The following is a 288,358-nucleotide window of genomic DNA, read 5'->3' as shown; positions in this document are numbered from 1 at the left end:
GCCACTAATATCATCCTAAGTAGTAGGGTTTTCCATCTGAAATGTTAAATTGCCATTTAAAAGAAAAATATTCAAAGGAATACTTAATACAAACAGTTTGCCTTTATATTATAAACCTGATCCACAGAAAAAAAGAGTAAAATGGTCTTAAATATAAAATGTTATGGAAACCAGTCTGTTATTAAAGGTGGCTTAAAAGGAGGAAAAAGCAAGTGAAATGCATTCACTAAGTTACTTCTGAAATGTTTGTCTAACCTTAATTGTCATCCTTTTTACTGCAGGTAGAATCATGCAGATACCTGTTTAGAGCTCTTTAAAGACCCTTTTGGGACTTTTCTGTGATGAAGTGGCAGGTAGGGAGATATATGACTAGGGACTCAGAGTTATATATTTACATATTGGCCTTAACAATCACTGTTCCCAAATGCTTTATCCCAAGTAGTGTTAGTTATAAGCTAATAATCAGTTATTTTAAGTAATTTAAACTATAAAAATATCATGAGTTATTTCGCTAAATATATTAAAACATAAGTCTAACGTTACCCACTAGAGGGATTTTTTGGTCTTACAGGGTATGCCTAGAAATGTTGAAATGTAGAAAGAAAACAAAAAAAGGAACAGAATCATCTATATGTAACAATTTAAAATGCTGAGGCAGCTTTGGGAAAAACATGGAACTCCAAAGAGCATCACAGTCATAAAAAAGAAAACCAATAAAACCCCAAGCAGATGGTCTTTTTCGTCTTCCTTTGGAAATAAACATTTGTTTGGTCTTGACAATTTTTTTTTCTGTGTGTATGCATGCTCAGAGATTCGCACAAGTTCATGAGCCAAAATCTGTACAAGCCAATGGAAAAACCCCATTCATATGACTGACTTTGAGACTGCACTGAGATGCATATTCATAACTGTTGTCTGGACACTGTTCCTATACCAATATCTCTAATTATTTCTCTTTTTCAGCCGTCTTCCCCTGTGTAGCTGCAGCTAATGTCAGTACAATCTTGCTTTATACCAGCATCACTTATTCCCCTTTCCACTACAGAATACATTCCCTTCCCTACTTGAGTATTCTCTCTATTAAAGGACCTGTAGAACAGGAGGTCTCTTTTTCATGAGCAAATAAGCATCAGAACAACTACTGAACATTGCAGACACAAGCCCTGTACAGTCATGTAAGATTGGGAAGAACTCTTTTAGTTTCAGAGAATGCTGAGCACGAGCTGAATGGTGACAGAGGAAGAGAATTGCTGAAACTTCGGGATGCCAGCCATGCAATCCAAGAAGTTGTCAAGCACCTGCTGAATAGAGAATACAGAAGGTGGATGGGAGACTGGTCTGGAATCTACTCTAAGACCTAAACACAAAGGTAAAAAAGCAGTTGTTACAGTAAGTGGTGGCTTATTTCTACACTGATGTTAGTAGAATTTTGAACTCCACTGTTTGTTTCAAGCAAGAGATAGCAACAAGATACTTCTGAAATTAAAGTTCTCACAGTTTTTCCTCTATTTTTAATCTTTCCTTATTTGATGCAGCTTTCCTTTCAGTTAATATCTTCAGAGTTAAAAAAGTTCTGGTGGCACAAATTGCACATATTTCTGAAATACATTCAGAAAGAGCATTTACAGGAAAAAAAATTATTTTCCTTCAATACACTGTTGTTCAGCAAGATCTGACTAGAAAAGGCTTTTTTTTTTTCCTCCAAATCTCAACTTTATCAGCTTTAGCAAATAACTCTCTGAAAACGGGGAAAAAACCACAACCTACTTTGTGCAATTTACTGACAGCTGAGTTTGTGGTCAACAGAAGCACTTCTGAAAGTTTCAGCAGCATAATGTGCATTTTTAGGTTGTAGTGAAGACCTGAAGTCCTATATTTCTTCCTGCCTTTAGGATAAATCATAAGAGTTTGAGGCTCTGCCAGACATCTTCCAGCATATCTACTTCATGTGGTTTAACACTATCACCCTCCATTGTCTCTCCCATCCCTCTGCAAAAAGTTACTGACCCTGGAGAGATTTCCCATGCAATAAATTACTTCCCAACCATAAGCCAGGTAGTCACCTTGGCCACTTTCAAAGATGGTACAATGTGGCTGTCTTTACTAAAAAAAAATATGGACTACTTTAAGTTGAGGATGAAAAATTTAGTCAAAAGCTAAGTGTTTTTAGTAATGCAAAAATTGACACAGCTTCAGTCTTTCTAAGTAACTCCACTTGGACAACAGTAAAAACCACAGGCAGCATGAGAGGTCAGGTAGACTGCCAAGATGAGTATCCAGGACTCTGGCTTGTTTTGCCAGCTGTAACTGTGATTTTCAACTGACCTCAAGCACTGCCATTGCTAATTAATACAGTTGGGGGGCAGGAATGCTTGAGTGATCCTGGTGCCTTTAGAGAAAGTAGAGAGGAGGAAAAAAAATAATCAACAAATCCCACAGAACACCCACAAGCCATGTCCAAACAAACACCCAGCTGAATGGAATAAAAACCTATAAATCCCCATGAACAAAACAAGGTATAAAGTTTCATGTTCTTTCCCAATGTTGCATCAAACCAATCAAATCTAAATTTCATTGTTAAGTAAAAAGTAGACAAGCATACTTTTTACTGGAGTGGAATTTGAGCACAAGGACACAAAGAAACTCTATGGACTTATTTCTTCATGAAGGGAGCTGATGCTTCTTAATTTGCTCAGCACCTAAACTTTAAATCACTCCCCGCTTACCACTATTTGATGCCAGTGCACAGTAACACTTGGTAACAACACCAACAGCTAGAAAGGAGCATTTCCAATACAAGCACTGCATTGACATTGCAGGTTTCACTTATTACCTTCAAGTTACAAATATGCAAAAGGGGAAGGGAAGATTATTGCATAGAAAATTAAAAAAGAATCAACACAACAAAACAATACCTCTGGAGCATGCTGGTTTTGGCTGCAGTAGACTTAACTGTCTTCACAGTGGCTAGTAAACCTTTTTACATGTACCAAAAGGGAGACAGCTAACAGGGATTTGGAATTTTCTTCTATTTTTTTTTGAAACACTTTACTCTAGAAGCAATGTCCACGTGCCTGTTAGTTTTAGATGTACTAGGTTTTATTGCAAGGCTAGATGGACAAGCTCCACAAGCTGCATGTTCCTGGTTCTACGACATCTGTAGGAATTGGTGTTGCTCAACTAGACTAAAAATGATACTGTTGGTATTTCAAATGAGGTGGGCAATACACTTGTCTATGCCATAATTTTTAGTCTGTCTGTCATCCATCCTTTGGTTTTTTTTAACCCCTACATTAACTCTGTTGCCAGGCACTTTGGAGATTACAGCAAATACTGAAATTGGAAAATCCACTCATTCTTTGCTGGTTGGCACGCAAGCTACACAAGAACATAAATAGTTTCTCTAAAATCACTACAGCACCACAGATACTCAAGTTGTAAATATTTCTGTTTGATACCAATGGCTTGAGGCTCAAGTGGATCCAAGTGGTTAGACAGTTAACAGAATTTAGCACCAAAATATATCAATAAGAAAGATTAAGGGGGTAAGACTTCTTTAGGTTTCTTTTTGTCAGTCCTTCCTGCACACAAATATAAACACAATCCATTTATAGATATGCTTCTCCATAAGTATAATCCATAAATCATTGTATATATACATTTGAAATGAAATATTGACACTGACTTGTTTACTTTTTAAATTTCATCTGCTCTGAGCTTGAAGATATAACAGGAGTCAGTCACATTCAGAACTTTAGCATAAAAGAACCCCAGAAGAATAATTTAAGTCTGTCTTGAGTGAGATCATTTAATGAATCTTTTAGATGTTAAGAGGTTTTATACGCTTTAAAAAAGAAATCATTTCCCAAATGCAATGCCATGATATTGCCTCTGAGAGCTAAGAGATAAAGTGATACACATATGCTCAACACATGGATATGAACGAAGTGGTTACCTTGGCAACAACAACCGTGTAAAAGCTTCCTTCTACTAAATTAGAATAGTGACTAGTGGAGAAAAAATTTTTTCCCAGTCAGATCTTCAAAATAAGTTATTATATTTAATGTGTAGATTTTTCAGATCCTTAGACTTTCTGCAGTTAAGCTACACTTACTTTATCCTATGTACCTGGAGGTTCTAATATATAGAAATTTTGTCATAGTTGGTTCATATTGATTTCCAAATTCAATATATCTTATTCAAATAAAGCTACAGATATATTCGAAGAAACTGAGTTTGCCACCATAGTCTGCAACTGCAGATATTTGACATACTGCAAACGTATATAAACCAAACAATACTTCAGACTAGTTTAACAAATAGCTGTCTAACATAAAGCTACATGCAAGAGCCTGTTATTGAGAAAATTACATTTCCAGCTATTACAAAAAGCATTTTTGAAGAGCTCCTAGTGAATCAAGAAGCACAGCTTCAACTGAAGGATTTCCATGTTCCCAAAACACTTTTCCATCTGCAAAAATCCTGTGTCACAGATAACTAAAGAATGTATAACTATGAGCTTTTCCCCAGGACACTCTTCACCCCTAGAAAATGTGCCATTTTTTCTTAGAAGAGACCAAAGAACCCTCTTACTCCACGTGCTACAAGCCACACAAAGTATTTCCAAAAAACTAAGAAATTGATGATTGGTAACAAAAGACCAAAAGTCACAGCTCAGCATGTGAGAGGAGGGGAGCAAGAAACCTCAAAGAAATAGTGGATACTTGACCAGTCATCACCAAAGAATACAGTACTCCCAGTTTTTGCACCATGCATACAGGCAAAGACAACAAATTCCTATTCACAGAGCTACATCTTCCCGGGATCATGCAGGTTTCCCAGTGCCTAGAGCAGATTGAGAGTTTACAATTCATCTCCCAGATGCAAAGTACACATACCAATTTATATTATATTCTGTCCTATAATGATGTAAGTTATTTATGATGATACTTTTATTCAGTGTGGCCAGAGACTAGAATAATCTCACATTATTTAGTTACTCATTCATAAATACATTAAAACAGTATATTAGTACATCCATTAAGGCTAGCCCAACTACTTCTTGGACAAAGAGATAGGAGGGTTACACAATTTACTTTGGCAAATTTACATTTTTACCTTTTTTATTGTATTATAATTTGTGTTCATCACATTCTAAAGCTTTCCATGTGCCTCAGGAAAGAAATACTTTCTGAATACTAGTCTAATATGCTAATTACTATCAACTATTAATCACTTTGGTTAAAATTATGGTTACAAAGTCATGAACCAGGCAATTCTCAGGTATGTGAATGTGCTGTAACTACAGAAGTTTATGTCCAGCATGTCCAATTACAACTTAACCTCAGAGTCACATTAGACAAATTAGTCTACTGAAGAAAATTGGCAATTACAATTAAAAATCTCTACCTGTCCCACCTTCAGTTCCATACACAGCTGCAAGTCAGGAGCAGCAGTAGACAGTACTAGAAATCTTCCTTGACTTCACAGAGGTACATGGCAATTGTTCAGACAAAAAAGTATGGCATCCATGTATACCCACACAAGCAAAATGCTCCAGTTGTGCTCCATTCCCTTCCACGAGAGAAAATCTCACTGTGGGCTGCACCAATGTATAGAGGGCATATACGTAGATAGATACATATATGATCATGATACATAGAGAGCCAACACTGCCTATAATATACTTTATTATTCTAATAACAAGAGGCACTGGGGATCTGGGTGAGAAATGTTCCTTCCGGAAAAAACCATCATAGGAACAGTACTAACAGTTTAATGTCAGTCTGAGCAGTGTCACCCTTTGCTGCCTGTGATTGGACAAACTCACTTCAAGGACACAGCAAAAAGTCCTCTCTTCTGTAAATGCTTTCAGCCTACGTACTTGGAGCAGACCCTGAATTCAGCTTGTGCCTGCTGTGCCCCTTCCCAATAAGCTTGAAACTTGCCTCCTCTAAATCGAGCCACACCCTCTGCTCACTAATGAAGCCTCCCTGGCAGCACAGGACACAGTCAGATCGTTGCTAAGAGAATGTACATTCTAATGCATTACTTGTTTACATGCTTTTCCTGGTAATTTGGAAACTACTTCTAAATCTTGTTATGCTGGAATCATTTATTTGAGCAGAAATGCCATTATGACATCATTTAGCATTAACACCTCTCCCACAGAGTTAACTGTTTGTGACCACACTTGTCAATTACTATAATTCCTTTCCAGCAGCGATCTGCTGCTTATAGATACACAGACCCAAGGAAAGGTACACCAAACAGGATACAAAGACCATATGCTAATGAATGAAAGATGGACTAGGTATCCAAACTGGGAAGAGACGACTCAAATTAGATTTTGATTGCCTACATAGTTTAAAAAAAAGTTCTTCATGGTGTTACAAATATTTCTTAAAATAATCAACCAGATTAGAACAGTTTTACATCACAGTACCATAATTAGCTTGTACCCTCCTGGTACAATTATATAAGCAACAGCTGTTGAACTATCCCCTGAGCCTTTCCAGGAAGTTCTTTACTTCTAGCTGCCTAGAAAGTGGATGTCTTAAAGCTTTTTGGTCTTTAATACACTGCAAAACTTACGTTTTGACAACTATAAGCATTCCAGTCTCATCACACAACATTCATATGGCTGTTGGCTTATATCTATTTTACTTTGATAGGAAAATCACACAAGAATGGAGCGAAGTAAAGAGATATAATGCATCTATATTTTGATCCAGAGTCAACTGAGAAAATGTTCAGTCACTGGATTCCAGTCTCTAAATGCTATTATCACTGCTAATTACTGGACTAATGTCTACTCCCTTCCATATGACTTTAAAGTAAAAGCAAGGCAAATGCACATCCGTGATCACTTGGATGATAAATTAGGGATTAAGAAAAAAGAAGTGTAAGCTTAAACTCAAAACTGTGCAGTTCAGCAATTAGCATTTATTTCATGTATTTGTGTATTTTGCTCCCCAGATGGTCCACTTCAACACAATTTTATAGCAAGATGCTTTTTGTGCTGTGTTTCACCAAATCTGGGTAGAGATATCACTCAACATGTAAAACTTTGACTAAATTTTCTGGTATAAATGAGTTCCAATAAAATTTGGTGGAAGAGTTTTCTACTAGAAAATTCAATCTAAGTTACAGTTTCTCTATAATATATCACATCTAGTAAGACTTTGATTCCTAACACTTCTAATTACATGAACTTGTAATTATATTTGTTCATACGTTGTTTCAACAGTACATATGTGATGCGTTGCTTTTCACAGGTAGTCACATATAGAGTCATACACTAAATGATTTTACATTGCTGAAATGAAGTGATACAATCTGATGAAATACAGCATTTCCAATGCTGCTACAGATCTAAGACTACTGGAAGAGCAAAGCATGCAATACTTCCTAGCACTACTACAGCTGTCCATTTAAGAAATCTTGATGGTATGTATTTCTGGGGCGTGATTTTTGAGCAGAAAGGTCATGCTCACAAGTCATCAGGTAGCAGGACCTACAACCTACATCTGTTAGCATGAGATTATGAGAACTGCCATACTAGATTGAAATAAAGCTCTGCCTTATCCAGTACAGCTGGAGTAGCACATGTTGTAAAAAAACAAAAACAAACAAAAAAAACAAAACCAAAACAAAACAAACAAAACAAAAAAAAACAAACAAACACAAACCAAAAAACAAACAAAAAAAAAAAACAAACAAAAAAAAACAAACAAAACACTCCCTAGGAAACAGGGCAAATACAGGATAAGATTTTGGATACAGCCACCAATCTTCAAGCAAAGCAGCAGTTAAGAGATTGAGGAGGGTAAACGCTGCAAATTAGTAATTTGATCATAGCAACCTCACCATGCCGATGATGTAGTTCAGGATGTAACTATAACACACAAATTCAAGATTTCATCCTAGTAGACAGTAATTCTTATTTAGAGTTAAAAAAATCAAGTAACTTTATATTTAACATGTAGATTCAAATCCATAAAAACCCCACAATCTTTTAGTAGGAATCTGAATTCTCCATTGCTACAGAGGCAGTTTATGCCCAACAAGATCCAGAGACCTGTAGTGAACATGTCAGTGATGCTAGTTTTCCCTTCTTATTCTAACCCTGGTCCAAAGTCTAAACTGACCAGCTAGGCCACAATGAGAGAGGAAACAAAGGTGCAGAGAGGTGAACTGATTTGGTCTCTGTTACTTCCCAAATGCATGTCAGAACCTGTGGACAAAATTAAGACCCTCTGAAATTCAAATCAGACTGCTTGGCTTGGATTTATACCACACATCTTAGCTTGAAACATATCTCTGTGAAACCATACAGGGCATTTGCAGATTAACAGGCCTACAGGGTTGATACTTTCACATAGATGACCTACTGAACAAAGAAACATATAAAGAAACTTAGTTCAGGAAACAACCTGGATGTTGCATTTTATACCAAACAAAATAGATGTTGAAATTAATATCCTGCAGGAAACAGAAAAAGAAAGAAGAGGTATGAGATAAAGTGATTTATATCACACTTCAACAACTGCATGTAGCTCCTTGCTACCACAGATCTACTTTCCAACAGCAAATAATAAAATTATACTTTTTGTACTGTTAATTATATGCGAATTAAAATCGGGTGCAAATTAATGCAAAGAGTTGAATATCCATTTAATCAGATCCTCCCTGCAGGGTCCAATGATAAAAATGACAGAAGACTTGCATTACTAATTCTGAACTTCTCACATCTTGCACCTACTTACCTCGTAAAGGAACAGCTACTGTAACACCTGCCTGCTGGGCTGAAGGTTTGTGCTGATTAGGTCTATAGGAACTAGTGGTAATCCTTCTGAAACGAAAGTGCAGTTCCCTGAGCTAGGAAATCTAAAGAGCAAATCCCTGTAGTAACTGCAATCATTTGGCTGCTGAAATCAACAAGCCACTAATACTCAAGATAATTTGATAAGCAGTTAGACTGCAGTCTGTTCTAACATGACTCCATGGTGAGGCCACCGATCTACTGTGTACATCTTGCTTCCCTGTCTTAAATCAGCAGGGAAGAGAAGTGTCTCTCAACTATCTGATAACATGTATAATCTCCACTGAGTTTTCTTTCATGAAAAGGAGCTGCTGAATATCTATCCTTTCCTCAATGTCCAATGTTTTTTAAAAGCTTTCATCTTCACTTCTAATTCTAGCATTGAGAGAAACTTTCCAAGGAGTAGAAGGGCAAAAGCCTCCTTGATGTAGATTCTCTGTATTAATAAAATCGACAAGAGGACCCTTAACCCTGTTTAATAGCTAAAAAGACAAGTGACAGGGGAAGAAAACAGAAATTTATATGAAAAGGACCATATTCTGTTATGCTGCTTCACATGGTGACAGAATAGACTCATGAATTTTCATCTGACTTGACAGTCAAGATCATTTCCAGGGTCTTACTGCAGAGAATGCAGATTTGCCTTTCTCCCCAACTCAGAGGACTGTTCAAACCAGCACCAATTGGTCTGGCTTCTCATGAAGTCATCCTTCCAGGGAAGAAGGATGAAAATACTTCCCCCTCCCCAGTACACTGCTACAGGGAAAAGATATAATTCCTTTGGGGACAGTAATCCCATCGAGCTGAAGAAAGGTTCCCCTTACTATCAAGCTGCACAGCTTTGCTCAAAAAACCCAGGCAGTCCTGTTGAGGAGCAATAAGTGATAAAACTGGGTTAGGGAGAGGCCATTTGAATGGTGTAGCAGGAGTGATACTTTCAGCATTAGATATGTGATGGATCCACTTCCTTTCAGCCCAAGACTGCAGAGAAACATAAGATGAAAGATGCAGACATTATGGATGACAGCAGTGAGTGGTGATGCAAACCCTTCCTCCTGGATACTGGTAGGAAGAACTTGGAGTGAATTACTGCAGGAAAAAATAGACAACTACGGTAAACTCAGTGAGCCCTCTCCAGGATCTAGTGCATCTCCATGTCTAGAAGGAACTCATTTACTGTTCTGTTATCAAGACAAACTCAATGATAAATTATTTCTTCTGTTGCCATCTAGAAAGCTTAAAAGAAAGCATTTCATCACAAACACACAGTTCAGTCTACAACCTAATACAGCCTGTAACACAGATTCTCCCATTACTTTTCTTCAAAGAAGTGAGCTTCAGCAAAAATTGAGTTTAGAATCTAATTCATTTCCTTGCTTTAGTGGTTGCTAATCTAACCTTGACAAATAAGCACAGAATATTTTCTTTAAAACTTTCTACAGTACGTTATACACATTTTGAAATTTCTTTAATTACACATGAGATAGATGCATAAATACAGACTTCAGAGTGAGTGTATTCTTTGCTCATTAAACGACAATCACAGTATTTTCTGCCAAGCATATATTTATTTATTTAAACCAGTCTGTCCATTACAACTTTTTAGGTGCCACTGTGTCACTTGCAAACAGGATTCTATTTCATAGATTTTTTATCTAACGTGGTTCCTTAGAAGCTTTTTTATTATGTCCATTTAGCCACTGCCATGAGAAATGTAGCTGTAGAAGAGGGAACCTTTATTTTTCTTTACTTTATCCTTCCAAAAACTTGTGGTTTTTCTTGGTGTTCCTGATTTTATTTTTCTCTTATAAGCAGGGTTAAATCATTTCAACCTTCTTTATCTGTCATTTCTGAGCTGCACTTTTACTCAAACTAATATTTATCCTTAACATTTCAATCTAATAAAAATGGCAATAATATTTTCTTCACTGGGTTAAACTCATTATTCAGTAGGGCAATTGTAAGTTGAAAAGGGAGAGATGGTGTTCTCTTCCCACTGTGAATAAAAAAAGATGCAGAAGACTATAAGAACTGCAACTTCTAAAATTCTGAAATGTATGGGGGAAGACATTGAATATTGTTTAGGTATCTGAAGATAGACTGACGGAACTTCTTAGATATCTAAACACTTTTGAAAATTTAGTCTGTGCTGAGAATAGATATTCACTACAGCTAATACTTCTGTTCTGTGACTATGGAAAATAAATGTCAAACTTCTTTAGAATGTACTTTTAAAATCATGTATCCATCTCATTACAGGTTTTTCCTTAAGTAACTTAATGAATCATTTAATTTACATCTCACAAAGCAAGGCATGCTTCTTGAAAAAACCCTAGGTGACAAAGTATCCTTGAAGCAGACAACAAACAATTCATCATTCTCTAATACCAGAAAATGCAAAAATTATAATGTGAATATATGTATATTAAGTAATATAATGATATGTGTCTTTTTAATATACCCTATTTATTAGCAAAAATATTACTAATTATTACCATAAGATTACATCTGTTTATAAATCAGTATGTTTTAATTGTTTATACCTATCAACAGGACTGAAATTTCTTTAGGAAAATAATTAAGAATAGATTAAAATTAATTATTTAAATAGAGGTTTCCTGGTTGCTGACTTAAATCATGATTAAAATTGGTGATTTAAATCAAGCCACCCTACTGTGACGTACCAAAAAAAGTTTTGTGAATTGTAATCAAATAATATGCAGTATTCAGTATTAATTGGAGTGTTTTATGTTAGCCCTGGTTTCTGGAATGACACATGCAAGTGCTTCCATAGGGCTGAATTCTTAATTCCTCATTTCCCCTTTCATTACAGATGTCAGTTACAGAGTTTTATTGCATAATATGTACAGTCTTATTTGCACAGAAAATTGTGTGAGATGGCAGGGCATTAAACTGCATTGCAAGAGACAGCATTTCTGAAATAACTGAAATATATCAAATGAGTAACAGGTATATCTATATCATCAAAATACCTAAAATAGTGTCCTATAAAAACTCATTGGTCTAATTATTAATCATTGGATAATCTATGACCTATTATTCCAACTCAGATTCCATTAATTTCTAATTACTAAGAAAATAAGCCTCCTGACAATACCTCTGCACATCTCATGTCCAACGTACGTAGTTCCTCTAAATATTTCTGTATGTACCAACCAAACAAGCACACTGTACACATACAGTTTCTTGGAGCTGTAAATATATGTTCTCCCATATTGTCTTTATATAATCGACATTAAGAAGGATAATTAAATCCAATGCTGTTCACTAGCAACTCTGCTTTGGATCTCAGAAAAACAAGCCTTTCTCACAGTCTGTTCATATTTAACTTCCAATCTAATTGTGTTTAAATGAGCTTACATTTGGGTATTTATCATTTGCATACAGAAATTAAAGACAGGAAAGGGGGTTCTCAGGAAAAATAAAATGGAACCATATCATCGCAAAACAGCATACTGAAATAGTCTGTACCAAGAAAATGTCTCCCTTCTCTAAAAATCCCCTGCTATCTTTATCAAAATTTCAGGAAATTTCACATCCCACAGATTACCACAACTATTTAATTATTAAATTTATCTATTACCAGAGCCAGATGATATCTTTAGGTCTCTTATTACAAAAATGAGGTAGGTAAACTATTACAGCAAGAAATACAATTGTATCACATAGCTGACATTAAGAGGATGAAGTCTATAAAAATGATTTTATGTGACTGGTGATTTACAGTTCTATCATCGTAACAAGAGATACATTGCGTTGACCTTTGGATCTTTACCACCACACTGAAAACAGGGGCACAGTTGTTTGTTAGATGTCAATCAAGTTTTAGTTTAACAAAAAAAAAAAAAATCCAGATCTCATGCTATTTCAAACCCCCGAAGTCCTGGGAAAGGGATTTGGTTACAATTCTGCTAAGTCTCCACATTCTTCTGGATTCTTCTTCAGGCAGTAAAGTAGCAAAAAACAGACAAAACATACTTTTGCATCCTATATCTCTCTCCATTTAAAGTTGTAGCAGATACTATTAACTAGCATATGAACGTATACCTGAATGACATTGTTGAACCTTCATATTTAATTATTTTGCCATTGCTCTGGAAAAAAAAAATAAAAGAAAATATAGCTACAGTAAAGCTACTCAATTCCATTCACAATTGCAGTGTCTGCTGGAGGCCAACTGACAAGCTAACGTGATAGTCAGTGGTGTGTCTCTTTGAAGTTAATCAAGCCAATACCTACATCCCAGAAATCATGGGCTGGACTTCAAAAGATTGCAGGGGAAAAAAAAAAATATCAAGAGATCCTGAGGGGAAAAGTATGATGGATGACAAAGTGTTGCCCATTTAGATAATTATGTAAATGGTCACAAAACTATGGCTGTGAAACTCCAAGACACTAAAGGGAAAAGCATTCATAGGAATGAATTAACTTGATTTGAAATGCAGCAAATCATAAAATTTGCACAGAGATCATGTCTTTCATAATTTAATCAAAAGCTTCCTTGCTCAACATAAAAATTTTTAAAACTTAGAAGGATCATCCAAGTTAGAGTTACCATTAGTTCCTACTATTTCACCTCTGCTTGCATACTACATTAATACAGGTAGTTTTAACACAGTCAAAATTTCACTCTCAAAATGGCATTGGGCATATACAATAAAGCTCACTAGACAAAAAGTGTAACAATTCCCTCAAAGCAAAAGAAAAAAAAAAAGAGTGACAAAAGAGTAAGAAAGCTAATCTGTAGTGTGCGTGATTTCCTCCCTTGATTTTCCAGAGTAAGAAAAATCCCACAATCCTCCAGGGATAAGTTTCCAAGGTCCCTGAATACCCTGAACAATTTAGGACACAGATCCATATGTATTTGATCTGGTTTATTGCCAAGGCAGATTTGATGTCAGAAGACACATGATGTTCAGTCCTCATCTCTACTTTCCTTGAGAGATAGCAATGCAACTGTTGCTTAAGATTTCATTTTGCAGCTTCCAGGGTCTTGAGGCTCTATTTCTGTTTTTATTACTTGATACACTTCAGGCAACAAGCTTCATTAACCCCTGCTTTTACACTAGCCATTACCACCTCTGTTTCATGTTGCATTTTTCTTCTAGATCTTGCACTCACCTACTATGGCCTTAATGTATAATCAGACGCTGGAGCTACTATTCTATTAGATGCATACAGTGCCTAGCAGAAAACAGCTTTTGTACTTGAATAAAAGTTCTAAGGTGTTACAAGGCAAATAAAAAACAATGTTGATATTAATCTTCTTGGGACTGAATGCTTCCAAATGCATAGCTCACTCTGCAGCATGAAATCACATGAGAGAACTGCTTGAGTTACAAGAATGGGATGCTACACCTTGCTAACAGCCTTCTCAAAAAGCTTCACACACAAAATAAAAGCTTTGAAACTAAGCCAAGTTGCCAGAGCAGGATCAGTCAGAGGAGCCATCACAACTCAGTGACTTATCTGTCCCCATTCTGTGAGCTGTAAATCAGGAAGAAAGATGAGGTGGTTCTTGAGTTGGTCATGGCACAAAGTGTAAATCTCAGTTTTTCACCAGTTAATAGAAAAGAAAATATTAGAACACATATATGTCATATTAATAAAATATTACTTTAGGTGCTTAACCTTCTTTATAGTTAATATTAATGAAATAATTTTAAAAATTCATGTTAGTCTACAAGTTTTCCTTTCACAAATAAAGAAACCAACCATAGCAATTGAGGCTTCAGACACGGCCTCTATTCACTGCTGTCCAGTTTGGAAAATTTTAATGGCTGTTGAAGCTAAGAAAATTAGATAGAGAAGGTGCAGGGCAGTAGCCTGTCATCAGCCCAGCCCAACATTGCTCTTGAAGGTCTCTTCCTGTTTGCCGTCCTCTTCCCTTACTGCTCAAAGAACAGGAGCACAGACTGCCTTACACCCTGACCTTATGAGGGGATCTTCCTTCCCTCTGACATTGTCGCACTGTAACTTCAGTGTCTGAGAGAAGACAGCTGCTGAACACACAAATCACTCGGAAGCAGCTACTCACAACCATGTGGGCTTCTACCGGTTTCCTTTTCAACTCAGGCAAGACTAATGCATAGGGTTTGGTAGCTGGGTAATCTTTTGAATCTTGTGGTTTAGAAAGCAAACAGAAAGCAGTTGTATTTCAGACAGATACAAAGAACTCGGTTAGAAGAAATTTTTTCACCATTTTGCCTTGTCCTGGTGATAAACACAGACCATTACCCTTGGTGAGATGGTGAGCACAGTTGTTGTACTAAGGCTTCCACATACCACACACCAAAAGTTGAAGTTTTAGTCAGACCATGAAGAATAGCATAACCTGCTTCCACAGACCCACAGAAATTAGGTATGGGGCCTACCATTACCCTTCTACAGCACATGAAATGTACTTGAAACTGTGCTGATTCACCAAATTAAAATCAATTGCCACCACTGCCAGTCAAGCCAGAACATAAAACAAGACATCTCTAATCAGGTAATCAGCTTGCTACAACAGACACTATATTCCAGACAAAAAAAAAAAAAAAAATACCTTTGGAAAGCTATGTCAGGGAGCAAAGTGACAGCATGCAAATTTACCTTAGTAAGATATTCAGAGATGCATTAAAGGAAAACTTGAATAAAAAATCACCACCAATAAGAAAGGACTGTAAAGTCTTACTGAAACTCAGTGGGAAATGGTTATTAAAGTTCCATAGGCTCCCTATAAAAATTTCAGCCACATTATAATTATTATCTGGTGTGGATGTAGGGATCAGTGTGACACCATAACGTTTCTGAGTGAAGCATCCATTCTATAGGCAGCCTTCAAGTATCACTGCTTGCTTTCCAACTTACTCTACTGTGGGTACCTGGAGCTTGAACTCATTAGGATCTTACAGCTTCATTTCATTATTTTGATGAGGTGATAAATTAAAAGTCAGTGTAACAATACAAATGATATTGAACTTGAGTTTCTCCTATTTATTTTGTTAGAAAAAAGTCATATGTTTTCATGTTTGTCTTGTTCCTAAATACTTTCACTTCAGCATTATGGACACCTTTCAACATTATTAAGGATCACTTTCATTGATAAAAGGTCACATTTAAACAATAGGAATAAGAATAATATGCCTCTGAATTCATACTTCAGTAAATTTTGAATGTAATCCATATTCAAACTGTGGAGACATTCATAGGCATTAAAATGTAGATAGATAGTTAGTGAGTTTTAAAAGCACACGAAGACATGGAATTCTGAAAATCCCTCATGGGATCTATTTCTACTTCAGTTGTCAAATATCTCTAAAAGTCTGGCTTGAATTGATTTTGATGAAAAACAGAGCAGGTTTACATATAACTAAGATTTTGACCTGATTTTTAAAACTGCTAAAAAGCCCATTGCTCTCAATTAACAAGGACTGTAGATTTATTCAGAAAATAAAATAGTGCCTTAGCAGTCTACAGCAAGATTGTTACTTTTGAAGTACTGACTAGATTTTGGAAGGAGCACAGGGGAACTAAATGACTTCACTGTCCTCTATAATGCTGGACCACCTTGCTGTATGTATCAAAACAGCTCCCATTTTGGATTATCTAGTCTGGCTAAGATGACATTTATAATGCTAGTTAAGTTAAAGGGTGCTGGATGAACAAAGAAAATAATGAGAGGAGCCATCGCTGACCTCTAAATGGAAAACAAACAGTCAGAAAAAGTGAGCATGGCCTTGAGTTTAGTCCCCCAAGCTACCACATAAAACTGTGTATACCCACAAAGACAGAAAACTTAACTAAGTTAGGAAGGAAGGATTCAGTTCAGTGAACATTTTATATTGTCTCCCTGGCTGATTTTTTCAGCACACTTAATTCCTTTCTCAGATACTTTGCTTACACTTGGCATGCAAAGCAACACAGTTATGGCTAGCAAAGTGGTGAGAGTTTCTCTGAAGATTTGAGTAAATGCTCTGACATACAGAACCATGCTGATTTCCAGACAACAATTTGACATCTGCTCTATCACGTAAAAATGAGACTTTACAAAGCCTAACTTCAATTCATTTTAAAGCCTTGTTTGAAGATCCCATTTTAGACCTTCTTGCTGTAGATTTCACATCCCTGGCTGCTTAACATGCACATCGGACCCTCCAACACTGAGCCATATAGATTTGTCTTTGTCTTTTGTGTTAATTATTAGCTGCTGCAGAGCTGTCTCTGTGGGTGAACGCACACAGAAACAAAGGCAGCAAGGTTGTAAAACCTTTTATCTCTATCAGGGCACATTATTTGATAAGGTGCTAAGCTAATAGCAACACATGTCAAATTGTGTTTAGACAGATCAGTGTGCTGGGAATTGGAGGTTATATTTGTCTCTGCAAACCAGCACCTACAGAAGCAAAGAGAAAGTCATACCAATATTCACAATGCTATGTAAACCATAAAGCATCTCAAAGTGGTTATTTTACAAATGGCTGTAAGATAACAAACCTCTGTCATTTTATTCTTTTGAACTTTAATCATTCAAAAGCAGCAAAAGTAGGAAACAGAATAATGGGCAGCAAGCAATGCAGTATTGTGTCAACATTACATAGCTTATCTTTTAAAAGCATCTCTGAGAACCCAAATGGAGAAACTAACTTTGCAGAAAGAGCTAAACATCTTTCCCAGAGAAACAGGCAACAGTGTGCATCAAGGCAACCGAAGATGACAAAATTAAACACTTCAAAAAAAAAAAAAACCAAAAAAAACCCCCCAACATTCTGCATATTAAAAGAAGTAGTATGGTGTGAATTTAAATTTAAAAAATAATTTTTAACTTCCAAGGTTCGGGGTTTTTCTTTTGTTTGACCTTTATTTCCCCACCTCCCTCACAGATATTTCTATTCTGGTTTTCACTGTCTAACAGCACTAAATGCAAGGCAGCAGCTGGACAAGACCACTTAATGGAAAGGCAACAAAAACATCACTTCCCCCTGAATGTGAACAGCTGATAATGGTGCCTGGACAGCCTGGAAAACACAATGTAGCCCTTCCTCCAGAGACCCTTACCTTTTCAGATAGCTTTGTCAACCTGCACATTTGAAACCCAAGTCTTGCTAATCAAGAGCTATATGTTCATTGTCACAGTCTCTTTGAATACCCAAAAGACACTGCTATGTGAAGATCTCAAGATATCACAAGGAATTAGTCCAAATGCTAGGTGCCCAACTTGTATGAAGGTTACAACTTTGATTATTTCAAAGTCACTGGGACCAATAAACACATTTAGATCATCAGGATTTCAGATACTCAATGATGGTTTCAGTATACTTAATAGATGGGTGCTTTGTAAACAAAGTTTGAAATAATTAAGGTTCAGATAATCTGAATTATTCTACACACAAAATTGAAATTATTTCTCCTTCTTTACAGACCCTGCCATAATCCTGAAATTAAAATCTTATGCTTTCAACACTTCTGCACTAAAAATTGCACTTACAGAGCTACAATAAATTCAGTTTATATGATTGTGTGAGAGTTTATACGTAATAGGATACTTCTGCATTTTAGTTCTTGCACTGGTTAATAGGCAAATTTGGCTCCAAAATGCCACACAGACTCAAAAGCCAATAAAATAGATGATTTTTTTCTTCAGTTGTTGTTAAGGTGAACAACTATTTATGAAACATCTTTAGTGTGATTAGCAGTAATTACACTTCATTCTTATCCTTAGTTCCAAAAATGAGGCTTCCAGAAAAACAAAATTAAATAAAAAAGCTTCTAATGTTGTCTACTATTATTATTAATTCAATATTCTCTACTGGGGAACCTTATGGACTGGTTCTCTAACACTGTTGTCTACCCCAGCACTGCTACCAGCCTGTTTGCTTATGGTGCAACCAATGAAGAACCAAACATGCACAAAACCAGGGTATGCTTTTATCTTAGCTAACTCCAGTGAGATGATGCCTCATAGGACATGTGGCAATGGTTTATAGAGATGTAGCATGTGTTACTTCTTGTATGTATACATGACTCTGTGTATGCCTATATATGTGTCATTCGGGGTTTTTCAAATACTGTTATGATAAATCATCTCTAGTTCTGATCAAGGAAAGCAAAGCTCACTGTGACTTTACTGTTTGTGAACTCTCTCAAGGAAAAAATGGAATTGGTTTTTGATAAAAAAAAAAGTAGAGACCTTCTCTATATTCTCCAGTTTTCTGACCACCAGTAAATACGTAGTCCTCTGAGAAATTACTTTATTCCACCTAAGATTAAGTTAGCCAATCAATCAACATCATCCAGGCTCTTGCTTTTGGACACATTGAAGAGAAGATGAAAAAAAATTCAGGGTGTAACATGGGTCCTTCCATTTGAATAACTAGGCCAGCAAACAGGCAGATGGCAGAAGCAAAACATGTGAGAATTAATAAACCATTACACAATGCTTTTCATCCAAACATGTACAAGTGGTTAAACAAAAAGTTCATAATCACTATTCTTATTTTAAAGGTTAAGGCATGCAACTCATAGAGAAATGAAAAGGCTTATCCCAAGAGGCCAGCTGCAGAACTGAGAATAAAAGAAGCAAGAAAATAAAAATCTCCAGTCCCCCTTTCCCTGCTCTGTTCCAAAATATTCTGTTCATCCTTAGAAATAAACATGAAGTACTTGCTTGTTACTGGCTCCTGCTAAACATAAAATTATTTTAAGACCATGTTAAATGTATCCTTCTCAGTCCAACTCTGCTATTAGTGTAAGGTTGATAAACAGAAAGTATAAATATTGAGTCAAAACATGAGGAATTATTTCTTCCCAGAATTGATTGTAACAACATCACTAGTTTGTGTGTTATATCATTTAAATATATTTTCCAGTCATATAGATATACTTGCATAAGGTTTCTAAGCCACAAAACACACACATAATTCATAAGAGCATGACACTCAGCAAGAGGATGCAAATGAGAGCAAACAGAGCAACCCAGATAGAGAAACCTCATCCACCCACAAAGATGGGTTATGCATGTCGCATTTTCCAGCCTATTTCTCTTAAACATGTTTTTCACTTTCTAGTGCTAAAAATAACTCTGTTACACTAGAAAAAGAGCAGTGGCAGAAACCAGTGCTTGCTGGCAAACTGCTTTCTCTCCCCCCTACATGCAATATTTCATTTTTGAGAGAAACATTTAATCTGCAGCACCTCAGACACATTTAACACAGCTGTTAAATGGCCATACTTCATATGAGACAAACTGAAAATTGTATTTATTTTTCCTTGTGTAGGTCTAATCAGCTCAATTCTGCTTTTACTGACACCCATGTTAGTTAAGTGGCTCAAAGACATCTCACAGCTGCAAAACTACTGAGAGTAGACCTACTATAAAAAAATGGTATGTATGTGCATACACCTAGACACATTTTGTTCATCTGAGTGCTTAACGGAACATACATTTATTGTGTAAATTACCACACTGGGAAAGCAATGCAACAACAAAACTCCCCTCCACCATAAACAGACGTATCATTTAAGCAACACCAGGTTTTGCTCTGCCTTTCATGACATGATGACAAAATTTAAAAAGGACAGGAAAATAAAGCTATATGTTAAGAAAAGGATCCTTTTTTTTTTCTGTGGAGAAAACTAAGCACTTTAAAAATATTAACCCTTGCTACATAGACGTTAAACAGTATTACGCCTCCAGAATGCTTCACAGAAGAAATCATACCTAGCCCAACCATCAGTCCAAAAATTAGTGATATAGGTCTTGTTGATTATTACTAATACAACGCAGAACAGTCTTCAACAGACACATTTGAGTTATTACTATTCCCTAGGAGAAAGGACATATGTACCAACTTCTTGAGACTGTTTGCATTAAAATCCAATAGAAAAATTATCATGTATCAACATACTTATGTGCGCTTTTATTTGTAAATAAAAGTGTTAAGCAAAAGTCACCAAATAGTGCCACCTGCTGTAACCTGCCCAACAGTGCCAGCCAACAGCCCTGTTCATCACCTGAAATGCACAGAACCCAGTATTACACAGTCAAACCCCTTCATTCAAATGAGACTAAAGAGCTATAGGAAGAAAAAAGGAACAAAGAAACAAACAAACATCATTTAAGAGAGCTCTGCAGGAAACAGAGGGATATAAACAGTCTGTTGTTCCAGTGCCTATCCCCTTTTTGTAGTACCACCCAGGCTGGTGAACTGGCAGCAATCTGCATAGGAAAATCCTCATACAAACACTGAAACACTGATACATATGCTCACAAGCAAATGCTTTTAGGAGTGTAATTTATGAACAGGATGATATGTTACCACTGAGATTCTAACAAGAGCTTCCTACAGGTTCCAGATTAAAGGTTTTGTAGTTGAAAAAACAGAACAAATTGTACTGCCATGACCCATGTATCACAGAAATCAAGAGTGAAACTCCCAGGATACTTCTATAGTACTTAAAAACAATTAAGATAAAACCCCACTGTACACTCTAAAACAGTCAGGATAGTAAGGAACCTTAGCTTAGACATTTGCATTTTGTGGAGATGAGAATAAGACAAATAATTAGCTGAAACATTTTTAAATATCTGCAAAGATATCTACAGTGTGTCCAAAAGACAATATGTTAATTTCTAAAGTAGCCACAGCTCAGATGAGAGACAACAGGATATTTTTAAGGTAGTGATCTTAGTATTTTCACATTCCTGAGAAACAGGCATAACTATCCACTCACTAAAACGTGAACCAACATAGTTGAATTCACACACAGAGTAAAAACAAAGTTAGGTTTCCTCAGGCCCACGCTGATACAATCCACCATGACATATCTCAAGTGAACTAAATATATTGAAACTACATATTTATCCCACATCTGGATAGACCCAGCTGTCTACCCTTTCATAAATGTCTTTAAGTTGACCAAATGGACCATGCTGACACACCATCTAATCACAACAGAATAGCCCCTCAGCACTTTGTTTCACCATTTGGATCCTTTACCTGGGGCCAAAAGTTTCACCTCCAACAAACTTTGCAATTAGTGCATACTGTTTGATCACCACCTGTACCTCAGAGGTGACTCGAGTTCCTCAATACAAGCATGTCAACTTAGCAGTTAACAAAATGCATTGTGAATTGTGTGAAAATGCATGAGAAATGCTACATAAATGTAAATTGTCAGTAACAGAAACAAGGGTATTTCTGTGCTACTTCCATCACTAATTTTTCAATCACATTTCTACATGACTTTTCATTTTGTAAAAATAGATTGAGTGCAGACTGATTTGTATTTTCTAAATCATGATGAAACTACAGTTTAAAGTGTCATGTCACAGGTAAAACTGTTAAAAGCCACAACAGTAATGACAGTAATAAAAAAGTATCCATATTAATTTCTTGTACATTTATCAAGTAATTTTTCCTTCACCCCCTTTTTTCTTTTTTTTTTTTTTTTTTAAAAGACACTGTTTTTCTATATTGTGAACTGACTTCGCTAAAAAAGATACATCAGCTGAAATTACTGGAGGGCCAGAATCTCATATATCCCTAAGGAGCCCTTCCTGTTGCCTAGCTGTGCAGAAGAACTCTAAATCAGGTAGACACTGAACTGAAGGCTGTTACAATATCCCCTGCACAGTTTATTCGCATTCTGAATAACTAAGCTCTAAGCTCTTGTATCTTTTCACTAGGTGAGATCTAAGCCTTCAGGCTTTCCATGTGTTTGCACTCTTTCAAGCCCTACTCCTGTAACTTCATGCTGTTATGATACAAAAGTTAGCATTTGTGAGAAATTAGCCTTTTCAGTAACATTAAAAAATCTCAACATGCTGCAATTCCAGGTGAACTATTTCCTTAGGAACTCACGTGATGAAAAGTGTGCATGGTTCCTACTTGCAGTTCAAACAGCTTCAGAAAACTTGTGCTTATTAACACTTGGCATTAATTAGCTGCTTGCATTTAAGGTTATGAAAATATTTTGTAGACATTAAATGGATTAAAAGTGAAAACATCTTGTGAAATCGGAAAGTTTTAATATCTTATTACAGAGGGATGAACTGAGGCATTGAAACATTAATGGCAGCATCCTTAGCCTTACATGGGTAAGGCAAAGAGTACAAATCTTGATTCATGCATTTGAGAAAATAGCTGCCTCTAAAGAGCAACTGAGCACGTGGCCTTACAGTTTAAAAAGCGATGAAAGATTCTAAATCTAGAGCTATCAGGAATCCCCAAATAAAAAACAACGGTTGAACATCTTATCTGGTGTCAATGAAATGAAAGTTATAAGAAATAGTCAAAGAATACAGTTCCAAAATTCTATTTTTTCAGGCTGTCTTGAAAACGTAAACGTCAACTTTGGGGGGTTTTTTTGACTGCACTAGTGATCCAGGAATCACTACACTAGTGATCCAGGAATCTTTGTAGCCAAAGAGAACTCACTTGGCAATCATACAGCCTACCACACTCTGAGGAGTGCTGAAAGGTAACCTAATACAATTAATAAAATTGCCCAAGACAGACCTCTAGCTGCACATGAACATATATTATTGCATAGGCCTACACAAACGTGTGTGTGTGCAAACTCTGAAGAAAACCCTACTCTGTATTCCTCCTGGTGAGTGTGCATGGCAACAGCATTGAAACAGATATGGATAACCTAAATCCTTCCTTAGCCCTAACTTCATAGAACAGATACAGAATTGTGCTTCTTACAACATTTCTCACCCTCTGGATAAAAGTTTATCAGTACCTTCAATGTCACACTGGAGTCACCTCCACCCACCCACCTGGAAGACAAGAGTAGCAAAAAACTGAAGAGCATTTACAGAAAAGGCTGCTTTCTACAGTATGTACAAGGGAGTGAAACTGTATGTGTGTGTGTTGAAAAGAGTGTTAGTTAGATGGAAAAGCTAGATAAATAAAATCTGCAAGTTGAATTGAAAATGTATGAATTCCTACTATGCCAGGCAACCGGATTTAGGGAACCAGTTCCAAATTACAATAAATTTTACTAGCTCCATTCAAACAAAAATATTATTGGCAAAAGTAAATCAGCAGACATCTCTCATGACTGTTACTTCCCCTCAAAGCAGAAAGAAAACTTGAAAGACTGACCCCATTCTATAAACATTTGCCAGATAGAGCTAAGACTGAAAACAAAAATCTCTGCTAAAATTTCTGAATATTTTCATTAAACTACCATCCATTGTAGCATAAACCACACTCCTAAGTCCTTTATCTGCACAGAGAACAGAGACCTACAAGCTTTACAGTTGCACATAATCCATATTGCTACCACCTCTGCACCACTTCCAAGAAGATCCATTCATGAACAACAATTAAATACAACAGACTCTCAGATTCTACTAGGGATCAATCCTAAAATCTTTCTTATCTCATATATTCATTTGCATCTAAGAATAAAGTTAGCTCTGAGATATGCAGGTTGATGCTCTGACTTTGGGATCCATCCACTGAGTGCTATTTTACACATCTTCAGTAAGATGTCACTTAAAATACTACGTATGGTTTGCATCACATTTATGCAAGAACAAAAAATTTAAATTGGAAGAAATTCAAAGGGGACCTATTAGAGTTATTAGAAAAAAGGAGTGTCAGCAAAGAGATATTAAGAGAGAACAGCTTTATTTTGCTAGAAAAATAAATACTGAGAAAGAACATCTGATTTCATAGTATAAATATAAAGGAGGGATAAAACCCACTTAAGACAGATTAAGGATCAAATGGCTATACTTTAGTCATGAACATTATTCCCACTAATCCTGCAAGAGTATACCTTTAGAGTAGCTAGTACAAGAAATCTAACACTGTTTTTAAGTTGAAGACAGTAACTTCATCTTGATATTTGAATCCACACGTATCTGATGAGGCCTCCTATGGAGAGCACCTAAAACACAGCTAGATCACTATTTCTTTTTATTATAATTGCACCTATGAATCCTCTACATCTCGATGGTAATGGCTACCTACAGAAACCTGGAGAGGATACACTTTTTTCCCAGTCAGCACATAGTTTCAATTCTGTGTAAAAGAAAAAAAAAAAAGACAAAGAAAACCACTTCCTCTGAAGAAATGGAGGGTATATGCAACTCAAAAAAGAATTTGGATGCTTTTAATGACAGCAGCACACTGCAGATGCATATTCCTCTTACAGTTACAGTTTAACTTATCTAGACCATTCAGTCTATAACATTCTTTGTGAAGAACAGAATTGCACAGACTGCTGCAAAGCTCGTTTGCACCTTGGGGTTTTGGTGTTGGGGATTTTGGTGGGTTTTCTTGGTTACGTGGTAGGTTTTTTGCTTGTACTTTGTCTTTTTTTTTTGCTTGTTCTTACTTTTGCAGTGCTACAATCCAGAGAATCATCCGGTAAATTAATTAAGAAACCCATTGTCACTAGAGGTTCATGTATACTTGTTGGCCTTCTATATTTTATATGCGCAGATACGTCTTTAAAGTCTTGATAAAATATTTATTACTACTGTGTCACATGGAAACTGTATTTTATATACATATATTTAGGTGTATGTATCTGTGTATCTATGCATGCAGATGTTCCACAGATTCCTTTCAACTACCTGTTCACTATAAAAATCACTTTAAATTACTTAGCATCTACTTGGTGAGAATCAGAAAATCCTTTCAAAAAGTCTGTTTATTCAATAGCCAGCTTGCAAGAAGAGGGTTGTTACAGAACATACTCCTTTTTGAACACTCAATTCTACAAGATGTCCGTAGTCAAGTGGGGAAATCACCTTGCAGGTAACATCAAAGGCAACTAGCAGGCTGAAATAATTCAGGCCTTCAACTGGTGAACCACCTCCAGATATCTCACAGCAAAAAATATGCAGTCTTTGTCCAAGATCTGCCTATTTGATTTGTTTGTGGTTGAGCTTCCTTCTCTCAGTGCTAAGGCTCTATGTGAAAAATAAATTTGAAATCCTGTAAATTTACAGTTCAGTAATTGGCAGCAAAGGGGCACCAAAAACTGCAGTAAATTAAATATTTAAGACATGAATCACATTTATGATTTGCACTGTAATTGTTAAATATGTTCATCCTGACTGTAAATAGCAATTCAAAGAAATCAACTTAATAACAGATCCAAATACATACTTTCAGATACAAATATAGTGTTAGAATAGTTGATTTTAATTTCCAACTCATATTCAGTTGCTACATCTCAGGGTGTGGTCTTAAAAACCACCAATAAACTGTTAATTTTTACTTTTCTGTTACAACAGTGACAGAACACTCATGAATACTTCTGTGCATGTCAAAAGGAGCTAGTTTGATTACTGACTCTTTACAAAGTAGCTTGAGAACACATACTCAAGGAGCTGCTTTCCTGAAAAGCAGGAATAAAAACAAGAGGAATGAAGCAGGAAATTAATTTTAAAAACAAACAAACAAAACAAAAGCAAACAACAACAAAAAACCCAAAACAAACCAAAACAAAACCAAATTAAGACTGCAAAGATTTGTGTTTAGCTAGAATGGCTCTATGCTTTTCCAAACTACACTTGGAAAACAACTTACAGGATTGTGAACAAAAACAACAACACTCCAAAGTGAAGTCTAAAAAGCATGTTCAGTCTGCTTAATATGTTTTAAGACTACCAGTATGCAAATTTTAAGAAGTTACATATGGGGCAATCAGTGTCTGCACCAGAGAAGTGTAAGGCTCAATGGCCATCACCACACTGCTGCCCTGCTCTCTGTCCAGGGCTGAGAATAGAAGTGCTGGGCCAGACATGGTATTTTGTTCTTTTAGCTATTCACTCTGGTATACATTTTTCTTTGTCCCTTTGATACTCTTATCTCATTTTTTCTCTCTTCTTCCTCTTCCCATTCCAGTTTATTTTCTCACTCTTCACCTCTCCCTATACCAAGCTTTCTCATTTAACACCTTTATCTCAACTTGTACTCCAGTTCTCCTCCTTCCAACCACACCAAGTCCTTTTTCTTCATGCAACAAGGTTTGGGAATCCTCTGAAAGTAGCAATCCACGTAAAGATCACAGTCCTCTGTTCAGCAGAGTGACCCAGAAAATACAGAGGGATATCGTAAGACTCAAATGTTCAAACAGGGAGAGCTCCTCATCATTTTATTATCTATGGACACAGACACAAAAACCCCACATCCACTCCTTGAAAAACAATGTTAGCACATCCTCAAGCTGGAAGTGTGCAGGTACACATATTAGAAGTGACAACTGAAACGCTATAATGCATCTACATCAGCTATGAATTACTAACCACAGTGTTTGGTACTCTGCCTCCACCCTGTAGTTAGCAACAAGGAAAATTATGTTAACTTTGTGTACAATACAGAATAGGAAGTGAAAATTAGCATTACATTATGTTTGGATAAGTGGTTTACTCCATCAAATCCATAAACCAAGGGACTCACTGTTTTTGCAGTAGTAAGTAGTTTGAGTAAACTACCAGAAGTGGAAACTCAGCTATCAGTAGCTAGTATTAGAGACAGCCAGAGAGGTGATAAATATAAATTTCCTGCTAGAGTAAAGCTAATGGCAACATTTACAATTTCCACTGCTGAAAATACTGACAGCTGGCAATTGACACCATATGACTATGTCTAAATTAGCAAAAAAGATGTGGGTGGTGGGGGGCTAGGGGAGGGTGTTTGGTTGGCTTTTAGTTTGGAGAAGGGGGAGGGTTATTTTTAAACTGCAGTGGTATCTGAAGTCACTCCCAAAGACCTTTTAAAGCACACGCATTCCAACAAATTCAGGGGGTTGGTGGTGTATATTTTAATTTGAAAAGGGCATAGTTTTTTAGCAAGCACACATACAACTTTTGATGCCATGAAAGTTCAAGGCAGTCATAAAAGATGCAGGCAGTGGATTCAGGGTATTGCAAATTTAGCTACCATTTCCCAGCTTTTACTGTCTCTGCCTATTTTGTGAGAGCCAGCCAACTGGATAATGCTGATGGAAGATAAACTGTACAGAGATAGGAGTGGCTTCAGATATTTGCTGTTCTTTAAAAGAAAGTTCAGTATGTGGTAAAAGAATTATATTTTGTATAAGGTATATTTTAAAAACACAAATGTCATGGGACTCACACTAGAAATTGCCAGACATGACAACATGGGCACATCCACTCTTTTTCAGCCTGAGAGCGCAGGAATTCTGAGGCCTTTAGTGAGAATATTGCACCTGCTACATCTCTAGTGCACTAAGGAGTCTCTGGCACCAGTGGCAACATGCCACCTTCAGAAGACAAGTCATCCATCAGCTAGACTGCTTCAGACCCACTTACAGCTCATGTTAATGTGAACATGAAATGAAATCCAATTAGACTACAGTGTCCAAATTCACAGCCAAACTTGCTATGAAGTTTAACTCCTTGCTTGCAAGCGAAAATCATCTGCAACCTTGGGATGAATAATTCTTTTGTGATAAAGCCACATCTTGGTTTAGAAATCTTTACTTCCCATTTCATGATTTCCAGGAGAACATGCTCACCAGACTCAAAGTGTAATGGGGGGGAGGGGATGGATGTAACAGTCAAAAATCGAAACCGATTTTTGATAAAATGGTAGAGTTTTATCTCTTAGATAAGCAGTTCAGATTCCACATTTTCCCACAGCATTTTGCCTTACAGAAATGAAAATCAAAAACATCTAAGCTTATTCTCTCCCCAGAGGGCAATTTTTTAACTGATGCTTTACATATTACAGGACTCTTCTCATTCCAAAAGGATATTCAAAGTGCTAGGTCTCATCTATAAAGCTTAGACATATTTTAGCCCAAGCTTCATTTTAACATTCTTCAGGGTCCCTTTTATTACAATAATCCTAATTACTGTCAGTTTGAGGCATAGGAGGTTGACTAGAGAAGCGGCACCTTTTGGCGAGAGTGTTACACACTGTAAATATTATAAGTATATCTTCATTCATCTTATATTTTCTTTGGTTTATAACATCTAAGAATAAATGGAATGTATCATCCTACAGCAAAAGATTGCATCCTCCCTCAAACTACTAACATTTTTTTAAAATTTGTTCCATAAAATGTTGCGGTTTAATCTAGCAGGCCACTAAACACCACCCGCTCCCCCTCACAGTGGAATGGGGAGAAAAATCAGAAGAGTAGAAGTGAGACAACTTGTGAGTTGAGATAAAGACAGTTTAACAAAAGGTAAAGCAAAAGCCACATGTGCAAGCAAAGCAAAACCAGGAATTTATTCACCACTTCCCATGGGCAGGCAGATATTCAGCCATCCCCAGGAGAGCAGGGCTCCATCACACATAACAGGGACTTGGGAAGACAAACTCCGGCACTCTGAATGTCCTCCTTTTCCTCCTCCTCCTCACAGCTTTATATGCTGAGCATAACACCATACGATACAGAATATTCCTTTAGTCAATAGGGCTCAGCTGTCCTGGCTATGTCACCTCCTAACTCCTTGTGCACCCCTGGCCTCCTCTCTGGTGGGGTGAGAAGCAGAAAAAGCCTTGACTCTGTCTAAGTGCTGCTCCAGTAACAAAAACATTCCCATACTCCAACACTGTTTCCTACACAAATCCAAAACACAGCCCATACCAGTTATTGTAAAGAAAATTAATTCTATCCTGGCCAAAACCAGCACAAATATTAATACAGGTAAAAACAAGAATCTAGAAAAATAAAATCCCCTTTATTTTCAGAGTTGCACGTTCATATAAACCAGCATGTAAGCAAATCATGGGAAGACCACATAGTACAGGTAGATTGTTCCTGTGTAATTGGACACTAGATATTGGCAATTGTGGAATACATGACCCCTTTTTCCATAAGTGTTTGGCATATTGTGCCCATTTTTATGATATTTATATGGTTCTCATAAGAACATCTGAAACACATGGTACATTTCATTTGCTTAACTTCACTGTAGCCACATGAGTGAGGCATTGCTATCTGTAAGCAGAGAAACAGAGACATTAATAGCCTGTGGTCCAGTGGTTCCAAAGACGTGCTTAATAGCTTTGCTATAGAAAAGATGTGACAGGACAAGGATTTGCATCTAGGTATTATATGTGCTAGATTAACAGTCCAAGAAACTGAATTCCCTGCATGCCAGAATACCAGCACAAAAGGCTTCCTGTCTTAAGGCCAAGCAACTGGAAGCAGACACACCTGGTAGAACCAGGTCACAGGACAGTGGTGGCAGAATGCTGCCAGCAAACATGTCCTGCAATGAGATCCTTTTCATTTTTAGTGTTCTCTGGAAAGCTCTACCTTAGCAGGCCTATAACAATCTTGTACTTGAACCCAGCCAGCATCCTACAGGTCCCACTGGAACTCCATGAGATACTGGTGCCACACAGCAAAGAGGGACCACCTGAATATTTTACTTGAAAAATGAGGTTGATGGGTCTAGTTGTCGATTTCCTCAGCTGTGGCACCAATTCTCTTCTAATATAGGTTTGTCCAGAGCCTAGCAAAGTGCCAGTCCAGCTGCATATCTACTAGCATGCAAATAATAATACAAGTTTTCCTGGGATAAACCCAATCTGAACATAAATGGATAAGAGAAGCCTTAAAACAAAATCTCCACAAACAGAAAATATACTTCTAAAACCCACTAACCTTAACTAAGTACTAGTCTCTCTGTTGTCCTCTCACAACTAACATGTCTAACAAAATAAGCCTTGTACATATTGCCACTTCATTTGAGGACAAATTCTACCTATACAAACAGGTTATAAAGGTGATGGAGTAGTCTGCTTTGTCTCTACCACTTTTTACCCAGTTTAGGGTTCCCATAAATATGTGCTCTGTAGAATGTAGTACTGAGAAAATCAGGATTTTTAGAATATATTGTATTACAATTGCTGTAAACAATTAGACTCTATTCAGTTTATACTTACATAAACACAAATTAGTGAGCACTACCAGAGAGGACTACTTACCACAGCCCTAGTACAGCCATTGGCAACTTGCATATGCATAGCTACCCTAAAGTCCCTCTGAAATTCAAATTTACAAGCTCAGGCACATGTAATGATGTTAGCTTTATGGGGAAAGCATAGAACATCCTGTAGCAAAAATGGGATGACTCGACCAGCATGTCTGCATATTCAAATTGCACTACAGGCTTGATCTAAAATCCCTTTAAGCTGGAGCAAAATATTGTGATTGTAACTTGATATGTTGGGATTTTTTCCAAGAAATAATTTCCCAATTCTCTCTCAGTTCTGCTAAAAAAGGTTTATTCAGTTATGTAGTTTCAAAAGATTAGAAAGAGATGACTGATTCTGGCTGCAGATAGAATTTTTCCTTCCCTATGAAAGAACGGATCCATTTTTTCTAGTTCTCTAGCTTGGAGCAGGAGAGTCAAAGTATTTATCCGAGTAATAGGAAAGGATTACACATGTAGATGGATTTACAAAACGTCAATCCCAGCAGGCTTCTGAAATTAAAAGAGCCTAATGCATGGGGAGTGATATATTTTACAATAAGGAAAATGTCAAGCTGTGGAAAAACTATTCCAGAAGGTAGCTGCGAGTTAAGTAGAGAGTTCACTTCTCTTGTCACTTGATCCTCTCCTTAGAATTAAGAACTGAACTTACCATTTTGAAACATGTAGAGCAGCAGCTATAAAAATCCACCACTAGAGCATTTATATTTGGAGATTTTTATGCCTTTACACAAGTTTAAGGAACTGTCAGAGGTCAGAGAATTGAACATCCCCGCTGAGTCACTTCTATGAAAGACACGCTGTGGAATGATATAGGTGTACTTACTCTTCACAGCTATTGAGACAGGACAGAAAAAAAAAAAAAAGGAGCATGGCAGCAAAAAAAGTAAGACTTGCTCAATATGGACTTGCTCAATAATAGGGACCAATATACATTTTTAACACAGAAGCAGGGATTTTTCTACTCAAGAAACAAGCCTCATTGAAAGATCTTTGCAGCAACCACGACCACAGTTAATTATGACCCTTAGGACAAAGTAGTTGTGGTAGATGGTTGTTGTTAGGTTAAACTTTTTGTTAGGTTAACCTTGTTTTAAAGAAGATTTTTTTCTCTCTCTTTTTGCAAAACTGAGAAAAGAGATACTTGCAGATCTCCAAATAGCTTTTAATGAAAAACAGAACCACTTCTTGGCACAGAATGACACATACAGCAACTGCCCCTTCCCAGCTATCTGTTATTGCTTCTCTGTCTCCATAGATGACAGGTGCCTTCCCCAGGCAGCAGCCAATATGCTGCGATTTCATGGCGAAGAGCAACCTGATGAAGCAGAATAGGACCACAGCTCCCATTTAGATGCAAGATTGGACTGCATACCTTTCCAAGCTACTGGAAACACAATGGTTTTGTTTAGGAGATTATCAGAACTTAATCTAGACCAGCTTTTAAGTTCTAGCTGTTAATGCATGAAAAATTATCTTACATTTGAACACACTGAAGACCTATCAGCATAACGTCATCAAAATCCTAGTGTAAAACAATATTTTAATGAATCTGTCTTCTAAAAAGTATGTAACCTTCCCCCTCCTTGCAGCACATTTTGTCAGAGGGTGGTGCTAGAAGTAAAAGAACTACTGAATTACATTTCAATACACTTCCTTACTGCAGAGTCTCCTACTCTAAAAGACAGCTGCCTCCTGAGCCTTCCTTAACAGAAAAGTTTATATGCCACCCTTAAAACTCGTTCATTGTGACATACCATTCCCTTTGGACGTTTAGAAAGTAAAAGTGTATGAATAAGTTCACTCTGTTCAGGAAACAGGTTAAGCACACAAGTACATTTTCTCTGAATTATCTAATTGTCACAGCTCCTCTCCACAGTAGGTACAGTTACCTGTCAGTTGGCCATGAATTTTCAGCTATTATTTTAATTTTCAGTATTTATCAGTCATAAAAGTCTGGTCTGTATGTCTCACACTTTTAAGCAGAGTTCACAATTAACTCTAATCACCGCTGTACATAAGACTTAACTGCAATGAGTCTGCTTCAGCAGGGCTGCATGAAAACTCACGCAATGTTTTTCTGAAGATACTCTTAGACCAAAAAAGCTCCTCTAAGTGCTAATTAAAAGCCTAATCAGAAGTAAAACAGGTAAATAATAAATACGTTTCCACAGCACTCCATGATTACCTGCAAAAAATTAACTCACTGTTTCTTCATAGCATTATCATGGAGGAGAAAAATCAAGGAAGTTCAACAGATAATTGCATTTTCCTGAGTGTAAGCAAAGGGGCTCACAAAGGACCAGATTTAAGTTCAGGCAGACTCCAGGCTATCCCAACTCCTAATATCCTTAAATTGGAGTCTGGTAGGGAAACAAGATGCACAAAGGTCTACCCAAAACCAAAGTTAGTATAAAAGATTTTAAAGTATCCAAATCAAAACAGTGTAGGGTAGGATACTATCAGCAATATTTAATGTCCTGGTAGGCTCCAACAATTACTGTTCTCAGACAGCAGCGATCCTAATTGTCTTTAATAGCAAATTATATTTTAATGTTTTTAAAAAATAGCATAATAATAATAATCTGTAAAGCCTAGGGGAACCCATTAAGAAAATTAATCTGTAGAAAACCACATTTCCAATATAAACTAAGAACCAATGTCTATGCCTTCAGGAGCAAATCAGCCTATGAGAGTATATGCTGATGTTGTGTTGCTTCTCTGACTGCTGGAGCATGCCATTTCTCTGCTCTTAGTGTAGAGGTCTGGGGTTAGAGTTCACTCTGAGGTTACAGGTTTTTTCAGCCTGGCTAGAGATAGGTAATTACATGGGCTGTGAGCTCATGCCTGCTATGACCATAGGTTACAATTCGTTTTTCTATTACTGTCCTACGCACTCATTGTATGGGCAGAATTCAGACTCCACACTAAAGAAATGCAAGTACACAGGACAGAATATTTTTAAAAAAATAACTTTTTTTTAACCCAAAATTACTACAAAGGTAGATTACAAATTACTGAAAAAATTCACGTGGTTTCTCGTGTCAGTGATTCCACATTAGCAACACAATCTGCATCCAGATTACTGTCCATTTAAAGCCAGAGCTATAATTGAATAACTGCTGCCCGGTGAGTCCATAGGTTAAAAAGAAAAAAAATCCAGACCCAAGATCCACACTAGAGTTGAAGTGCTTCTAGTGATTCTACCTCTGAGTAAGCTTTCAAAATTAAAATTAAATGAGTTTACAACATGTCATTATTCCTAGACCTTATGGAGTGCATACTTTACTGCCTACGGAGACAGCTTCAATCATACTCAGCATTAAGTTGAATTAGTGTCCCAAAGTGCCTACTCCCCTCCTCCTTTTAGCAGGTCTCTGTTTAGGCACAAGGTCAAAAATGAAGATGAGCTACATGCTGCCTGCAAGTCCCTCATCTGCCTATTAAGGGGGAATCTTGAGTTTTATGACTGCAACTCTTGTGTCAGCCAGCCATTATTAACCTAATTTATTAGAGCAAACAGTGAATGACATGTTTGAAATAACGTATAGTCAAGCTACTCTAACAATGCCCTATCTACTTATGATACACAAACCTGTTCTAGTCCTTACCTCTGTACTGTAAGTCAATCTCTCCCTCTGGGATTACTTAAGGTGTGGTTACCTTTTATATTTATCATCCCTGTGATCCGAACTTACCATTGTTTTCTCCTAGCAAATCTCCCTCGGCACTCTATTCCAAGGTAGCTCCCCTCAACCCTTCCTTGTCCTTTCCTCTGCATACTTGGGGGAATGTTTCCAGTCTTCAGAAGCTTGATTCATTTGCTCACATGAGATCCAGGAGAAAATTAAGAACTTCAAAAGGAGAAAGAACATAACTCCTGACACAACACATGGAAGTAGAGTTTGTGTCCCTTCCAACACTGGGGACAGCTGCTTTTCTGTGCAGATCTCACATCTGATTCTAGGATTTGTTCCCAGTAAACTCAACTTTCAGGACCAGGAATAAAAATACTCAAGAAATCTATGAATACATATAAACCATTCTCACTGTCACTTAAATATGCTATATTTCAACACTTCACTACAACACACCAAGTTCAGGCTGTTTTTCAGTCGTCATACTCTGCTATTTCAAACAGTTCAGCATTTTGGACACTCTGTTTAGAGGGGCCTGGAATGAGATTGCCCTGCCATTACTTTCTGTTATAGATCCTGCTTTGACATCTGAAATCATTTATCAGCACTCTAAAACTAGTCCCAAGAACAGTTTTTCAACAGAATGATAAGCCCTCTGCAAGGATACCACCAATATACTCATTATTTTAGCTATTCTCCAGAGCACAGGTGTCATCACACCAGAAATACAGTTGTCAAGTTAGTCCTTAGTCATTTCAGACAACCTCAACATGGCTTTATTAGTATAATGGATATTTAAAATAGCCTATGTCTGTATACTATATTAGGATTGGCTAATTTAACATTTCATAAACAAAGTTCAATAATTTTGGCTAAATTTCCACCATTCTAATAAGAACCTGACTAACAGAAGTACATTTTCTGAAATTAAAAGTATTACATTTAGGCATTTAAAGCAAAGGAATAATAAAACATCAAGAATTATTCAGTTTGCACAACCTTTTGAAAATCTTCAAACTGTTTGAAAGTGCGTGAATGACAGACAAGATATTTTGATTTTCTCCAGGTGTTTAGCTCTGAGAAGTATTACAAGTTTCTTCTATATTAATTATATTAAATATACTGACAACAGCAAATTCTCTGTGGGCAGAACTTACAAAAAGTATCCCTTACTGAAGCCCACATGAAACCACACATGCTCAGTCTCTGACATTTTGTAGAAAAGATTCCTGACACTGCCTCATTGCTGCAGCTGCAGAGTTCATTAAGCAGTGTGCATTAGCTAAGACGATTCCAGTGCCACACTGAAGCTTGGAGATAAATCTAAAACATGCCATAATTAATGTGCCAACAGCTCACACATTGAATTCTCCCACTGATCCCAGCATCAGCAGAGCTAGTGCAACACTGACAGATTATCTAAAAGTTTTCAACATGATCCAGACTGCAAGCTATGAACGGTAATAATATATAATGGGGTATAAAAGGAACCACATATTCAGAGTGTATTCAACCAGGCACTACCAAAGCAGTTGTATCCCTTCAACTGTTGACTCATATTTTGGTAAAACTCAAAACCTCCATCTCTTGTGTTAATCAAATCAGAAAGTATTCAACAGAATATACAGAGCAATCTGCTATGTTTGTACATTTCTGAATTGCTAGAACACTAGTGCTTAGATAACATGAACAACTGAATTCCTAAAAACAACCTAAAAGCACTGAAGGGTTAAACACTCAGTAAATATTCTTTAGTTATGAGAAGACTTCGATGTCATTTCTATCCATTTGCCATTAAAGAATACTCTCAACTCCATCTTAAGTTTCTATTCTTGGAAAGAGACTGCAGGACAAACATTTTAATAGTAATTTAATTTTTAAACTACATTCCACTTTTCAATCTAGAGAGCCTCATTGTGAAATAAGACGAGAGGTAAAAGACCTTTTTTTCTCCCATTATTAGTTTGTCAAGACTGTCATCAAAAGGTTTGATTTAATCACCTCCACGAAACATGCCGTGTTCACCCTCTTGTCATTCTCTCCCAAGGGCTGGGAAACAAGAATGTCAGTCAATGACTACAGATGTGGTTACATCAGCCAGACGTAACCCAGACTCAATCTCTCCCAGGTATCCTTTGCCAGTTGGGCTCCTGGGACTCATTTTGAAGCAGCAACAGTGCTATTACTGAATTTGAGTGAATGGGATATTCATATTCGAATACAACCTGTTAAATAAGTTTTCATGTCAAAACTGACAAGCCAGTAGATTTCCCGATTGTTCAGTAGGAATTGGGTTTAAAATATATAGGAAAATGAACAAACATTAATAGTTATATATTTCACATAGTTTATTAAGAAAATAGAATATTGGGAATCAGCAGTAACACAGTAATCTTATTTTAGGAACTGAATTTCTGCATTAACAACTTTTGACACCAAATTACCCAGGTTGAGCCTTCAGTGAGCAATGAACTGCTGTAAATCAAATAAAAAAAAAAAATCCCTCAGACAAATTAGTGACAAAGAATGATCAATCTCATTTTGATTCCACAAATGTAAAGCACAGGTGTGAAGGTTTGGCTTTGGCTGCAGGACAGTAGAGGCACAACATCAGGGTCTGGCTGCCACCCTTTTTGGAGTATATTCTGCAGACAAAGAATTTTATATGTCTGCTTCATTTCTCAGCTTCTCAGGACTCCTGACATGAGTCAAATTCAATGCCAAGGAAAAAAAAACTAGTGTTTTAAAGTTAATGTCTCGTCTATACTGAAGACCTGGCCTGGTTTAAGTCACCTCAATATTTAGAATAGCCAGGCATCAGAATGAACTTGGAGCACAGGAGTCAACTCCACTGGTGCAAAGCATGACAGGCAGTAGCTTTGCCAGCTTTTGCTTAGAAACATTATAGCTGTGCAAATTTACAGGCAGACTAAAACCCCAGTGTAGACAACGCTTGAGGAATTTCTGTTGATTTTTTTTCCCCTTATTTGGATTTTTGCCCAAGTTGCTCTTTCATGTCTAGCAAATCCTTGAGCCCTTCTCTGTTATTTCGTAATACTTATTACCAAATGATCAAAACACATAAAAAGAGAGGCATCGGCAAAAGTAGTAGGATATGGCACACATATTAAGTCAAACAGGGGAGGGGAGAAGCAGTTTTATTGGCAAATTGTTTTGGACATTTATTTGGAGAATTAATACAAGTCATTCAGACTAAAGACTAACATTTTCACAGGTGCCTTAAAATATATGCATTATGAACCACTCTAGCTTTACCCCCTTAGTAATATTAGCTTAAAAAGCAAACATGCTTTTTAAAACCACTTCTTTTATGGTGTGCCATGACAGCTGATTAATAACTGCAGTTGCAGAAGCTGAAAGCCTAGCAACCAAAGTTAGAAATTTCAATATCCTTTCTATACAGGGGAAAGGGGGAACTGAGTAACAGAACTATTAATAAAACGCAGTAAAATAGTTTTCTTTTTCTTGACATTACAAGATTCTTTTCATATTCTAATTCTTCCATGGTCAATCTACTAAAAAATTATATTCAAATATAAAGATATTTTATAAGATAACTGTGTTTTCCAGCTGGTAGTGACAGAAAGTTTTAAGGTACTCCTTGTCAATTAACAGTTAAAACCAATAGAGCTCAAAAGTGAACAGAGATATGGTGCTTCTCCAAGGTTCAAAGTGTAATAGAAGTCTGTAAGACAAAGGCAACTTACACATTTATTTCACCACTTTTAATCCTCTTAAAATACTTTATTGAAAGGAAAGCATATTTGGAAGAAAATAGTATTTCCTTATAAAGACAAATTGGAAAAAAGACATTCAGAAGAGCCAAAAACTAGATTATAATAAGATAACTATGTAACTTGTACCAAGGAACATTAATGCCTTTGTTTGCTAAAATGCATAAATAGTTAAAAGCTTTGATAGGTGGCATGCTGACCTTATGGATTTGCCACCCAGCAACCCTTTCTTCACAGAACAGTAAATAATTCAAATACCTTGACTCTGTGTTATGATTGACCTCTTGCATATTGGGTGAAAACACCTGTTTTGGGACAAGTCGTCCAAGTGGGAGTTTATGAACAGAAGCACTTGAGGAAGCTCCTACCCCGTACAAAAAAAAGGAAGTAGACATATAATACTGAGGGTTCCCCACATAACCTCACCTCTGTAGCTAAGTGAGCAGACATCTGGACAGTTGCAGCCACACATCAGTTGACCACAGCACAGAAGTCAGTACTCTGCACAATCTAAACATACACAAATCACTTTTACTTTACACATTTGAACAGCTTGAAAGGCTATTACCCTGTTCAAGATAGCTTTGATATTGTATATATTCAACTCAGTTGGGATCAAATTAAAGGGACAAGAAACAGCAGTGTAAATAAATTCCTATCTAATATGTTGGCATTTTTTCTCCAAGTCAGATTCCACAACTCAATCCACCTTCAGTTTTCAAGAGGCTCTCCCACATGCAGTGCCATGTCATGCTGAGCACAAGCTTCTGAAAAACACTTACAGGTCACGAATAGAATAGCCTGTATCAGGTATAAATTGCAGTTTATGTTAAACAGTAACAAATTAAATAAGGAAATCCAAGTGAAGACTGTTTTGTCCAGGACAGTCTTGTAGGAAAATTCAGCAAAAAGCTGAGGAAGGGAAGCAAAAGCTAAAACTCACCATGAAGAGTGAGGCACATGAATAAAGGCTTCTAACAGTTTAGTTTTACTTCACTTAAATTAGCACAAGTCAGGAATAATTTAACTATAATGAGTACAAATATAACCAAATGAAGTCTAGGTCTAAGTACAAGTATTTATGTAAACAACTGCCACAAAGTCAGCTTGTACACTGCCAAGTGGGTGCTGGAAAGCAAAAGCAAACTTCAGTAGTCATTTTACACATGCACTTCTCTGCCCACCATTCTTTAAATAGATCCCACTCTACCTGTCATCTAGAAAAAGCTTTTTTTAAACAAGGTCTCTGCTATACTGATAAACCATCTATCTTCTAAATGCCATCTGGAAACAGATTGTCCCCTCTTTCCTTAGAAGTCTTAATTTCTCTCTCCTTGCTACCATTTAACTTTATATCTGTATTATCTAACCACACAAAGACTTTGAGATATCATTTCCACAAAAGATGCTATAAAAATAAAGTGGTAAAACACTGTATCATACTATATCACTGTCAAGGCTCTTATCTGAAGTCCATTCTGTTCTGCAATGAGTTATTTGTTCCCCAAGATAAACAATAAAACAGCTCTGAAGTACTCTTTATTTCCAGTTCAGTCTGGTGTGCACTGTTCAAGAAAGCCCAGCTTATTGCTCCACTGTTTTATCTACAGCATACAAGATGAATTTTTGTGATCTTGGGGTAAAGGTTCTGGACTGACACACAACAAAAGCAGTATTTACTTTCATCCTCCATTTCCTCTAGGGTTATTTACTTCTGCTTCAAGGTAAGCCTACCGTCTACTGTAAAGGTGCCCAAGCCTCAGAAAAAAAAAATAAAAATCTATCCATCACAAAAACATTCCTTTTGAAAATAAAAACACTAAAAATCACCTCTATTTGACTCAGGGAAACTTCACTAAGGTTTGTTGGGAAGATATTTGGTGGCAGCTTCTTGGAATGTATTCACACAGTTTAAGCAATTCTTCTTAATATAACCTTAAACTATTTCTAAGTTATACCCTCTTGATTTCCTTAACATTTTCTACGATTTTCTCCCACTTCGTTGGCTACCTATTTTCATACATTCACAACACCCCATCTACTATAATGGGTTTAGCTCATATCTGCTGAAGACACTTCTACTTGCCATGAAATGCTTCTGTCCAAGCTAACAATCTACTGTTTAATTTAAAAAATAAAAAGTTGACGGCATCAAGTCTTAAATCAGAAAGATTCAAGGGTTTCAGTATCATATTAGTTCACTGTCTGAAACTAAATCCAGTGATCCAAGGATTTCAAAGGAGGGGACCACAAACATTTTTTGTTAACTGGCCAGTTACAAGACAGAATTATATCTAGATGTCCTGTTTTAAGGTGTCACACCATGTGGTGTGTTTTGAGCATCTACTTTCACACCACGAAACCTCAATTATAATGTAAGGCACATTGTTCAAGAGCCTGGTTCACAAGCACCAGTGGGCCTTGAAAGGCCGTGTAACAATATAGTGTGTAGCAAGCTGGGCCTAGAGCACAGTAATGGAAGTAAAAAAGAAATTATATTTTGAGTAGTAATTCATATCCTGAATAACCTAGCTTAATATATTGGTATATTGAAGGCAATATTTTAAATTCATTATTTTATTGTTCTTATTGATCTCAAGTATTCATTAGAGACAGTCTTACCCTCTGGGATTCCTACTAAACACTCATTTGCAAAAGTTAAACTCCTAGCCCAGAGACAGCTGTAGAAAACTTTAAGATTTATATTCAATGAATTTGAGCTCAGTAGTCAGAGTTTAATGTTCTGAGACACAGCAACCACCTGCTGTTCTCTGAAAAAAACATTTGTAGAGATTAATCACTTACAAATATAGGAAATATGAGAGACTATCCAACTTTAGCTCTCACTCAGGATGGCAGATTTTGCCCAACAGGTTTTAGAACAGAGAAAGAAAAAGACAGTAAATCAACAGCACCCCACACACCAGAAGAACACAGCACCACCGAAGCACAAGTGCAAAACAAGAAACAGAAAAGAAAGAAAAGGCAATGGTTTACTTAGTTTCTGGTAAGCATATGAAACAAATTGTTCAAAGAACCTGTTCATTCATGCAACTTGGCTAAAGAACCTAGTGCTGGCTGCATTAGAGTTCGTTGTCAGACAAAATGGAATTAAAATGCAGAATTCAAGGAAAAGCCAGCAGCTGCAGCTAAAGCATCCAGAACCACAGCACACCAAAAGGAAAATAGCATCCAAAAGAAATTGTTCTGCACTGACTTTCTAGATATACCACACAAATAACCATGCTATTACCATGTAGAGTTAAAAAGAGCAATTTCAAGGTACAGTCATCCCAAAATAAGAACACTGAGTTTTGTCAGCACTGCTAGAATGTTTATGCAAGAAAACTGGGTCACAAAAGACCCGAAAATACCAAAATAGATTATTTAGATACTGCTTGACTGAATTACTCTGGTTGTTTCAAACATCTTAGCTTGTATTGATAAAAGGTTAAGCACTTGAAAAAAAAAAATCTAAGCCACAGATAAGTATTTCAATTGGCCCAACAACATTTTTTCTGCCTAAAAGAAATTAAGACCACCTAAAATCTAGTACAGCCAAATTTAACAGCCTTATTTCTTTATAAAACAGAACGTGTATCTGTCACAGAAGTTTGTTGTCAAGACCAACAACATCTAGAAGTCCAAAGCAAGTACGAATGCTACATATGCATGCAAAACCAGAATGCTTTCCCAAAAATTTCCTAACTGCTGCAGAAATAAGGCCTGCACAATTCAAGGGACAATACAAAACTACATTCTGGAGTAGTCTGTCTTCGGTACTCACTAAAAGCAAGTGACATGAACCAAAGACTTAAACAACTATTTTCGCAGAAATTTGAAACTGTTTTTTCCAACAAAACACTAATGTTCTCATCTCCAACTCCCAGCCAAAGAAACAGCAAAGCAGCAAACCACCAAACAATCCTTGTTCATTGTTATGTTAGGAACACTGGGAAGACCCTGCAGAAATGTCTACAACTTAGCAAAGCTACAGCTGTCTAAAGAGGATTTGGTGTGTGACATTGACAGAAATCTGTCATAATCTCTATAAGGAGCCACTTCTACTGGTCTTTGCTTGCTGTGCTGCAACTTTGCTTGCCCTCCAAAGAGCATCCCAACTAACACACAGATTAGAAGAGGAGAACTGAGGAGGCAGCTTTTCTACTCTTTGCTTTCCAAATACAAACAGACTACATAATTTTAGTTGTAATTCTTTAAGCATACAACGTGATTATTCCTGCTCCTAATTCAAAAGTTAAAGTTTTTAGCAGGCACAAACCAAACTACACCATCGACTTCATTTGCTTCCTGTTTCACCCTTGGTCTCTTCTTTGTACATGCACTTCATTTCCATTGCACAAGATTTGGTTTTGTTTTGCAACTTTCTCATGTCAGCCAGTATTAGGAACACAAAGATCCTTTTGTATATTGTGCTTGCTAGCTTTCCTCCCTCCCTCCTGTTTCTAGCAGACAAAATGTACCTCATTAAAAATTACTTTACAGCTGAAAATGTTTCCATTACTTGGTGAATTCTTGCTCTTTGCATGTCAGTTGAATTAGTGACGTACAGAAAGGTACTTGTTATCATGCTACCTAAATAAATAGGAATTTATTTAGTCATAATAATCAGTATCTATTTTTTTTTTTAAACATAATAAGGTAATGTATAACTATATGCAGTTAAAAACTGTGCATATAACACTGGCATTGTAACATTAGGTGTATCATGCTTAAAAGTGTATTTAAAACTGACGAAGCACAGCACCAAATTCCTGAAATATCAGAGCTTTACTCTTACTGCAGATAGAAATTCCCTTTGCATGGAAGTGTAGAACAAATGGTGTTAAGTTTACATACATTGACAAAAGAAATCAATTGCACCTGGTTTCTCATCAGCTGTCAGCATGATGACTGATAATTCATCTACGGGATATTGCAGCAATACCAAGGTGCTCAGGAAGGATTTTCTTCTTCCCATAACCAGAAGAAAATTAATATGGCCTTATAATTCATAGTGAATACATTTTGAGGCCTATCAGAAATATCTGATGAGACTTGAGAAGCAAATTCATTTCTCATGAATTAGTTGTGAATGTCAAAACGCAGTTTTTTCATTAATGGCTGAAATATTAGAGATGATAAGAGACAATTACAGTCTCCTACAGTAACCTCCACTTCCTGTGATTTCAAGTAAATCCTGCCTAATATATGTCAAAACATGTCTCTTTTACCAAGGTGTACTGTTTTGATATATATATACTTACTCCAAGTTACATTAAGTTTAGCATGCCTTGGACACCTATTTATTTTATATATATATTTTTATATATGTTTAAAATTTATGCCTACTCCATGGTTTGAACCTCATGGTCTTCCTGTGCCATGCTCCCCACCAGCTGTATTTTTCCTGCAGGTTCAGCATCCCATCTTTTCTTGCTATTACAAGTTACAGAAGGTAAGATGTCACTAAACCATCCTTCTACTAAGCTGTTGAGAAGTCCTGTCATTTCTCACTATTACAAGAGTTCTACATACCTCAAGTTATGTCTATCTCCCCTCTAACACATCTGTTTTTTTCAACATTCCTTTTCTAGATCAATGGGTGTTAATATAGTTGTACTACCATTGTACTTAATTGGGAATTAATTTTCAACTTGGTGAGGCTCGTTTGTTACTCTCATAGGTGAATAAAAGCAAAGACAGTCTTGGATGCTTTAATGTAATTTAGTTGTCTTTACTGTTGAATTACAGTGACTTAAATTGTCTTTCTTAGCCCTTGATTACCAGTTTAATTTAGATACAATGTTTAGCCTATCCCTATGCTTAGGACCATCTATTTTGAAAACTTCACTGGGCCTGGTTGGATTTTCATCCGATTTCAAGACAGGTATTTATTTATTAATGTATTTCTAAACACTGCCTCATCAGCATGAACAGAAGTATTGAGAGTCAGCACAAATAATTTAATAAGTAAAAACTGAGAAAGAAAGAGCAAGCACCATGAAGTTTTGAGTGTCTGAATGCCCAAGCCTACTTTTGAACAAGACATTCTGCTGAAACACTATTTTCACAAACTAGATAATTTTTTACAGATAGAGTAAAGTTTGGTCCAACATAAAGAAATTAACCACATTCAGATTAAAGAAGCTTTTTCTCCTTCATATCCCCATCATTCCTCTTTCTTTTGCTGAAATGTAAACTCACATTTTATCATAAAAGCTTCACTTGGTTTTATCCTGCGCTTTATTACTATGAATGTGACAGCAGAAGCCCTGGAGTTTGTAGTGCCTCATCTAAAGGGGGATGCTGAAATAAAGACATAAATAATTCAGTAAAGGATCAGAAAGCACCTAACAAAGGAGAGTTCACAGAACAGATGATACTTGGAGCTCACTGCAGTACATATACTTTTACAAGTGGAAGAAGTATACTAGTTCTGTACCTCTTCAAAGGAACATAACTTCAGATATTTCACCAACTACTCAAAACACAACACAAACAATAATCGAAGGAGTTAAAGAACATAGTCATCATAGTCTTACAGAACTTGCATTCAAAGATAGATCTGAAAATTAACACCTCCAAAAGTAAGTGAGGTGTTGTTCAGACTCAAATCCACAGTAGGATTTTTTCTGGAAAAAAATTCTACAAGTCTTAGAGAAAAGCCTCCTCCCTAATACCTATTATTATGCTCACTTCTGCTCCAACTCTTTAAGTTAAAAGTCCAGTTTTATCAGGGGAAAAAAACCAAAACATGCATACTATCAAAGGGAGCTGCAAACTTCATATTGCAGGCCAAACCAGCCATTTAAATATCATGACAGATGGTTTTGATCTCACTAAAATGCCAGAAACAACTTTACATGACTACTTTCTCCTTTTTCTGCTGTGACACAGGCCAAACACTGTCGTGTTAATCAAGTGGCAACTATGAAGTCTTCATAAAAATTATAGAATCGAAAACACTTGAGGGCAAATGAGTCAGAGAAGTAAAGTCTTGCTTAGAAAAAGAGTAAGAAATTTCCTGTAAGCCCAACAAGGAACACTAGTAGTATGACTGCTATAACAACTTCCTAGTCCCATTCCAATGTTTTCACCCCAATATAAGGGCTATACCTGAATTTTGCTCATTACTGCATATCATACTCAACACTTATTGTCTTAGACAGCTGCCTACCTCCTTCTAAAGCTCATGATCCATGTCATTTGTTGTATATTCTCATGAGTAATTCTGTTTCTCCTTGTCATCTTCAGACTAGGAGGTGAGACACTGCTCTTGAGTACATGGGCCCAGACAACACTTAAACACAACATAAATTTTCATTTAAAAAGGTAAAAAGAATGAAAACTTGTTACCAAGTATTATTCTGCTTTGCTCAAACAGTAGTACAAACTGTCTTAGACCATAGAATTACAAACGATACATTATAATAATTTTGCACCAGTCTAAGACAGTAAAACAAAACACACAGAAGTTTATTTCCTTCTACCAGATGGTTGTTCCACATTCTGAATCTCTAATATAATTTCTTAGATCAGCTTATACAACAAATACAAGGAGGTCTTGCAATGCAAATCTAGCAGTTCAGAGAAATGTTTGAAGTGGTTTGCACCTACAAGGGTTTTTTGATTGTCCTCCCTGTACTCAGTGAGTTATTTTTTATTTAAATAGGTGTTTGAGAGACCAATTTAGAAGTCAGAAATATCCTTCAGTGACTGGCTCCCCAGGGCCAACAGAGTGTGTGTAGCACTCCATTATAGTGCCTATTTCTGCACTTCTGAGGCATTCCTCTGCTGTGGTGGAAAGCAGAGGAAAGCTCCTCCTGCTCTTTTGCAGATGTTTTTCTTTAGTTACCAAGTTACCTTCATTTCCAGAAGGAATATCAAGGGGAAAACCTTATGTCAGGATTTTTATTCTACTAACCCCTCATAATTGTTCAAAAAACATTTGTTTTGGTAATCACATTGTTTGGAAAGGCATTTTTTCTGAATACCACACTGTACAATCTGCAACCCGTATGGGTTAGGAATTACTCCACTGAAAACAGTAAGACAACAGAGATTTGGGATCAATAAACAGAAAATAAAGACCCTATGGCTGAACCATCTATCACAGCATGTAACAAGTCAGAAGCATTGTCACAAGAATTTATTTATGCAGTTACATTAACAGGAAATGTTAAAAGTTCTGAAAAGAAAAATCATGAAATAACATGTTGGAATTCAACATTTGGATTATTTTAGCCTAGGAATCTCAGATGCATCTCAAATTTAAATTAATTCCCAGACAGAAGAGAACTTCTGCAATTTCCCAAGTGAAGCTCTGTACCTCCTTGTTTCTGCACAGCCTAAACATGTTTGTTGAAACATCTTCTGGATGAGCTGGCAGTACATTAGAGTACAAAATCCTGGCAATGATCAGAATTCCACAAAACAGTTTTTTGTGCCCTTATAAAACTTTCCTGCAGCACTGAGTGAGCTTCTGTCCTCATCACAGATTGCTATCACACAGCAGCAGCAGCAGCACCACTACTCACATTGCTATGCTGCTCACATCCAACCCTCCATCCATCCAGAGACTGCAATCAGGTATCTGATAATAATGCAAGTCACATCAGCTGGACTGCTGCCGCAGTCAACTGATCCATGCCGGTGCCTTGATGCAAATAACAAGGACACCAGGGCCACAAGATGTAGAATGCTGTCTTTGTAATACAAATGTTGTTTTCCAGAAGGAGCATTCCAGGCCTCCTGCTTATCTTGTAGGTATGCAGTCCACCTACATTCCCTGTCGCAGCCTCTAGCTGGGCAATGGCATTGTGCAAAATATTAAATAAAGGAGTGCTGTCAATCAGGGGTTGGAGGAACAAATAATGTAATCACTATGTTGCTACTGTTTTTTCAGTACTGTGGCACTATTTTGTACTGCAAGTGATGCGCTTTCTCATCATCTTTGCCACCATGTGAAAACTTGCCTAACAGCCTTGAAACACTGCATCTGCAGAAAAGGTTTGTCAGATACACTTAAACTGATAACTGATCAAATAAGTTACATTAAGCAGACATTTCTGGGGTTTTTTCTTAGTTATCTCACTACATAGTTTTATAAAGATTGTGTGTATAAGTATGTATTCAACTTGCAATTAACAGAATAAACAGTTAATCCATGAAAATATTAATTCCTAAATCCCATAGTTTTGGGGGTTTTTTATTTATTGTCCCAGCGCCCCAACAAAAGTTTTAGTGCCAGATCATTCCACAGAACAACGTTCACATGACATACATCTTCAATATACTCAGTAGAACAAACAGATAGAAGCAGTAGCAATCTGAGGTATTTTCAAGCTGCACTTAATTACAAGTACTGGAAGGGAAATACAAGTACAGAAGAAGGCAAAGTTTTAATTTCCCCCATCACAAAAACAGGACCAAAACTGCATTCAAGTTTTCTACCATCCATCCCTTCTCAGTAAAGTAATTCTTTTTCAGCCCTCAGCCAAAGGCATTTCTGTATATTGAAAGATTATTGTCTTTATATATGAAGCATGAAAAAAAAAAAAACAAACTTAGGGAGAAAAAAAAATCTGTAGCAACTTAGAATACTATCCAGGTTCTGATACTATCAAACATGCCTAGCTCAATATACACTGCACAGCGATTAGAGCATGGGAGTAGGGTGTGAGAAGTCAGGAATTCCTTCCTGAAGGATTCAGTGAGATAAGACCACTCCAAACATGACTGAGTTCAGAAACCTCAAATTACTCTGGGAAGCATGAAGTGCTGAACTATAAAACAGTGAACAGGTAACATTTTTAATTCAAATTTCATTAAAAGTTGAAGTTCATCCAGTTACAAGTCAACAGGAGTTAAGTTCCTAAATTATTGCTTAAAAATAAGAGACAAACCTCTAGGTCACATCAGACTTGAAACAGATATGTTCTCTGGCTCAGCTTGTCCAAGTGTCAGGTGAGCCTAATAATTTTGGATTCCTATGCCACAAAGCTTTAAGGTATTTAACAAAGTAGTCATAGATTATGCAGAGATGTCTTAAAACACAGGTGGCAATATGCTGGGGAGGTGGTTTGCCTTTTTTTTTTTTAAATTCACTCACACAGACTCACCAGTATGTTATATGCAGACTAGTAATGCTGCCAAGTCAAAATAAAAAAAAAAAAAAAAAGCTTTTTTTTTGTGTACCACATTGCTCAGAAGTTGTCCTGATTCAGATTTCCAGAAACAAGCCTTTTTCTTGGAACCTGTGACACAAAGAATGACCTCAGCTGCCTAGTTACACCTCCTGGAATCAGCTCCCTTCTTTACTGTACTCAAGAGAAGCACTTCTCCAACCAAAGGCAGATTACAGACTGTTTCACACTTTATAAATCAAACAAGCTATCAAAAAAAGCTCTGGGATATCACAGTCTTTGGGTCAAGGTTCTTCAACTTGTATGAGCACACTTTCTACTATTTTTTCTACTCTATCAGCACTGTTACACCAAGACTCTTCATTTTTATACTCCCAAGATTCCTAGAGCTTGTGTTGACAACGAATGACCAGCTGGAGTAACCTTAATATAGGAAAACTCATTGATCCAAGTTCTTTCCACCTGAACTGACATTGACTGCAACAGTAACTTCTGCCTCAGCCCTCCATTTGGGTCTCCAGTCACGAGTACAGCCCCTTCACTGCAATGCTGGCTCCTGTAACCAGCAAGAACATATGGAGGAGGCCCTGCTCCAGGGAACCTCAGGGACTGCCACTGTGCGCAGGAGCAACAACTCCAAACAAGAAAATCTGCTCTCTGATTTCCCATACTGTTTCGTATAGTTGGTTTGAAGATTATTCTCTGCCAGCAAACAGGACAATCCAATAACATCCAAGTTGGTGGCATGACTGTGCTGTGGCCAGGAGAGTTATTAAAGACTCAGGACCCTCAGGCAAGACTAAATTCAGCCTTCTGAAATACACAGGGTGTTCCCCCTCTGCCCAAAGGATGCTTTGGAATATTTACTAGTTACCACAACATATTGTCAAAGTCAGAAGATTTACCCCCTCTCCTGCTGTCTCTGGCAGCAGCTACAAGTTACCAAATATCACCAGGTGTTTTGATTAAAACATTATTTCAGAAATAAAAATTAAAGTAATTTAGACATACTTTGAATGGCCTCATATGTGAAGGGGCAATGATGAAGGGGATGCAAGTTACAGAATAAATACAGCAGGGAAAACGTGATAGAAATGTACTACTGAGGTTCTTTGGGGTTGAGTGTGAAAATAATGCTCTTAGTAGTCAACACTAATATGGTGGCAAACAAACTCAGGGCAGGCAGATCCATTTTTACTTCCTCTGAACACCTTCAGATCCAGAGTGCCACTGCACTTGTTTTGGGATTGAGAAACTTAAAAGTACTGAGAGCTTTAGCTCCCATGGATTCTCTCAGAACTGTTTCCTAGATACGTCATGCTAATTCTGCCATCAGATGCAGACACTATTGGCCCAAGGAGCAGTAGTAGTTCCAAAAGGCATTTTCCAATAAGGACTGAAGTTAAAGAGTAGCCTTTTCCATTATCACTGTGTCTTCAATGGATAGCGTTGCAGGGAAAGAAAGATCACAGTCTTAAGCTTAATGAAGATCATTATATTTAACCGCCAACAATTTATATATACTATGGTCAAAAGCACAGGGGGAAAAAAAGAATTAAGTCTTCATCAAAATCAACTCCTGGAAGAGTTTGCATTCTTCTAATTTCTTTTGTTGGTTTGATACAATTTTCCCCATACAGAAAAAGAGAAGTTTCTATACCGCGTGTCAAATAAAACCACACTAAAGTGTTTTTGCAAACAATTCAAACCAAAAGAAAATAAATTACTCACTATCAGCTGCAACTTTAAGTATTTGGTGTCATCTAAAGCATTCTTAAACTGCAGCAGCACAATAGGCCACAACTACATACTGAAATTATGAGTGTTCCATGAAAAAATGAGTCACTAGAATATTTTTAGCCTGCATAGTAGCTTTTAGTGCAACGCATGATGAACAAACAATGCAACTATGATTTGCTTCCCCAGTTCAGGTAGCATCTTCAAGAGGAAAAATACTATACACTCTTTTGCTTACACAGAACACCAAATCTTTCATTCAATTCTACACATCAGAAAGCTCCTAACGCTAAGCTGATATTAAATTTAGCAACCAAATTGTCTCCTGGAAAATCTATGATCTTGTGTTTTCTCACAAATCACCATCTGTACATTGCCTTTGCAATTTGTTCGGAGCTTTCCTGTACACAAATAGGACTTGCAAACAGGTACATGTACAGACCATGAATGAGTCTCATTGTTCCAAGTCTGTACCACTAGTACATTTTTCCCAAAGCTTTTTAAATGTTTCCCATGCTCCAGTGGGAAGAGTTGCATTGTGCAGTTTTCCACCTCATCAGATGTTCCCTACAGTATGGTTATGTGGCACATATCTCCAAAGTAGCATTAGAGGCTGGCTAATGCAGCAAACCTGGGACTGATGCACTGCTTCCTTCCAAGTGAACCTTCATAAAATTATATACCTCCCCTCAGTAAAAATTAGTAAAGTTGCAAAAACAAATGAACAAACAAAAACAATCCAACCAAACCAACCAAACAACAATTAAAAAAACCCCAAACCAACCAAACAAAACAAAAACAAAACAAACCAAAAAAAAAAAAAGACAAAAAAACCAACCAACCAAACAAACAAAAGAAAACAGAACACTTGAAACTTAGGCTCAACACATAGCTTAGATACACCACCACCTTAATATAGCCCTGAAATTCTTTCATTGCACGAAATCAAGGTACTGGGTACGTAAATTAGCAAGAACCAAGACACCGAGAAGCCAAAGGCCACTGACTGTGTTACTGCATCCACCAGTTACTGCAAAAAGCCTCTGATAGACTGTTTTTCATGACACTTCAGTCACATCTCATTCTGTCCTACAATATGCTGAATGCTCAACATTCCATATATATATATATAAATATATTTGTGATAGGATAAAGATGACACATTACTGTGGGTTTGCCCCAGAACTTTTACAAAACTTGACACTTTGAATACATCATGTGAGGAGTTGCTGCTAATGTGTTATCAGAAAACCAAGGTAGTGAAAAAACTGTCATACCAACGCAAGTATGAGTTGCTTCATGTACCTCCACAAGTGCTGGTACTGTTGATTGTCCAATAGGTACCTAGTTGGCACTTGTAATAAATAAAAGACATTCACATGGACAAATGTAGGTCAAAGCTTCACACACCAGTTGCCATGATGCATGTGGCATCCCACCAAACCTTCATAGAAACAATCAGAAATTAGTTAAAAATACTACACTCTGTACAATACTGTTAAGACTTAGTCCTGTTTTTCTGTCAAAGACTAGCTTTATATCTGCCATGGTTGAAACCTCATCTACAAACCATGAATGTGCTAACAAGGTCAGGGAAACAATGACATGTTTCCATTACACATGCAGGAATGACTTCAGCATGCAGCCTTCCCACTCATTATTTGCCTTTCTGGGCACCCACTGGTCTAGTCTGTCCCGATCAGCCTCTCCAGCCCCTGGTCTTGCTCCAGGCCTTCAACCACTCAAGTGCTGTATGGAGGAGGACATCTCACCCATCCTCCATTGCTCCTGCCTGGGAGAGACCCCTCACCTGTCCTCCATCCCTCATCTCTGCCCCTTTTGCACCTGACAGGTGGCACAGCCCTGGCATGCACAGCCTGGCCCACCCTGCCCAGGTGAGGTGCAGCACTCAGTGGGACACCAGACTGCAGTGGCTGCTGCCCTCCAGCTCAGAGTAGGACACAGGGGCTGCCTAGTCTGGGTTTTATATGGGTCTGTGCAGCACCAGCACTGAACAAAGTCCAATTCATGGACTCGACCACAAAGATGATCTGAGTGGAGCATGTCTCCAACTTAAGATAGGCTGCAAGAGCTCAGGTTATTCAGTCTGGAAAAGAGAAGGCTCAAGGAGACCTTTAAAGCATCTTCCAATACCTAAAGGACCCTACAGAAAAGCTGGAGAAGGACCTTTGATGAGGGCATGTAGGGATAGGACAAGAGGGAATGACTTCACACTGAAAGAGGGTAAGTTTATATTAGATATTAGTAAGAAATTCTGCACTATGAAGGTGGTGAGGCACTGGAAGAGGCTGCCCAAAGAAGCTGTGGATGGCCCTTCCCTGAGAGTATTTAAAGCCAGGTTGGATGGGGCAACCTGGTCCTGTAAAAGGTGTCCCTGCACACAGTAGCAGGGATTGGAACTAAGTGATCTTTGAGGTCCCTTCCAAGCCAAACAATTCTATGACTCTGAAGTCACTTCTGCCCAAGAGACACTTCTGTTGAGCCAGGCAGTAGTTCTGTTGTGCTAGGGATTTTGTTTGTTTGGGGATTTTGGGTTTATTTCATTTCATTTGCTTGTTTGGTTGGGGCATTTTTTGTTTATTTTGGAAACATAGCCATGCACTGACTTAGACGTGAAATAGCTGAAGTTGCGCTCCTCTGGGTTTGTGTCCTCTGCTGCCTCACTGCACTTCAGATAAGTTCCAGTGTTTCTAGCGTAGATCAAGGTTTTCAAATTTTTGTTTTCCTTGTTTGTTTGGGGGCTTTTACTGTTGTGGGGTGTTTTTGGTTGGTTAGCTGTTTTGGTTGGGGGTTTTTTTGGTTGTTGCTTTTTGGTTTGCCTTTTTTACACCCTCGAAGCTTAGTGCAATATGCCAAAAATACTCAACAAGTTACAAAATATCACTGACATGCAATATGGGTACAATAAATTTATTATTTGCCTAAGAGAACACTACATGCCCATAGTTGGACCTATTGCCATTTTATTTAGAATGAAGGAAATGGATCCTTTGCTGTCACCTTTCAATAATGCAGCTTACAGTAAGGCAGACAACTTATGTTTGAAACTGAGTAATTCAGAAGTTCAGAGACAAATAAGACAATATTTTAAATTGAATACTTCATAATTTCAACTAGAAGTCTACTAACAAAATGAAATTAAAACTAAATCCAGTATAAAGCCTACATGTAACTAAGCCCAGAGCTGAGAAAGGATCTTCAGGTACATATTTTCAAGCTCAAATGCCCATATTAAAGTTACTTCAATCAGGCAGGAGGGGCCATGAAATTTGGCACCACAAAAGGTTGTGCAACATTTTCTTTTCTTTTAAAGGAACACTTTTTTCACTTCCACTGCTGATCTTCAGAATAGGGACTATTTCTGAAGAGGTAACAGAAAAGCTGCTGAAAGCAGCAGTAGCGAGGAATACATCAGCAGATGCAGTTTACTCATTGGATGCTTCTATAAAGTCAGAGTCAATAAAAACCACTAAGGCCAGCAGGGTGACACATTTTACAAAACTCTGCACAAAGCTGAGAACTTAAGGAAGGATTCTTTAATAATGAGCAAATGTTATCTAGGAGTTGGATGATGAAAGCATGCAAGAGGCTCCCAGCATTCCAGCAAGACAGCAGGAAGAGAGTTCCCCAGCATGAGAGAAGTTTTGCCAGGGCCAATTTTCTTCATAAAAGAATACTTGGGCTGCCAGGTTCCCAGCTGCCAGATAATTGTCTGTATTGCTGTGGATTTCAGATTATTTTTATGTTACAAGATGGATAGGAAAACACAGAGGAAATTTAACTTATTCACAAGAATACAGAGAAAAGACTGAGTGCCTGACAGGTTCCTGGCTTATTTTATAAACATCCCTTGAGAATATTCTGCTCACAGATCTGTTTCAAAAGAACAGCAGTAGGTGGTAAACAAACACCATACACATCTTTCTCCAAGGAGCTTCAGTCCTCTCTTCCTGATCTTAAGATATCAGATACACAACAACCCACTGCTACAATACTTCTTGAAATGTATTTTCAGAATAAAGTAAACAGTATGCAGGCACACACCAGACACTTGGACATGAGTTTTTCATGAAATAGGACTGTCTTTGCATACAGAAATTGTTTTTCTTCAGCAACAAAAAGCTAAAAAAAAAAAAAAGCCACAAAACCAGGTTTTATTCTCTAGATCAAATTCTAATGAATTGCAATTTTTCAGTGACAGAGAAAAATGTTCTGTTCTTTTTTCCACCAGCTGATCAGACATTAAACCCAAAGAATGCCATTACAGAGTAATATAATTTCCTGCTTGAGATCACACTTAAAATGTTAACCAATTGCCTGTGTTTAAGCCAGAAACTTGTTTGATCAAATTATACTTTCTAGTCTTTACCTGAGGGAATTAAGGCAAACAGACTACATAATTCTCTTGACACTGTGATCCAACAGCTAATCAACTTCGCGCAGCAAAAGTTTCCCATTTCGTTTAAATTTTTCTGGGTTCAACTTTCAGACATCTGTGCTTTTTTAGATGAAATAGGTGTTTTCCTAGAATAATTTCCTCCAAGAGAAGGTACCACATAGACATACACACCAAGGTACTGCTTAATTCATTCTGACTGCCCAAACACATCCTTGAATCAATCACTGAAGAAGAGACATGTCATGGTTCTTTTTCTCTTTCCTCCCCTCAGTATCCTGTTGCTAATTTGCATCGAGCACAAAACATTCCAGTACTGGCCTGGAGTTTTGTACCAACCACACAAAGACATAGGGTCATCCCTAATTGATGTTCTCCCATCTTCACCTGTTTGAGATCCACACAGAACACTTTGCCACTGCAGCACACTTGGAGCTTATTCCAAGTCACTAATCCATTAATGGACCACAGAAGCACTGCTGTAAAGGATACAGCCCCCAATTCAGGAACCATGGATTAGTTAACCCTAGATTTCTGACCTTGCCAGCAGTGAAAAAAAAAAACCCAAACAATTTTTTCAACTGACATGGGACACCACATGATGCCAACTGCTCTAGAGTGCTGTTCTTTCTTCTTGACTGTTCATCATGACCCTTGGCCCTCATGGATGTAAACACTTAAGCATGTGCTTAAAGATTAGTCCAAAATGCCCAATGCCCTAGAATGGGAAAACACACGAGCTCATGTTTAAGAAGCTGTGTTTCAGTTCAGTAACAAACAAGGTTGCTTTCAGCAGGTCACACAATGCTCTGTGCTTCTGTGCCTCAATTGCTTCTAATACCTGAGCTGTCTCATTCAAAGCTAGCAGGTTACCTCTGCTCTCCTCTGCATCCAGCAGCAATTGAACATAATGACACAAAGTGCTTTCCTGCATGAGGGCCACCATTCTGATCCTGGTTCTAACAAGTCCAGCTGGGAATCACAGCTGAACAAAATAACCCTCTTCCCCAGTCCCAGCCTTTTTCCATCTACCTCTGAGGAAATCCTGTTTACTTTTCCCCATGCTACAGTACTTCTTTAGTTCTTAGAGACATATCACATGCTGCCTCAACTCTCTTTTATTTGTTGCCATATACTTCCCTCTGAGTTCTGTAATAGTATGGGGAGACATAGCAATGCCTACTGTAAAATTCTTCCCATTATCAAAAACGTTCATCAGAAAAACAAACCACTTGCACAATCAAAGAGCAACTCTGCAAGCCAGGGATCCACCTGAACAGATGGCTGAATGCCACCCCAGATAACTCAATTTTATCTCCTTACTTGTTTGTTAAAGTAAGTCAGAGAGAGACATCCTCAAAATTGGATGTATGGAACCAGCTAGAAAAGTAGGAATATAAAAAAATGTTGAGAGAAATCTGGGCACTGATAGAATTAATCCAGCAAAGTAATTGTGGAAGCCTATACACTAATACATAAAACACTGCCGTTAGCAGAAAACGAACATGTAATAGCCTATCACTGTTGACAAAGAAAATAATAGGGAGGAAAGAACACTGTTCCCATGTTAGCAAGTGCTGAAGCCTCAACACATGACCATAACTTGAATAACTTTTGGTAAAACCTCAGAATTACTGCAAGACAATACTACCTCGGGGCTATCAGGGAAGCAGCCCAAGGTTTCTGTGACCAGTCTCCTTCCACCACTTTCAACTATCATTTGCATTCACTGTGCAAAAGAGCAATACACTAACATTATCTAAGGAAACAGCCTGTGTTTTACAAGAAGGAAATGAACATACACCTTGCAAAAGCCCTCTGTGAGGTACAAGATGGTACAACAAGGGTCCCATGATTTGCTACAGTTAAGGAGTCTATGTCCAATGCAGGCAAAGAAGTCAGGTCATGACCTTTAACACAAACCCTGCTTTCTTCCTTGATACCAAAGGATCTCAGTAAGCTTTCTTTTTGAAGAGAAAACTGTATTTCCAGTAGATGTTCAGCATCTGGAAGAAGCATCTGATAGATCTTAACAGTTCTTCCATGAGGAAGTTTTCAATTGTAGGAGCTACTGTGCTTTTTGCAAAGTTTAAACTGTAAAGTGTGCTTCAAAAGATAATTTTGCTTTCAGACATCTGGGTTCTCAAATGGATTGGCCCAAATTTACTGCAAAACCTGAAGATTACAGAAGGAGTTGGGAGGTGGAATTTTGAGCTAATGGCAATACACAATACTAAGAAAAACTCCTGGAGAGAGACAATTATTTACATTCAAAAAAACTTCTCCTTACAAGAATGCATGGTCTGAGTTACATGCATTAACAAGTACTTCTGAGCGAGATGTTGATGTGACAGCACATTTTCACTTTCCTTCTCAGCTATAAACTAGCCTAGCTCCAAGATGTATCAGAGTCTACAACAGATGAGCACGGAGTAACTTTGATCTCCTATAAATCTGTTCCCTGCGCCCAAGCACACCTTATCCCATTCCTATGAGCCAGCCGTGATGAGGACAGCTGTAGAATTAGTGTGCCAAATAATAAATCCCTTTACAAAGGATATGAAGTGAAATGTACAGTATAAGGGACTGAATTATTCAGTAATGCACTTGGCACTGGAGATGTGGAACTGACGTTTTTCATTAGCATCATCAACCTTCTCTGCAGACATAGTTTCTATATTCATGCATTTCTTACCATGCAGCACAGAGGCAGTAGTCACTTGAACCAGCTGGGTCACATATGTCATCTTTATTTCCTTCTTGTTGGTAACTCCTGTCTTTTTGGGTCATCTCAGAAATCTGAACCACCCAAAAAACTCTAGTCCAGGAGCACCTAGCTGTATTAAATCCAATCCCAGCCTAGATAACTCTGGCCACTCCGACTCTGTCACTGGGCCAAAACACCCTAAAAATCCAACAAGACTTCAAAGTAACCTGCTCAGACTTATGCATCTTGGCAGTAACTGCAAGGTTTTACAAGACTTCTCATCCCTAGACCTGGGTCTGAGAAACCATTCGAAGTTCGATTTCTTAAATGTCTATTAGAATCACAGAACAAGTCACTCGTGCATCCCAAACTGGAAAAGAAGGTGTGAATACTACGGACTTGCTCACTGGCCCACTACCACTCAAGATCTGTTCAATTTGCACAGTACCTTAAAAAAAGGAGTACAGAACCACCGGGCAGGTTTTTAGTCAGAGGGAATATATGCACATACACAGTAGATAATTACACTACTAGCATTTTGCAGGCAAAGCTGCGGGTTTACCTACTACTGTTTTTCTTTATCTTTTGGCACTGACAATTTATTCTTTCCTGTTTTCTAAAGCCCAAAAATTCAATAAAGGTCCATTTTTTTGTAAGCAAACATGACCATGTGGATACAGGTGTTTTGGCATTATTGTTTAAAAGAGGAAAAAAGCTGTAATTGATTTAGTCACAATATGGCAGACTGAGGTGAAAAACAGGTAAAAGAACTCTAAGTTAGAAGAGAAACTGTGCCTCTTTATTACCATTGTCTATTTCAAAACACGCTTCCTCAAGCATATCAGATGATTCAGAGAATTTTCAAGAAAGTATTTCTTGTAATCTAAACAAATACAACTACACCAGACATCATAGAAACCAGGCAGACAAAGCAGCTTTGTCCATGTCAGATATTTCTGTTCGTATTTCAGCTTTATAGAGCAGCACATCTTATGATCCTGTAATGACAAATTTTCTTACTGTCTGCAAGTAAATCTTCTGCATCTACATAATGCTCTTCAAGAACTGCTCTTAAATGGGTGGGGAAGAGAGCAAAAACAACTAGATTTGATTCCAGATTCTGAGAAGTAAAAGGGTTTAAAATTTGCCTTTCTTGAGGGAGAGGATGGGTAGGTTCTGAACAGTTAGGGATTTGGCAGAGCTACTACAGTTAGTGCCTTTGACCAACTTTGGTACCATCACAACCAACTCAGCAGCACCGACCAAATTAGTCTGTTTAACCCACCTCGACAGCTCAGCTAGAGCAGAGAAGGGCAGAAGGGAAACTTGTACCATCTGCAGTCCACCCCATTAAGGTGAGTCATTGGCAGTGTGCAGCACAGCCTCTCTCAGGACTCTCAGCTACTAATGGAGCACATAGAACAAACACAGGCAATACAATTAGACAAAACTGCATTTTAGAGTAAGAACTGCAGTCCAGAGATGACAAAGCAATTAATTCACAGACACCAGTGTTCATAAGCAAGGAGAAAACTTCACAGTATTTATTACCACTGGCATACGAATGAAATACCTTTAAAAAAAGGTTCTATTACTATAGAACAAAACAGGCAGGTGTAGCATAGATTGGGCAGCCTTACCAAGCCAGAAACCCCACCATTACTCTTCCAGACCCCAATCTCTCCTACTCCTCCCCTGCTGTTACATAACCCCAATTGCCAGTGAACCTCATTAGCCTTCCTGCATCAACCACCTGCTATCTACCCATCCTTGTTAGCACACAAGAAAGCATCTGGTGTTCTAGAGAGGAGAACTTTAAGCCTTTAACTCTATTCCTGCCAGACCCTTTCACCACCATGCATTCATGTCATAAACATTATAAATTGAACTTCTCAGAATATACTGTGTCAAATAGCATCCCATAAAAACATATCAAAGAATACTGTTCACTGGTACTTGGATCAAGAGCAGTCTATTACCAACAAATAGACACATTTCTAGGTCCTCAAAACCTAGAAATTACAGGGCTGGAAAATGAAAATGCAGGGGGACCAAAGGCTTTTCCTACTCCTGAACACTTGCTTTGCCTGATTCGAGTTCTGTGAACAGATCAACTTGTTTACGTTTTCTGTAGCCTAATCACATGCTTTATGTTCCTCTACCCTGTTAGCTGCAGCATTTTGAGAAAGCAGGGAGAATCAAACATTTCTTCAGTTTATCAAAAGAGCTCAACAAAACACAATCAACTCCTTGTGACACCGTTGTGACAATTACATTTGTATTTCATTTTTTTCCTCTAAACTGTGGTATACAAAAGCTGGAGAGGAAGAGAATAGCAACATATTTTTTAAACAATCTATAAAAATTTTATTTTCATAAAATACATATATTTCATATATTCATATATTTTATTAAAAATTAGAAGGGTAAACAAATAAATTGTTTTATATAGGATCTGATGCAGTTCAGGGGTGAGGGAGAAGGTTAGTTTTCCCGTGAGCTGGGCTTGCTTTGTCAATAACAAAGTCAGAAAAATGACCTTGGTATGGTGCAGTCTCATCCACCCAACTGATGGCAGTAATTCAAATACTCCTGAAAGACTGACGAGGTAGACATGCAGGCAGCTACAGGCAAACCTGAGCACAAGCAAACCTGTCTTCTATGGCTCATTAAGTTGTTCCCAGCTCTTCTGAGTGCACACCTGTCTTGGTTCATCCACTGTGTATAAGTTTCTTCTCATACTTAAATACATTAAGAGGATCTGCTTCAGGACTACTGTAAGTAAATATACATAGCTGCTAGCTCAGATATTTGTGTTATAATGCACTTACAGTGTAAGCTTTGACCTGGTCTTATCTTTTGGACCCTATAAAAGAACAATCTAGAGGCAGAAGGTACTAAGCCTTTCTAAGGGGAAAAAATCCCTGCTTTTCACTGCTGTCACCTGATACTTTATAGCATAGCCTAAACACAACAACATGAGAATTCATCTTAAAATAACTGTATCTACAGATAATTTTTGTCTAAGAGTTACTTCAGAGCCTTCAATATACCTGAAAAAAGCCCATAGTTTGAATCAACCAAATTCCTCTCAACTTATTAACTACTGGTTATGGCCAGCTGGTTAAATTCACCAAAACTAGTTCAGTCACATCTTAGAGAGTAACTTCCTTTGGGAAAAGATACTGTATCTACCACACAGTACCTTCCAGGGTGTTCTGGGATAACTCCAGTTCCTGTGTTTAATACAAGTGTTACCAGTTACACAAGAAGCTCGTCTCCAGGTATCTGAATTCTAAACCATACCCATGTTCTTGTCTAATGTGGAGTGAAGGGAAATCAGGCTGTTAAAAAGAAAAAAGCTTAAAACCCTTGCTTTCCCATGGTGGGTTTATTTTTTAGTGTGTTCATATTTGGATCAAATGAGTGCTGACACTCAAAATTAGTTGAATTTGTCTGGGATTGAGGATGTCAGGTTTTTTTTTTTCCCCTCAAGATAAGAGTTTGGGAAATTTCAAAGTAGCCATTTAAAAATCAAACCAGCATTTTTCCAGTAAATTCCTTCAGAAATATTAAACATTTAAAGAGCTCTCTCAAAATAGGTTTGTTTTTTTTGTTGTTGTGGTTTTTTTGGTTTTTTTTAGCCAAGCACCACAGATTCCAGTGGTTTAGAATAAAAATGTTTAATTTTGGATAAATATTTGACTTGTAATGGTGCATGCAATAAGGACTGAGTTGAAATCTCTGCTCAATACATACAACACTCAGTAGCCCCTCACTGATACAACAAAGCATCAGTCTGACTATTAATTGGGTTTTTACATTTGGCTATCATTATGTGTGAGCCAGAAGCAGGGTTTAGAGCAGGATTACTGAGAAAATCCTAAGTATATCAGCATTGTTATGAGGAGCTATAATTTCATCACTGGGCAAACAAGCCTCCAGCTATGTTATTTTGTGTTGTCATCTAATTTGTCTGTTTATAGAGTTCAAAAAGCTTGACTAACATAGCAAAACATGTTTTACTAGTTGGCCATGCTTCTTCATATCTAAAATTAAAGCCCAAAGACTTTTGCTGATAGTTCACCTTGGCCTTCATCACAATTACCACCACAGAACCAGGAGCTCTTTCTCCATCTGACATTAAAAGGTCTACTGAGTTCAAAATTACAGTAATAACTTTCATTTACCAAACATCTATACACAGAGTACACATCTCATAGCTTTACAGTATGACTTGATTACACAGTTCATCTGGCAAAATTCACTTAAGAATCAACCAGCCATACTAAAGAATCTGAGCCAATTTACATACATTTTCAGTTATGCTTGAATAGCCTCTGCATTAACATGAGATTCACTCCTAAATTCAAGCAAGCCAACCACTACCCAGTTGTCAATTCAGCTATCTCCTCTTCTGCCATGAAGGAAGCAACTGGGGTGGCTAGTTGAGGACATTGGCCATTCCAGAGAAGAAAAAACATCATACTAAAACTCTGCAATACACTATAGTTTGAACTCACTCATACAACTGTCTCCAAATGATTCCTGGAAAGAGTTGACAGGTGATAGGAGTCAGGATCCACAGACTAACAGGCTACAGACCCTGATTACTATTATTTGGTAACAACAAATTGAAGTTTTTAATACGTTTTATTTAGTATTTGGTAGGTTTTATGGTTTTATTACCAACCACTGCTCAGTATTCTTTAGACATGAAATTAGCCCAGAAGAACCACTGCCTTGGCACACACCAGCTCAGGATGAAACATGCACTATATGTGACTCACAGATCCACCTGAGTATGGATACCAAACCTGTAGTGCTGGCACAGTGTGCACAAACTGACCAAACAGACATATGATACTTGAGTCTCAAACAGAATCCTGCTGGAACCAAACAATAGACAATAGATCTGTGGTTGACTTCTCACAATTCTTCCTGTGATAGAGTACACTTTGCAGTTTGTGAGTAGGAACACATTCCACACTGACTGCACACCTACATATAAACTCTAAAAAAATTGTTATTAGAACAATCTGTAAAAGAAAAAATACTGTTTCCAGAAGGAAAGGAACATGCTGTGGCACAGATTTCATGGAACATTTTCCAGACCAGATATTTTCACTATAGTTGAGGCAGACAAACAGATCTTCATAAAAAACTTGTTTGAGACCTGACAGAAAGCAAATCAAGGTGTCTCCTCATGTTGTAACAAAGTGCTTCATGACATGCTCAGAAAATAAGCAGACTAATACTGTAAATGAGATTAAAAATCACTGGTTTAAAGCTGTAGTTACAATTAGGTATAAAATGAAAAACACTTGTAGCGGAGTGTAAATTTAATGCATCTGTGCCCTATGGATGCCTCTCGTTTCCCTAGACAAAGAAAAACAGCAAGTTAAGGCTGAGACCAGCAATAAAAATAAAGTGTCATAGGAACATGTTGCATGCTCTCCATAGCTGCCAACAAAGACTGGGGAGATCAGTCTTCAACTACTTTTATTTTCTGCTTTCATATCCCATTGCATCCATGCATCCAGTTCTCCAGGAGTGTCTGCCTGACTCTGATTTTCTGCTAATAAGTCTAAGTAAACACCTGCTCAGTGCCTGGAAAACCCATTACCCTGCTCCTGCCTTTAAAGTATGAAGCATTCCTAGCTGTAATTCACCTACCAGAGGATTAGTTGTATGCAAACCTGCCTGTATCAGGGAAGCCATGCATGCTTCACATATTTCAGCAATCCTATCCCACAGCACATTATGATGGAGAGAAAAAATGTCCTTATGAAAATTATAACAGGAGGAAAAAAGTTCAATGAACTAGGAATCAGGAAATTATCAACATCAACTTTTCAACTCAAAAGACTCGTCTTATGTTCTTTTAGCTTTCTTTCACCCAAACAACTTATTTCATATAAAATATCTTTAATACAGTAGGTTTATGTACTCTTTAAATCTGTAGACAGCATAATAAAAAATTAAGTCCAAGTATTACAATTTTCATGTGCCATATTTTCATCTAGGTTTCCTGACTTTATATGCTGCAGCTACATCCAGAAAAGCCTAAGAAAAGGGCGAAGCCAAACCTATGGTGTCCCTGAGTACAGTCACAAAGAATCATCAACTTCACCAGCAGTCTGGAACAACTCACAAATGTCCATGTCCTACTGGACAAATTGTTGCTTCACTGGTTTTATAGCAAATGTGAAGACTGTATCATCACAGCAGGAAAAGAAAAGAAGTAAATAGCACTGCATAATTTTTTGTACACCTGAAAGAGAAGGAAACAGTTTCAAACAACTTAAAGAATCAAACACACCCAACAAGGATAAATAAACCATCAAGGGTGTTTTGTGTTCTAAACTAAGTTCTTCCTAATGCAGCCTGGACCAACATTTCACCTGAATTATGTAAGCCAGGTAGAGCAGGTAGATAACTCTAATAATCAAATACTGCTAGAATTACCAGCTTATATCATGCCCCTGTAGTTGTTGCCAGACACAAGCTCCAGGAAAAGGAACAAAACCTTTGGAAGCCAAATTTCATGTTACAGAAGAAACAGTACTTTTCTGAACCACGAAGACCATATCCATAAAACACAAATATAATAAACAAAAATCAACCCAAATTTTTTTAAAGCCTGCTTACAAAACAGAAGCCCAAAGGTCAAAGAAGCACAACGGCTTTTTGGTGCTGTTGTTCATCTCCTGGAACAACCTATGGAAAGGATTTGACTGCCAGCACAGGAAATATCTTTCCATGTGCTCTAACAAGAGCTACAGACCATCCTGGTATGTGGAAGCTTTCTTAATTCAAGAAATAGAAATTTTTAATTACAGTGGTAACTCTTCTATGACATGAAAAGAAATGGAAAATATCTAAGAGAACATTGAGTAGAGAAAGAAGAGTGGATGTGGTGTGAGCACAGGAAATACCAATAGCTTTGTTTCTTTGCAATGACAATTCTTCAGAGATACATTCAATAGCAACCACTTTCAGTTTCATAAGAAGAATACCATGAGACTTTGTTAACTAGAAGAAATAATATTGAAAAAATTAGGACAAAAAGGTTAAAGTTCACGTTCCTTGGCCATATGCACATTTGAGGTACATGATGGAAGAGTTTAATGCCAAGAACTTTCCTGTAAAGATAAAGCCAGTTAGTTTAATGAAAAATATTATCTAAGTTTAACCTTAAAGACACAAACACAAGAGATCTCAAAATCTAATTATTTTATTATGGTTTATTTATCTTGACCTGAAACAGACATTTATTTTGCCTATACAGTATTTAGTTTGTTGAAGAAAAAAAATGTGATCAGTATTTTTCCAAAATGAACCATGTTTATTTGGGTTGGCAGGAGGGAAAGCTTTTTTCTGAGTCACATCTATGCCCTGCCACCTGTGGCAAGAAGCTTGTTTTGCAACGGAACAGTGCTAAATTGTGGATGAGTGCTGGAAAATTTAATTAAAACTCACTTCAAAACCAACACATTCTGTAAGCATCTCAGGAAATCTATAAGTTCATCATTAAATTCATTAGCAAGTTTATAAAATCCAAAAACAAAAAATCTGTTCAAATATGCATGAACACACACAGAGAAAGCAACCACCCCCAGTAATGCAAATTCTCTTGGACCTTGTGCATTGTGGCGAGGCCCCCGGAGTAAGGCAAACACGAACGACCATCTGTTATTTTTGTCTGCAAAGCAGCGACTTCCCCCCTGATGAATCTTTGATAGCAGCCAAGCAATGGCAGCGACTGCTGTGGCAGGAACTGACAGCCAGCAGCCCCAGCCTCCATTTCTCTTTTCACTCAACCTGCATGTTAAATGGCTGCTTCAAACCCAGGAGTAGCTCTTTACATATTAAAACCAAATATGCCTTTTCTGTGCTTTCATTTAAATTACAGCAAATGAAGGGAAGTGTCAGGGAGCAAACGAAGGGAAAAAAGAAAGAGAAAGAATTGGAGAATGAAGAAACCCTCGGGGAGATTTCATGGTGCCAAAGAGATACTCATTTTCAAGCACCATCTGTCAAGAGCTACTTGGAGCATTTTCTTTCTTTATCTTAATACTCTCCCCCAGGTTTTACCATCTCACTTGCTATACCAAATGGCAAAAACCTCTACATTTCACAGAAAAACTGATTGGCTTTCCACTATTTCAGGGGGAAAAATGGTTCTTCAGGACAGACTGAACTGTGGTGAAAGTCAACACTAAACTCTACTTTGGTGTGTCTTGGATTCAGGAGACACTTTTTCTGCAGCTGACTTGTAGGAGGTTTCAGCACTATTAGAGTATCAGCTTCAAGACAGCAAACAAATGCAAGATTTGCCCTGAAAGTGTAGATTAGTCTGGCAGCTCAACTACAGCCCCCATCCCATCCAGGTACTGGGCAGCAGCACTGAACCAACCTCTGTGGCAGCACAGTTGCAAAATAGAGGAAATGAAGTTAACTTGTTCTGCACCATTGTAACATTTTGACACCTTTCCCCATTTTATTTAAATCTATACATTATCTGAGTTCTCACTCACAGAAATTTAGCAGCAGAGACAGGAAGATGATTCTTATAGGTAAGCAGTATGAGCTTTACAGCTTCACAGTAGAAGTTTGTATAGAACATTTACAGAGGAATGCAAAACCCAATGAAGAATGTAATGATCATAAGAGATTGCTAGTTGCTGGCCCTCGGGAACAAGGTATTTATCAGCAGTGATGGGAACAGCAAGGCCATCATGCTTCTAAACCAGGAGATCCAGTATTGCCAGAAGGGCTAGCTGTGAAAACAGTGTGTTTTGCCAAAAATCCTAGGCCTTTTTCACTTGATTTCTTCAGTCTTTGATCAACTCCAGGACCTTTTGAAGTGCTTATACGAACAGAAATGGGGACAGACAGAACCATCTATGGATAAAGAGCAGACCAGCAACTAGAGTTTTCCATCAAGATGTAGTATCTACACCAATTCTGGAGTTGAATTCATGCTCTCCCCATATGCCAGACAATATCTGAGTCACTAGACTACAGTCTTTCAGCTTTTGTTTGACAAAGATTATAAATTATTGCACATTTTGGGATTGACAAAAAAAATCCTTCCTCAGGCTTCCCATAATTTGAGTCAAAGACAGAGCAGAGCTTGGACCTCCAGGCAGAGTAGTGGCCTGAGAAAATATGGATATGGAGAAAGGGATGAGAGGGACCATTCTCAGTTACTTTCTCATTCCAATTCTACTGAGAAACATCGCCAACATCAAAAAACAGCACAATTCACTGAAAAGGGTCTTATTTGATAAGTGAGTCAAAGGTGTATAAAAAGTTTTCCCTGTCAGGTTTGATTGGAAAGTCCCACATTTCAAAACCATCAATCCAGATCAAGATCAAGGATTCCCAAGAATAATTTTAATGACATTGAACACATGGTTCAATTTGTGAGCTTACGTTTCAGATTTAAGATGCACTTTTTTTGTACTTTTATTTTGAAATGTCAGAATCAGAAAGCTTATGTTTACCTGAAAAGTTCAAACTTACAATCTTTTTTATCAAGTCTGAAAAAAAGTTTCTAAGCATAGATTTGATCATAAAATAAAGTCACAACACCTGGTAGCAGTACGCATCAAACCTGACCTTTCAGAAGCAAGAATGAACTTGAACTACCAACTATTTTTGTCATTTCTTATTTAACTAATTCATTTACTGAGGTATTAGACTTCTGGCCCTTTACAACATGGCTATTCTTTTCATACAGGATTTATTCCTCCTGTAGCATTGTTCTATACAGTGACAACTCCAAGATATGAAACAACTATCCACTTAGCCCTGCTATTCACCTTAAAATTGTCTTTGGTCAGTGAACCAGAACAAACTATGGGAATGCATCTGGATGTCAGGTCAGCAAGATGCTTGAACAAGATACTCAAATACCTACAGAGTTCTAAGCATCAGAGTTGTCTTGCCAGCTTCTATGAGATCATTCAAGTCCATGGACATGTGCATTCTCTGTATGCTGGGGCCCACACAATTCCCAAATACATGAACTAAATGTACTAAATACATGAACAACTTTTCTCCAGACTCAATCATGAGAAGCAGAGACCATTATTTCCAAAGCAAGTGTTTCTAAGCAATTCTGAAGGTAAAAACAGGAACTTCTTAACACCTAGTGGGAAACAGGAAAAAAAAATCTTAGGATATTTTTACCAGAAATCTAATTACCTAGTCAGAACTTGATGAATTGTGATAAAATTGTCAAAATAGGTAATACTAATGTCTAAGTTTAGCAAAGAGAACAATGTAAAAAGCTATGTTGAAAATTCGACAACACTGATTATTTCTATTCTTCTTTTATCATCCTTTCCCACGTCATCTATCCCTCTTGTAAATCAAGCAATTTGAATTTAATAAAGAAAATAAATCCATAAATTATTAGACTTTATTCGCGTATTCCCACTCTTCTGAAATAGATTTCCTTATTTATGTTTAATCTTCCAGAATTTTTTCTGCCTCAGCAGTTTTCTTATCATTTTATTGGTAAATTTTCCCTATAATTCCTACATTCACCTTTGAGTTCTCTCCTGTTTTTTGGTCATGATGGTTCTCACTCCATTCCATTTTCCAATTTTAACGTGCTAGCTTTGCCTCACTATATCAAACCTGACCCAACCTTCATTTCAGCTTGCTTTAGCTTGGCAGTGGATTCATTCCCTACAAGGCTTGTGGCTAAACATACAGCATTGTCAGTCTCTCAACTGCTTCTTACAACAAAAACACACACACAGTGCTACCTAGCAGAGAAGGAAAAGAAACAACTCAGAGCAGTGGGATTATCATTCGAGTAGAAACAGCTGAGCAACACACACTAGCAATCCAGTTATTCTTCCACTCAAGCACTGTTTTCACTCAAGGGTGTTTTTTTGAAAGCCTTCAGAATTGCTCCTGATTCGCTGTAGTTCAAAAGGTACCATCTACTTTAACATCTAAATCTAAGGATTAGAATCTAAATTACAGTTCATGTTCAACAAGAGAGAAAATCCAGAAAGGCTATATAATATGGAAATTCAAAGAAAGATTTAAATCTTCATGAATGCTCCACTTCCAATATTTCTCAATCCTGACACCACTGCAAAACTTACCAATTACATAGACTGGCTTTAATTTAATTAAAAATGTATTTAATAACAGCTCAAACTAATTCATATAAATATATTCAGACATCATGTGTGCCTATGTATATTTGAATACATAATATACATTATATACAGAAACATTTTTCACATAGAACAGCAAGCTAGACAATAAAAACACCGTTCGATCACATACTCTTACTACCTCTAAAATACTTGGAGTCACTGCATCTTAGAGTATGCTAGTGATTTTTCTTTTCCTTACATTATGTATTTCCTAGGTACACAACTAAGTTTCTCTTTCCTCCTTTAAGAACATGGATAGGGCAAAGATGTCATCAGTACCACAACAAGATATAGGACCCTCAGATTTTGGAATTCGGTAAAGACTGTACACAATCTGTGTCTGCTTCTGAATCTGCAGAAGAAAAACAAGCTTGAAAGAGGATTTGGAAACTATTAGTCTAAGAACTGAGTTGCAGATGAGAAACAAACTGATACTATCTCTAATCACTAAAACAGGGTCTTTTTCTGCAATATATTTATTTTGCCCCTGAGCACAAAGAGTCCTAATTTTTAGGAGATATTAGTTTTGTTTTTATTGTGGCATAATAACATACATCTTACACAAGTGTTGTTTACAATAAGTGAGCAAGTTCAATTTAGCTTCCTGGACATTTCCTCTCAGTGCTGGGATCTGAAATTAGAGGCAAGAAATGCTGTGTGTCTGCACCTTCTTGGCTGTTGCATCTGCTTCCTACTGTCTTGTCTCATCTTAAGAAGTTCACTGTTGTTTTTGTAGAGCCAGTAGCTCAAATGTCCTATAGCTCATGGGAAACCAGGTACTACCCATTAGCAGAAAAATGGTTACCAGAAGCTTAGTTGGTAGCAAATCTCTCAAGTACTAAAAATAATAAGAATAAAGCAATCATAAATAATCATAATCATAGAATCATAGAATCAGCCTGGTTGGAAACAGCCTCTGAGATCATCAAGTCCAATCTTTGACCCAACAGTATGATGACTAAACCATGGCACCAAGTGCCACATCCAGTCTTATCTTAAAAACCTCCAGGGGGGGGAGAATCCACCACTTCCCTGAGCAGCCCATTCCAATGCCTGATTACCCTCTCTGTAAAGAATTTCTTCCTAATATCTAATCTAAACCTCCCCTGGCAGAGCTTAAGACCAGTAATACAATTACCTAGCTTAGTAACTGGTCAAATCCTTGCAAGAAGTTCCAAAATCACCTGTAAAATCCCCATACTGGTAGGATTGCTTTATTTCATTCATTCATCAGGTGACAGGACAAGACGAAATGGCTCGAGGTGCATCAGGGGAGGTTTGGATTGGATATTACAGAACATTTCTTCACCAAAAGGGTTATCAAGCATTGGAACAGGCTATCCAGGCAAGTGGCTCAATCAGCATCCCTGGAGGTGTTCAGAAAACACGTAGATGTGGCACTTAGGGGCATGGTTTAGTGGTGTTAACTGGCATTAACAGTAGGGTTTAATCTTAAGTGTCTTCTCCAATCTAAGTGATTCTATGATTTGAAAGACATTATTTACAACAGCCAATAATTCAGGGGAATTATGGACACATTTTTATCCACGTATCAGGTTTCACAAGTGTTCTTAGATCAAAAGGATCTCAACCAGTTCGTGTTGCTTATTCTCATAACATCCCACAAGAACCAGGAAGCATTGCAGCTGGTGTGATTTTGCAAATGCAAATGTTTGTACTGCAAACTCTACAAATGTCAGTGTGTGCTAAAAACAGGAGCACAGTTTGGTGTGGTTTACCTCCACTCCTTATATTCAATCATTTTTCTTTCCTCCAAAGGTACACATTTTGTGGAATAAAGAGCAAACTGTTGACAGATGGCATTAAAACAACACAGTCCCATAATTGAAGCTTTATACATCCCTACCAGTCTGGAATCTAATTGCCAATAAAACAATACCATGATATTGCCATATCCAATACTATCGTATTTTCCTGAAGTGACACTTGAGCCCACTAGTAAATTTCTCTTCTACAAAGAAAAACATTTTATCCATTCAATTCTCACAGAGGATTATAAATCCATGTACAGTAGTTCAGTTTTGACTGAGAACATAGCTCTCAGCCCCAAAGTTCACAGAGTTACTGCCAGTGCCAGTATGAAAATGCTTGAGACTCTGCTATTCGGTTGCAGCACTTGTGTGCTTTAGCCATCTCTTGTTGAAATGCAAAGTGGTACAATGGACACAACTAAGCGCGGTTTTTAAAAAAGACCAAGTGAACCAGGAGTAAAACATGCCAGATAAACTGAAGCATTATTAAGTGTTTATATAGGACTAGGTTCCATGTGAGTGTGTCCAAGTGTACATATATTTATGTGTATTATCTAAATGTGTATATGTAGTCTGACATTCAGACATACAAATTTACCGCAAATATTCAGTTTGTATGCATACAACCCTTTTTTTACCCTCACTCAGACATAGTCACCTCACAGCAGCAGTTATTTTAAGGCAGACAGAATACCCTGACTTAAAAATATTTGGGTCAGAGAACAGAATAAAAACATAAAATTGCTGGGGAAACATTACAGACTTCTGTAGAAATAGTTGAGTAATCGTGGCTAGTTTTTCTATGAATTTACATATATTTTGGTTTGCCCTTCTCTTCAGAGGTCTGCTCATAAAAAGAATTTGCTGAATAGTTTAGGCCTGCATCAATGAGCTTGATCATCACAGCTTTTCTGGAATAGATAAACTACAATTGCCTGAGTATTACTTTAGGCTCTCAAGTACGCTGTGTGAAAAGGACAGTGCTTTCCCTGGCTATGTCATAGTGAATGCACTAAGTTTCAGTTGGTGACTGAGAGATGGGTATAAATAGGTCTGATAAAGTTATAAATCATGAAACTGGTTCCAATTTGACATATTATTTCAGAAGATTAAAACAAGAACAAACACATATGGACAAACACATAGAACTAGATAAGCAACAAGTAAATCTGCATAACTAGATAAGCTGCAATCACATCCCCAAGTGATGGCACTACCTCAGGGCCCAAAAGCTCAACTTTTGAAAAGGCAGATTCACTCATCCCTCACACCCTGGGCTTGCAATGTGGCAGCCATAACATCAGTTTGCCCCCAAAAGCCCACACATCAGGACCTAACCCGATGCGTTGCTGTGCTCTCAGATCCAAAGCTGAGCAGAGCATGTTCATGGGGAGTTGTGCAGGGTGGTCACTGATGGGCAGAGCACACCAGGCTAACAGCCCTTCTGAGGCTAAAGCAACCCAGGACATACAAAACCTGGTTACTGGTTCTCCAACTGAGTCCAATCCCAGCAGTGATAACTAGAAAAATCACAGAAAAGAGGAAAAATAACCCAAGATGACCAAAGGCCTTGTACTTGAATGATACTGAAGGCAATGACAGATATGCCTTGAAAAACTGACATATTCACTCAGAAGACATATTGCTGGATTCACTTAATTCCCGAAGGGAAGGTCAGAGAGAAATTACAGGAAAGACTAATGACAGTTTGAAGGAGGGAGGAAGCTTCAGGATGTCAAACAGAAGGTAACAAAGCAGAAGGCCAACTGACAGTGGCATCGAAGACTGGTAGACAAAATGGCTTAGTCAAGTCCAGAAAAACTGAAGAATAGAACACCTGATTACCAGTCAGTATCTGAAATTCTTCTACTCCCTTTTGATGCATAACAAAATGCGTATGTAGGAAGCATGCATAAAATCAGATGAGGAAGGTGGTATTGTAAACATGGGGGGAAAAAAAAAAAATCAGTATGTTAAAGTTTAATTTTAAAAACTAGAAGATGACATTGTTCTGCTCAATAGAGTGTTTTCACATCCCTCCCATATCAAACCAAACATTCTAAGTATGTTTAACTTGCATTGCAACAGGATGTCATGTTCTCAGGTTTCATGTAATAGTGAACCATGACCTTGCTAGTAAGATTCTGCTCGTTCACCCTTGCACCAGAGCTGCCAAGTCTTATTAATTTCATGAAGCTAATAAGGCAATAAGAAGCGTCTCTGACAACCAAAGCACTGGCACGGAGAGAGAATTCTGGATACCTAGTCTAAGGCTTGTGTTTTCTGACAATACTAGACAAATCAAAGGTTAATCACAGGACAAGATATTTCTAAATAGCACCTAATGGATGGAGTTTCAGTTTTGAACTCTTTACAAAGAATGGCTTCATTAAATGGCCCTTCCCTGATCTTATTTGGGATAATTGCAGTTTGTTCTATTTAAGTGGAAAAAATAAGCAATCTCATCTATTTTCACTGTCAAGACACTTGTTTTAACACTAGTATATATGAGAGAGCATAGTTAACTTAGGTGGCTCAGCATAGTTACTTCCCTAAGCAAGAGAACTGCTCAGACTTTACCAGCACACCACAAAACCTGAACAGTGACAAGACAGGAGCACCTTATTTTACATTATTTCTGTAGGCAGCACTTGGGTTCCTCCACGAAAAAAAATTAAAGACATTTGAATTCATAGAAATTAGTTGAAAAACTTGGCTCTTGTCACCTGCACAGGTACTAACCCATCAACCCCAATCACTGTAGAAAGAGCTTTGACCAGCTGCTTCCTGTAGAGCCTTTGACAGTGCAGTCCATGCACTGACTGAAGGCAAGTTCCATGCAGCTTCCTACTGCAAGCATATCAGCAACCAGTTCCCCAGCAGAAGCTAAGAGCTACAAACATCTTTGAACTCCATGCATGTGGACCACCCATAGCTTGGAATCAGAACAACCGAGCACTAATTTGCTGTTTCATTTCAATACAGATTTGTGTAAAACAAAAGCCTCATAATATAAACCACAATATTTGTCTTCTTCAAATTTGTGTTTACCCAGCTTAGGTGACGCATAGCATTCTTGATTCTAAACGTATTTTAACGACTTCTCCATCCTAATAAAATACAAAAGAATCTCTGAAAACCCAGCAAGTTATTCTGATGATAGTACATTAGTACATTAACACACTAGTCCTAAATGCTTGCCATCCTATCCTGTCCTTCCCTTCCTACTAACACAAATGTTTTATTAGCAAGACCTCTAAGTGGACTACACCAAATACTGTCTCTGTTAACATGAAACTGACTCAGTTAAGCAAAGACATCACTTTAAATAGATCCAGCTATAATAGTCTTAAATCACATCTCTTCCTGATACCAGCTCTGTCATCTTCCCTCAGAGAGAGGGGTTAAGACATTCTTAGTAATAAATGTTATCCTCTGTCTCACAATTTCTTTTCAGGCCTGAAGTAATGTATTTTTTAAAATTAATAAAATGCCATTAGTTTTTTTCAGTGTTGTAAGGATAGGAAAATAGATACTCTGCTTGAGTATTTCATTTTCATTTTTAATTTCCATGGCTCAGCTAAGGTGATGTAAAAGGTGGAACCACTGAACTTGGAAAATAAAAAAAAAATAGAATTGAATAAATGTTCTGAAAGAAAAGATTTGCTGAAACAGATATTGTTTTGATCAATATTCGTCCAGACTGGTACACACTGAAATCCAATACGGACAGGTGCCCCATTTAACAGGTACTATCCTGCTTCAGCACAGCTAAGCATCATAGATCAAGGTATTTCTCTTTCGATTCTAAGTTCCTTCACAACCCTACCATCCAGAAAAATATTTCCCAATCTCATATCACTCTTCTTTTAATACAAGATAGTCTATAAACTTTGTGGTAATCTTAATAACAAATTAAAGTGTTTCAAGACCCAAAAAAATTATTAGAATACAACTTGCTAACATCAAATAAACTACTTGCCCTTTGTTACAGAAATCACATATCTATCATTTACAGTTGCAGAAGTCACTTCTATTGTGACTTGCCTCAAGATTAGACAGTCTTTGGGCAAAGCTAGAAACTATTGTATAACAGCTGATTTGCCCACCCCTCATCTTCCAGTTTGTTTAAAAATGCATCTGGTTGCATTTCTGCCATCTTGACATAAAGCAACCTGAAAGAATAATTTCTCATGAAAATTATGGCTTCTCTGTGGAAGGATGCTGTTCTCCTTAGCAGCATTCTTACTTGAATATTCCAAACCAGTGGATTAAGTGAAACAGAGTCTTGAACAAGTACATCATTGCACACTTCTAATATCACGTTATTTCATCCAAACACAGTCACAGAACAGAAAATCCCGTTCAGCAATAAAAATGTAAAACTCAAAGTGGATACTGAGATGAAGTCCTAGATGCTAGCACATGTGTAACAAATGACCTCAAACAAGAAAGACATGCCAATGAATTCTGCACTGTTTTCCCATTTACAGAAATGAAGTTTTGGAACCCTCCTCAAGTCCTCTTGCATATTTTTTGCTTTCTTGAAAACTTGTTCATTAGAGAAGAGAAAAAGAAAGTTTCTAGATGTAAGTAACTTGAAATAACAGAGTCCAGGTGAAGGAAATTCTAATCCTATTTCTCCTTGTTAAATCAGTGGTAAAATTTCTACTGACTTCAGTGAAGTGGAAGTAGAAATCACCTCTTCTGAATTTGCTTGGAATGGATTTGACCATGGTCCTGTCTTTGACTGCAAGAAGCTTCAATAAATCTGTACATAATTTAGTGTGTCGCTTATTCTGAACTTGACTTTATAATTTGACTTACATTGCTACAATGCAGTTTGGATATCACAACCAGAAGTGTCTAGACATTGATATTAAACACTTACATACATGGGAAAAATTAGAATTTCAACGTCAAGTGGGTTCATTCCTGTTAGGGGAACAGTAGCAACAACAGCCAGGACACTATCCGTGGGCATCACTGAAGGCTGTGGGAGCAAGAAATTAATGCAAATGAAGGGAGATGAGCAAAAATTAAGAAAATAAGGTATTCCTGCAACCACCACATAAGCTCCTACAGCTCTATCTCAGTATTAATTGTCATTCAATTCCCCATGGTATTCTAAAACCTAGATGATCAGATAATAAGAGGTTGAGTGGTATGCATAACATCAGGCTGATTAAATTTGTTTACTGATAATTCTTTCAGGTTCCTATGAATATCATGTAATTTTCAAGGTTTATTTCAAACAAATTTTATGTAATGCATTATTGACAACATCTTCATGGACCATTTCTACAATGTCATTCAGGATAATTATTTCACAACAGATTTTCAGAGTCTCTGATTCCTGTTGGGATTCGCTTTTGCATAAATTACAGAGCAGCGTATTTAATCAGTGTCTCTATTAGAGCCCTGTGGCTTATTCTTAGGAATCAGGAATGAGAGAACGGAAAAATTTCCGAAGAGGCAAGGAGAAGAAAAGGAATATTTCTATGATTGCAGCACAAATAATTTCCTCAGTAATATTTTCTCAAGTACAGCAAAGCTAGAGGCTGTCCTGCAGCATCTTTGCCTTTTTTTTAGAAATAAACACTGGCATTAATCTTTTGACTCCATTAAATTAAATATTAATGTTAACAAATCGTGTAATTGGGAGTTAAAAATTATTAACATTTAAATCCCAGTCTCCTTAAGGTTGTCCCAAAAAATGAGTTAGCCCCTCTTCAATAATGCCGAAACAGTAATAAATCCAAGAATTATGACTATGGGAATTTAATACTATGTTTTAGTATATATATACACAGATAAAGACTGGACAGTCACTTGGCACACAAACATGACATCCTTATGACTGTAAAATATTTATATTTTTCCTTATGTAATATGCTCTAAAGATTGAGCAGCAGAACAGCATACCATACTTACTGGTAATAAAGGTGAATTAAGCAAGCAGACAAATACAGTCTGTGATTTGCCAATATATCAAGAATCAAAAATAAAATAATTCATTTTTCTAACAGACTGCAAGTCCCCTACTTATGTCTGCTCACAACAGAGGGTTTAAAAAACCAAAAACCTAAATCTTTCTGACTGGTATCAAGCTGTGTTTCCCTGAATAAGGGCAAACCAAAGTGTTTAACATAATCTAAATGTGAGTATACACTTATTTTGTCAGAGTGAGGTAGAGCTTCAGGCCATCAGAACATACTGAACAGTGAGGGGAAAGAGCGATGTCGCCGTTGCCTGGTACAAACCGGTATCGCCAGTCTTATGTTTTAAGTCTCTGTCACAGAGGCAAAGTCTGTTCCTGCTGCAAGAGGAGGGGCCCAAGTATAGCATGAACCTAAAAATAAACAAACATCTTGAAGACAGATGGGTTTGTGATTCTATCCACAGTAAATGTAGCAGAGAAATCATGACTAGCACTTGAACACACAACACGCAGCACAGGAAAGGCTGTATCTCACCTCTCGAGTTCAAATTGCACCTGAGGTTGACCAGGAAACTACCACAAATGGGAAACTGCAATTTTGATGATTAGAGCTTCAGCTGTCAGTGTTTAAAGAAAGAGTCTGAGATTTGAATGCCAGGTTATCTCTGGGACCTTTTCTCAGCTGAGAGTTCATTTGCAAGGACTCGCAGCAGTACAGTACTCCCGTGTTGCATGTGTGACTCCCTGAATGTCTCATGTTATAACCAATGAACAAAATAGTTTTATACACTACTCAAATATATTGCAGTTTTGGAGACTATGTCAAGAGCATAGCATTGAGTTGTGTCAAACTCTGCATCCTTCGTGCCTTTCCCTACCAGTATAGCTCATACATATTCGTAATACCTCGTCAAGTGCAATGACGTTAATTTATATACATAAATAGTTACTCAAATATAGAAGCTACTGACTGATAATGCTTAAATGCTGCTGAATGCTACCAGCTCAAACTGTTCTGAGACTTCACTATGTTTGTGGTCTCTCTAAAGGGCACACACACACACATTCTTCTTCCCCAAGATACGATTTCTCCTGAGCCAACTGGATCACAGAGCTGGCATGGCTAAGACTTGCTGGAGCATGCAACTACAGCATGAAGGAAAAACTTGCCAGCAGCCCAATGGCAAACTGGACTTGCTAGTTGGTAGCAATTAGGGTCATCAGGAGCTGGCCTTCACAATGAACCTGGAAGGGCCTACATCCATGTCTTGTTTTTCATGGAAAAATGTTTTCACCATTTTGCCATTGGGCCTTCTCCAGTATCTTATTAAAAAAGTTAAAAGCAAATAAATTCTTTCTTTTACCCTTACATATACATGTACCAAATCAAATACATTTATAAACTGTTGCAATTACAAGACATTTGAGCCTGAGGTTACTAGTTGCCTTAGGCTCAAATGTTGTGAATTCTGCATGTACCCAGGTGCTAGATCCTGGATGCACCCCTTTCCTGACTAGACAGATATAAGCTGACAGTGGCTATACACACAAGTGCCCACAGAAGACAAAGTACCTTACCATTCTACAGTAGCCATATTTTAGTTTTACTTTACACATAGTACAAGAATTGAACCAAAAACTGGTGCATCCTGCCACCATCTAACTCAAGGAAACAATTTTTGAAAGGTCTTATAGAGATCCTTGTGTTAGAAGTTATAGTACACTCATTGGTGTATACCATTTGTTTTTTTAAACCAGAAATTACAAAGCAATCCCACAGCAATATATTCACTTCTCCACTGTATGAAGACTCAAAGAAGCAAATCCAAGTCATTTATTCACATTAAATATGCAGGTCAATTATCACTCATCAAGAGCAAAAGCTCCATGAGTTCATTCTTGCTGGCACTACTTTTTTTCTTTTTCCCAAACCAGCTTTAGGTTGGGGTTTGTTTTGTTGGGGTTTTTCCGTTCTAATTGTTTGTTTGGGTTTTGTTGTGGTTTTTCCGTTCTAATTGTTTGTTTGGGTTTTGTTGTGGTTTTGTTTGGGGTTTTTTGTTTGTTTTTGCTAGATCTCTACAACACAAGAAATTCTGATCTGGGGAATACCACCAATAACAGCAGCTATGGGTCTATTTAGCACAGGAGTCCATGACATAGACTAAAAGAAGCCCATCTTTAAACTCTCTGGCTGATATAAATAGAAGCAACTCTAGCTTGAGAAAGAAGTGCTAAAAGCAAAGCTGGCCTTTACTCCCCTTCACTACAAGTTTGGTACCAAAGCATATTGTTATGTGAACTTCATTTGCAAAAGATGAAGAACATTGGACTTGACTACTTGGAAATAGTTACAAAAATCTCATTGAAAAGCCTTTAAAAAGACATTTTTATTAAGATGATTTCATGGTGTCCTACACAGGATGGCAGAAGATCCAAACTGCAGGAACACAGAAGCACAAGTCTGACAGCACTGTGAGTGGTTTCTCTCCCAAGCCTCACAGCAAACCTGCAGCAGCTGAGCGAGGCAGAACCAGGGGACTGCAGAGGAGCCCAAACAGCTGCTTAATGCAGCATCTTAGCCTTCCCAGGGCAACAGAGGACACAGCAACAAAAGCACCACAATAAAAATTTACTACCACAGCTTCAGGCACTGGTGTGTTCTGCTTCTGCTATTCCAATACCATCCTGCAGCTGGGGGGCTGGCAGGCACAAGCCAGCTGGAATAGGGCCTGGGGCAAGGCAAAGAAGCCCCCCCTCCAATCTATAACATCTCTCTCATAAAAAAGGAAAACATATATGAAATTTCTAATTTATGACCTTTCCTCTATAACCCAACCAGGGCTGTAGAAGAAGGCCTGGGATCAGCTTCCACAGACCAATGGCTATAGACAAACCCCAGCATCTCATGTTCTTCCACGTGTTGAGTACATGGCTCATACTGTGGGCACTAACTCTGTCAATTCCCTCAACACACAGTCACACAAACACCCAGAGACCAACACCTGCAACAAATGCCTCCTTACGCAAATTTAAGTACAGATTTGGTGCTGATGCACAAACACGAATTACAACCTCAAAAAAAAGGAAGAAATACCGCCTGACAAGCCAGTTCCTTGACATGCAAGAGACTATACAAAGGTCTGCTAACATGCAATGAAGCTCATGAGGAACAAAGGTCAAAACCAAAATAAATGGGAAGGAAACCTCGGTGGACAAAAAGCAGTGATCAATCTTCATCAGTTACTTCCAAAGAGGTAAGGCTTGATAAATCCGGCTCTTCCAACAAGAAAGGCTGACTGGCCTGAATCTTTCTTTTGTAATATTAAAAAGGATTAAAGCCCATTATTCCATGTGTTCCCCTTCCCGGCAACTAGAGGGATGTTTGTCAAGAGAAATACCAGCCAGCTCATCCTGTGTATTAATTCACAGAGAATAACTTTAAGGCCTGCCAAGGCTTTCAGGATGGTGCTCCCTTATCCTGCTACACCTGAGTGAAAATCTAAGCCAAATAAAAATCAAGTTACTTTAGCAATGAAGAATCCAACCAATTGCTCATTCTCAACATGACAAGTGCAAGAAGCTTCATTTCATAGTTTATCTCATAGTTCTGTTTACACAGAGTGAAAGTCTTGGAAAACTCTTGACAAGAGAATATTTCAGATCAGGTAATCAAGAAAAAAATATGACTCATTCAAATACAAAGTGACTACAGTAACTGCAAGAGTAAATTAAGCCCACAATACTCACTATTACACTTGTGTAGTTGCAATTTTGTTCCATTTTTATTTCCAGCAGGTGAGGATCCTTTTTTGATACTCAATATAAAAAAATATAAAAGTGACTAATTTGAGAAACAACAACAACAAAAAAGAAGAATGGAATCACCAAAAACTTTGAGAACAAACACTAGTGCTTATGATGGGGATCCTCAGGGAAGACAACTCTTACCAGACTCTCTCTCCCAAGAAAATAAGGCCATGGAACAGAAGTAAACAAATCAAATCTCCTCCTGAATGCCACTGTTTCTGTAGAGGTAGACATCTAAAAACCTAGAACAAAAAGAAATTCACTCTTCCTCCCCACATTCACACATTCATAATAGGGTTATTAAATGTATTTTATGAATCTCTACCAACTTGTTTATCTCTGTAGGAATATAGTACTAATACCTCAGAGAAGATAATTAGAAAACAGTGCACACAAAAATAAAACATGTGCAAGCTTCAGCAACTGGAGAGAAAGGAAGCGGGAAAAAGAATTAGTACTAAAAACTTAGAAATAGCACTGTATGAAACCAGACAGCTTTCTTTTCCCCCATGAATTTCTCTGAACTGTACCACACAGTTTACTGGGTTTGTGTGACAAGGCTTTGGTCACAAGGGGGCTGTAAAGGTGGTTTCTGTTAGAAGCTGTGAGAAGCTTCCCCCATGTCTGACAGAGCCAACACCAGCTGGCTCCAGGACAGACCCACTGCTGGTCAAGACCAAGCCCCTCACTGACTGAGATAACAAATCCACGAGGGGGGAAAGGAGAGGGGAAACAGAGTGAGAGTATGTGAGAAAAGCAACGCACCCTAGAGGCAGAGAAAATTAGGAGTAATGCTGAGCACAGAATGATGAGACAGATCAGGGGGAAAGCATTTGAATATTTAGGTTTTCTCATTACCCTACTCTAACCTGACTAGCAATAAATCGGTTTTCCCCAAGCTGAGCCTGCTTTCACCATGACAGTCATCAGTGAGTGATCTCTCCCTGTCAGTGTCTCAACCCATGAGCCTTTTGTTATATTTTCTCTCCCCTGTTTATCTGAGGAGGAGAGAGAGCAGCTTTGGAGGGCACCTGGCATCCAGCCACGGTCAAACCACCAGAGTATGAAATAAAGTACTCTTAAAAACCAGAATTCGATTGACAAAAATTTACTAATTCTATAATATATATATGAAACCCAAAAGGTAATTTCTACTCCTAACAGTAGATTTTTTGGTACAGCTTTCCAAGCTGGGTTTTCTTTTTCCCTAAAAAGCATCTGTGTTATATATGACCTTATTTATATAATTCTTAAAAGTCTTTAGAGTCAGACAGCATTAATAAGGGTCTTTCATTGAGTGTACATTGGCATGATTTTAAGTTAAAAGAATCCTTTGAATCCTACACCTTTATTCTGGGCTCTGTTCCAGTGTTGGCCCTGAAAAGAGGTCAAACCAACCAGTTTTTGCCCACTTTCTTGAAACACATCACTAACATGACTTCATCTGGCAATGAGTGACTGGTAAGCCCAGTAGCCATACTGTGATTTCTGCCTAGTTTTCACTGCCCCACAGCAGCCTGCAAGGTCACCACCTGCTTCAGGATTAAAGTTGTCAAAGGGACAGACAGTTCCCCAAGGACCTGATATTTAGGACCTGAGAAGAAGGGTTTGGAAGGATGCACAGATTAATCAACAAGCTAGGGTTCACCAAGGAGAACCTGTGATCTGCTCCCAACTGACTTGCAAAAAGGCATTTTAACCTTTTTTGACACCCATATTTCTGCTCCACATCAACTGACAAACAGAAGAATCAGAACTATGAGATTGTACAGGGAAAATTTGCGTGTCAAGCAGATAAAGGCAATTCAGCAGGTTTTGGCCTTTCAGCATCATCCCTGTCAGAGAGAATACGGCAGGTAAATCCGATAATGTGAGATAACAGGGATGTTGGCTTTCCAAACCACAGCCAGCAACAGCAGTGAAAAGACAGAGCTGAAAACCAGGCTTAGCCTCTTTTATAAGAGGAACTCATACTGCAACTCTTAATCCTGAAACCTCAGTGCTCCCAAGATACAAGTTCCTACAGCATATTTATTTATTTACTCATTTGCTTGCCCTGACCGGGTTTTTCCGGGGGGGGAGGGGGGGGTGGAATTTGTCTTTCCAGACTCCCGTGTCACCATATTTTCTTCAAGCTTTATATTTTTTCTAAACACATGTGAATTCCAATGGGTTTACCATTGTAAGCTCACAGTTAATAATTTAGGAATAAGGTAGAAGCTGATGAAAGGAAGCACATCATGAACCAGAGAGGACAGGATCTAAATTAAAACATTGGATCAGGCACCAGCTTTTCCTGTGGCCCTTCACGAGCCACAATCTTTTTCTGTCCCTGATCCCTATCAGCAAGATCATTAGCTGAATAAATGATAGTTAAAAACCCATTAACAAAAGTCAGATTTGCTAGGCTTGATCAATTATGTTTTCCAAGTGTAAAAGGATCCTAACTCACAACCCCTAAGGAGGAAGACACTTCAGCCTAATGTATTATGTAATTTCTGATCACTGCTTTCCCTTTCCAATCCCTTCTCAATCGCTCCTTGATAAACAGAGGTTTGGGGGAGGTAGAGAGAATAAGTTATACTTTCTGATATTCACATCAAGGATTGTCTTTTTTGTTTTAAATTTTAATTAATTTTATTATTTGATTTTTTTCTGATCTCCAAGTCTGACCAAGGAGTGAAAAGTAAGATGAATGTTGCTAGATAAACACAACTGGATTTCTTGTTGCCAATTTGGTTCTTTTTGGTTCATACCAAGGCTGCTGTGGTACTGCTGGCTTTAACCATTCAAGATGAACAGCCCAGTGGGACCAATTACTGCATTTACAGTAAAACATGCAAGAAAATCTATCTCCCCATCTCCATATAGCCAAGTTTACTGAAGGATAACCTACTACATTACACAGATTAATACTCCAGTGAGTAAATTAATCCTTAGAATTTCACTCACTACTTGTGGCTTATAAATTTTAATTGTTTCTAAACTGCCACATGAACTTATGTGAATGTATATTGATGAAGTAGAAAGAATCAGAAATTACTCTATTAACACTCAGAGTTTAGAGATAACAGGAAATGTTGGGACCAATTTATAAACATATATAAATGTTTACAAAGCTGGATTCAAACTTGTTTTAAAGGTGCATCATCATAGCTTACATAGAACTCCACTGAGGAGGAAAGCAGCAGCAGCAGCATGAGCTGAGAATGAAAGGCAGTTTCAGAAAGCAAAATATTCCCATTTTGCAAAAAGTCAGATGCAAAGCTGAAGGGTGAGCAGTGCTTGTGCTATTTTTGATTGTCCTGTTATTGATCCCAGTCGATCAATGTGACCAGTACAGCAATCAGAACAGCTTTCTGACACATTGACACCCTGCTGCACCATACAAGGATTATTTCTACAAGAATGAAACATAGCACCAGACTTTCAAGTATATCAGAAGTGCCTAAAGATAGAGACTGGCATCTTTAGGGCACCATAGATCTTCAGAAAGTTCTGTCATCAGGACAAAACATTCCCCCAGATACCCATTTGTTTAAAAAGATTCAATTCATTAGTTGAACCTTCCAACAGTGAATTGTGATAAGATTGTTTCCCTGAAATACTACAAGGAAAGTTTAAAAGGACAGGGTTTTTTTTAACCACTTGCTATAATATGATTTGTTAATCCTAAAACAGAGTCATAATTATTTGAATGCCAGTAAGAGGTAATGTTCTACTACTGCCCATGACAACAGGGGCATTCATTGAATATTATCCATCTTTGTGAAGCACAGCAGCAGTTAACAAGTTAAAGAATCTGAAAACTGACTTATATATTCATGTCAAGACTTGGTAATATGAAGGGCCAAGTCTATCTCCAGCCTCCTGACCAAATACAAATATCTTCCCAAAAGCCAGGAAGCAAAACTGTTACCCAAGGACCATCTCCCATCCTTGTATTTCAGTTATGCATTTTTTTAGCTAATGAATGTGGCACAAACCAGTAATTATTACACTACACTAATCAGTTTAATATACTATGAATATAAATAATACATGATATAATGAGAGGATGGAGTTTTTTCATATTCATTTCTGCATCTACCCACGTCTTTCACAACCTTTCTAAGAAGCTTCACAAATTGCTTTAGCTTCCAGTAGCTAGTTATTTAGGATGTACCATTCAGCATCATTATCAGTGATGCTGCTGTAGAGAAGAAAAGGGCTCCCAAACTAAAATAACCCATTATGTCCATTGCATCTTATGGGTGGATCACTGATTGCTCCAGCAAATATTTTCGCAGGAAAATATCTGGTACATCCTTTTCAGACTACACTTTCAAGCTCTGGGAGCATATTCCTGTAGTTATTATGCCTCCTAATCACAAAGTTAGCTTCTATAACAACAACATCACATGCCTATCTTCAGAAGCCTTGATACATGTTATTGTTGAGTAAACCATAACATAATAAGAAGGCTACATAAGTTTTCTTCAAGAGAAACTCCTTAAAACCAGATGCATCAATATATTGTAGTAAACCCTGAGAATTCCTTGGAATTCACAATATTCCTTTTAACACTGAGGAATAAAAGGTGAAGCAACCAGCAATTTTACAGTTACATATGCACTAAACAGCTGCTAATCCTCACATGCCCTCAGTTTATACCCTACAGCCGTCCATGGCATCACCAAGTAAAATGACAACTCAAACAAAGCTACACAGCCTCTAAATTGTGAGATATGCTGTACTGAACAAAATTATACTAAATAGAAAGAGGTTTTTCTAGCTCCACTTTTAGTTTGTAAGTCTACCTGAAAATACTGGTTGAATTAGAGAACACCTTTTTACAAAGCCATCTTTTTGGTCAAAACCCAAGAGGTGAATAAGTAAAAATAATTACAAAAAGAGACCTTATTTCCGGATATTTCTTTATAATGTATTTACTGCACCCATTTAACAGCATGCCCCTTTTACTCGACCATCTTCTCTTTTGCTTGCTTTTAACATTGCAAAACTTAGAGGTAAGTCAAACCGCCTTTTATGACTTAGAAAGACAGACTCATGCATTTAACTTTTTTTGCTCTTTCTTTTAAGCATTTCCAATTTCTGAATAACAGCAGTGAAGCTCCCACAGTCTTAAACAGAGATCCCAGAGTTTTCCTACCTTTATCTGAGCTCAAGACTTCTTAGGGCTGCTCTTCTTGAATTTCAGGATAAGCAAATGAACCCTACTGCATTCAGAAACATCTTGGTTAAGCAGTCACCCTTCCACCTTCTTATCCAGAGAAAATAAGCCTGTGAACATTCAGCCATCCACTGCTGATTCTCCTTTCTCTGGGCTTGCAGGCTCAGAACAGCCATGAGGGTGGGAAGCCCAGGTCCTATGGTTGGCAGCAGAAAAAGCTCCCCTGCCTCACCTGGCTCTGATAAAAAGCAGGTGTGCTGCATCACTGCCCTGATCACCCTGCGGCACAGGGGATGAGAATCAGCTGGGCCTGGCACAGAATCAGCACCTGCACTGGGTGTAGTTACAACACTTCATGTTAGGGCTAATGCTGACCAACCTGTAAGGCTGTTGGGAGAAGGAGTCTTTTTTTCACTGGGAGGAAAGAATGATGTGATTGAATTTGTTGTTCTACTTCTTAAGAAACAGCGTGAGGTACTGTAGTTATGTCACACTGTTTGTTCTAGTTGTTTCCATGTGTAGTGTATCTGTTTTGATGTGAGCTCTTCTTGGTAAAATCTCAGCACTTTCAAGTAGATTAATAAGTAATACAACTAATATTTGTTAAGCATTTGTTCTTTTATTCCCTTTAGAGAGAGAGAAGCATATAATAGAGCATTTCATGGTTCTTAGTATATATGTGTTGTCCTCCATTTCTGTTGTTGTATGGAAATCAAAAGATGGCCCTTTATTTTACTTTCTCTCTCAGGTGCTATTCAATACATCCAGATTGCCCTACATAGAAGGGATTCAGAGTTCTCTGGTTGAGAGTTTAGCAGGGCAAGAGTATCATCTTTTCTAGGAGACTTTATTTCTTTGACAGCCTTTAGGAAAACAGAGTGTAGCCCATCCTTTCTCTTCCAAAAAGTTCTGAGGCAAAATAGAAATAGAACACAAAGATCGTGAGAATAGTCTTGGCTAGACACATTGCACAGATAGACCTAGCACATTACATCTAGGCAAATAAACTAATTAGGTAGTAAATATTAGAAGACCTACTTGTTCATTAGAGTAATTGAGCTAATGCTGTCCAGATATTAAAATACAAGGAATGAAAGCTATGTTCAAACAAAACAGTTGTAATGACTTTCTGATAAATACTGCCTGGCTGCATAAGGCTAGAGTATATTACTCAAGGGCAGTAGAAAGATTTGCTTTATACAGAAACAATAATCTATATATCCACAGAGATTTTAAATGCATGATTGAGATCTGCAGCATACTATATTCACTATAGAGGTAGAGATAATGTTGCAGCTAAGCTTCTATTAGAAATCTATTCTATCAGAATCCCTGAATTCACATCTTCTCTTCAGGAAGACATTTTGTAGTAAATTTTTGGAGAAATGGACAAAGGGTCTTTGAATTAAATGGTTGGCAAGAATAAGAGAAAGACTGAATTCTAATGACTTCTTCTAACTCAACTGTTACTTCCTCAACAAAACAAAATCAAAAGACAGGAGAGAAAATAATGCTTCTAGGTCTTATATATGTAGAAGAACAACGTTACCCTGCTTTTTAAAGTTCAGATTTTAGAATCATCCACCCAGTTGTTTGGGTTGGAAGGGACCTTAAATATTACCTAGTTCCAACACCCCTGCTGTGGGCAGGGACACCTTCTACTAGACCAGGTTGATTAAAGCCCCATTCAACCTGGACTTGAATACTTCCAAGGATGGGGCATCCACAACTTCTCTGGGCAACCTGTGTCAGTGCCTCACCACCCTCACAGTACAGAATTTCTTCCTTATACCTAGGCAAAACCTGGCCTCTTTCAGATTAAAGCCATTCCCCCTTGTCCTATCCCTACACACCCTTACCAAAAGTCCCTCTGGCTTTTTTGTAAGCCCCCTTTAGGCACTGTAAGGTCATCTCAGAACCTTCTCTTCTTCACCCTGGCTTTCTGGGCTGCAAGCACACCTTGCCAGGTAACACTGAGCTTGTCGTCAATCAATACCCTCAAGTCCTTTTCCTTGGGACTGCTCTCAATCTGTTCTGTACCCAGCTCTGAGATAAAATGATTTGTTCAAGACCAAATCTTGCTAATTTGGAATTCTTTCTTTCTCTCAAAAATAAAGCACTAAAGCTTCATTCAGCCTGTCATGAAATCCCATTGCTGACAATAGGGCCCTACTGTAGCTGTAAATGAACAGTTTCTGAGTACAGTCTTTTTTCTTTAAACCAATTCTGTCCTCTAACTTGTAGAAGTAGTTTAAAAGAGGACAGAAGAGGACAGGAGGAGAATATGCACCTTATAGACCTTTTTTCTGATGTATCAATGGGAGCTTGGGAATTGTCTGACATGTTTGCCTTTGAAAGAGCAGGAGCACAGGTTTGCACTTGTGTACAGATCTCTCTCTACATGTATGCCCATATTATCATACAATGAGCACATGAATCATAACAAGGTGTCAGCGGAATCAAGGTCTGCAAATGGTTTTTTCCCACAGTGCATCCTTGTTTGATAAAGCAAGGTGGAAGACGACTTGTTTAATAAAACAAGAGGGAAGATAAAGCACATAGAAACATGCATGTGGGAAGTAAACACTTTTCCACTTTGTTGTTTCCACAGCTTCCTGCTAGTGACATTGGTTTTCTTCACTACTTCCTACATGGCCTTAACTGGAGGGATAGGCTGACAAAAGCCTTAGGAAAAAATGAAAGAAGATAGGAAAAGGGAGTTTTACGTATGGATATGAGACAGAGTAAAGAAGAGTCTCAAAATAGAGTGTAAGGGGAGAGGAAAGCCTAAGGACAGTGATGTGGTGGGTATACAATGGAGCCACTTGAGAGAGAGAGGAAGGTTACCCAAAACTTAAACTCTTTGTTTCGCTGCTCCTCTCTGGCCTAATCAGTTTGCAAGTTTACAAAGTCTGGTTGGTATCCTGGTCCTGTGTGTGGAGGTTGCATGACTGCCATACTAAAATTTTTTTCAGCTCCCCTAGATTATTATTGAGAATCCACATTCTGCCTGGAATAACTTAAATGGAATCCATATATCACAGGTGCTTCTTCCTTTGGATAGTTAGAGAAATTAATATTTATATTAATTTCTTCAAACATCTCAGTGGTCATTAACAGCTTTGGTCTGAAAGGAAACAGGAAAAAATTCCAAGGATTATTTTCAAGAGGACTGTCTTGAAACTGTGACTTTCTTATGGTGCTGGTTGTTTGTACTCTCTCACATGCATCCAAGCGATAGGAGTTCAATCACTTACCCTTATCTGTGAGATATCCTCTAATTTGATATGAAAGTCTGAAAATGTTTTGAGAAATAGATCTCAGCAGAACTTATTGCAGATGCCCTACAAGCCTCTTACAGTGAAATCATTTATCAAATATGTGTGAATATGTCAAGACTGAGGATTTCTGAACCTTGTCCTAGATTGCATTTTATGTATGGATTAATGAATGAAGTAATAAATCAAGAAAGACTGTTGTGCTCTGATTATTCTCAGTTCCCCATATACAACTTTTAATGTCCTACCTGCAAGGCAATGGGGGCAAGCAAGGGGAAGGAATAGCACAGGATTGAAGACAATCAGCTTTTCTCTTTGTAGTGTTTCTACCTAGTGTAGCTTACCCTTTTTTGATTGTATTTGCACTGTGATGCCTAAAACCTGGGTGGGAAACAGAATTCTTCCCTCTCTAAAAGTACCTGTGTGATCTCTGGGAATGGATTTCTTTATACATAGCATAATAACTGAACGTATTCCAAAAAGAAGATAGGTTTTACAACATTTTTTTCTTGTCTACACTAAAGTATGGAAATACATCTAACTAACCTAAGTTATTACATCTCTTAATCCCTCAAAAGTAGACAATTACAGCCTTATTATTAACATCAGTTATAGTCCTGAAGATCTCAGGTATTACAGAAAACAGCATGGACTTAGAAACCTAATCTAGCTAACTTGTTATAAGATGAACTGAAGCCAAGTGAGAATAAATAGATGAAGGAGTTATACCTCTTTACCAATTTATCCATTTTTTTAATTATGTGAATTTGTCACATGTACAAACCCAAAATGTCATGGAAATTCATAAACTTTCATAGTCTGTACCAGATAGTTCCTAGCAGGGAGTACACAACAGAGTCCAAAAGCCTTTTTTAAAACTTCAATAAAGCAAATCTTCCTTCTGTAGCTTGTGGAATCTGTCTAAATTTGTTTTCTTTCAGGCATTATAATGTCTTTGGGAAGGAGTGTAAATGAGGAAGAGACATTTCTGGCTCCCAACAGTAAGGGCTAAATGACTTATAATCACAAGTGTCCTGACAATGTTTGCTGTTCTGTTGCTGGAAAATCCCCCTTGCCCATCCTGAAGCTTTTATTTTCTCCTTATCCCTCATTTACATTCTCTCTTTCATCCAAACAACAACACAAGTTCAGCATTTTGACAGGTTGTCATCAGTTTCATTCCTATCCTGAGGGCTAGATCCATGATTTTCAATTGTTCTCCACAGCCTCTTTCATCTTTCCTATAGAGCGCAAAGGAGGATGCAGAAATATTTCAATGTTTTAACATGCTCACTACTGTAGAAAGGGGGGATAACACATTTTAGCATTCAAAAGGGTGGGTGCCAGATTAATATGAATAACCTGGAAGAAGCTGGATAGATAGCCAGGAAGAGATGACATAAGGTGCAGGAGAATGAGTTTTAAATTGGTGCTGAAACAAACCACGTTAGCACTGATGCCGTGAAGTCGCAGAGTGTTTGCATACCACAGCAAGTGTTTGTTTTCTCCTTAGGGACCGTTTGTGTTTGCTATAGCTGACAACACGAAAGGTGAGGAAGAGAGAGCTAGTGTGTTTTAAAGCATGATAGGAGAAGAAAAAAACCTGAGTCTTTTATGTTTTTCTGGTGTCTGGAGAATATTTGCTAGTGAAATTCGCTAGCTAACTTGCTCTGTAAGTTAAACAGATTGTAACTGGTAAAGGAAGGATGGGAGTCCTTCAAACAAAGGGACAGAGGAAAACAAAATGGGAATTGTTGGCTAAATCCTGAGTGCTGAACTGGCCAGGATGCTGTATGATAGAGGGTCTAGGAAGTCAAACAGACACTGGCAACTTGGAAAGCCATTTGCTAGGGATTGCAAGCTGCCTGTACTTTAGTCATCCTATTGACATAACATAAAATGGTTCAGACTGTGTTTATCCTAGAGCTAAGAGGAGCAGATTATCTGCGATTTCAGCACATACACATACCTCCAGCACAGTTTGAGTCAAAAAACATCCCAGCATTTTAGGGTTTTTTTGGTTACCCTTGTGCACATGGAGGGTTTAGAAAAAAGTAGCTGATGGCAACCACTGAACAGTCCTCCTGATGACAAACATGGGACAGTTCATTTCCCTTTGTCATATGGGCTGGCTTCAAAGTCATGATAAATGCTGAATTCAAAAAGAATTGTTTCACTACAGTGACTAAGATATACATATATCTGTATACACGGAAGCTTGTATAAGAAATAATTTTAACATATTTAACATATTTTAAAGATAAATATTTATCCTACTAAGTCTTTCCATATCACATCAAGTTTTCTTAAAAAAAAAATATTTTCCTATGTATTACAAGCTTTAGGAGCTCAGAATTGAGACGCAAAATAAAATCAGTATTTCAGGGTAGGACTGTGTCATACCTATTACTGTATAGTAGCCAGAACAGTGTAATTTCCTGTTGAAGTATGAGAAGAAATTAAAGTCTGGTTCATCTCAGAAGTTCATGTTGCAGACAAGTGATGGTACTGCAAACACCATTATTTTTTTTAATCTATGTAGAGATTTCTTTTTCTAATTGAAGATCCCTAACAAATGCTCTAAAAGATACAGGTAAGTGGTGAATTTTTATGTCTACAGACATGCCTAAAGCAGGTTAACTATCTTCAGGTGACACCTCCTTGAGTAGGCAATTTCTTGTTCTCTTCTGGCACTAATGGGTGCTTAACAACCCAGCTCAGTAGAGACAGTGGAATTCACTAGGCCAGGGAAGCTGTAGCAAATAGCAGAATTTTAAAGAATTTGAGTGCTTGCATATTTGTTTTTCTCATGTTTTTCTCAGCCTTCATTTAGATTTACAGCATTAGGGTATGTTTTTAAGAACTTTATCTGTGTATCAATTATTCTCTGAAGAGGGCTTCACTGTATATCTACAATATTGCACTTGTGCAGTAAAAACAAGCATCTGAAGAACCCTCATGAAAATACATAAAAGCCAATTATTGTGATTTGTGTTTACATTCCAGCTGTCTTCTAATGAGATTTTTTTCCATGCCATTAAAAAAAGAGGATAGTGCTGTCAATTTCTGGACTCAGAGATAAAGTTCATGAAAACATTTAAGTATCTATTTCAGGTTTTGTCTTGTTGGGAGATTTTCCTGAAACTAGATGAATTGAAACATATGCAGGAGTGACTTCATGAATTAAAAATTTGATTTAATAGAAGCAAATAAACACACAGTGAGACTGAATTAAACCACCGTTTGTAGCCATGGGCTCCTTCCCAGCTTACCTGCTTACCTTTGACGATGAATGCCCAGTGCATTTTAGGGCAGTTGATAGGACAGATCTGGCTTCCAGAGGAATTCTTCCAGGCTACTAATATTTCTACTTGACTATGAACAGGGAACAGAGTCTAAAAGGTAAGACCTCATTACCACCAGTAAGCAAATGCCAGCTTCTGTGGAGTGCCTCTAGTCAACCTGCCCACACCCAGGCACAGAGGTCCAGAAGCTGCCTACAGCCCCACACAGACACAAATGTCTCTAGAAAGCATAAATATCTCTAGTCTGCTGAGGCAACACAGCACAGGCACACACATACAGAAAAAATCGAATTAACTCCTGTAGAAAGTGGGGAGTGAAGTGAATATGCCACTGTAACTGCACTGTAACACTCAAACTGCAGCTGCTGTAATAGCACAGTGAATGTTCCTGTTCCTTAAAGGGTGTCATGCATATCAAACCTTTCTCAGTCTTAATTACAAAACAAAAAATAATATTATCCTCTTACTGTATGTCTTTATTTACCCTCTCATCTGCTCTGGCATTTTAATATCCAAGTTTTAGTTAGAAACAGATGCTTCAGCTTTAGCACCCTCTTGTAATGGCTTAATACTCTAGGTAAGATCAAAGACAGGGTAGAAAGATGCTACACTGAGCACAACTTTTGAGCAAATGGGTTTGAATATTCATTAAACAACATTTAATTTAAACACCCAAACCCTAAAAGCAGCAACATATGGGCCTGTTTTATTTTACATAAACTGAATAGGAGGTTGTGCCATTAGTTTCTGCAGACATAATGTTCATTACAAATGAAGTATGTTTTCCTTTAGGGAATGCACCACCATTTCTGTAGTGTTGTCATTCCCCCAAAAGGTTCAGTATACTTGCCATATGAGGTACTATTCTTGGCAATGTGCTTCAAAATGTAAACAAAATTCCCATAGATTTTCATCGACAAGGGGAACCTGGGGCAAATTAAATTCCTTAATGAGAAACAAATAATGAAAAGAGCCCTCCCTTTTCAGTATTTTACCATATTTAAGAGACTATCTCAATTACGTAGTTTGGTACTTGGGTTGTCCCCTTACTCTTTGTGATGAAGCATTTTTGCATAACTGTGTGATACGTGGTTCTACAGTCCTCTGCTGGCTAAAGAGTTACTTTGCACAACCTCTTTCATAATCTTGCATGAGTCTTTACTGAAAAGCAAGATATTTGCTCTTGAATTTTGTGTAGATCAAAAATGGCTAGATAAAAACATTTTTATTACTCAGTAAGCCCCATGAAAAGTATTTTATATGTGCTCCTGCACTTCACAGCCCAAGAGAGCTATTTAAGTGAGGGAAAAAAAAAAAAAGGAGGAGACTAGAGGTGATAAGTACTTGGAGAACTAAGCCAAAAAGCAACAGAAGCTTCATTACATTTGGGACTGGAGGATCTGTTCTCTCTATAGTGTTGCTGTAACTATGTCATTGAGAAGTACCAATTCCAGAGTGGACTTCTGAAATACCTTGTGCAGTGTTTACTTGGTAGGTGTCTGCTGTAGCATTCTATTTCCATTTACTAATTTTAAAGAAGTGAGGCAGTGAAAGGTTTGTTTCTGTTCCTTTTTGGTGTTTTGTTTGTTGCTGTTTTAAATTGAAAAAGCCTTCAGAAATTATTTTGGATCTTTGCTAAAGAAAAAACAGTAGGATGCAGAAATATACCAATGTAGGACTGAAGAAGCATAATACCTTGATACACCTGGGAAGTCTTATCTCCTTTCATCCACATAACAACAGTAAAAAATGCTTTATAAAGTTCTCTCAACCCTGCAGACTGCAACCTCAGATTTCTGCAGGGTTTTTTGGCATTTGTACCCACAAAGGTGCCAGTGGAACACTGATCAACCCCTAGGAAAGAGACTGCTTAATAAATTGCTTTATATGAGCTGTGTGATTATTGTTCATTCCTACACAGTCTATGGGAAAGTAAAGCTAGAAAAAGCATCTGCAAGCAGAACAAACCTAAGAAACAAAAAGCCATTGGAATGAAAAGGGCAGGAATGCAAGGTAGAAACACAAGAAAAATGGAGATACATCCCTAAGGATATATGCTCTGAGACAAGTATCAGTGCAACAGCCATACAGAGGTAGCATTTCCCAAAAGTGAGTAGAAAGGTTTCAGAATGAAGCATGGTCCATATGCAACAGACACCTTGATTAAAGACAAGATACTCTCTTGGCTAAGCAAGCTTGTGGGTTAAAGAAATCTCAGGCTTCTTTAAGGGCACAGTAAGAAAATGAACCTGCTCCTAAGGGCTTTGCATCAGGCTGACAATGCTGGTCAAAATATCAAACATGGACTAGTTGCTAGGCTGAAGTGCAAGGGTGACATAGCTATTGACCTGAAGATTGTGTTATAGAACATCACTGAGGCAGAGCAGAGCTTGTTGATACCTCGTTGCACTCAGTGTGTGTCTTATGCACTGAGCCTCTCCCTGACTATTTCCACAGAGTCAAGTCTCATCTCTGGTTTGTGAAAAGAGAGCAGGTCTAGCAGTTAATGAGATGCTTACCTTGACACAAAGGTTCAATTCCCCAACACATTTGCTTCATTTCTGATCTGTGGAGAAAGCCACAAGAATCATTGTTATACTAATAGGAGGTTCAAAGCTGCACCAGAAGTTCAGACTGGACTTTAGAAAGCATTTCTTTACCAAGGCTGGAAAAACACTGGAACAGGCTGCCTCAAGTCTGTCAGTGTTTTAAGAGTCTGTTGGACAGCACCCTTAATACCATGCTTTAACTTGGTCAGTCCTGAATGGGTCAAACAGTTGGACCAGATGATCATTGCAGTTCTCTTTCAGCCAAAGTAGCCCATTTATTTATTTGTACAGAAGTACATCTCACAGAATCACAGAATATGCGGAGTTTGAAGGGACCCCCAAGGATCGTTGAGTCCACCATCAGGTTTTCCCTCTCCTTCTACTTTGGACTCAGGGGGACCCCCAGAACGGGGAGGGGGGCTCAACAAACACCACTCTGTTCATGCCCCAGAGTGCTGGGTTATACATTTGGGTTTTGTGGGTTAAAACCAATTGTTTGTCTGTATAATTGTACTTATTGTATTATTTTTATTAAATTGTTATTCTGATTTACAATCTCTCTTTTGAACTGGGTTCTTTTCCCCTGCCAGTTTACCTTTAAGCCAGCACAGACATCCTGCCAGGACGATAGGAGTGTCCCACTTGTCTTCAAAACCAGCATAGGTTTTTCTAAAGAAACTTTTCAAGGATTGGTCTGTGCAGCACACCATGTTAAAGCTTCTACAGAAATATTTATTAGTCCTACAGCAAGGCTTTCACCCAGCTTACCAGACATGCCACACCAATGAAGTATTGCCAGGAGCCCAAAGAACACTCTTGAACCAAAGAAAGTATTTTAAAGCAATCATTTACCACACCAAAAGGAGATTTATTATTTCAAAAACACAAGTCAGAGTCATGAAAGGCAGCTAACAGACATTTATGCCTCTGTAGATGCTCATGGTTAAGAAAAATGAGAAAAAAATTTGATACATGTTGCATTTATTCCCTGTTTAATGCCAGATGTTTACTTTTCAACATTTGTTTGACTCTGGACAGTTCAATTTCACCATGGTTTCTGTGGTTTATGCATGAGTACAGTCCTTCATGCTTATTTATACAAGCACTGTGGATTTCAATGCTAGGAAAAATGTATTCTCATTTTAATTAACTCCTGAAAAAAACCCTAAAAGTTTAATAGTTGTGTGTGAATAGGAAGCAGTTTGTCCCAGTCCTAGGCCCTTACACTAGTCTTTCCTTTTGTAAAACCCTAAAGTAGTGCCTAGATCAACCTTTCCTCAATAAACAGAAGTGATCAATTAAAATAAATACTCAAAACATGAAATCTCTGTTCTCATGTTTTATTATAACCCTCTGCTTACCTTAAAAAAAATATTACCTTCTTCTCTGTAGCAGGATCCATCATACTATAAAGAGAACCGTAAAACAAACTATGTAAGAACTATTAACCAACATCTTAAAAATCAACTTTCCCCCCCCCCCATTTTAACTTAAAAATATTAAGCTGCTTTCACTGTGATTTTTACATTGGCTGTTAAACCAGACAGAAGACACTGAAAAAGGAAAGTGTCAATCCCAATTTTCTACTTACAGCCAAAACCGCACAAGAAATATGGATCTGAGGTCATTTGTCACAGAAAAGTTTTATTATCAGTGATTGAAACCTGTTATCAAATCAACACAAATGATGCCTGGCTTAACAAACAGGCTAGCAAAAATTGACAGAAAATGATAGCAGGGTAGCAGCTCCAGTACAATCAAATCAGATCATCATGAAAGGCAGCGAAGCATGTTTCTCCAAATGGGGGTCAGTTTGCAGCCTGGTCAGCTTTATTAAATAACAAGCTGCATTTTAACCCAATGAACACAAGTACAAACTGTTATCAGCTACCTCAGTGAAGCACTGCGCTCACAGGGTTTTTGCTGATTGTGTAATAGCTACTATGTTAAGAGAAGGCACAGATGCTCTGAATCTCCTTCTGCCTCAGCACACTATTTGAGCTTATTTAAGATCTCTGTGTATGAACAGCAGTAACTTGAAAGGAAGATGGAGCTTTATTAGTAGTATTGGTTGCCCATGGCCAGCTGTTGGAAAATACAGTTACCTTCTAGCACATGATGTGTCTTTTAGCTACTTTTGCAGCTGTTCCATTAGCCACAGCCTTTACAGAGAGCTAAGACCAAAATTATGAGGAAACTTATTGAATTTGAAATGAGGATAAAATTCCACAGGTAATATTTTTAAGACACAACTAGAGTTAAAAAATACTAACAACAAACCTAAGTTTCCATTTAATCCCTTTAAAATGAAGGAGTCCAGAGGCATTAATGTACTTGGATGTGCCTGCTCCTGACATGGAGTTGTCAAAGGTTACTTAAACCTTTTCATTTTACATCTTACAGGCATTGTAAAAAATGCATTCATAGAAATAACTTGGTCTTATTGCTATTGTATTCGGAACATGATGAACAAAAGAAATGTTTGCCACCTATACCAGAGAATTCACCTGCTCAGATGAAATTTTGCCAGAATTCATAGCAAAAAAAAAAAATTAACTACTCTTATCTGATCTCTTAGCAGTATCAAAATAACCACCCAAGAAAGGCTCAATCAACCTTGTTTTGCTCAAAGAGAAGTAAATCAACAGGGAGCATTCACAACTGGAATTTCAAACTTACTGTATGCATCTAGTATCAACAGCTGCTACAGGACAATGTTCTATTTCCTCTGTGTAGGAAACCAATGACATTAAAAATTCATTTTTTACAGCAACTGACCAGAATAATATGAACAACTTTATTTCATCTGACTGTTGCAGAGTTGATAGTGACCTAAATACTTTAGTCCTTAAATGACACTTTTACTATCAATAGAAAGAACCCACATCACATAGCATACTATGCCTCATTTATTTCAAGACACTGACAATATTAGCTTTATTTCTTCCCCTCAAGGTTTGTTCTCAAACCCGTTACAAGCCGGTCCCTAGACCAACCCACCTCATTTTGCACAGGTGATGCCAAATTTTACTATCATTTTTATCACAGCTATCTTTTTCTATGAAGCCAAGACACTCTTGGCTCCTCCAAACAGACTCTCCTAAGTCCTTCTCTGATATGCTGTAGTTTGTCTTTTGCCTTCAGTACAACAATCTCCTTCAGACAGGAGCCACCATTGTCTGGCTGTGCCATATTTATCTCACTGAACATAGGAATAGAACTTCAGCAAGAAGCTGGACCACTGGATATGGTTTCATTTAAGACAAGCCCTTAGGCTTCTGCACAGCTTTCAAAGTGTTTCACACAAAGATTTAATTTATTCTTACTAGACTGGCTATGCAGTTTTAAGTCCTTCCTACGGAAAACCCCAAACATTTTCTGTGCATGCAACTCCAGCAAGTCCAGGCCATTATAAATGGTGGTTAAGAAAAGTCTTTCCACGTGTATCAGTTTGAGATTGTTCACCACCAGCTTAATAAGCTGGTCTCCAAAATGCCTTCAGAGACTAATCTGAACTCCAGAATGAAAAAACACTTGAGATATTGAAATATGAGGGCCAGGCCAAAGTCTGAAAGCAGGCGACAGTGACAAAACTACTACCTATAGATGATGGGATGTGCCAAGATTGGCAGAAAATAAAAGTTCCTTCAGCACATAGTAGGGAAAGAAGTGCAGATTCCAGTTCCACTTAATTGTTTCACCTCCCGCAGGAAAGGGGATTAACCTAGAGTCTGCACAGCACAGCGTGTGCATTAAACCTCTGAATTACAGAACACCTGCTACACATTGCTTAGACTAGAACGCATATGGGCATCTGTTGGCAGAACAGATACACCAAGAGCTGCTCACAACTCCCAGCCACTGAAGCACCAAGATTTCAGATGACAGCCATTCATTCGATTGCTCTGTTCCAAGCAGAATGACAGGAGAAAGGATAGCCACATCAACACAGAATGTTGCAGAATAGTGGAAAAACTCCAACAGGCTGATCTGATTTGTTCAGTTAGCTCTAGATCTATGTCATTTTGACCCCCTCCCCATTTTTTTGTGCTTAATGGTTCATATTGCAAGACCAGAGTACAGCTTCGGATATGTGTTTATAACCTAACCATCCAACAAGAGTCAATTGTTTTATGGATTCACTATGTGTTTTTTGCTGTCAATCTTCAATCAAAATGGGGCATCAAATACCAACTTACGGCACCAAGTAATATCTATTTCAGTTCAACTCCTTTGGCAAGTTACTGTATCACATAAATCTGTAATAAGTACAATGTAAGACATTACAAAACTGAAGAAGGGAACTTTTAATACTCCAACTCCAAAATTAATTTCTGCTAGAGGTAGATGCCCCTGGAACAATACTGTTTACTGTGTAAACTCAGAACATCAAGGCTACGCAAGACAATACCCCTATGAGAGCACTTATTTATAGATCCTTTGTTGATTGCACAAAACTAAAATAAGGAGGCTTTTGAAAAGAGCAACTAGGATTTGTGCCAGCACTCTACAGTTTTCAAGTCGTAAACATCTGGAAAACACTAACTCTATGGTCTTCACGGAAACTGGTGGTTTCCATTGAATCCAAAACAAGAGTGAAACAAGAACATGACTTAAAGCCTCAGCTTCTAAACACAACCATTTTTAATGCATATTTTCAAAGGAGTTGACATCCTTGGCAGGTGATAATTTGACCTCCTTTCAGTCTATTCTCTGAAAGATTGCTATATAACTCTTCCTTTTATTTGTATTGCTGTGTTCACATCACCCCCTAGTGATTGCTCAATTACATTAAATGGCATGACTCTTCTTCCTTTTCATATGCGTAAAGGGTTTACTGCAGATACTACCCTTGAAACAGGTTTAGATTCTAAGACTTATGTTCATAACATCTGCTCCATATCCCTTACAGTATTTGCAATTGTCTAAGGTTTACTCACCAACTCAAGAGACTCCAGAGTACAGTGCACATACTTATCAAAGTACACACATCCCACTTTTAATACTCCTCTAGCAATTCTTTTGTTAAGAGAACTTTCCAGTCTGACCATTCATGAGACTCTCTTGCAGTCACACTCCCTACACCAGTTTCACTGCTGGCACCAGGGGGCAGCCCCTCCACAACGGGTGGTCCCCACACCCCCACTCACAGTCAGACCAGGTTTCCCATAGCAGAGTCTCAGAAGTCTCATTCCATAAAGCCACTTATTCATGGCATAGTAACACACAAAAAGCTCCAACTGGGACCTCTGAGGAGAGACCCCAAACTAAGGAACTCCTGGGCTTTTACCCCTTCACAGTCTAAGCATGTGACTCCTCAACTCCTGCTGCCCTGAGTGTCTTTGTGCCCCTCAGAGGTTTGGCAGTACACAGCCTCTTGTCTCAGGTTCCCAGCAAGAGCTCATCCTGCAGCTCCCACTGCTGCTGCACACCGAGCTACTTGCACTGAACATACATTCAGAACATACCTTTAGGAAGAACATCCAACAGGTGCTTATCTTTGAAGCCCTGCCTGACAAGAGCCTTTTAACTTCCACAGGACCTTAGAATCAAATCCATTTTAGAATCAACCAGCATGTTTTGCCACCCCCTTAGTCTAATATCACTAGTTCACCTGTGGCTTTAAGAAATTGGAGAGCCCTTTCACCAGACCAACTGCCTATTACTCGCAGTTACTAACATCAATAAAGGCAAAAAAAACTACAGCATGAGGTACAGAGAGTTTATGGTACAGCCAATAGTGTGATGCTGCTGAATACGGACAACAGTAACAGTAACCCCACTAGTTCAAGACTCAGACTGAAGGTACTAGAAAAGGCATTAAGTGCTTCACCTATACTTAGCAGATCTTGCACAATATCCCCTTTCAACCACTTTAAAAACTCCTAACTATGGTACTGTTGGTTTCCTCCCCCAAACAGTAAAAATGCCTTTCCTAGGTTACAAAGTGCTGCCTAAGTACAATGGAAGTAAAACTCAAAAATACTGTACTTAGATAATAAAATCAGAACTGTAATCAGCACAGATGCTACAGCTGCAGTCTCAGTCCTATTTAGAGTATAAAACTTGTATTTTGATTGCTCCTCAAAACATCTGCACCAGAATGCCCTCGCTTCCATCTTAAATGGCCCCTTTAACACTACCAGATGAAAAATTAGAGGTGTACTACACAGCTGGCAGGCCAGAGACAGACCCCACAGCCTGTCCTGACAACTTGGGAACAAAAGACAAATCATGCCCAACTCCTTTCCTACCAAAAATCATTAACTGTGGAAGTAGGTAGCTCTGAGTATCTCTGTGTACATGTTTTGTTCTCCCTTATGCTGTATTCTACAGGTCTATAGAAATCAGGCAGCCAAACAAGAACATCTTAAAAGGACTTTCCAAATCACAGTTTGAACAACAGATGACAAAAGCCTGTCTATATCCATGAAATAACACTGCCTGCTGGGAATTAGTTCATACTACTACCTAGAAAGCATTTCAAATTGATACTCAAAACAAGAGGTGTTTAATTATGAAAAGATTTTAATACAGTGCAAACAGTGCACCTATGCTGAATTTCTCAAACTTTACAAAAAGTAGCTTTAAAATCAAAACTATAGGACAAATCAGCATTTTATTGACACAGTTTATTTGATGTTAAAGTCAGATGAACAGGTTCTACTTTCCAGAATAATTCCTTCTGTACTTCTTCATAGAAGGATGCAGACTGTAAAGGAAAAAAATACATTACTACCACAAAATTAAAACAATTTTTGCACTCATACACCTATAAAGCCTGAAAAACTGGTTCCCAAACAAGTCAGGTGAACCACACTGCTCTTCTTTAAGAGCATAAAGTTCAAAATTTCACAGCACCGTCATGGGAATAAATCAGTCTAGATTACAGCATCTCTCTAGAAGAGCTCCACAAGCTAGAAGTGCTTTGACAGCTTTCTGTTTAAGACACTGGACATGCTGTATCAGCTCCCAGACAGACCATTTGTAATAAAACCACTTTTTTTCTGAACACTTACTGAACACAGCACTTAGGTTTCTGCAACAAAAATACAGGGACTTATCTGTGAGAGTATCATGCTTGTTTATAAGGAATTTACTTGAAATAAGTGTAAGAAAACAACAGAAATCTGTTCTGAAAATAGTTATCGTACTACTTTAATCTATTTAAGACAATAAAACCCAAGGTCTACTATCCTCTCTTTAGCATACCTGCAAGTGAAAAATGTAAGCCTTGCTTACAGTTAGACTAAATAATCAGTAGTTTTAGGAACAGTAAATGTGAACTGCCCAGTTTATTATCTCAGTCTTTACACTAATCAGGTATTTCATGTAAGTCAAAGTCACATAAGCTATCAATTCAGTAGTAATTGATAGCAGTAATTTACAAAAGAAATTTGTAAATATTCTTTCCTAGTCTTAAACTCTTGCATTTGGTTCTACATCTGCACAAGTACCACAGTCCTTGCATAAATCAATGTTAGACCAACGTCATCATAATGACTGGACTGCTGAATGTCTACACTTACAAAGCATTCTCGAGTCATACCTGTGATCCATTTTCCATCTGAGGAACGTTCAATTACTGAAAAAGAGAAAGCATTAATTAATAATAAGAATATTTTTATCTAAGTTCTACTACTGTAGAAGATGGAGCCTTGAAGATTTTTACTGACTCTCACAATATGCTTTTTTCAATAACCACATGGAAATGTGCGAGGAAAACTTCAAAATTTTGACTACTGTAGAGACTGAAGACTTAAATTTCACGCATTCTCTCAAACTCAAAAGGAGGCCTAACAACAGTTGTTCAGAGCTTAAATAATATTCAGAATACAATTGTATGTTCAATTATGCCTACAGGCTACAATGGCTTAAAGTGCCTATCCATCCACACTTCTGTTTGATAGCTTTTTTTTTAGAAAAGCCTCACACGTCAAGGGCTGTCACAGGTACAGCTGTGACATTAAAAGGGAGGATGGGCTTTTTTTTTTTACATTTCAGTGTCGCATGGTACATGGTCACTGCTCTGAAAGCAAAGACTAGGTGAAGGACATCCACATATACTTGTTGCAAATTTTTAGCAAGCTCAGCAAAGTCTAGAAGTACAGTTACATTAAATAACACACAGCACTTTAAAATACTTCTCTTGAAACTGCAGGGAAAACAGAATGGGAATTCTAATGGGGTGAGAGGGAAATACCAAAGAAAACAACCAGACATTGGCACAGTTACATATGACCTTAAGTTCAAAAAAAATTATTCAAGTATGATTCACCATTTCAGTAATTTTCATGACTAGACGGTACATAACTTTTAGAATAATATACACTTGGCTGAAGATTTTTCAGAATCAAGTGCCTACACATTTCTGAGATAAATAGTTCTCACAGTCTGTATAGGTGGACTCAAAAACATATTCCAGGACTCCTATTAAAAATTCCTCTGCATAGTTGTGATAAAGGATGATGAACCATACCACATCATTATCTTTAAACATGCATTTTTCAAGATAAATTATAAAGACACCAGTGTATTTTACATTTTTCTGTAATGCAGCACAAAACTATTATCAAGCAAGTTTTCCAGAATGCACACAAAATAATTTATCCTAAGTGAGGACACAAAGATTAACAAAGGTGGTAAACAAGTAACATCTAACCCATGCATACTTATCAACCGAATGATAATTTAAAAAGATAACAAAATACTAATGAAAACCACAGTTTACCTACTACTAAGATTGCATGCTGGTTTGAGAAGCACTTGATACAGAAGTCACATCTTCTACATAATTACCACAGAACATGATCCTGACCCTAAAATTTGTGAAGTGCTGATATGCTTTAAGAGGATTTCTCTGAACTGGACAGCTTTAGTAATTCAAGTGACAGTAATTTAACCACTTTGCATTAACACTCAACAACAGGTACTTTCAGGTGCAAAAGTCTTGATGGGAAGTTCATCCATACTACTGGGATCAGTGCAACACTAAATGACTCCCTTGCCATTGACAAAAGGGTGTGTGTTATGTGTTACTACTATACCAAATGCTATTTTTGTGCCATAAACACGTGTAGGACTTCATGATTAAAACAGCATTAAAGGAGAAAGGAAGGCTCAAAACCTATCTAGTAGAATAGTTCCCTCATCTAGTAATTGTTAGTAACACTGGTCCATTTCCATCCAGTGACAGAAAGAATTTGACTTCCACACTAACTAAAATATTTAATTTCACTGAAACTTCCAATTTCGCTTTAATTTGTGTCTTAGCTTGGAATACTGCAGGGCAATAGTTAAATATAGTTTAAGGCAGACAACTGTGCCTTTTTTATTTCCCAACACCATCTCAAACACACTAAGGTGTGATGTGACTCAGCTTTCATGTACACAGCTACTTACACACAACAGTCAAGTAACACATGCAATTGCACTGTACTACTTTGAATCAGATCCTGGGTGTTCTGAACCAATGCCTCAAATTAGAGTATTGAGTTTCTTGGATTTCTTCTCACTGAGCTCCTTATTTTAAAGCTGTTTCACTGGTTTCAAAAGTCTTGTTTGCAACTGGCCAAATTTTATTTCTAATTCACATGGAATAAAGTTCATTATGTTAGTATTTAACCCTCACAGGACAGATCTAAGTTTAAATCGAACATGCATGCAAGGCAGTACAGTGCTTTAATCGAAAGGATGGACACATTTCAGTGATGTATAATTCAGTCACCACATCCATGCTCATTTCCAGTACCTGTAGATACTTCATTTCTGATGGAGAATTCCAAGAAAGTAGAAAAAAAGCAAAAGTGAAGATTACTAAAGTACAAAATGTCAAGGCATTTTCTCAACTACAGAATTAAGCATGGAAACCCACTACTCTCTCTCCCCTCATTAAAACACCTGAAGAAAACCCACTTGGCTGCACAGCTTACTCTGCATTTGTCAAAGGACAAAACACCACGAAGGAAGATGACTGGCTTCCCACCCAGGCTACTCCTCAGCTGTGGTTTTGTTTCATGACAGAGGAACTCTGCCTCCCTCCTAGCTGCTGGTATCAGGTTCCAGCCTCAGCCCAGGAAGCTCCCACCAGAGGAAGACTCTACTACCTTGGGAATCAGTCACTTAAACCCAGGATAAAACAGGCATTCTACTTATTTCTATTTACACTCTGTCCTCATTACCTACAATATCCTTAACAAACTCACCTTGATAAATAACACCATAAGTAACAGTAAGTTGGTGGAGTAATCATTAGGTACTTAGGCAGTCTAAGTAACAAGTGTTAAGATTATCTAATGTGTGTACTGTGAGACTGAGTTATGTGATTAGAGCAATACTGTTAGATTTAGGAAAGTGTAACTTTAGTTCAAGTGACACGTAGGAAACAGTAATTTAAGAAGCATTATTTCATGTTGTATCAGCTAAGCTTGCAGCAGTGAGGAGCAAAACTAAGCTACAGAGCTGATGACAAGCTATACAACACACAGATTACCTTCTGTTATCCAGTAGAACAGGTGAAAAAATGGAAGAAAAATAGCGTTATTCTGTTGCAGACTCTAATCAACATTCCAAAGGCAAATGCTCACTCTAGCTTAAACATATTCTCATCCTACCTTCTTGCCAGCACCAACATTTGCCTTGGCTGTGCCCCTGACTTTCTTCATTCTGTTCTTACGCTCCTTTCGCTGCTTCCTGGAAGTCTTCTTCTTTTCATACAAGCCATGCTATTAAAAAAGTTAAAATAGCATTTGATGTTGTTTCTCTGTTACCAGCTCTCAATTTAATTTTTATTACTTCTGAACTCTTCATATACAGTTTAAATTTGAAATATTAACTAAACAGCAAGTTCATTAACTAATAAATGATTCAACACAGACCATGAACACTTGAGTAGCATATGCATCAGCCCCATCTCTTATGTTTCTTTCAAACCTTTAAAAGTGATTTATTCCTAAACATCTCTGGTAACAGGTTTTGCCTTTCCAATTCTCCTGTAATGCAGACTAAGAAAAACTCAGCCTCTTTTGCAAGTGCAGAGGCTAACCTGTGTTATTTTAAGATGTCTCATATGACTGAGTATACCAACAGTACTTTCACAAAACTTGGGGGTTTACACATGTAAATACTGAGTAATTAAACACTTCTAACCTATCCTAACTGCTTCCAAGATACTAGAAGACAACATACCCTGGCAAGCCTGTGCTTTGGTTCATTTTTCTTTGCATAGTCCAAGGAATCATAGATCATGCCAAAACCGGTTGTCTTGCCACCACCAAAGTGAGTTCTGAAGCCAAAGACGAAAATTACATCAGGGGTTGTCTTGTACATTTTTGCCAGCTTTTCCCTGATTTCTGTTTTGGGGACTGTGGCCTTCCCAGGATGAAGCACATCAATCACCTAAGAAAGAATTTTGACAAGTTGTATAAGTGATCAATATCCAGCACAACAGCCAGGCGCTACAGTCCCACCATGAACTTAAACACTTAAAGTAACCCACCTGAGCAGCACAAAGTATTATTCAATTTGATATAAAAGCAGTCAAAAGTTTCCTGCTTCACAGTCATTCAGATTCGAAATCACCTTTAAGATCATTTAATCCAACAGTAAATCCAACACTGTCAAGTCTCCCAATGGTTCTAAGCCATGTCCTCTAGTGCCAAATCTACATGTCTTTTTAATATCTCCAGGGATGATGACTTAACCCCTTCCCTGGGCAGCCTGTTCCAATGCCAAATAATCCTTTTGGTGCAGAATTTTTCCCCAGTATCCAGTCTAAACCTCTCCTGGTGCAACTTCAAACAGAAGAGTTTGCTACCTCACCATCAGTATTTACCTTCAGCATACATCAACACATCTAAAGCCATAAACTTTTACAATAAGAACTTTGGAGATTTCAAGGGCCTCGTACTGATAGTGGCTGTAAACCACCTGCAGCCCTGAATCAACAGACAAATAATTAAAGGCAAATTCCTGTATTCTTTTACCATCTGCTTGCGCTGCAGCAGCCTGTTTGTCATGAACTTCCTGGTTCTGATGGTCACTGTGTCATTCTGCAAGAGAAAACAAAACAATAGCTACACATACAACTGAAATTTAATAAATATGTAAATAATGCACACTACAGCAACAGTCAAGAGCCTCAGACACTGACAGTGAACTCATGACCCAAGTAGACTGGTCTTGGGCTACAGAAAACACCTGTAAAAACAGTGAAAAACTGACAAACTCATCCCCAGTTTTCAAACATCACAGCAACACACACACTTTCACCATTCTGAGAAGGTTAAACAGTTTTTAGTGAAACACACAGATTACAGCCCAAGCATTGGAACAACGTAACAGAAGTTTCCTTAGGAAGCTCAAATGTTACAACCTCTGTGCTGTCCCACCCTTAAAGGGAAGGAGCACAGAAGACTCCTAGATGTTTATGGTTGAAAGGAAAGACAAAGGTCACAGGATCCACAAAAGCTTACAAAGTTCTATTAGCAAATTCCACACTTACCATGGAAATGAGTATGTTAGACCTTGACCTCCCAGTGTAAAGACACAGCAGTGGGTTTTGGATAAAGGGATATGCCAAAAGGGAAGAGAGAGATAACAGAATGGGAGAAAGGGATCACCAATCCTGGCTCCAGCATCAACCTCAGTTTCCTGGGTAATCTTTTATAGATAAGTTTCTCCCTTTCTATGTCACTTAGTTATCAGGTACAGTCCATTCTTCTGGACCTTTCTGGAAATAGGTGGGAGGACTCTGATTCCCCCCCAACAGTCTATGCACATTTCCTGGTCTCATTCCTTCACTTGCACTGCGCTCTGTTTATGTCTAGGAGCCAGAACAAGGCTGCCTGTTCCTGGAAAAGTGCTGCCCTACTTCCATGTAGCCCCTCTCCCCAGCCACAGCACTCCTTGGCTGTCATTACCAACACTCGGTTGGCTCCACTGCCACCCAGCTCTTGGTGCTGGAAACGCACACCAGCCCACTCAGCTTTTAGCCTTCTACAGCTTCTTAACTGTTACAGAATGGGTCAGGTAGGGAGGAACTACAGAGGGTCATCTGGCCTTGCTCAGCATAGGGCTGGGTCCAGACAGTTCTTGAATACCTCTAGTGAGGGAGAATACACACCTTCTCTGGGCAACCTGTTCCAGTTGCTCACACAGTAAAGAAGTTCCTCCTCGTGTCAGGTGGAACTTCCTGTGCAGCAGTTTCTGCCCACTGCCTCTTGTCCTATTGCTCAGCACCACTGTGCAGAGCCTGGATCCATCCTCTTGGCACCCTCCCTTCAGATACTGACAGACACTGAGGAGGGCCCCTCTAAAGCGCCTCTTCCCGAGGCTGAAATGGCCCAGCTGCCTCAGTCTGTCCTCATAAAAGAGATGCTCCAGACCCTTCTTTCTTGCCCTCCACTGGATCTGCTACAGGAGTTCCATGTCTCTGTTGAACTAAGGTGCCCAGATTTGGACAGAGCACTCCAAATGTGGCCTCTCCAGGGCTGCGCAGAGGAGCAGGATCACCTCCCTCGACCTGCCGCCAATGCTCTTCTTAATGCAACGTACGAATTTCTCCAAAAAAACCCCGCACGCGTCTGTTCCCGTAACGCCTTCAGACAGGGGCAGCCATAAGACACACACGACTGGGACTTATGGCAGCTCCCCGATAGCTCCCGAACAGCAGCCCAGCGTTACCGCGCCATCAGAGCCCGGGCCGCACCCGGCCCGGCCCGCGCCCCGCTGCTACCAGCGGGCACAGATACTCGGCAGCCCGGCCGCCGGAGCGCCGGCTCGGTGCGCGCCATACCCGCGCAGGCGGATGCAGGCGGGCCAGCCCACCGGGGCGCGGCGGTTCAAGACCGCGGCAGGGCCGGGATGGCGGCGGCGCGGGGCGGATGGCGGGGAAAAGACCGCGCACTCACCATGGCGGCGACGGCGGCGGTGGCGACACGGCGGGGAAAGGGCCGGTACCGCCCCCCGGCCAATCATAAGGCAGCGCGGGGGCCTTCCACGGGGCGGGGCCGGGCGTGGGGGTGTCTATTTCAATGCCGGGCGTGGTAAGGGGTGCCTTTCGTGTGCCTGAGGGGCCCCGGGGCGGAAGGGTGCCGCGTCCCGCAGGAACGGCGGGACGAACTCTGTCTGGCCTGGCTTGGCTGAGCCCAGTTCACTTTAGTTCTCCTCCTATGTGCTGGCGCTGCTGCGGTTCTGGCTTCGCCTTTGTGCAGCCTGTCCTGGGGCTGCTGCTGGGGCGCCACGCACGAAGTCACGGGCTGACCCAGAGCCGTGGACTGAGCGTGGCTGTGGAGCTGTTTAAAACTGAGGGGGCTGGAACTGTTCAGCCTCGAAAAGAGGCGACTGAGAGGGGACCTCCCCCATCTGTATAAATATCTAAAGGGAGGGTGTCAAGGGATGGACCAGGCTCTTCTTGGTGGTGCTGAGCAATAGAACAAGAGGCAACGGGCAGAAAGTGCTGCACAGGAAGTTCCACCTGAGCACGAGGAACAACTTCTTTACTGTGCAGTGACCGTGCACCGGAACAGATCACCCAGAGAGGGTGTGGAGTCTCCCTCACTGGAGATGTCCAAGGCTGGACACAACCCTGTGCCATGTGCAAGGAGTGACCATTCCTGAAGAGCGGGGCGGTGTGACCCGGTGGCCCCACTGTGATTCTCCCAATCCAGCCCATCCCGTTCCCGCTCCCGGAGCCCCGAGCGCGGCAGGTCCCGCTGGGGCCGCCAGGGGGCGCTGCGCGCGGAGGCCGCGCCGCCCGGCCCGCCCGGCGCGTGCAGCCCCGTGGGCCCGGCGGGTCCCGGCGCCGCCGCCGCGATGGTGAAGGAGCAGTTCAGAGAGACCGACGTGGCCAAGAAAATGTGAGTGGGGCCTGTGTGGTGCTCCGGGGGCTGAGGCGGGGAGCGGCAGGATTCCCGAGGCGGGGCGGAAGCACTGGAGCTGGGGAGAGGTTCGGGGGGAGGGGGCTGATGGCGCGGTGGCTCCTCGCGGAGAAGCGCTGGCACGGGCTGGGCTATGCCTGTGCCCAGGTCTGGGGATGCCCAGGAATATAAACCGCCAGCCCACCGCAAAGTAGCTGTATTCTTTATAGTTATCTGAAAAGATCCTGTTTCAGCACTACTGCGAATCAATTTAACCACCTTTGCATTGCTTTCGAGTACTTTCGGGTCCGCAGAAGGGCAGCGGGGCTGGTGAAGGGTCTGGAGCACAAGTCCTGTGAGGAGCGGCGGAGGGAGCTGGGCGTGTTTAGGCTGGAGAAAAGGAGGCTCAAAGGGGCCCTAATTATTCCACAACTACCTGAAGGGAGGGTGCAGCCAGGTGGGGGTCGGTCTCTTCTTCCAGGCAACGATGAATAGGACAAGAGGACACAGTCTCAAGCTGCACCAGGAGAGGTTTAGGTTGGTCATCACGAAGAATTTCTTCACCGAGAGAGTGGTTAGACATTTAAGGGCAGATTGAAAGTGACACTTAGAGCCGTGGTCTAGCTGACAGGGTGGTGTTCAGTCATAGTTTGGACTCGATGATCTCAGGGGTCTTTTCCAAACTAATTGATTCTGTGATGCTTAGGGAGGTGTGTGCTTGTCATTAGAAGTGTTTCTGCATACATGTATGTGTGCCTATACATACATGTGGAATTTTCCGTCCTAGAAGCCACATCTGCTTTGGCATGAAATCTCCAGAAGAGATGCGTCAGCAAGCTCACATTCAAGTGGTCAGCAAAAACTTGTATAGTCAGGACAACCATCATTCTCCACTGCAGTATGGAGTGCTGGACCATCGCATGGTGAGAACCATTTGTTTTTCCCAGACTCTCTTTGTGGAACTACTGAAGTGGTTAAAAAAAGTTGGAATCACTGAAATGTTCTGCTTATCCAAAATACACAAAAATAAGTCTTTACCTGAATTTCATAGACATTTAGCTGTAGTGGCAACTACTTTATTCATGCTTTTGGGGGGTTCAGGAATGCATTCTTTTGAGGCAGGAGGTAAGTTCTTTCTGCCAAGTTGTTGGGAGACCCAGAGACATCCATCAACATCATGCCATATCAACAGGAACAGAATGCCATAATGTAGATTAATGGGCTGTGGATCGCTTTCAAGAGCTGTGTAAGTCCATGTTATTGGTGTCAGTAGGGACTGTGCATAAAAAAACATTTTTCTTAAGGGTCGCAGTGAATATAATGCTACTGACCTGCTTCTGATGCTGGGGAAAAGGAGTGGGTCTGCTGTTAGGATACCTGACTAACTTAAAAACTGCTATATTTTATATCTATTCAGTCAATTACAGCAATTTTTTCTTTCTTTACATGTGCATTCTCTTTCTCCCAAAGGGAACCAGTGAAAAAGACCGTCCCTGTGAAACCTGTGGAAAAAGTCTGGCTGATTGTTTAGGACATTATGGGTACATTGACTTAGAGCTGCCGTGTTTTCATGTTGGATACTTCAAAGCTGTGATAGGCATCTTACAGGTAAACATGATTATGATTTGTTGTCAGTTTTTAGTCTAGAAAAAGGAAAAATTCAGTAAAGATGACGTCTGAAAGTTAATTGAGAAGGCCAAAATAAGGTTGCATTATTAATTTATCTATACGTTTTCATTTGCAAAATAAATGTATTTCAATACCGGTCTTAGTGATGTAAATACATCCATTTTGTTTTATGCAACCTTAGACTGATAAATTTAATCCATTATTTTTCTGTTGTTTCAGTTAAATATATGCAGTACAACTTGCCTTTAAGGACATCCCAGTAAATCAAAGCTCTCTTTGCTTTATATGGATATTTAAGGTCCTGCCGAGCTTAGATAAGGATTTTCCTCAATTACTGTAACTTCTTTTTCTCCTGGGCTTTTTAATGTATATTGCAATGTGTAAATTGGTCTTTCACTAAGACAGTAAGTAGTATCTCATTCAAAAACTGCATTCTATTGAAGAACTTAAGGTATAGATCAAGAGGTTGCATCCTTGAATGTTAGACAACTGTGTTTCTATGTGTTTACATTTAAGATGATCTGCAAAACCTGTTGCCGTATCATGCTGTCGGTGGAAGAAAAAAAGCAGTTTTTGGATTACCTAAAACGACCTGGCCTTACATACCTTCAGAAGAGAGGGCTAAAAAAGAAAGTGTCTGAGAAGTGCCGAAAGAAAAACACTTGTCCTTACTGTGGGGCCTTTAATGGTGAGTGTTGGCATTAGCAGTTTGTGAAGCTGTCCACTGTGATGGTTTTTACCTCGACAGCTGTGATAGGATCCAAATCTTGAATGTGCTTGTTTGTTGCACAGCTAGTGGGTCTTCTCTCTGGCCTTTGTTAAGAAATAGGTAATTTTATTTCTAGTGCCAGGCACATACTTGTTCATGTCTCATTTGTGTGGATATAGACATTCACCTAGTTGCTTGTATTGTTTCATGGAAGTAACCAATAGTTGATGCTTGAATAATGGCAAAAAAACCTGTTTAGCGTGTTTTTAAAAATACTGGGAGCTGTTGGCAGTGATTAATACCTGAACATAAAAACATGGGTAGACTTTTTAATTTTGAGTGAACATCATTTTTTGTCATGGTATTAAATTGTCCTTCTTAAGATTATTCCTTCTTCAGGGCAGAGTATCTTCATAAAGTTTCACATTGATTTTCAAAATATGTTTTTTTTCACCAACACTGATCACATGTTACTGCTGTTTAAGGATTTGAAGTGTTACAGATTCGTAGTAGATAGTTAATCCATAACTTAGAACTTCACACTTTTAACTCATGAAAATTGTGGGTTGTTTGTTGTAATGTTCAACAACCTGAATAAATGGAGAACTACTTCATCATAAGTGCCATATGTACATCTAGGGGGCATAAACAGTAGGCATTTGCAAAATTACGTGTTAGGTTGGAATATTTCATTTAAAAATTGAGCATTTGTTCTAGTTTGTGAAAGTTTCATGAATAATGTTACCTGCATGACATGAAAGTATTTATTAGATTTTTCTGATAATTCACTTCCAAAATTACTTCAGAAGATGGTGGTATGATGCATAAATGTAACATCTTAGTCCTGTTGTTTAGTGTTGGAAATTCTACTTTAAAAAAATATCTGCTGTGAATGAGATGAAGCTGAACTAAAAAGTGTGGACTAAACCACCTGCTTTCAGGTTCAGATGCAGCATCATGATGTAGACACACCAAGCCATCCATACAAGAAAGTATGACTTGTCCTCATATTTTGTGAGTTCAGATAGCTGGTTAATAAAGCTAATAAAGTTATATTTTGTTCTTGTGTTTACCGAAGGCTTATCTAGGTTTGGAACTGTACTCATTTTGAGTTCTGATGTTGTTTTGTTGCTTGCAGGAACTGTGAAGAAGTGTGGTTTGTTGAAAATAATACATGAAAAGTACAAAACAAATAAGAAAGTCGTAGATCCAATAGTATCTACTTTTCTGCAGTCCTTTGAAACTGCCATTGAACATAACAAAGAAGTAGAACCCTTACTGGGAAGAGCTCAGGTGACTTTTATTATGACTTAAATTTTCTGCTAGTTTTTGTGCATGAAATAAAACTCCTCAAGGGTTTTCAATGTATGAGCTAAAGTCTTCTGGTAGTCCAAGAATTCTGTATATCAAAAGACACATGAAGAATGTTTGTATCTATTGCAATAATGTTAACTTTGTTAAAATGAGAAATTTAGTTTTTTGCTATGTTCTGATACATCACTTTCTGCCTGTAAAGAATGGGGGTCTTCTTGGTGTGTTAGGCTTCCATAAGCTAGAAAAGGAAGAATAAACATAGAAGACAAACAAGTTTGCACATACAGGTAGATTTATTGTAACTCCTATATAATTCCAATATACAGATACTTTTTTTCTTCAGAAGACCTTAATGTTGAGAAGGAGAGAGGAAACTTTTATTTACTAACTTTCTGTTTCATGAAGCTTTGCATTGTATGCAGTTTTGTTTCCTTCTGCTCTCTGCAAGCTGGGAAGATTTCCGGGTACATCTTTGAATAGAAAAAGCAATGAAGTTTCTTATTCTGGAGTTTCTTATACTACAGCAGTAGCTGTTCTAAGAAGAAAGAAACGAAGTTTTGGAAAAGAGTCTAGAAAGTACTGTAATTTATTCGAGTTTCTGCGAATAAAATGAATACAATGTACTGTAAGTTCATGTTAGGATGTTAACTGCTTTGTCTACTAGCTATGAAATACCCTCTGTTAATTCTTGAGAAAAGACAGTAATATGATGACAAATAAACACTAATATATAGGAAGAGAAAAGTGAGGAAAGAATATAGCAAGTTAACATTTGAGATGCTAAAAGCATTGGTTCAGGATAAATAAACCAAAATGTAGTTTTATTTGCATGAATCATTCTCTATTTGCCTTTGAAAAAGACTTTCTTTTTGAACATCAGTAAATAAGGGGAGGAGGGAGGCATTGAAACTTGAAATGATGGCTTCTTCTCCCCATTTTCCAATGGATTTTGTAGGAAAACTTGAATCCTTTGGTAGTGTTGAACCTCTTTAGAAGAATCCCAGCAGAAGACATTCCTCTACTTCTAATGAATCCAGAAGCAGGTAAACCTTCAGATTTGATCCTCACACGACTCTTGGTGCCTCCGCTGTGTATCAGACCCTCTGTGGTGAGTGACTTGAAGTCGGGCACCAATGAAGACGACTTGACAATGAAGCTGACTGAGATCATTTTCCTCAATGATGTAATAAAAAAGGTGAGTTATCCTTCAAGCTCTGAAACTGTTGCCACTGAAAAAATTTGGTTAGAATTGAATAGAGCAAATGGGTTTACTGCTTACAATCTGCTACTGTATTTCTATGTTGTTGGGGATTTTATTGAAAGAAATAAGAAAAGCTTGCTCCAGATGGAGCTGGCTGACTGGCTGCTTGCAGTTTAGGACCTGCTGAAGATCTGCTGGGATTCTTATGGGAAATGTTTTGTCATTTCAGCTCTGGTCTGTAAATTTTTTTCCCTCTCCCTCCTATGACACTTTTCAAGTGGTCACTTACAATGAAAATATTGCGCCTATTGCTTTGTGCTTTTTTTCTTTTTTTTTGTTTTTTGTCCTTGTAGACTTTCCTCTTTTTTTTTACTACATCTTTGTCCTTTCTTTATTTGATCATCTCTTCTTAAGAAGTCAGGTTTCATTTAGCATGGTTATCAAATTGAGACTAGAAGTAAATATGACAATTTATCAGTTGTTTAGAAGAGCACTTCTATCAAACTAATACTTTTTATGCTTTTCAAAACTGGTCTTTTGTCAAGCAAACAAAATCAGTTGAGTACTGACTCTCCCCTGATTGACAAATTATGATTTGGTGATTTTCCTGACTGTTAAGTTATATTACCTTAAGTGGATTGGGAAGAATATAATTTAAACAAATCCCTAGTTTTGTCCAAAGCCCATGTCAGTAGAAAGAAATTCCTCTTTGGGTTCTCATGTGACTGGCCCTATGCTATAGCAGTGTGCACCCTGTAATAAAGTTACCTTGCCTTTTTCATTCCAGTGCATGGAAGTGTCATAGTGTTATTTGCAAAAGAAGAGTTGTACTTATAACAGAAAAATACTTTGCTAGTTTAATATGTGTTGTTATATTTATTTTCTGAACTGGATGACTATTTTGTTTAGCATAGGATATCAGGAGCCAAAACACAGATGATTATGGAAGACTGGGATTTTCTTCAACTGCAGTGTGCCCTGTACATTAATAGTGAGCTCTCGGGAATTCCTCTCAACATGGCACCTAAGAAATGGACCAGAGGTTTTGTTCAGAGGCTTAAGGGAAAGCAAGGTATGTCTACAAAGTTGGTTTTAATTTTATTTTTTTTTTGAGTCTCAAATACTTGCTATTGTCAGGTATATCTATGCCACTGTTGTGCTACACTTCAGTGCTGTGCCTTAAAGGATGTTCTAATATGCTGTCTTAACAGATAACATTTTGAAAACAATTTTTAATAAAAGAGTTTTAACTTTTTTTTTTTTTGTTAGGTCGTTTTAGAGGCAATCTGTCTGGAAAGCGAGTGGATTTTTCTGGCAGAACAGTCATTTCACCTGATCCTAACTTAAGAATAGATGAAGTAGCAGTGCCTATTCATGTTGCTAAAATACTGACCTTTCCTGAGAAGGTAAGTAGTATAGAACCAAAACTCAAAACTCTTCCTATGCTTTTTTTTTTTTTCTCTTCTTGAAACCAGACCTCAGTGTTGTTTCCTTTTAGCCTTTCTATAAAAGGGAGTGAATGTGTTGCATTATGTTTGAAAGGTCATTCAGTGATGCTTTGCCAGTTTTGTTGCTGTTGGCAAATGAAGGCTTTAACATTGGATATGTGGTGTAAGGTGTGACCTATGTAGAGGGAAGAGTTTTGCTTCATATTTTTTGAACTCCTACATAGCTTCATGTGTTTGTTGGTGCATCTATCTAAGGAGCGGTTGGGTATTTTTATATCTGTTTTCTCACCCAGATTTTTAATTTAATTTAACTCTGATATTGTGCTCAAAGATTGGCTTATGTTTTCCTCCTCTATTCCCTCCTGCCAATTCCCTTCAGCATCTTGAGGCTGTAGCAGGAGATTGTCAGTTGAACCTAAAATTTGAAAATGCAAAAACCACCAGTAAAAACAAGAGATCCTGTTTTATTTGTTTCTGATTGAAGTCTTTATGCAACAGGTGAACAAAGCAAATATTAATTTTATGAGGAAACTTGTTTGTAATGGTCCTGATGTTCATCCTGGAGCCAACTTCATACAGCAAAGGCACACCCAAATGAAAAGGTATCAAGCTTTTCTGTAATGATTCACTTTTTATTTCTCCTCATCAAGTTGTTCTTACTGCTGTGTGAAAACAGGTTATATCTAAAGGGATTAAAGTTTATTTTTAGAATCTTTCATTATGGGCAGTAGCACAAGAATTGTCATTATGTCCTCAGGTTTAGTGTAATATTTATTTCTAAATAATCTGTTACATTTAATCTGAAGTGCACATACTGATGATGAACTGCAATTAGATTGGTGTTTTTTTGTGACTGAGACTTAGTTGAAATAGAGGGTGTAGTAGAGACGTAAATGAAAATGGGCAGTTATGGGCAAGTTGTACTGCCTGTTTTCATATGAGAGCTAATTTGCAGTCAGTTTATAGGTAGTAAAAAGGGATAATATATGAGTAAAACTTGCTATACTCTGATACAACTGAAACAAATTCTGTTTTTATAAATTGACTTTTTTCTTACTTACTGGTCTAATTACTGTAGCTTTGTTAACTGGTGTTAAAATACATTCATTACTTAAAATAGCAGTAGGACTATGGTTAATGATTTAATCCGCACCAATTTTGTCTTCTACTTATTGTAATACAAATGCTCCAACATTTAATGAAAAAGCTTGCATTATTAACACAGAATTATTTTTCAGTTGTCTTTACTGCTTGTATTTCTTCTGACTCTGTTATTATATGTTGCTATGAAGATTTTTGAAATATGGGAACCGAGAGAAGATGGCCCAGGAGCTGAAATTTGGTGATATTGTGGAGCGACACCTTATAGATGGTGACATTGTCCTGTTCAACCGACAGCCCTCTCTTCACAAGCTGAGCATCATGGCTCACATTGTAAGTGCACACAGGTGGGGCATCCCTGAATGCTGGGTGGTTTACCTTTGGTGGTGTTTCTGTCTTACATGAGCACAAATAAGCAGCATGTTCTGAAGCAGTGTATGGGAACTAGCATGAGTACAGTGCAGCTGTGCCTTTGCATGGGAAGTGATGTGTACTGGGGTAGCTGTCTTCTGCCAGTAGCCATAATTGACTTTGGTATCTGTTCTTATGTGAGCATTTCATTTTTGTAGAGTTGATGTGATCTCTACAAAGCATGTTGTCTTTCTGTGCTTTGTATAAATTCTTCATAATGACAACTATTAGCTATGTTTCTATAATACAATAAGTACTATTTCTGTCAGTTCCTGCTTGAGTTAAATCCTTCATCTTTCATCTTTTATCTGTGCTTGACTGAATGTGCATCACTTTTTTTTTCCCCTTTTCCAGGCTAGAGTAAAACCTCATAGGACATTCAGATTCAATGAATGTGTCTGCACACCATACAATGCAGACTTTGATGGAGATGAGATGAACCTTCACCTTCCTCAGACAGAAGAAGCAAAAGCAGAAGCACTTGTTTTAATGGGGGTAATGATAATATTTGGGTAGGGATTTTGTTAGTGACAGATTAGCTGAGCCCTGTATTTCTTAACTTGCACATGAAATCTGAAATATTATCTAGATTACTGGATGTGGATAATTTTTCACTTTGAAGCTGCCTGAAAACTCTGCAAAAGAGAATTCAGAATAAATTAGGACTGTTACTTAATGGTAGCCTAAGAGACTTAAATTTAATATCTGTGGAAAATCCAGTGGTTTTAAGTAAGCAGATATCATTAGTACGTTTCTGCCTGACTGTCCTTAGGGATTGCTACCCAATTAAGGTGGCTCTGTTACCAACAGATATTTGCTTTCTGGTCTGACAGCATGCATGTTAAATCTAAGATGGACAGACCAGCTGGAAATGTGGCAGCAGTACTGGACTTATACTGGAGAAGACAACTTACCAGAGAAGGCAGGAGGCTCTTAGGGCAGGGTCAAAAAGGGAGAAGGGAGGGTAGATAAATAGGGATCCCATGGTTGCAAGCTTTGATCTGTGGTGTGAAAGTAGAGTCAGCACTCTCAAGCTGAGGATTTTCCAGTACATTGCTCCTTTAGGGTGACTAAATGACACTGCTGCTTCAGATGTACCCACACAACTGTTGGCTGCAGCATGTATGGGCTCCCTGAACTGACTCACGAGCTTAAAAAGAAAACCCTCAGCCCTCAAGTGTGTGATTGAGGTCTCTGTGGGTGTGTGTTCACTGGTGGATAGGTGGGGGGTGGGAGTGATGAACTGGAGCAGTGGACCACACAACTTGGAATATTCCAGGAGCTCCCCATAGTAAGGGTAACCTCTTTTCTCCCCTCCCAGGTTCTCAAAGCTAGCTTGTCTTCCCTTCCCTTCCCTGTCCCTACCAAAACGCATCAAGTTGATTGCAACTTCTGCTTTGGAAACAGAATACGTATTTTCCAGTAACTATTCTCAGGCTATTCCTTAACTGTCAATAGATGTGCATGGACTGCAGTGAACTGAAACTTGTTTTACATTTGTATCTTTTTGAAGAAAGCTGTACTTTGATTTAGAATAAGCTTTGACCATTTTTGCTAAAATAAATACCTTAAATGGTAAAGGTTTGTTTTGAATAGCAAATGGAATATAAGTGTCTTCGAATGCATAATGTTTTTTTGTTTCATATAGACTAAAGCAAACTTGGTAACACCAAGAAATGGAGAACCTCTTATTGCTGCTATTCAGGATTTTCTCACAGGTATGTATATAAGCTTATTTCAGAGGTGTGATATTTAACACTTTTTCCTTCAGAATCACTTCCCTCCTTTCCGGAATTTTTCTATATTAATTAAAAAATTTCTTCTTTCACAAGTCAAAGTGACATTATGAAATAAAGCCATTGTTTGCCTGAAATATAGTGATGTCCTCAGACTGATTTCTTATACTGCCTACCTTTGTGGCTGCAATTGTTATTACCTTTGCATAAGTTTTGCAGTGTTTTTCTGCAAATGAATATTTGGGATCTTTGTCTGCAGTAGTTTGATAGCATAAACTGTTCATGATTATGGTAGAGGAGTTGATTTCATTCATTAAAAATTTGTTTTAATCTACAGTAAGTACCTTCAATGTCCTAAATGCTTTGGGAGATGTCCAATGGACATCAGGAAGAAAGTGTACAAAAATAAATCCCATTCATTGATGGGATAGACTCTGAGAGAGAGAGAATAGATTACAGAAATGGACTGTTCCTCATTTTTAGAAATTTGGTGTGGAGCAATTTTAAAAAATCTGGAAGGTATTTACAACAGAAGCTGTCTAAACTATCTTGCATAAATAGCTAACTAGTATTAGAATGAAGTAATTGACACTGAATATGCAATCGTTTTTAAATTTAATCTTAATTTACTCTGTCATAATCCTTTTTTTTACATTCCAGGTGCCTATCTTCTTACATTAAAAGATACCTTTTTTGATAGAGCCAAAGCCTGTCAAATTATTGCTTCTATCCTGGTTGGCAAGGATGAAAAGATTAAAGTTCGCCTTCCGCCCCCAGCAATTCTGAAGGTGTGTCAAAGTATCTTTTTCATTTTACTAAGACTTTCTCTGTTGTGTGTACTTGACTTATGGTGATGTTCTCAACAGAGACAGTTCTTGTTCTCTGACATTAGTTTTGTATGAGATTTTGTATTTGTCTAGTGTGAAGTGCAAGGATCAGAATTTGGGGTCGAAGCTGTGCAGAAGTGGTTTGTGGGTTCCTGACGCTGAATGGTGTCAGCCTTGCATGGTGCTGTCCAGATGCAGGATTCCTTCAGGGTTCAGACATGGCTTTGCTGCTGTCCTGCTGCTGTGACAGAGCTCCTGGCTGTTTGTGACCAGCAGAAAATACATTGTTCTTAGTGACCTCACTGTTACTGACTGTGCAGAGTAATATGGGGCTGAGTGCAGAAACTGTGTTATTACTTGGGTGCCCTCAAGTAAGGTCCTGAAATGCTCAACAGTTCAAGGTTTAGGAGACAGTAAACCTGGGAAAGAGTATGCTTTAGCTGTGTTAAAGGTTAAAGAGGATGAGTACTGTGTAATTTGTTTGCTTGCAGGGTATGTGTTTTTTCCTTGGTTACATCATCTACACAAAACATTTATGAAGGGCAGAGTATTTGTGTATTTTTTACAAACTTTGAAGAGAGTTTTAGTATCGTTTATTAGATTATGGTATGTTAAGCCTTCATTCACGTATATTTGAGGGTGTTTGTATTTGATTAATTTGGTGTTTAAGGCAAATAGTATTGTCTGGAGAGAGTTAGTACATTTTAAAATTTGTTAAATACTAAATGTTGGTGTATACATTTTTATATCCTTTATTTTATTTCAAAATATTGAGTTAAATATTAGGAGAATTCAGGAAGTGGAATTGAAATACCAGTGAATAATACAACTTAAAGCAAGGTCAGGGAACTTATGGGCAGTATCTAATATGAATTTTATAAATTTATATCAACTTTTGCTAATAGCCAAGAGCAGTGATTCTTTGACTACTTCTGTCGCTCCAAATTAATAATTTTATTGCTAGTTGTGACAGTTGCTTACGTCTAACTCCAGCTGAGGGGAGTAAATAATTATATGAATCTTTAAACTCCTAAAATTTTAAATCAAAGGCACTATATAAAGAAGGAATTGTAAATGTTGCAACCTCTTCGAGAAATTAAATGACAGCAGCAGCATCTTTTTTTTTTCTTTTTCTAATCAGAAAGGAAACATGACAGTAAGAGTGAAACATGACAGTAAGAGTAAAGCATGTTTCTCTAGATGCAAGCACACACCTGATGTAAAGGATAACCATGCTGCACTCAGAGATTTTTAAACTACAGAAGTGCATAATACTTCCTTATTCAAAGGAATGCTACTGTGCACTTCTACAAGTATGGTTGTCTATAGAAAGGTTCTGTATATAAAACAGTTTTACAATTACATTCTTGCTTACTGTTTTACTGTAGCTGTAGCATAAACTTGTAATCCTAATTCTTCTCTTTCTGTTTCTTTAAGCCTGTAACACTCTGGACAGGAAAACAGGTTTTCAGCCTCATTCTCAAACCCAGTGATGATTGTCCTGTAAAAGCCAATCTACGAACGAAGGGCAAACAGTATTGTGGCAAAGGGGAGGACCTGTGTTACAATGATTCTTGTGAGTGACACTTCTGAAGCTGTGTTTTGAAAGTCTTCAAAGAAATTGTACTCTTGTTGAGTTCACTGTAGGAGTTAAAGTGGTGCTTCACATAAGTATTCTTGAAATGAAAAATAAAATTATGCAGTCGTTCTCAAAAATTGAAGTTATGCTGAACAGCAAAGAAAAGATTTGGGTGTTTTCTTAAACTAAAATGTCTTCTGGCTGATGCTGGGCTTGTTGTGATGCTAACTTAGTATTTGAACATGAGAGAAAGAGAACAGCTAAGCAGCTTAGGAAAGGGTTGTGCAGAGGGCAAATGGAAAAATTTGGTATCTTAAGTGGGGGCAATAATACAGAGATTAGAGACAAACACTGAAAGGAGTTAGGATGCATAGGGAAGATAGGAATCCCTAGGATATCAAGCCATCTGTGTCCTTCCAATTAGGGAAGTCAGAGTGGCAGATGGAATGCAAAGGACCACTGTTGAAGAGGCTGTAGGAGATAAGCAAGACTTTGCTTCTAATTAATTTAACATTCACGTGGTAACTGTTGGAAAGGAACATGAGCAGGCAGGATTAGGCTGGCTCCTTGCTGCTCAAGAAGTGTGAGAAGAGGAACCATTGATTTATAGTAATTCTTTTATGCAATGTTGATGTGAGAAAGAACTTCCCAATTAGCACTCAGATCCACTCTACAGCAGACTGAGGGATTTCTGTAGAAGACAGAACCACTCTATGGCTGTGAAGTTTATTATAAACGTGGTGGAACTATTTTTGTCAGCCTCTAAATACTACGAGATGAAAGGCCACAGAGCAATTCTCCTCACACTTGTGTGAACATAAGCCATCTTATTTGCTCCACAGTGTATTCATTCTAGGAAGTATGGGAAGAATTTCCATTTGCTGAGTTTGACAGGAGCACATAATGTGGAAAACCTTTGGATTTTGTTGTTGGCTGTGTTCAGTTCTCTGAAAAAAATTCATTTCTGAAGTCATACTAATTCTCTTCAGAAAGTTCTCTGCAAATTCTCAAAAAACACAAGAACTCCTAGTATCACGTTTTGATTTTATATAATAAGAGGTAGAGCACTGACTTGTGTTTCAAGAAGATGATTACCTAAATTTACATTGACAATATTGAGCATGGAGTACAGTGTGCAAACATCTACTATGTTCTGCATAAAATGATTTAAATTGGATCCATCTACATATGCCACTCCTTTGAAAGATTTATAATGAAGTTGGTGATGAATATATATTGTACTGCTATCAGAAAATAAGTTTAAAGTTCATGTACGCAAGATACTTTTTAATTGGTTCAAGACTAAATCTTAAAGAAAGAGTCAGTGCCAGAAATGGAAGGTTCCTCATGAAGGAAGAAGGAATAATCTAAGAGAGGCATCGTGTACAGGCATAAAGGCAAGGCAAATGGGTTGTTATGGTTCTCTTGTAATTAAAGGAATTTAGGAGTCTACCGTGTCTTTGAACTTCAGGCTAAGCTTCCAGAGGTGATTTGGTTGAACTGAATATCAAAATCTTCAAATAAGAGAACTGTAACTTCCTGAAGTTTTTTCGCTCTACTTTATAAATACATAAGTTGCATTGGTTTATTATGATTGAGGACTTTATTTCTGGATGGATAAAATTGATTGAAGACATTATTTAGATTAAGGAAGCAAAGTTTATTTTTAGATTTTTACCAAAAACTTACAATGTTTCTCACAGATCTTTAATTGGATACAGTTGCCTTTCTAAGGAGGAAGGAAAATAAATTTTAACTTTCTTTGGTAAGATCAGGTTGTAGGCTGTTCGCCTTACAACACTTAATTGTGCATTTCTACAGATACATTAAATATGTCTTTGGGGTTTTTTCTTCTAATGAATAGAGCTTTTTTTTTTAAATTATCTCCGTAAGTGATTACTAGTGATTAGTTCATATTTTAGAAAAGTGGTGAATTCTTTTTGCCTTTTTATTTCTAGATGTCACAATTCAAAACAGTGAGTTAATGAGTGGCAGTATGGACAAAGGAACATTGGGTTCAGGATCCAAGAACAACATTTTCTACATCTTACTGAGAGACTGGGGACAGGTAGAAGCTGCAGATGCCATGTCACGTCTAGCCAGACTTGCTCCAGTCTATCTCTGTAAGTACATTTCCTTGTAAAATAGTACTTCAGTGCAGAAATAGAGTGCAAGCAAGCAAGATTTTTGCTTCAAATGTGAAATGCTGTGCTTAAAAAAAAATAAGCTAGTTGTGAAGCTGGCAGATGGGGAAACAAACGGTTGTGCATATGCTTGTGGTGGTCACATGATGGGAGGCAAAAATACAAGTTCCCAATGATGATAATATTCTGGTTTTAATTTGTTTTCTCTAAGTGAGATGAAGCTATCAATTTATTTTTTTTTTTTTAATAATAGCTAATCGTGGCTTTTCAATTGGAATTGGTGATGTAACCCCTGGTCAGGGCCTGCTAAAAGCTAAGTATGAGCTCCTGAATGCTGGCTACAAGAAATGTGATGAGTATATTGAAGCTCTGAACACTGGCAAGCTACAGCAGCAGCCTGGTTGTACTGCAGAAGAGACACTGGAGGTAAAATTTTGGGTTTAAATCACTATGCATTTAGATTAGAGACTTCACGATGTACATGAATATATTTTTATGAAGCCTTCTGAAAGAAGACAGCTGAAGTTGTCTTCTGAAACCTAAAAATACAGGCAAATGCATTCCCTAGGCATGCAACTTGAGATGACTCTGTAGAGACTTACATTAAGATGTTTGTATGCATCTAAAAATGTTAGCTAACCATTTAACAACTGAGATCTTCCCTCCTTTCAAGAAGTACTGGGCTGATACACTAGAATAAAATGGCATAGGTAGTTGAAATGGAGTTGATTACATTTATCAAGATTTACATTTATCAAGAACAGTAACACTAAAGAAAGTGATACAAGAAGCAAAACATCGCTTTGGTTGTAGATCTCATGCAAGTGTTATCTTGTTCCTTATTGGGGTGAAAGTTAAGTGGTCTTTGGTTATGCTGGGTTGTTTTCTTTTTTCTGTAGAAATTTTGATGAAGAGCAATGAATGTTGCCCAAAAGGTTACTGACTTGGTCAGGTCAGCTGAAGAACACTTTTCATTGTATTTAATGGTTTTATATATTCATCTTGGATGGCTAATATCTACTTTTTACCTTTAAAAAAAAGTAGAAAGGAAAAAAGAATAAAACCAAACACCACCACCACCCAACCACAGAATGCCATCCTATGATGAAGTACTGCCACAGTTACCCAGTTTGAAGTGAAATTCTGGCTGAAAGAAACATCTTGCAGTCCTTTCCACTCCTCTTTTTTTTGGACACCTGTGTATGTCCTAGAATGTTTTCTGGATACAATTATGTTTGTAATAGTTGGAGAGACCAGCGTTGTACTCTCTGAGTACAGTCCAAAAGTACATTATTTTTGTGGTAATCTTTCATGTAGTGCAGTGTGTCTTAGAGCTTAGTGCAGTGCTTAATTTAGCTTAAGTTTGTGCTGCTGGTAAGAGAGGATCATGTTCCTGGCTATTCTTGTCTTGTCCCAACAAAGAAATGTTGTGCAGCAAATTGGAAGTTATGCAAGTTAAAATTTAAACTTGTTTTACCCAAAGCAATGACTGGGTTTCTTGATTGTATTTTGAATTGCATTTGACTACTGAAGGTGTTGCTGGGAGTGATAGAGTACTGTTTGTGTATGTGTTTTTTAACAAATGCTGAGCCTCTGAAATATTTGATTTCAGGCCTTAATCCTTAAAGAACTCTCTGTCATCAGAGATCATGCTGGCAGCGCCTGTCTCAGAGAACTGGACAAGAGCAACAGTCCCCTTATCATGGCTCTCTGTGGTTCTAAAGGTAGGGATAGCTGAACTTTGCATATAGATTGCTCACTCCATCACTCTTGTGAAAACTACTGATTGCACCTTTTTAGCTTGTTTGATATTGTCAGTTGTGCAGGCTCATGTTGTATCTATTTTAAGTGACTCAGTAAGTACAGGTTGGGTATAATTAATTAAAATCAAGCTGGTGTTCTAGTTTTTGTGTCTTTAAATTTTTAGTACAAGTTAAAAAACATCTTATTGGAACTTTGGATGTTGTTAAGACTCTAATTCATCAGTAAAAAGTTTTCAGTTGCATTTCTACTGCAAGTTTCTATATCACATACAAAAATCAACTGTAAATGATATATTCAGAATTGGAATTCATATTTCCCAGAATCATGGAATTTTTTGGAAGGGACATTAAAGAGCATCTAGTTCCAATCCCCCTGCTATGAGGGGTGTCAGTAGAGCAGAATGGGATATTCACAACTTCGGAGCAACCTGTTCCAGTCCACCATCACAGGAAAGAATTGCCTCCTGACATCTAATCTAAACCTGCCCTCTGTCAGCTTAAAGTAATTTTTCCTTGTTGTATCACTACATACTCTTGTGTTAAGTCCCTCTCTGGCTTTCTTGTAGGCTCCCTTTAGGTACTGGAAAGAGCTATAAGGTCTCACAAATTCTTGTTTGAGCTTCCCTTTGTTTCCTATGAGAATTTGAAGGAATCACTTAACCTTTTGCCTTTTATTAGCTGTCTAATAAATTGTGGAAAGCCTCAGGGTGACATGTTGTGTTCTAAAGAAATACTGAACTCTAAGAAGAAGAATATATTAAGTGTATAATTTGGGAGGGAGAGGTGAGGAGGCATTGTTTGCAAGCATGTTCAGTGAAGAAAACTTCTAATTTTGTGACTTAATGCTTTGAGGCTTAATTTGTTCTAGGAATCTTGGTAGATACTGAACCCTTTATGAAAAATGTGTTCACTGAAGAAATTGTGAAGCAAAATATGTAGGTTAGGATCATGGGCTGTATGAAACACAATCCATAACACAAACCAGGATAATATAAGGACTGTAAGTGGTGGTGGCATGAACGTCTATGATGCAAAGGAAAAAAAATTAAAAGGAGCTGTTGGCTATATCATGGACCTAATTGTCAGTCTCTGCATAAATGCTGAAATGAACAGGACAAGTAACAGAAAAGCTTCTTTAACTCTTGAAATTCTGAGTGGTTTTTTGACCAGTTATGAGGCTGAGATCTTCATGGAAATGAAGATAGCTCATCAGAGAAGCAGTGTATCCCTCATTTGTGAATGAGAATTTTTTTTCCTTTCTTCCTTTTCAGGCTCCTTCATTAATATATCCCAGATGATTGCTTGTGTAGGTCAGCAGGCTATCAGTGGGTCCCGAGTTCCTGATGGATTTGAGAACAGATCTTTGCCTCACTTTGAGAAGCATTCTAAGGTAATTCTGTACATTTACAATAGACTGTGAAGAAAAGTGAAACAAGTTTCCTTAAGCCATTTTTAGAAGGATGCATGTTAACACATGTTGTCATGATAGGCTGAAGGAAAAAGGATCACATGATCCATGTAAAATGTCCTGAGTGTGATTTGGGAGTTAACAGTAGTGTTTTGAGTTGCCATAGAATGCTGTGAATTTTTACAGCCAAGCCTTGCTTTGACCTTTCTAACTTAGTCTGATGATACATTTTTGGTTCTCTTGAGAGTTGTAAAAATAATTTGTTAAAGTTTCTCTCATGTATTATGTGTGACTGCATTAATACTTTTCAGGTCAACTGCTGAGTATGTGTTGGTGTCTTTAGGCAGGTGAGACATGCCAGATAAACCTTTCTGGAGTCTGTTTTGTTGGGTTTTTTTTTCTTTTTCCACCAGAATAGGTATCATGGGTTACTCTCAATGTTTATGTTTGAGTTTGGTCCTACATGAAGAGTCTAATGCACTTGTTAATATAATTCAATGAAATTAATTTTTTTAAACTGCTATTTGAAATCTAATGAATAGTGAAGAAGATTCTAGGTATAAGCCATTCATCTAGTTAGTGTGTTAAATAACTGTCAGATGGTAGCCATGACACTTGAATTTGTCATTCAATGTCCAAATTTCCACTTCTGAGTTCTGTAACATACTGAATAAATAGAAGAAGAAACAATACTTCTTGGATTAGATGAGAAGGTAAAACTTAAAATTGAGCTCTAGCGTTTTCACTGTTTTTTAACTACCTGTTAAATAACAACAAAAAGTGATTTTCTAAGATGAAACTCTGATCACGGAGGCAGTTTGGTGTTACTTGACTTCAAGGAATGCCTGTGTAAAGTTGATTGGCAAGAATTTTCTCAGGGTGAGAGCAAACCACTCAAGAGAATTAATTATATACATATCTCCAGTCATATTTTTTCTGGATTCCCTAGTCTTCAGCACTGCAAATACCTTTGCACTACTATTGGAAAATGAATGTTCTTAATTGCTTTTTCAATTTTTGCAAGTTTAAGGGAGTCTAAAGCATTATAAGTCGGTGTAGTGTTTGCAAGGAATGGCTAGAGGTGTGACAAGGTTTGTAATGAGAAGGAGAAAGTTTGTTATATTAATGTGGAAGAACTAGGCAAGTGGTTTTGAAGCCTTTATTCAGATCTTCTATACAAACATGGAACTTGAGAGCTAAATGCAGGTGAGCTGATTACCCTGTGTGAGTGTGTTGGCTATCTCTCTGAAAGAACTTAGATGACATGCAGCGTGTTTTCCTGTAACATACAGAATGTACATTGCATTTTAACTGTGTTTTTCCCACTCTTCTCTGTAGCTCCCTGCAGCAAAAGGCTTTGTTGCTAACAGCTTCTATTCTGGGTTGACTCCCACTGAATTTTTTTTCCATACAATGGCGGGTCGAGAAGGTCTGGTTGACACAGCTGTAAAAACAGCTGAAACTGGATATATGCAGGTAACTGTCAGTGGGGTGGGGATTTTATCAGTCCTGCAAAATGTGGATATTTCTCCTGTGTGTGTTGAGGTTACGGGTTGGAGAAGTACATACAGTGCATGTGTGTGCGTGTTTTCAGTGTAATGGTATAATATATACTGTGAAATACATGGCTTGGCTATATTCTCCAGCAGAGGTGAGGTTTGTAAACATGCTTGTATTAAGCTGTTTCCTTTCAAATATGGGTTGTAAAAGCCTAGAAATTAATAGTCTAATTTCTAGAAATTAATAGTCTAATTTCTATGTTGTGTGTTTTCCGAAAACTGATGTGAATGATGGCTAAAACTCCCTTCCACTGTCTATTCTCTCTAGGTAACAGGCACCTTGGACCATATAGACTTACACTAGTTTTGTAATATGTTACTATCTTTGCTGTACCTCCTGTGAAAATGTCCCTCCAACAAAGCTTCTTGCTATTATGAGCAGTCTGGGGGCTTCTGTGCAAATATTTACATAGTATTTGAAGTGTAGACCTCTTTTCAGTGTAACAGGCAGTAGAAAAGGCAAGATAATTTGTGGCTGGGGACACATTCTGAGATGTGCAAGTAACTGTACAAAGACAGAAAAAACACCTCTTGGGGTGGGTGACTAATTAGACCATTTGTCTCCAAAACTAATGGAATAATGTTGGCTTGTGTGTAAGTATTTAAAAATACATATAAATATAAAAAGCAACCTGCAAAATATTTTTCCTCTTCAACTTCGATCCTGTGTGAATAAATTGTAGCACTTGCACTTTGGAATTAAAAAAAAAAAAACAACTTAACATTTATTTCATCTTACCTTTTTTCTCCTCAGTGAGAAAAAATACCAATTTAGTCTTTGGAGATCTAATTTGCTTCCATAGAACAATGAAATCCACCTCTCAAGTAATAATGTTTTTAACCATTAATGCTTCACAGCATTTGGGATGCCAAGGAAGATGATAGTAAAGGTTTTGATTTCTCAAAACCAGGAGTTGATGTAACAGAAGTTGTTAACACAGATAGAAAAATGGCCTTGACAGATGACCTCTTTGCTTTTTGTCAGTGAAAAGAATTGTTTACTGGTTCTGCTTCCATACACAAAAAGCATTGTATCTCTTAAGCAATAAACCTGAAGAGAAGAATATGATGTCAAAAAACCCTCAAATTCCTCAGACTTCAATAGATTCTTGCAGCTTAGCATTAGGCTTCCTGTATGATAGAATTTCTGAATGTGGAGTATTGTGTTGTTGCTTTGAATGTTGTTATTGTGGATTTTTATATTCTGTGGAATGTACAGTAAAGCCCTAGGGCTAATGTGTGATTTTAAATAGGTTTTCGTGCCTGCTTATCACTATGTCAGATTTATTTCCTGAGTCCAGTTCCTATAGTTCTTGTAATCTCAATCAATAGCTATTTTTAGAAAGATCCATTTTACTTTCTTTGCACCTTTTTTTCCCTTCAGAGGCGGCTGGTAAAATCACTTGAAGATCTTTGCTCACAGTATGATTTAACAGTCAGAAGTTCTACTGGTGACATTATACAGTTTATTTATGGAGGAGATGGCTTGGATCCTGCAGCTATGGAAGGGAAGGATGAACCACTGGAATTCAAGAGAGTTCTAGATAATATCAGGGTAAGGATTGCTGAAATCGCTGTTAGAAGTGTGAAAAGACTACTAAGCATGTAGGAGGAAGTAGTAAATTGTGAGGAAAATGGTTTCAGTTTAAGTGTATATTTTTTAATTGCCTTTTTTGAGTGGTCCTGTTCAGTCTTTCAGCGTGTGTATATGAATAGGTATTTTTTACAGTGGAACAGAGCAACTAGGACCAAACTGTGTATAAGCAGTGAAAAGTAAATTTTTTCTGTGCTTAAACATAATTTTGGGGCCTAATATGCAACTCACTAGATAAATGACTACTGACCTGTTTGAGTACTAGTTTGGTACATTGCACAAAATAACTCCTTATTAAATCAAGGCATGCATGTTCTTTGTGTTGAACTGGCTGATGTGTTGTTCAATAACTCTGGATATATTGTGATGTTTGAAGACCTGTATTGTTGGGTTTTGTTGTTGGTTGGTGTGTTATGGCCCCTCTCACAGAAAAGCCTTTTGCTGAAATAACTTAAGATTTCTGTAATATGAGCATAGTAACTGGATAGAACTGTGTATACCTGTGTGTATACCTTCATATTTACATATCAAAGTAGAAGTGTGTGTGCCTCTTCTTTTCACACTAGTTTGGTATCGTATAGCAAAACAAAAACAACTAGACAAAAAATCCCAACAAACAAACTACAAAAACCCACAACCAGACCTAAAGAATGGTGTTAATCAATTCTACACATCTGTATTCTGTGTCTTTGCAATGAAGTTTTGTGCATGTGTTTTATGTGAAGAAGTGATGTTTCTTCCTCTCCAGGCTGTGTATCCGTGCCGAAATGAACCAGCCCTCAGTAAAAATGAATTGGTGTTAACGTCCGAGTCCATCATGAAGAAGAATGAATTCCTTTGCTGCCAAGACAGTTTTCTGCAGGTAATTATCTCACTTCTCTATCACAGTGTGATTAACTTTTCCTCGTTATTTAAAGAAATTAAATAAAATGGTCTTATCAATCTGGTGAAGCAACAGCTGAATTTTTTGTGTTAGTAGCAGGAATAGTGGTTTGTTCAGTAATGCATTTTTGTACATTTAGGGGTGGGGAGCTAGGACTAGGGGTTTCAATTCTTATTATGGTAATTGTTCATGTTCACCACAGGAATATTAGAAATGAGAAAAATATAGGGGCTTTTTTCAGTAGAAGTTTTATTGATCTGAGATCTTTCTTGAGTTTCCTTTCCATAGCAAGATGGTACAGTAAGTGTGTGCTTCCCCTGGGACATCAGAAATTAAATACTTACTGTCTCTATGTAAGAAACCACTAGGACTGAGTATCATACTCATATGATATTTATATATTTTGATATTATCAGTTCTCTGAACAACTGATTTTCCTTATTTGCTTGTCTTGCTGTAGTGGAAACACCACCTATATGCTTGCATAGATATATGCACACACATATACATATATATATGTATATATATATAAATATATATATATGTGTATGTATAGGAATATAAATATATATATTTACACACCTATATACCTGGCTTGCTTATGAAACTAGCACAGCAAAAAAAATGGGTCATACAAACTGCTTTGCTGCACAGGGCTTTAGCCTTTGGAGACTACTTACATGTCTTTTAAGGATGAGGGCATGTTCACATGACTGCTTGCACTTTGAATTGTACAAGTCGATTTATTTGAAGGAGTATTGGGCAATTTTAATATTTATCAGAGCAGACACTCTCAAGAGTTCTTTGGGAGTCAGTGATAAAAACTGTAGAATTAACCTACCTGTAGAATTAACCTTCCCTTCAGGTTAAGCTGCTACTTTGATGAACCTTCTGATTACTGGCAGTGAAGAGAGCAACATGAGTTTAATGACATGTATTTGAAGGGTTTATTTTTAATAGATCAGAGTGCCTCAGAGCAGAAGGTAAACCTGATTAGGACTTCTGTTGGTAGAGTGGAGTTGGAAAAAATAGTTATATCCGTATTTGAAAAATGCTGGGAATCTTAGCTGCATCTCTGAAGGAAAAAAAAATACAATATTTTAATATCAGAGTTTGGGAATAAAGCTGTTATTTGAAGTATATGTATTTTTAATAATATTAGGAAAATAATTGTTATGAATTTCAGAAGCAAAAATATTACTATATCACCCTAGTGATAATTAGTTTGACTTAAGATTTTTAAGTTTTAGATAGTTACACTTTCTTCTTTCCTTTCCTTTTTTTTTTCTTCATCCTTGAAGACATTAACTGAGACAGGTTATGAAAAATATAATGAGGTAACTGTAGCATGTGTGTGCAATGTGTGAGCATTAATGTTAGTGCTTTTTAGCTAAAGATGTGTGTATAGTGCTAAAGTAACTGATTAGCATATATACATTAGTGCTTGTTAAATTATGATGTAGGTGTTCATCACAATAATTTAACCTTTTTGATGGTGAAAACTACGACACATGAATTAATTCCCATAGTTACATTTAAGGATTTTGAGAAACATTTCTTTTGGTATTGACTCTTCTTTCAGCCTTTAGGCATATTAGCTTGGTTTTCTGGTGTTTTCCTATCCCTTCCTCCACTTTTCCAATCCAGGACAGAGATACTTTTACTGTTGTTATTTTAGCAGGAGGTTCCTAATGGGCTTATCCACTCTTGTCCAGAACACAGTATGTCTAAATAGCCCTTTCCTAACAGACTAGCATTCGTTTAGCCTGCACTCTGCCCTTGCTGGAGGGAATTCAGCTGAAAAAAAGCAGATTGTTGGCTGGCACAGTTTCAATTGTGTTAATGTTTTAATGTATTTGATACAGGTCAAGGGAAATTTTCTTTTTCTTCTTATTGGAATCAGAGGAATCTCTAGAAACCCTCCCAATTATAAAAAAAAAAAATCAGTCCCTTTTGTGTGGTTTTCCTGAAGATGATAGAATATGAGTGCTGAGAGTGCAAACAGAGAAAAAGCTCAGCACGCAACCACTCAGTGCTGCCATATGTAGAGCTGACCTAATGGGTCTGCCTGGGCTTGAATGGATTTCTGCTGAATCCTGTGGCATTGTCTGTGCCACTCTGCATTTCAGTGGCTTCTTCATTGTGAGGATTCTGATATGAGCAGTGCTTCATGTCTGTAAATGACCCCACCAGTGCTGGGAGATGTGCTGCAAAACCCTGGGTGACTGTGGTTTATACCCTGGACTATTTTGACTAAACGTTGGCTCTGGAGGAGCTGACAAAAGGCCCACGTTGAGCCAGAGCTTACTGAGTGTGGCTGGGGCCTTTCTGTTAAGCTGGTCAAGTATAAAAGACTGATTTTTTTCACAGTGTCTAAGTCTATAATGTTTTTTTGAGCCCACTCTGGAAGTTACATAGCTGTGCTCATGGAAGACAGTGTTGTACTGAAAGTTGTAAGCACATAGAGGTATTTAAGCTCAGCAAGGAGTGAGTTACATTTTCATTCCCTTTGTAGCATAAATTAATCCATAGTTTGGATAAACTGCCAACCGTTGAGAGCAATAAATCAGTTCCTCTTTTAGGTCTTGTGTGTGAATAAAATTTGTGACAATGAAAAATAAAAGTCTTCAGAGATTATTATTTTTTTCCGCCTTTTTTGACTCTAGTGTATGGAAGTAACATATAATTTGAGTATCTTACTCAGAATTGTATATAATAATCAGTTTACTATGTTGGAATTGTTTAGATTTTTTTTAAGTACTCTGGAACTCAGCGATTGTCAAAGAGAACAAGACTTCTGCAAGTCCTGCAATATTCCTTTTTTTATGCACCTGTAGTGAAAAGGTTAACTTTTCTAATATCACAAGAGTTATTTTAGGACATAAATCACATTGTCAATTTTATGCAAATATTTCAGGGTCAAAAGCCTTTAAAGTGGCCAAATATTTCATTTGTGAGTACTACTTACTGCAGGGCAAAAGGGGCAAAAATGTATGAATGCATCTTGTCATAGAAGTGTTTTCATAATGATTCTGTGAACTCAGTTGTAAAAAAAAAAAAAAGGGTCCCTCAAATACTAATTCAATTTTGCAAGTAATTGTCAGTGCTCAGCAACAGTGGTGGTTGCAGGGAGTCCAGTACCTAGTGCAGAAGAGGTAATGTAATTACCTCTTTGTCTGGTAGGACTAGTGGTTTAGATAGAGAAGGTTTAAAAGGACTCTAAAAAATCAAACTGTTCATTTCTCCACAGAGGCTTTCCTAAATCATTGTTGAAGTAGATGGAAAGGATTTCCTCTTGCTTTTTGTTTTTATTTTGTTTTTGATAACTCTGTATTATGGTAATGACTTGCACTGAATCCACTTTTGTGGAAGAGTTCAATCATGGACCTCATATTTTGTGACTTCTAGTGTACATGTCCATATCCTAAGTATAATAACTGAATGATCTTTCATAGAAGTGTTGGATATTTTTCTAACACTATTGTTTCAATTTATGTTCCAGTAAAGACTGTTAGAACTGCTCTTGAGTAAGCCTGGTAAGAGAGTGAAAAGTTTATGTACTTCAGCATGTCAAGTACAATTACCTACAAGACCTCCACAGCATAGAGGAGTTATTTGAATTATGTTAGGTAGAGACTGACGTGTATATATTGGTTTTGAGGGTTTTTCTAATAAATAAAGTACATCTTGAATCTTTGAAATCTATCCAGCTTCACTTTATATACTTCCTCTCTTGCCATGGTCTTTCCATTTTGACTGTTTTGAATACTGAGAAATGAGTGAGAATGTGTTTGTCAGTATAGTCAAAAAATAAGAATTTTGAGTTTTGTGGGATTTTTCATTTTTTAAATCAGTTTCAGTAGGTGCTGGGTAGGAAGGAAGGATCAACCCAAGTCAAGTACCTTCGGTTGTCAGTGTGTTCTCAGAAAGGATGTGTTTATTCAGTGGGAACCATATTCCTCATGTACTGCTACTGATCTCTGGTTACACAAGAGCCAATCTGGTTTACTAAGTTCTAGTGCATGTGTTTAAGTTTTGACACTCTTCTCTTCATATTGTACCTTGTTAGTTTATTTTGTAAATACTCTGTTGGGAGCTTTAAGCAAATTACTTGCTGCTGAAGACTTCAATATGAAGACCATGTCTTTACTTACTGTTATTTTAATGTGATTTCAGGAAATTAAAAAATTCATCAAAGGTGTTTCTGAGAAGATAAAAAAAACTAGAGACAAGTATGGAATTAATGACAATGGCACAACAGAGGTAAATAGTTTCAGCAGGGTAATTATGTAGTTCTTTTCAGTCTTCATAAGTTACTGCTTGTCCAACTATTCTATTCTCTTTTCAGCCAAGAGTTTTATATCAGTTGGATAGGATTACTCCAACTCAATTAGAGAAGTTTCTGGAGACTTGTAGAGACAAATACATGAGGTAAGTGTTTACCCTGCTTTGTTCTCAATACTGCTGCTTTCTTGGCCACATAGGAGTGTGTTTTGCTATTTTTACTGTATGAATGTTGGTTCTGTTGTGAATGCAGTGCAAGTTGGCTCCAATGACATAAACATTGCAAGACCAAGGTAGGATGCAAAAAAAAAAGTATCATCATCTACATGTGGGCTTGTTAAGGCAGATTTGAGTCTTGTATGACAGTTCTAGAGGTCAGACAGGTGAGGTTTTTATGTTTGAGTCATAATCAGATTCTTTCATCAGAAGATTCATTTCCTTCTACATTGTAGAAAAAATGCTTTTGTTTCATTTTAGATTTCTTGAGCATGCAAAGCTATCTGCTTGTGTTTAGGCACCTTCCTTCTGAAATAGTAGTAATCATACCAGTGAACACAGTTTTCTCCTGTAGCTACTTAGTGCTTATATCCACAGATTGTGTTTTGACAACAGATTCTGGTAAAAGCCAAAAGTGATGGGATTCAGGGTAAGGGAGGATATTGTTTAAACATGAACATTTTTACACCCACTGGCAGACATGTTTCCTTCCTCCCCCTCTTGCAGCAGGTTGTTCAAAACCTCCAAGAAGTCCATGCAGAACAAAGTCTGAATAGATCAGTTTTAAATTTATGTGAATCTTGATAGTTATTCTTGCTCTACACAGTCTGTGAGGAATTACATCACAATTTGTTCTAACATATTCTTGGATCTGTTATGCACTTGTAGGATCCTTTTGTTTGTTATTCTTGGTCTCTAACAAGATAATGTGGATAGTGTGCTAGAGTGGATGTTTTAATCTCTTCATCCATTGAGATTTATTCCATTTACTAGTCTCCTTGGATTTGGTCCTTCCCATGCAGCCATTGGTGACATGTACTTAGTGACCTCACTCTCACCTGCATCAATTGTTTTCTAATGTGTTTTCTTGTTTTAGAAAATTCACTTATATTTTGAATTCTTAACTGTTTCAAAGCCATTACCAGTTTTCTGTTTCAGCTACTAGGAGTACCTGCTTAAATTTGTCTTAAGTTTTCTTAAACATGAATTACCTATTTTACTATAATTAGTAAATGTTAGCATATGGGATTTCCCTGAAGGGAGAATCCTGGATCTCATGCTCGATGCTTTGGAGGAAGGGGACAAGCATTTTATCTGTTATGGAAGTTGCACTGAATCTGTGGAATGCCTGTATGACAGGGCATCTTTTTCATTCTTAAGTATTGGTGACCTTTTAACCACTCACTTGTTTGTTGATTAAAACCCAACAAACTTCTTGTGTATCTACCAGAATAGTTTCTGTTGTTGTGTGCTTAGGACTTTATACTTCATTGAGTTATGTGTCTCTTTCTATATTTATCAGGGCACAGATGGAGCCTGGTTCTGCAGTAGGAGCTCTTTGTGCACAGAGTATTGGAGAGCCTGGCACACAAATGACTCTGAAGACTTTCCATTTTGCTGGTGTTGCTTCAATGAACATTACTTTGGGTGTGCCAAGAATCAAAGAAATCATTAATGCTTCAAAGGCTATTAGGTACTAACACTGTTTTGATTTGTTTGGCAGTTTTTTTCCTTTGCCCAAGTGAAACCTGGTGGATAAATTTGCAGTACATGATAGCATTTCCCTATTCTCAGCGAGATATTAGATATCATCCAAAGCAAATACTCAAAACAAGAAGAATCTAGTGTCTGCCCAACTGTAGGTGATACTTAGGCCCAGAGAGACGGCAAAATTTTATTTTTCTGAAAATCAAATGAAGGAAAATGGTTATTTAAGTTTAATGTTTCATTATGTGTCTCATATATTGTGAAGCTTTCTGGTGTTTAGCAGTAGTTGAAGCATACCTATTCCTAGGTATGCATGAAGCCATAATTAAATAATACTAGAATAGCATACACTATGAAAACAGTCACTAGTACATATCTTATAATCTCTCATGCATTTCCTTATTTTTACCAGCCTGAAGTGCATGAACAATAACTTTCTTAAATATACCTGAGGAACCTGAAGATCTCTTTATCTTATTAAATACTACTGTAGATACAAGATAAATTCCATAAAGCAGGCTGTAATTCAAGTTACCATCTGTAATCTAGCTGAGCAATTTCCCAACTGGTTTGGTATGTGTGTGTGTGTGTGTGTGTGTATGTTCTTTTTAGCACCCCTATTATAACAGCACACCTGGACAAAGATGATGATCCTGATTTTGCCCGTCTAGTTAAAGGAAGAATTGAGAAAACTTTGTTAGGAGAGGTAAGAAAAATTGTGTTATTGCTAATCCTTTAAATGTAAGCATTAGCCAGTTGCTATGGGGCATTTGAGCTATTTTCACATGCTAACTATTTTGTCCTTGTTTCTTAAAGATTTCTGAATATATTGAAGAAGTGTTTCTTCCCGATGATTGTTTCATCCTAGTGAAGCTGTCTTTAGAACGCATTAGACTACTGAGGTTAGAGGTGAGTTCTTCAGTTCTTATGCAGAGTATGCCTTGGGCATGTTCCTAAGGGTCTCTTTATCCTGGCTCAGAAACAGAAATCACAGCAGTGGAAGTTAAAAAAAAAAAAGAAGTGAATGAAGGATGTCCTGTGGCTACAATTACATCTGGAGGGGTCTCTTTTTTTTTCCTTGCAAAGTGGATAATGTTCCCCTTATTTGGAAATGAGAGAACATACATTCCTTTATGTCTTGGTAAACATTGGGATGATGTTTCTGTCCACTGATTAATGTACAGGCTGGCACCCTCAGCATAGCATAGTATTTCATGCAATTTATAAGGGTAATTTATAAGAATATATTTGGGGGTCGTTTTTCCTACATTCTTCCTCTTTATATTCTGTTGAAAGACTACTGCCTTTATTTGAGCAGATTGATAGATGTTTAGAGATAACCCTGATGTTTGCTGGCTGACTTTTGCCACAGGTGAATGCAGAGACTGTGCGCTACTCTATTTGCATTTCCAAACTCAGAGTAAAGCCTGGGGATGTTGCTGTCCATGGAGAAGCAGTTGTATGTGTGACCCCTCGTGAAAATAGCAAGAGTTCAATGTATTATGTATTGCAGTCCCTGAAGGAAGAGCTACCAAAGGTAAAAGCAAAAGCTGTCTTGTGCTTTTGTGGGATGTAATCAGCAGTGATAATTTGAGGGTCCGTGGTAGGAAGATGAAATAGTTCTTGTCAGTATTGCCAATGAAGATAGATGGGCCGAGTCTGTAACTCTTAGATTGTGATGGTACTACTTTGCTGTTGAAACTAAGCCTTCCTTTAATATTTGTAAATAAAATTGAAGCTTCGATACTTTCCTTACATTTACTGAAGCATTCCAAATTCAGCAGCATGAAGCAGCTGTGTATTCTTTCAGCTGCTTCTAGAATTGAACCAAATGACAGTATCTGGCATGTTTTTAGCTTTCTGTGAGGAGACTGTCTACTCTGGATTTTAAAAATAGTAATAAGTGAAGCTTTACTATTGGCAGCAAGTCCTTTTATTTGTGTGGGCCTGCCACCATTCAGATACCTAAGTCTGAGTGTGAGAATACCTGGCATAAAATATAAAATGTAGGTAGTGAGTAAGGTTTATAGTATAGTGTCAATGTCAGTTTTGCACTGGTGTATTTAGGAGCAAGAAATCTTATTTTGTATGTGTTTTAAGTGAGCATTTACTCCATATACTGGAGCTCCTATGTAGGTTTGAATGCTGATAAGAGTTACCCTTTTATACTGCATTACTGTATATATCAAAGTTACTAGGGTTTTTTTGTTTTCTGAAGGTTGTAGTGCAAGGTATACCAGAGGTTTCCCGAGCTGTCATTCATGTTGATGAACAAAGTGGAAAGGAAAAATACAAACTTCTAGTTGAAGGTGATAATCTGCGAGCTGTTATGGCTACTCATGGAGTGAAAGGAACAAAAACATCCTCTAACAACACTTATGAGGTAATGTTTAAATGGGTACTGTGGATTTTTCCCTGTGGCACCTTTATTACAAGTGCTTGCTTGTGCTCAGATGCAGCAATTGATACCAAATCAAGCCTGATTTCACTAATAGATGTCAGAATGCATTAACATGAGAGAATAAATCGAGTGGCAGCACTTCACTGCAAAGAAACTGTTTCTATAAATATTTTTCAAATGGAGAACTACAAAAGGGTAGTAATGGGAATGGAGTATTAATATGATAATGCATGGTACTTATTCTAGGGCTATACTTGCTCCAAGCATTCGGATTTTCATTAACCTAACATAATCCCTTGTGTAGGTAGAGAAAACACTAGGAATTGAAGCTGCTCGGACAACCATTATCAATGAGATTCAGTATACAATGGTGAACCACGGTATGAGCATTGACAGGAGACATGTTATGTTGCTGTCTGATCTAATGACTTACAAGGTTTGTACTATGTTTTTTCTAAATGTTACATTAACCTGTTTATATAAATTAATTTTACCATTGTTTGAGAAGGACAGGTGAGTTAAGGAGATGGAAGTCCCTTCTAGGCTTTTAGAATTCAAAGTTGTACTGACCAAATACTGTTATTTGTACTTTACACAAAAAGCTTAATTACTCTAGTTCTTGTGGGGAGAGGGGACCTATTTTGACTGAATACAAGTTGATATAATGAGTAGGGAACCATAATTTCATAGTGGAAATAGGAATCCTCAGAATTATGGTATGAAAATTAACTGTTTGGGTAACCATGCGTGCAATCTAAGGCTTGCTGTGCAGAAAACCACATGGGGTGTGGCTCATAACAGCTGCACTGTATGAAAGAGTCAAAGGATACAGATATACAAATAGAATCAGATTACATGAACCAGTCTTACAGAACTTGTTAGTAGAAAATCATATCTGTTCTTTATTGATTGATTTTCTTTACTTCACATCCAATGAAGGAGTAAGCACATTTAGTGAAGTAAGATTTTCCAATTTGCCTGCCAGAGCACAAGGGTTTAATTTGGGTGAAATGGATGGAGCTCTGACTTGTTCCAAAACTGTAGAGCTTTGTTGTACTGAGCTGCAGCAGTCCCCAGGGCTGACCCTGTGGAGCTGCAGCACAGCAGTGGAAAAGGGCATCAGAGTGCCATGTTGTAAATGTGCTGGGCTCCTAGCATGTGTTCTTGTGACTGCAGTTCTTGACTTAAGTTTCTGTGCACAATCTGATATAATCAGCATGTTTCTAACAAACATAGGCAGAAATAAGTCCAAGTTAGTTTAAACAGCTAATTACCTTTTTTCTGGAGAGTGGAAAAATGAAGATTTAGCGTCTTCTGTAATCTCCTGGCAGTGGAAGTCAGATTTATCTGCAGACAATGGGCAGTGGATTCAGCACAGTGCTCTCAGACCCCACTGAAGTTTGTAGCTGAGCAGCTAGTTTACAACTGTGGGGTTTTTTCTCGTGGCCATGTTTCTTTCAGTCTTTTCAATACTCTTGCTTAAAAAAATAATCTATTAAGCATTTATAATAGTTTCTGTTTTGTATGAATACTGACTTTTGGTTTTAGGTAAATATTGATTACTGCCAAACTATTAACCCTCAGAATGTTGAACTGTGAAGCAGCATATTATGACAGTGCTATATTGTAGGTAGTGTATTTTTTTACTCAATCTTTTTCTTTGGTTTTTCCTCTCAATCAAGGGTGAAGTGCTAGGCATTACTAGGTTTGGACTGGCAAAAATGAAGGAAAGTGTGTTGATGCTGGCTTCTTTTGAAAAGACTGCAGACCATCTCTTTGATGCTGCCTACTTTGGACAGAAGGATTCTGTTTGTGGTAGGTATTGCAAAGTCTGTGGCAGTCTGTGGTCCTTCACCAGCATCTGTAAACCTCTTCAAAGCACTGGATTTTTGCCCTTGTTAAGCTTCCTCTTCAGCTTACCTGTTAAAAACTTCAGGTCTTAGGCTGATTCATTTTCTGGGATCTTCTTGGTCCTAGTAGTTTGGTGTATGTTTCTCTACTTCTAATCTCAGTCAGAGATCTTTGTCAGACATTTGTTGTATGTTTCTTAAAATAGACTTTTAGTAATTTGTTTTTTCTTCTCACCCTGGATCTCATTGAAATACCAGGAAATTTGTCCCACTATCAGTAGTTCTGTTTTTTCCATTGTGAAAGTTTGTGTATCTACAACACTTAGAGCTGATGAAGAAATCTATTACCTCGCTCAGTATTTACATTTCATTTTCATTCCTGCTAAGAAGTAGGAAGGCATATGTGTCTCAGCCTAGGTGAAGATCACAGCCTTACACAATTACTTAGGGGATTTGGCAGTTATACCTAGAAATAAATAGAAAGGCCAAGTTCTTGACTTCTTCAGTTAATTCTAATGTAAACAGATAAAAATTGTTTCTTTATTTTTATAATTAGAAGCTCTGTTTATCAGTATGCATTAACAGAACAGACGAGATGCCTGTCCTCAGAAATGTCTTTTTAAATGTATCTGTTTTAAATTTAAGTTCATTGAATCATCTCACTGAATTCATGGAATAATCTGGTAAGAGTTAGGAACTATGTGCCTACATGTGCACAAGTGCGTGCATGCTCACATACAGTAAAAAAAATCAGTAGATGAGTTCTGGCCTTCTGATTGTCTCTATTTTGTATTTTTGCCATGCACTCCAATATTTGGAATTGAAGTTATTTTCTGGGTTTTTTGAATGCTTATACCCCCTTTCTCTCAGATTTTCTTGTCATTTAAGCTCACATACATTTTGGGAATGATTTGTTAAGAAGTCTCTGTCTGGTAGGTTAAACAGCAAAAAGTTAAGCAGGTTTCAACGTCTTCAACATCTGTTTATGCAAGGCCTACCATCCTCGAGCTGGAATTGCTTGTGGGGAGTTTCTGGGTGCTAGTGAAATAAAAAATATAAGTGTTATGTTTACTAGGTTTACTAGTTAGGTTGACTAGTTTGTGTGTAGGTGTAGGTAGTCTTAGTGCAGTCAATTTCCAGCAGGGCTTTTGTGGACAGTATTTTCTGAATCACTGGAATCTGTTAGAAACCCTTGTGTTACTAGTTTGTATTTTAAGAACTCTGCCACTTTCTGGCTCTCCAGCATTCCACATGGGTGGGATTTTTTTTTTTCTTTAATTATTATTTGCCTGTGATTACAGCAGTGATCCTATGGGAGACTGATTTGATCCTGGACAGTAAGGAAAAGAAAATCTTTTCTAAGTCCCCTCTGAGCTGGTAAAATCTTGTTTTGAATAATGTGAAAACCAAAGGTCTTTTGATGTTGCCTTTTATATAAATGTTTTAGTTCAAATAAGGAAATGCAATGGACACAACAGCAATTGTTATCTGCTTACCAAAACTGAAGAGGTGATAGTGGCTTGCTTGTGTGAAAAATTGCTGTGCAGATGCCTGACTTATTACTTGGTCTGTGAGGCCAAAGGGAGGTGGGGAGGAAGGCTTCTTGTTGTATACATGAAAGTATTGCAAGGGAACAGGGATGTCCAAAATCTAAATGCAGTTTCCATGGCTCAGTGGTTGGCTCAGGTTGAAAGGTTATTGTGCAAAACCAGGTAAGTTTTCTTCTGCTAGACTTAAAAAGGTATTTCCTTTTCCATTGTAACCTGCATGCTGTAGGGTCCTCAATCTACAGTACCTCCTGAGAATTCTGTATCCTGCACAAGATTTTTAAATGCATATTGTTGGCAAATAGTAGAGTAGAAATGCAGCAGTGGTCTTAAGAGCAAAAATACAGACTCTTCATTCATATACATTTCAATTGCCCATCACATCTTGCCAGAATTTTAAGCAAATTTATTTTCATCCTTTGTGCATTCAAAGGTACAGCTGTTTATTGCAACTTTCTTAAGCATTTTTGTGAAGGACAGTATTGTTATACTCCTGAGAATGTGCAAAGGTGTTGTTTGGATCATAACTATGCTAAGAAAGAAACACTGGTATCTGGTAACTCGCTTTTAATGTGGAACGTTCTTTAGAAAAGTAGTGTACATCAGTAGATCTGGAGTATAAATGTGTCAGCACATGGCAGTGGAAGTGTTAGAGCTGTCAAAATCATTGGGACAGACTAAATCTTTCAATTCAAAACAAGCACTCTTTGAATGCTGAAAATGCCAAAAGCATTGTAGCTCAAGTACTGTGCCTTTCTCGTTGGGAACTTGAAGGGGTTTCAAGGGAACATGGTCAGATTTGACTGAAGTCTTAGCACTGAGTCAGAGAATGGACAAGTAAGTTTGCCTTGTATCTTTTGCTACAGGCACTGCATGGAATGTGTCTGCTCCAAAAACAAACCTTCTGAAGCGCTTCCATTACTAGAGAAGGGATGTAGGCTAGGTTGAATCTTTCCTGTCTAGAATTTAACACTATTTAAGTAATATACTGATCTGATGACCGTAACATTTAACTTGATCTAGTGAAGAGGCCTTGGCCCTTACATGTGAGGTTCAAGGAGATAGAACAGAATGGACAAATGAAAATAGTTTTGTGAATCCTTACTGTTCAGATGTTCACCATGTTTGGTTTTCTTTTCCCTTAGGTGTCTCTGAGTGCATCATCATGGGAATTCCAATGAATATTGGAACAGGACTTTTTAAACTGTTGCACAAAGCAGACAGAGAATCAACCCCTCCTAGGAGGCCTCTGATATTTGATCATAATGAATTTCATATTCCCATTGTTACATAGCACTTGGACATGATGCAACATAGCAAAACAAGAAATAAGAAGCAAATATAATTTAAATTTAAAAATGTTATCAGTGTTATCAGTTCTGTGTCTCAATAACTATGAATTGGTAAGTGAAATACTATCAAAAGAATTGCCCAATTGTTTACCACCTGTTGTTAATAGAGACTCTGAAAGGAAAGGCTTCTCTGCAGCAGAGAGTGAAAAGAAATTTGAAGTGGATATCACCTGATAACATTTTCTTTTTCATGTGATAGAATTAGCTTTTTGTGTTACTGTTAATGGGTGGAAGCTCTTATTAACTCAGTATTACACGTGTATTCAGATTTTATTAAAAAACAAAAGAAATAGAAAATTGCACAAGAGTTCTGTGAGCTTGTCCAGAGTGCATTTGGAAATGGCCTTTAAGCAGGAGCTGCAGAGGTCAGTCTACAGCTGTTAAGAACAGAAACTTCAGAAAGCTGGAACTGAGTCTGTGATTAATTCATACTGAGTTCAGGAGTGCTGTTCAAAGTGTTTGAAGTATTTGCTCTTTGCTTGTGGTGTTTTTAATTGGTTTTCCTTTATCCCGAGTTAGTATCCAGTAAATCATTTTCCTCCCCAGGATTCTGTTTTGGGGCCACATTTGCAAGAAGCTGCACATTGTAAAGCTGCTACTAAATTCTGAGAACTGTTGTAAGAATATTGCAAATTATAAGTAACTTTTGATATGACAAGAGATGTCTGCTGGAATCTGAACTTTACAGCAGTCTTAGTTTTGGGAAAGTTTCATAATTGAGCAGGATCATCAGAAAAACTTAGTTTTATTTTATTATATAAAGTAGAAATAGAAAGGGTTACTGTTTTTATGCATTACCATGAAATAATCTGAAAGTATTTTTAGCTTTAGCCCATTGGAACGGTTTTTACAATGTATATAGATTTCCAATTATTTCAGAGTAGTATGTGTAAATTGACTGTGGTGCTATGGAGGGGAAGTATCTTAGTGTTTTGTCAGCGGGGTTTAGGTATTCAGTGTGTTCATAACATTGGGTCAAAGCTGGAGAGAAACAAAGTAGAGGAAAAAGCTGGAGTTGTGCCCTCATGAAATAAAAGCAGGCTGTTGAGTATCCTAGCATTTAAAAAGGAACAAGTTTGTGCTGCAGTTTGTCTTTATGTAGCACCAAAGGAAAAGCGTAAAACAACAGACTTAGAGTCTCTGAATGGAGCTTTAAGTCTTAAGGTGCCACTGTGTTTATTTTTTAATTCATCCTCCATGCAGACAAGATCTCACAAGAAATTCAACAAAGCTATTCTCAAATTATTTTGTATTTTCGGTGTGATGCTAAGATCTACTTCTGCCTAGATTTGGCAGGGTAAAGATGGAGAATGTAGTGCATTTAGCATCTGCTCTAAAAGCCATATATATATATATTGCTATCTCTGTTTTAAAAATAGTAATTTAAGAATAAATTAAATTTTTCTTTGTGATCTCAGTGAGATTGCCACTTACTGATTTGTCTATTTCTTTTTCAAGATATAAGTTTAACACAGGGGCTACATGAAGAGAAAGCCCATAAAACTTTCCTGTGGTTAAGTACTTCATTTTATCATGGGAAGTTCTATTGAAAGTGTTTGGCATTTTTGTGAATAAAGATTCTTCTCAAGGTCTGAATGGGTTTGTATTGCAACAACCACATCTTTCTCTTTTTTTTTCTCTAAATACAGTGAAATGGGCTATTTAAATGGTGGGTTGACTCTCTTGTTTGTTTTAAAAGTATGAATTAAATGTCACCTGTTATCATTGTCTCTGATAATAAAAAAGGGCAGAGGTAAAGAAAAGGTAAAACTTGTGTTTGTTTATTGATGCATTATATCTGTGCATAAATAATTTATGGATGAGCTAACCTCCATCTCTCTCATTTGCTTAGTTATTAAGACACTTGAGAATTATTGAGTTGAAATCTCAGGTATTTACAGCCTAAATGAATATGTAATATAAAACCTATCTTGCATGAAGTCGACACGTCATGTCCTCTGAGCATGCTCTGCATCTCATGAGTGTTTCAACCAAAAATAGATTGTTTACAAGAGCACTGTGAATTAGTAATTATTGTTTGAGCTTTCTGTACAGTCAGTAAACAAATTAGCTGTTGGATTTCACTCATAAGCAGTTTTTTATAAGGGTCATTTTTAACAGTCAAAACCATGGAATTTTGGGATATTTACATAATAAAAATTTACATTTTTATTAATTTTCTTAGCTTTAGGTTTCATTTTTTAAAAATCAGTTACATTTTTTATCTGTTTTATAGATAACATGTACATTTTCATCTATTTTATAATTTATGTGGTAATTGAAATTAAATACTAAGTTAAATGTAAATTTTAAAGAAACACAATTTTGTTTCCAAAAAATTAGTAGATAACAGTAGAAGCCATAGAAAAGAACATCACAGACAGGCAACACATCTTTGCATGGAAAAGATGGAAAAGCATCTCTTGTTCACTTATGATGTCTCACAATTCTTTGTGTACTTAATATACAGTAAAAGCAAGTTCAAAGTTAATGCTGAAATCTACATGTTAGGTTATGGGAACAATCAGGTACTATCATTCTAAAGTGATCATTGGATGCCCTTAAAATTTTCAACATTATCCAGCTCATGTAGAACATGGATGTTGACTTAGAATGGTTGGGCTGCTGAAGAATCTCAGGCATGAGCTGCATTGCCAGTGGTGCAGCAGGGCCAGCTGCAAGTGGGCGGCCTGAGATGGGAACCCACATTCATATTGGTACAGTTTTAAAAGGCAAAAATTGCCTCCCAAAGTTCATTAAATTTTTCATCTGTTCTAAAACAAATTTCAACTTTTCCTTAAATGTCAGGCTTAGAAACATCTCCAAGTCATTCTGTATTAACTGGTCCTTGAATTTTTATCATTTTATTTCTTCTCAGTGAGGTCTACTGAAAATAGTACTTTATTTGTGACTTGCACTAAAACTTGAAAATAGTTTTTCTGTTTTAATCCCAGGTAAATGGCAAAGCAGAGATATTGTTCATTTGTATACATCCATGATTAGCAGTTCTGGATTTTATGTGTGATGGGTCAAAAAAGCCCCTTCCATCTCTGTTTTCTTTCTGTCTAACAATAGGAGTAGCTGAACCATTATACAATAGTTCAGTAGATGCTTGGAGATGGGGTTAAGCTTCTCTCTGTCTCTCTTTGCCCTAAAAACAAATTCAAACCCACCTGTGGTCCCCGTGCTGAGAACACAGAAGATGACCTGTTAGTCTGGTGACAGCTGGGCTGGAACAGCCTGGAGACCTGGCAATGCAAGTAGGAACAGTGCCGAGGGATCTGCTGAGCTGGGAGCGAGGGTCTGCTGGGGGGTGGGAACAGAGCAGAACACAGGCAGGAGTCTAAGTGAAGGGGGAGCACACAATAAAGAAGTGAAGTGGAGAAAGTAAGTAAAGCTCCATTTCCTGAGGCTGTTGCAGGAGGATGAGCTATTTGCTGGGAAGTGCATGTCTGGCAGCGGTGGAGATGGAAACTGCAGCTGAGGACTTGCAGGAGGGGCCACCCTTTGCCGTGGAGCTGGGCAGGGCTCTGGTGAGGGTGTGCAGCTTCAGCTGCTGGGGGTTGAAGTTAAGCTGGAGTGCTTTTCCAAGCCTTGTTATCCTACAATATATACAGCTGTCCTGGTTTCAACTGCCACAGTTAATTTCTTCTCAGTAGCTGTTCAGGTGCTGTGAGTTGGATTCAGTATGAGAATAACTTTGATAATGAAGTGATGTTTTAGTTGTTGCTAAGTCATGTTTATCCTAAAGCAAGGACTTGGGGCTGGTCCTGTGCAGGGCTAAGACTTGGACTCGATCTTCATGGGTCCCTCTCAACTCAGATTATTCTGTGATTCTGTGACTTTTTTGTGTGTCATGCTCTGCAAGTGAGGAGGTACAAAAAAAAAAACAAACAAAAAAAACAACTGGGAGGGAGCAAAGCAGGGACAAGTGACCCGAACTGGCCAAAGGGATATTCCACACCACAGTGTCCTACCCAGTATATCAGCTGGGGAGCTATCCAGAGGGCAGGCAATATGGGTTCAGGGATGGGGTCTGGCATCAGTCAATGGGTGATGAGCGATCATATTTTGCATCACTTTTTTTTCCTTTTTGTGCTTATTATTTACTGTTATTATTACACTTCCCTTTGTTTCAATTATTAAACTGTTCTTATCTCAGCCTACAGGTTTTACTTTTGATTCCCCTCCCCATTGCACCGGGGAGGGGATGGGGTGCTGAGCGAGCGGCTGCATGGTGCTTAGTTGTCAGCTGGACTTAAACCCCAACAATAGCCTACATAATTTTAACAGAAGACTAAATACAGACCTGCCAGGGTTCTAATTTTTACAGTAAGGTTTACATTAATTAGCAGTCTGTTACTGCTTAATCTATATCCTTTGATAAATTACTGTTCTCTCCCCATATTGTTTGTATTTGAGGAGAAGAGTACTCAAGGTAAAAGAAGTATGTAGGCAAAAACTGTAGTTAAAATTAATTTACTAAACCATTAAGCAGAGAGTAATTTTTTTAAAAGGCACTTCAATTAAAAAAAACTATTTAATGAAGTACTTTCTTGGTATGTTTATCAGGAAACTACTTTACACATGTCTGATATCTGCAGAGAGATAAGAAAACACGTGTTATATAGGTTTCCTGTTATGACTATGGGAAGTTGGAAGCAAATCCAGAATTGTTCATACCTTGAACCTTTTTGCTAATCTATGCTTAAAAAAAAAGGAAAGCACATTAATGGTGTGTTTTATAAAGTTAACTACAAGTAGGATAAAATTTGGCTATTTCAGTAGAAATGCTCCTTGGTGGCTGACTGTTGGTCACTGTTTCAGTATAAATTGAAGGAACCACCGTAACAGGAATTCCTCAATTTTGTATCACTGTGCTTGCAGACAGGATACAGATTTTCATAGTATCTGCATATTTGCTTAAAATCTTCCATGAACGTAACTGATAAATGTATCTTGAAAGTGGTTAGCTAAAGCTCTGTATACAGACCTAGGAAAGTCTGTCAGTAATTAAATATGTGGAAGAAAAAAATAAGAAAAATTGGCCTATGTTTTTATATTGTCTAAGAACAGAAAAATTAAAAGGATAAAATTATAAAATGTGTTAATATTTTAATGCACAAATACTTGGCAGGTTATTTGGATGTGATTATGGTATTGAAGCATAGCAAGTTTATCTTGAAGAATAAATACCAAAATCTCACAGGCCAATTGGAAACAAACCCATAGAAAACAAACCAGCCCTGCTACTTTTGTGTATCAGTGCTTGTGGAAATGAATTAAGGTTTCCTGTAACTGATAAAATGAAAATTTTAGAATGTTTCTTCTAATGAAATTAGATTATAGCATCATCATCTTCCACTAGAGAGCAGCATTTTCTTTTGAGAAAAGAGGTATTTGGATAGCAATTCTTTATCTTTTTCTATTAAAAATGGGGTTTTATAATATGAGGACTGAAATATGAGAAGGAAGGTCACCTGTTAAAATTATATACATGAGGAAGGAGATTAAGGGAATTCATTTTCTTAAGAAGGAGAAGCCAGAGTCCACACAGGCTTTATCATGAATTAGTAACATTTTCACTTGCATATTTTCTGTCAGTCTGGCTTAAAAACCAACCAAATAAGCAAACAAAAATAGTACTTCAGTAGAAGGCTCTAGTGATTCCCAAACGAATGTAGCAAGTTACTCCAGGGAAGTGAGAACAGCGAATCTGTCCTGTGAACTGGGACATGTCTTTTGTGGCAGCATTTTCCATGCAGCACTGACTGTTACAATCTGCGCTCACTCTCCACAGTGAGCACTGAGATACAGCTCTGAGAGCTTCTCTGAAGCGTGAAGTGTCCTGGCAGCTCACTGGGTAGTGTCTCACATTCTTCAGCTGCTGCAGAACTCCAAAGCAAGGCTGTATTAAAAACACTCGAAGGTGATGTTGATCGATGCAAGGGACCAATGTTTAGGACTGAAAATAATATGAAACAGGTGGTCTTCTCTGTGTACAGACAGCTGAAAACAGAAAGATTTATGAAAGATGACTTCCACTTTAATGTCTGAAAGCTACAAGGGTGCCTGTAGCTTTGTTAGTTCCTATCCCATGTGTGACAATTCACAGTGGTGAGGACTCTGTATTGTCTGGCTGTGCTTAAGGTTTCTGTGGGCTCTGAGTTGCTCTGGGTACTGTATTGGCTTAACCACCACAGTTACTTCTGGGTTTATGTAAAGCCACCGTCTGCATCAGATGGTGAAGGGTGTTCCTTCATTTAAAGAGTGTCCTGTGAGTCCAAGCCTTCAAGATAAGGAAAAATTGCATGTACCTGTTGTAGGTAGGAAGGACTGATGTTGTACAGGAATATAGTGGTTTCTGCAGTTGTTGGGAATAGAGGAAAGCAAGCTGAAAAGGCAGGGCATGTAAAGATAAGCGAGAGGATAAGCAGTGGGAGTTCAGATCTGTTTGGGGAGGAAACAGAAAGGTGGCACCTAGGTGAAGTGATGCACAGATATCCGTAATCTCTATAAGGAGTCCTAGTGAAGTGATGGAAATAGCTGGGAAAAAGATAGGTGTTCCTGAGAACTAAGATTTCATCATTTGTACTGGAGATTAGTTACTGGCTGTAACAAACAATAATTAAATCATCATTCTTTTGGTAGATGACTATTAATAATGCAATAACTAATAATGCAATGACTACTAATTAGCAATAACTCTGAATTATTTCCTTCAGTTATTGTATCAGTTTGGATATGCTGCTCTTTCAGCCAACTGTGCATAGTTACAGCTGCTGAACTACAGTGATATGCTGCAGCTAAGCACAAAAACTGCTGTTCCTGGTGGGTTCTGGTACAGCCCACAAGGAAGATCATATCTATAATTGGCAGGTGAATCGGAATCTCTTTTTTAGTGTTGATACCTGAAGGGAGATCAGAAATATTCCAGGAAAATCCTTATCTTACTTTTTTTTAATAATACACAGGTCCTGCTACTGAGAAATTACAACAATTAAATTTCATGTGTTGTGTCTCATACTAGAAGAGGGACAACAAGAGCTATGAAGATCAGATGGATAATTTACTGAAGTCTGTAAAGGAAAGCTATTTTATGTAGATTTTTCTGTTATTGTTAAAACTTAGGCTGTTTGTGATCAATGTTTGCCATCACAGCGCTATCATCATGTTGGTTTCAGAGCCGGATAGTGCTGAGGGGTTTTAGTCCATGGGTAAAAGAGGACATGCATGTATCTCTGATTGTGGCTTTCAGGGTCCACAGAAACCTGGGTTACCCCTCAGGATTTCATACCAAGTTCCTTCTCCCCTTCAGTGGTGATGTTTTGTCAGCTGGCGACAGTGTTGGCCAGAAATGAAGCTGTTCTGAAAGCAGCAGGTACCTGGATTATTAATCATAGGCTTTCTATTCTCCTTTTTGTCCAAATGTAGGTTGGTTAGCCCTAACAGCTAATCTTTCAATACATATGGCAATTTTCTCAGCATGCACCCCTTTTAAATGTTAACTCGTGTGGATTTTTAAAAGCAAAATTTAAAAGAAATTTATTGCCAAGAAATGCAAAAGTGATAGTGAAATTGTGCTGGTAAACTGCAGGAGTCCCAGAAAATGCCAGAATAAGGTGTGAGACTTCAGAATTAATTTATTTCAAGGTTTTTTAGGTTTCTGGGAACTGGTTAGCAGTATGGTGTGATTCATCCAGGTTTGACACAGATGGGGGATTCTTTGGCTCAGATTCACAGCATCTCTGGTAAACTGCTGATTGTCTTTGGAGTGACAAGGATGGCTTGGGCCATGTCATGGTGCAGGCTTGAAGCACCAGCAGCGACACTATGGGACTTGTTTCTGAAGGGCAAAGTGGGTTGGGCATCTTTCATGCACTTGCTGGAAGGAATGACCTCACTCCTTAATCTACCTTGATCCCTGCGCTTTTTCAATGCAATGGTGCTAAAATATTTGCTGTATGTGTCAGTACCTTGACAAGCCCACACAATAACTTACTCCCTTTCCCATATGTAATTCTTCCAGATTTTCTGCTCATGCAGACATGTTGCAGTTACTTCAGAGACTTCCTTTAAACTTCTCTTTTTTCAGAAGATATATAGTTCTTCTGACTTATGCCACTGCTGAGCATTTTCTAGTTCCCTTTGCATTTATTTCTGTCTCCTTGTCCTTGTTTCTCACACAGAGTCGTCCCTTCTGGACCCGTAGTGACTGTCACTGCTGGTGACACTGCTTCCCTGCAGCAGTGCTATGTCAACCATACTGTGCCACTGGCTGGAGTCAACTCAGCCATGCAAGGTTACCGTGAACGATTGCCTGCAGCATAATTAAACCACTCAAGGAAAAAACATCTCCTCAGCACATCTGGAGGTGGAAATTTACTGCCATCAAAATTACAGCTATGGTCAAATAACTCTGGGGAAAAAAAATGACCTTATTATATAAGGGACTATATTTGTACTCTAAACTGAAAAGCATCCCTGTTTCACATGGCTCTTTGTCAGCACTAAAAACTGTATTCAGCTCTTTAAGTCTCCACTTACTTTTGTCTTTAGCCTGCTTCTGGTCCTCCCTACTTAGCTGACACCAATATTGTTTCCCTTGCTTGTGTTTGTATGTATTCTGTTGAGAATAAATATGAGGAATCAGCGCAGCAGGTTGGTAGGTAGCTGGCACATGTAGAATCAGTTAACTTGCTGCCACAGACTTGTAGGACCTGGGGAAATCTTTAGACTCTCTATACTTTAGATTCAGTCTGTTAAAGACTATTAAATTATAATAGTCTCTCCTGGGCAACACAGTTATGAGAGGAGATGATAGAATCAATGTGAGTGAAGGGCCTGTGCTTGTGAAAACTTATGTGCTATAGGAATATTTAGTAAATAGGATGTGTGGATTTAAGGATGTGATTAGCACCTGCTATGTATAGTTCATTTTATTCTGTCATCTTCTAAAGTGAGTGGAAAAGGTTAGTAGTTGGTGCTCTTGAAGTCAGCTGCAAGACAGACATGGACTTCAGCTGGAAATGGAGAGGGCAAAGCAGTGAAGCTCTTGACTGCCGTTAATATTCTTGGAAGGGGAGGGTGGCAGCTCTAAAGACAAGTTGAGGGAAAAAACTCAAACAGTACAAATAGCCCACAGTAAAAAGGATAATATTTGGCTTGCCTTGCTGATGAAGTGTATTTATCCTTCATGGAATATCTCTAGCAGACTTGGAGACTTTTTATTTCAGTTATTCTTTTTGCACAGTATTTTTATGACCAAACTGGGGCTTAATCCAAGTCCCCTGGAAACCAATTAGAGAATTCAGCAGAACTGGATGAGCTTTGATATATGCATTATGTTAAATATTTCTATCTATCAAACTCCCACCAGTTAATGCATCTTTATAAGTTTCAAACAGTTGAACAACACTTCTCTAAACTTCATTGCTGCACACTTGATTCAAAAAGAATAAATTTAACCTAAATCCTTTTTAAAGCTTCCATGCCACTCAGGACTTTGTCTCAGATGTTTCTGCTTATTCTGGGCCATGCTGTGTGTGTTCGTTTCCGTTTAGTATCGAGGTGAGGATTTTCTATTTGTTTTAGGAGTTGTTTATTTGTTGTTCAATTCTGATAAATACTGGTATTTAAAATAATTTAAGCTCTAAATTACTTTTATGGCATTTTTCTTTAGAAAATACTACTTAACTTGAACTGTTGAGTGTTTAATTTTTACATTTGTGTTATAAGGGTCAAAAATACAGATGTGTTGAAGATCTGTAGCTCAGTTTAAACTCGATGACCAAACCTTGTGGAAGCTGGTAATGCAGCTGCCACTGTGCCAAGATGAGACATTATTTCATTCTGGAACTCTCTGATGGCTTTCCCATCCCTTCCAAGGCATGTAGGCTGGCACAGAGACTGTATTACTTTTGCCTTCTAAATTAGAGTGTATTTTAGGAGTTACTTCATTTCACGTTAGTTACTGTTTTCAGAACTAATTTTAGTTAAGTCCAGTATTTTTATCATTTTAAACACTTTTCAGTCTTAAGTTGCATCTTGGCCCATGGTGTGCTTTGCCTGAGCAAACTGATTATAGCAAGTTGTACAAGGGTTTCTCTTTGACTTTATTCTCACTGTAATTCCAGTCTTGTGTTTATCTCCAACAAAAATGATTTCCCTCTCCTGCCCAAGAAATATCCAGCAATGTTAAAAATAAAACTTTCTTCTCAAATGAGAAGCATATGGAATTTATGCAATATTTATGTAAACAGAAATCTATGTATCACTATCAAATGGCAGTTCAAGTGTCAGCTATGGGTATGACAGGATCTGCTGAAAGCCCAGCAGATTTTTCAACATCCTGAGCATGTACATTTGTCTGGTTCTCACAGGCACTTGTAAAACTGTACACAATTAATGAAAGTACACCAGAAATGCTTCTCCTATGTAATAAAACAGATTAATTCAGAATGCTAGAGCATTCATTACGAAGCTGTAATAATCCCCTCCAGCTGGATGCTCCCCACAGTCCTGCTTATCTGCTGCCATGCACGATAAGCTTTTGGAGTTCAACCAAATCTGAGTATTGGTCTGTTCTCACGTGGATCTGCTGGGTTTTGGGTTTTTTTCAGGAATTGGTCTGCCACCTCTCTTTTCTGCTTAGCCTGAGCATTGCAAAACAGGTGAGTTGTGGGATGAGCTCTTCAGGCATGTGTGGAAAGACAGGTGTCACTCAGGATCTAGAGAAACAGAACCACAATTGCATGAGTACCTGTCTCCATTTCCTCAAGGAGAAAACTCTTTGGGCATAGACTACAGATACTTGGACTGCCCTAGAATTTTCAAGGAATACTGGCTTCTGTTCAGCATCAGGAGCCTTTTTTTTGAGTCCAGTTGTGCCAAATAAAAGCACCATCCCTGGAGACCCTGGAAAACTTAGTTTGTAACTGAGATGGATTCAACTCGTACACCTTTGCATGTCAGTGAGCAGAGGAACTACTTGCTATTTAAAGTACATATGCAATTCTTAGCAGATCTAAGAAATGGAACATAAGGAAATCCCTTTCCTTCTTCAAGAACCTTTAGATTCAAATCCAGTTTGAAAATGCTCATTGCTGACAGAAAACCAGCGAAGAGGGTGAAAAAGTGCTGAGGCATTCTCTGGAGTCCTTACTATTGCATTTGTCTACCTTCTTAACTGCAGTTTGGGATTTCTTCTTATGAGTTCCCAGTTTGTGCATGGCTTGTTTAAAGAAGTTGCCTGTGGCTGTTTAGGGCACCCATTTGCTTTTATCTCCCCGTTAGTGTTAAAAGAAGTAAAAGCAAATGATTGGTATAAATAATCTCTCTTGGCTTGACTTGAAAACTGACCTAGAAACTGAACCAATAACAAACTGCAAGCAAGAGCTTTTAAAGGGGCTGTTTAACATCTGCTTGCTTATAGAAGTTAACCACATCACAAGTCAGGCCAGTCCTGGAAAGAAAATGAAATCACCCCCTGATCTATTCTAAGCAGATGGGTACTTGGGATTTGCTTGAAGAGTGTCTTCATTACAAAAGCTGAAATTCTTACTGCCCTGCAGTATCACCACTAATGTGCCTCTAGTATTTCTGGTTTTCTTTTGCTGCCTTTTTTTGTCTGAGAAACAGAAGCGATTGTGTGTATTCACAGGTTCAGGAGACGATTTGCCTACCCATTTCTTTCCCCCTCCCTGCCCCAAACAAACAAACAACCACCCTTCCTGCCAGGTATTTTGCCTTTGAGGAAGCCATTTTCTTTCCAAGTAAAACAACTTTTTTATTTGTGTTTTTCAACAGCCCAGGGAAATCTAAAACCTTCATCAAACAATGTTGTTTTCTTTCTGTTGAAGCTGACTGAAATATCTCATCTTATTCATTTTAATTTGTCCAGGGTGGGAAAAGACCACGATAATTTCTATCTGAAAACTGCCCAGTGTAGTACAAGATGAAGTGACTGATAGGTTTTATGGCTACAGAAAAATAAAATAAAAAAAAAAGGTCTGCTTTCCCTCATACTGTATGTCATAGGAGCTCACTTAAGAAAGAGCTAAACCATTTCCTGGAGTTCATAGTTACATATTTTTGGGAAGATAAATTATCCTTGTGCTTCTGTGTGTGTCCAACAGCAGCTCCCTCAGACTACAGCTTCAGCAGGAGCTCTGAGGACCTCAGGATTTATGGGCATAGCCCATTCCTGGAGACAATACTGCCAGGTGAAATATTTTCCCTGGGCAGTGCCCAGACTGCTCACATTATGGTTTTGGGTTTTTTTACGGATGAATGAGATCCTTTGATCTGCTGGCCCATTAGACCAGCACCTTCCTATCCTGAAAATGCTAATTAATTGTCTATCAGTCACACTAATTTGAAAAAATAAGCTGCTGTGGAGAACCACTTAGCTGCTGGTGTTTCATATGACACCTATGACAAAGTCTCTGTGGTGTTTACTTTTTATCTACAGAGCTCTAATCTTACCTTGGTGATTACTTGGTGATTTTTCATATAGCTGTCTTGGATATTGCATAACCTTCTTTCCCAGGATCCACACGGTGTTGTCACCTTCTATTAACTTACTGTCAATGTCTCAATATTTTTCTCTAAATCTGTAGTTGCTTGAATCCTGAGATTACATGAGAAGCTTAGCTTTCATTACAAAACCGTTTCTAGCATACATCACTGCCAATGAAGCTTGAAGACCTGTACCCTAAGGGCTCCAAAAAAAAAAAAAAAAAGGCACATGAAATGTCTCCCATGCATTTAAAAATAACAGAAAAAAAATCCTAATTCTAAAGAAAATCCTCTGCTTTTGGCCATTAGAATTTCTGATTGGTTCAAATTGATGATTTTTGAGGAGGAGATTTACCAGTGAACCTACAGCAGCAGAGCTGCTGCTGTGCCTCGGGCAGCAGTAAGCAGGCACAGCAGAGGAGGAAGTGCTTGAGAAGGAGTGACGGGTATTTTTGCATGGTAGACTTTTGTCCTGCGAAGATTCCTATTAAAATGAGTATAAGAAGCCTGTTTTAAAATCTAGATGTTCCTGAAGGGTGTCTTATCAGAAAATACCAAGCTAAAATAATATGATAGTGTCAGTCAATATGTGGATGAGTGATGCAGAATATAAATCTCATCGCCTAGAGGCTTTTGGAAGCACAGATTTTGCAAGACAGAAGAACAGTCACTGGGTGCAGTCCCTGTTATTGCAGGTGCAACATTTTATACTATCTTACTGAAATCCATCTTGAAAACAGGAAGGCTCTTCTTTTTCTATTTCTCTGCTTTTTTCTCCTCTTCTTTCCTCTGCTCTCCCTTTTCCCTTTTTTGCTTGATCATCATGCTGTTCAGAGTCTTCTTGGTTTCAGTCTGAAGTTCTGTGATCTGTACGGAAGACAGACTTTTAAAGTGCTGGATTACGTGACTTTGAATCTCTTTTTAGTTCCTAGTGTGAATGTATGACACAATGCTATATTTCAGGAAATGTGCTGTTTGCACACACAAACATGATGATTATTGCATATTAAAAAAGGTGCATTGACAGTTACAGGAAGAAAATCTTGTACAGAGGTTGAATCCTGTTGTTGCTGTTTTTGATTCTGATCTTAATATTTTCAAAGGTTTGCATGTTTGCTGTTTTAAAATACACTGTAGTTAATATTGTGGAATTTGGGGGATTTCATATATGTCACAGGGTTATAACAAAAACAGTCTTCACCTGCTGGAGTGAGTCTTGCTGAAACCTAATGCTTTTGTTGAAGATGATCCTGTCCTCCCAACAGAAAATTCTCCAAGATGGGAACTCAGTGCTTTGCTGCCCCCCATCTTGAATCTACAGAGGGAGGTTATCTCAGAGGCAGATACACCAAGCAGATAACTTGATTCTTCTAATTCTAACCTCTGCTTTAGAAAATCAATCCCAAGGTCTGATAGCTTCTTAAGCCTCACATGTTCTATCTATATTTGAAAGGCTTTATTTCTGCATGGCAACACTCGTGTGTTTCTCCTTTTCTTTCTGAAAAGAAGGTACAAAATTGGCTAAAAATAAACTTCAATTTTTGCCTCCATGTCCCCATCTTGTCTCCCAAACCTTTCTCAGATTTCATAGGCATAGTTATTGCTAGCCTAATACTCTTTTTCAGATAGTCATTAGTTTTTTTTCTAATGCCTAAAGCATGCATCCTCAATAGCCTGGTTTCCAACTCTAAAAAATAAAAAAAAATAAAAAAATTGAAAGCTTTTCCACGGCTTATAAAAATCTACCAATCTTCTTCTGTTAGTTTGTCAAATTGTGATTTAAATCCAATTTTACACAAGTCTGCATGACATCCTTTGTCAGAGCTCCATATTTAATTAAATTTTTTAAATCCTTCCTTTCATTTGGTTTAAACAAACAAACAAAAAACTTGCCTTCATTTTGGTACTCCGATAAACACCTGCTTGATTCTTGCACAGTCTGTCCAAGTTGTAGACTTGAATTAATTTCAAGGATCTGTCTTTGATTATCTTAGATTTTAGTTCTGAAAACTTATTCCACAGATATATTCATTTTCTAAAAACTTGGCAGAGGAACCAAAGGGTTTTGCCTATTTATTTTTTTTCTATGGGGGGTTGGGGAGAAAGAAACTAATCGAAAACTGGGTTTGCTTCTTTGTATGGCAGTGGAGTTGTACATTCTGCAGTACTGTAGTGATCTGAATTTGGGTTACCTTTTAAAGTTTTGGCATAATAAATTTGCATCCATTTCACAGCTTGAGTCTTCAAAATATGCCTAAATCTTGTGAAGACTTTCCCTGAACTTTCTGGAGAAGGTCTATACTGAGTCAAGTAATTGAGGTAACAGTAGGGTCCCTCTCTTATACAGGCAAGTGGCTGCCACTGGACTCAGGGAAGACACATTTATCTGTGCCATAAGAAATTTATCTGATTTTTTCAGAGCAAAGACAACTTGCCATTTGCAAGAAAAACAGAGCGTAGGAGACTCAGGTATGTCAAAAAGATAGAAAGTGCATTGCTAGGAAGAAAGAAACCTGGTACAACAGGGATTTACCTATCTGGCACTACCTGAACAATGGCAACAGGAGATGTGAATCTGCAAGCAAAAGGCGAGGCAGGCACTGCAGGAGAAGATGGATGTTTTATTTGGAAGAGAAGGCAAAGGACTAAAGCACACTTCTGGTAAAGGCAGGACTATGTAGAGTCCAGGGTAAACACTTGCCAAGGCACACCTCCCTCTAGGTTTTCAAATGGGACTCAAGATAGCTGAGTTATGCCCTGCCTGAATGATGCCATGCCTGTGTTACTGCAACGCCTGGAGAAAGGCACCTATCAGAGTGCCAAATCAGGCAGAGGACAGAAAGCAAGATTGTCTTTATTATTTCAAATGGTAGAGACTGCTGCATAGACCTGAAGTCTGGCTCTTATCATAATAACTCATAATGAAAGTTGATGGTTTGTCTCCTTTCCTTCACAGGAAACTGTATAAGCACCCACACAACAAAACATCATATTTAAAGGACTGTTGAGATTAGACAGTCTTAAAAACTAGCACATCCTTGAATAATTTTCAGTGTTGTTGGGCATTTGCCTTCTGAAAGCTGTCCCTTGAGCGGTGCCATGCCCTGTGGCAGGCACAGAGGTGCCCTGCTCTTACACTGGCCGAGAGGGTTGTGCTTTGGCTGCACACTGGGGGACAGGAGGCGAGTTTCACTTCTTACCCAGAGTTTTTGACTCTGTTCTGTTTCGACTTTGTTTTGCTGAGGTGAAACAAATAAGTAATGCATACTAGTGTTAACCAGTACTTCGGGAATGCACAATCACTTTACTGGCTAAACTTTGCCCAACTTACTGGAGAGAAATAGGCAGATTTTCTGATAAATTTAAATAGTCTAGATAGAACACAGTTTGCAGGAGTTTGCAACAGTAATAATTATGCAAAAAAGCTAACTTCTGTACTTTGTATAGCAAAGACAGTTGTTGAGGAAGCAATGGATGCAAAGTTAAAAGAAGTGAATCTATAAGAGCATTAAATAATCGTGAAGGGACCAAATAGGGAAAAATGTGTTTCAAAATCACCCCATACCTTCCAGTATTGTTGTAAATAATGATTTTTAAGGCTGAGAAAAATCCCTAAGTCCTCTTATTCTCTGCCTTCACTAGTAGTAGTAGAATGCATAGCACAATTATGCACATAACTCAAGGCTGTTTTTACCTATGAGAGAAATCATCATCTGTTCAACTACATAAAGTGACTTGAAACTTAGTTCAGCACCTAAATTCTCCAAATGGGTGTGTTAACGGAAGATTTTAGGCAACAATGGCTTCCCCTTGTACTCACTGTGTCCAGCTCTCTGGACACTAAATAAAGGATATGGTTGTTTGGACAGCAAGCTGTCAGATAATTTTGGTTCCTATTTGATGTAATGGGGTTAACACCACTACCAGTAATGCTCTTTAAGTGTCGCTGAAACGTATAAAAAGTGACTTTAAGATGTGTTCTAGGTTATAAATCTGAGAGGTGAATTTTTCTTTCCCTGCTTCACTGTAAGAAAAAACGGAGTTGGAATGGGAGGGGACAGGGGAGGTCATCACCTGTACAAAAGATGTAGCCAGCCGAGCTACATTTCTAGCTAATGGCCCATTCCAAGGCTGGAGTGAGGAAGAGAAGGAGTTTGAGATTTGGGGAGAGCTGGCCGCCCGGGACGGAGGACGGGTCAGACCGCAGAGTGCTCTCGCCGGGACGGAGACAGGGACTGTATCCGGGCATTTCTGGAGGAAAAGCCTGGGAGCCAGTCTTTCTGGTTCTTTCGTCCTGGTGAGGCCTGACCACCGGCCCTGCGCCGCCACTGCCTCGTGACTCCAGAAGAGACCTATTTTTGTTTGTTTGTTGTTTTTTGTTGTTTGTTTTTGTTTTGGTTTAGTTTTTTTTCCTAGGATTACTGTCTAGTTTTTTGTGTTCTTACTGTTTTTGCCAACATACACATATCTTTTAATAAAGGCTTGTTATTTCTTCTGGTTTTTTCCACACTTCTTCGATTAAAGCCCCCTTAATTTTGAATTTACAATTGGTGAGAGAAGTTTGGTCTATCTCATAACTCATCCTCTTTAGCAAACTTTCCAGTCTCTTCAGACTGAGGCAAGATGATAACTGCTTGTGGTCATTCTGCAGTCTGTTCCCCAAGCTGTTTGCAAATTAAGGTAACATTTGGTGCAAGTGATGTTGGCAGCCTGTTTACCTTCAGAGAGAAAGGTTGTTATTCTCCTGTTTCTTTGCTAATCAATTGCATCCTCCTGCTACTCCTGATTACAAACACATCTGTAGTCTATTTGTAAATTACCTGGTCTCTGGTTATTCACGACACGCTGATGAAACTACATTTAAAGGGGAGATGAGCCTACAGACATTACTAACGTTTAGATCTCGTTTGAAAACTTTCAGTTTTGCAAATTCTAATGGACAAAGCTCCAAACGGTCTGTTGCTATTTTGATGTTTAGCTTTTTCCCGGCGTAGGGCGAAACAAATCTCGACGTCTGATGCCGCCGCCCGGTGCCTACCCCGGCCCCGCCAGCACCTCAACAGGCGGCCGCTCTCGCACCCGGGAGAAGGCAGCGGCTCGGCCTTTGTCTCGCCGCCGAGACACCCGGGCCAAGCACCCCGTGCGGCCCTGGCGGAGCCCCGCGGGGAGGAGCGGGAGAACCTCCCGCAGGCCGCGCCGTGGTGGGGGGGGGGGGCGCGGGTCCTTCCCCCGCCCCGCCCCGCTCCGCTCGGGGGCCGGGGGGGCGGCCCTGACTGACGGCCGGGGGGCGGCGGCCGGGCCGGGCCGGGGGAGCGGCGGTCGCGGCGGCGCTTGGGCGGGGGGGCGATGCGCTGCCGCAGCCCCAGCCCCGTGTCGGCGCAGGCGGCAGCTTTGTGCAGCCAATATGGCTGCGTGCGCCCGCCGATGAAAGGAGGCGCCTGGAGCTGAGCCCGTCTCCCCGCACCCCCTCCCGGCCGCGCGGCTGCGGCGAGCGCCGGAGAGAAGTTGTTTGGGCTGCCCCGCGGGGGGTGCGGGGCGCCGGGAGGCGGCGGCGCTGCCCGCGGCTCCTGCTGCCGGCGGTCCCCTCCCGGGGGCAGGGGAGAGGAGGAGGAGGAGAAGTTGTTTCGCCGCCTGGGGGGGCGGAAAGGAGGCGAGCGGGGCGCCAGCCGGAGGAGGAAGAGCAGCAGCCCCTAACGGCAGCTCGCCCCCCGCCTGCCGGAGGAGGAGGAGGAAGAGGCGAAAGCGAAGCCGCCCTCGGCCCAGGTCCTGCCCCAGCTCCGCGCCTCCTCCCCGGACGAAGTTTCGCCGGGGGCCGCTGCGGGGGCGCCGGAGGAGGGCGGCCGGCGGCGGCCGCCCCGCCTCGGCCCGCGCCTCCCCGGGGGCGGCGGTGGCGGAGCGGCGGGGCCGGGGGCGGGCGAAGTTTGGCCGGCGGCGGCCCTGCCGCGGCCATGGAGCCGAAGCACAAGGAGCTGCTCGTCCAGTGCCGGCAGAGCCTGGCGCAGGCCATGACCGAAGTGGACAAGGTGGTGGAGCTGCTGGAGGCCGCCGGCGCCCTCGGCCCCCGCGACCTGCGCGACCTGGAGGCGGCGGGCGGCGGGAAGGCCGAGCTGCTCATCGCCCTGCTGCTGGCCAAGGAGCGGGACCACTTCCAGGACCTGCGGGTGGCTCTGGAGAAGACGCAGCCCCACCTGCTCTCCATCCTCTACCTGAACGGCGTGGCGGGGGCACCGGCCGCGGCCGAGACGGCGGGTGAGCGGGGCCGGGGGCGCGGGGCGGGAGGAGGAGGAGGAGCGGGAGGGCAGCGGCTGCCCCCGCCCATCCCTGCCGGGGCAGCGCGGGCCCCTCGGGGCCCCCCGCCCGAAGGTGGGAAGGGAGCGGGCGGGGGTCCCCCCTTTCCGGTGGGGGTAAAACTCTCCGGTGTTCGCACTTCGGCTCTCGGTGCTTGTTTTGTGCTCCCGACGCTTTTGGTCTCTCTCCTGGTGCTGGTCTCCGAGCGGTGCCGCGGATGCTGCGCGGTGCCCCTCGGAGAGGCCACCCCTGCCTGGTTCGCGCGGCTGCTCCCGTGCCCTGGAGTCGGGCGCCGGCTGGGGGATCGGGAAAACAGTATCCGAAGGAGCTTTTCTTCTCTGGACTCCTCGGGTCCGCCGGTGGTGTCATACAGTCACTTCTGGACTGGGCAAAACTGAAAGTCCCCGCTGCAGCCCGTCTGCCGGAGTAGGCTGGCTGGTAGAGCTCCAACAGATGTGCGTTTGAGTAAATAGTGTAACTTTTTTCCTCTGGACAGCCATCTGTTTGTTTGAGGCTATACTGTTCTAACGCTTCTCGGTGGTTAGAATAGGAAACCCGCTGATTTAACTGCAAATCCAGACGAGAAGAATTTGGGTGTAAACCACCTCCTTAACTAAGTTGGGCTTTGATCCGTAAGTCTGCCCGTATTATCCCCCTGCCAAAACGAGTCACAGCCTACTTTAAAGTGCACAAAACCAAGCTTTAAAATAATAATAATAATAAATAATAGATAATACTTAAGGCCTTGCAAGTGAAGCTGTGTTTCTAGATGAGAAATTGAAGTAAGTAGTAATTGTCAGTGATGTATTCTCAGTGAGGTATTCTCATCCAGTGTGACCAAGTTAACTGATTCAAAAACGTGGGTTCTCTTTTTGGTGGTGTCACTGGTTTGGGGATTTGCAGGGTTGCTACCTGTTTACGTAAGGAACTGCATTGGGAGGGCTTCCTGACTCTTATAAACCATACCATTTCTTTAAGAAAATAAAGCCCTCTAAGAGCTACTTTTCTCTGGAAAATAGTGCTTGCATGTGCAGTTGTACTGTGTACCCTTATTTGAATTATGCTGTGGATGCTAGAAGTTTCTTCAACACAAATGTGTGAGGGTCTTATGTTTTGTTTTAGATCAGTGTAGTATTCTAATGAATGGATAGTAGGACCCCACGAGATGGGGAAAAATGGACTGAACAATAGACCTCAACACTTGTAACATTATGTGTTCTGACATCAATGGGAGATGAGGGCACTCACTGCCTTTCAGTGATGGTTTTGTATGGTTAGAGTAATACTCGTTCTTGTCTTGTTGAGAAGATGCATTAATGGTACTGGGCTACTGACATTCCCCAACCTTAAAAACAAAGTTGTAAAACATGAATGGCAGGAACAAACAGAGTAGATGTTGGATGTAGTCATGCTCTTCATTTTTAAAATGCGAGTTGGAATTGCAAAATGTCTTGCAACACTGAGTTCTTGAGTGAAAAGTACTTTGATTGGCAAAATTACCTATATCCTCTTTGACTGAATGTGTTCAGGAGGCTAATCTGAGTTAAATTAACAGCTGTGTGGGGAAAGATGTTCCTTTGATATGATGGGTTTTAAAATGTTATTGCTTTCATTTATCAGTGGTAATAAAGAGCTAACTTTGAGAGTTATGGATTTGTTTTCCTTGTGATAAACATGCTTAAAAATTAGTTCACAAGAGATTGCTAACAGTGAGCTTTAAGAATAAACCATAGAAAGATAAAGGGCCTGAGCCTTCAAACCCTGCTGTATATATTCCAACATTACTCCTCTGAGGAGGTCTTGTGGTAATTAGTTGTGAGACTGCTTGTGTGCCCACTGAACACCTCTGATAATTCATAGCTTATGTGTGAGTTTGTCTTGGATGTGTTGTGCAAAGAGTTAATGTTTGAGGGTAGCTGTGGTTGAAAGGTTCATGTTTGAACCTGTGTCCAGATGTAATTGTATTTTATTCTAATATCTCCCTGTAGGAAATCTGACCACCCACCTTCTCTTTTGCCATTTGCGAGTTTTACTCCTTTTCACTGGGGATATTGTAGGTGGATGAGGCAAGTCACTTTTTAGTTTTTGGGTATAATAGTAAAATACAAATGTGGTAGCATGAACTGTTGGATTCTGTATTTAAAATACTGAAGTGAAACAGTCCATATTATGTAAAATGTCTCTATTCTTACAGGCAAAAAATATTTATCTTAAACATCCCTTTGATTGAACCTATACAGCAGAATTAGTTTTTTACATTACCATTAGCATATGTAAAAATGACAGTTTACAATGGTACACTTAATTTTAGAATTGTTTGGAAGAAGAGGCTAGTACAATGTATATCCCCTGAATGCTTGTTGATTAAAATTATTTGTAATGAATAACTTCTTGTAGTGGTGTTTGTTAATTTCTTTTTTTCCAGTGTACTGCTGTTGTGAGGGAAGTGAGAAGGTACTTGCAATGTAATTTTGTTTAAAGCTAGAGAATTTGGCTTATAGTCTGCTCACTACAGTAGGATGAGTGTTTCTCCGGGCATTTTAATGTGTGCAATATGTACCATTACTTTGTGTTTTCTTTCTTCTCATTTTAAATATTGCTTCCTTTTGTACTTTAAAGGCGATGTGTAAACTTGGATGGAAACTCAGGTTGTTATTTATACCAGCAGTTCTTGTGACTGGCTGGACAATGTAGACCTGACACTTTTATAAGTATTTATCTGTGCCACATGGGGGGAAGTAAACAACTGATCCGACTGCTCAAGGGAAATAACTGGGGTCCTGGTAGCTGCTGAAAGACTTTCACTCTGTCTTTACTTTACAAAGATTTTTTTTTTCATCTGTGTAGTTTCCACCAGTTCAGTCCCAGTTAAATATATTTATCTTCTATAGTGGCTTCTAGTTGCTGATTTTAAACCTGAAACTGTACAGTAGTTAGTTTCTCCAATGAAATGTATATTTTCAAGTTTGTTTTGTTTATGAAGTTTGTTTATGTATGCCTAGCAGTGTTAGTAAGCCAAGTGCAAAATGTAACAGGAAACTACTTTCTGTTGAAGCAGAAGCTAAAGTGAGTGCGATTTGCTCTGTTTCACTTAGTTGTGTTTAGAGACTTCACTTCTTCCTTGAGTAAAACCTTTGATTACTTACTACATTGCATTCTTTGTAAATATTTGTCAGAAATTGGCTTTGCCCATGTGAGAATGACTGCTTGGCTGATTAAAATCTCCTAGTATTTTGCCCAGGGACTAATTCTTTAAGTAGTGTACCAAGTGGTTTTATTTGTTTATTGGGGAGTGAACTGATGGATTACCATTAAATAATTGATTCGACCAATGACCTCCATCATGCATCTGAGAAATCCTTTATCCTGGTAGAATAACCTGTCCTTTGTAATGTGAAAATAAATGACTTCTGAGCATTCAGTTGTCTCTTAGATATCTTGCTCTCTAGATAATATTTCATTTGTACTATTGATATAATGTGAATTTTGTGGTATGAAAACTGTTCAAGACAAAAATACAATGGAACATACTTCATTGTGATGAGTACTAATAAGATGTTTTTTCTTTAAATGTAATTATAAGGCCAGAACAGAAATCTAAGGAAACTATGTAGTCTTTAGACTGCTTTAGATAATACAGAACTTTATACTTATGTTTTTGTGATACTAAAAAGGTGGGGAAAAAAGCAGGTTTGGTTGTTGACCTTGGAATTTGTTTTTGAGATGAACTTGTGGGGCTACGTGCTCCTAGTGCTTTATCTTCCAACTAAGTAGACTGCTGAACTCAAAAAGCTTCATTTCTGCTTTCACAGGTGTTAAAATTTTAGGTTCACAGTTTCCTTTTGTATTAGCAGTTGATCTTCTGCTTTTCTGTACCTACCCCTACAGCTGTAGTCAGTGAGTATGTCTCTGTAAGCTTAACTGTAACGTGCTGGCTTTTTTACTGTAAAGATTTAGCACCATTTTGGATATTAAAAGCAGAGTGTGTTAGGCTTTAGAGGTGTTTTATTTAACAGTTTCAAGATGGAAATTTAAGTTTTAAAGTTCAAAATTGGTTACATATTTAAAAAGGTCTTTAAAGGGACAGGGAGGAAGGAAAGAAAGAAAATTGTTTGTAGATTGACTTTGGAAGTTTTTCTTCTGTTATTTATTAAGACTTCTTTTTCTAACTGTGTTTGCTCAGATATCATGTTAATTTCCAGTCCAAAAAGTAAATGTGGGCATCTATAAGAGTAGGAAAAAGAGTTCTGATTTTTTCTTCTTTTTAGAGGGATTATCTCAACTTCTTCCTCCTTCTGCTTTATATATAAAAAACCAAAGCTAGTTGTTTCAGACAATGTGGGATTTGAAGTCACAAAGTTTACTTTTAAAAATTGGAAAGTCTTTCAGCTTGTTTGAAACAAACACAAAAGGCAAGCTCAGTAAGTATGAATTTAGGAGATGTAGAGCTGGGACCCACTTCTCTGGAAGCACCAAGGAGACCCACAAGAAATGCAGTAATTTTGGAGTTGTCCCTGAAAAGCTGGGAGTATGGCTGCTTGGTGCTGGGACCTCTGCATTGCGCTCCCTCTTCCCTGTCCCTCCCAAAGTGTTGAGTGATCCCCACAAAACATTGGCTGGTGACTGGCGAGAGGAGCTCGTGAGCAGGAATGAGAATCTGTGGTAGTTGGGAGCCGAGAGACTGGAGGAAGGGTGTGAGATGGGGAGGTGGGATGTGGTCTCCTGTAGGAGCATGTGAGAATAAAGGGGGGCTCAGGAAGCTGCGGGGTGAGGTAAGGGGAGAAGACAGTACAGGTGCTCGGAGATGAGAATTAGTGCTTTAAGTGTTCATTCCCTGGGAGAGAGGGAGAATAAGAAGAAATTGTAAAAGCATAATTTACTGACTCAAGGACTGAACTGACAATTTTGCAATTAAGTACAATTTGCACTCCCTTCCATCGCTGAAAATTGAAGAGTGGAAGAAATAGAGCAGTATGTCTGGGTTTTTCCAGGCCTGTTATTAGTTCCCAGGGTAGCTTTGCAAGCCTTGTTACAGGATTTCTTAAGTCGTACTGATGAAAAAGCAGGCAGCGTTCAGAAGTCACATTAGGAGAAGTACAGTCTTCAGCAGCCCTGAGCAGTAATTAAACTCGATAAAATACCCAGTGGTAGTTTTGCAGTACCTGTGTCTTCTGATGATCTCAGATTTTTGGTATCTCTTGGAATTGCCAGGCTAAAAAAAATGCAGGAAGATTCTGGCAAGTGTCCGGATGGGTATTCCCAATGAAATGTCTGATAGTAGTCAGTGAATGGAAGTAGGCTCTCAATTCCAAAGAAGGAAATGCGTGTTTTAGTAGTTCATAAATCCCAAGGGAGGTGTAGTTCTTAATTACATTTTTGCTGTGCTCAGGGAGGAGGGGGGTGGAAAGAAAACTGGCCACAGTAAACTGGGGACGTTGTTTTCATGAGAGTAAAATGAATAAAAACCATTTCTTTGTATTGGTGTGTACAGTTGTCAAGTTGCTTTGGACACATGCAGGACTTTGTATCTTATGAAATTAGACACGATTAATAAGAAAAGCTAACAGCTTTCTGTAAGTTGTTCCTTATTTATTTGTTAAAACTTGACAAGATTGCCTGGCTCTTAGATTTCAGATCTTTGGCTTGTTTTAATTACCTTTCCCAGTCTCACTGTTGTCTTGCACCTCTAACTAGTCTTGGTTTTGCTGAGGTTTTTTAGGACCCCTTGTCTAGATAGCGAAGATCACAGCTGCTGCATGGGTAGTGACTTTGGGTTTTCCAGTTCTCTTAGCAACTTGCAATTTGAGCTAAGTATTCTTTTTTTCCCTTTGCTGCTTGCTTTTGCAACTTTCTGGGTTTTTTTACATTTATTTCTTTCTTTTTGCTTCTTAGCTTTCTGTGCTGCTGTTAACTGTTATTTCAATTATTATTTTCTAGCATTAAAATTCCTTATTCAAAACGCTAGTGATTAGAATGATATCAAGTAAATCTTGATAAATTGATTGTAACAATTCTTACTCTGTAAAAATCTTGGGGCCTGAGGTTTCATTTTTCAGAGCTGTTCAGTCCTGGGCTGGTTTTGGCTGGGGTTAAACCATAATAATTCCCCAGTATATTTTGGGTGTTACAGGGTGAAGCAATTAGCTCCTCTTGGTTTTATTTCATATGAAGAATCTTAAAATCTGTACATATAATAATGCTAAAACATTTCTTTATGTAAAATGTTCATAGTATTGATGGAGATAGAAAAAAAAAAAACATGTTAGTGCATATAGCTTTGTATGAAAAGAGCTATAGTAGTGAAGTTGAGATATCTAGACTGCCAAATTGTGTTGGGTAGTCAATGCTGAAACATTATTTGTGACCTTCAAGATGCAAGTCATTGACTGCTTTTTTGTGAACGGTGGTAATTTAGTACTGAATCATTCTGATGTAGGAGCTGGAAAGGTCACAGTGACTGAGCTTTGGCTTGAGGCTAACCAGTGCTTTTCTAATGAAAGCATAAAAGAAGGATGCTGTTCCCTGAAGAGTCCAGTGTTGTTAGTGCATCTTGAATGTTGTTGCCTGGCTCTTCCAAAAGGGCTGCATTTTGGAGCTCTCAATGTTACTCTGGTATATTAATTCTTGTCAATGGAAGACACAATTACTAAATTATTGACAGAGGTCCATGGTGCTGTAGCTTAGAAACCAGTTCAAAATACCTAGTGCACAATGTTTGATGTATAATAGGTGTATTTATATGCTTGTCATAGGTTGTGGTGCGCTGGCAGATGTGTTGATGATGGGGTAATACCAGCGTCCCCTGATGTTGTAGCTAACAAGTGAGGTTAAATTTGGCAACTCCTGTTGTAAGCTGTTGTGCAAGAGTGTCTGATCTCCATGGGGCACCCTATGCAGGCTTCAGAAGGTGATGGCAGCAGATGTGGTACCTGGAATTGAGGGCTGCTGGCTGCTTGGGGGGAGCACTGAAGGATGTTTTTCTTGACCATGTATGATTACTGGGCAATACAGAATAACCTGCTACAACTGAAAGGCCCCTCTTATCCAAACTGGTGTCAGAGGAAGTTAAGAGCAGTCTATTTTGTATATATAGTGCCACCTTCTTCTTCCTGACAGCTTCCAAAACCTCTAATTTCACAGTTTGTGGGTTGAACTGCTCAGCAGTTTGCTTTTTCACAGCATTAACAAGTTTGTTCTGGAGAGCTGCTCTTTGTATTTGAGAAAATCATAATTTTTTTCTAGTTGGCTGATGAAGGAATTGTATTTTAAATAGGCCATATCACCCTGATTAAGATTTTCAGACCTGCAACTGACCTGTAGCTGGAGAGAGCAAGGAAGCAAGAATGTAAAATCATTAAATGTTTCAGCTGGAGAGTTGCAGGGTTTGGGTAAAGAGGGTTGTAAACTTATTATATAGTTGACAATTTATTATGTATTTGGATGATAAACCAAAAGACTCTCTTCTTCCCCACCTTGAAACCCTGAAAGCCAGTTCTTTTAAAACTTACTTCTAAATTAGCTTTCCTAAAACTCTAGTTGGGAGCATTCACACTTACATTATTAATGCCTAGTGACAACTTGCTTGCCTCTTGTGCCTCATCTCCTTTCACTTTGGCTTTTTATTCTACCTGCACGTAATTGCTGATTCACGAACATGCTTATTATTCATGCACTTACCTTCCAGCATGTGAGTAATCCCCATTTATATGCATCAGGTTAGGCATGTGCAAAAGTTGGCAGAGTCCAGGCCTTGCATACTAAGCTCTTTGGATTAGACAATATCTACAGTAAAGTACTGCTTGTGCCTCAGAAAGTGAGGCTGATGGCTGTTTGCTTCTCAGTAGTGCTCAAAATGGAGTTTGTGTGGGAAAAGATACCTGTGGTGTAGGAAGAGAGGTATTTTCCTTGATGACAGATATAAAATGTAGTTGGAATTCTGGACTCAGCATAAGTGAGCTATGTTCTTTGGATGCTGCTGCACCAAAATCCTTTTTCAGGTATATTCCTTTTTTATGAGACAGATCAGCCAACAAGTCTGTTGGCTTCCTTGAAAATTATTTTCTTTAAAAGCATCTGAACTTTTGTATTGGGGAAATAAAGCTGGTGTAGAAAATGTCAAAATTACTAAGTACAGCTGCCTAAATCATTACATAGATGTTTATGTTTTATTTTAGTAAGTATGAAACTATATCTTATTTGTTGTTTCTGTTTCTTGTTTGTGTTTGGTTTTCTTGCAGATAGCTTTCTCCCGTTGCATGCTTTTGCGGAAAAATCACTCTAGGGAGAGTTTTGAGACTTGGGTAACCATGTGATCTTGCTCTTTTTGGAGCACTTATATAATTTGAGGTTACCTTCCACAATTATGATCTTCTTGCAGAAGGATGGGTTGATTGAGTTGTTGGGAGTTCTTCAACTAGAAGTTGACAGAAGATTGACAGATTTTTTTTCTTTTAATGACTTCTTTCAGGAAATCTTGTTATGCAGTTTTAAAGTTCTTTTAAACACTTAATGCATGGTCTTGTGAACATTTGCAGTGATTTTTAAGAAGGTCTACTTCGCATTTTAGATCATTATGATGTGGTTTTTAGGTGGTGTGCAAGTGTATGTTTGTTTAAATATTCTGTTACTAACTTCACTTCTCAGTCTTTAAAATAGTCTTGAATGTCCAGTCTGGTTTTTCCTTTCTGTGGCTGATATTATTTGAGAGCTCGCTTAACCTTTAATTGAAGATAGGGTGTGTTGTATTTTTAACAGATTTGCTTTTTCAGTTTGTTAAAGGCCATTTGACTTCAGTAGGTGTGGCTAAAAGTAATATAAAAAGCCAAGGTCTGAGAGAAAAACAAAACTAATAAAAACTAAAGAAAAGAATCCCAGCAAACAAAAAAAGCCTTAAACAACAGTAGGCTTTCCCTTGTAATTGACCAACTGGTTTTTATTGTCAGCTGCTCCATCAGGTACTTCTGGAGCAGGAGTAGACTCAGAATGAATACTGTAGGTGTACCTGAATTTTAGTAATAATAAAATCACAAAATGCAGTACTAAACCCACTCAAGATCACAGAAGAGGTATTCTCAAGAGGGCTTTCACTTTCAATTATATTATTTTCACCTTGAAGTGTTGGTATTTTTCCCTCCATTTTAATAGAAGTATAACTTTCTTGTTCAGCCCGTTTTCTGCTTTCTCTGGCACTGGACCTTGGGATGCTCAGACTGCCTAGTTTTTTCCTCTCTATTTAGATGTACTGCCACAGCTTTCCTTTGCTGCTCTGACGCTGCATAAGCCGTACTTTCTTTTTGAGGTTTTTGAGACTTCTAGTATCCATTAGGGCATATTAGGAAAGGACACTTTTTATGAGTTGCATTGACTCCTTTAGGTTAAGGGTCTGATTAGTTTGCCTTAATGGGTTAACCCCCCTTCCCTTCCTGCTGAGTTACACAAGGCTGACTTAGGTCTAGACTGCAGACATGAACTTTGAGATATATAGTGACTTATTTTTCTAAATCACTGGCCTTGAAAATGTGTAGGCCAGCACTTTGAGGTATACTACATTAGCTCATGTTTCTAATATATTCATTTGTTACCCTGGTTCATGAACCTTTCCTGTTTTTCTGGCATCTTTGCAGTAGTCCAGAATATTTCATGGGCTGCCTTGCTGCAAGTGTCAGAGCAGTGTTTTGACTGAGCAGAACATTCCTTGGTAACACCGAGAAGTAGTTTCAGATGCTGAGGACAGAGATACATTCTGCCTTGGGATTTTAGGACATGATTAGGACATCAGGAATATTGGTACTAATATGAAAATCAGTAAAAACAGGCAAGAAATATTTGGCTGTCAGGGCTGGTGGCAGTCTTGTTCTTTACAGCATTGTTCGGCTGAAACCGGTGTGTAATGTGTGCTGGACTGGAAGAAAACACAATGTGTAAATGCTGAGCTGTTTTTCTATCTCTGGCTGAGTTGATCTTCAGTGATATACTATGCATACATGACTTGCATAAAACTTCATTTGTCGGGGAGTATTCCATTATATTTTCTAGAATGTCAAATCTCAGGTTAATTTTAGCAAATTTCTGAAGTGCTGCAAAATGCCAGGTTGTTAGTATGGTTTTGGTGCTGAACTTGTAGTCTTTTGGGGCCTCTGATTTCCTTCCTGCCAGTGATAACCAGAAGGTGAAGGCAAAGTGGTGAAAGTGGAAGGACTGTAGCATAGCTATTGCCTGGCTACAGTGATGAGCAGTTTGCTGCATATTCTGTGCTACACTGTGCCCTTTTCTAAGGAATTTCAGGGTGCTACACTGAGTGTTGCTCAGCACCTCTGGAAGGTTGTTTTCTTCTGCAAGTCTGCATTGCAACAGTACAGTGTCAAGTTTATTGGTTTTGCTCTGAATCTGTGTAGCTTTCTCATGAGCACATAGGCCAGATTGTATCTGAGGGATGTAGTAGCTGATGTAGGGAATCCACATAAAAACTTCTGTGAATTCTTCTCATTAAATGCTTTGTATGTGTACATTTGTGCATGGAAACTTTTAATAGATGATTCTTTTGTAATGAGAAATGCTTTTTTTTTTGGGGGGGGGGGGAATCTTTATATTGAAAGTAGATGAGAATTTAAGGACTAGCTTTCTCTTAGCAAAATATTTTGACTTTTTCTTACGATGCACCCCAAAACTAAAGGCTTTGCTGAAGTATGATTGCATGCATTTGTTACTGTGTAAGGCACGAACCCACGGTAATCACTGAAACGATTTTATAGGACGTTGTGGTGAAATAGTAGCTTGTGAAAGATGGTAAATGTTAGGGAATAATTCCCTGGTCTTATGACAGTGAGAGAAGGTGACTTTGCATCATTGGGACTGTAGGATTTCTGACCTTGTAGATTAGATCACAAGGCCTTGACCTTTGATGTAATTCTCACTAGTATCTGATGTGGGTAGTATCTGCATTTCATGTGATCTGTTTCAGAAAATCACCAGAAGTGTGCTTAATTTTCTTAATAACTTCAACAGAACGTTGTTAACTTATTTAGTGAAGTCTCATTTGGCTGGCTAATCTCTGCTCTCTATTTTCTGCTGTCCTCATGAGTTTTTCAGTTTACATGTGATGTATTGTGAAGACAGGCTTGGCTTTCCCCACTGAGCACTCAGTGTCTTTCCATGATGGTGGTGGTAGGGGACCTGTTATCTGAATGTTATCTGTATACTTTGTAGAAGTTAAACATATAAGAAAGAGTTTAATAGGACAAAAAACTCCACACTCCCTTAAGAAATATTCTTATATTAAGGACAGCTTGTTCATTGAGACTCAAAAAGAAGTTATACTTCTCTGTAAATTAAATAAATTTTGATTTGAAGAAATTCCATAAAACACAAATGTCTGATATTCATGTTATGAATGTATTTTGGTTAACAAAGTTGTTCTGAGCATTTATAAATAAAGGTAGTAAGTGGTGTGGCATGTTGGGAAGTGGAAATGAATTGTCTGTGTCTAGTGATCGGATTACAGGGTACACCAGTGGCTAGGCATTTCCTGAAAGGATTTTTCAAATTTTTTGAAGAAATAAAACTTTTCTTGAGTTCACTTGTTATGCTGGACAGAAGTGAATTATGGAAGTTAGTCTTTCTGCTCCAACAGGAGTTTTTTTGTGGTTTGTTTGTGGGTGTTTTAATAAGTGCATCTTAAATATGTATATCAGCAGCCTTCTGAACATAAAATTGGGGTTTGCTAAAATGCTTATTCCTGTCACAGGTCTTTCTGAACTTAAGATTTTTTTCCCTTCTTTTTAAAACTCACTTCAAAGCAAACGCTCTGTGGGGTTTTGTCTTAATTTTATATCAGCCTGGAGAACTTTACAGAGTTCTTCCTAAACAGGAATTACCCGAAGACTGATTTGCATTAGCATGGATTAATTATTATAATGAAAGTAATAAAACATATATATATAGTTTTCCCTATAATTTTTTTGCAGATCAAGAATAAGATTTAAATAAAGTAACTTTGAGTCTTAGCAAGTTTCATTCTGTTGTCTCTGTCAGATATGGTGCGGGTCTGCATTTTTATCTGGAAGTGGCATCACGGGGAAAAGCTGTTATTCTGAGTCTCTGAACAGCTCTAGCTCTGTGTTCATTACTAGCTTCATTAAGAGTGAACCTGCTAATGCTTAAGCTAAAAATGCTCATTTCATGTTAGTATAAAAAACAATTTCAGCTTCAAATAATGTTGCTTAAAAATGGCACTTTAGAGAGAAGCTTTCTTTGCTAGCCACCTTCTGCTAATTTAATTTCAGCCATTTTGTGAATGTCTAAGCTGAACATCCAGCATTACTGATGTTAATTGCTCTACCTTAGTTTCCTATTGCAAAAATAAGGGATAAACATCGTGGAGGTAGGTGTGAGAATGTTGTTCATGGAGTGATCACCTCTGAAGGACCCAGAGACTTGTGTTGTGGAGAAGAGGGAAAGCGATGTGTATTCAGAGCAGATTGGGAATAATGTATTGTTAATGAAGTATGAGCAACTAATTGCAAGGACTGCTTTCATGATGAAAATCAGGTGAAGTTCTGTAAGGGGAAAAAATATATCGTGGGCAATTATATGTGCTTGCTTAAGCCCTGAGCTTGTTGGCAGAGCTAGGTGACCTTTTGTGGGCTCGGGTTAGCAGTGGGATTTAACTCTGTTTTCAACTTGACTTGCAAATCAGGTGTTCCATGAGCGCTGGGTCAGAGGAGAGCACGCCAGCCAGCCTGGGCATGGAGTCTTTCTGCTTTGTAGAATGGGTGCAGTGATGATGAGCTCTCTAGAGATTTAAGGCTGAGAGGTGGAGAGGGTGGCTGAGAGGAAAGAGAAAACTTGAACTTCCCTGCAATGGCAATTGTGAGCTTTTCCTAGTTGGTTTGATACAAAGTCAGTTAAGTTAGATGAGATTATCCTCACTACTAGTTAAAGTTTGCACAAAGAATTCCCTGACACATATTTTTATTTACCAGTACTGTTATAGTTGTTGCTGCTCTAGTGAAGTACATCTGTTTTTGGCATATCAGTTTGAACAAAAAAGTTAAAGATCAGGATATTTGTTGTCTGGGACTTGGACATGGCCAGATCTGCAGTGATTTGTAATTGAAAATGTGTGTGAATACCCTTAAATCAAGTGTGTCCTTAAATTTGTCAGTTCATGGCCCTAGAGCTAAGAATCTACCTGTGACCGTTTTACCAGGTTTGACTTCCATTACATCCATCTATTTCATGTTTGCTTTTTCAGCTCCTGTGTAAAACTCATAAAGAAAGCCCTTTGCAGGGCATGGGAGATGTAGCTGATTTCCCCAGCTTGGGTGGGATAACCATGGTAAAATGGTTAATGCAAATTTACTGTTAATCTTGGCTGCTGCTTTCAGATAAGGAAATGGTTCATGTATGATGGTGGAATGCGAATTGACTGCATTATATGAAGACAGAATATTCTTTTTTTGCTATGCTTCAATGCTACTTGCAGATCTTAAATGGAAACTCAATAACATTTAAAATGTGCAGTCTTAGTACTGTTTTCAGACACTAAGCAGAAACAGTTTGTAGGTTTCCAGTTAGTGGAAAATGTCAAACTCCATGTCTTATGCCTTGGTATGAGATACTCGTCTTCAATGCTGTTGCTGTAAGAAATTGTAGGAGTATAGTTGAGTTAGAGTTGCCATACTGGGTTTAGACATAGGATTACAAAATTTGTCCTCTGAGTCTTTCACTTTCGTGTGAGAAGTTGATTCTTAGATGAAACAAGGTATTTTTGTATCTTTTCTCAATATTGGCAAAAACTGCAAATTTCCATGAATGCTTGGGTTTTAGTGACAGTAATGAGCTGAAGAAGTGTGGAGAGGGTTTCTGTTTTTCGGAGGTAACTAATCTGTGCATGCTAACACCATGTCAGAGCAGATCATGTGTTACAACTTTTTTTTTCCCCCCCTTAGAATTTATCTTCAAAATCATGTTTTTTCAACAATTAATCTCACTTAACAGCTTCAGAATGATGGTAAAATGGAGTTTTACAGTTGGAGAGGTTTGAAGCAGAAAAGGGAGGAATTTATCTTGAAGGACAGAAATGAAGCTGGGAATGCAATACCTACTCCAGCTCTGTTAGGCAGCGTAGCCTGCAGAAATAGCAGTGTAATTGTAATTTTTTTCAAAATTAATGCCTTAAAATATATGATGCAAACTCAAGGTCATATTAAAGTGCTGTGACTGTATCAGAGTAGCTGTGTCTTACTGGTATATTTTGACAAAAATAGCCTACCACCCTGTACAAAGAAGAAATACAGGAAAGCCTGCAACCTCTCCCGGTGGCTTAGTGCTGATGGACTTTGTAATTACATCTGTCTATCTCCATCTGTACCCTGCTTGGCTGGAGGCTGGATTTAAGATTAATTGTATGACGGAGGATCCTGGCTTACAGCTGTATCTTAATTAGAATTCACAATCCACTTTACATAAAAATATCTGAAAACTCTTTTAGAAAAGAACACTGATTATGGGGCAAATGAAAAGATTTTGATCTTTCTCTTTTCATAATTCGGGAATAGCTTAGGTATATATAAATATATTTGCATGCCATCTGCTTTATTTCTCTCTTCATCTTACTCTTGGCTTCTGTCATCTTGCTTACTGCTCTTTGGCTTTTTAATTAGAAGGAAAAAGCAAGTAGAAATGACTTTTCTGTGTTCATGGTAACATTTCAAAGGTTATTGAATGCTATGAAAAGTAGTGCTGTTCTAATGTTTTGAGGTTTACTGCTGTTGAACATAGCTCTAATATGAATATGCCAAATCCCTTTGTGTTGGGTGTAAAATATTTTACTTAGTGTAATAAATCACATTTTATTGTGGAAAATATGTTTTTTAGAAATAAATGGTTCAGTTCTTGAACTACATTACTAAGATTGAACTATTATGACAAGGTTGTTGCATTTAACTCTTATGTTCTGGTGGTCTCCTGACTGAAATGGATCTGTTTCTAAAAGTTGTGGTTTGGAAGAATTTATTTAAATGTACAGGAGTTAACATTTACCATAGTCTGGGAACTCTCAGGATGCAATTTGGCGAAAACTAATAGAGAAATTCCATCTGCTGTAGTGATTTGTGTAAGAGGAGAAAAAGAAGGAAAATACACAGTTAAGCTTTATTTGGGTTAATTTAATGTCAAGTGCTACAATGTAACTTTAGAACTGTTTTATTGTTGGATTTTTTGTTTGTTTGCTTGGGTTTTTCTAGCTCTGTAGAAACAGTGGTTTGATCACAAGAGATTTTTCTTCTGGTGAAGTACGTTTTGGTAAGATAACCTCCTTGGTCTTAAAAAAAAAAAAAAAGAGGAGGAAGAAAAAAAAGGAGGAAGTCCTAAAGACTTTCCTAATAGACCTTCCTTAAACAGCATCACTTAAAAGGTGCAGTTGAGTTTAACAAGGTGCATAAGCATATGCTCCTCAAGCAAGAGACCACTTCCTGTCTTGGGTTGTATAAAGATACTGCTGTTTACATGAGTTAAGACGATTAAATATGACCCTAATGTTTTTAAACCAGTGCCTGAGTTCCTGATACAATAATTTGCAAGCAAAATTTGCTTTCTCATAGTGTGAGTTGTATTCCAGTTTGGCAGCATTTGGAAGTTAAATGCTGAGGCTTAGTGCTTCTTTGCTCTTGTTGAAGATCCTGCAGGGGAATCATCTTATGTGTGATAGAAGTTGCTGGGCTGAAGCAAAAGCTTGAAGAAATTTTTCAGAACTCAGGGTTTCTGTGTTACTTGAAACTTTTGTGTACACAATGTACACACTTTTATATAGCAATGTACACAAGGTCTGTGTTTTGCCACAGAAGGAAAATAAAGTCAAGTAACTCTGATGTGCAGGGTAGAGTGTTGTACAGCTGTTCAGAGGTGGTCACTGTGAACCTTTAAGTCCAGGATTGCGTGAAGATCTACCACAAGGCTGTGTGGCTGTTCAGTGTAGCTGACTCAAGATAATCTCTGATTAGCAAGTGATCTGTAGCCTTATTGCTGGAGCCATACTAAGAGTGAAGAAGAAAGAAATCTGATTTTTTTTTTTTTTACTACTGTATCATCTAAGAACTTTTCTCTTTATGTGATTAAAAGATTTTTATGGTATATGTACAGGCTGGGGAATGAGATGCTGGAAAGCTGTGCCATGGAAAGGGGTCCTGGTCAATGGCAAGTTGAATACGAGTCAGCAATGCCCTGGCAGCCAGGAGGGCCAACCCTGTCCTGGGGGGCGTCAGGCAAAGCATCGTCAGCTGGTCAGGGATTGTCCTGTTCTGCTCTGCAGTGGGGCAGCCTCTCCTGGAGTATTGTGGAAGTTTTGGGCACCACAATATAGGAAAGACATTAAGCTATTAGAGAGTGTCCAAAGGAGGGCAACAAAGATGGTGAAGGACCTTGAAGGGAAGCTGTATGAGGGGTGGCTGAGGGCACTTGGTCTGTTCAGCCTGGAGAAGAGGAGACTGAGGGGAGACCTCATTGCAGTTACAACTTCCTCATGAGGGGAAGAGGAGGAGCAGGTGCTGATCTCTTCCCTGTGGTGACCAGTGACAGGACTCAAGGGAATGGTCTGAAACTGTGTCAGGGGAGGTTTAGGTTGGAGATGAGAAACAGGTTCTTCACCCAGAGGGTGGTTGGGCATTGGAACAGGCTCCCCAGGGAAGTGGTCACAGCACCAAGCCTGGCAGAGTTCAAGAAGCGTTTAGATGATATTCTCAGGCACATGGTGTGACTCTGGCAGATGGTCCTGTGCAGGGTGAAGGGTTGGACTCAGTGATCCTTGGGGGTCCCTTCCAATTCAGAATATTCTGTGATTCTGTATAGAGGTGTTGTGATCTCAGCCCTATTTTTTTCTTGCTTCAGGTCTGTCTTTAATAGTTTGGCATGCATATATAGAACTGGTGGGTAAATGAGGAAAGTTGTGTTTTGGGGAGCAGCATTACTGAGAGAGGAAATAGTCCTTCTTGGACGGAACCATGGGATTGAGCTGCTGAGAAGGGCAGTGCCGTGTGGTGGGATAGATGGTGTTGATGTTTGTGGTGTCTTCAGCAGAGAAGAAAGCACAACTGGGCTTCTTTGTAAGGAGATATGTCTTGAATTTTTGTTTATGGCATATGTATAGAGCTCACAAGCCTTACTTTGTGCTGATTATACTTTCTGAAAGGAGTGTTGTACCTTATTGCTGCAGCTTGAGTGTCTTTGGCAATAGGGTGTGATTTTTGTCCTTGCTAATTACTCCACAGCTGTTCACCCCCTTCCTCATCAGTGTCTTGGTTAACTTGATTACCTGATTATTTAAGAGAAAGAATCACGGTGTCTGTCCTTTGCATACTAAATTTGTTAAACATATATTTAAGCTGCTTAGCTCATCTCAGGAATTGCACTTTAATTTTTGCAGTAAACTTTATATAGGAAAAAGAAAAAAGCACTGTTGCAGTAATTTCCCTAGATCTGGGGTCAGCCTGAAGGCTAGTTGCGCAAAAAAGCCAATAATACTGCTTTATAAAGGGGTTGTACTGCAGTGCTAAAATTCATCCGTGAGTGACCTCTTGGAACTCTGTAACTCTACACCCACACATCCTAATTGTCTGCTTAGGTCACAGCCAGCCTTTGATGTCCCACAGACCACGGTAGGGTACTGGGCCAACTGGTTCAGCTGCTGCCCTGCTGCTGCCTTGGAACAACAGCCCTTTGTTGTGCCCGGGCTGGTCACGCTGCTTAAGGACCGAGCGCTGCCGGCCTGCCTTGCACGGCACCAGAGCCTGCACTCTGGGTTACGTTCCCACTCGTAGCACAAAGTCCGGGGAATATTTGCAGTGTGTTTTGTTTGGTTTTGGCTGGGAAGGTGCCTGCTCTGTGCTATGTGCACAGCTTGTAGTGCCTGAAATAGTAGTAGTAGCTCCTGGGTGGGTTAGCAGACTTAAACTTTTCAGTCTGTGTTACTGCAGGGAATCTGCTTATGTTTTAGCTTATACCAGTGATGTTTCTTGTAAAGGCTTGCTAGAAAGTGGTTTGAGTTTTTGTTGGTTTTTTTGGGGTTTTTTTTTGGGTTTTTTTGGGAGGGCTGGTGTTGTTTCTTTGTTTTTGTTGATTGTGTTCCTTTTTTATTTTTTTTTATTTTAATTGCTTCTCTTCAGCCACTCTTGAACAAAGACTTCATTTATGGTTGAAACTAATTTGAGGGTGTCTTTTCCAGACCAGTGTAGATAATGTTCTGGTATCAAGAATAAAATTTTAAACAGAAAAATGTTGATATATACACCCTGTCTTCTGATTCCAGATGTTTGAAAATCAAAAAATTTGTGTGGTTACAGAGATGTTGCTTTGTAAGAGTATTACCATACCAGGAAGCACATGAAATATATTGTACTTGTATTTAAACTGATTTGCATGCAAGACATGAATCTGTGTTGCATTTATTCAGATATTGCTCTTAGGATTTAGTGCTGATTTTATAGCTTCTTGACACTTTAATATAAGTACATTCTGCAGCTTGACTACCAGTGTTCCAGTAATAGCTGGGTGTTCAGGGTACATAACTATAATTTCTTTAGCCCTCCCACCCCACAGCATTAGCTTGTATTTTTAAATCACAGGGACTGAGCTAAATTGCTTGATACATAGGCATAGAATACATGTTGGTACATGTACGGTGCTTGGAAAAAGTAGTATGGCTGCTTCTAATAAGACTTCCCTTGTGCTTTTTGATAGTTTCTTATTCTTTTTGTTTTCAAGCTTGCATTAACTTAAGCTTAGGGCTTATTTCATCTCATGAGTACTTGCTTGCTGATCTCATTCATCCCAAAAGCAATGCTGAAGAGTGCAACAAATACAATTATGGCTATAACATAGTAGAAATAAGGAAAATTAAGTGTTATGTGGGCAGCACCTGAAACCAGGTGATAATGACTATGGTTACTAAGTAAACTTGTCTGGCTTTAGTCAGAGACCTGTTTGTGAAACATGGACTTGATGAGGAAAACAATAGCAATGTGATAATGACAAAGCTGAGCTGGGTAGGGAGGATTTGGGAGCAGCATATATGAGATAGTCTCTGTACAATCGACCTGTAATCTTTGGAGCTGAGAAGGAAGATGAGTTGGAAGAGAGAAGAAGTAGAAATGCATTACTGTAAAGCTGCACTGAAAGGTATTGGAAAGTTGAGTGGTTGCATTGGTATTGGGTATTTTTATGGCTCTCTGTCAGCTACTCTTTTGGCTTTCTGCTTGATTATGGAAGGAAATGGTTAAAGGTTCTGAAAAATTTGGAGTAATGTTTCTTTTTTACTTTCATAATTCCTTAATGTTACTCCTCTCTTTTTCTGAGGGATTTGATTTTTGATAGCACTGATCTGCATCTTGAACACCAGACAGCTGTATTTCAGCCATTCTTTGCAGTAAGTTGGCTGTAAAATACAAAAAGTTGCTATTTACAGGCAAAAACTAATTAAAATTAAAGAAGGAAAAACATTTTGACTGGCAAATCGGTCTGATATTCAGTCAAACCATTACTTTATGTGGTTCTTGATAAGAATTGTGCATGAAAAAGTGTGAAACATTCTGAAACCAAAATCAGAATTTTCTAGTGGTTTGATTGTGGCAGTGTCATAACCCACTTCCCTCTTTCAGTGTTCAGTAGCATGGGAAACTCTTCAGCTGAAGTCCCAACCACCCAGACTTCCTGTGGTTGTCTGGAGACCGATTAAAAGCCACGTGTGGGGGTAGAGAATTTTTTTTTCCTTGCGAGACAAATATTTGTGGTCTTTGTTATGTCCATCTCACCCCCAACCCAGGATATATGTTCTATAATCATATATGTGCTGCAGGGTAATTTCTTCTTGAGCCATATTACCTTTTTCTTTTTTTATAGGACCTGTAGCAGGTAATTGAGTTGGATAGCTTCTGAGATCTTATGTTGGTGCAGTCAGATTTTCTGGAGACGAGCTGTTAAGTGTGTCTGGTGACAGGTTGCCAATAGCTACAATGGCACATTAAAAAAATTTCAAGCCGGTCATTGATCTGCATATGTGTCATATCAACATAGAATTTGATAAAAAAGAAAGGTCCTTCTAAATGTGATGTTGAAGTTCTGAGTGTGCAAGTGTGATCTATCAATTTATACCTTCCTTCATTTATAATCATGTCTAGAGGATATAGTCTTACTAGCAGCTGAGGCTGAAAAATTAAGGTGTTGCAAACCTGACTTTGGCATTTAGGACTTTCTCCAAGTGACTTATATGTGAACAGAGGTCTTGCTGGTCACCATTCTCAGACATAGTGTTTTAATTTCTGTATCATCATTCTCCCACCCCCAATTATTTTATTTTTTGTTTTAAAGGCCTGGTGGAACTTTTTGTTCCCCATGGGAGGGTTTGTACTGGCAGTGTTTGTAAGGAAGTCTTGAGTTTGCAGCTGTGAAATCCAGTAGAAGTTGTTGTGTTTTGGACATGCCACAGCTTAGGTTATGGATGAAGTCAGGGGAATTCACTTTTGCTGTGGAAGTTAATTTATTGCCACAATGTTGGTTCTGCACAGTGTGTGTCAAATGGGGCATGGCTGAAAGCATCAATTCTGGAGCTTCTAGAAGTCCTGGCTGATTGAAGGCATAAGTGGTGCTGCTGGTTTTTTGTTTTTTTTTTTTTTTTTTTGGAACTCTCATTCATAATTGAGCTTATTTTAAAAAAAATATTTTTAATGAGAAAAGTGAAATGTGTAGCTTACATTGACACAATTGCCAGAGTTTTTTGTACCTGCGCATGCACATGGGTTACTAGACACAGTTGTAATGTACACCAGTACAAGACATTCAGATGAAGGAGATTATGCTTTTACTGGAGGTATGAAGCCAAAATAATACCTGTTCTGAGTTCTTTAACTTGTGCAATAGTTAGTGTACTATTTCAGTAGTGAGGACAGATTTCAGAATGAGCAAATTGCAATAAATTATCATGCTTCTAAGTTTTGGAAACGTTAATAGTATTTCATCCTGCATATTAGTTACTTATTCCACACCAAAAAAAAAAAAGAGTCACTGGAGATGAAAATAAGCATTAGATGGGACACTACCATTGTCTTCTACTGGGGCTCTACTGAGGCTCAGCTTCTGAGGAGGCTGTGCCTCCTGCAAGTTATGAAGAGATCTTCTGTCTCTCTTGATGAAAAATAAATAGAATGGGGACCTCTGTCACCTTGGTGTGAAGACTAAGATTTGAACAGTCAGCAGTTTTCTCAGTGCACAGCAAAATATAGGGACAAAATCCTGGGACAGTGTGAAGAGCTCTTACCTTTACTGTTTGCTTCACTGACATCAAACTTAATTTGTATGATACATACGTTTTATGTGGGAAATAAATTTTGCTTTTGCTGTGTTTTAGATTACCGTGTTCATGGATTTGGTAAAAGATTAAATGTTAGACTATACATTTCTCTTTCATTCTAATATATGGCAATTGGCACCTGCTCTGGTGGCAGCATTTGCTGTCTGAGCAGACACAGGAGTATTGAGACAAATGAACATTGGCTCCAGCTGTAGATCAGGTTTCTCCAGGTTCTCAATGTCATCCCTTTGTCAGCAATTTAAAAGCACTCTTTAAGTTCCATCTTAGAAAATTTTTACTACATTCAATTTCTCCACAGTATTTTTATTCAGACAATAAGCACAATTTTATAGGCTTGTCTGTATAACAACCACAGTAGTGCCATATTGGAGCTTCTGTCTTTGTAACAGACTGGGTTTTATCATTCCAGTTTTCTTTGTGTGTACACAAACCATGCTGACAGGTTTCCTGTCATTCACAACTAAACACAGAGGCAACAGTACTTCTTTAAACAAAAGTTGTGATTTGTTCTTTAGGGCTTCTGGTTCATGCATCTTATTTTTCTTAAAACATGCTGTTAGAGCTTTAATGTTGCTTGACTACACCCGTTGAAAGCATATGCATGCTAAATTGCAATTATAGGCTGTACTATCCAGGATTTTTTTTTTTTTTTTGCTTTGAGGTTGCTGGAGGTTTTTTTGTAGAAAAAAGCCCATGTGCTAACATTAATTTTTTGTTTTCAAACTGGTGTTTTACTGTGTAGGTTTTAACTTAGTAAGTGTTAGCATAATAGCAATACATGGAAAAAATGTCACCCATTTAGAGATTTATTGTGCCTTGCATGGCTGTGATTTGGTTTCTAAATTTTTGATATACTATACTTGCTTCTTGTTGTGGATGTGTACAGCTGAGAGCTGTGTTTCAAGCTGAGCTGTCATGATGACATCAGTGGTCACAGTGGCAGGAGAGCTCTTGTGCCATAATGCAGTTCAGAGTGCACGGTTGAGAAAACTTCCCTGCTTATCCCTCCTACCCTTGTTCTTTGCCCTACTTTGACTTGATGCTGTCTGTGCTTATACCTTCTAGTCACAGGGACACAGGAGGTTCCTTCAAGTGCCCTGCAAGTTCGGCATAGGGAGCACAACACTGAAGAATGTGTTAATATTGGTATTACTCCTTGATAGGTGAGCATTCCTTTCACACCACGGGATTTTCTCCAGACCTATTCCTGCTGTTGATTAGCATGCTGTATTGCAAATAGAGTATTCCCCATTCTAGGACTAGATCTGTTTCTATAGTGAGATGCAAGGAGAAGACAGGATACGCCTCTACTTAGGAGGGATGAGAATAGTACAGGGGTCAGCAGGTTCCTTAGGGCTCTCATTTCTACTAGTGGGGGAACATAAAGGAGTGTGGTTGTCACTTTCCATTGTATTCCAGAGTCCTAATGGACCAAGAATAACTTTGCTGATGCCAATGTGGATTTCCTTACTCTGTTTCTACCAGTTCTAGTAGTCGTTTTTCTTCCCCATCTAATTGGAGGGGAACGCTTTGTAAGATCCACTGTACTTTTGTAAACAAATTTCGGTGCCTCAACTAGATGTGCCAGTAAAACATCATGTCCTGGTCGTGTGATCTATAGTCTTTCTGTTTGAATGTTTATCGTCATCATTTCTTTGAAACATTTTGAGTCTTCTGTTCTCTTTAGCTGCCCATTATCACTTGCTACTTATTTGCTGCATGTTGCTTTTATTTGTATCTGCTGTTAATTTGTGTAGGTGATAAATGTGCAATTAGGTTTCTGTGTGTGGCAAATCATCCCAGTTCCCAATCTGTGAACATGTTGTTTGTGATGAATTCTGGACTTTGCTGGCCAGAGGGCACGTACTTGCCATTCAGGCATGAATCGATGGGTGATCATTTAATCTGTGGAAATACTTGCCCTTCTTGCAGCGAGCTGAGGAAGGGGGGGGGGGGGGAGGGATGACATTTTAAAAGCACTTAAGTTGTGACTAGAATGATCCTGCCTTGAAAACCAGAGGATGCTGATCTACTGTGTCCAAATGTCTAGTGATTAATGGAAGTGGTTAGTAGTTGCACTTTTAGGCATGATTACAGAGTTTCAGCTTAAAAATAGCAGGAGGAAGCTAAGTGCTGTAACCAGGCAGGGCACTTTCTTGTCTTGTTTAAAACAACATACTTCCTCAATACAGGTTTTCAGTAAAGGGATGTTGCCCACCTGTTTAAAGGGCCATGGTAGCTCAGATCTTCAAGGTGTAATTTTTCAGAACTTTCTCGATGGTTTCTCTTTACATATCATAATTGCCTTCTGATGACATCACCAAAAAGCACTCAAGGCTGTGCTTTTGGATGGGGAAACTTCTGATGTTTATAGAATGAACAGGTTTCAGATCTTCTTGGGTGCAAACTGAGCTCAATTTTGAATTGTAAAGCCTCTTGTAAGCCTGGGAGGATGCTTCTGTTCAGTTTGTCTCGGATAGTTGCAAATACTGAATGATCAGCTCATGTGTTTTTTATATGTGGAGCTGGTGGCAAGTCACTAACTTCTTTTTTTTTTTTCTCCTAGTAGTCTACCTAAAGGTAGCAACTTTGTTGTATTAGTTATTATATTACATGACTCTGATGGTTATACTTATTAATAGTGCAGAGGACTGAGATAGGCAACTCTATTTGGGTGGGTGAAGAGGGTTTGTGTGGGGTTTTATTTGTTTTCCCAAGTATTAACTTACATTTGTGCATTGAGTCCCTTCCCTCTGATAATTTGTCTGGGGAATGGAGAAAAACATCCCTTATGAAGCTGAAAAATAAATGAATATGGCCAACCCCAAACTCATACCTGTCAGGATACATAACTGGATACATACAGAGAACATGTAAAAATAAAAGGAGTGCTCATGGTATTAAATCTTACTTGTTTATTCCATTGTTCTCATACTGAAGATAGGAGCATGTAGGTTATCTGAATTTGGTCTTGATCAAAAAAGATGAAAGTGTATGAAGTCTGAAATATTTCTTCTGGCTGGAAACAAGTTTTTTCTTTTCCCTTACTTTTTTCAATTATCTTATTTCTGTGCATTTCTCTTTTTTTAAGTACTGATTTATTAAATATTTCTGGAAGGATCTCTGCATTTTAAATAAAACAGAGTCAGCATAAGCATCTCTAATTAAAAAGCAAATTTAGCCCTTCAAGTGAAAAGTTGCAGGATTTATTTTCCCAGCAGGATAAAGTGTAGCACAGGAAGGGAAAGAAATTATTTAAAGAACTACATGCTATCAACTCTCTTTTCAGTGAAGAATTTAAATTTTCTCTGAAGTTTTCCTCTGATGTTATTTGTGAAAGAAAAGAGGTGGTTATATGCTTTTGTACAAATTAAAAAACCCTTTTGGGATTTGTTGCATTGTGGATTTTGAAATGTGAACCACTTTCTAATGGATCCAAACTAATAGTCACACTTGTTTCTGACATATCTTCTAATGTACTCAAAATGTCAGTTTTGGAAGGTGTTATCCAAGCAGAGAGATGTACTATTTCCCTTGAGGAACTTGTGGTTTACAGTATGATTAGAAAAGATGGAATTGTTGAGCTGAGTTCCAGTCATCTGTTTGCTTTTACATACTTAGGATTACACAATTAGACTTCCTTTTTATTTTTTCGATCATGTATTCTTAACATTAAAATCCTGCAGCAACATAAGAACAGATGGATGTGGAAAAATTGTGATTGAATGTAACCTATTTGTTTGTAATTTAAATATCTTGAATATTCTTGATTTATCTAATGGCAATGTAGAATCAGAATACAGGAGGGAATGGAGTACTGTGCAAGAATGAAGAAAAAAGTAGTGAAAATGTCTTGTCTTGTAGAGAAGAGTTGCAGTATCAAAGATGGCTGTAATTGATGACAGAGGAGATTTTAATCCTGTGCTGCTTCTAAATAGTGATCCTGCTCAACTTCTGTCTTTATTGTCATTTCCTAAGCACTCTTTCATATTACAGAGTAGTTGAATTTGATCTTCATTGTAATGGCTTTCAGATACTTGGGGCTTACGGATACAGTAGCATTGTAATTCATCTCACTTCAGGTTTTTTAGTGGGATTTTTTTAGGGGGAAACCTTTTTTTAGTTTATAGGCATTGCCTGGTTTTGGTTATGGTTTAATCAGTGCTTAATTGTATGTCTGTTTCATGCTGAAAACAGTATATGTGTGAGGAAAACAGCAGATCCAATGAATGTTTACCTTTTTTTTCTTTTTCTTTTCTTTTAAACCCACTGCTATTCTCCTTATGCTTTTTCTGTCCCCTGCACACCCTTGACCTCACTGCTCTCATGGCTACTGTTGAAATGGGAATCAAAATGTAACACTTGATCCTGATGACAGCTGCTTTTATTGATACCATTTCCTTCTGGAACATCCCCAGTATCTTCAGAACCGTTCAAGGAGGAAGATGTAAGGAAGACTGATATTCTGAGGGCTTAAAGTAGAGAAGAGGTGACAAAGCCTGCTATTAAGCCTGCACAGCAAAGCCTGTCCAAGGTTACCTTTGGAGGCACAATTTTTACTGCCTCTTCTGTTGCTGATGTGGAATCAGTGAAGTATGGATGTTTATATGGTTAAATGAAGAGGTTGCAAAGTGTTACACAGTCTGCTATGCCTGACTGCCTGGCATGATTATTTACAGCACATTTGTGCTGGCATCAATAGCTGAACCTGAACGTTAAAACTGTCCTCACTCGACCTTTATGCCTGACAAGTGGTGCTGATGGGGAGGCAGTATCCTCATCTGCTCCTCTGCTCTCAGAGATGTAGGTGAGAGATGGTTAAGGGGAAGCCAGACCTCTAACAGACAGGTGACTTTCCAAGCAGGACAGGTCTTGACTTGTTTATTGGCTTAGTCACCCCTCTTGGATAGGAGGCCACTATTTCTCCCCTCAACAGCTCTGACTTGTGCTGTTCAGTATATCATGTTCTTCTGGTTGTAGTCTTGTTTTCTTTTGTCTTCTCTCCTGTCACTGTTTTAGTGGACTAGGGCATTGCATTTGCATTTGGAATAGCCTGGTGGACATGAAGTGCATTTGCTGAATTTTTAGGCTCTGTCTCTTCCGTAGACTCCAGGGAGGTCCACTGCACCCCATTAAGTTCAGTGTGTGCTGTCAGGTAATGCTAATGCTACTGCTTCCTGGTCAGACTGTGATTTTGTCTTTTGTAGGTACACTGTCAGTACAGTGAGCTTTAGAACTTTTTCCAGAACTGATAGAGCCATTAGCATTTTACTACCTGTATTGCAGACATCCCCCCTTCTACCCCTTACAGTTGCTCTCTTGGTGAATATTTGAGTTCTAAAAATTCTCCCCTTACGAAGAAGTGTCTGTCACTACAAGTTCCCACACATTCCTTGTCAGCTCACTGCAGTTGCTTGCTTGGTAACGCAGACCTGTGGCTTAAAAGGTCCTAGCTAAGTCATTAGCCACTCGGTAACTTGCTAGACTTGCAGCAGTAGCAGTTGCTTTCTCCCAAAATAATCATTGCAAACAAGCTAAAAGGTCCATCTAGCAGGTTGATGCCGTGGCTATGTAGGAAAAATCCTCTCTAGACTCTAAAATAGATTAAGTCTCCGAATGGGATCTGTCATGAAGGAGATATGTAAAAGATGAAACCCAAAGGAGAAGCTACTGGGAATATCTATGTCTAAGCAAGGAAACTCCTTCAGGATTGCAAAGCGCTGCATGGCTGCCCCCCCCTCTGAAACCTCAGCAGAGGCTGAGAACACTGTCTCTTCCCTTCCTGCCATGACCAGGAGAGAGGAAAAGTAGGAGCACTCATATCCCACAGAGAAGAGGCAAAAAGGGGAATGCATGTCCTAAGTTCTTCCAGATGACTTACTTTTTTACCAGCATTCGCTGCTCTTAGCTCCCAGGTAGAGCATTTGTATGCATGAGCACCCTGGTACTTGGGGGAAGGTGGCTTTTTGTTCTATTTAGTTACACGTGTTACTTTTGCTTTTAGGAAGCTTAAGCAATGCTTTTCTGTGTATTCCCTGTGTGTGTCAGGGACAGGTTGGCTCATACACATTCTGTCTCTGCCTGTGCCCGTGGAGGAGGTTATCAGGCTGTTGCTGCCATCATCACAGCTGAAGGTTACTTCTAGTGAGGAATGAAAAGTTCTCGTGGGTGGTGCAGCTGTAACCAGAAGAGGCATGAAGTTCACCCTTGGGGATTTTTGCAACAAACTATTTTTGTAAATAGTTCATAGGTAATAGTCTTCTGTAATAATCACTGACTACAGAAGAGCACTTAAGGACATACTTAATTGCGTTGTTTGAATGAGAGCATAGGTGTGGTTTCTTTTTTATATCTGTGTGTTTGTCTTCTGAAGAACTACAGTCCATGGTTCAAATATATTCTTAATTGATATTGTTACCTCTTCCAGCCTCTCTTCTAAGATTGTATCAGTGCTTGGAACTTGCAAGAGTTGTCTGGTTAAGCTATTACCTTTGTGAAAACTGGTACATTTCTGAAAAGATCCTGTAGAGATCACAGAATCTCTACGCACAGAATAATTGCTGCAGTTTGTCTGAGTTTAGAGAGTGGTCTCAGTCACTTTGCCATGGATTTGACATTTCCTTTGTCTGCAGCACTTGATGTGTGCTAGTAGCATTCACACAGTTCTGATGACCTTCCTGTAATTGCAGATGTCCTGAAAGGCGCTTAGGTCTGAAGTCTGTAGGTAACAGGGACTTATATCCCTTTTACTGAGCAGAACCTTGTGCTCTGTGCCTACCAAATAAATATATATGTATTTAATATGGAATTACTGCTAGCAGCAGGATTTCCTGATCTAAACACTAGGAAGAGGAAAAAGAGCTGTATTTTTTATTTTTCCTTACTTTTCCTATTTTAAATGAAGTAGAGTGTTGGGGGAAAAATTAACTTGCCAAGGAGACAAGAAAATGTAGATTAAATGATTTAGCTTAGATACATTTTTTCTATTACCATTTTGAGTAACAGTTGCTGTAAACAGAGACAGGAGAAGCTTGGATACAAGCTCTTCCATATGAAGTGTGTATAGTTTTTCCTTTGTAACAACACAGCAAAGTTGAGTTTAAAGCCCTTCTGTGACATACCTTGAGACATTCTTTCCTCTTCTTTTTTCTGAGTGAGAGTTGATTAGAGCTGAATATTGAAGCACGCTATGAAGAGCAGTATAAAGAGAGTTCATTTTTTAGGGCTTAGTTGGGGAGTATGCTATCTTCTTTCAAGTTTGAAAGGAGGTTTTTTGAGCATTATGCCAGTAATACGAACTACTCTTGCTAGAGATGCATGGTTTGAAAAAGTCAAATCTCCCAACACAACTTGAATTTCAAAGGTGTTGAGTGTAGACTCATAATCCCAACTTGGATGATTGTATAGATACATCTCCTGCAATCCTAGTGAGCAGTAGACGTGAACTGGTGTGTAAGTTGTAGCAAAGTGGGGGATTCAGACTAAAACCAACTGACTCATAAGTTTTCTGAATCAGTTATTATTTATAGCATTAAATTTGGAGAGCAGGATATGAGGAGGTATTGTGTAAGTAACTTCTTGAATCAGTTGCTGGTTTAGTCCTTGAGTGCTAACAGAGGCTGCTTTCTGAGAGGAGCGTTCCAACTACTTTGTTACATTTCTTGTTAGAAAAAGAAGTTTGGCACTTGTCAACGTGCTAGGGTTGTAGAAATCAGGATATTCAGACAAGATAGCTTTACAAGATTAAATTGTACACGGGTGAGTTTAGATAAGATAGATAGTATCGGGAGAGTGGAGAAAAGCCTTTGGACTTTGATTTGTTATTCCTCTGCTTGGAATCACAAAGGACTGGCCTAAATGGGCTTCTTCATTTCCGTGAGCTATAAACAGCACAACGCTGTGGTGTGATTACAGTTATGTTTGTGTTGAGGTGCCTTCCTTGTGTGTCTGATTCTCTGTGCAGGGGTAAGCTAGAACTATGATAAACCCATTTGCCCTTCTTTGAAAGTCTCTGCAGAGTAGGAAAGCAATGCGACTTTAACTGTACCGTTATCATTGAAGCTGCTCAGGTCTTATATTTAGAGTATGTTTATGGATGGGTGCAGGTACCTGTGTATTCTTGATGACTTGTCCTAAAAAAATAGTTTGAACCAGAATGCTTATTTATTATGGATAAAGTTTGACTTGTTAGCAAAAAGCTCAGGTTAGGCCCTGATGGTCTACTCACCCACAGATTCAGGTATGTCCCCAACTGCTTTTGCAGAGGAAACACCCAGTTGCAAGTTACAGTGAGTTAATGGAAGGACTGGATGCGTTAAGAGGCTGATCTTGAGGAGTTGATGCTTGCTTCCCTTGTTACCTGATAGATTTATAGTCTTTTGAATGCCAGTGCCTGCAGTTTTAAATACTTGTAGTTTCTTTTTTCTTTGTTCTTCCATGTAGTTTTTTTCTGTTTTTTAATGGCATGGCCTCTTTACAAACTTAATTAGGTGGTTACTTTGATTTATTCCCAAAATTTAAATTAAAGTTTAAATATAGCACTTAGTTGTAGTAATAATGCTACTTTTTAAGTTTTATTTTACCTTTCATATTACCTGACTGTACAATTATTTGATGAAATAATATGCTACAGAGCCCTGTGTATATCTGTGCTAACTAAAAGAAGTTTGAATTTCTTAATTGTCACCATTGCAAATTTAGTAAGACAACTGTTGCTGATAGAGAATGTGTTTGTAAATATCTAGTATTTACTACCTTCTTCCTACAACAGTTTCTTGCTTTTGACTGCATAGGATAGCATGTGGGTATTGTCTGAACATAATTTACTTTCACTTAAATCGTCTAGGGTCAATTGCAAATGAGCTTTCCCTGAAAGGAGTGCTGATAACAAAATGGACAACCAAGTCCTCCAAACTTTAAGCACTGGTTAGTGTGCTAGGAAAAAGGTGTATTATTTTCTGGGGTTAAAAGAAGCTAGTGAGGAAATGTGAAGGTATTCAGGAATACTATTTCTGTCAAACTTTAATGAAAAAGGAAGATATTCAAAGAGGTGTCTGTTCCCAGCGCAGGTAATGATATGTAACTCTGTTTATCCATATCTGTCTGTGGACCCTTCAGCAATACCTGGAATATCCAGTGAATGGTCAGAATGACATTTTGCTGGACACTGTGCAGATGGAGAATCCACATGCTTGCCAGGTGGATTTAGGCTCTACGTTACCCAATTTCCCTTCCTGGAGGGAAAGGGATTGGTGAACATCCTCTACTGTATTTTAGGCATCTGGGTGGTTTCATGAAAACGTACATCTCTCTTCCTTAATAAACAAAATTAATTATATCCTCTTATTTATAATTTAGTGAGTAATCTAGATTAAGGAGATAACTAACATAAATAGATTTTGAGATTTTGGGAAGCTTGTCAAAAAAGGAAAATGTTATTATATTTTATCTTTATTTTTGCCTTTGGCTTATCATACATAATCCAGCAAACAAATGTAATGTTCCCGATGGCTAGAAGTGGAAAAAATGGATACATTAACCTTTTTACCGGTGGAGTGGGATGGGTTTCCTCAGAATATATTAATGGGAGTTGTTAAAGCATCTGTGTTAAAAGTAATTCATAAAAATGATACCTGTATCTGTTTGATAAGGTGATCAACTGTAATGCCACATCATGTTTCAAAATGGAAGACGGCAGTGCTGCATTGATAGTAACATGAGGACCACCTGTACATTCCACATGAGCTGAAATATGTGACACTTTGTTTCACCTACCTGTATTGAATTTTTACTAGGACTTGTCTTTAAATGCAGCTTTTTCCCATCTGTACTAAATAGTGAGGTTAAAGAATCCATAATCACTTATTCATTGCTCTCCCTTCGGCGCATCAGACTATAAAAATATACATTTTTCTTGTAATAAAGTTACCAGTGAAGACAATGTGTGTAGGTCTCAAACTGTAAGTTGTTCTTTTACCAGAATGTGAGTAATTTAAATTTGCATGGTAATATTTTCATGGTAGCGAGGTATGTTGCTCTTAGCCTTAAAATAACTTGAAAAATCATCACCCATCTCATTGAACTATTCAGGGCTTTAAAAGGAGGGCATGGGCATACACTGTCACAGTTCCTAGGTGAAACAGTGTTGGAGGGAAATAACTTGTCAAGACAAAGTGCGCTCACTAGAACTAAAAGCCATCCCAGTCAAAAAGCACAAAGGTTAAAGCAGTTGTTTCTGGTTCAGAACCTGAATTGCTGCAGGACTTTTTGAATAAGTAATAGCAGCAGCAATTATGATTTCATCTTTGGTCCTACTGCTCCAATAGATAGATTTAATCACTTCTGATGTGGTTTCACAGAGTGCAAGAGATTACATTAGTAATTTTATAAATTGCAAAGAAAGAAATAAAAGATTGGAAGGTAGCAAAGGGCATTATTTCTCACTGACCTGATATGCTTGGATTTGGGTTTGTTTGGGTTTTTTAAGGAATTGTAAGGTTTTGTACCTCTTTACTTCTGGTTATAGGTTGATAATAGCTGCTATCCGGCTAATAAAAATTCGTGGTAATTTTGCTCTTGTAAACTGCTTCTGTCCCACCTCTTTAGGACATTATAAGAACATATAACCCTGAGATTAGAACATAGTGCTAATAATGCCAAGGTCACAGGTTCAGTCCCTGTACAGGCCATTCACTTGAGTTGGGCTCCTTTGTATGTCCCTTCCAACTCAGAATATTCTGTAATTCTGTGATCATGACCATTGCAAAATAGCTTGAATTCTCTGTCAGCTGAAGCATGGTCAGCATGTATGGTTTGTGACTCTAGCAATGCAAATTCAGGTCTGTCAGGGTTTTTAATCATTTCTGCACTTCTTTTTGTGAAAAGAGGATGATTTGGCCCAATGCTCAGATTACAGTAAACAAGAACAGCTAATGCTGATGAAGTATGTGGACAGCCGGAAGTGTATCCTAATGAAGAAGTGATAAGGTTTTCTTGTCTCTTGTACTTTCCTCTTGTCTTTCTCACTGCCACTCTTGAAGGTCCCAATCTTGTCTGCTTCCTTTCATAATTCACACTGAAGTAAGAGGTGCAACAGTAGTGCAGTATCTTAGATTCCTCTTAAGGATGGATTGTAAGTTCTTTTCAGTATAACTTACTGTATTGCTTCCTGGCTAAAGAAAAAGAATCTATAGCAATGAGCGTAGATGTTGCTAGAGAGGGTGCACTTAGGAACACATGTTTAGAAATATCAGTTTATTCTACTGTGAAGTGTTTTGAACAGATGTTGCTAAGAAAATAGCAATTTGACAGGTATTTGTCTAGTGTTGTTTTTAACAGCTCAAGATCAGATGCTGTACTGATTGTATGACTGACAGCTGGGAACTTTATCTGAATTCGGGCTTCTTTACTGATGTCTCTGGCCTCAGGGAGGTTACTTAACTTTTCTGAATCTAAACCTACACAGAAATTGTCATATTAAATTAAAATTAGCCTGACTTTGTCTCCCGTGCTGATTTTTACTGAATGTTCCAGAGAAAATCGCCAAAGTTCTTGTTCATTTTCTGTCCTTAACAAGACTGTATTCTTAATCACTTAGAATTGAAGGATTATTTAAGCAATGAAATATCTGTATTTGCCAAAACACACCTTTAATATCTTATTATTTCATAAATAGGTTGTTGTAAAAAGTTTTTTCCATTGAAAAGGAAAATAAACTTTTTCACCCTTATAATTTCTGTGAAACTGTTATAGACTGAGGCATTTGGGAAATAAATGTGATTTTTTAGCTGCTTGATTATTTAAAAAGCTGCTTAATGTTAATTCAATTTTCATGGTGCCCTAAAAATAGGTTTACAGAATAAGTAATAAAGCCATGTTTAAAAGCAGATGAGGAAGAATCACTGCTAAGTTTGTACCTTTGTTCTTGGAGTTACTCATATTCTTAAAAGTAAATGACTGTGAAACATCTGAAATAAGTTTGACATGGATGGAAGCAAATACCCAATTGAAGGTTTTGTATGAGGTCAGAATTTAGCATCTGAACGTCACGCACTGGCAAGAAATTGCCATATCATGTGGTTTTTGACAAACCTGGCTGCATAGGCTGCCAAGAAAAGAATAGCATCAGAGACAGAGCATAGGAGACCCATGTGGTTCTAAGGTCCTTGGGCAGTTTTATTTGTTGTAAAGGCAATGGGAACGTTGCAATCTGGGTCATTTCCGGGTTTAATCAAACTTTTTTGCTCCCCCCCCACCAGCAAATAGGAGTCCTGCCAAAGTCAGCTTGGTTTGGTGCATGGAGATGTGGATAAAACAATGTTTGTCATGCTGCCCTCTCATCTGGTGCATTGGATTTCCATCAGAAAAATCATTTGCTGACAAGAAGCTGAATCAGCTGGCAGTCGTTGCACTGGGAAGGGAGGTGGGAGGAAGAGCACAGTTTAATTAACAATGGAAATTCGCAGCCAGGGAGCATGGAGGGTTGTTTACATCATCCTTGAGCACAGAGGTGTAGCAGAAGAGATTTGTGCAGGCAAAGCACTCCTTCCAGGCTCAGTCCTACTTAGAAAACATGCTTAATTCAAGATTTGGCCATACTGCAGATCTAAATGCAATCCTTAGAGATGGATGACCTGCCAAGAGCTGTGTAGCTGAGGACAGAGCAACCTCCATCCTGTGGGATGAAACAACCAATGTTCCTTGAATAAACCCCTAGTTCTTCACACACTGCAGCAGGTTCAGTATAGTTGTCTCTTTGGCCTGTGTTGAAGGTGTGTATCTGAGGGAGTAATTATTCTTATTCCTACACAGTTATTTAGTTAATATAGTGAAGTTTGGAAGATGAAATAGCTTTCTTTGAGTTGGATTAGAGATAAGAGGGGAAGAAAAGAATTAGTGGACTGAAAGCATATGTACAATGAGTTTTGTGTGTCTTGCCAGTACAGTCCCCTTGGATACACTACACTTTAAAGCCATGAGCAGAGCATGCATATATATGTGTATTTGTATGGAGGAGGATGAGAAGTTTCTGTGCAACCACAGCAATTCTGACAGTCAGTTTATCTCCATATAATAAAGTTTGAACAGTGTGTTTTTTCTAAGAAGTCGTTCAATAATATCCTAGAAGATATCATACTTGATCCTTTGTACTGCTTTCTTTCTGAAGGGATCAAGTTCAAGCTTGTTTTGGAAGCTTTACTTTGAGCTTATCTGACTTGGATTTTTTTAGTCTCTCCTTGAAGTACAGGTGGTGGCCAGTGTTACGTGGTGTTTCACAATTCAGAAGTTAGAAAGACAGAAATGTTCCACTTTAATTTTGTGCGAATAATTTAAATCCATCAGTCTGGATTTGGCACTGCTGATGAGGATATTGCTGGTTTAGACAGTTGGTGTCTTCTTAGCACATGTAACTCTTCTCTCTTTCTGCTTTCTTTTTTATTCCCCCTCCACCATCATTGTCTCTCTTAACAAGGAAAGAAGGTATCACTGTTTCTATGGGGCTGTTGTGTGAAAGATGAAGGCAAACTGGAACACAGTTCTCTGTTGTCCCTGGAGTTAGCTTCCACATTAAGCAACTAGTTCCTTTCCTGAATTTGTGAGTTTTTAAGTGGCCTTCCTGTTATCTGATTGATAAAGACAGTAATAACTCAAAGAAATTTGACTTGCCCTAATTGTTGAAAATAAAAGGAAGTGAGATTCTTAAGGTTCTCAGGTATCTACTGAAGCAGTTTCTAAATCCCTCTGCCCTGCCAAAGCTGTTTAATACAGCCAGGAATTGATTCAAAGCTTATGTCTGGATGAGTAAAAAAGAAAGCAAGTCTGCCATACAAAGACAGGATGCTTATGCTATTTTCCTTTTCTGTATGAATTTGTATCTGTAAAAGACAGGTTTGCTTTTTGGGTTCGTTGGTTGGTTGTTGTTGTTTTGGGGGTTTTTGTTGGGTTTTTGTTTGTTTCTTTGTTTGGGTTTTGTTGGGGTTTTTTGTTTGTTTGTTTTTGGTTGTTGGGGGGTTTTTTTGTTTTGGTTTTGGGGGGTTTTTGTTGTTGTTGTTGTTGTTTTTTTAAGTATGAGTAGCTTCTACTATGTTTCTTGGAATCCTGTCATTTCAAGTTGTAATTTTGAACTTTAGGAACATGTCAGCAGTTGTTTTAAATCAGTGCATTGAGATCAAATGTAGCAAGTTTTAGTACTGTGGGACTTCAATATGCAAGGTGAATACCAGCAGAAAAATATTAAAGTCAGATATTTGAAAAAGAATGGTGAAAGACATGTGCACATTTACTTTAAAAAGTATTCATGACTTCTTGTTAGGTTTAGTGTTCTGAACTTATTTTTTGTACAATTTGACAAGATGGACAGTCAAAGTGTTAAAAATATGAAATAAAGTGAAAAATTGTTAGGAGGCCTGTGGTTTTGCAACAAATTTTTTTAAAATACCATGAATAAACAGGATCTGCTGCTGCCTTTGATGGTAGAAACTAGCTTGGGCCTTTTTCTTTACCTTTTTACATGTATCTGAATTGCTATTGGGATGATTTTGAGTGTATTGATTTATGTGAGGAGGCATCCTATAGAGTGGGGGAACACTGTCTTGGAGTATTTGCAGGTACCAATGATGTATTGCTGGTTTGATCAAGCAGAATACACCAAGTACAATGCCACTTTAGCCTGGATTGAATACATGGATGTATATCAGTACAGTACCTAAAGACAAATTTTAATATTGTGAAACTGTGTAGAGTCCTCTGGTTATTGTTTCTAATGCTTACTGATACTGCTTCTGATGAGAGAGGTTGCACATGTCACAGATAATGAACTCATATCCTGTGTAGTTTAAAAACAAACCAAAACCGGACAAATGCTGCTAGATTTTATTTTGTTGTTGTTGTTGGAAGTGAGGAATTATGAATGGGTCAGATGATTCCTCCCCTCTTCACAATTGTGGGTTTTCTTGATAACATGCCATGCATACCGGATCTTGCATTTACAAATCTCAGCTTATGTTTTAAAAACATTATTATGGAGTCATATTTCTCCATTGATGAAGTCAGCTTCACAAAACCTTTCTGTTCCAGGGAGCAGATTTTAACTCGTTTTAAGTCCTGGCTCAGGCTTGTAATGGGCAGGAAAAGAATACAGAGAGGATCAGTGCGTCTTGAAGATAAATAGAAGAAAAATCAGTTAAGATGATGAAATTTTGAGTCTTTTCTTTCTCCACTCTTAAAAGTGAGAACAGCTAACAATCAGTGAAACTTCGTTTAGATGTGCAACTACTATGTAATCTTTTAGAGGAACTGGGCAATTTTACCTTAAGTTGCCAAGTATAATCAAGTATCACTTCTTGACACAAGACTTTGTTTTGCTTGAGTCCCACGCAGTTTTGATACCATCTCAGTACACATTGTCATAAAGATGTCCTACTTTGTTTAATATATTGATCTGGTTTTTTTGGCTTTCCTTGTGATTCTAATCTAAGTTCAGACTGTAAGAAATACTGCAAGTAAAATTAATGCAGAAATTATTTTGCTTTTAATAAGCTTTAATGAAATAGGAATACAGCCTAAATTATTATTTGCAAATATTGGAGATGGAAGCAAAAATGCCCAGTGGATTTTTTTTCTGAAGCCAGCCACTGTGACAGTGACAAGCTTGTCATATATGTTGTTAGTAGAATTATTTTATCACATCTTGCCTTTCCTTCATCTAACATCATGGTATTTACAGATGTCATGTCTTTCTCTAGTAAAAAGCAGAGGAGACGAGCAAAAACTAGGATTTCTTTCTTATTTTCTAGCCTATTCTTTCTTCAGTCTATTTCAAAGGTAGATCCATACAGATAATCTTCTCAGATTTTATTTCCTAAAGTAACTGGAAGAAAGGAAGGAAGAAACACTGAAATATAAGAAAGAGGGGCTATAGGAAAGCGAGCTCCTGAAAGGATTGAAACTATCTGAGCTTGGCTGTTGTGAGGGCAGGTTTCACGTTCTGGCTAGTGCTGAAAATGTACCAAATTTCTAATGGCTTTTGCACACAGTCATTCCCTGTCTTTACTATGGTGTGTTTATCCTGTCTGTGAGGGATGGTGGAGCTGTTTAGTTAATGTTTTGAAGTAGGACCTGTTTTTCTAGTTCTTCTGGTAAGTAAAATCTAGCATACTTCTAAAATAGCTAAAATGAAAGGCTTCTCTGTCTGTTGATCTATTAATACATGAAAAAACTTGCTGCTTTGTAGGTCCTTGCTTTTAAAATTAGATACCTCAAGTTGCAAATGGATGTAAGCAAATTTTGCTTACAAATTAAGTGAAATTTTCAAGTCTGAATGATGTTTGAGGATAGGAATACAAATCAATTACACAATGAATTAGGAGTTGGTACATGTAGAATCATAAGAAACCAAAATAGATTCTGACTTTTGTCACACATAGTCTTCCTATTGTAGACATGATACTGTATTTTCAGTGTATCTGAAATAACCAATGTATTAGTTCAGTATTTTGCTGAACTAATTTTTACCATTTCATCCAAAATGATTTTCTACTCAGTGCACAGTGTAGTGTCAATTTACAAATTATACTTTGGCTATTAGATTTTTATGCTTCAGTGGTGTGTGTTCTCTCTAATTTAGTGCGTTTGACATCTGTAATATCAAGGAAATGGATCATTAGCTTGGCTTGAGGAGAGGGAAAGGGGGAAAGAAAGTAATACTGTCTTTATTTTCCTGATTTTAGGGTCTACTTACAGTGTGCTGTCCATAATGCCTTCTGACTCTGAAAGCAGCAGTTCTCTGAGCAGCATTGGTGAGTAAAGTATTTAGGAACTTGTTGAGTGTGTCTTTTGGAAACTGGGAGAACAAATTTTTAAGGTTGTCTCTGAGATTCTGGACATAAAGTCAAATAAGTTGAACTATAAGATGTAAATATCCATCTTCATCTGGAAAGAATATACTTGTTTTGTACAGTGCAAGCTGAGCCTTTTCATGATGGGTTGCAGTTGTTGCCAGTAAAATCTCTAACATTGAGATACATTAAATGATGTAACTATGCTTTGAGTTACTTAGTAAGATGATGTAAAAATGGAAATGTTACATTTATACAAGTCTGTGCATATAAATATATACATAGACATCTGTATATGTGTATGTATGTATTTTTGTAGATGTGAAAATTGTGGTCAGAGTCAAAAGCATCATAGAAATTATAAATAATGTTAGCCAAGGCCATGGCCTCTTAAACTTTTGGAAGTGGCTACAAGCTCTAATATTTTTGTTTTCCTGCATGCAATTATTTGCTTCATTTTCTCTGCCTTGAAAATCATTGGGAAAGACAAAATACTCAGAAAAAAATTCGAGATAAAAGAAATGGTATTAGAGGTATTTTGTCCACAAGATGATCTTGGAAGAGCTCTATTAGCTGTCAATTTTCCTCATCTTTCTTTACTTATACAAATACATTCTATTGTGAAATCCATTTACCCCGAATAGGGAATGCAGGCTCTTGCATTTTTAAAGTTCCAATCTTAGGCATCTGTAGGCTTCCCTGACAGCACCAGGCCAGTCAGTTGACTGTTTAGGGATGTGGGTAGACATCTGTTGCAGTCATTGAGTTGAACTTTTAACTCCAGCATGCAGGAACAAGATTTTAGTGTTGACTGAACTATTTGCTGAAAACACGGGAAGCTGTGACACGTTAGTTTGATTTTAATCAAGATCACACTTGTATGCTATTACCTGAAGGAAGGGTAGGTGTAATTTGCTATGAGTAAATTGGGACTGGAAATTGCAAGAAATAAGTTCCTAAATTTTGAAGACAAGCAGACTCAAAAAGGAGCCTTCCAAAGAAGGAAGTTCTTCTAAGGTGAAATCCAGTAAGTTTGTGGGATAATGGGATGAAGTGGTGGCTGAGATAGGAGAAATGCAGGTGGTCCTTTCTAGTTCCGTGTTCCTGATTTTAAAAAGGAATGGTACACTTAAATCTTTTTTTTTAATGTTCCTTCCCAAAACCTTTTCTTTGTATTTTAAGATATTGAAGTTCATACTGAATTTGGATCTGTGTACTTGACATAAAAAACTGTCCTCAGAATTGATATATGCCTTTGGAGGGTGCAGTAATCAAAATTATTTATAACCTGAAAATTAAGTGCCCTACTATTAAACAAAACTTGTGATCTACTAATCTCCATAATTTTGTTTTATTCAAATTATTTATGTGTGTTAGGAATTTAATATTTAATAAATTAACAGCCAGGGGAATTCTTTGTTTGAAGCTGACATGTTTATTTTATGGTATGGTTATAGACTTGTTATTAATGGGTATGATTTTTTCCCCCAACCGTTTTCTCACCCTCTCATCTTGTTCTGCAAGAGACAATATTTTTTATGTGATATAATATCAGTAGAAAAATTGCTTGATAACTAACATATCCTAATAGATGTGTTTGCAAGTCGCTTCAAAGCTGCAGTCAGATTATTTTAATACTGACTAATTTATTGAATGACAAACCATCATAACTAGAGCACTTGCATGCCAGCTCCCCTAAGGCTTCATATGACTTCTTTGAATGGAATCCCGACAAATCCTGAGGTGCTGTAGCATTTGAGGAATTTCATATACATCTTTCCCTCAGTCTGTCCCCCACTCACTGAAATAATTTTCACCTGTGAAATGAATGCATCAGTGAAAGAAGATAAATAGCTCATGGTTTGCAGACAATGTAAGCTTTAGAATATGTTCAGTTTGGTATCGATAGTTATATGTACACACACATGTAGAAAAATGAATGAGTTCCCCAATCATGTAAACCTTCCTGACAGGACAGATAGGGGATCTGTCTTATTATACCTGAGCTCAAAACACTGGTTTCAGTTAATACCTTGCTTCTCTTTGTCAAACAGCTCAGAAATAAATTGAGGTATATGACAGAAATGAGAAAGGTATTGGGGCCACTAATTATACCTGGAGAAATCATCAGAGAATTAGTCTTAATGTCATCAAACTATGAGAGAGAGTACAATCTTTCATTTGTAATGTTTGAACTCGATAGTTTGTAAATGTAACTAGAGAAGAGCATGTCCATGTGCTTCATCTCTTCCCAACCTTGCTTACCCTAGCTACTGTTGGAGATGGTTTCTGCTGCCAGCATTCTTAATTAAATGATCTTTTTCTGAAATACTTCCAAGTAAGCCAGGAAGTTGTGAAATGGAGATGATGCTACATGTTTTACGGTTATCCTGGGTTTCTGAGTTAATTTATGAAGCTGATGTATATAACAATGGCCTTATTTTTCGGAAAAAGACCCCGATCTAAGTATTTAATCTTAGAACTAAATATCTAATCTTAGAACTAAATAAGGTGATTGTTCTTAAAAGGTAGTTCTGAGAAAACATTTGCTGAGTCTCAGTCAAATAAATAAAGCGTGGTGTTACGATTTCGAAAGGAAAAGGGAAAGATGAGACAACATCATTTTGTTACTGTATAAACCCATGGTGTGCCCAAGTCTTCACTGAATTTGCGGTTCTGATTCTCTCATTGAAAGCAGAGTGCAACAAGCATGGAGAGCAGCAGCATAGATGAAGACTTATTGAACAGCTTCTGTGTGGGGAACAAATGGATCTGCTGGGGTTCTCTCAGTCTTCAGTAGCTTCATAGTCAGTACAAGAGTAGAGCAGGGAGTGATGTAATTTGCTTAATGTGACTCAGAGATGAGTTTAATGCTAGTCTATTCCGAGTACTGGGTTACCATCCAAGCTTTTTTTCTCTTTTCCTGCCTATATGGGTTTGAATGGCGTGAGGGATGCAAGAAGAATGAACTTCCATCCTTATGTGCATGTGATAGCATAAGCAGTTGAGTGGAAGCCAGTTTTCCCACCTGTGTAATAGCAAGTTAGCAGCCTTGGAGAAGAAACTCCTTTGGAGTTGTATTTGCCTTTTTCATTTGTATGTAAATAAAACCTCAGAGTGACAGCATGCTTTTCATGCATATTTTCCTCACTATTCACAATTAGTTTAGATGACAATATTTTATTTTTTTCTTTTGCTTCTTTCCTTTTCTTTCCCATATATTAATAAAGTTCTTGTTGTACATGTAAAATAGGTAGTTTTGATGGTATAGAGAGTAAATGTTCATGGTTTATTTCTGAAAGAGGTCCAATATAAACTGCTGTAATAGCGTAATACCACCATTGTCCTTCAGCCCCACCTTTGTCCCCCCAGAGGAACAAATCCTTATTAAATCCCTATTGTCATGGTGTCTCTCTGTGTTTCCTTTCTCTTTGCTCTTGGCTAATGACAAAGATTTTTGTGTGTAAATAGAAGCATCCTTCTTCTGCCCGTTCCCCATGCCCAGCAGACTCTCTGAATGGAGCTACAATCCTGTGTCTCTGACATCAGAATAATTATTTATGGAGATTCAGTGCCTGTCGTGCCAAGCACGGAACAACAGCGTCACTTAGGAATTGGATGGAAACCAGTAACAGAGCTATATGTGACAGGCACTGGCTAGTCTCCCACTTGACCAGTCATGATAACGGAGAAGAACAGAACACAGAATCAAGACCCTGTTTCTAAAACAGTTAAAAAAAAAAAGAGAGCCAGTTTGTATAGTGCACTTAGTCATTTGACATTTGATGCCACAACAGGATTATGGTTTAGAATTGAGCCGTTTTTTACCTGTCCTAATACTATAATGATGCTTCAGAGTTTCCCTTTAGTGTTTTAAAAATGTGGATTTTCTTCCCTTCCTCAGTGCACAGATGTTTGGGTGTTGTTTTGGTTTGGTTGATTTGTTTGTTTGTTTTTAAGAAATGTTGTTTAATAGAACCCAGCAGTTTGCATGCAGGAGACAGGCTAGGGCTCTGAGAAGATTCCTCACAATAGTTTTTATTATAATTTTTTAACAGGAAGGCATTGCATACTCTTCCATTATTTGAAAATATACTAAGTTCCTAATGAGAGGATTTTTGGAATGGAAAAGACCTTCCATCTTTTCACATGCATAAATTTCTTCTTTCCACAGGATCTCTTTGCACTGTTTTGATTACAGCTGTCAATCTTCTGTCCTCTTCATTCCATGTTTCATATTATGACCTTTATCTTTTAACTTTTAACAGACTATTATATTTCCACCTGTTCAGTTCTTTGCAAAGGGTGTCACTTGTTCATCATAAGTATTTTTTCTTACTCTTCTCTGTTCATATCACTGCATTTTCCTGTGGGAACTTACAAGGAATCATAGAATGGTTTGGGTTGGAAGGGACATTGAAGATCATCTAGTTTTAACCCCCCTACCATGGACATACCAGTGTGTAACAAACACCACCATTGGCTCTACAATTTTATGCCTTTTTCTTGCAGCCATCAGGTTGTCATATATCTGTCTCCACCAAGCTTGTCCAGCTTTAACTTCAGCTGAGAGTATTCCTTGCTTAACACTTTATTAACTTATCAGCCTTATTAATTATTTACAGATAGTTTTTCAGTAATTGCAGTTCAGGTTGCTTAATCTGAGAGCCTTAATTCTTACTCCAAAGCAAACACTACTACCCTCCCAGCAGGTTCCTTCCCAACAATATCTAGTTTTTCATTCCCCATTTTCATGTTGGCCATTTTGACAAGTGTCCTTTCATGTTGTTGTGATTTCAGTTTATTACTTCATACTTTCTACAGCTGTATATAACAAAGTAATTGTTTTCACTATTCATAGGAACGATTCAGTTGCAGGTGTGGCTTATGATGCTCAGTCAGTCAAAGACAAACACCGTCCTTGTCTGAAAGAGTTATTTATTTCCCCCATGACAGCCTATAGGAATCTCCATTTTATTTTTTGTTGGTTTTTTTTTTTTTTTTTTACTAACACAAAGTTTGTTGCTAAAGACACCTCAACAGTTAACACATACTGATAAAGGGACAAGTGACAATGTTACACTTGCTAGAAGGCCATGAATGAATAAGAAAAGATAGTAGGAGCACTACCAGTAGTCCACATCAGAATCTTTTTCTGTACTACAGTAATTGCCTTTGACTGTCCACCTCCTTACCCATCAGTTTCTCTATTCAGAAGTCCTTTTCCTGTAAAATTTGATCTTAGTGATTGAATTAAAATTCTGTCTATAGATTTATTTCCGATGTAGTAAACTACCGGTTTAGTTTACTGTAAACAAGACTTTTAACTTGGGAAATGAACAGTTTGTTCCACACACCTAAAGTAACTTCACTCTCTTATTTTAATCTGTTCATGAACCATGTAGCTCTCGCTAGGATTGATCCCTAATCTCTCTAACTAATTTTCAGTGTATTTGTTAGTAACCATCTTCTCTTAAGTAATAAACATTCTGAATAGCTTTACTGTATTATCATTTTCTTCTTTGGCATCCATTTTCAGGCAGCTATGGGTTGACATGAGTCATGCAAAGGGTTCTCTTGACTTATGTCACTTCAAAATTACTCAGGATTACTCAGTGGACATCATGCCCTGTTTCAAAAAAAGGAATGGTAACAATTATAAGGTTAACTTTGATCATCTGATGCAGTCTTGGAGAAGGGGCAGTAGGGTTTTTGTGGTGAGAGAGCTACTAATGAATAACTGACCACTTGCTATAGTATCTTCTTAACATTTGTCAACCTCCTGGAGGAATTTCTGAAGATTTGGTTAGTCTGATTCTGTTCCGTTCTGATTTGAATGGAAATGCAGTGTGAGAATACCCATCTCCTGCACTCCAGACAGCACCTCTGCAACGTGGTGTCTTTCACTGCTCCCTGAGGCCCTTTATCAGTCTGTACATTTAGGAAATCCTTTTGGTGTCAGTGGTTTTCTTTTGGGGCTGTAAAGTGATATGGTGAGCCAGTGCTCACAACTCCTGCAGGAGAAGGTGTGAAGGACAGAGCACTGGAGGAGTCTCATCCCTTTGGTTGGTGTGCAGTGGTTGATCATAGTCACTGGAGTTCAAATTGGACACTTCTGTGTAGGCTGTGCTTTCATTACACAGTTGTAAGCCTGACAAAGGTAGGGTTTGAGCCAGGGAGCTACCATATATTCAAACCCAGAAGCTTCAATTGTATTTTCCTTGATTACAGTAACAGGTTTTACTCTCAGTTGTATTTTAGCGCAGCAAAGTTCTGCAAGGATGTTTGGAATTGATGTATCTGCCCTTCCCCACCCTATTCCCCCCTGCTATTTTTGAGTATTAGGTTGTAGATTTTCTATCATGTTGATCTTTCTAGAATCACTGTTCAGTTCTTCCTATAGTCTTAAACTTACTGAAGTTGAAAGTTTGTTTTAGATGCTGCTGGCTCTGTTTAGCTTGTTACATTCTGCATTAAAACAATATACTGAAGTGCTACGCATTCTTTTGTCCTTGCATGTTACATGATCCTCACTGCTTTCATAACCTATTAGGTTTTCTGTCTGTCAGATGAAACTGTTTCCACAGTTCTTTATTTTACCTTTCAGTTTCCTTTCCTCAGTGTACGGCTGTTTGGTTTTATTAATGTTTTATTTCACCTGCTTGCAACTCTGTTCTGTGCTCTCTGCTGTTTCAAGACCACTTCAAAAGACATATCTGAAGAAATGTATCTAAATGATAATTTCTGATATGTAATCCTGTTCTATCCTCCATAAATTATTGAAAGAAGGTAAATATTTTAGAATGCCTTTTCCTACATCAGGCATAAGTCTTTCCTCTTCACCCCTTCCCTAGCTTGGGGAGAAACCGTGTTGTTCATGGTTTGCTATACATCTTGCAAATATTTTTTTAACATTGTCTGTCATGATTTACAGAACTATAGAGAAATAATATTCTGAACATCCCTGTTGATTTTATTTTTTTATGAAAGAAAACAGTGAAAAAGGCTTGACTGTACAATTAGTCTCCTGTTTGTTTTCAAGCAAGAAGGAGCACAAATTTATGAGTTTAAGAAAAGTCATTGTAAAATTCAGGGATTCTTCTGGCTGGTGACAGATTGCCTTTTGAATTAATTGAATCCATGATACAAGTGTATTTCTCAAAGTTTATTATAACTCAAAGTATGTTAATGGCATTTCTTAAAATTAACTGTTTATGCTTTGGTACACATTTTCCCACCTCAAAATTATATTATTATTTGGCATTATGGTACATTTTGGTGCAGTTTCCATGACCTGTTTTCCAGACCTGTTTCTCTTAAAATGGTCTGTTATTCTTCAAAAAATGTGCTACCCCATCCCCAAATGTGAAGCTAACTAAGCAGTTGTTTCTGTGTGGACATATTATCTCTTCAGTCATTGTCAGTTAGAGTAATCATCAAGAGTTATATTTGGTATGTGCTACATAATGGATCTTTGTGGTTTCTGTCAAGTCCAGCATTTGGACTATAATATGGCGCTTTTTTTAAGGCTTTTCTTTTATGCAACCTATGTTGGAATTCCTGCAAAATTGTGCTTTAGATTAAGTGAGTGCATGCTCAGGACTCAATGGATGTACTGCCTTGTGGGCAAAGTGCGATCTCACCATGTGACACATCCCTGCTCTCGGATGTTTCAGGAGTTGGTGGAGTGCTGCTTACCTGGAGGCTGACCAGGGAGTGACTCCCATGCAGTCAAGTTCTCAGAATCCAAGTGCAGCCTTGTCAAAAATGAGTTGTGAGGCTTATCAAAGCAGATGAATGAGTTACACTTGGCAGGATATGCAGTAAATGCCTTTTCAGAAATCCAGGTTGTCTGAGAAAGCAGGTGAGTTACCGAAAGGTGGCATAATTTGGATAATGGAGAGTTAGCCTTTAGGCTCATATGTCTTAAGACCAGTTTGAGTGGTTAAAGTGCAGAAAGGGAAGTACTTCTTTAAAAAATAGGCAGTCAGATGGAAAAAGAATACAAAGCTGGAAGCACGGGTCACTTTCCTTCTGCTGCATCGAGATGCCAAATCTAGCTAAAGGATTTTAGCATTCAGCTATAAAAGTTCCTCTAAAGGAAACAAATACTATGCAATTTTTCTGATGAAAAAGGTGTTTACTGATTGTGGGTTTTTTTAAGCATTTAGAAATCTGATTTAAACTTTATAAGAACTTTTGTATGACTATTGAAAATGTAAGGTTGTTAACAAATCAAGCAAAGATGAACTTTTGGATCCTCTTTTAAGGATAAGAGTGGGAAAAACTGGATCATATTGATCTGTGTTTTTACAGCACTTAACAGCCGTACATCTTGTGGCTGATGCTGTGAGTCGACAATACCATTGCAGAGATTAAAGTATCTGTTGATGTGCTTGTAAAAATTGCCAAGTTAATGAAAAATAACCCTTTCTGGTACTAGGACTAATGGCTTCACATTAGTGAAGAAAGCTTCTTTCCTAAGGCTAATTAGCCTGTCTTTATTTAAAGCAGACTTTTGTTGCTTGGCACAGTTTGGGACTGTGTGCACAAATGTTCTCCTTGCCTGAAGAAGATTGTCACTCAGATGCTGTCCAAGCTGTGAGGGGAGGAAAGAGGTGGAGGAATAATGCTGTAACTCTGGGCTGCTTTTACTATGTTTAAAGATTCCTGGGGCAGCCGCTGAATGCTGCTGTAGGTTTGCGTAGAGGACATTGTCCACAGGGCTGCTGCTGGAGTTAACGCTGATATCAGTGATGGACCAGTTGTTAATCCAATGCCCTTTTCTCCATGTAAAGCACACCAGCCTTCCTGGTATATCTCCTCCTTCCTCTTGACCTCTTGCATCCTGTTCATCTGTTTTGCTTGCAAGCAGCCCCAGGATAACATAAGCTTTCGAACTTCTCTGTAAGGATGAGAAGGGCTTTCTCCATGTTACACATACCCTGATATGTCAGCTCAAGTGAGATGATGTACATGTTGCCATTGAATTTACCAAAGACCATGCAGTCTGTCATTACCTGAATTTGGTTTGTCTGCCTTTACCTTTCAGCTTGTTTGTGAAATTCCTTGCTCATTGATGTGTCCAAACTATTCCAAGTGAATACACATTCTGACTTTTTTTTTTATCTGTCTATTTGTTTCTCTCCTTATTTATTCCCTATATCATGAGCCCAGGATAGTGCATTTCTATTATTACTGGTTTCTGTAAAACTTTGCCATAGAAATTATGTCGACTGCTTCTTGTTTAAAAGAAAGGATAACTGTGTTGTACAAGTGTGAAATCCTTAGTCCTTATAAATGAAGGGGCTCCATCTGGATGGAGGAGTGAAACAAAGTGGTAGGAAAAGCCCAAATGCAGTCTCCACTGAGAATTCTTCTGAGGGATGCGAGTTTGTGTCTTTCTACAGAGTGCAGGTCATTCATGCAATTTTTTATTTATTCAGTTTACTACTAGAGCATTTGCATGCATTATTATGCAATAGTTAAATTAAAAGAACAGTCTCTGTTCATAAATTCTCATTACATAATTACAGTAACAGCTAAAAGGAATAAAACCAGGGATCCTGTTATTCTAGATGCTGTATGTACGATAGCCCTGACACTGCAATTATTTTGGTGTGGAAATTTTAAAACACAAGTAGTTCTACTGAGAAGTTGGAGTTTTTACATTCTGCAATACCTTTGTGAACTGGGTTTAGAGATAAGAAGCCAATCCTTGCAACTCGTTACCATTTAAACCAGGGAAATAATTTTGTTTGAAATTCTTTCTTAAGACAGTGATCAGAGAACATTATTTTACTATTCTATCTTTTGTTTCTTCATTAATTAAAAAAAAGCATAATAAAGGTACATCCTAATGAGTTAATACATATATCAGCTATGTGTTTCAGTTGTATAATTACGTAAACTATTTCTAGAATTTCTCTTTTGGGTAGAAAATAACCTCCTATATACATTTAGGCCTTTAACTTTCACATCTGTGACTTGTATCTTTGAGTCTTCCCTCGTGTGTTTGAGAGACACATGAGCAAAACTATGTTTACAACTTAATTTTAAATGAGCAGAACTAAAATTAAAGTTGAATTAATTGTCAGCATATTATGAAGCAATATAGCAGACTCTCATCTCTTGAGTGGAAGAAAACATCTTTTTGTTGGTCTTGTACTCTGAGAAGACAGTAGGCATCATCATCAGCTCTGATATTAGGAAAACTGAGAATTAAAAAGCCCCACAGAACGCTTTAAATGTATGACTGCCCCTTAGAGGAAATTAGATGTGTAGTCCAGTTGCAGTGATCGCAATGTGCTTGTGTTAGCCGATGTTGTTAAAAATGAAGCCCATTTTTCATGACTTGTTGGCAAGTCAAATCTTTAACTTCATGTACCAGGCTGAAAAATTGTGACATGTGAAAGCACAGAATTGCATTAAAAATAAATGTTGGCTGTAGCACATAGCAGAGTGGTATGTCTATGTTGCTAGATAAAAGAAGAGCAAAAGAGCCTCTGTGCTGTAGCAGTTTATCTGCTGTTGCTGGGGTTTTTTTTTTGGTTCTTTTTTTTTTTTTAGAAGCATGGACATGGTTCCTTATTGAAAATAATGTTTTTACCTATGACTTGTGTCACTATGGTAGTTCCTGAGGTCTTAGCAATTGTTACTGCAAACTTGCTTTGCCTTTTAGGCAACTTGTAAGTTCATGACTGAGCAAGTAACCTACTCATGCAAACTTAACTCGCAATGCAGGTCTTTTCTGCTAGTATGGGATCTGACTGGAATTATTTTTCTCTCAACTCGTTCATGACAACTTCCATTACTTGTTTCATTTTTTAACAGGATTCTGCAACCAAAAATACAGGATTTTTCAAATTAGAGTTACTTCTTAAGTGAAGTTGTATTGTTCTATGTGGAGTTCTCTCAATTGCCATTTACTTACCTCTTTGTCAGGTACGACTGGTAAAGCATCATCTCCACCACCTGTGATAGACACGAGACAGATGAGTGAGAAGCTGGAGACTATATTGTATCAGCTCCGTCAGGTAACTCGAGAGAGGGATGAGCTGCGCAAGCAACTTGCACTTTCATCTCCTGGGTCCACCTTCGATGACTGCAGGTAAACATAAAGGAAATGTGACATTTTAATCAAGTTCTCAGTAGTGTTTTGAAGTGTCTTGACTTGTACTTAGCTGTAAAGCGTTAAGGAGATTGCATTATGTTGCTTGTAACCTACTTGCATCCTGGTGATGGGTGTGTTTCAGACATTCACGTTTCAGAGCTGCCTGTTAAATGCCTATTCTCACTTTGTCCAGCATTTTTTCTGTGAGAGTGAGGGGAGTAGTTTTCATCTCTATGTTGAGAGAAGAAAACAAACAAGTTGTTTAGGCTTCCTGGGTTTTGTTGTGGGAAGAGAAAGAAGACAGTGGCTGAAGCATTTGGTGTTTTGAAAGCAAGAGAGAAGAAAGGGAAATAGCTCTGAATACTTGGCTGGAGAACAGAAATGAGGAGAGGAAAAAAATCTCAGCTATTTCTGTGCTTCTGCAAAGAGAGAGAGGTTTGGATTTCTGTTGAGTGAACTATGTGTCTTTTAGAAGGTAAGCTTTCTGGTATACATATATTGGGGAACTGTGTAGCAGAAATATGTTGAGAGTAAGGAGCTTTCCTCCGCTGAGAAGTTATGAGTGCTCCAAATTAAAATAACATGTCTTCAAAGGTAGTTAATGGCCAGCAGTCTTGTGTAGCTCATTCTGATTTGAGTGTTGACATGTTATGAGGAAGATAGTACTCAGAGTATGAGTTAATTGTAAAAAGGGGTTTTATTGAGTAGAAAGTAGAATTACTTTATTTTAGAGGGTTAAAGATCTGCTAATGTTGATGTGTGACTGGGTGCACTGAGCAGGTACTTTATGCCTGCAGTAAGCACATGTATGAGTATATTTAAACCTTGGGAAAAAATTGTCTGTCACTGAATCTGAAATAAGAGCAAAGAACAGATTTTCTGGGAGGTGGTGTCATGATGCATAGCTTCTCTGAACTTGAATGTTTTATTGTTGTTGGTTGTTACTTAATTGGCTCTATCTGTATGTGATCAGGTGGTTAATTAAACTTTTTGTCCGTATGAGATGAGGTCAAGATTTGACTCAGTGAACTGGAATTGGGAGAATCTGGACGTTTTATTAACTCCATAGCTATTCATCTTAATGCCCCCTTCCTCCCCCCCTGAGTTCTGAGGGCTACTTTAAGAGCATCATGTTCTGTCTAACCCTCTCAAAGCGTTGTGGGGATGGGAGAGGAAAAGATTGTCAAATGTCAACATCTTTTGCATAGTTCCAGTTACTTACTTACATAGAGGGATTTCTTCTTTGAAGTCACTAGAGCTTAGGCATTGAGGATTTTATAGCTCACAATAATCTTCTGCATAATCCAGGATGCTATTAATAAAGTTCTGATGAGCTGTCCTCTAGACTGCCCTATTTTCTCTTTCTTTTCAATCCTTTGCCTTCAGTGTAGGATTTGTATGTTATAGAAAACATAAATGTTTACAGCTTCAAGAACAACTCATGAAAATGAACATGGTATTTGTAGTCCTTGGACAGTAGTTAGATTGTAGTAGTTGACTTCCAAACAATCAAATATTTGAAGAGTGAGAAATGAATGAAGATTATTAGTTGACATTTTTTCCTTCAGTGTAAAAGCAACTATTCCTCCTATCCCCATACACATCTATGGTTTTTAAAACTTGCTGGTATTTATTTTACTTTGTTTCACATTCTTTCCTCATATAAAACTAATCTTCAGCCTCCAGGAGTCAAAGCCCAGACATGGCAAGCTGTTAATGCTGAAGTGTGAAAGCTGAGAGATCATTATGTAGGTGGTGACTTTTACTACCCAGGCTTTATTTTCCTGGCTGTGTGTACTGCTTTAACTGTGGCTGTACCAAACACAGGTGGTGCAGAGGCAAATCTTGACACGTCACGTCGGCGTGCTTCAAAACAGTTGCAGCTCCCAACACATTGGTAGTCTGGGCTGTGCTGGCTGTGACGGTTGGCATTGCAAAACCGAGGGCTGCTTTCCAAAGCACATGTTGACTGAGTCTAGAGCAGTGGAAGAGGAGCCACAGCAGTGGATTGAGAAGTGCTGAATCAGATCATGCGCCATCCTGCTGGCCAGGAGTAGGATTGCTCGTGCTGTACTTGTGGACTGACATGGATGTGAGCCCACGTGGTGGTGATTAAACAGATCTGACCAAATAATTTAGTATGCTCAAGCTGTACTTCAGAGACTTAAAGTTGCTATTATTACTTACATAGTAGTAATAGAAGAGAGCTGCAACACAAATAAAACCCCTGAAAACTGCCTTTGCGTAGAGACTGTTTTGTGTGTAATCTGTAACTGTTGTTGGAATTGCAATAGTGAAAGATAACACAAGTTGTTAGGTAGGCATTGCCCACAGAATTAGAACTGTGGTTGGCATTAGCATCAGATACATGTAAATGTCAATCTCACTGTAGCCTTGATTTACTGTCAGGGTAATTCCACTGTAGCACAAAGGATTTTTAGGATTCTCACATGAATATCAGAAAAACAGACACTAGCATTTTAAATTTTGTTAATATTTGAACAAGTGCCTCCAAAATAGTAACTGATACCTCTCCTTTATTGAAATAATAATTTTCTGTATTTTGTGGGACATTTTAGCATAAAACTGTGGTGGTCTTGCCTAAACAAGCCTACGTGTGCTTGAATGGACTGTTTTGTTGAAACAGTTTTGATTTTTGACTTCTGACCAATATTCCTCATTTTAGTATTCCTGTTTTTCTTGCTGAGATATAAAGCTTTGGAACAGCACTGTGGAAGATAAGGTCTTGGATATCCATGTGGTTTTTATTTCATGTAGATGAGGTAGAATGGAGGATGTTATTGGTGGCATTGTTGGTCCTTCCTCGTTGTGTAGTTTGGCTAACTTGTGTAATTACCTACCTAGTCTCCATGTTTATAGGTGATGCATTGTTTTTTTTAATCGGGGGATTTTGTTTGTTTGTTTGTTTTCGTTTGGGGGGTTTTATTTTGGTTTGGTTGTTTTGTGGGGTTTTTTTGTGGTGGTCTTGTTGTCCTGTTTGTTTTTTTTAATAATACTGGTGTTACTTCAGCACTATGTGAAATACACACGATGGATGTTACACTTGTAGAACAAGTTTAACCATAGCTTTCAGACTGACCTAATAGTTTAATATGAACATGTGTTAATGGGTCTCAGTAAGCTTAATGCTACAACTGAGAGTTAAACTGTGCTGCAATTAATGTTGTCATTTAAGGACTGTGGTGGACAGATGGTGTCTGCTTTCAATAACTTCACCCTAAGGTCTAATTTAAATCAATACTTGGGGTTTTAGTGATTCTGTCAAGGGTGTGAACATTTCAAATTGAGTTTAACTTACGCTGACTAGGTTTGTATTTTAAAAGAATAACACTTGGAGTAGTTGCAGTAATGTCTGTAATGCTGTATGAGTAACATGCTATTTCTTTTGGCACCCCTAAGCAATGAACTTAAAAATATCCTAAAAAAAAATCCCTGTGGACATGGCTTGAACATTTGGTTACTTTATATGATTTTGGCTTTTAATTGTTTATCAGACAAGGAAGGGCTTTTTGTTTTGTTTTCCCCAAAAGCACTTCTCTGGAGAAAGGAGGAAAAGAGGAATTTCAATTGAAGGCTTCACTACTCAGCAACCCAGATGCAACTGAGTTGCCAAAATGTACCTCATATCAAACACACTCCCCCTCAAAGTCTGTGAACCAGATGTGGCTGGCTTTGTTTTTTTCTTTTTTTTCAACAATTCTCACCACTGAAATAGTACAAAACCATTTTCATTTTGATTCAATTGCCAGTTGCATTTCAGTTCCAGAATCCATGCTGCTGTTTTTTCTGTATGAAGCAAAGAAAATTCTGATGGCTTTTCAGGCTGTGCTTACAGAGAAGCCATTTGGGAGAGTGTGAGATGGGAGGGAGGAAGAATGGTCTGTGCAGCAACGGAGCAAATATGATATGAGAATAAGCAGAGTTAAATTAGAAAGCAATTGTTTCCTTATGGAGACTTTGGTTTTCTTTTTTGGTGGTTTGTTGGGTTTTTATTCATTGCCTGTGGTGTTACAAGAGACCCAGGAGATGACAAGGGACAGCTGTCAGACGCTCCATTTTGAAACTAGAAAATTCGATGGTGCAAAAATTCTGTGACTGTATAGAGGAGGAACAGTTCAATTGAGAGGCTCTTAGAAGCTTAGTGCTTCAAAACAAGAAGACAAATCTAGTCAATTCTAGTCTACAAATAAAGGTACCATGTACAAGTACCACACATTCTAGATGTAATCTGTGTTGGTCAATTGCTTGACAAGGGAGATGATTTTAGAAAATTTCTTCTCTCCCAGTCATCCTGATATACTAAAAGAAATTTGAGTAGAAATTTTTCTTTTGACTGACTTTGGCTTTGATGTTTTGTTTACTGAAAATTGCTTGTTGTAGATGATGTTGTACTGGAGATTCCTAATAATTAGTATGGCAAAATTTGGGTTATCTTATGGAAATGTGAGGCAGATTCTGACATGTTTTCTCAATCCTTTATTATAGTTTAAAAGAACATGGTAACACACAATCAGGCATGTAATTCAGGAGAATGAGTTGATCAAATTATTTAAATTCAATGCTCAGTTAGTCAAACAGGTCAAATTCTGCCAGCATAGATGTATGAGTTTTTGGTGTCCCATCGGAAATGTTTCTCCCAGCCCTCCCTGATTTTCCTAGGGAGCTATAGACAAGGTCCTCCAGCTGCTGCTTATATGAGAAACCTTTTCTAACTCAGGCTTCCATGCACCCCCAGCTGACTTTGGCAGCCTCTTTTCAGCCCCACTCTCACTGCAGCTTTGTGTTTTGTTGCTGAGAGTTTGACATGGTGACACAGGAAAGCCGAGTGTGCAGAGATAGACTTGTTCTTGTATCGAGTGACTGTTCTGTTCTGTGGTAATACTGCTGCTCAGAAGAGAGTTACATGCACACTCTGTACTAGTTTTGGCTGTGTTAGTGATAGTTAGACATTATTAGATGTTACATCTCAGTTTAAAACTAATAGATGTTTAAGTCAGTGACATTTTGTTTGCAGTTGCATCTTTATGTGAGCTGGTCAGTATTTAAATTAAAGCATAATATAACCTAAACAATTGTGTTATGGTATTTTTTATTGGATAGTAATTTTTCATTCTCTTTAGTAGCTGATGTTTGACCTTATATTCTTTTTCCACGCTAGGCCTAGTCCAAAACCAAATCATGATTATGAAAGGCTGAAGATTCAGTGCATGAAGGCCATGTCAGACCTACAGTCACTGCAGAATCAACACACCAAGACACTAAAGAGGTGTGAAGAAGCAGCAAAAGAGGCAGATTTTTATCAGTAAGTATTAGTAAAGCTGTAAGGTAAGAGTTTACCAAACATGATAATCAAGTAATTTTTTTTAATGCTGTTTTTCCACTTAAATTGCAAGATCAGTGCTTACTTGCTTCAGATAATACATTTCTGGCCCATTTGAAATGATAAAGTATGGACTGCTGGTTTTACTTTTAGAAATTTGAGATAGAAATCCCCAATGTCCTCGTGGGATGAAAAAAGAAAACCCAGGTTACTAAATTGCAATCTAGTAATTTTACTGTCAGGCTAGAGAGCGGAATCTAATATGAGAGAATGTAATTTCTTACTCTCTTTTAATAGATTGTGATAACTTTCTTGATAATTTATATAAGTTTTAACACAAGTTAAACTCAAATATTATTTTCTTCTCTAATAATTTTTAAAACCCTGTGTTTTTTTAAAAAAAAACACAAAAAGAGTGAGCATTCCAAAGGGTTAGCATTCTCATTTCCAACAAAATTTGAATAACAGATAGCAGATTAATAACCTACATGTAAAAATTATGTATGCTTAGTTGTGTGAATATAATTTGTCAAAAGGCTTTTTTTTTTTTAATAGGTTGTTCTAATTTTAAGGAAACTTTTTTAATGCTTTGGGACGTTCTGTACAGACATGTTGGTATTTGACTTCATAAGGAAGGAATACAAAATAACATAGAATGCAAATTAGATCTATTCATTGCTCTGTGTTTGACGGGTTTTTTTAATATGTATAAATACAGATTTTTAACATTTTAGCAGCAGGTGTGAGAGTTCAGTTAGAATTGTTCTGTTTCAACAATAAAAATATTTATAGTGTTCAAAAGGCGCTCTTTTTAATCTGCAGTAATAAAATATATTGACTGATCTGCTTTTATCCAGCAATGATTTGGTCTAATTTTGGACTGCTACCTGGAATTTTAATCTGAATGGTAGCCTCTTTGTGTGACTCTCAGTTGTTTAAGTGAGAGTGTATTTCTTTCAATAATTCCGGCTTGCACAGTGAAGTTTGGAAGAACTTTCATAGCTTTTTTTTCCTGCTTGAATGTAGTTGAAACGTACATAGTGTGTTTTTATTGCTTATGGTGGTTTTTTGGACAGCTTGGGGGATTTTGTTTCTTTTTAAAACAGTAGCATACAAGGAGAATTTTGTACTTCTCATCTGTTTTTTGGTTAGCTGCTGCTCCGCTGGGGGGCCCGAGAGAAAGTGGAGATGATTTGTGGGATAATTCCTATTATCTTGAGGATTATCTTACATTCATATTATGCCATTTCTGTTTGCCTGCCTGCTTTTAATGGCTGTGAAATGGCATTGATGGGTGGCAGAAATCCATCGTCTCTTCTGATGCAGTTTAGGAATACTGTGTATTTTTGCATATTTTCATACTTACTTTCCTGTTTGTTTCTGATTTTTTTTTTTTTTCCCTCTGCTGCTTGAAATACACAAATATACAGAACTGAGTTAGTTTGGCATGCTTTCTTGGGTAGGAAACTCATGCTTGAAATGAATTAGTCCAGGACTTTGTCCTTGTAAGTTGGCCTCTAAGAGCATTTTTTTGTGTGCTGTGGCAGCACATTGCACAGTCGGCTGCTGAGTGACCAGTCACAGCTGAAGGAGGACATGGATACCTTGAAGAGGAAAAACACGCAGTTGGTGCGAGAACATAATCACCTCCAGCAGTCCTGTGAGGAAATGAAGAGACTTCACGACGAGGATCAGAAGGAGATAACGGACCTGCGCAGCCAGCAGCAGCAGGTGAGCTCAGCCTGGGGGGGATGTGCTAGAAGGGATCCTGGATGGTTCCTTTGAGAAACAAATCTGAACGTGCAGAGTTGCTGCCTTTTATGTCTTACTAATTCTGAAACATCTTCTTTACATTTTACAGTACTAGGGGAGAAAATGACATCTTGGGTACTAATTGATTTTCTGTGTCTGGCTGGCATAAAGAGTGAGGGGTATAGAATATGAGGTGGCATTGAGGAATTTTGATACGGAGATGAAAAAGTGTACATGAGGATTGTATGTGCATGATATATTTTTAAAGTGGGTGGAGAGGCATCAAAAATCTTACTTGAAACTGCAAAGTCATTAAAAAGATGACTATTTTCCTAGGGTATTTTATGGGACAGGGATAGCTTTAAACTTGCATGCTGTGTTTGTTTTTTGGAAAGAATCACAATTAAAAGAGTGACAGTCACTTTGAGAACCTTTGGAGGTTTGAATTATTTGTTGGTTTTGATGGGGTTTTTTTGTCTGTGTGGGGAGGTTGGTTTTGGGATTTTTTTTGTTATTCTAATGACACCATAAAGGTTAGTGGAATGACTTGAACTACTCAGCTAGAAAAAAGCTACAGGTTGATTAATGTTTTTGAACTTGAAACAAAAAAAGACAAAATCTTCAGGACTGGAAGAATTAAATATTTCACAACTTTATATCACAGACTGTCTTCAGGTCAGTGTTTTTCACATATTTAGAAAATAAAAAAGCAGTAGTAGTACTAAGGAGTAACTGGTCCTATCACATCCACTGTTCACCTACAGAAAAGTTTGATCATTTAGTTAGAATTGTTACAGTAACATGTGGAATGGTTAAACAGAGTATCTTGGTTGACTGTGTGTAGTCTGATTCACAGGACAAACTTGCAAGTCAAACATTAGGCTTCAGAAGCAAAATCTATGCAAACCAAAATAATTATTTGCTAGGGTAGGAGGGGCAAAGGTCAAAGCAAGTTGGATGTGCTGAATGGCACTTCAGCATGTGCTTGAGGTCTAGTGCAAAGGGGAGTGAAGATTTGTTCTTCCTTTTTATCCATTCCTCTAACACTGTCTTGCAAGCTCTGCCGTCAGATGGTTTAGTGGCTTGGCTCAGAAGACAGCAGAAATGGTTTGTTGTGTAAACATGGGCAAATAGCTTAATAGTTCTATGCCTCGGTTTCCCAGTCTGCAAAGAAGGGATGCACAACCTCCAAGAGAAGGCTATTGTATTTTGTGGATCTGTCCTGAGGTTTGAAATTCTCTGGAGGGACAGGGGGCTGAAGTGTCGTTGTCGGTATTGATTTAAAGAAATTCAGTCTCATGTCAATGTCACGATTAAACCCTTCAAGGAAACTATGTATGTGACTCTCAGTGAGAACGTTGTGTAACTCCATTTCTCAGCTTGTCAGAGTGAATCATGGTGTCTTGAAGGGGTGCCAAAAGTCTTATCTTGTCCATGTCACTTCTTGTATGAATGAGTCTAACTCTGTGTTGATCCCTCTGACGTGTTGTTTCGTTGTTGGGCCATAACAAAATACATCTTGGTGGCCTCAGAGAGCAAAAACTTTTGATCAAATTACTCTTTGTGTAGGATTGTCATGGATTTGCTGTGTAGCAGCTGACCAGCTTAAGTTTCTGCTGCTCACGTAGGAAGTCTCATGTTGCCACGGCTGTCTTCCTTGGACCAGCTGGGACTATTTACTTTTTCTCTGACTGGGATTTTGAATGGGGGACCTTCTTTATTGTGCTGGTGTTTCTGTCTTCCTCTGTCAAATCTCTGTTAGCAAGTTTATGTTGAATTCCATCCAGTTTCTTGTTTATTAGTCCTTCTTTTCTTAATTATTTAGTGTGTTTGCAACATAAATACATTCCATATCTGCTTTAGACAGCAAGAAGTGGTTTGTTTCTGTTTGGATTCTCAAATAATTAGTTCACAAACCCGTTCTCAAACTGCTCTGGGAAGTGGTATTCAGGAAAATGGCTTCCTTGAGTGAGTTCAAATCAGTATGTATTTACAATTTACATATGCCAACAGTTTACCATGTGCTTAGCTTATCTGAAATGGTTCACTGAAGCATACTGGCTACTCATGGGTCCACCTCTGTGCAGGTTATGCTGCTGAATCCACTGAGGATTGGGATGTATGTGGAAATAGCTGAAGTATAGTCTTGTTCAAGGGCCACTTTATGAACAGTAACTCACTCCTCTTACGTATCCTGGTTAGTTAAAGGAGACCAATGTCAGGCTGAAGAACTTTGTCTCTCTTTTCTTGCCTCTGTAGCAAAGGGGTTTATTAACAATGACAGGTGTTATCTGCTACCAGTGGGCAATGAAAAGCAGGCAATCTCTTGTGCTCTCCTTTCATTTTAGCCTGCAAGCATCCGGGTTCTTCCATATTCAGGAACTGGTCCTTACTCTGAACGTACGACACAAAAGAAGATGAGGAGCCAATTTGTACATATTTGTGCAGGATAGCTGCTCTGTATTTGGTTTCAACTTTTTATAGAGATCATGTTTTCTGTCTCTTTTTCCTTCTAGTTTTTTTAATACTTTTTATTTTTAGGTAGTTAGGGACATACCTTTGTAGGCTAATGTTAGCATTATGTAATTACTGGCACCTCTCTATATAGAGCATTCCTCTTTCTTCCCAGTGCTCCGTCAGGCCAGATTTCAATTTAAAAGACAAAACCAGAAAAATGGAGCATAGAAATAAAAAAATAATAATAAAAAAAGGGATAAATAAGATAAGGCTTCATTTCAGGCAATTTTTTTTTGCCTTTTGAGAATGAGCAACAACTAGATTTGCCGAAGCTCATTAGGGCTTTCTTTTGTTGTTGCTGGTCATTTGTCGTCAGTGTTGCTATTTGCAACAGGATTCTTACGTTGATGGAAATTAATTTGAAACTAAGATTCAGGTCAGGCTTTATTCACATTTAAATGGACTTTTCCTCTTCTCGTTCATATTTTATGTATAGCTTTTGAAACACAAACATCTATGGGCAGTTGTCAGATGAGATATTGTATGAATATTAAAATAATATGCCTGCATGTGTTACATATTTCGAGTAGATTTGATTCTCTTAGGGGTTTTAATTACTTAATTTGTTCATAGAGGATACAGGCAACCATGGTGGTTGTGAATGCCACCTCGTGGGCATTTCCTAAATTACCACTATCATCTTGTTCATCAAGTAGTGATTACCTTTTGTTAAAACTACAAATACTTAGAAAACAACATGGGTTTAATAGGTGTCCATAGCAGTTACCATTAGAGAGAGATTTGCATAAACTTATACACTCTAAGTTGTGATAAAGCAGATTTTTAACCCAATTAACAGAAAGCAGATGTATAATACTTAGAGTAACAGTAGCACTTAGAGCAGCTCAGTCTTTCCTTGGTCATTAAAAAGAATGATTACCAAAATTGGTTAATATATTTTTGTTGTAATATAGCTTCTTATGTATATATTTTAAATCATATTTATTGAACTGATTAAAACCAAAGGTTATTGATGGAGTTTCTGGCACTTTTTTAAGGTTATGAAGCAAAACGGATCATCAGAGATACTGAATAAACTTTATGATACAGCGATGGACAAGCTGGAGGGTGTGAAGAAGGATTACGATGCCCTGAGGAAACGGTACAACGAGAAGATCGCGAGCCACAACACGGATCTGAGCCGCCTGGAACAGGCTGAGGAGGAGAACAGGCGTCTGCAGAAACAGATCGACATGTTAATGAAGCAAAGGGACACAGCCATTCATTTTCAGCAGCAATATTCGTCCTCTCTCAGGAGGTATAATCAAGTTTTGATACCTTTGAGGTATTCTGTGATGTCATTAGCAATTCTAATGTCACATCTTATTTTCACAGCGGTGGAGTCACAAATACCTTTCTAATCTCTTTTCTAAAATTTTTCTCTAGTATATGTTATCTTGGTGTGATGAGTAAGCATGTGTTTCTATATAAAATTTTCTGGGAGGTCCTAGAAGGTGTTGATGAGGATGTTTATTTGGAGAAATGGTGCATTTTTTTGAGAAAAGGATTTCCCAGGTATTGGAATTGTATGATGAATTTTTAACCATTGTTTAGCTCAGAGATAGGGGTACTCTACTTTTCAAGCTATATCTATTCTTAGTTGTAGAGACAGGAGTCACATATAACCAGAGTTTTGTTAAACCTCAGACTTAGCATTCCAAACAAACTCCTTAATGCATGGTGTACCTATATATATATATATATATATGTATGTGAGTTGATAAGAGAATATAATTTCTAGAAGGTGTTTGGCAAATGAAGATTTCAAGTATAAGTTAACTTTTCATGATATTAGAATTGCTGACTGTGAGAGACTGTGAGACAGGGTTCAGGCTGGGAGCAGAGTTCACTGGACACAGGTGTTTGGGAGTCTTGCTTCACTGAGAAGATGCTGCCATGAGCAGCGCAAGTGTCAAAAAACAACACAGACACTATGTCATACCACACTTATCCTGTCTCTCTGCTCCTTCTTGATACCAAGCCTACACAGTTAACCATGTGGGGTAGAAAGATCATCAGTATACACAAGGACTCCAAGGAGCATCAGTGGGTGTGTTAGGAATGTTTTCATTCACTGTTAGGGGTGATACGCAACTCCCACAGACCAAAGCCAAAAAATGTTTTTTCCACATTCATAGACTTTCAGTGTTTCCAAAAGGTGAGATTGAGCATAGATAATAGTGTACACATGAAGTTATGTAATTGAAACTGCCATGGATTCCTGAAAGTGCTGAAAAGCCTAACATACACTACACGAAACACTGCAAACATGCTGGTACATGCAGAAGCTCAACATGCTTCTGTTATGGCCTTGTGATTTAGGTCTCCTTCTTGAGAGGAAAGTGTTGCTTGATACTGTTCAGAGACTGGTTTTAAGAATTCCATGAAAGATATGCATGTTCCTGTGAACCAGTGTTCCAACTAAGTTAATATAACTGATCTTCAGAAATGTTTGTCTTTTATTCAGTTGCCTTTGGGTCTGAGTTTCTTCTTTATTTGTATTTGCATAAAACTTTATTTGTCTTACTTTTATACCCTTTCTTCATAACTTAAACCATATTTCTTTGGAAAAAAATTAAAATGCATTTCAGATGTGTATACTTTTCAGAATATAAAAACTTAAACTTGTATTTGAATATGAATGGGTCATAAATTGTAGCACTAGTTTTTTTAATTAATGCTCATTGTAAACACTATCAAAGTAGATTTTAAAGAGAGCAGGAACTCCCATGATAGCTGAGGTCTCATTTTGAATTAATCTTTGGTCTTAAAAAAATATCAGAGAAGTCTTCAACCTTTTTCCAGGTGTCTGGTATAGCTAATTCCTGTGTGCTACATCTTAACCTACACGTGTGCTGCTGCATTTTGAATGTGGGCTGTGGTACTCAGACAGATCTACCTGCAGTTTGCAATTGCCCTGGAGAATAAAGCAGGTAGTCCTGGTTAGGATTCTTCTCAGTATTATTTACTCCTTATAGACTGGAGCAACTGTGCTGGTTTTGACTGGGTTAGAGTTTATTTTCTTCAGAGTGGCTCGTATGAGGCTGTGTTTTGGATTTGTACTGAATGCGAGGTCGACAACAGAGATGTTTTTGTTATTATTGAGCAGTAATAACACAGGGCCAAGGCCTTTTCTGCTTTTCACATGCCACACTGGTGAGAGACTGGGGGTACATGGGAGGTTAAGAGGAGACGCAGCCAGACAACTGACTCCAACTGACCAAAGGGATATTCCAGACCACATAACATCATGCTCAGCGTATAAAGTGGAGGGAAGAAGGAAGGTGGGGTAATGTTTGGAATGATGGTTTTGTCCTCCCGAGTTAGCAGTTGCCCTCCTGGGGATTACTGAACACCTGCCTGCCCGTGGGAAGTGGAAAATTAATTCCCTGTTTTGCTGTGCTTGCATGCATGGCTTTTGCTTTTCCTGTTAGATTGTCTTTATCTCAACCCATGAGTTTTCTGGCTCTGAGTGTGCAAGTGGCTCCATGGTGCTTGGATTAAACACGACAGTCCCGTGCTTACTGCTACTGACCCATCCCACCCTGCTACTTGCAACCCATCACAGCAGTGAAGGCATCTATGAAAATGGGATCTGTATTTCCTCAGTGTTTCCTGACCTCATTGCCTACAATGCAAGGTCAGGCTGGATCAAGGTGTTCCAGATGAAGCTTTCAGTTTTCTTCAGTTATCACTATTTAATATGAATGTCCTTCTATGGCAGAGATTTTCTTTTCTCTCTCTGATCACTTCCCCTGGGTAGTTTGGTTGTTTTGTTGGTTTCTGGACTCCTTCCTCCTCACCCCACTGCCTTTTTTTTTTTCTTGTTCCTTACTGGTGATATATTTTTGCTTGGCAAACATTCCCTTAAATCTGTTCTCTTCCCTGCTTGATTGAATCTTCCTGTTGTTGTCCTTGATTTGACCTCCAAATACTTTGCAACAGTACTGTGGGTTCTCACATAGCAGTGAGGTGGTTTGTCATAGTCTCTTAGATTTCCTGATATGTACTTGTTCTTCTCTCCTAGTGTATTCTTCTTACCTTCATCCTTACAGTACTGAAAAGAAAAACTAAATCCAGGTTGTAATATGTTAGGTCTTCTGTACTGCCAGCCTGATGACCTCTTAAACTCAAGACTTTTGTGAAAAGAACAGGGTGATGGTTTTGAAACTGCTGGCAGATGCCTTGGTAAAGCTATGGCAATGCTTTGAATACACTGACATTTTCAAGGGAATATTTGAAATTCGGTTTACAACTCTCTCTCAGGAAAGGTCAGGCAACATGCTGGATTAGACAAGAAATTGCACTTTTATACAGCATAGGGGGAAGGGGGGGTGTATGTGAGAGAGAGAGAGAGAACAAAGTCTACCAGAGGTTTGTGGGCACCTGAAATTTGGATAACCCTAGAAGGCCATCAAATTTGTTGTGTTTTCATTAATGACATTTACCTGTGAGTTCTGGGGAAAAAAAGCAAGGCAATCTTAGTGCCCAGTTGTGGTAAAACACTGTTCTCAGGAGAAGTTCTTGTCAAACCAAATTTCGAATTTGTGTATGGAATTATATTCTCACCTCTTTTAGAATGCTTAGTCCATATAAAACGAAAAGCTTATAAATGTAATTAAACTTTTTATATACTTTGTTTGATCGTACCATGCTTCAGTACTTTCTAGTGATAAAATACATACATTTTTGTCTGTATTAACTGTCAAAAGTAATTTTATAAAGCTGTAAGATACTATGCATTTTAATTTTACTGCATTAATTTTACCTATGGATGAAAACCAACAGAAATGTTTGAATTTTTGAGTTGCCTGGTTTTAGCTCCATCGTGTGCATTTTTATGATAAACCCACTTTTTATGCTCTTTTAACCTATCCATTACCAGCCTTGTGGCATATTTTGGCATATGGAAGTTTTGGTTTTCCAGTTTCTGCATTTGTTTCCCTTCCTCCCACATGCCTGAGAGTGTGTGATGGGAGAAAGAATTCTAAGATGAGCAGACCTAAATAGTAAATGAAGTTAAACTTGTGCTATTAAATAATGACAATGTTTTTCATTCTTGTTAGAATATCTTTTTTATAAATTTACTTTTAATAATTAAATTGTTTCTAATAATTTTTATGTTTCAGTTCCCTAAAGAGGTTCTCTAATATTCCTGAAGGTTCACTAATATTCATAAAGCAATTATTATTTTGCAGCACAGAGAATACATTTTCGAAGTCCTCTGTGGTTGTGTTTTACCAAAGGATAGATTTGGTTACCTAGCAGAATCCCTAATGTATGAAAAAGGAAAGTGAGTAGCAACTGTCTTAGTGGTGTTTCCACTTGTTTTTAGGTTTGAATCAGCACAACAGGAACTGAGCAGCGCCACAGCACAAAACAAAGAGTTACAGAGAGAGATGGAGAGATTACAGTCAGAGGTGACAAGGTTCAAAACAATGCAGCTGAAAGCTACAAAGGATGCAGAAAAATACAAGGAAGAAAGGGATTCAGTTTTCAATGAATACCGCCTCATAATGAGTGAGAGAGATCAAGTAATCAAAGAGGTAGATAAGCTTCAAACAGAACTGGAGCTTGCAGAGTCCAAACTGAAGAACACTTCTTCTGAGAAACGAGTGGCCAGTGAAGAGATGGAGGCTTTAAGACAGGTACTAACCTATTGTTTCTTCCCTGTTGGGGGAGGGAAATGAGTGTGCATTGTTGATGCTAGAATCAGAAATGCTTAATGGAAAATAGGAATGCACTGCAAAGGGGATGATATTTTCCTAAAGCAGTCCTTTTTACTATCAATTTATCTAGTATCCATGTTTGTGTACCTGCCAGTTGAAATTTGGTATTCACTTGACTTAATTCTGTTCTGCTTACTATAAATCATTTTCTTTGCTGTGTTAATCTTTTGTGCCTTCTCAAGTAATGCTCTCTGTATAGCTCTAAATATTCATTATTTTTAACTTCTAACCTCTGCAGGAACCACTGGATACTGTCTACTGTGGCTTAAGACGGTACATGATCAAGTCATCTCAAATACTTATGCAAAGCCTGTGCTTACATGCATGTTCTTACTCATTTGCCCTCTTTCTGCCTTTAAGTTAAAAAGAATATTTTGAATATTTTTCTCTAGGATTCAGGCATGCCTTAAAACGTGTGAAACCAGAAGTTTGTATTTTTCAGCAACATGTTCTTGAAATGCTTATATCACAACCATATTAGAATGATGCTGTTACAATTTCCAGAACACAATTTCCTGCTTGGTTTCATTTCAGCTGACATGCATTCACTTGACTTTTTGGTTTACAAATACTTAATTTAGCATGAAACAGATACAAGCAAATACAAAGACATTCCATTGCCTATAAATCTCATTTTACTCTTTTCACAGCATTATATCTGAACAAAATACCCTTTACAAATAATGAGGTCTTGGAGCTGTTTTTAAAGTAAATAATACCATTTTTGAGGGACATAATGTGGATTGTGACATGTGGCATCAGAGCTTTTGAATATAACTAAATTCTTGTTTTAAGAATTCATATTTTTCAACCCAGTGTATTTGTCAGCTCAGTAATTTAGCTTCTACAGTGAGTGAGATTTTAATACATGTTTCGTACCTCTTCTACTTCCATCAAACCCTTTAAGCCAGTAGAAATGTCTGTTGATTTCAGTGGGATCAGGGTAGGTAATAAGCAATACTCATGGAAATAACCACAATTAGTCATTCTGCTCCAATTTGTTATATCTGTCATTGTGGCACTATGAGTAATTTGCTGCAGTGCAGAGAATTAAAATTTTAAATACATGGGTATTCCTGCCTAGATGACTTGAAGGGGTGTTTGAATGTGAGAAAGAGCCCAGGACTGGTGAGTACGGTGCTGGCAGGGGAGAGACATGCATTTCCTTCACTGTCAGACCTGACCCGTCAGAAAGCAGAAATTACTGCTTCTATAATGTTTTAAAAGGCGTAAAATAGCAGTACTGTGAGTTGTCTTTTTGTTCACGCTTCCTTTTCCAGTAGCTATGACTCTTCTGCTTGTGAGGAGTTATGTTCCTGTGTCGTGTAGTCACATAGCTCGCTGCAGTTGCATTCAGTGCATAAGGGATTTTCTAATTCTGTCAAGGAAAATGTTTGAAACATTGGAAAAAAAGTATCCATCAGTGTATTGATTCACTTGAAATAGTATCCTGAAACATGTACTGTGTAAGTGTGATTATCCTGTCACTGAATACTTGGTCTGGTGCTCTCCAAAAAGGCAGTGTAATGGTCTTCACTTTCCTTGTGATGTACAACACCTTTAAGTGCCTTATTACAGTGCTCATTGATTGGTTGAAACAGCACTGAATCCATTTAGGGAATTTTGAATGTAGTTTCTTCCCTGAAGCTTGTGTTTGCCTAGTGTGTTTGCTACCTTTTAAGTCCCAAAGAGATTGTAAAGCAACTGAAATTTGGAAGAGTTTGATTTTTAAGCATTGTGTCTGAGCAGCTACTGGTGAGGTCAATCAGTCCATTTCCTAGTTAGACATTTAAGCTTTTATTGCCCATGCCCAAACTTAATGGGTTAATAGACCTTTAAAATGAAATAATATACTGGCACTTATAAATGATAGAAGAAAGCTCATGATTTTTGAACTAATGGACAGTTTTGTATTAAGTTCTCACAAATTCAGCCACTCAAAGCTAGGGATTAGATGTTACAGGTTTCCCCCTCTACTTTCTCCAGTGGTGCTTTTTGTTTGGCATAATCTTTTGCTCTGGCAAATACTCAAAATGTCGTGTTTCATCTCAGTGGTAGTCAGCTTTCCCCTCTGTTTAACAAGCCTGTTGTATTTTGCCGTTATGTTACATTTGTGTGTAAGAATTCCCTTAAAACATAAAAATTCTTCACAAATTCAGAATCATTCTTCAAACCAAACTACTCCACTGTTTTCAAACAGAAGCTGTTCTATTCAAAGCCAAATGATACATTTCCCTGTGCTGTCATGTTGTAACTTTGTGTAAATGTCATAGGAAAAAGAGGTGAGATTTTACCACTGACCACTGGAGGCAATGGCTGCTCTTATTCAGATATTTTGTATCGAGCCTGCTGGGAGAAACTGTGGTAATATGTATTTTTTCCAATCACTTTAAAAAACTGTAAATTCTTGTTTAATGAAATGCTTTCTGAAAACTTTCCCTCTGCCTTGATGACTTTCATCTGAGCTGCTTGTGGGAAAAGACTTAATGTTTTTGAGTAAGTTTTATACACACATTTGAATGCACATTTTATACAAAATACAGTTAAACTGTGCAAAATGCTATTTCCAGTACTAAAACTTGTCTGCACCAACAGATAGTTCAGAGATTTCTCTCTTCAGAGGTACTGAGCAAGGAAAGGTCTTACTGATGTTGAAAACACTTGGGTGCTCTGGTAATTGACATTCATTTATATGTTTGAAGTTCACAGAGTGAGTAATTAATTCTACTGCTTGTTTGTTACTCTGCAGCAAAAATAACTCTTAATGTCATTGCAGAACTGCTGTAATAGTGTTACTAGCCTTCTTTACATGCATATGTCAAAAACAGTTATGTTAGTACAGCAAAATGAAATTGTCACCTGTGCTTTAAATACTCAGTTTTATTCCTTGTAAACTGTAGAGGTAAACAGAATGGAAGTCAGTTTGTGACATGGTGTCTTCTACACAAGTACTCTTTCCTTCTTTTGCTTTTGGGAAGTCACCTGTCTGGTGATCCTTTTGTGATCAAAACATCAGTATTTTCCAGCTAGGAGTGCCTGTATGTCAGAGGACTTCTTTGTAGCCATTAACTTAATGCTTCTAGAGAGCTGAACCATCTGAAAATTTAGTGGCATGAAATTAAATTGTTTCAGTGCCCCATTCTTCCAATAGGAGTCTAGTTTAAACAATTTTAAAAGGACTGATTCTATTTTAGAACGCTTCCATATTTGCCTTATCTTTTTTATGACAATGCAGTTGAATTCCACATTTAGTAAGATGTACTGTTATTCTGTTGTTTTATCTTTGATTATTCTGTAGCACATTAGTATCTTAATGGTGTATAACTTGATGTGCCTTTGAAACTTAAGAGGAAGCTATAAGATGCTTATGTAGCTGGGTTGTCTAAATTATTTCAGTCCTGTAAAATTGAGGCAGTTGCTTAAAAATATTTGCAATATATTCTTACCCTTTGCCACATTTAAAGCCTTTTTTTTAGAACACCAAATCTGTCTGGTTAATTACCTTCCTTAATTACCTTTAGGTTCCTTAAAACCATGAGTGCACCCAGAATCTTGCTTACTTTTGACATAGCTCTGTGCTAATGTGATGATGTGATATCTTTAGTACCACATTTAATATTCTTTGCTAGTACTTACTTGTATGTAATGTGATCTGCTCCCATTTTTCAGAACGTGAGTGGCAAACTCTCTGTGCTTTTAAGGTGTCATGACATGTGTATCCAGTTGGAAAGATGAACTATTTCCTTTTGAACTTAACCTACTGCAAACAATGGGTCTTGTTTTAGGAACTGAACTCGGCTCTAGTGGAAAGAGATCGAGCGATTTGTGAGAGGAATGAGTTACTGGAAAAATACTGTCATGAAGTGAAGGACAAAGCTGAGGCCCAGAAGGAACTTGACCAGGCTTGCAAGGATATAGAGACAGTGAAGGAAGAAAGAGATGTTGCCAGAAAAGAGAGAACAGAAGCTATCATCCAGAGAGACCACCTACTAAGGGAATATTATCAAGCTCGTCAGGTATTACAAGTCTTCACTGATGCCTTTTTCTTTCTTAGTTTCAAGGGGTCAGTAATTTGAGAGAGATTAGCTAAAGGTCTGGACGCACTGGGAGTCTTCCCCCTTCTTCTCAAGTCACTCTAAAATACCTACATGTGAATGCATGTATGGTCTTCAAGACATCGTGATAGCACTTTTTGTTTGAAAAAGGCACATTTGTACTTCATATTGAGTTTGTTTGTAAATACTAGGTTTCTGTTTGTAAATATAGATAACAAAAGTTTAACTTTTAACGAAATTATAAATCTAGTGAGATGGATTACTTTTATTTATGATTCTTGAAATTAACCACACAGTTTTTTGCAAGCGCACAACCTCCAATGCTTGTGGTGGGCTGTACTCTTGTAGTTGGCTTGTATTATTGTGCTGCAAGCCTGGGGTTTTCTCTGTGTATTTGTCTTACTGTTGTCACCATCTCTGTTGTTCAAAATAGAGAATTTTAAAGGTGCAAGTTAATTTAAGAATAAAGTAATTCTTATCCAAAACAAGAAACATTAAATCAAAATTTTCTTTGAATTCTATTGCTTTGTTTTGGAATTAAGGGACCTGTGTGAATCCCCAGTCTTTACAGGAATATATATGTCTGGTTGAGCCAGGGTAAATAACAGGTGTTAATGCAGGAAATCTATGTTGTAACTGCTTATAGTAGTTTATCTGATTCCTAAGTATGCTTGAAGGTTTTTTCTGTCTGCTAAACAAAACAAGAGAGAAACATAAAATGTCACCTCTGAAACATGAAATATTCACTGATGCTATTTTGAAGTGAGGATTCTTATTCATGTAGTTGCACAAATTTGTATGCTACTGAATGAAATGTATTACAGCAGGTTTTATCTTCCCCCCTCAAAAAGTTGCTGCTAAGATAAATGAACATTTGTCATGAAAACATGAGAATTGAATACATCAGGCAACATACATATAGTAAAAGCTGTTTGTGCATATGTACTTAAAAATTGTGCCTAAAATACTTACCTGTGTTTCTTAATTCCTAGATACAAGATTCTGCTACCCTAGACATAGAAAGAGCAAACAAAGAAATTGAAATGCTTCGGAAACAATATGAGGCAATGTCACAAGAACTAAAGGAAGCTGTCCAGGAAGCAGAAGTAGCCAAGTGTAGGAGGGATTGGGCCTTTCAAGAGCGGGATAAGATTGTTGCAGAAAGGGAAAGTATACGGTAAACAAATGCTAGATGATACATGAGTGATCTTTGTGGCACTTTGTGTGCAGTTGATGCAATTCAAGGACTTGCTGGATTTTTCTAGCACTTTCTCTACATTAGCTGTTACAGAGTGATTTTCTTTAAAAGTTGAGGGCACCTTACAAGATCCTTGTGTTTTTCTGGGCTTTCATAACCATAATATGTGTCTAGTAAAGACCATTGAGTGTTACAGCACTGCTGTGTAGGAACAACAAATTGTGCATTCCTTTAGGTGTGCTATGCCTAATCCTGCTATAGTCCTGCAAATAATTCTTTACCTGTGGGGACATTCACAAAAAATACCCAACATATTTGCTACTAAATATGTATAAGGAACTAAGGGAAAATACTTAAATAAGACTTCTTTTTTCTACTAGTTTAAAGAAGATAAGTGGAAATAAAGTTCTGAGAGGGACAAAGAAAGTTTCTGTTATCTTGCCAGCATTTTCTTAAGACCTAGCATATATAATTTTTTTCTTCCTTATCCATTTTTATGTTGCACCGAGATATCTCTTGAAATTGGTCTTTTAAATTTTGCATTAACTGTACAATGTGGCTAAACCAGTTTGTTACTTTGATAGGGTTTTAAGTAACTGAATTGCAACTTCTTTTCTTCTGAAGAACTTTGTGTGACAACTTAAGGAGGGAGAGAGACCGAGCTGTGAGTGACTTGGCTGAAGCTCTTCGCAATCTGGATGACATGAGAAAGCAGAAAAATGATGCTGTTCGTGAACTGAAGGAACTGAAGTATGTTAGAGAAGTGATCAAACTGCATTAAAGTTTGTGATACAATCTTTGGTTTATTACCTGTGTTTGTAAGTGAACCATATGTTGTTACAGCTCTAGGCAGCAGGTCATGTTACTGTATGTGGAAGAATTGCCTGTATTTTTAGTTATGGAAATTATTATGGTGGGCAGGACCCTGAGTTTCACTATCTTAACCTTTTTATCTTATTAATGAGATGCATAGTTTAGACTTTGTACTGTGGAGATACACTTAAGCAACGTGGGATTCTTTCACCAAAGTGAGATTAACTTCCAATTAGTTCCTCCCAATTGTATTATCACTGGTTTATGAATGCAAGGTGTACATCATATGTCATTTCATTAGGTTGTGGAAGAGGTTTTGCTGTCGATATTTATCATGCCCCACTTGTCCAGAGCATAGGGATGCAGCTCATCTGAGGGTAAATTAAATGCATTTTGGGAGAAATTAAAAACTTAGATGTGCACTGGAGTCATGTAAAAATATTGCAAAAAATGTAAGGCTATATTAGGACAATATATAGAAATGGAAAGTCAATTTGATACCAGACTAAGAATATCAGCAAGACAGAAGCATGGGGGAAATTTTTGACACAGCTTGGATTTTTGATTTAGAAACCCAAATATGAGGTCAATGATAACATTATTTTTCAATTTAAAAGGGGGTGGTTGGCATCTATAAGCATTTATTTTCTTTGCCTAGGGAGAAGATGGAGAATCAGTTGGAAAAGGAGGCCAGATTTCGTCAGTTGATGGCCCATAGTTCTCATGACTCAGCCATAGACACAGATTCACTGGAATGGGAAACAGAAGTGGTAGAATTTGAAAAAGACAGAGTAAGTAAAAAACATAAACTGCATTGTCTTGTGTATTGGATAGCTCTGAAGCCAATTATAGTCTTTGTGTACTAGGTATGATTAAAAATATGATTTAGGTCTTGTTAGTTCTTTGTTGTTGCTGTGTGAGGAACCAAGTAGGCACACAGGCAGGCACACAGGCAGGCATCAAGTGCAGTAACAGCTAAATGAAAGTAGTTGGCAAAACTAAGCTGTTATATACAAGCTTTATATTTTTCCTCATATGCATTATAAATAAAAATAGTTCCTATATCTAATCTTGCAGGGTACCCAGGTCCATGTAGTCTAGTGGTTTTTAAGTTTGTGATTCATTGCAGGCATGGCAGTGCTAAGGCAGACAAACCTTAAGTTGTGATGGAAACAGTGACATTAGAGAGGCCAGTCTTCTTCTCCTACTTGCAACATCATTTAAAATCTATGAGTAAAATAGTTAAGCTTTTACATTAAGTTATTTCTCCTACTTTGACTCAGATGCACTGATTAGAAATTTTAAAGTATTAAAAGTATTTATTCAAGGTTAACATATATTTTAGGGCAACATCACCCTTCAGCTGGAAAATCTGGGATGAAATGAGTTGCCAGTCTCTTGCTTGTCTGTAAAGGAAGTTATATCCCTTTTCCATTTTGGCATATTAAATAAAGTTCTTATGTTTAGCTTTCCAGATAACCTCTAGTTCCTTTAATTATCCCAGTAATACTTATCTCCATGTAATTTCATTTTTTTCTTTTTAATCTGGATTTTTTATTTTCTACTTTGTGTGCAAGTCTTGTATGTTAAGCTATGTGAAGTTTTTGGCTGACACATCACATTGTTAATAGTAACTTTTTTGAACACATAGAACACACAGATAGTCTTTCAGATTCTGATTAATTTATAACACCTTCTGTGTATACCACAATTTCTTTGTCATTCCTGAATGGCAAAGTTTGTTATTAAATGCTATCAAATTAAATCCCTTTTATTTTGCTGCAATATTTGAGGTCGTCCTTTTTTATGCTCTTCCAATCTGTCTGTATTCTGACAGTGCATCCCAACAAAATCACTAATCTATTCCTTTTTTAACACTAAAAATAATATTTAGTATTATTATACTTTGAAATATATATTGAAAAGTCAGTATGAACTGGGTACCAGTGCTGATCCATCAGAATCACTGTCTGTAAATTCCTTCGGGGATAATTCCCCTTTCACCATACTTTTTCATCCTTTCTCAGCTCCATCATCAAGCTTTGTGCCTTGCCATCTTCTCTGTTTTAACTGATAACTAATAATTTGTCTTTTGCATTGTCTATAAAATTAGTTAGAAAGTCCAGCGTATGATATACTAGTGGTAAACAACATTCAGTCTGATGAATTTTCCATTCATGTGCATTCAATTCCATTTCCTTTTAGTTATTTAGAATGTGTTTCCCTTTTCTAAACACTTGCTGCTATCAAATTACAGTAATAATAATATCATACCAACCTTGATTAGATATATGGAAGAAATCCTTGCTGACCTACCAGTGGTTGAATTCCAGGATCGAGATTATAGTGTTGAATACATTTCAATCCTTTTATTTTTGCTTAAACTTCACTTGTCTGCTTAAGGTTATGTTCTACATAATCACTCAGCTCAAAACTGAGAGAAATAATATTCACTTTTCAGCTCTGATGCTGTGCAATGATATTGTAATCTCTGCTTGATCTTTATTTTATGGCAGCTTCATGTTCTTCCCTATGAAATTTTTTTCTTATATGGAACATTTTGAAGAATCATGAGGATTTTAGTATATTTTTGTTAAGTTTAGCTCAATTTATTTTCTGGTAAATATTCATATTTTCACATGCTTTATCTTCAGCTTTTATCAGGCATCTTTTGCACTCTCTGAAGACTTTATACTCTTCTGATTTTGAGGGGATTAGTTGAACCGTGCTTACACATCTGATTTAAGCTCTACTTAGTTATTTTCATTTTAGATTTTAAATTTCAAGTATTAGCACCCTTCAGTATGCTGAGATTGTTGGTCCATTAGATTTCAAGCAGAGTTCTGTAATATTTAGAAGTGTGTTATTTAACATTGAAACCAACAATAATAAATCAGTTTGTGGTCAGTTGGTCCTGATTTATTTTGACCAGTTTTGTTTCTTACAGTGACTTTACTGTTTACTAAAGCAAACATTACATTAAAATTTCCCTGTTTGGTTCAGTGACTGATCTGTTAGAGATGTTTATCACCTTTCACATCAAGGATGATCTGTTTTGGGTCAGGCTTGGTAGCATATCACCTCAAAAATCTGTGTTTAGAAATGGTCTCCCTCAATGTTAGAGCTTTCTTTTCTGTTTACCTCTGGTCTGTAGCCATATCAAAGCAGAGGTCTGTCAGAGTTCATCACTAAGACACTGCTGTTTCCTTACCTTTGCAATTGTTTTTTTCCCTAAGTAGTGCCCATTCTTGAAGAACATGTCCTTATTCTCTCATTACACAACAGTCATCGACCTTAAAGCAGGTTATAAGAGTCTGAACATGCTTTCTCATATGCTCTTCTGCTTTTCTGTTCCTCTTGGGTGAAATTCCCCTTCTGTATTATTTCAACCTTAATCTGAGAGAGAAGGATCGTTTTAATGCCAGAGAATGACTAATAACTAATGGAATTGGGAGCTTATATATTTATGTACAAAAAATAAAAACTTGCCTAGTACAGGAACCCTGTAAATATAAATGCATTGTGCAAACATGCAGTAATGCCTCTTGCTAGCTGACAATATTTACCAGTGCAGTTGAATCACTTGTTAATATTTACTAGGATGACATGGACTTGAAAGCACTTGGTTTTGATGTGGCAGAAGGTGTGAACGAGCCATACCTCCCTGGAGACTGTGGGATCTTCGTTACCAAAGTAGACAAAGGAAGCATTGCTGATGGTCGGTTAAGGTGGGATTTGACTTGGGAAGATACCTGTCTTTTGTTGGTCATAATAAACTAAATATGAGCATATTGTAAATTATCTTCAGTATTTCCCATTTTTTTAAAGTTTTTTTTTTCATCACTGATCACGTGTATATGGTTCTTGTTGGTTGAGAAATCACACTGAGAAGACCAGTGCCTAAAAGCATTACAGAAATTAAACACTGTTTGACTCAGTATTTAAAACTCAACAGAATTTGAAATGTTCTTTTGTTTCACTGTGTCCCACCTACTCCTTTATTATGTCCTCAAACTTAGATCTATTTATTTAAATTTTGGGAAAGACATGAGAGTAAATAATTGAGGGAGAGCTAGAGGAAAGGAGAGTAGAGCAAGGGCTCATTTAAAACCGTCTCCTGTTCTTAGTGTTGATAGAAGGTTTTTAGTAACTGGCCTCAGTCCACAGAGTTGCTTTTAAATAAGAAGTAGTCATTAGTGATTTGAGGATATACATTTCCAAGTGAAGTACAGACTAGAAGTCCTGGTTTTCATTTGACTGCTGCTTAATGCTTTTTCAGGAATGGAGAACTCCAGATAAGGAAGGATTAGTTGATTGAGATCAGCTTTATTACATGCCTTTTCATGGAATGTTTTTCATGTGCTGTGTCCAGCAAAGTGTGCTTACAACACTGACCTGCTTATTTTTATCTACCAGAGTGAATGATTGGTTGCTGAAGATAAATGATGTGGATCTTACTAATAAGGATAAAAAGCAAGTTATAAAAGCTGTTCTGAATGGAGGAGGTGTTATTAATATGGTGGTTCGAAGAAGGAAGTCATTAGGTGGGCGAGTGATAACACCTCTTCACATCAATGTTTCTGGACATAAAGGTAATGGTTGTAAAGGATTGTTCAACAAACATGATATGTGTTTGTTGAACCAGAAATGACTTGACATAAAGGTACATGGTCTCAACGCCTTTGCTTAAATCCCACTTAAACTGTTATGGCCTCCTAGATAGGGATTTCATTATTTTATGGGTTTTTTTAGCAAACTAAGAATGCTGTTATTGATGATAGCTTTATTCTGTAAGCATAGCTTTTCTTTTTGTTCTTTGGTGGGTTTAGGTTTTTAATATTTCGTTCCAGTTAGCTGCCTGTTTGGAGTGTTGCTGGGAGTGTAAACAAGACTGTTAAACCCAGTCACCCATTTGATTATATTAAATTTTGGGATATTCAAAATCCCTGCTTTCCCTCTCTGTGTTATTATTTCTTTAAAAGGGTTTTCAGAAATTGAAATTCAGGTGATTTGGTAGTTGTATTTATTTCTTGTGCAGGCAGGTTAGATGTGCCATGTGAGCAAGATATTTGAATCGCAGGAGTAAATTCTTCTTTGTGATTTTCAGATAGTGGGGTCAGTCTAGAAAATGGAGTATTTGTTTCTGCTGTTGTGCCTGGAAGCCCAGCTGCCAAAGAGGGCTCCCTTACTGTGGGAGATAGAATAATTGCTGTAAGTCTTAAGAATACATTTACCTTTTCTTATTTTTATTTATTTTGAAATGTTATCATTGATGCTAATCTTTAAAATGCTAAATGTTCCAATCAGTTTTTTACTTCTACAATATTAAGCCCTTTTTGTAAATTCACCAAGTATTTAGTCTAAATTAATGTTTTTGTATGCTGAGTTATTAACATAATCTGCAGGTTATCTATGTGCTTAGTTCATATGACAACTTTTGACAGAAGCACTAACTCTTCACACTTGGCTTATATGTAATGAAATTCGCGATTGTTATATTGTCTAGGAGAGATCAGTTCCAAAAAAGGCATCCCTTGATTGGATGAAAGGTTTCTTGTCTTCTAAATTTTGCTATCACAGATGTCATCTGTTCCAGGGAGGAAGTCTGTCCCTTTGTGCATTTGCAGCCTTAACTGACCGGTGAGATTTATTAATTCCCAGTGAAACGTGAGGTGGTTACGGTCAGTGTACAACTGCACAGGGGTTGGGGCAGTGAACAAGTGTTGTTACACCATGTCCCTGGGAGGAATAGCAAATTGTAGTTACAAGTTTACCATTCTCCACTCATTTAGGAAGTGGAAAAAAGGTCAACCAGACTTAAGTCAGGTAAACATATAAAACTAGTGTTTTCCCTGTCTCAGAGATGTTCTACGTTGAGATCCTGCCCACTTGTTACCTTTGATTTACAGATGTCTGTTGTGGGTTTCTTTGTGTTTAGATCAATGGCATTGCACTAGATAATAAGTCACTTACTGAATGTGAAGCTTTGCTACGGAACTGTAGGGATTCCCTTACCCTGTCACTGATGAAGGTGAGTAGGAGAAGCTAAATTTGCAGAATTTTCATGAACTTATATGGAATTACTTTAGTTGTTCAGGGAAGAGTATATGAAAAAAAAGAATACATCAACATGGGAAAGTCTCTGGTAAAAATAAGACCACCTGGATGCATTTCACTGGTGGTACAGTCACTCAACAGTTTATTTCCAAAGTAAGGCTCTTGTGGCATCTAGTAGGAAATGAGACTAACTTAATCTTCTTTCCCATTTGTTTGCTGGTCACATGAAATGACTGCTACCCCAATTGCTTGCTGCTTCTTGGTTTTTGCTTCAAAGCTGCAGTGTTTTTGTACATCAAAGATAAACTGCGTCTTGACTAAAGAATGTTAACTTTTACTTAGGAGAGAGTTGTGCAGAAAACTGAACTTAAGCTATCATGAAGATTAAGTACAAGGCTTTCTTTTTCAGGCTTATTTCTGTAGAAGTATTATTCTGTTTTGCTTATTGCATTTAGAATCCTGTTATGCTGGGCCTGTCACATGGCCTTTGAGAGTGATAATTTCAGATCTAGGGAGTTTGAGGATTTAAGAAAGTAAAAAGATGAAATGTTTGAAAGTAAATGGGCAGTGAAAGATGTCTTATTGTCATCACTTATCAGAGGTAGAAGTAGAATGCAGGTCCCTTCACTTTCAGTCAGTACTTCTGCTGCCATGTGGAGTAGTCCTTTTGGAATTGTTCTGAAAAAGTTACAAAAGGTTTCTAGCTTCATTTTATCTGAAGCTCTGTGCTTTGAATTGTAAGACATTATTAAACCTTTCCCAACTGTGTCTATACATGTCTTAGTGTATATTCAAGTATAGGTAAATCAAGGAGGTTAGGATATGACTCATACTAAACGGAAATCAACCACAATAATAAAGTGATGACACATGTTTTTTGTTTTAGGTTTTCCCTCAGAGTTCATCTTGGAGCGGTCAAAACATATTTGAAAATTTGAAGGATTCAGAAAAAATATCAAACTGTAGGGTTCATGCATCAGAGATACAAACCCAAAATAAAAGAAATCTGAAGCTCAACAGCTCCACCCAGACTGACATTTTCAATCCAGACATCATGGATGGCAAGAAGGACCAGAGTGATCAGGGCAGCACTTCGTTCTGCGATCACAAACCTTTCCCTAATAACACATTACGAGTAGACTCTCGTAGGAACACAGTGCACAGTTGTCATAGTAATTCAGAACACAGTCTCAGCTCCTTCAGCCCAGAGACATATGGGGACCAAGGCTATGGAGCTGTTGACTTGGACAGCAGGAGACTGCCTTATGAACCTACAGGAGCTGACTGTATGATGGTTGAGACAGCATTTGACAAAGGACATGGAACTAAGCATAGTGGTGGTACCTGGCCAAAAGTCATGGTTAATATCTCAGCAACAGAAACAGAAAAGTTCTCTGTGTACAAAAAACCAAAACAAAGAAAATCTATCTTTGACCCTGATACTTTCAAAAGGCCACCAACTCCTCCCAAACTGGAGTACCTTTCCCCTAATCAGGTGACAGGCCATTCACCTCAGCCATCAAAAGCTGAAGTGGCTTCAACTCCTCCAACTCCTCCTAAGAGAAGTGACTCTATCAAATTTAAACATAAACAGCAGGCGAGCTCTGCATCAGAGTCTACAGTTACAACTGGATCACCACCCACCAGCCCAGCCACTGCCCAAGCTCCAGTTTCCTTGGCACTTAAACAGGACTCAGCTACTCTCAAGGGGCACAGCAGGAATGCTGGGCATTATTATCGGGAGGAGGGAATTGACTGCACTCATTTGTCCTCAAGGAAATCCTGTGAAGATGACATTGGCTTTCAAAGAGTTGAAGAACCAGAGATTAAAAGACCAAGGCCAAAATCGGCTCCTGCTCTGAGGCATAAAATGACCCCTGTGCCCATTCCTAATCCTGCCCTTCAGGTAGAAGCTTGGTCTATTGAAGCACAAAACTAGAAACCTTGAATTGTATTTTCAGTGTGGTTTTGGGAGCCCAGTTACATGCCAGAGCCAGAGAAGCATAACCTGCCTTCAGAATCCAGGTCCCCTGAGCTGAGGCTCAGTTGGCACTTGGCAGTATCTCAAAATACAAAACCAGTTTATGGAGTTGCAGTATTTAACAGGCAGTGGTGACCACCAAACAGAATTATAGAGTTCTACTTAGCAGCCTCATCTTGGATTTTAATGCCACTTGTTGGAAGATCTGGGCTCTCTTGTATGTTTTTGACAACCTGAAAAAATACAAATAAAAATGCAAAGCATCAGCCTTAGAAAAACTGAAAATAGGGCCTCTGAAGTTTTACAAAAGTCAAATGGGTTGCGCAGCTCACGGTACAATTTAATGGAAGGAGGTGTACCATTCATAGTGTTGGTTTTTTGTAAGTCTTTCTATGTGTGTAAATAATTTTGTACATCTTACCTGAAATCCAGAGGGTGTTAGGCACATTACACTAAAAAGATGAATTGTTTATGAGGATATGATATAATAATATAGTTCAGAATGGGCGTATAATTTGTTAGAATAAGCACCTGTGCTGAGAAGATGGTGGGTCATGTCTTGACAGAGTAGATGGATGAAAAATTTTTTGATTCTGGGAAGAAGAACCTACTTAAATAACTGCATTGTTTAAAGTAACATAATCAATAACATTGTTTCAGGTCTATAGCCTCAGATTTGTTCAGGTGGCAGACAGAGACTCTTTTTTTTTCTTTCCCAACTCAAAACTGACATTTATAAAAGTGTTCTTTTTGTTTCTATGTACTAACATCATAATTATTTAGAATTTTGTATTTATTGCCCATACTTGTTTATACTTGGATAATCCCACCTGTTCAGGGAACTTTAGAAGCAATACAGACAGCAGAGCTGAATTAGAAGTAGTACAGGGTTTGGAGCTATATTCTGCACATTTTTAGGGAAAAAGAGAGCTTTAAAACTCTATGTGAGCGCTGCTCAGCAAAAATGAAAACATAACTGTATTACCAACACTGTTACCAGCACAATCCAAAATGGTCCATACTAGCTACTTGCAGAAAATGAACTTTTTCCCAGCCAAAAGCAGCACAACAAATGACAGAAAAGCATAAATGTTTAATGTTGTAGCTGAAATCAGCAGATTTATTTTGAGTAGGTCTGACATGCAGTAGGGCTAAGAGAAAGGTCACAAGTTTTCATCAAGAACTGCACTGGAAAAAGTGAAAGAGAGCATATTCTAGTGTCATGTTTTAGCACATATATAACAACAAAACAAGATCAAGATATTGAACACATTTGAAGATGTGATGTTTGTTTTATGTGGAATATCAATTGATCCATTAGCACTTATAGTCCCATGCTTCATTGTAGTGCATTGTCATGAGCATATGCACTCTCCTGGTTATAATTGTAGTAGTATTTCTATTGTGAGTAAAGAGTTTCCAACTGTGACAAGGGTACATGTAGGTGGGGACTTATGCCTAAGAGATTTGTTAGGTGGAACAGAGGGTTGGTTTTGGCACTCCCTGTTTAAGAGACAAGAAAGGATATACAGGGACATATTGTGGTTGCTCCCATGTGGTGCCCAAGCAATGTTACAGATGTCAAGTAGGTGCTGATTTGAGCTAAAGAAGAAAATTGTGTAATAGAATTACAAAGTGATGATTTTTTTCTTTAAGGTTACTTACTGTATTAGTTAATCTTTTTTCTAGAGTTAAATTAGGAGTAAATTCTATAAAACTTTTTTATTCTTCTTCCCTTAATTTCTCCCCTGTCTGCCCAGAAAGTAGTTAGACCTTTGTAACTCTAAAATTGTTGACTGAAGAGCACAAGTGATATCGTGCCTCAAAATGCGGACATAACTCACTCTAAAAATTTCTTTCTGGTGGAATTGTCCTTGTGCATTGCAACCACATTGGGCTGTTGTGACAGTAGGGTCCAGTCAGCATGTACTCACTCCCAAAGTCGTATCTATAATACCAAAATACAGTATAGTTGAATTTATAGCCATATTGGATGTTGTCAGTTTCCTTAGTTGTGTATATACGCAGTTAATTTTGTGTACTTTGATAAGCTGATAAATTTAAGTGAACTCCAATCTCTGAATAGTAGGTGGTACAATTACTAGTACAGCTGTGGACATGATCAAGTACTGGTGTTCCAAGAAGGCACCACTGCCTTTTAGAGTCTTTGTGCTCTCACTAACTCTTCATTTGATTAAAATACTATCATAAAATCTGTAAGTATCTTTTCACTGATTATTTTTCACTTATTACATACTCTAATATTTTATGTTGTACATTTGAAATGTTTAAACTCCATGTGCTGAGCCCTGCACTTGCAGCTCTCTAGCATCACAGTCAATATCATGTTTCTTAATTCACCAGTGTCTACTTGTTACATGCAGAAGTTGTGATGGTTCCAAAACATGAATTGCTTGTTGAAGAGAGGTTGCTCCACATGTATCTGGATCTACAGGCTTAGAGGAAAACACTTTCTGGCTTGTTAGACAGATCATCTTTACCAAACACTTGCAGAGTAGTGGCTGAAATAACAATTGAAATGTCCTGTGAAAGCATTGTTTTAAAGGAGAAATGCATCTAAATGCTGGGTGTTCTACTGAAGGAAAATATATCAGTTAAGTTGCAAATATTGGCCTAAAATGATTACAAAACAATAAAAAAGAATAACAAAGCAGGATGGAGGAAAAATGAGTAGAAGGGAGCAGCATCATTGAAAGACAGAGGGGTAAGAAGCCATGTGGTGGCACATTCTGGAACAGATGCTAAAAAGTTTAATGTTGCTTGCTGCCTTCACAGTTTTGCCATTTTATTCTTCTGAATCTCCAGCATCCTGTAGTCAAATTTCTCTGATCTTGTAGGCGCAGAAATATGCTCCAGCTAGTGAGGAACATCTGTCTCCAGAGCTACAGGAGTGGGCACCATATTCACCAAAACGTTCTGCAAGGCACAGTGATGGCTTTGTGCCTGCTGCCTTATACACTGGCAGCATGTCAGCAGGTGAGTGGCACAACTCCTACTTTCTAGGAATGCCCCAAGGGACTTGTCCATATTGGAGATTTTTTGTTAAAAGTAAAGAAGAAACATAACTCACAAAACTTATTTCCATGGTCTGTTGTAGTCTGAACATGGCCTGCTCAGCTTTTGGACTGTAAAGAAGTGAAACCTGTTTAAGAACCACTAAGACAGCTGTGTTTCATCAGTTTCTGTGCAGAGAAGTTTTGAATACATTAGTGGAGAAAAACGTGTAGCCTATCCATTAGGGAGACAAGTAAGATTTCCAGTATTTTTGAAAGTGAACAGTAAATGGAGGTGTCCTAGGCTTTAGCTGCTTAATTTCTGAAATACTTCCAAGGAAAAAGATCTGATATTCAGGAAGTGCAACATATTAGAAATCAAATTGATTGCCTATTGGAAATCAAATACTTGGGGTATCTGAAGTTGAGTGCCCAAACTGGTTGTGATCTTAATCTAAATTAAAAGTTAAATGCGAGTGTGCTTGCGATGCTGAGATGCTAAAGAGGGCTCACAAGCAGTTATATATATATACAGTTATAAAAAAATAAAAAATATATAAATATATATATATCTCAGTATAATCAGGTGGAACAGAAAACAACATATTGTCTCAGTTGATCAAACAGTTGTTGGTATTGAAGTTCATGTCAGCAGGTTTAGACTTGGCACAGACTAAACTGAGTGCTGAAGGAGGTAATTAGATTATCGTATGCTAGTTACTTTGAAATAGTCAAGAAGTGTTTGGTAAATTACTCAGTTTTTAGTGTCTAATCTTAGATTCCAGTTTTCAGCAGTTGTATTATTAATTTTGAATTTCAAATAAAAACAAGATTCATTTTATGAGTGTACTCTCCATTCTAGTAAAACCCTAAACTCCTGCAAGTTCTAGAAATTATGGAAGATTTTATTCTTCCTGGAGACCATGAAGGTAATTGGTATATCTGGAACAATGGAGAGTCTCAAACCATGGTGTACCAGTCAGTTCAGAATGTAAAGACATGCTCAAGAGTAGCTCAGATCAAGAAAGTTTTGCTCTACTTCAATTTCTTTTACTCATTTCTCTCATTTTCTCTCTCTCTTAATGATAGTAGAAAAAGTATTTAAAGGTATTATTTCTAATCTTTTAGTTAACCTTTATCTTAGTATGATATCTTTGCACAATAACTGAGTAAAGTCAAATCTACATTAGACAATATGAGTCTGTCTTGAAATGAGAACAAGTTTTTGCTATTGTATTCTGTGCTACCAAATCATTTAGGTGGAAATTTTAAGATAGACTTTGGTTGAGTACTGAAGGATGAGGGTACTTAAAAGAAGAGTGAGTAATAAGCTTCATGAATAAATACTGAAATACTAGAATTTCAAGTCACACTAGAAGTAGGAATCATTGGGGCAACAGAAGAGAAGAACCAGAATAATTTTAGCTGCAGTCAGTTCAAGTACCAAACAAAAACTTGTGTGCCAGTCAGATGACTATTCAAAGAGAAATGCAGAATTTTCGTTGCTGTATAAAAAACTTCCATACTTGAAAACAGAGGAAATCTTTTATTTACCAGTGCATATTAAAATTATATGCAGTGATTGGCTTCATTTTTGGTAATATAATCCACTTTATTCCTGTCTCATTAGAAAATTTTAAACCAGATTTTAAACATGCATAAATTATCTAAAAGGTGTCCTATGGTACTTAATAACGTTATTTGTATGCCAATATTTTTATTTATCATACACATAAATGTTAAAATGCATAATTATAAAAACATTTAGGTATATTTTAACTCTGTAGTTTATATGCTAATAATGTTGGTAAGAATGTGCTTTTGTCATCTTAAGCAGGGACAGTACCAAGAAGCTTAGCACCGTGCCCTGCAGTGACTGCTGTCATGAGAAATCCAATCTATACTGCCTGGAGCCATAGAGTTCACACCAGCAATTGCCCATCAGTTGCCAGCCAGATATGTCATCAACATCTGCATCCCAGGTGTTTTGAAATTTATATCTCCGTAACATTTTGTTTTCATTAGGATGAAATTGCTTCTGGTAGTTTGATACAGTGAAGATTGAAACACGCTGCTGCTGTGTGTTATTTTGATCCAGGGTTCTCAAAACCATTATTGCATATAGGTGGTGTGGCAGTTGCTTTCATGTTTTTCAGTAACTGATGGATTAGGTTTCACTGTGTCCCACTGACTGATACTGACAAAGTTTTTTAATTAACTGAAGAAATTAATTTTTTTTAATTGACTAATTTCTAATATTTTTTCTTGTCCTTGCCAAAACAAATAAACCTTTCCCCCTTTTTATAGTACTTTACACTATTTTTCCTCTGACTTCTTTGAATTCATAAAATGATGGGACAATGGGGAAGTGGGAAGGAGAGAAGCATTTGTTTTATTCAGTAGCATGGGGCTAACCAAAATTTTTTGTTGGCCAGTTGCTGTTTGCTGCAGTTCTTTACCCAATTCTAACTGTTGCCCTATTGTCCTTTTCTTTTGATGTAGTTCCCAGCATCAAGGTCGCCTGAGTTTGGACCTAAGTCATAAACACTCCAATGACTACTCTGAAAATTCACGTACAAGAGCATCTCATGGCTCAAATTCATTACCATCTAGTGCCAGACTTGGTAACTAGCTTTTCTATTTAATTTCCTGTGGGACTCCTATATATTGGAGACAAATAATAAATTCATTAAGTGCCCATGTTGTGGGATTGTCATAGCTAGCAAAGCTTAAAGGCTTCCTGTGTTCCTTTTCTTCATTTTTTGTGAGTTTATGACTAAAAGTGTTCCCCGGAAGTAGCTGTGTTTAATTAGTTCTTTACAGTGTCTTTGAAATTCTCTATGTGTGTGAGTGATTCTCCTTTCTGTGCCTGTTACTCTTTGAAAGTACCCTTAGAGAGATGGGAGGCACAGCCAAAGGTTGAGGCTCAGTGAGGTGGAGGGAAGAAAAGAAAAGGAGAGAGCCCCCTGAACAAAAACTCAAGGATGACTAATGACCTAATGTAAATTGTATTGTTTGAAGATAAGTTATACTTATGTTTAGTTGATTGACATGTAAAATTGTTTATGCCTAGCCTAATGATACCAAAGCAAATGCATGCTTTGTGGCAGTGATATTTTAACACTTCCGATTTATTTAAATTTTAAATTATGTAATAACTGGGGGTTTTGTGCATGTTTGTGTTCCCTGTATTCCATCAGTGATTGGCAGTTGCATCTGAATAGAGCATGGTAGATTTGTAAGCACAGCAAAAAGGGGCATAATGGTTTGCAACCAATATCAATGATTATGTGTTCATCCAAGCAGAATGTAATCAGAATAATTAAATGCCTTTTGCAAAGTCCCATGGATTCTTAGTAAACAGAGATGTTAGATCTTGCTTGGACTTCAAGTTAAGTTTCATTTGATAGGAGAATGCTCAACATATTTTTTCATACAAGAATGAACAGTGCATATATACTATATAGCTGCATTGTGCTCTGTTTATACTGACTGTGTAATCAAGATAATTCACTAGAAATATGATATTCACAATTACGACTTGATCATTCAAAAACCGTTTTAATGCTCATTGAAGAAGTAGAATCTAAATGTACTTTTTTATTTGTAATTGCTTTTATTTCTATCATTGTAATGTTTCCTTGTTTTAAAAATAGGTTCTTCAAGTAACTTGCAATACAGAACAGAAAGAATTAAGATCCCTTTAACACCAAGATATCCAAGGTCCATGATGGGCTCTGACAGAGGTGAATTATTTCATAAATAATTTTAGTCATACTGTTTTCTGTATTAACAGTACAAAACCTTTGCAGTTGTTAAATCAGATTGTGCTGAAATCCAAAATGACAGTTTTATTAAGGTTTCAAAATCTGCATTTTGCCACAGAAATGTTAAAATAACCCAAGAAAAACCTTTCTAATGTAAGTTGTTTTTTCTGTTAGTTGACTAGAGTACATGACGCACTAAGTAAAAGTGCAGACAAAAAGTAAGAGTAAGCATTGGTGCCTTGAAAGTTTTAACAGTGAAATGACCTGCATTTTTTCATTCTTTAAGTATATTATTTTCTTACTATTGCATCACTGATTGTAAATTATATTTTGAAATGCAGTGAAAATATTTCAGTACTTCACTCAAAACTGCTTGGTGGAGGCTGTTTAAAGGCACGACACAGACAGTGGTTGAAGTGCTGTAGAATTAAGGGTTTACTGACAAGCAATTGGCAGCTCCTCACTACCATGACTGCTCAAATGTTCTGTAACCTTGATGTACTGTATGCAGTGCTTTTCCTAACTGGGCAAGTACAATTCTTAAAAATGGCTTTTATTTGTGGTTAGTAATTTGAGGTTTATTTTCTCTCACTTTTCAGAGGAAGCAAACTGTTTGTGTCAGGGCATTTGTTCAGTAGATTACATAGGGAGGGTACAACCAGGGTAAAGATGCAAACAAAGTCATGTCAAGTTGGTTTGGAATTTCAGAGCTTTCCTGTCTCTGTGTATGATTCAAGCTGGGGTTCTGGGGGTTTTTTTTGAATAATATATCTCCTATGAAAAGGGAAGGGCTGCACATAAATATTTTATTTGAAAATAAACCTACATGTTAAATTTTTATTTTACTTCTCCTTTCCTGTTTTTTTATTATTTTTCTTTAACTTTACCTTGCTAAGTCTTTTCAGACACGCTTATGGTGTAGCTTATCTGTAACCTTGTCTCCTGTTGAGCATGGCAGTAGTTGTGTGCACACTTAGAGAGGACAGATTTAACATGTAGTCGTGAAGGACAGTAAATTTGCACTGTCTGAAATTAGTTACCTGGTCTCCCTAAGCTCCTTGTGTGACTAATAGAACTAGTGAACAGTCAGTCTTCTTTCTTGTCTCACATGGGTGTGGTGTGTTTCGCTGTGTCTGTGTAGGTCTGCAAACAGTGACAGATACAGGATACTAAAACTCAACTGTTGACTTTTCTTAGGCTCCTTGTCACACTCTGAATGTAGCAGTCCCAGCTTGATAACTCCTCCCCAGTCACCTCTTAACTTGGAAACGTCTTCCTTCGCCAGCAGCCAGTCTCAGAACTCCCTTTCTACGCTACCTAGGATTTCCATTAGCCCAGTATCTATTGGAGAACGTAGGAAAGATAGGTAAGGTCCCCACCTTTTTTGTTTTTAATGCAAATGTATCTGAGGAAATTTTGTGTGTTTATTAAGCTGAAGGAATGTGAAAATTTAATTTAAATTACAAATATGTAGGTGCAGAGGTACGTCTCAGGTCCTGTTTGTCAATGTTTTTATTTTCTTTACAAAGTATGTAAGAGAACTTTTTGTGGATTTTTAAAATAAGTGATTTCAAAAAGGTTTTGTTTCTTCTGTGTCTAAATTGGAATACACTCCTTCAGCTGAACTACCTCAGATGCTTATTTATGATAGCCTTGTTCTGTGCTCTGGAAATCTAAACAAAATTAAGACTTAGTAACATCTGATAACTAAATATCAGGTGCCTTAGCATTGCAGAATATGTGCTCTAACCACTGTGCCTTGATTCAGTATAGCCAGATAACATAAAAAATTGAGGGTGTAACTGTGGAAGAACATATCCACGTGTACAGATGCAATTTTACTATCTTGACTGATCCCTTTGGCTGTACCTGGACCACTGCTAGTAGCAGCATTAAGTATATGTGTAACTGCCTGCAGAATTTGAATCTGACTTGATGGTTTTCTTAAAAGCATGTGCTTTGTGTTTTAACGACTGCCTGTATCTCATGGTGAGCCTTTTCAAGATACATTGTTTGTGGTATCAGTCTTGGACATCTGTTCTCATTTTATCATGATCTGACTAAACTGAATATATGAAAGTCTGTACAAATTCAAAGCACAGAACAGTAAGACACAAATTTGGATCAGGTATTTATTGACAATAAGGCAGCTGAATGCCATTCTGGCAGTATAAAGGAGCTATGATGTGTTGGAATAGATTACATTTATGTGGACTTCAAGACCCCATTGTGTACTTAATTTATGTAAAAGCACTGACCATAAAAAATGTGAATGATAAAGTAATAAGGATATTCTGTATTCTGACTTTTCTGGTAGTAATAAAAAGTTATCCACAAAATGCTATATGAAATTTTTGTCTTGTTTAAAGAATTTGTGATTAAGTTATTGTAGTAATTCTAGAATGTCTTATGTACAAAGGAAAGTGTTTCTTTGAAAGGAAATGTAAAGAGGTTTTTGTGAATTTTCATTCTTTCTTAATTCAGTGTGACTTTTTTACTACATATACTCAGTGTGTTCTTGTATAAATGTTCCTCTAATTGCAAATTCCAAGTTAGATGTCTTTTCTCTTTCACATGACTAATGATTAGTGTTCAGCTGGGGTTAGAACAAGCTGGAGTTTTGACATCCCTATATCTTTGTGTCTTTGAGCACAAGATACATCAGATGATTGAAGTTCCAGGTTCCAGCCTGATTGCTCTTGCTGTGCTTATGTACAAACCATACTCTAGATTGATTTTCTAAAAAGAGTATAATTCTAAGGTTTACTTGTGGATTTAAAAAAAAAAAAACAAAACCAAACCAAAAAAACTAACAAACACAAAGAGTTCTTAATTTAGGAAAGTAGGCAGTTAAGTCTATCCTAAGACAATGTCTGAAGATGCCTACATAGCATTTTAAATGTTTTTTTTTGTCTTATAATCTTTCTATTCCCCACAAAATACAAATAATTCACTTGGCCTTTCCCCAGATAAAATTAATAATAATACAGATTAAAAAAATAAATCAATATTTCTGTTTGTCCTGTTGATTTTAATTTAAATGAAAATTAAAAGATCTGATCAGTTAAGACTTTTGCTCTAATCAGTGTTTAGTGATTCTGACAGTCTGAATATTATAGAAAAGTGTGCTTCACTTGATTTTAATAACACTACTTATCAAGTAAGACACCTTTTTAATGTTATCATTCTTTTTTTCTTTATTATTGATTCTCTACTACATACATAGTTATCTTTCATTTTGTATTTACTGGAATTCTAAGGTAGGATCCTATGTAATTTGTATAGTTTTGATTCCTTCTTATTACAATCCAAAGCAAACAAACTGAAGATGGAAGAGCAGAAGGGTACAATAAACAAAATCCAGAAAGATGTAATTTTAGTTTTTAATGAGATAGTATGCCTTGATAAGTTTTGTGACATTAAGAATCTTCATATAACATCATGGCTTACATGCTCATAATGAGTGAAAAAAAATAAAGTTCATTAGTTCTCGTTTTCTGTGAGTTATTGGAGTTTAGCTAATTTAGGCTACAAGCAAAAAATATGAGCTTCAGCAATAAGTAAATCTTATCTTCACTACATTGATAGACAAGTGCTGAGGGCATTACCTGTAACAGTGATATAAGATGACAGAGTCAAAGAGTTACGTTTGTGTCAGCAACCAGTCTTTATCTTATATGCCTTCATAAGCTGGGAAACTATTATTAAGGCTACCAGATGGATACCTTCAAAGACTGTGGCAACATGCATAATTATGAAACAATGTTCCCTTCACTCTGCCCCCAGCCCCACATCCTATTCTTCCCAAAAATACATTTCCTCAGCCTGGTTCACGTTAGTGGAAGTGAGTGAAGTCCAGTTAACTTTTCTGGTCTATGAACAGCACAATAAAATAGTTTGAGCAGTTGACACAATTTAGAGAATGTCTATGATATAATAAAATGTTAGGAAAGAAAATATTCAAATTAGTGCATGTCAAATGCATTATAGTGGTACTAAAATAAAAAATACACCACACATGATGCCCAAGCTGTTTCATTCACAGTGAACTCAACTGTTAGTATCTGGTGATGCCTCTTGCTGTGTAGATGTTATTAAGTTTATAGTAGTATAAACCAGGACTTTTTAGAAGACTACTGTTTCTTTATACATGGCATGAATGGACCAGCCCTGTTTGTACAGGTGGATACATCCCAAATATGGGGGGAGGAAAGAGGACTGTATCAGGGTTTTCTTTAGTATGAACCATTTTCTTGTTATACTTACTAGTGTCTTACTGCTGTTTGTCTTGTTCTAAGTGTTCTTGTCTTCTCAAATCTTCTACATCTTTCAGATATCTGTTCCGTAATAGGTCTTTTCTGAGAATCCCTGTGGCTCCTAGGCCTAGGTTCTCATCACTAAGGAGTTTGAGGTTGGCCTGATCTAAGGTTGTCCTTCTCGAGCAGTATTGCGCACTTTGTGCTTTTTTTACATGTTTGGATAATTGCCCTGAGGAGAATTTGCATGGTAATTGTAATGCTACCATGCAAACTGCTGTCTTAATGGCTTGAGTTTGCGACTGCTTAATTTTCATTACTAATTTATGTTTTCCAGCTTACAAATATGAAATATGATATTTGTGCATTGTTGTCCTTTGGTTTCCCACCTTATTATTCATTATGTTTATTTTCACTGGCAATGAAGACTCCCAGCATTTTAATTTGTAACATACCTTTCTGGAATATGGTTTGTAAATGACATATTATATACAGTGTTTCAATTACTTTCATATAATATGCATTTGGAAGCTTTTTTCCTACCAACTTCATGACCATATGATTTCTAATTCATATTTGCCATAATTTTTAGAGCAGTCATGTACCTGGTATACATTTACTTCTGCCACTGTACATTGCATGGTGTTACAGGAATGCATTTAAGACATTTGACAGTAGTGGTTTTTTTAAGTACCTGTTTAAACCTATTTTATTATTACAGTTCAGACAGACATAAAGTATTGCATGTACTTTGACATTTGTGATGGTTTGAGTGCAACTGTTTCCAAATCACTTTTAACTATCTCCTCTAAAAGGCCCTACATGGAAGAGCCACGTCATGTTAAAGTGCAGAAGGGTTCTGAGCCACTAGGGATTTCCATTGTGAGCGGAGAAAATGGTGGAATATTTGTCTCTAAAGTAACAGGTGGGAGCATTGCCCATCAAGCTGGCCTTGAGTATGGTGATCAGTTGCTAGAGGTAATTGTTTGCTTACTGTTCCTGTGGCTTAATGAATCAGTTTGTATGACTGCAGCCATAACTGTCTTCCCCAAAACACTGTGTTGTGAAAGCTTGTGCGCTGCGAGATGTAGAGAACAGTACTCTGTCTTGTAATATTCCATAACTGTGATTGTTGTGACTTTTTTCAGGCTTTATCATAAAAATACTGTCTTTTGATGGTAGATCTACATTCCATTTTATATAGATGTAATTAATTTTTAAGCAAGCTAGTTTCAGTACTTAAAACAATATAGTCTCAATACCATACTCTGCCTGGTAAGGTGAGTAAATATTCCAGCAACTGGCTTTTACTGAGTTCAATGCTGCTGTTGCTGTGCCATATCCTTAGCTGAGACATCCGATTAAAAAGTTACTCAAGTAGGCTCAGTCATGTTGTTGCCTAGGGTATTAGATAAACACATGGAGTAGCATCTTGTAAAGTATAGAGCTGCTTTGTAAATGTTAGATCATGTTAAAGCATCTTCTGTTGCACAGTGTGTTTATGATGCTAAAATAGACCTGAGTAGATCTGAATTTATCTTTAAATTCTGAATTTACTCAGAGTTGTGTTCTGAATCAACTTCTATTTAATCAGTGATATCAAATTATAGCACAACTCAGAATACATGTCTTTTAACAATGCAAAGATTGTTAAACTCATGGTCAGGTTACCAAACATTTTAAAATTATGGTGATTCCTTCCAAGCAGTAAACTCTAGGAATCATAATATAGCTGCGTTTTCATTGTCCTATTTACTCCTGTGAAAATAAGTCAGCATTTAGACATGAAACTAATTAGAACACTGAAAGAATGATTTTGCTAGTTTTCATGGGAAAACTTGACATCCTGGCTTGTGCAATTTTTCCGTAGTTTAATGGAATAAATTTGAGGAATGCTACAGAGCAACAGGCTCGACTAATCATTGGACAGCAGTGCGACACCATCACTATTCTGGCTCAGTACAACCCACATATGTATCAGCTTGGCAATCATTCACGGTCAAGGTAAGGCTGCCTAGACTTGGAAAAAAGACAGCTCTCCTGTCCATGCAATTATTTAGCTAGTAGCCAACTTCTGTACATGTAATATGTTTGCAAATGTGAGCACATTTCTGGTGATGAGAAGTGTAATTGCTTAGAAAAGTAATGTGTTAATATGTGCCTGTCAAAAACAAAAGAAAAATGCTCTATGCATCTAACTATATTTTTCTCTTTTATTTGGGCATAATCCTTAAATATACTAAACTAAAACCCAGGATGACTTCTTCCTTGAATTGTGACATTGTAGTACTTGAAATCTTTTTTATTCTTTTTTTCATAACTGGAATTTCCAAAAGCTAATTAGAGAAGGCATATGACCTAGTGAAATTACCCATCCTATTTTGATGCATGATTACACTTCGAAACAGAGCTTTATCTTTCTCTTAGACTTAGAGTGGCATACTGGTTTGGGTTTTTTCACCCTTAATTTAAAATTGATTTACAGCCAAATTAAAAATTGAGTGGAAAATATTTGGCATTAGCCCACCAGTCTTTTATTCTGTCTTTTTTCCCCTCATAGTTCTCGCCTAGAACCTGTGAGTAATCATTCCACCCCTCAAGGCAGTGGAGCCGCAACCCCTGACAATCATTCCGTAATCGATACTGTGAGTGAACAGGATGAAGGAACAATGACACCACCATCCAAACAAACCACTCCAACTACAAGTCCCCGAAATTCCTTAAGGTAGAGAGTAAAACTTTTGTCTTAAAGGAAAATAAGGGTCAGAGCGGATGTGGAGGGTATTAAAAAACAAAGTTTACTTTTGTGAATACTGTGTCTGGTTGAAATAAGTCAGCAGACAAGTTAAGTAGACCCCAGGATAAAAGTACATGTTTTCAGGCAGCTTCTGAAAGATGGCATCTGTTAGTGAAGAAAGTTTACTACAAGAATGGTTTAGTTGAAACGGTGATGTTTGTCATGTAAGATTGTGTCTGTAGGTGACCTCTTCTGAATAACATTTATGTAAATAGATATTCTTCAGATGACTAGTTGATTGTATGCAATGCAAGTTTTTAAATTCTAGTATACATGTTATTTCTTTCTGTCACAAGGGGCCCTGTGGACACAAACAGAAGGACCCCTGAACCTAGAACTGTTGTTGTTAAAAAATCCCAAGTTGATCTTGGGATCCAGATATGTGGTGGAAACCTGTATGGAATATTTGTCTCAGATGTAGATGAGGATAGCCCAGCAAAAGGACCTGATGGACTAGTCTTGGGTGACATGATCCTTGAGGTAAGCTCTTAAGAGAAGTGTGCAACATACTGGCAAAGTGGCTGGGATGGTCTAAAGAGGGAGGTACCAAGTGCTGTGCTGTCCCACAGTGGGAAATGTTCTGTGAATGTTTAGTTCCTGCCACAAAACCTGGGTAAGAATGATGGGAATGCATAACCCACATTTTGGCTGCAACACATGAGGAGTGGATGATGTGGACCTGGAGAATTATCACTGTTGATGGCACAAGATGCCTGGAAGTTTGAAGGACTCATATATGACCACTTGGAATTATAAACATCTTCTCCCTTCATCTAAATAGGAATCTTTGAATCCAATTGCTGTACATAGGGAAAGGCAAGGATATGAAAGATATTGCAAAACAGAGAATAATAATAATCTTATTACTGTGAAATTCTAATGAGACTTTAGGGAAAACCATATCATGTGTCTTTGACTCTGCTTTCTATCTGAATATTTGTTTACTTGTCAGGACTGCTAAGATGATAAACACATATGTATTTATGAGCTTTTCAGATGCAACTGAGTACTGAGACTCTCCCATTGCACCTCTACTACCGAGATGGAGATGTTTATGACTTCCTTCAGACCACTTGCTTTTCCTAAAAATATTAGGTTTTTTTCAGTGTGAATTTTATGATTTTCAACTTACACTTGGTAAACTTTTTAAAGAAGTGCAGGCACTCTCACTGTGCATGTCTGCTGTGTGCACTTCAATTTTTGTTTTCCAATGTAATGTCTCAGTCTCCTGCTAGACATCTTAAGGTGCAAACTGTACTAGAGTTAAGTGACAAGATTTACTTGTATATAGAGCCTACCAGTGAGAAAAACGACATAATTTTGCATGTTTTTCAAGCTCACCTGGTTTTATTGCTTGTTAAGATACAATTTCACACCCAGGGGTTTCTGTTTGTGTTTTGCAGTATGGGTCCATTGATATGCGAAATAAAACAGCAGAGGAAGCTTATCTTGAAATGTTGAAGCCTGGAGAAAACATCAAAATAAAGACTCAATACAGAATAGAAGAGTTTAATAAAATAAAAGAGCTTCCTGGAGATGGATTCTACATCAGGTATTTGAGCATGACTGGTAATGACAGCATAAGGCTGCTAGGGTAGTGTGCTGACCACCATGAGATAGGTGATACATCAGTTCTGTCACATTTTTTAAAATTTGAAGTTTACTAATTTGTCCTAGCTAGTCTTTGGTGGCGAGGACACAATCTTTTGTATAGTAAGTTTTGCTGTAAACTTGTTTGTTCTTGAAATGTAGAGCGTGTCACTGATCTGTTAACTTTTCAAAAAAGATATGTGTGTTCTTCCCTTGAGTTGATGGAGACCGGTTGTAGAGCCTATTTATGTCTTTCTTTCCAGAGCGCTTTATGACCGTCTGGCAGAGGTGGAACAGGATTTAAGCTTTAAAAAGGATGACATTTTGTATGTGGATGACACTCTACCACAGGGAAATTTTGGTTGCTGGATGGCTTGGCAGCTAGACGAGAATGCTCAGAAGCTGGAAAGAGGACAGATTCCAAGTAAATATATGTAAGTGACCTTGGTTACAGTATTTATCTTTAAAAAGTATTTGCCTTTAAAAGTCTGACTAGAGAGATGTGTTTTAAAATACTTCTTTGCTTCTCTTCTTTCTGGGAGATAGTAGTTCTTAGACGTCACTTTAAGTATGCATATTTTAATAACATTGAATTAAATATATTGCTCTATCAAGTTGTTTTAAATAGTAAACTAGTAATGACAATGTCCTGGGGTGCATCAGGGAAAGCATCACCAGCCAGTCGAGGGAGGAGATTGTCCCACTCTGCTCTGCGGCGACCTCACTTTGAATATTGTGGCAGTTTTGGGCACCACAATATAAGAAAGAAATTAAGCTCTTAGAGAGCATCCAAAGGAGGACAACAAAGATGGTGAAGGGCCTTGAAGGGAAGCCATGTAGGGAGTGGCTGAGGGCACTTGGTCTGTTCAGCCTGGAGAAGAGGAGGCTGAGGGGAGACCTCATTGCAGTCACAGCTTCCACATGAGAGGAAGAGAAGGGACAGACACTGATCTCTTCATTCTCATGACCAGTGGCAGGATTTGAGGAAGTGGCATGAAGCTGAGTTAGAGGAGGTTTAGGTTGGATATTAGGAGAAGGTTTTTCACCCAGAGGATGGTTGGGCACTGGAACAGGCTCCCCAGAGAAGTGGTCACAGCACCCAAGCCTGCCAGAGTTCAAGAAGCATTTGGACAATGCTCTCAGGTACATGGTGTCACTCTTGGGGTGTCCTATGCAGGACCAGGATTTGGACTCAATGATCCTGATGGGTCCCTTCCAACTCATCATATTCTCTGATACTATGATTCTGTGATTCAGTCTAGTGATAGATAATACCAATAACAAACATGAGAGTAACCACAGCAAAAATATCCAAGGTTGGTTATCACTGTCATTCTTGGGAAACAACAGTGTTTTTAGTTATGTGTGGACAGCAATGTTGGTATAAGACTATGTACCCACTGCAGTCTGATGGTGTTGATATAGCAGCTAAGAGGAGGATGTGGTAACTAAAATTTTTGTGTTGTTACTGAAATCAGTTGTTATGACCTAGTGATTTTTTTTTTTAAGAGTACTGGTTTTCTGGTTTCCTTTTCTTCTAGTAGTCTTCTCTCCATGTCATAATGAAAAATTCATCCTGACTTCGGGATGTTCCACATACGTGGAATGTGTGGAAGCACAGTATATACATACAGACACATACACATCATTGATAGGTTTGTTCCCAGAAGATGGGTGGTAAAACCAACTGCACTATAAATGTTATGTGGCCAGAATATTTGTGATGATATAAAATCAGACTGCATGAAACTTTTATTTTGTATTGCTAATGAGTTATTTGTGAGGATGAGCATAACATGCAGCTTCACAGAAAGAATGGGATCTTCACCTCTGTGCGAGGCTGCCTTTGTTGGCAAATAGGTGCATGCTACCACTTCTGCCCTTGAGAATTTTTCCCTGCCTGTATCAGAGTGATCACCCTCTTTGCCATTCTGCTATTTACAAGAATTCTGAGGAAATCGTGACAGTGTGAAGTTATCAGATGCTTTTTATTTGGTTTATGTTATTGTTTGTTTTGGATTGAGTTTCTGTAATGATACTCAGGCCAAGGCTTGAGAGAAGCATTTCAAGTATGTCCCAAAAGCAGCGGTGATACTGTCAAAAAAATTTAAAAAGATAAGTTTAAATACCATCCATTTGGTCTGTCTCATTATAGGATGGATCAAGAATTCTACAGGAGACACAGCATGTCTGAGGCTAAAGATGAAAACAGTTCATCTAAGACATTGTCAGCAGCAGCACGGAGGTCATTCTTCAGAAGAAAGCACAAACACAAGCGAAGCGGTTCCAAAGATGGAAAAGATTTACTGGCTCTTGATACAATCAGTACAGACTCAATTCCTTTCTTGGATGGCAAGTACCTTTGTTACACTTGGGAGGCAGTTCCTTTCCTTCTCTTTCATTTTTAATCAACTGCAGCACAACACAACAAATAATGTTACTTTCTGGTTGCTCTGAATACAAATGGTGATTATTACTTTTAATAACACGGTTTTTTCTATTAAATTACTACCCAGAGTGTTTCAAATTAATTTTTTGGTAGTTTATTCCTAGACCTATTGGCATACTATTTCATTTGGAGAGGGAGATTCTTTTTGAAGAGTAGTTTTGATCTTCCTTTCAATTATTTTATTTCTGTCCAGGTTGCTTAGTCTAGAGAGAAATCCTGCACATCACTCAAAAAATCTACACTTCTGTTTCTTCACTCCTTTACAATGTTGATTGCAATGCTTACGTCTTTTTAAGAGCTCGACAAGTCAAGCCAGAGACACCAAATATTGTGTATTGTTTACACTTTCCAGGATGATTGGTTTTAGTCTGTATGAAGGTGGGGAGTTCAGTTTTTCTAATGGAACACCAGGTTCAATTAGAAAAATGCCTATTTTAAGCCGTTAAGTGGAAAAATTGCAATAACGACTGAACACTTTTTGTACTTGTCAAGGCCTTTAGCCCTTGCAAGGGAGATGTTCTCGTAATTACTTTTAGGGTGCTTCTGCTTATTTGAGGAATACCAGGAAAATAATTTATACTTCTACAAGTAAATCTCTTCTGTGTGTGTAGATTCTGCAAGTTTGGCATATCAGCGTGTTCAGAAAGTGGACTGTACTTCTCCTAGACCTGTCCTTATTCTAGGACCTTTACTTGATGCTGTGAAAGACATGTTGGTCAAAGAATCCCCAGGAAAGTTTTGCAGATGTCCTCTTGGTAAGTATGCAAATATAACCAATTTATTCATGCCTGGAATACATGATAGTAACCTCTATATAAATTAACTAAATGATAAAACAAAAATGGATAAAACCCCCAAGAATCTGAATTTGCAGACAGTGTTTTTTCTTAGCTTTGTTCTGTGCCTAAGGAATAGTAATGAAAGTGGATCTCTTCTGGTTCTATGAAACAGAGGTTATGAAAGCTTCCCAGCAAGCCATTGAACGAGGTGTGAAGGATTGTCTGTTTATTGATTATAAACGGAGGAGTGGACATTTTGATGTGACAACTGTAGCCTCAATAAAAGAGATAACAGAAAAGGTGAGTCAATTTTAATGCTGTAGTTCTTTGTACAGTTTACAGTATGAAGTCATACTATGTTGGGGGGTGGAAATTAACTTATTATTGCCATCCGTTAAGACATTTAGGGAATTCTTCCCCAGGCTGCTGAATAAAATAAAACTTACTTCACTTTGGCATGTAACTGTTTAAAGATTATTTTATGCAAACTCACCTTTATAGAAACTAGAAATGTCCACATTTTTCTACAGTATTACTAAATAAAGATAGAAATCTCTGTCTTAAATTCCACCCTCTACCCCTGCCAAACAAGGATTTAAATTTTTTTAACTATTCAATTTAACACAGTCGTATATAAATAAACATCCTCATAATCCTGGAGACAGATATTACCTAAAGTCTGCACATTCCTTACAGTTTTCAGTCAAACCACACAGAAAGTCCTGTTAACACTTGTGTTTGCTTACAATTTTTGAAAGAGAAAATTAATAGGAGTATTTAAACTTGACAAAATGTATATTGCATATATTTCAATTTTAGTTTTCATTTCATTAGTTCTTCAAGTACTTTTTTTTCTATCAATGCATGCCTTTGGTATTATGAATGGAATTTCTTGCAGTTTTTCATCTTCTGTCTTTTGTTATAAATCCTTTGGGTACAAATTGCTCAGTAGTGCCAAAGTGGTAAATGTATAGCCAAATCTGTTGGGTTGCTGTGATTTAAGTAGGGGAAGAAATGGGGGATTTGCATGTGTGCTTGTGCTCTTTAACTGAATGAGTGTTTTGCATTTACATTTGATCTTAGGATTGTCATTGTCTGCTTGACATCGCTCCTCATGCCATCGAACGGCTCCACAGTGTTCATATCTACCCTATTGTAATTTTTATTCGCTACAAAAATGCTAAACAAATCAAGTAAGTCTGTGAGGGGTGTAGTTCAGGGATGTTTATTTTAGCTTAAAATAAGCTTGGTTTACCTTTATTGTTTATTTCATCCAAGTCATCTTAAATCTCTTTAAAATGGGGAAATTAATCCTCATAAAAACCACTATGAGGTATATGGTCATAACTCCATTTGGGCTGCATGACAATTAAGTGAATCTTCTCAAGAAATCCATGTAGACTAAACTGAAAGTACTCCTAGCGGGATTCAGATCTTTCCTGCTCCCTTTTGTAGTAAACTGTAAGGCAGATTTGGGTGAGATCCATTGAGGGTTTAGCGGTGATGATGACAAAGCTGATCTTCATCCTCTCAGCAGGGCCAAGGGTATGGATGCAGTGCCAATTGATTCATAACCTCAGCTTTCCCACCTTCATTCTCCAGTGAAAAAAACAAAGCAAGTCCCCTTTTGCACATAGTGTATATATCTTCTCAAGCCTTGTTCTTTCAGTAATTGTGAATTTCCTGCTTGAATGTAGCCAGGAGCAGAACATGGGAGTTAAAAACCCCAATCCCTCCACTGATGTCTGAGTAAGCCTTCACATGTTTTGATAGATTGATTTGGCAAGAAGTGACATAATCTCCCCACGTGAATATTAAAACACTTTTGCTAAGAGATCTTATAGTTGTGCTATCTTCATTTTTAAAATTGAAGACTTCTTATATTCTTGATCTGTAGGTAAATTTGATTACTATCTATTTAATAAAGAAGATAAGTATCACCACTTTAAAGTAGAAGGAAGACATAGAGCATTAGATGTATTTCATTACCCCTTTTTTTTTTGTTTTTGGAAAGTGATGGAGGGTGATCAAACTAGCAGTCATCGATATAAGTTGCATTGGTGCATTTCTCTACCTGTTATGAGCGCCAGAGGTTTTTCCAAACAGCATTTTTCATATAGCACAGGCTCTGTTGGCATTCTCTGAAATGCCCCACAGCAATGATAGGTTAGTTTAGTAATTTTTTTTAAATTATTTGTAGACTTAAATTGTGCTGATTTTCTCACTGCTATAAGAAACTATGTTTATATTGTTTCAGTATGTATCTATATGACCTTAGTAGTTGAATATAAATTCTGCTTCCTTTTAAACAGAATTCCCTACTGGGTACCCCAAGTCACATTTGGAGGAGAGTGTTACAAGCCTTGATCAGAATTAAAATATTTTTTTTACCATTTGTAAATTTCTCTATGTTTTTTTGTGTTTCAAAAGCTTCTATAATAGAAAAAGAGGCATCTCAAAAATGTGTTATATATAACAGAAATATTTTATTTGCTTGATGTTTGATATTTCACAAGCCCTTAAAAGAGTGGTACTTGTGCCCAACTTTGTGTAGGGAGTAGTAACGTGTATATGAGATGATGATTCACATGAACTGAAAAAAATTATATTCTTTCTTCTGCAACCACCTCTCAGTCTCTGAAACTTTAAAGAATTACTGTCTTGGTCTGACAGCAAATAAATTCATTAGCACTGAAATGATCCTGATGACTGCTGATACTGCTGAAACTCGGTAGATGGCACTCTTGGCCTAGGAGTCTGCTTGCACGTGAATTAAGCTTTGTATTCACCCAACTGGAGGGAATCTTTTCAAGTCCATTTTAAAAAAAAGTTACTCTTACACAAGGTGTTTCTCTTTTTTTCTCCTTTTTTTTTTTTTTTTCCTTTTTCAGAGAGCAGAAAGACCCAATCTTCCTGAGGGACAAAGTTACACAAAAACATTCCAAAGAACAATTTGAGACAGCTCAAAAAATAGAACAAGAGTATAGCAAGTATTTTACAGGTTAGTATTTAATCAAACTTTCAGTAGGAGCACAGTGGCGATTTAACCCAATTAAACTGTAATTCGAAAGATCCTACATTCTTTCAATGAGCACTTGATTTTTTTTCGTTCTGCTTTCCCTTTTGGCAAACTCATGTTCTGTTGTTTTGTTTTACTATGAGATGAAATGTCAAGTTCGAAGTATTATTCTCTGCTTCTATCTAGTTTTGTTTTGAATGTTATAAATCTTGTGACCTGAAGGGATTCTGAAAATGTTTTATGATTAGTCAGTAGTATTGGAAGTATGGTCAAGATAATTTGACGCAGTAATGCCAGTTTTATATCATGTAAGGAATATAAGGGTTTTTTTGTAATTTTAAAAATCAAACAGAGCAACAGAAGAACGCTGTAGTTTAAATTAACAAATGATGATTTCCAACGATCCCTTTCAACCCCAACCATTCTGTGATTGTGTGATTTGTGAGACATACTTTAAATGTTTCAAGAAAGCAAAAAAATTGTTCAACATTTCTTGAGCATGCATTGTGATTTGGAATAATTAAATTCAACTTTAGAAGCCTTTTTAACTTCATAAAATGTATGAAATCAATATTAGTTTGTAGTTAATACTGTATTTTTACCAGAGAAGGAAAACGGTGTTTGAAGACTGTCTCTGCTCATTTCAGAGTGTATTTTCATTTGGTTCCACATACATTGAAACAGTGGGGATAAAATTCTAAGCATCTTGATGTGTATGGCAACAAAACTTAAAAAGAAAAACAAAATGACGCACTGAACTAAGCCAAAATCCAACTTTTCATCCCATGGGTTTCTTACAGAAATATTTTGAGGCATAACTGCCAAGGGTGAGAGAGGGAAAGGGGGTATATGTAGTATAGAGCTCTCTCAGTGCATCCTGTGTGCGTTCTCAACAAAATCACGTACCTGTCTGTAATAGCCATATGAATGTTTTTTACATGGTATGTACTAAACCTTCACAGAATTTGACATGCACATGGCCAGATTGCATCCCCATATGTTATCTTCTGCTTCTTGTTTAGTCATTTGTGGCATTTTAATTTTACCCTGATAGTGGAAGTGGCAGTCAGTGAAAGAGAGTCTTATGTGTATCTTCTCATATGCCCTGTGGGAAGGTCCTCCCTCTGTTAGTTCCAAGTACAGTGGACTCCAGCAGTCATCAGCATTTCCAGATGCTGATAGTCAGAGAGGATTGGTGTTCAAACTGCATTGACATTTAAGGTTGTTGAAGTTATAGTGTTGTGCACAAAATAAGCCTGTAGATAGGCGTGTTGTACCTGGTAGCTTACTCATGGAGCTGTAGGACACGCTCTCTGACCTGAGCTCTGTGACTACTTCATGAAGTACACTTTTTGATTCATGACTCTTGGAAGTTGGCTTTGTTTCCTGTATTGTGAGCACAGTGTGTAGTCTGAATCATTTCCTCCCTGCCCTTTTACCTTCCATAGACCTTGTCAGTTACTGTGTTCTATATCAAAACTTCACCTGACATCATTAATTGTAGTATATATTGCAGAGTCAAATATTAGTTTATGTGACATCGAATTCTCCCTTTAAGGAAAATTATTTTTTAAACTGTGTAAGTCTTTCCGTATTTTTTTAGCATTAATGGTAGCTGTGGCCAGAGGCTTTGCTGACTTATTTCTTGAGTCATGAAGTTCCTCACTTTTTAAGTCTTAAAGCGAATACATTCTCCTCTCCTGTGTCAGTGTTGGCATTTTACTTTTTATGACTGTTATCTTTAGCAAGGGTAGAATAAAAGGTGTTCGTTTATCTTTTGAATTGATTTTCAGGGAGTTGCTTGCTGTTGCCCTTTTGTTTCTTAAATGTAGTTGACAATAAGAACTGAAGTAGCAGGACCACTGTTTTATTTAGCTCAATGATCTGTGAGCTGCCTCATAATTTACTTCTAATATTTGTAAATAGTGTCTAGTTGCTACAGCTGTAGTCTCTATGTATATTACCCTGTAAATATAAAACTCTTAACACCACATGTGGAACAGAGAAAGTTTATTATAGCAGGTTCTGACCATCTTTAGAATTAAACTTTGCCACCTGATGCCTCTGAAAATAGTACATGGAGGCCTCTTACAAAACAGTTGACTTAGTTGATTACAGCCATTAGTTCTGTGACTTCCCTGGACTGTTTTAAGAGCTAGCAGAAGAAACTGAGTATTTAATGCTTGACCTCTTTGTTCTATTTGATTTTTTTTTTTAGTAGAGTCATGCATCTGTCAAATACTGAATTGAGTTGCTTAATTCTGATCTGTTGATAAAGACTTTGCAGATAAATGCAGAAGACTGCTCTTTGTAATTAGTCATAACTGTTTGTTCCAGTCTCATTTGTGTGTGGTGTTTCTTCTTCTCCAGGCATTGTCCAGGGAGGAGCCCTTTCAAGCATTTGCACTCAGATTATGACAACTGTCGACCAAGAACAAAACAAAGTCCTGTGGATTCCAGCTGGCCCGCTGTAGATTATTTTGCTGTGAAACTACTTTGCAGGTGTAAATAACCAACTAACTTTCTATCCAATGGACTCTGTTCATTTCTGTCTTTATAAAGTTATCCGTAAGTGATTTCTGTTTCATGAAGGGGAATGATAACACTGAACACACAAGGACCTGATGAGGCATGTGGGAAAGGGGTAGATCACTTCACCGAGCTTGTCTCTTAACGTCGTACGTGTACACATGACAGATTGTCACGAGGGGTTGTGACCTGTGTGTACTTGTCCGTGAGTAACGAATTTAACAATGCTGCAAAACCCTGTAGAATGACGAGTTTACAAAAACCTTTTCAAAGTATTTGGTTCTTGCTGTTTACTTGAATGTCTTCTTGTTTTGTTTTGTTTTGTTTTTTTTTAACTCTGTCCTTTCACTTAATGAGGTAGCTCTCCAAAATGGAGTGAAATTTCTGAATCTGAGCGATCAGTTTATGCACAATGTGACTCTTAGTTACGATTTTGACCATTTCTGAGCACATTGTTGACTTGACAACCAGGTAATAAAGTGGGATTGAATCGGTACATTTTGGGAGTAAGCTCAAAAATAAGTACACTCCTACACAGGGCAGACCACTGTTTGTATCCTGTCGATGCTTGTCTGTCAAAGATATCGTTTCTTGTTTTATGCATGAATCTAATATTTAAATGTCATAATGTATCTGAACAATCCAAGCTTAACTTGTGTTGAGAAATAATAATTTTTGGTTGTTGGGCCTGGTTTAAGTACTGGTGGGGAAGAGTCATAAACTAGGCCTAGCATGCTGTGTTCTGTCACTTTTAGATACTGTAAATATGGAAAGCTTATGTCGGTGCAATTTTGCAGGGTAATTCTTAAGCTTTGTACGTCAGTGTGTAGCATTCACATAGATTGTTTTTATTTAAGAGCAGACACAGTTTTAGGGCTTTGATTAAAAGCCTTTAGAAAGGTACTAAACTGTTAGTGTTTTCACTGTCAAAAAAAAAAGTGATCGTTTAGTTTTGGTTGCAATACTTATTTAGCTGTTGTACCAAACTCTATTATATTGGTTCCCTTTTTTGCACTTCTGACTCTGTGTTCCTAACACAGGTTTTGTACCTGTCTCTTCTGTCTCTTGTGCCATGTTTCCTGGGTACTGTATTTTAATTGTTTTTAAAATATTATTTGAGTAGAACTGCTTCTCAGCCACTGTTTCTAACATTTCATTATGTAGGGTTTCTAGTTTTACACTACAGGCTGTAATTTTGCTTCTGTTTGCAGCTTTTATAATTACAAAAAGGGATTCTTATTGTACAGTTCTTCAAAGAAAGATCTGGTCCTAAATTTAAATTCTGTTTTACAGTTGCTATATTATAGTTCAAAATACTCTTTATAGTATTTATATAGTTATAACTATATAGAGTATTTTGAACTATAAACACATCTAATATATATATATAGTATTCTATATAGTATTATGCCATACTATTTTAATACTATATATATAAATTAATAAATATGAAATGGTATCAGTGAATTACTAGTCCACCTGCTTCTCATGGTGAGGGACAGAAGTTGGGTTTTGTTTATCTCATTTTTTTGTTTGTTTGTTTTTTAAAGTTTGAGATCAGAGTAGACTCCAGTGGTACAACTGAAACAGACAGGTACTGTTCTGATATGGATTTTTCTGTACTAAATGAAAATGTCACTTTGTATCAAAAAAAAAGTTAAAGAAACTGATTACTAAATAAAGGTCAATTTCTGTAACTTCACTTGTGTGTAACGGGTGCATCTAGCTCTCGATCTTCTTGACTCTTTTTAGTTGAGTCCTCACATAAGGCTTAAATTTCTGACTAAAATTGGTGCACATACTTTCAAGTACCCACCTCGAGAGGAATAAGCTTCAGTTTTGTGCTTTTGTCCAGTCTTGCATACATAAATACCTTCACAAACTGCAGGACACAAGAAGTTAGATGTTTGTGTTAACATCTTCAACATTCTGGCCCAGGTGTTAAGGATTTCAGATGGAAATGCAATTGATTGGATGAAGGCTTTATCTGTAGAATGAGTCTATCACTGTTATTTTCAAGAGAGTGTCACTGGAAACTGGGGAAAACATAGGAAAAAATGTGAATATTAGCTTAGAGACACATTGCAGAATGCTCTGACTCAGTTTTTACACTTCAGACAGACCAGCCTCTTCTGTTCATTGAGTTACCTGAAAGCTTAGAGGGAAGGTACTAAGTTTTCTGCTTCATCAGTTGCTTTATTCTCAGATGCCAAATAGTGAGCTTGAACATGAACCTAATTGGTGGACTGTCAGTCTTCTTGTAATCTGCAAACCTAGTAATAGCCTTCAGTCATAAAACAGGACTTGCACCTTATCTCTTTTTCTTGAAAAAAAACACTGTGGTAACATCTTCTAAGAGAAGGAAATGAGAATAGGTACGTTTTGGCAGGTCAGTAGCAGCCATACATTGCATATCTTCTGCTCACAAGGAAGTAGAACTGAAGTCATGATTGAACACTACAAAGAGTCCTTCAGCTCACATCAGGAATTTCCTGATATACCATTTTCTTTTATATTACCACATGCTGGAGCTAGATTTGGCCCTTGTTCTGGAATAAGTAGCTTTGTCCAGATGTTTTAAATAAAGAATGTAGTTATGTGGGTATTTTTAAAATAGTTCTAAGTGATAAAACTAGAAACACAAAGTTGAGAATTTAACCCTTATGCTTGTAAACCACCATTTAGAATGCATGGCAGCAGGTAAACAGTTAACTAGAAATCAGCATCTTTTAAATTTATTTCTCCATAGCTAAACTGACATAAAGTGGCTGAAGATACTTCAACCTGTATGCATGATCTGTTGTTAATATGTTGACAAATATCTACTTGCTTACAAACTTCTGCATTCTGTTCACATTGACCTGAATTGCAGGGCAAGTGTTTGCCAGATCAGAATTACACTCTGACAGCTGCCAACTTCTCCACCTCAGACAAGGGTTCTTTTTCAGTGCCTGATAAATTTGGAGGCCATATCATAATCCTTTTTAGGGAATGCAAGCATTGCCTTAAGCAGTCTTGAACAGCTTTCCCAGGTCAATCTGAGATGGATGTATTTGTGGTTACAGTAAAATCTTGTAATCTTTTCTAGACTTGTGTCTAAGGCTCCATGTAATTTCTACAATTCTGTGCCTCCATTTCACAATGGACAGTTTCTATTAAAATAGACTGATATTGGAAAAATGTGCACTGGCTTGGAAACTCAAGAGACTACTGTGAAAAATACAGATACCCAGCAAAGCAGACTTTGGTATTGTGTAACAACTAATAAAGGTTCCAAAACTGCAGTAGAATCTGAACAGCATAAAAAAGATGCTTGACCTCTTCCTGTAAGTTTTCTTAGGCTGCTTTGTCCATGAGTGTTTCTTATTCATTTGGTTGTTTTAGAAGATATTTTTTCCAACATTCCATCTATGTCATTCTGCTTAGAAAATGTCTTGATGTTCTTCATTGAAAAAGTAAATTTTTGATAATATTTGATAGCAAACTTTTTACCTATTTAATTTGCCTTTTTTCTCTCTTTGAATACCAAGAGATGCTTTTGCTGGCACAACACAAATGATGCAAGCGTGAATCCAAAAACCAGGTGAACAGAGGATCAGTGATCAAGTGATAGGTGTGAACATAGCTTAATTTGGGATTGTTCAACTCTGTTTTAACAAACAATTCCTTATAAGCTTTCCTAAGAGTTTGTTTTTTTTTTTACATTAATTGTGATTTTAGATAAATGCTGTAACTTTATATTTAAAAGTTGTCTACATGGAACCTTTTCTTGAAGCAAACTGTGCATAGACAGCATTTTGTATCTAAAGAAATTTAAAACACTTTCAGTTTTGGAAGTTATCATATAGACTTCTAGTATGGAAAATATTTCAATTTTTTAATTTTTTTTAAATATTTATTTCATCTTATTACTTAACTCATTTGAAAAACAGTGAGGAGAGATGTATTAAAGTTTTTCTGATTTCATTAGATCTCATTTAATTAAGCATTTTTAATTATTTTTCCTTTACAGAATACACCTGTTAATGGGGAAATGGCAGAGATCTAATCATTGTTTTAAGAAGCAAATCACAAAAATCTTTGTGCTATATAACCAGGTCATTTAATATGATGGTGGATTATCTGTCACTGCTGTGTAACAGTGCATTATATGCTAAATGTGTTCACTGGGATATTTTCGATGTCTGTCATATTGAAGAAAATAGCACCAATTGCTGTGGAAGCTTTCAAAGACATGGAATCTTGATTTATGACCCTTTTCCTTCGCTGGTTCACACTATAAAGAGTGTCCAAGAGCTAGAATATTACTACTGCTAGTTAAGAAAAACAACCCAAACCAGAACAACACTCCCCCCTCCACACCCAATGCATAAAACAACCCCCTTCCCACCAAACTACACTTACAGTGTCCAGTTTGACTTTCTTATGATTTCATGTCCTTCCTATCTTCCTGCAGATACATTAAAATTTCTTAAAACAAAGATAGTTTACTCTTAATTCACATACATACTGCATATTTCTCCAAAATTAGAAACGAGTCTGTCAAAATGTTAAATTCTTTCAATAGCTTGAAAAAATATGTTTGTTGATAAAATCACACTTGTATTTGCAATGGCTTTTTTTCTTTTGAAGTTTTTGTCAGTCCAAATGTGAATGATGTTTCTTATGTAATATTCCCTATGCCCTTCCTGCAAAGGCAGGGAATGATCAGCTTTCTGAAGATGGTGACTTTGATCTCCAGAGTAAGTGACCGTTTTTTTGCAACTCTTGGACCTCGTTTTGCTGCTGATTCATTTTATCTCATTAGCAGTTACACCAATCAATTAAAATCATCTTAATTCCTTCATTTGCCAAATCTGCTTGGTCCACAAATGCTTAGCATTTGAGCTTAGCATTTCGATGCTCAAATTATCAGGTTTTTTAAGCAAATTAAGATGGTATTTGTGGTCCACCTGTGATAACCGTTAAGGTATTGGGTTTCAAACTTGTCTGTCTGGCTAGTGTAAGCAATAAAAGGCTGAAAATGCATTTTTTTCATCTAAATACGTGTAAGAAGACCAAATGTGATTGTGTTATAGTTCTGTGATGAAAATAACTGTTAGTTATAGCATTTTGAGAGGGTAATTCCAGTGAAGTCAGTCAAAAGATCCTAAGGTAAGAGGTAGAAAATTGTTCTCTGCTGTGAAGATACGATTTGAGAGTGCCAGCAATTGCTTGCAGCATTATAGTAACAAGTAGGTTTGTGATGCAAAAGATGAGTAAGTGCAATTACTGAAGGAACCAAACACATGGAGCTGAATTCTAGGAAGGTGATAGAAGCTGCATATTCTCAGCAAATGGTAAGGTTGATCCCATGGTGGCAAATATGTATCACTTATGTCTGGGGTTGGCTGAACTGTGTGGCTTTTCAGAGCTTCTGGCTGCAAATGTATTTCTAGAATTCAAATGAATTATCATACTTTTATACCCTGACTTACGCTGTCGTAAAAAATGTGTGGTTAATAGCTGCAATTACAGTGTGATCTGTTGGGACCTGCTCTGACTGATTTTCAGTTTAATTATTTAGAACTCATTTTTCAGGGTGGTGCCACATACTTTGCGCCAGAGTGACCATTTTACAGCTACAAAATAATTCAAGTGAAGTTGTAAAAATGAATTGGATATCCTCCCCTCCTCCTGGCCTTACATGGCAGAGTTTCTTTCAGGGCTGCAAGATTTGAGCTTCCAGAGACACTTGAATTCTGAACTGATGCTGACACTGCTCTGTCATCCTGCACAGGATGTGATCAGAGCTGTCTCCTGACAGTGTGGAGTAAGGAAGCCTGCCCTGGCTTCAGGCCACAGCTGTGCTCCTCCGTGGGATACTTTGTAATGCTTCAGTCTTTGCATGAGTTAACCTTTCTGAGATGCTTACAGTCCTGGCTCCATAGGGCAGTTCTCTGCCTTCCAGAGCTGAAGATTTCTGATCAGCAGTTGCTGCTGTGTTTTTCCTTTCAGTTGTCCATTCTCTGCTATGTAACCATACACAGACCTAGAGTTTTGGCAAGCGCTCCATGAAATTTTTCTCAGAATAGAAGTGAGGTTCTAGTTAGTGTAAGAACTATACTGGGGATACAATCACAAACTTTCCCCTTCTTTTACTGTTATCTGCAGCTTTAGTTTCCCTTTGCTTTATAATCTCATTAGTAGATAAATCTTCTTTCAAGGCGTCTCCCATCGAGTGCAGCCTTCCTGTTTGCCCCATTTCCTTGCTTCATGCTTCACTTGCACGTCTAAACTCTCAAAGATATTTTTTCCATTGCTGATGCAACTTAATCTCTCCCTTCCTCACCCTGTTATCTAATGCTAAAGTATTTGGGGATATTATGTAAAGTCTGTTTCATAAAGCGTACTGTGCAGTTGTGTGCTAATTACTGATTTGATTTTAGACACTTGTTTCACTCACTGTTGATGATCTAGTGAACAGCAGTGGTTGATCAACTCCAGCATTCAGCAGTGTGCAACATCAGATAATGTTTTAGCAAGGTTTCCATGTCTGCAGTTTCTGAAAGCGATGCCTTGCTATGTTTCCAGCAGTGTCAGCAGTACATTTGTAAAAGAACCTACTCGGTAAGCAACAGAAGATTACTTGAGAAAGTTCACATACCTGCCTTAAGATTTTATGACCTCTGCTGACTTAGAGGCTTCAGTCTTTTAATTAATTTGCATTTCCCTCTGCACCATTGTGATTCTGTGATAACACAGCGCTGGTGAGGTGTGCAGAAGTATAGCTGAATTGACTTGCCGCAAATTACTAAGATCCTCAAATGGTGCCTGACCTTCACTAGAAATAAATTATTATTATTCTGATTTTAACCTGTTTTGCTGTAACTCAGGACATTACTGAAGTTACAAGAAGCCAGTTTATAAAGAGTTCCGAAATTCTGGAACTAGATGGAAGTAGCCATATTTCCCTCGTTTTTTTCCACCCTACTGTTGCCCTAAAACCTAGTTTTTGTTTTACACTCTCAGTACTATCAGCCATTTTAAGATGTAGGTAGTCTGTAATAGACAATATGGTGGAAAGAACATGAACAGTAACAAACCACTGTTTAATGTTGCAAGTCACTGGCCCTTTTCAGTTCTTTTACTTGCAGCAGGAGCTACTCAGAAACAGAATCTTTTCTTGAAACAATTAAGACAGAGTTGAAAAGTAGTTGTCTTTCTTGTCCTCAGTGCTCTCATAATGAGACTTTCAATATCTAACTCCCTTATTTTTAACAATCTGATGTCCAGACCAAAAGCATTTCTGGCACCTTAATACTTGTTCCTGTGAAAATACTGTTTTAACTTCTCTGCTGCAGTGTATGTACTTCATTATTCAGAGGACTTTCAGCTTTTGTTTTATTAGATGTAATCCTCACCTATTTCACTGATTTGGGCTTTATGACTTTTTGTGACACCCTGCTACTTATGGGATGTGGTTTTTGGTTTAAATAAAGGTTTGTTCCATCATAACCCATTGAGTCATCCAGCTTGATGGTGAGAAGTTGTGGTTCTATAGTCATTCCAAACTGAAGTGTCCTGTTTCTCAGTGGGGGGAAAGAAAAAGTTAGGTCAGCTAACCTATCCAATGTGGGATTTTCCTTTCAGTGTATATATATTCCTGTGCTTCGTGAGTGTGCTCTTTTGTTCTCTTGTTTTGTTTTGTATTTTTAAAAATCTAATTCTGCAGGTACTACACACGCAAGGATGTGTCCTGAAAAGCAGTGGTACTACAGATAAGTAAATGAGCAATACATGGTTTGTTAGTCAACATGAATTAGAAAAATGTCAAAATTGTTTAGAATTAAGCTGATGGGTCACATAAAAACCCAAAATTGCAATGCTCCCAAAGTAATTTAGCTTTTGATTTTTAATATACCTGCCTTAAAAAGGTGTTATTAGCCTGAAAGCTACATTTGGAAAATGTAAAAGCATTGGAGGGGGATACTTCATTTAATAAACATTGAAATAAGGCATTAAGTTTCATCAAAAGGAAAACTGTTATTCTCTTTCATCTTGGCATTCACAATTTTCATGAAAATATTGATTAGTTTCTGAAAAAAAGGACCCTTTAAAAGACGTCTCAAGCCAACTGGTGAAAACAGGAGTTTGACTATATAATTGCTCATCATTAAAAGTTGTGTTTGGGAGTTTTTACTGTGTGTAGTACAGAATGTAATGATTAGAGGAAAAAAAATTACTTCTGGCATGTGAGAGAGAATAAATCTTTCCATTCCCAGTATGCTAATACAGTCAGTACAAAAGCTACAACAGATGAAAAAAAAGCACTAAAAATTATTTCTTCGGTAATACATGGAAGATGACCTGCATTTATCAAATTATTCTTTTAAAATTTGAGAAATGCTCCCTTGATGCAAACTCATACATCAAACATCTCTGACATTCTATTTATTTTTATAGTTACAACATCTCATTTACAGTCATTTTATGCTGTATATAGCACTGATTGTTTTTCTTGCAAGATTAGGAGCAGAGTTTCAAACTGTCCTCCTCAAGGTCACAAGCCTGGCAGTAAATTCTTCTCTTGGTCTTTTTGTAAATCATAAAACACTTCAATAACAAAAAAAGAAAACAAACCACTATAGAATCATGCTTAGGTTTATGAAAATCAAATAATGTGTATTCTATGATCATTTCTTCCATAAACAGAAAGTATGGGCAGAATCAATGGTGAGAACTTGCAGCCCTAGTGATGACTGTAAATCAAGAGCTGCCATGCATGGCATGAAAAAACAAAGTAACTGATTCTTAAACCAATGTGTGCTGTAGTCTGTAATGCACCATCAGAGGGAATTCAAATAATGGTGGTTCTGAAGAGATTGAAAAGTATATCATATTTCTTATCTGTAAATCCAACATTTCTAGTGCATTAAATTCAGACACCTATTATGGGCTATTTTGTAACAATCACTCTAAATTGATGAAGGCATACTAAGCCTTGTATGGCTACAGACCTTTTGTTGAGAGCAGGCAATAATAATCTAGACTCTAAAGTATGCAAAAAGCATGAGAGAGCATCAGGCTGACTGGCTTAGTGTCAAGTCCTACTTATAAAAGGTATGACTTAAAATGGAAAGCCTTTGTGACAGTTTATGCTGACTAACTTAATGTGTATAGCCTGTGCACAGAGTTATTTTCCACCTATTTGTGAATACACAAGCAAGAAAATTGGCTTTAAACATAGAGGGGTGCAGAGAGTTCTTTTGTTTAATCTAATAAATATTTTCCAGTGAACATTTAACCAGTTCTAATTTATGGGGAACAGATGGTTTTTCTTCGTTAGTAATTGTTTTTCCAGAAGATAACCCTGTATTAAAATTTGTGAGGATTCATGGGCTCTTTTATTTTAAGTAAAGCTCTTTGTTCAAACCACTCAATTTTTTAGAAAATAAAAAAACAATTACTTTCTCAAACCTCCAAAGCCCTGTTAGTTTATTATGTTCTGGTTTTTTTTAGAGGCAAAAGTTGTCAAAGGTGTTGTTGCACTCTTCCCTGGAAGGAAAATCTTTTAAGTGTCCCTAGGATACAGGCATAACAGAAGTTCACCAAAATTGCCTCTGCTTTTAACTCAGGTAAGATGCAATGGCGTCAGATCAAGATGTCAGATGCAAGTCCTGGAAACTTTTGAATCTGCCTGTGTTCAAAATTGTGTCCACAATTTCATGATTATGAAAAAGTTTTGGTTTTCTTTTGGGACTAGTGAACAGTTTGATTTTTATGCCTCCATCCTTGTCCCACTACAATAGACACCTTATCCCTTGCTATGGGAGCAAGAACAGGAACTGAGGCCTCTCACATTTCAAGTACCCTGTCAGAAGCATATTGTTAAGTTCTATTTTAATCATATTCAGTGTTTTGAGTAACAAGAGCAATACCAGGAAATTTTAACCTTAATAATTGATATGCTGGTTTGACAAGGTTTTCACAGCAGAAGTCACTGTTGTATAAGCCTTCACAGATGCAGTGCTTTTCTCATTATGGAAACATACATACACCTTGAGTTGCATTTTCCTTTTATGACATATTCAGAACTCTCTACAATCCTTTAAGGTATATTCATACAAATTTGTGGAGGAAGCCCTCTAAGACACAAGTGTACGAAATACCAGTGTCTAGTTATGTTAACTTTGAGCTTTAAATTTTAAAGGTCCAGAATTCAAAGGTAATAGCATATTTCCCACTAACAAGATGCACATTTTTAGGTACTAGCCTCCAAAGTTAGACTTACAGAACTTCCTCTTACTTAATAAAACTACAGAGTTGCATCTTTCTTTTGTTTAGGCACCGGAGTAAGTAATAAAATCGTTAAGTTGTCAACAAGCTCCTCTGCCATGTGTCGCTGTCTTGTACGCAGCATATGCAAATTATACCAGTGCCTCATGAGAAGTTGCTACATGTCCTTTCCTTTTGCGATCCATGCATTGGACCATGACCTTTCTCTTCTAAATTTCTTTATTCAAGTTACAGACACCTCTGTGTACAGGTTTTGAAGCGATCTGTGCCCTGTTGGCAGTGCTAACCTCTGCCGTCCAAGGGCACAAGCAACAGTCTTGCTCTGATGCAAGTAGAGTGTGGCTGCACTCCAGCTCTGCCTGCTGTGTGCTTGCTCTGTACATTTTGGGTTGCTGTTTTTGAAGGGACTGAGACACTGGCTGTGTCTTACTTCTCTCTTCTCCCTGCTGGAGGCCCCAGAGCCCCTATTTGCTACACTCTATTATATTTTCATTTGCTTTGATACTATGGCTGTGCTGTAAAACTGTTTTAATTACCTGGATTTTATGGGTGGCTTACCTGTTTGTATTTGTACAAATCTAGCATTACAGAGAGGGAATGGGGCAGGAAGCTCAGTGAGTGGTTAGCTGTTACTTCAAACAGGAAAATAATTAAAACAAGCTTTTCAACAGTGAAGTGATCTGTGAGAGGTAGAGCACCAGATGTGATTGCACAGGCAGGTTTTTTTCTTTTGAGTGCTTTTGGTTCTCGAAAGGATCTGTGTTTTATCCCAGAAGATTATAGAGTCCTTTTCATGTAGCTTAATATTTTTTTACAGATGCCTTATGGATAGGAAGTTGTATCCTGTTTCACAGATAGAAAGCTGAGAGGCAAATAGAGACCAGTTTTTAAGAAATCAAGGGGGGGGGTTAAAATATGGGTAATAAAATACTCAAAATGATGCCATAAAGAGGAGGATGTAGCTTAACTGGGGAACTGTGTTGCACAATGCTGTGTGAAGTGTCGTAGTACCTGAAGTGTGGCTGATTTCTGTGCACTCACTGAGGCAAATAATTGCTCCAGGAAATAACATTTTAGTATCTCACAATCAGCATTTCTCTGAGTTTACTCCTCACACCATTCTGTTCGTATTTCTTCTGGTCTTTCAGAATAGACTTCGAGCTCTTGCTCTAGTGCCATTGAAAGCAATAGAGTTTCTTCCACAGCTTAAGGGCAAAACTTGTTGCTGCCTGTTGTTGATGTTCAGCAGTCCAACAATTTTCACCTGTGAGGAATGGGAGTGTAAGGACACAAACATTTTTTTTAAATACAAAGAGACAGATGAAAGATAAATTTGGTGCTCTTTGGTTTGTGGGTTTGTTGGGGGTTCTTTATGTGTTTGGTGTTGCGTTTGTGGAGTTTTTTGTGTTGGGTTTTGGTTTGTTCTATGTTTGTGGGGTTTTTTGGAGGTAAAGCTGAGTTTCTTCAAGTATAAAGCTGGGCAGTCCCACATAATTGATGTTGCCATGGCCTCCAGCCAAAGCTGGAGGAGTCATCAGTTAGTCTTAATCTGATGAAGGGCAGACATCAATCCCCTTCTCCAACAAGATGTAAACTTTTTTTTTTTTTTGACTGCTTGCTTTTTCTTTTTGGGAAACTTGTAGACCAAAGGGAGCAAAGTGAAAGAGAAAGGTCTGGACCACAAGTGCTTAGTTTGTTAATGGAGTTTATTCAGATATACCACCATCTGGTACTAGAAGATTGGTCTTTGCTGTGCAGCCATTTGATTGCTTCAGTTAACGTGAAATGCATTTAAATTACAGCCTTGATTTCCAACAGGTACTATGTAGCAACATCCCACCCCTTTCATTAGTGACAGAAGGGAGTCCATGACCAGGAGCTGAATGATGCAGGTCAGCTCTCCCATGCTCTCCTCTCTGTGCCTGCAAGTGGTGTGTGCTCATTGAACTCCTGTGGTCAGTCCTTTCTGTCCAGAAAGAGCAGCTCTGGCTGCACAGCTGCAGGGGTGCAGCAGCCTTGAACACAGACTTGCTCTGTGGCACTTGTGACAATATGGAAGATGTTAGACTGTGTGTATTTATTGACATTCCTTACAAAGTCATTGCCCCCCCAATACAAAGGTATTAATTACAGATAGAGAGAAACAAGGTCAAGAGATGAGAGCATGCAATCTGGAATTTCCACCACAACTGATTATGCTTATGCTTCAGCTATTAGAAGTTACAAGGTTGCATTTGTTATGTGGATGCTTGCTTCTAATTAAAGAAAATGCCTGTCCTTTAAGAACTCAAGAAAAAATAGATTCCATTTTTTATCTTTACCTTAGTTTCTTAATACCCTTTTTGTGTGAATGCTAGCTTATTCATTTTCTGTGCAGATCTGGTTTGTACATTTGTTGGATGAATTAAGGACTGCATTTGTACTCACCTGACACCTTTAGAGGCAAGCTTTGCCTGCAGCACAAGATAAAATGAGCTTTGTACTCCCATCTTATTCTTTTCTTTGTGGTGCATCTCTTTTCCTTATTTACTGTCTGTCTGTGTGGAGGTGCTTCAGACAGTTAATCTAGTCAGGTGAATTTGCACAAACCAAAATGGACTGTGTTGATACACTCATTCAAGAACAGAGGCATTTTGAAGTGAGATACACTGCAGAAATAAAAGGTCCTTGAATTCTGATTCACATTGCAAGTGCTTCAATTAAAAATAAATTCAACTTATTTTTCCCGAGTAACCCTTTGCAAACTCAAAGGACTCGGTTCTCTAAACTCCAGCATCTCGATAAAAGAATGAATCCAATCACTTTACTCTTCACCCCATTACTAATCTCTGTGGTAGCAGAAAGATATGCACAATTTCCTGTATAAAAAATATCCTCTGTTTTCACCAGTAACCTTGCTGCTTTATTTGTGTTTCAGTGCTATCATTTGTACTCCCTGCCTGCCTTCCTTATTGCTCTCCTATTTATGTTTTCATTATTTACTATGGTTTGCGTATACTGGTGGATGGAGTACTATTTCTTGACGCAAGTCTTTTATGATGTTTATTGATGAGACATTTGTGAGAACAGCCTCTTTGTACCCTGTTCAGTTACCATTTGTGTTTTGCGTTAATGTGCAGCTTTCCAGAAGCCTTTCTGTAAGCTGCATAAAATGAGACTCCCAGCTGAGAGCAGTTCAGAACATCTCCCTTTGGCATAGTAGCTGCCTTTCTGTTTTAACTAAGTGAGATTCAGTGAATATGCTGAGACTTAAATGAATAAATGCATCTGAAGCTACGCTAGCTTAGGATGAAGATCACAAGGGATATGTCAGGTGTGTGCTTACAAAGCAATGCTCACTCATAGCTGTACATATATGTCATATTTATATAATGAGAGAGTCTCCTGTCAGCCATGTGGTTTTGAAACAGTTACCTCAGTTACTGGTTTGCTATACTTTTCAAAGCCCTTGATATGTATCATGACTAGAAAAAGGTATTCAAAGCCAAGGTTGCATTCAATGTACTGTGGTGTTAGAAGATGCAGAAATAAGGAAGGAAGGTATGATAATATACTAGGTGGGGAGTCAGAAAATTGTCTCCCCTTTCTGGGAAATGGGGACTTTTATTGTCCTAGGTGAGTCAGTCTGATTTGGCATTAGCTATCCCACGAAAATCTCAGCAGAGTTGAATGGAAAGGAAAAAATATTACAACTATAATATCCTTGAACTGGCATAAATCTACCCCAGCTTGAGAAATTTTGCCCCAGGTTATATATATCTTCTTCAGTGCATTTTCTTCCTCGGCCATCTAGACTATGTGGACCCACCCCCAAAGAAATGGCATTCTCTGTCTCACTTGGGTGAAGAATAACACACTTGTTGACTGCAGGCTGTAGCTTTTGATCCATAAGTTTGTATGACACCTTGTGGAAAGAGGTGGTGATCTCATTTATGGCCGCTGTGCAACCCAGATAGGAAAATTTCCAGAACTGCTATACATGGAAGAAAATGTTAATATAACAACTTTTAGACAGCATGTCTGTCTGGTGAAAGGGGGTAGCCTGGAGCTGCTGAAACAGCAATTGAGACCCAAAAATACAGAGTGTTATATGTCGGTCACAGAAAAGCATCCAGTTGAGTCTCAACAGTGAAGTGATGTGAGAGAAGCAGTGGTTCTCCCTGCTCTCCTCCCTGCCCTGCCTTTCTGGTTTGAGTTCTTTGGGATCCCATAAGAATGGTCAAATGCATTTTCATTGCTTGTGAAAATGCCTTACTACCAGTCTGTCTGTTATGAAATTTCAGCAAACAAATACGCAGCCTCTGGCAAACAGACTTTAAAACCAGAGGAAAAACAAGTGCCACAGTGCAATTTCTGATTTATAGAGAGTAAAACTTTGCATTTTTCAGACACACATAATGCATAAATAGATAAGTTGTAGAAAATTGACTAATGAGATGAATATAAATGTATTTAGTACAAATTTTCAAGCACTTCGGGCGATTAATTGCGTCTCTCTGCCCGAAGTTTTGACTGTACAGATAAATGTATTGATCGCAGAGCAAAAGTATCCCCCTTCAGTCTTTCCCAGTAAAGAAAATAGCATTTAGTGATGTGGGAGTTGATTTTCGGAGTACTCAAAGCAGTGAGGGCTGAGGTCAGGCCAGCAGCAATAAGCTTTACTGCCAACTGCTGTCGGGTGGCAATATTGACAGCTTGTAGCATCACTGGAATACACATCTTTTGGCTGCATCTGCCAGCATCATGAACTTCTCACAAAGATGTTTTATATCTGCAGAAGCTGCAGGCGTGTGCTGGAAGGAGCCCACAGCTCTCACCTGTTGACATTGCTGTTGTTCTGGCTGATGCCAAAGCGCTGCAATGCTCAGGGAAGAAATCCAAGTGATAGAAAAGTGAGCATTGCTGCTTGAGTGAGGGAAAACCTACAGTGAAGGAAGGGCATCCATGTTCCAAGAACTTCCCGAGACAAATGAGCGCAATTAGATTATATGCCTTGGGCATCTTCTGGGGAGTTTTGGACAGTAGATGTTTATTTCAGGGGATGCTTCCTCACCAGGAAACCCAGGGCATTGCAGGAAGAAGCACCAAAATTGCTGTACATGGGTCATGCCTGAGCTCAGCCTCCAGTCTGGCCATGGGTGCAGATGTCTCTTACTTTGGAGGGCTCCTATTGCTTATTTACTTTTATTACTGACAGCTGCTCTCTTCTGCAAGTATGATATCCTGGCCTGATATTCTGGCCAAATTCTAACTATAATCCTTACCGCCTGCTTGACTTAAAATAGCCCATACATTAAAATGTGTCATTTCTCTTCTAACTGAATGTGGTGTTTTTAAACAATTTCCATTTTTCACCCCAAATATGGCTCTTTCAGCTTTCAATGTTTCTCTATTTCTAGCTTGTTAAAGTACTTGGAAGGCATTAGGCACTGCATACATAAAGACAAGCTATTATAAATATTTAGCTAGCTAAAGCATTTGTGATTTTTTTTAACTTCTAAGTTAGAAGTAAATGGGATACTTGTACAGTCTCTTGCATTTTTTACAGAAAGTTATCTATAAATCTTTCACAATAGTTTGGGACTTTTCACGGTGTACGTGCCAAAATACATCCTACCTCAGTACCACTGGGATTCAGAAACTAGACAAAGTGTCAGAGAGACTAAAACAAAGACTCGTGCCTGGAATATTCCTGAAAGAATCCGACAAGCATCAGTGCTCTGTGACTGAGCAGTGCTGGTTGGAAAGGATCACTCAGTAAAATAGTTTTCCTTTTTCTTCAGGAAAGGAAAGGTATTCCAGTGGAGCCTCTGTTTATGTTTTCCTTTGTGTCAAAAGTTCTGGGTGATCCCTAGAAGGTCGTTTAGCCTCTCTAGGCTTTGCCCTTAGGCTATAAAATAGGAGTATTGATACATCCTTTCTGCATGGAATCATTTTCTGGATAAGATTGTGAGGTACTTAAATGCAATAGTACTGGCTTCTGCACAATAACTGGATAAATTTTTCTTAATTGTTTGATTAATATCCTGTTAACACAGTTCAACAAATAACTGAAAGTACATTTTGTCTCAGTTTTAAGAAAATGGAGAATTTTATCTATGAGCAGTATTCTCAACAGTATTTTAGCAAAGAGGTTTGAAGAATGTTTGTGAAACAGCTAATCTTAAACAAATAGAAGTATTTAAAGAAGGCAAATGTTGAACTCTAAGACACAACTATTTGCAAAAGAAGCCTGGTTTCACTCAAAGTAATGGAAACAGCTCACATGAGCTATTTATTAAGTGGTTTGCAAGGCTAGGATTTAAAAAAATTAAATTGCTCAGTCTTTAGGCCAAAAAACTTACTGCAGAAATTACTTAGAGAATATTAGTTAGTGTTAAAATCAGAAAATGTTCATCAGCAATTCATAACCAAAATATTTTTTCTAGTACATTTATCTCTTGGACCAGTATTACTGTCTAGATGTTACTTTTGCCTTGCAGTCAGGCATGAAGAAAAGAACTCTGAAGAGGGAAATGTTCAAGATTATTTTATTTTAAGAATATGGAAAAGTTCCACTGTAGAAGTCTTTTTTGCTTTTCAGATTAGGTTTAGACTATAACCAACATACCCAGGATGCCATGAGCACTGCTCAGTCTCAAAGCCATCCTTATCTGCCCCACTGTGCTAAAGGCACCACAAACCACTGGAGAAAGCATTACACATTTCCCTCATGTGTTTTTATTTTATTTGGACTGGACTTAAGATGTGTCTAGATGTGCTTTCAAGAAGCTGTGGCGTTTATATTTTTGCATTGAGACTGACCAAAACTGATAATTTATGTCTTGTAGAGCTGATGACTTAGCACTTTCCAAGTTGGAGCTGGAGCCAAGCACTGCAGTAATTATTTTGCGGTTGATTTCTAAGACCTTTGGAAGCTCAGTGTGGGGATGGGTGAGGCACAGAGGCAGTGCCGCAGAGGCACTGACAGAACAGCCAAGGGGGTCACTGGCAGTTCACACAAACTCTGAATCTCACCAAAAAGAATTGCCCATTCTTTTCCAAAAGAAACTTCCAGTCTGTGATGGAAGTGAACTGATCTTCCTCTGTAGAAAGCAGATGAAAACTATAGCACATGTATAATTTGCTGAAAAGATGTGCTAAAATCATTGCAACTTAATACACCACATTTTGCTGCTCCTTCCAACAACTGAAGATCCATGATCACATTATTCAACAGCTTGGGGATATCTAAATCTGCTTTTCACTTTTAAGTGTCACTTCTTGGTCGTTCTATTAAGCTCGAAAGATGAACTGAGATGAAATATATTTCAGAAAGGAAAAAAGGTGACATGCACAAGGGAGTCAAGTCACTGCTCAAACTCAGGGGATATATGGAAACTGCCTAGTAACTGTGGTGTTCATCTCTGTCTAGATTTTTTCCCTAACCCTTTTCTGGTTGGGAGAAGATGAAAAGAAGGGACAAGCAGTTTCTAGCCATATTTGCACATAGGAAATAGTTGCCTGCCTTTCTGCCTCTTATAATGCTGTTTTGCATTATATTACACAGTAATTCTGTCAGTTTAATTTGTCCCATAGTTCTCTTTAGTCATTTTTTGGCAATGTTATTTCTTTTATAACCTGACAACTTTTAAAGTAGTAGTTAAAATAAAGCTTTTCTCTAATTAGAGAGAATGTGAGCCACTGCCTCCCTCCTCTTCCTCCAAGTCACTCAGAATCAGCTCCCATCCTGAGTTAATGCCCTGCTGACCTGTGTGCAGCCACCCTGTGAGTATCCTAACACTGATTATGAACAACAGTTTGCAGGTACTTTGTATGTACTACCCAGCATGTCATCATGACTGATGGAGTTTTTCAATTGTCCTTAAAAGCAGCACTGTTCAAACCTCACCAGGGTTACCTACCACAGTGCCATGATAGGAAACCAGGTATTGACATGGGATGATAACTTGTAACAGCACCTACAAAAAACTTGAGATACACATTAGTATCATAAATTATATTGAGAAGGCTTAGAGGAATGGCTTCATGTGTAATCTAAAACAGTACATGTATATGTATTTTCTGTTTGTTGCAAGATTCAAGATATGCTTTGGCAGCACCCTGGTGAAAGGGTCTGTCCACTAGGAATTGAGCTGCATGAAATGCTTTGAGAAACCAATAGTGCCTCTTACTTTTGAAACAGATCTTTCAAAATGTCAGATGCAATTTCATGCATTTTAGGAAAATCAAACTGTGAATGAAAAAGTCTTGAACTGTCTCCGTGGAAGTCTCTACTAAAGTGGTCCAACTCTAAAAATAAGAAAAGGAAAAAAAAAAAGAGAAAGCTACTTAGTGTTGTAGCTCATCTCAGGTGTATATTTCTTTTCTGATGCAGAACTATCTGAGCCAGAATCAAAAAATAAAAGTTGCCATCACAAAACCCATCTCTTTTTGCCATATCTAGCAGAATGCTGTTCACTTTCCTGTCACCAATTCATTACTTCACTTCCCCTGCTTCCAGTGCCTGAACACTGCCTATAAAGCCTGGCTTCTAGTGGTATGTATAGATTGAGTGGCATGCTTGGAACTGTCTTGGTGTAGAACTTCTGAAACAGTACAGTTTATTCATAGTCTCTCATTGCATTTAATGACTAATTTTCATTGCTGCCTTGTTTCTTTATACTGAATTAAGCATTTTAGGGTTTTAAAATTTCGTTTGTTTTCAAGTCCATCCTGCCATCTAGAGTATTTGCTTCTGTTTTTCTAATCTGGAAAACACAATCTCATTAATCTGCTATACTTGATCCTCATTTCCACTGACTTTAGCTATAATTCCTCTATTCTTGAGCTTTCTGTATGACCCTCCTTGTCCTTAGTCTGGGAAGATACGGTAACTTTTTAATTTTCACTCCTAGTCATGTCTGAACAGTCAAATACAGGCAATGGTTAATCTTTTTTCCCTTTTTATAAAATGTCTTGGTAGATATTGCAGCAAACAAAGACTGGGTAGGGGAGGTTTTAACCTATTCACTCCAGAAGTATAACGTTTTGATTCTTCTCGTGGAAGATATTTGTACAAGGATACACTTGTACAGAGGAGAGGGGAAGGCATGCCTATTTGGCCACTTAGCTAATGTGACTTCAGGCTAAGAACTAGATATGCTTTCCCCAAGGTTTCCTTTCGTTTGGGTTTATTCAGTTGAAGATTCCTTTCCTTTCTTTTGGGTTTATTCAGTTGAAGGTACCACAAGCAGCCATCTTTGACTACCCTAATCTAAGTGGACTAAGACATTGAAGTTCATTCATTTTTCAAGTCATGATGACCACTCCATCTCGGGTCTCTTTCTTACAAATTCTTGAACAGCTTATTTCCAAAATCATCTCTTGCTGACAGACAGGACAGGAAGAACAAATCTCTTTTCTTGGTTCAAGGCCCACCATGTAATTTTTTTTCTGACCCTCATGTTGCAGACAATTTCCTTACTTCCTTTCTTGGTGGTCTCCTTCCTTGTGATGTAGTTCCCACAGTTTCTGCTGGGCAGTAGCTCTGAAATCTCCCCAGTTCCGAGATGGTGTCTGTCTGGCTCCTGTCTCTGTCTCCCACAGTGGAATGTGAGTCAAGACGCCTCTTTAACTCCTCCTAGGCCACTGCTCCCCATGGACACAGACATCACCTCTTACCATCTTCTGGTTAACAAGGCAACCCCCAAGCTCTCTGCAGACACAGAGAACTGCTGTTTTCAGTGCTCAGCTGGACTTTATCTTCTACACCTGTTCTCTGACAAACATGGAAGCGTGCTTATAGCTTACTAGTGACCTACCCATTATAGCTCTCTATGCCCTTTATTATGGCACTTTAATGGCTTCCATCTATCAAAATATAGCTGAGAATTCCTACTCTTCCATATGCGCTTAGACTTGATGGGAGGGGGAATATCACGCGCAGGCAATGAGCCTGCCTTGCTTAGTGAGCTGAATAATTAGTAATTTACAAATTCAGTAAACAGTAAATGTGCTCTTGACCTTCCACTTGTACCAGCTGCCTGATGAGGCACCCAGCTGACACGTCCAGCTGCCTAATGCCTTTTACCCGTGTAAAACCCTCACTGGAGCTCCTACTTGCTCTGTGCTGGTGTTTCAGAAGGCAGCGTGGGTCTGCCTACGCTGCATTGTGCTTTCTGATTCATACTAATCCCCTCATCTTCCTATGGAACATTAAACATAATCACGATATTGAAAATGAAGGCGTTGCAGATTTAAAAGTGGGATCTGCTTAACTAAAAATAGCATTAAAGCAAACCCTGTCCTTCTGTACTGAAGGACTGGCTGGTATTTACAGTGCTGTACAGTCATCAGACTCGAGCATAGGAATAGGAAAGAATGCCAACCAAGAGGGACGAGGAATTATAGGCTTGTTCTGGTTTATTCCAAGATCTGTTCCTCCTTTCCTTTGTGACCTTGAGCTTTATTCCAAGATCTGCTCCTCCTTTCCTTGTGACCTTGCCCAGACCATCATTTATTTTTCTGTAACGTAACTATAAGGCTGGTTTTGCAACTCCTGTGTGTGACTGAAAGCATTTGTATTTGCAGAGTGCTTCAGGATCCTTAGAGCTGTCCTAGTGATCAGCAGGCAACCATGCATATATTCACTACTCATTTCTCTGAATTCTAAAAGAGAAAGATTTTTACATTAGAAAAGATCTAATCATTCTTTGGGAAGAAGACATCTACAGTGTACCTTCCAACTGCTAGCCCCAGCTACCATGATTCTGGATTCTCTTTGGATGACATTATGCAATTTGAAGCTAGCTTTTAAATATTGCATACCAAGGCAGCTACAATAGAAGGAAAACACCATATTTTCTTATCTTATTACCATTTAGCTTTCTATTCTCCACAAACTTCCTGGTTCCTTTGATGCTTCCATGTTATTCTGTCAAAGTAGTAATGACACACAAAACACGACCATATTTATGAAAAGAAAGCTTTATTTCTCAGTAGCCAAGTTGTATAAATGACACATCTCCTGAACTTTTATCCCCTTTTTGAAGGATTCACTGTTTTCACTAATGTTTAATTTCAGAGAGGCTGTTACAGATTTAATGTTGAAATGAGCTGGACAAGAGCTAGAAGTACTCTAATATTAAGTTAAATCAATCTCTCTCCTTAGACCCTTAATTCTGAAAGCTGAAGCTCTAAGGAAAGCACCAACTGTCACACGTCTTGCCAATCTGCTTATGCATCTCACTATATCAGTTTTCCTTCCCTTCACTCTCCCTGTTCTCTGCAGTTGACTCAGGCTTTTTTTCTAGGTCTTAAAGACCTATTTAAAACTCTACAGCTTGCCTCCCACACTGTCCTCTCTATAGTAACAAGCAGCTACAGTCTGAGTTCAGATATCTTGTGGTCTGCTTAGGGCCATGGTCTGCAAGCCAGTCTGGATATGGTACATATGCTCAGTATGGCAGGACAATCTGAACACCCAACCTTTTTTATTTAAGTCCAGAGAGAAGGTATTGAGCAAGCTAATTACTGCAGGTCTCATTAGCTCTGGTGAGCCAATTAAAGCCCTATTCCATTAGATCTTTTTTCTCCTCTGAAAAGTAACTAAGATCTTAAGAAGAAGTTGTCTTTCGCTTTTATCAGAGCTAGCCAGTCTTTGGTAGACATCAGTGATTCTAGGGCTCTCAGTTTTTAAGATACTGGCTCTCGGCTAAGCTGAGGTAAGTCTCATGATCGATTGTGTCATCTTAAACCAACAGGGTACCTCTTGCACACTTACCTTGCAGATTCCAGCCCAGACTTGGACCAGGGGAAGGTTAAAACATTAGGATATTTCTGCCTTTAGAAATGTGGTGAACAGAATGCAACTTCAGGCAGTCAAAACAATGTTGAAGATAAGAATTGTTGTAACTATGTTGTCATGGACAACCCTGCACTGTGAAGGAATAAAACTGCTATACTTAACTTTTACCTTATGTAGGGCCAAATGGAGCTAAGGTCCAGGCCATACTTTTTACTGTGACTTGCTGGCTATTGTTTTTGGAATGGCTGCCCAAACCTCAAGGGACAGTATTGTAAACAAGGCTGTGCTTTTCCCTTCTCATTCTTGTTGTCTACATTTAGACATGGAATGACCTGTGGTGATAATATGGGTTTGGTTTCTTTATGTCTGTTAAGTTGTCATTTGCAATTTGGTGCTATTGTATTTTTGTTGTCATAAAATTAAAATTTTTGAGATGTCACATTTCATTTTGGGTTCTCTACTGAGGTTTTTTCTGGCTTAGGTATTTCTCAGGCGTCTATCACTGCTGTCGTGACTATAAGAAAAGAGAAGGATAAGGAGGCTACAGGAGATGTTTTTGAACTCAATGGAATTATTATTTTTCCTCCTATCAGGCTGGATCTTCTCTCTTGGTAACACACCCATAGTAATAAATCTGTTTCTATGTATAGTCATAGACAGCAACAGCTAACTAAATTGCATATAAACAGCACAGGCACTAGAATCCAGGATCCACTGTTTGAAAAGCTGCAGGTCTCAACCACTGTTGTTCAAGAACAGCAGCTCATGCTATTTTATTGATTAGTAGTCCCTCCTCTGTTCAGGGGAGACTGTCGCAGCCACAGGAAGAGGCACATACTCTGACTGAGCTGATGCCATCTAGCAGATGTATTCATAAGTAGACATTTACATAACAGAAGGTGGTAGGACTTACATAAAGTTTGTGTTTTATCTCCAGTACAGTCAAGCGTACTCTTGGGTGTTGCTAGCTGAAACTCAGATTTTCTGCTTCTAATTAAAAGAGCATCTGTTTTGAATATCCTAGAAAAATGATTCCAGGCTA

General features: G+C 38.0%; 3 protein-coding genes and 1 long non-coding RNA gene across 12 annotated transcripts; 2 read left to right on the top strand and 2 right to left on the bottom strand.

Annotated features, from left to right (window-relative positions):
• Positions 1 to 100,809: 100,809 nt before the first annotated feature.
• Positions 100,810 to 108,190, bottom strand: RPS24 (ribosomal protein S24). Of its 4 annotated transcripts, XM_032695205.1 has the most exons (8): positions 108,103 to 108,171; positions 106,177 to 106,242; positions 105,380 to 105,589; positions 104,806 to 104,916; positions 104,685 to 104,687; positions 103,944 to 103,960; positions 101,742 to 101,777; positions 100,810 to 100,904 (listed from the first exon to the last, which is right to left on the bottom strand). In XM_032695205.1, the coding sequence occupies exons 1-6, from the start codon at positions 108,103 to 108,105 to the stop codon at positions 103,955 to 103,957; spliced, it is 399 nt and encodes a 132-aa protein (XP_032551096.1). In that variant the 5' UTR covers positions 108,106 to 108,171; the 3' UTR covers positions 100,810 to 100,904; positions 101,742 to 101,777; positions 103,944 to 103,954. The 4 variants fall into 4 exon arrangements, with proteins under 4 accessions (XP_032551096.1, XP_032551098.1, XP_032551097.1 ...); XM_032695207.1 differs by lacking the exon at positions 103,944 to 103,960; XM_032695206.1 differs by lacking the exon at positions 104,685 to 104,687.
• Positions 108,191 to 108,933: 743 nt separating this feature from the next.
• Positions 108,934 to 145,264, top strand: POLR3A (RNA polymerase III subunit A). Of its 2 annotated transcripts, XM_032695016.1 has the most exons (32): positions 108,934 to 109,050; positions 109,838 to 109,973; positions 110,521 to 110,658; positions 111,196 to 111,367; positions 112,527 to 112,681; positions 113,658 to 113,897; positions 114,813 to 114,975; positions 115,173 to 115,309; positions 115,850 to 115,953; positions 116,644 to 116,785; positions 117,218 to 117,358; positions 118,512 to 118,581; positions 119,260 to 119,387; positions 120,864 to 121,002; positions 122,964 to 123,128; positions 123,403 to 123,575; positions 124,762 to 124,873; positions 126,184 to 126,302; positions 127,659 to 127,796; positions 129,264 to 129,434; positions 130,222 to 130,335; positions 131,658 to 131,693; positions 134,533 to 134,619; positions 134,705 to 134,787; positions 136,160 to 136,330; positions 136,957 to 137,050; positions 137,161 to 137,253; positions 137,717 to 137,881; positions 138,563 to 138,727; positions 139,050 to 139,181; positions 140,428 to 140,560; positions 143,288 to 145,264. In XM_032695016.1, the coding sequence occupies exons 1-32, from the start codon at positions 109,007 to 109,009 to the stop codon at positions 143,434 to 143,436; spliced, it is 4,209 nt and encodes a 1,402-aa protein (XP_032550907.1). In that variant the 5' UTR covers positions 108,934 to 109,006; the 3' UTR covers positions 143,437 to 145,264. The 2 variants fall into 2 exon arrangements, with proteins under 2 accessions (XP_032550907.1, XP_032550908.1); XM_032695017.1 differs by lacking the exon at positions 131,658 to 131,693 and having other exon boundaries at positions 143,288 to 145,253.
• Positions 145,265 to 156,697: 11,433 nt separating this feature from the next.
• On the bottom strand, positions 156,698 to 161,234 carry LOC116790103. Its single transcript, XR_004358259.1, has 2 exons — positions 160,834 to 161,234; positions 156,698 to 156,880 (listed from the first exon to the last, which is right to left on the bottom strand). It is a non-coding gene; the product is annotated as an uncharacterized LOC116790103 (long non-coding RNA).
• Positions 161,235 to 161,874: 640 nt separating this feature from the next.
• DLG5 (discs large MAGUK scaffold protein 5) lies at positions 161,875 to 266,952 on the top strand. Of its 5 annotated transcripts, none has more exons than XM_032694758.1 (34): positions 161,876 to 162,262; positions 200,387 to 200,455; positions 211,439 to 211,604; positions 216,787 to 216,930; positions 218,496 to 218,679; positions 222,216 to 222,475; positions 226,553 to 226,865; positions 230,732 to 230,962; positions 231,994 to 232,178; positions 232,824 to 232,949; positions 233,671 to 233,803; positions 236,613 to 236,740; positions 237,429 to 237,604; positions 238,120 to 238,223; positions 238,951 to 239,043; positions 239,956 to 240,975; positions 243,909 to 244,047; positions 245,902 to 246,046; positions 246,567 to 246,688; positions 247,721 to 247,810; positions 249,029 to 249,197; positions 252,165 to 252,242; positions 252,903 to 253,065; positions 253,958 to 254,091; positions 254,648 to 254,812; positions 255,181 to 255,364; positions 256,288 to 256,436; positions 256,738 to 256,908; positions 258,630 to 258,826; positions 259,535 to 259,678; positions 259,875 to 260,002; positions 260,786 to 260,895; positions 262,594 to 262,703; positions 265,092 to 266,952. In XM_032694758.1, the coding sequence occupies exons 1-34, from the start codon at positions 161,962 to 161,964 to the stop codon at positions 265,193 to 265,195; spliced, it is 6,135 nt and encodes a 2,044-aa protein (XP_032550649.1). In that variant the 5' UTR covers positions 161,876 to 161,961; the 3' UTR covers positions 265,196 to 266,952. The 5 variants fall into 5 exon arrangements, with proteins under 5 accessions (XP_032550652.1, XP_032550649.1, XP_032550648.1 ...); XM_032694757.1 differs by having other exon boundaries at positions 245,899 to 246,046; XM_032694761.1 differs by lacking the exon at positions 260,786 to 260,895 and having other exon boundaries at positions 161,875 to 162,262; positions 245,899 to 246,046; positions 265,092 to 265,202.
• Positions 266,953 to 288,358: the final 21,406 nt, after the last annotated feature.

Source organism: Chiroxiphia lanceolata, chromosome 8 (genome assembly GCF_009829145.1).
Source record: "Chiroxiphia lanceolata isolate bChiLan1 chromosome 8, bChiLan1.pri, whole genome shotgun sequence".
Lineage (NCBI taxonomy): Eukaryota > Metazoa > Chordata > Aves > Passeriformes > Pipridae > Chiroxiphia > Chiroxiphia lanceolata.
Note: the sequence above shows the minus strand (reverse complement) of the source record. Positions and strands in the feature narration are given on the sequence as shown.

Coding starts and splice junctions, on each gene's coding strand:
- DLG5 (XM_032694757.1), top strand. CDS start 161,962: ATGGAGCCGAAGCACAAGGAGCTGCTCGTCCAGTGCCGGCAGAGCCTG. Junction 246,047..246,566: donor CATCAACATCTGCATCCCAG/GTGTTTTGAAAT, acceptor CTTTTGATGTAG/TTCCCAGCATCAAGGTCGCC. Junction 254,092..254,647: donor GGCAATCATTCACGGTCAAG/GTAAGGCTGCCT, acceptor TTCCCCTCATAG/TTCTCGCCTAGAACCTGTGA.
- RPS24 (XM_032695205.1), bottom strand. Junction 105,590..106,176: donor TGCTGCAGCGCAAGCAGATG/GTAAAAGAATAC, acceptor ATTCTTTCTTAG/GTGATTGATGTGCTTCATCC. Junction 104,917..105,379: donor CAAAGCACAGGCTTGCCAGG/GTATGTTGTCTT, acceptor CTTTTTTAATAG/CATGGCTTGTATGAAAAGAA.
- POLR3A (XM_032695016.1), top strand. CDS start 109,007: ATGGTGAAGGAGCAGTTCAGAGAGACCGACGTGGCCAAGAAAAT. Junction 114,976..115,172: donor GAGGCTTAAGGGAAAGCAAG/GTATGTCTACAA, acceptor TTTTTTTGTTAG/GTCGTTTTAGAGGCAATCTG. Junction 140,561..143,287: donor ACAGAAGGATTCTGTTTGTG/GTAGGTATTGCA, acceptor CTTTTCCCTTAG/GTGTCTCTGAGTGCATCATC.